A 218,957-nucleotide genomic window follows, 5' to 3' on the forward strand; every position below is an offset into this window, starting at 1 on the left:
TTGGTGCCTCGCTTGTTCACCCTCATTATACGTAAGTCCTGCGTTGGGTTTTCGGGTCAAAGATGTTAAATTGGGTCCCGGTTATTATCACTAACATGTGTTTATATTTATTGAACCCTCTCTTCTGCAAGAGAAGGTTTGGGTCGAGTGGTGGCTAGCTAGTCTTGCCTATATCAAAAGGAGGAAAGATATCAATAAAAATTTGCTTTAAGTTCGAGGCAAACGCATGACCTACGTGGACCATCAAGATAGACCAATCCAATTTGCTGCAATTTGTTTCATGATACCTAAGTGTTCTCGCATGGCTACCAATACAGGCAGCTTGAATGAGATCGTAAGAGTTGTTTTGAGCACGCCGCTGTCAATAGTCAATTGTCGAGTGACAAATTTCCCGAGATCGCAAGAGCTGGTATAAAAGATCGTGACCCATAACCACGACCATGAGTGAATATTAATACACAAAAGTATTATATAATAGCTAGCTGTTGCCCGCGATTTTGTCTGTGTTTGATTTTGTTTTTTGATGTGGCATTAAATGTAGCTGTAGTTCTAAAAAAAATAAAGTATTCAGTATCGCTAAGCCTTAAACGAGGGGTTTACTGCTGTCCGCTGAGGAGTTCTGCGCTCTATCTCCAACGGCATTTATCCGATCTACACAAAGTTCGGGCAAAATTAATTACATATTATAACCTCTATAGTACAAAAAAAAAAAAATTATTACGGAGTTATGGTGTAAAATCGTCAAACACTTTCATCCCCTCTGCCAAAGGAACCGAGCTTAATGTCGGGATAAAAAGTATCCTATATTACTTTTAACACTTCCAAGAATATGTGTACAAAGTTTCATCAGGATCGGTTTAGTGGTTTTTGCGTGAAAGCGTAACAAACAAACTTACATTGACATTTATAATATAAGTAGGGATGCTATAGGTAGGTTCATATTTCGCATCTCAATAAATACGAAAAGGAACTATTTTTATTTTACAATCACTTTATCTCTCCGGTGCAGCGGTGTACGAGCTGCTTCAATTACCTTTAATTTTCCCCGGAGAGTTTTGAAACTGTTGAACATAAGATGATTATTGGAACTAGTAGCCATAACCTCAACGCTCGCAGCTCAAACGAGCGATCGCTCCGAACTTCAGATACTTGATCAAAGCCTTATCGGTATTACTCTGTAAGCATTTTGTCGTGTGGGAAGCTTCGGTAGTGGCTAGTTACAAACTATACACTTGGGTTTAATTCAAAATTTCTTTATTCATGTAGGCCTACCACAGGCACTTATGAGGCGTTCATACATGTATGTATTGTTTACATTTGCAAAGGGATGGTGATCACTTCGTTCGCCAACTTAAACCTAAAGCTACGAGGGTTCAAAACGCGTCCTGGTCTAAGAAGAGCCCACAACAAACCTAGCCGGGTATTTTTTTTCTGTTATCACCATCTGTCAGTAAATTAATATTAACCTATGAAGTGAGAATAATAATGTAACTGGGATAATTGGTTTGCCCATCGTTAGGGAAGAGGCACGTCTTTATCCTTATGGGGCAAACAACTCAAGTTGAAAAAGATGTTGAAAAATGTAATTTAAGCCCCTTGCAAAGCCCGGATTGGTCAGCCATTTTATCAATATACCATGTTTCAGTTCGAGAGAAAACATGCAAAAGCGCAAACTGCCAAAAAAGTAAATGCTCGGACTCCATACAAATAGAGTGTACAAATAGTGGAGTATTTACCCTTTGAAAGCTCGTATGTGCTCGTAGTTGTTTATGTGGGGCATCGACACCAGGCAGGCAGGTTGAGTGAGGATAGGTAAATATAACAAAAAAAACAATTTAAAACTCTTTAAAAGTTTTATCTATTAAATATTTAGTTGTTTTACGAAGCTCGACTTCACTTTCGGTGGACCGAGTTTGAATCCCAGCACGCACCTCTAATATTTCTAAGTTATGTGCGTTTAAGTAATTAAAATATCACTTGCTTTAACGGTGAATGAAAACATCGTGCCTTTAGAGTGCTTCATAATATTCTCAAAGGTGTGTGGAGTTTACCATTCCGCACTGGGCCATTGTGGTGATCTACGGCCTTAACCCCTTCTCATTTGAGGTGGGAGGCGACCATTGCTCTGTGGTAACGGGTTGTTGTGATGATGATGATGATGATGAAAAGTTTTATAGCGGAATCAAAATAATATTCTAATTTTTTGTTTAATTGCGTCGTTTGTCGTAGTGGTAATCTTGTTTGGATACGGATCACGTCGAGCCTGAGTTCGATTTTGTCAAAATTCTAAATTCAAAATTCAAAATTCATTTATTTCAAGTAGGCCTAATACAAGCACTTTTGAAACGTCAAGTCTGTCCGTGTGTAGTGACTCTACCACCGGTTCGGAAGGCAGATTCTACCGAGAAGACGCCGGCAAGAAACTCAGCAGTTGCAGTTGCTGTTGTCTAAGGGAATATAACGGAAAACGGGCAGCAGCATCCTCTGTGCTACTTCTGCGATCACCAACCTGTCTGTCCAGCTTGGTGATCATGGTTGAAACCTCCGTTAGGAGACACCTTTAGGCCAGCAGTGGACTTTTATAGGCTATGGATGAGTATAACTTTGTAATAAAAACCACCAACCCAGATTCGGTTTCGAGAGAATGAAGTCAAAATTAGGGAGGGATCAAATTTTACACCACGCTGCTCCAACGTGGGGTGGCGCGCTTAGCGATTGTTATCACATATCAGCACGTAAGCACGTTATTTTTTTAATCGCGTAAAAGAAAGATGTCAATAAATGTATGACACCGATGACAACGCTAATCCATCACGATCGGTGCGCTAATTCCCTGTCTGCTATGAGAGAAGAGGCATGTTCCCAGGAGTGAGACATTGATATGTATAGGATGATAATTTTAGGTGGAGGTTAGTTACAAGCAGATTTGCAATTCCACTTACGACTATCAGGCACTATTGTATTAATCTAAGGTAGCTAACCTATACCTAACCTAAGATATTGTAAAAAAACATCCAGGAAACTTCTGAAACACAATATAAATATTTAAAAATTCAAAATTCAAAATTCATTTATTTCAAGTAGGCCTTATATAATCACTTTTGAAATGTCAAGTCTGTCTGTTTGTAATGACTACCAAAGAATTGTTTTACTGGTAGAAAATGTAGCCTACTTTACATTACGCCCCATTAACTGTCTATGAAAAAACCTTCGCGTACTGTATTCGTCGCACCGTGGCTACGCGAAAGAACAAACAAAAATACAACATTAAAGGTATTTTTGTGTCATCATACTGTCCCATTCATTCACATAAACAAATAAAACTGCCTTTTGTTCACACAATTTTTCCTTTTGTAACTTTTAAACATTGTTAGTAACTTAGAAGGCACATATTATATTACCGACCGGAGAAATCGGTTCCTTTTTTCCGTTCGCATTATAATTGGACGTAGTTATATTTAAACGAGATTCAACTCACAATAACTCTCAAATTGAAATGTAATATACGTTTCGAATTTATAGTGTATATATTTTTTTACTAGTGGTTTCCTGCGACTTAAACTGCTTTCAAGTTCTGAAGAGTGAAATTTTCATCTGTTATTCACTATGTACCCACCGCGCCGCATCAATCGCCTGCCGTGTCACGTAAACCGAACTCGTTTTTTCTGAACTTAGCCTATTCTAAAGGGGTGGGATTTCTAGAAATCCTGCAAAAAGTATTTGACTATTTAATCGTTGGCCGAAATGCCAAGTTTAATATTAAAGAACTTGAAAAATCACAGGCTTTCATACAAATTTACATACGCTATTTAACCTTGTTAAGGGGGAAATTTTAAGGTTATTTCCATAGCCTTTCCCAAATGATGAGCTATAAAACGCAAAAAATTTACTGAGAGGTAAATGCTCAAACAAAGAAAAAGATTCAGCGATATTATTTGTAAAAATAAAGATCTCTTTGTCTTAGTCTGTACAGTCTTGAGAGACTAGTCGTGGGTGTCACCTGGGTGTTGAGGCTCGCTTTGCTGTCGCCACTATTCCCTAACGGTTGCCTTTCTTGCGCATTCATGTAAAGGAGCCTTGATTGCGGCCTTCACTTGGTCCGTCCATCTCATCGGGGATCTACCGCGGGCTCTGGTACCTTTTACTTTCCCTTGAACCACGAGACTGAGAATTGAAACTGAGAATTCGCGCATGAACTGCAGTAGATAGGCACTGGTTGATGCTGAGTTCGTCGAGAATTTATTAAGATTAGATTTAGGGATAGATAAATATAAATCGGTCTTCAGGAATTAAGTAACAATGGTATCGAAATATTATATTCACGGACATATTATGAAAACTAAAATAATTTATTTCTAACGAGAAAGAAGTTCGCGCTAATTGGTTCAGAAAAGAACCTTAAAAGCTGTGCACCCACAAAATGCAAATCGCCGAAAATAATCAATGTTTTTACGTAGCGGTTTAGGATAGTACAGTCGATTATATTAAATGTTAGTTTCGTGTATCGCCTTAATTGAACATAATGTGGGCTAAAGCTTGGAACACTACCAACTTTGCACTTATGTTAATTTTAATAGACTCCTATAACAATTGACTGTACAATTCATATAAATACTAACATTTTCTAGATATTAAGTCTACTTAGTTCTGCAATTACTTTTTACTTTGTAGATATTCACATATATTAACAGATATTGTGTTATATATGAGATTGCATAAAGTCAAAGTCAAAGTCAAAAATATCTTTATTCAAGTAGGCCCAAAGGTGGCACTTTTGATGCGTACATAAGAATTACACGTTTGTGAGATGATGGCGATAACCACATTCGTAAACTTAAAAACTAAAGCTACTAGGGTTCCAAACGCGTCCCGGTCTAAGAAGAAGCCCACAACAAACTTAGCCTGGTTTTTGTTATCACCATCTCACAATGTCATTTTAAATTATTAGAAGAGCAACCTGGTTAGAGCAATAATTTACACCCAAGCTTTTTTATCGATTACGTAGTCCTTTATACTATAGTAGGACTTTTCTATAAGCTTACGTTTAATACAAACTTTGAACTTTTTAAGAGACATCTCCAAGATGTCAATTTGTAGTTTATTGTAGAATTGTATGCAATTTCCTTTAAACGGATTATGAATTTCATGTAACCTATATTGCACTGTAAGTTTATTCTTACTTCTAATGTTTAAATTATTGCAGTCGCATTTTTTCTTCAATTTAGAAATGTTTTTATGAACGTACTACATTAAATTTTCAAATATGTACTGACTCTACACTGTCATTATTTTTTATAAGATAATGTTACTTGATTAATATTTTGATACTTATGTTAATTTTAGATAGGCTCCCATTGACAATACAATTTATATAAACACTAGCATTTACTGATATTGCATTATTGCTTAGTTACTTTTTTATGTTTACTGTTTAATGAAAGCGGTGATAACCGAATAGTAAGAGTTTTGGTTTCACTTCTGGGTGTCGAGTTCGAATCCCAGCACGCACCTTTTCTAAATTATGTGCGTTTTAAGTAATTAAAATATCACTTACTTCAACGGTGAAGGCAAACATCGTGAGGAAACCTGCATGCCTGAGAGTACTCCATAATCTTCATAAAGGAGTCTGGAGCCCACCAATCTGCATTGGGCCAGCGTGTTGGACTATGGCCTAAACCCTTGACATTGTGGGAGGAGACCCGTTCCCTGTAGTGGGTATATAATGGGTTCTTCTTTAAATTAAAATTCTAATCTTATATAAAAAAAACGCATGCAGCAAAACATATTTTTTTCTATAAGAATTGTATACCATGTGTAAATTCTTAGGTGGTAGACATCTAAAAATCTCGCACGTAACGTTTTCATCAAATTTTCTGATTTAAAACGCTAAAGTGTTGAGCGCTTTTCATTTATTACCCGATGTTGATATTCGCTAGAAAAGTCTCTCTAAAATTTTCCCCTGAAGATACGAAACGGTTATTTTGGCATCAAAGCATTAAAATCCGTGTATATTTTAAACGTTTTTTTTTTAAACAACTTTGAAGCTTGACAAATGGGGATAAAAGATTTTTGCAATCAACCGCTTCTTATTTATATAAACGTCATCTAAGAGAGCAGAATACATTTTTAAATTTAATATTATGATTTCTTTCTGATAATAATAAAAACGCAAGCATTGTTGCCTGTCTGTATCGCTAGTCCACTAAATTGATGAATTCCGTAAGGCCAAGGCTGCTTGGAAGCAGCCCACTCCACTCTTATCTCTCACAAGATTCAAGATGGCTCTTGCTGGCTCTTCTTGGTAGAACCTGCCTTCCGAACCGATGGTAGTAGATTCACTACAAACATACTATCTTGACGATTAAAAAGTGCTTATAAACTAGGCCTACTTGAAATAAATAAATTATGAATTTTGAAGTCCGCCAATTTGCACTCGGTAAGCGTGGTAGACTACAACCTTAAGCCCTTCTCATTGTGGGAGGAGACCCGTGCCATGTAGTGGGCCGGTAATGGGTTGACATGATGATGAAGTATCAATCAAAGTTATTTATTTTTGATTCAATTAAATAATTAATGTGAACATTTAAATGGTCGTGTCTTAAAAAATACACAAACTAAGGAAGTTATGCATAGATAGCACCTTTCGATGTTCAAAACAGCCAATTCAAATAGAACTATCTACACAACAGTTTAGGTAACACTAAGTCCGAATAGTTTAAACGCCACTAAAGCAGATAGGTTCCCAACATGTTTCCCCAGTGTTTATTTACACTGAAATACGATACACTATTAAAGTTTCGATACCGATCGAACGTTCAGGGGAAGCTATCGAGAAAATTTACACCAAAATATCATATTGGTTTATACCAATCTCCGCTTAAATACTCACTCGAATGAAGTGTTAACAACAATCTTAAGAGTTTGCGAAAACAATGTGGCTTAAAATAGTTCGACCATATTAGCAAATATCATGCTTATGTTAAGTGCTTTACATTATAATACGTAGAGAAATTTGCATGTTGTATCATCACTTTACTCTATCCTTCATGTCCCATAAAAAACGCCCTCTCTTAAAGACGGCTTCAACTTTCTTCATGATTTGGGTCTTGTTTAGATAACAAGCTCTAATATCCGCAATGTCACTCCAAGTGTTGTGTTGTGTTGTGTTGTAATGGAATGCTCAACTTAGTCAGTAAATATTATTGATGGCAAAAAGAGAGGAATCATTGGCATCAATCAACTAATCACCACTTTTGGGTTGTTTATAGATGTGATGTGTGTCGACAAAAAGTGTCCATGAGAAATTTTTCATCTTATTATAGATGATAGATAGATATTTTGGTCTTACCCACAAATTGGGAATCTATTTTCATTTGAGTTAACCTACGTGAGTGTACTTTTTGTCCTAATAACAATAAAACATTACGTAAAAGACGAAAGAGTATTAAAAGTTACATTCAATATTTTAAACACATAACAGACAAAGAAAAGTCGCACATTTTACTCTAAGATTTTGTATGGGTCTGCAACAGAGTGCATTATTGAATTCGCTACTTGGATAGATGACTTTCAGAACAAAACTGTAGTAAACCTAGCGAAGTCACCTAAACACCAGACAATATTTGCTCTTGTTTAAACACATACGGGTAAGGTCCTTTTTATTCCAAGATAAAGCTGCACAAGTTCTAAGCGGCAAAAGTTGCGGGTGAAAAATATTTATTTAAATATATGTCGTAAATAAAAAACAGAACTTAAAATCCACTTAGCGCTTCTTGAGATTAGCGTTTCTCTGCGACCTTACTTCACATTTATATAGATGTGTTTGTTTGTTACCTGTTGTCTTCTCAACCACTGCACCGATATTGAGGCAATTTGGCACAGAGATTACATTCTAATGATGGACTTAGAAAATTGTCTCGTTTTCATTGTCAGCTTTATCAAGGAACCATACAAATGCACTAATTGCAAAAAAAAACCACACAGTAGAACAATTAAAATAGGTCTTTAGCTGAATTAGCTGAACTGACAGCGTCGCGAACTTTCAACTCAACTTACCATATTCCCTAACATTAACGATGTAAAGTTCTATTAATGAAAGATGATACGCCAGAGAATGTTTTAACTATGTGTACACTATAAGTGAACAAATAAACATTGGATTTAATTACACGTTACTTTGCGGAATTCCATGATATATTATAAAAAAATAATTTAATTTGCTATAATCCGTGAAAACAGGACAATCTTTATGGTGTAATTTATAATTTCTTCAATCTTTATACTCCATACCAAACAGATCTTTGACAATGTACCTTCTACGCACGTTTCGCTCAGACACCAGAGCATCCTCAGGAGGTGTTGTTTTATTCAAAGTATTTATACTACTAATACATATTCCTGCCTTTCGCGGATCATAGAAAAATAAGCTTAAGTTCCATAACAAATAAACAGTCAAATTTCCCCGCGATGAGTAATATTAAAATTTATCATTAATGTATTTTCCCCGATCTTGATATGTTGGCAGACTTCGGCCATCGCTAGTTACTTCCTTATCGACAAAGCCGCCAAGCGATTTACCGTTCCAGTCGATACCGCCTAGAAACCGTCTAGGGGCTTAATCAAACTGCCATGCTCCTAACTAGGCTAGTCCACTAACATCTAAATAAATGCAGCAGGGATACTACTACATTTATGTTTACGACCATCAAGTTTCATATTCAAACATACGAGTACTTCTATTCTAATTAAAGTTTCAAATCTCTCTAAAAACTGAATTATTTTTTTAAGGTCGTTGAGTAAAAGATTTTTATTCAGTTATATACACTATCGGTAGTTCGTTATTAGAAAGGTGCGGAGTTGAGGGGCTTTTTAAAAAACCAATAATTCGCTTCCGTCATTACTTTCGAACCGGTGAAACTGCAGTCAAAATTGACAAATGATCAATATGGAAGCTATTCGTGTTCGTTTGGAGGAGATTGGCATTGTTAATGTTGGCGATATTGTTATATTTTCCTCTTTGTGTAACAATGAGATATTCTGACAAAATCAAATGATTGATTTTAACAAAATTCGAAAGTATCCGACTAAGGTTTTACAAGGTAGTTTGCATGCCAAAAACAGTGTTAGATGTTTTGTACAAAATGCATTTTTAGTATTCCGTAGACCTGTCTGTCTGTCCACTGAATAGCTCAGAGAATCTTAGCACCTAATAGGTTTCATATTAATCACGCAAGGAGGTAAAAATTTTAAAGAAATTTGTTCCATACGTATGTCTTTAAAAATATTGCATGTATGTGATACTTATTATTTGATTCAGTGATTCGTTTGCGGAATATTAAAGTTAAAAGTGCTTTTTGATAGAGTCACTTTACTTTGAACTGGTTGTTTTTGCAACGTCATAGTAGTTATTAGATATATAATAAATTTAAAAGGAGAACTAAAACACCTAATAATGTTTTAAAAGTAGTTATACCATCAGCGCTGTCCCAACTGATAGAAGGTTACTGCCTTACAATAAGTTTTGGTTTAGGTGTTTATCCGTTCTACGGTCCTGTTCCGCTTGTCTTCAGTGATTCCTTCGATATGTTCAGTCGGTATAGAAGGAGACCTACGTGCCTTTCTCGTGTTGGAATATCTGGTATAACATGACCATGGTATATTCGTTAACACACATTTAACACACAAGCCAAAATCTAACCGGGCGTTACAAATTAAAACTAGTAGTTTCGTAAGATTGTTTACTGTTGAAATACTACTGATAATCGATTGAATTATTTCCTTGTATGAATTGTACGTCTAGAATAACTACGTATACAATAGTATTCGGTATATGCATACCTCACTAAAATCTGGAATGTCTGAAGAGCGCCGTGAATGCTTGTCATACCAAGACCCGATAGGCAGCGGCATAATATTGTGAGAGGGATTTTATTTAAAAAGTGTGGTATGATTGTACCTCGGCAAACGAGCATCGCTTGGTTTATTTTTATTCGTATATTTTCGGAGCATTATTTTTTATTTTTACAAAATTTCGCTATATATTTGGGCATAAAATATTTTTCGGGTAAAGATAAACTTTAGTAGCCAATCCTCTAAATAAAAAATTAGATCCAAATCGTTATCGAAGATTGAACACAAGAATTGCTCATTAAATAACGTTAAAGCCATTTCGAAGATACATGAAATATATTTGTATGCATGATCAAGAATTGCTTTTTTAAAAGATAGATATATAGATTGGATAATACGGCAGTTTCTGTATACATTCTGCTCTAATTCATCCATCTACTATAATCTCACCTTGTCGTTGTAAGTAGCAAGTTAATATCGTATTAAACTTAGGGATATGGAAATTATATGTAACCGATAAATACCTACCCCTAATCACTAAATCACTAAACTACGGCTTAAGATTACAGCCAGACAAAAAAAAAATATATATATATACTACGACAATACACACACCGTCATCTAGCCCCAAAGTAAGCGTAGCTTAATTTATGGGTACTAAGATGACAGTTGAATATTTATATGAATAATATACATAAATACTTATAATATGCATATAAACACCCAGACACTGAAAAACATGTATGTTCATCACACAAATGTTTTCCAGTTGTGAGAATGGATCCCACGGCATTTGACTCAGAAAGCAGGGTCGCTGCCCACTGCGCCAATCGGCCGTCAAAAAAAAAACATTATAAGTTTCTGTTAAATAACAAGAAACACACATATTTTATTTTATAAATCGCCTGACGTGTATTGAGACCATCGGCTACTCAGACGGGGCTAATCATTAAAAATCTGTCACATTTCCACAAAACCATTTAACAGGCCTACAGCTAAAAACAAGCTGGTTCCTGTAAAATAACAAGCCACTTTAGCTAAAACAATTCTGTTCATGAATCACAACGCCGTTTTGACGATATCACGTACCGGGCGAGGCGTATTCTCTAATATGTGTTCGTCGATGAATTTATTGATAGTTTATGTTCCGCTGGCGAATAAAATAACAATAGGCAATCCAGTTGAATATTAAAGTCCCACTGCTACGTTTCGTCTCTTATAGGACAGAGGGCTATCTATATATATTAAAGGCAAAGGTGACTGACTGACTGATCTATTAACGCATAGCTTTAACCACTTGATGGATCGGGCTGAAATTTTGCACACATATAGTTATTACAACGTAGGCATCCACTAAGAAAGGATTTTTGAACACTCCAGTCCTAAGAGGGTTATATGTGGGATGAAATTTTTCAATTTATATTTGAAGTAACATCCTTGAAACTATGATTTTATGTTTTCGATTAAAAATAAGGAAATATCTCTATATAACTGTATACACCGACGACATTTTGCTAACAGCGCGTGTCTGAAGCTGTTTCATACGATACAACTGGTGCTGTGAGCAATGTTAGTTTATTCTGTCATGTATGTAACCTGTGTTATTCGTAGTATTAGGTTTTTTGCATACAATTTGCCGCCGTGGTATTCTGCATGAAATTATTTTTATTCGGTTTGTACAAGAATATCTGATCCTACGTTAATCTGTGTTATGACAGTAACTTTGATTTCGTCGCCGTATTTGACGATGGTGCAGCGTTGAATTCTCTTAGAGAATGTATTACAGAGCGTGACACGACTATTGCCTTTGTATGAATTACTTTCTACTATTGCAGTACGGTTTAGTGCTTTGTATGCAACGAACACTAATACTGTTTGCGTTTCCACAATTGCATGGCATAACGTGTTTCTGACGCTTTTCACCGTTCCGAGCCTCGATTGCAAGTTTGAAATTAAAAACGTGACAGTGACATTTCGTTAATATCTTAAATTTGGATTAAGTTATCAAATTGGTGCGGTTGTCTTTATTGTAAACACTGTCTCAGAACTGAAGTTTGTTTTTTATACTTTTGACTTCATCATTTCTAATAAAGCATAATCACGGTACCACTTATTTAAATGTAGGTACCAAATAGTACTTACCAAGATCGTAGCAGTGATAGCCTGGTGGTTGACACTCCAGGCTCCATTATGGAGGGACCGAGTTCGATCCCCGATACGCATCTCTAACTTTAAATGGCTGGTTTTAAAGATGTTTCGTGGAATCCTGTATGACAAAAGGTATAGAGCTATAAAATCCTTCAAGGCGTGTAAGGTCTTCAAATACGCACTTGACCTTCTGTTAAGTTTAATAATAATGATTAACTAAGAACGGTTAGTCATCATATCAACCCATTACCGGCCCACTACAGGGCAAAGGTCTCCTCCGACAATGAGAAGGGGTTAAGACCTTTGTCCGCCATGTTGGCCCAGTGCGGATTGGTGGACTCCACGCACTTATGTTATGGAGAAGAAAACATTATGGAGAACTCCCAGGAATGCAGGTGTTCACAATGTTTTCCTTCACCAAGTTTCCTTCACCTGAAGCAAGTGATATTTTAACTACTTAAAATGCACATAACTTTAAAAAGTTAAAGATGCGTGCGTGGATTTCAATTCGGCTCCCCGAAAGTGAAGCCGAGCTCCTACCCAATGGGCTTCCACCGCTTCCAGAACGGCTAGTCTTTCAACTAAATAAAATTAAATGAATTGATTGATTGAATTCATAACTGCGCACGTGGATAAAAAACATTAAAGAAATACTAAAATTAACTACCACCGCTTCCAGGACGGCTAGTATCTTTACCAAATTAAATTAAATGACTTGATTGAATTAATTATTGCGCACGTGAATAAAATACATTAAAGAAACACAAAAATGTGCTACCGCCACTTCCAGTACAGCTAGTATCTCGAGTAGAATTCAATCAATCAATTCATTTAATTATATTTAGTTAAATATAATTAAATGAATTGATTGATTGAATTCATAATTGCGCACGTGGATAAAACATTAAAGAGTCACTAAAATGGACTACCACCGCTTCCAGACGGCAAGTATCTCTACTAAATAAAATAAAATTAATTGATCGATTGAATTCATAATTGCGCACGTGGATATAATACATTAAAGAAACATAAAAATGGGCTACCACCGCTTTCAGAACGGCTAGTATCTCTACTTAATAATATTAAATGACTTGATTGAATTAATTATTACGCACGTGGATATAGTACATTAAAAAACACAAAGAAAAACTGAATCTAAACCTTAAAAGCTTGCAAAGGAAATTCAATAATATATCCGGCAGTATACAGCTAACACATAGCTTACGCTTAGACCATTGATCGTGGCCTGCCTCATAAGTCTCCATACATTAATTCCGAGCTGCTTTCCGAGCAGCAATAAGCTTTCACTTTGTAATATGGCTGACGAATCGTTCGGAAGAACCGATTATTTAAACTGTAATATCTTTTAACTAGGTTTGAAATGTATGCGCAATGTTGTTGCTTATTTTTCTTGGACTATACGTTACTTTGATTGATTTAACGATAACCTTACAGTGATTTTGTGTCTCTCTATTTCCTTGACCGGGCTAGTTTTATGAACAGCTGAACCGATTTTGACGGAATATCATAAGTACTACAAGAAATTCAGGCCCCTTTTTATCAAAGATGCCCACATTAGGATTGAAACGCAGTTGGAAAAATGAAAGCTGTATAATATTTAAATGTAATAAATGTTTTAACAAAACGTCACCGAGATAGGATTTTTTGCTGCTAACTTACATATATTTATAAGGTTAACGTAATAAATTTGCCAGAATTTATTAAAAACATGAAAATATACGCCTCAAAATAGCTAGTTTTTTTATATAAGTAAGTATTAATTAACTAAAGCGCTTTGTGTAATACATGTATAATTGTTAAAACTAATCATCGCACGCAAGCTCGATTATCTGTGGTGTTTCTACGTGACGCTCATAGTTAGTAGTGGTGGCGTTTTTGTGACAGCGCTCGCCCAGGTAGTACTCACGCCATCCTTATTACAAGCGATAAACAGCATTGTGTTGTAGCGGTCTGAATGGCTCGGCAGTTTAATTACAAGCGCATGAAGCTTAAAACCTATGCCTGAGGTTGATGGACACTGGACGGTGTAGGACGTGTTCCTTGCATGCTCTGTGAAGTGTTGCTCTGTGTAAAAGCTAAAGTTTTCCATCCGTCTATCAAGTGGACCATCTGCTTTGTCCTCCAATTATTACAACAAAGAAAACCTTCATAGTGAACCCGAGTTGGGCTCGAACACGTAGGGCTTAATACTGTGGTACTCTGAACCATACTTAAAAAAAGACGTTTCTTATATATAAAGGACCTATTCGTTATCATCTAATATTATTCACATTATTTGTTGTTATACCATCATCATCATCAATCATATAAAACGATAGACGTCCACTGCTGGACATAGGTCTTTTGTAGGGAGTTCCAAATTCCACGGTTCTGAGCCGCTTGGATCCAGCGGCTACCTGCGACGCGCTTAATGTCGTCTGCCCACCTCGTTGGGGGTCGACCAACGCTGCGCTTACCAGTTCGGGGCTGCCATTCCAGCAGCCAGGCAGGCAGCAGGCAACGACCGACAGAACAGCGTCCTTCTCCAGGACGCAATCTTTTTTTCATTGCAAAATTGTATTGAAATCTGTTGAGTAGTTTATTCTAGAAACAGTAACAGAAAAATTGAATTACTTCCGAGTTAATAATATCAAATAGTGTTGAAGAATGGACATTTAGATTTGATTAAGTGATCGCGAAAACATACGACTGCATAATTTGCACCGATTTCTGTTTAAGCATTTTGTTGAAGTCCGACAAATGATAGCATCATATTGGATTAACACCTTGATGTAGGCCGTATCTTGAAGACATAGTGTGAAGGTTCGATCGTAAACTACTTATATGCGTAAGTACTTAATGTAATTTACTTTTAAATTGTGAATATATAATTGACATTGATGCTAAGTCGATTGTACACGAAGCTCTTAAAAGATTATATTGGATTAATTCGGAGAACAGTAGAGACGTCAGTTCCTATTGCGTCCCGCAAAAATGGGGAGGGCGCTGAATAGACGTTTAGACTAATACCTTTGCCGTCTCTGGTCGTACCATGTTCAGTACAGTTTTAAGGGGTTTTCAAGAAACAGATTATTAAAAGTCCCAATGGGTGTCATCGCGTTGACAGTTCCTCTGGTGCCGTCAATACTTATTGGTGTTGGTAATTGCTTACACCCTGAATATCCTAGTGATGCACCCGCTCGTTTTTTTTAATTTTTTTTTGTATTAAAGTTCTAATAAATTTAAAGTTTTAAATTATTTTCCTTAACATATTAAATCAACAAAAACAATTTTACAATTTAAATAATACTGAACTAATGGTTTAATAATAAAAATACATTCTAAATGTATGAATGTATAATATGCATGAAAATATCGTATGAATGTTTCTACGTCTTAGTTAATCTTTATATTAATATGCGAAGCGAAAACTTTCAACTTTTAAAGTACATTAGCGCGCACAAAGCAGTGTTAGATTTGGCACAGTTAAAGTTCGTGAAGAAAGCTAAAATGTATAAATGTATTTATATGCACCAATAGTCATGATCAAAGAATCAGAAACATATAAGAACAATTTTATTTATCATTGTCATCATCATCGATTGACGTTCTCTGTTGGACATAGGACACGCATATGTAGGAAGTTCAAAAATTTACGGCCCTGGGCCACTTATTTCCCAAATAAATTTGGGGGCTGACCAAATTTATAATTCGATCATATCAACCCATTACCGGCCACTACAGGGTACGGGTCTCCTTCCACAATGAGATGGTTAAAGTCAGTAGTCCACCACGCTAACCAAATGCGGATTGGTGGACTCCACACACCTTTGAGAACATTATGGAGAACTCTCAGGCATCGCAGTTATAGTTTAATCGCTTCAAACGCAAATAACTTGACGGTCGACTGGAGCAGTGGGAAGCTACCCTGCTTTCTGAGTCCAAGACTGTGGGTTCGATTCCCACAACTGGAAAATGTTTGTGATGAACATGAATGTTTTTTAGTGTTTGAGTGTATTGTTCATAAAAATATTTATCAGCCATCTTAGCACTCATAACACAAGTTGCGCTTACGTTTGAGCTCGACGTCGATGTTGATATTCTTGTAGTATATTTAATGTGCGTTCTAATCGAATCGAATAAGTGCGTGCGAAAGTGAAACCGTAGTCCTACCCACTGGGCTATCACCGCTTTTATACCATACAATTTTTACTACAATTCTATTTTACCTATTATAGTTTTTGAAGTACGGATTAATTACCAAATGCCACATTAATGCCCGATACTGGACTTTATGTTGCACTTCAAGGTCCAGAGGGGCACCAAATTATAGCCCCGAAAGATTGTTGAACGAAATTACCGACTTGGGTCAATGCTGCAACGAGCGCAATCGACTGATTTACGCTGTTGCAAGTAGGCCACACCACCCAGTTTATCTGTTTGTCAACGTAATTGCTAGTTCACGTTATACCAATCGCATTCCAGACCAGAGGTTTAATCTCGCGCTGCATTACTGGAATAAAATATGTAAACAACGTTATAATTCCAATCCAGCAATCCATTAGCCAGCCCTAGCCCAACTAAGCGTTACATTATAACATAAAACGCTGTATAGTGGCTAGAATTATCTTGCTGTATACGATGTGACGGTGGCTATAGCACTCTTGTTTAGCATACCATTACCATGATGATGGTGATGGCACACCAACCCATTACCGGCCCACTACAGAGCACGGGTCTCCTCCTACAATGATAGGAAGTTGAGGCCGTAGTCCACCAAGCTGGCCCAGTGAGGATTGGTGTGACACTACATACATTATTTAGAACTCTCAGGCATGCAGGTTTCCTTCGCTGTTGAGCAAGTGATATTTTAATTACTTAAAACGCACGTAACTTAGAAACGTTAGAGGTTTCAAGTCGAGCTCCTACCTAATACGCTATCACCGCTAAATACCACATTATGCGATAAGTATGCATACGTAACAACATATGAATATTACGTGGTGTCTCTTTTTTCTCTTTCAACGGCTTTATTTAGTAAAATACAATCTACACTAATTACCCAAAAGTTGTGTTGTACAAAGTAATTTATTATTTGGTGCAGTGTTGCTAGACCCACCTTAGATGGACAGATAACATGTTGCGAGTCGCTGGACAATTATTGATTGTGGAGTGTAAAAGACTACGAGAGACTTACGTCCATGTGGACGTTTATAAGTTGATACAATGATGATGAGGAACTGCTGAGTATCTTGCCTGCTTCCCAGAATCTGCCCTTCGAGCCAGTGGTAGTCACTAAAAAGACAGACTTGAAAGTGTTCAAATAAAAAACTTGAAATAAATTTATTTGTAAATATTTGTGATTTGTCAGAAGGGCAGAGGGTTACGTATAAACTCTGTGATTCCCCTTCTTTCACTCAATTATTTGCAGCTTTAAATATTGTAGTAGTTACGGCGATATACGCTAGAAATTAATGTCAACTTGCAACGCCTGTCTCTGAAGAGCTTAATCGAAGAGCTGCAGGCAACCGGCTCACAATATAATCGGCTTTTGTTGGAAGAACAATATTAAATAACTTTCAACAAAACATTTTCAGGCGTTGTATTAAAATCTTATAACAAAATAGATCGTAAAAAAAACAACATACGCCTAATGTTGCGATCGTGATTTTGATAAGATTTATTCACATTACAGTTGTGTGTGTTTGTAGGAGATTTAATACATAATTTCGTTACAAGCCAAAAAAATATAATTTTCATCTTTAGCCAATTCATGTCTCACTCTGTTTACATGTCTACTCTCATATAGGAGAGATCCAAAATCCTCGTAACCAAAACAACAGGTTTGAATTTAAGAAAGGGACACGATGTCGCTAACCTACCTGTCGCTGACCGTACCTCATGTAGCAAGAAGAATTGTTTCTATTGCATAGAATCAGGCGTTACTTTGCGGAATTCCATGATACGAGTATATTATGAATATTAATATACTCGTAGATCTTACGTTGTACATTGCTAAAGATCTGTTTGGTGTGGAGTATAAGGATTGAAGAAATTATAAATTACACCATAAAGATTCTCCTGATTTTCGCGGACTATAGCAAATTAAGCTCAATCAAAATAGAATTGTTTCTGTTGAAACGGACTGTGACTGTCATAATCTGTACTAAAATGTGAAAAAATTCTGTTTGTTTGTTTGTCACCTCAACCGTTTAATGAATCTGATGAAATTTGAGCTTGCATCTTGGAGACATAGGACACAAATATTTTTTTTATTAATTGCATTTGCTACGTTAATTAGTGTTCGTTAAAAAAATTGCATCTGGAGAAGGCTAAAGGATACATTTTATATCGGAATAATAACGGCACTGAATTAAGAACTTACAGAACCCTCATTCACCTACTATGCCATGCAGATCATTGTGTCAAAAAGTAAAAACGCCCCGCACACAGCTCACTTCTCACCCACGCTATGTTGTTTGCTCGCAAACTTTTCGCATTTTCCCCATTTAATAGTAAACTTTTAGCTGGAGTTGGAATTTGAAACATTAACTTCGCAGTTTATAACATTCAGATTAAAAATAGGAAATAAATAAAATTTTACTCATTCCGAAGATGAAGCGCTTTGGTGACTCGGATTTGAAATTCAAAGATTTTATTTACGTAAGCTTATTGAAATATCCTAGTTTAATAAAACGAAGAACTTAAACGATAAAAACGCTTCAGAATTAATTTATCTACCTTTTTAAAGTAAGCTTTGGTTTTAAAGTTAATAATCTAACTCTTGCCTTACTTTACAACAATGGACATTAGATCATATTGATTTAAAAAAAACTGGGACATAGTTCTGTAGAATAAAATATTTATAAGAATAGAACGTTCACAGTTCATCTTAGTTTAAAGAGTGATTTATATCAAACAAAAATAAATGTAATTCGCAGTAAAAACCTGTTGACTTTGACTTATGAAACTCTAAAGTTTATAAGCTAAAACATCGTGGCTGTTCGCATGTCAAACTGGAAATAATATTTTTTGGAACCCGTCCAGTAGTTTTTAAGTTAACCTACTTGTTACTTGATTTATGAGTACAAACACGCCCCGACCTAGGCCAAATTATTGCTTTATATTATGCTTAAAAAATACTTGTTAAACATAAGCGACGATGATAAAGACTAAGATACCGGGAACTATGTATTCGAGGTTAATACAAGACAGAAGTTTATCGAAAATGCATCCGTATTTATATCGAAATACCCACCTACATAATGTCATGGAAAATGGCTGTGAATCAAATATAATTTTAATTATTTCATGAAAACTATTAACAGCGGCGAACATTCAGGAACCATACAAACATATTCGTTTGCCCAAAAACCTTTTGTGCCTGAATACGCTGGACTCAAATTAAACAAAACCGTAAACCTAATAAATTCCCCAGAGTGATTACGTACTCGTATCTCACGACAGGCTTGCTATAGGTGTAACTTTATAACGGACTGTTTACAAATCAGAAACTGTATTTTTTTCCATCGTTTCAACTAACACTATGCCAAATATGAAATCGATTGCTTGCTCAGTTAGGGCGCGTAAAGTAAGGACAAACAAACAAAAGCGCTCTAGTTTTTAACTAGAGTGTTTTACTCATATTTATAATATTAGTATGTATGGAGTGCAAAAAAACTTTTTAATCATGCATATGTTTATTTAATAACACAACGTAAGGCATAAAACAGTAAACATCACATTGGCAATTAATTTAATGTAAGTTTTTTTTTTATAATTTATGAAAGAAACAAGTCTTCCCCTGTCTTGACATAGGTTATATTTGTTCTAATACACTAAGGGTAATAAATAGTAAAACAAAGTACATAATCATATTCCGTTCTACTCCTGGTAGTCCTATAACTGCCAATGACATCCCAACCACAAACGTTTCAGCTAGTTCAAAAAGTAACCCGCGACAGCAAATTGTCCTGTTGGGAATATGTTTTTTTAAATCAACTGACAAGCACTTCATTTCACATTCACAGGTACATATATATATACAATATAATCTTTAATTTAAGCCGACCTACTTTACTCTTTTGTAACGTCAAGCCTGCCTGTCTGTCTACTACCACTGGTTCGAAATGCAAATTCCACTGAGAGGAAGCTGTCAGAAAACTTAGCAGTTGCTTTTTACAAACAAGATACCTGTATCTTAATAAAGTTACTATCTGTGTGCAAATGAAAGCGGAGTTTCTTGCCTCTATGAAACTTTGTCATTAAGAAGTCATTTATATCTAGTATCTCCAACTTAAATAATATTTTGTAACAAATTATTAGTTTCATCTTATGAAATAGCAAACTGACTTTGTATATTATACTTACGTAATATGTATACACTATAATAACTGATAAGTGATGAGTGGTGATGATAGGACCAATTGTAGAAAGCATTTGTGTAGAAGGTGCCTTTGACTTAAAGGTCATTTTAGAAAAAAGGGGGCACTTTTTCCTTTTGCGCTTGGGAATGATTTTACGCATATTAAATTAAAGACCTTGCTTTAGGCCGAAATAATTATTTCAGAGCAGAAAAGTGCCCACTTCTCGAGGTATGTGGGGTAAGCACAGGATGTGGTCTTCTTCACTTGAAGACAGCTATGTTATTTTGATTTTGACATATTTTTTTACGACCGCCTAAAGACATACGACGATTCCTTAACTTAGGTTTCTGGGTGTTTTTCCAAATAAATGTTTTATAAACATTATAAAGTACTAGAGAAAAGAACGAGTAATAGATGAACTACACAGTAATTTTATAAAAAGCGCTTTCTACGACTTTGTCGATATTCGAATTTCCCGTAATCTTAAAAAGATTTCCTAGGGTATGCTGTACATGTGCATGTTGACTTTACAATGAATAATTGTAACTATTTATTATTTATTTTATTATTACTATTTATTTTATTATTTGTTATTGTTAATTGTTGACTTAACAATTATTCATTGTAAAGTCAACATCTCCTGAGGATGCTCCGGTTTCGGAGCGATACGTGCGTAGAGGGTATATTGCCGAAGATCTGTTTGGTGTGGAGTAAAAGGATTGAAGGAATTATAAATTACACCACACAGATTCTCCTGCTTTTCGCGGAGTATAGCAAATTAAGCTTAATTTTGATAATATATCATGGATTTCCGCAAAGTAACGCCTGCTTTTATCCAAGAATGGGTTAAGTTTTCCACCATGCTAGCGGCTCGGTGGACCCTACAAATCTTTGAGAACATTATGGAGAACTCAGGGATGCAGGTTTCCTCAAAACCTTTTCCTTGACCGTTGAAGCAAGTGCTATTTTAATTGCTTAAAACTTACATAATTTACAAAAGTTAAAAGTACGGGATTCGAACTCGGTCTCCGAAAGTTAATTCGAAGTCCAACCCTATATATAAGGCTATCAATTTTCGATATTCAGATTATAATAATTACTATGATGCTCTGTGATGGTGACAATATCGATCGCGCCTAATCAAATAAATGTTACCGTTGGCTTACCTTATTATAAACAAGGTTAACGGTCGTTGCTATGACAGGGACCCGCCATTTTGGATAGTAATTATGCATCAAACATAAATAAACAGAGCGTGTAGTGCAGTTAATAAATATTTCGTGGGACCGTCGGGCTAAAATAGATAGCAGATAGTTTGGAATAATCTTTACTCATATTTATAAATGCGAAAGATTGAATGTCTGCTTGTCACTCAATTATAAAAGAACGGCTGAACGGATCTATATGAAATACAGCGCAGAGATTGATTGTCTAGCACATAAGCTACGTACTTTGTACCCCGGAAAAATTTACTTGCCGTGGGATAGACTGGCTTTTGTTTTTCATAGAGCAAGAGATTGATATGTTTTTTTGCTTTTTTGCCTAATAGTAGTTCAGGGGGTTAGAGAACAACACGGGTAAATACATAAAAAAATTATCAACATCAACATACAAACCAAGGGCAAGGATTAGTAACACTAAATTACCAATTAAATTCTAATAATATTTTATTAATGAAAATCGATATTTATAATCTGTTCAATCAAGTGATATGAACGAAGTTTATTTTCATAATTAAAAATGTAGTGGTAAGTTAAAAAATATCTGCATACCTTTTACTTTTCGAAAAGGGATTACCTCCTGACGGCTTGGTTTCTAACCTGCTAGACGGTTAAAATTCCGGCACTACCGGGCTGTCAGCGATATTCACGCCGCTTTATGCCGTCGAGAGGTCGCAAAGTCTGCGCCATTGTTTTTATTAAGTTTCAGTAAAAGTTTCAGTTGCACTTAAATTTAGTCCAAAGCTTAATATTTGAATAGGTGAAAACGCTGAAGCATTGAATTATGATTTTATATGTTTGATAAAAAAGCTTGGGTATGAATTGCTCTAACTTCATAGCTCAACATTAACTCGACTGTGAGATGGTGTAAACAAAAAAAAACCAGGCTAAGTTTGTGGTGGGCGAATGTAGTTACCACCATCACTAACATTAGTGTTAAATATTAAATGTATGAACGCTTTATAAGGGCCTGTGGTACATGAATAAAACATTTATAAATTTTGTATTTTTGAAATTTGTATGAATTCCTCAGTAAAAGTCAACTTCCGTGTTTTAAAGATAGCGTTGAGCTGTCGATCGCCGTTATTGACATTATAAAAAATGATTAATAAAAAATTTGGCACTCCTGGCACATAAAAGATCATATCGAAACGAAGTACTACGACATCGCCTTAAAGTATCACTATGAATTGATAATAGAAATTATTATAGTTACAAGTAATGTATAATTCAGTTTCCATACGAAAGTGCTTCCTAAAGTATTTGTAAAGATTTGACATCTCCTTGCCTTGTGTGAAGTATGAGTAAGAATACTACAAACACTGAAAGGGAATGAGGTATGTCAACTAAAGAAATTACTGAAAATTATTTTTTTGTTTGATCAATGCCCTAGATTGAGATAAGTGGAGTGATAACCAATCCTTATTAAATTAGCTTTTAGTACATGTGTCAAGGGTTTATATCTGTGGTTTTGTTTAAGTCATTTGTGACAGAGTTTGATTACAATTAAATCCAGCTAGTGTTATGGTTGTCACCGCGTATTTTTAACGAAAGCTTGCACAGTCAGTTTATAAATATTGATCCCAGTAAAAAGCTGCGAAACAAAGGTTTTCCTTTTCATGAATACAATAACACCCGATCGGCCGTGGCGTGCATAGAAGGTATGCACAGGATATGCAGATGATATAGAATGAAGAAAATCTCCAGTACGAGTTATAAATACTAAAGGGTAGGCTTTTCATAACTCTTACAATGCCTAGCCTTATGTTTCGTATAACTCGTACAGGTAATTTTCTTGCTCATTTTATTTATTTATTAAGGATACTAACAATATACATATCTATTTTCTTCATTTTATCATCTGCATACCCTGTGCATACCCTCTATACACGCCACTGCCCTCTACCCTTGTATGTTTAATGTGTACATGAACGTGCGAACCGACATATTTAAAGGATATTAAATCTAACTTCAAAACCCTTTACGAGTTAAGGCCCTACATCCAGAGCTTATATTTAAAAGCGTTCACCTCTTATAGGATGTAAATAAATCACGCGCGGGACGCCGTCCGTTGCGCTGAATGAAAACCATTTATTTTACTACTTTAATAAAACCACTATTTACCTACCGGGTAAATACCCTACTGCGGTAAGGTTTTCTTTTACATTCAGTATGTTTTTGTGCCTGCATCTCCTCAAAAGTTTTAAAATCTATGTCTTTTCTCGTGCTCAGATTTCTTCGTCATGTGTACCTCTAGAGTTTTTTATAGCCAACTTGAATAATAAAGTATCAGATGCTTTTACAGTGAAGAAAAACATTAGGACATGCATTGCTGACAATTCTCCATAATATTCTATAACAAAAACAATGGATACTTATAACTTTATTAACAGAAAAAATAAATTATTTATCACTGTGTTACACCCATTAAAGCCCGGCTCTAAATGCACCACTTGAAGGGTACATACACCTGAAAATATTTCATTCAGGGGTAGTCGAAGATGTATTTTTAATGATCTGACAGTTCTCCATAATATTCTAAAGAGCGTGTGAAGTCTAACAATTTGCATTTTTCCAGCGTGGTGGGTTACGCTTTTAACCCTCTCATTCTGAGATCAGACCTATCTCCTATCTGTGATAATAATGATTGCAAACGTAATTAATTCTCCGTATTTTGGGGATGCAACGAATTATTTGAGCTTCCATTTTTTTTATCAAAAGATGCACAAATTTACATAATTTTTTTTTCTCGCCATACTGGCGACTTGACGCATATTTGAAGCGGTGATAGCCCATTGGGTAAGACTTTGACTTCACTGCCGGAGGGCTGAGTTCGAATCCCAACACGCACTTCTAAATTTTAAGATATGTACGTTTTAAGCGTTTTAAAAATATTACTTTCTTCAACGGTGAAGGAAAACATCGTGAATAAACCTGCATGCCTGACAGTTCTCCATGATGTTCTCAAAGGTGTGTGGAGTACGCCGATTCGCCCTGGGCCAGTGGCCGGCCATAACTTCTTCTCATTGTGGGAGAAGACTCATACCTCGTAGTTGGCCCGTAATGAGTTGATATGATGATGATGATGGCGCATACTTGCATTACAGGCTATAATAATTAACGTTTCCTCTTTGTTAGAAACTACCGAGATAAAAGCTTCCTTATGTAAATATTTTACAGTCGTGCCACCCAGCCCTGTAGGGAAACAAACATCGTTTATATTTAAATGCTATGTTATCTATCAAACTGCCTATTATTAAGTCCCCCAGGCCGCTTTAAGCCTGGGCCATGAATTTGCGATGTGATAAGCGGGTCTATAGTGAAATTACACTACTGGCTAAGGTCATCTACGAAACGTACAGAAATCTTTGATGAGCTTTTGTTACATGATTCTGGAGGAAATTTAATCTTGACCAATTCTGTAATATGCAAGTCTCTAACTGAACTAAATTGTTAGGCCCATAAGACATTTGGTTGTTTCTGTTTTCATAATATTTGCAGTAGAAATTGCCTTTATTAACAATAACTAATTAGTATCGCTTTTCATATAAAACCGGATTGGTAACATTGATTTACTTTAATCTGTTTTTAACCACATTTTTACTACAATCTTTCACCACCGGGGTGAGTAGCGGGATAACATGTAAGAGATGTAGCAGTTATATTAAACACACCCAATACATGTCTGTATTCCGTTTCTAGCGGCATCGCACTGATTTTCTAAATTGCTTTGCGGCAAGTCTTCGTGGGTAAGTTGGTAACTAGCCACGGCCGAAACCTACTACCGGAGCAGATCAGATAAAATTCAGACTTCATGAATACCTAAATGTGTCAAAAATAAAGTTTTTACTCACACTTTTAGCGATGTTACATTAGGATACGCAATAGATATGACACATCTAATTCGTCAACGTTTATGGACCCTTTCGTAAATTTTGTACAATTATAATAACTGATTAAAGAAGTTTGTCTTTGCATGAGTTTAAACTGTGTGTTAAAAAAAATCGATCGTTGAACGATTCACACTTTTGGCGTTACATAGATGGTAATAAAATGTGAAATGTGGATGATTTTAAAGAATACCTGCTAATCTGATTACCTCATGGATTTATGAATACAGAGTAGCCTTTCTTTAAATATTTTCCGCAATGTCGCCTCATGTGGAAAGTCATGGCCTTCTCTTATACTATATAGTAGAACATAATATCTATTACTTATGATAAAACTGAAGAGTTTGCTTGTTTGTTTGTAGCGCCAATCTCTACTCTACAAATTGGATTTGTCTTTTCTTATTGGAAGCAAAACGTAGTTTAAATACAAACACTGGTTGATTGGTAGTTTAAGGTGGTAGCACCACTACTAGTTGTACAATATTATATTGTCGTGATACGTGTAATTACTCTGAAGTCATATATTTATTCCTTAAGGACGTAAGAACACTAATGCGACTCGTTACTAATTGCAATCTGCAGAATAGCCCTTATTATAGGACATTCTTGGCAGCTGTTGCTGATAATGAGACTTAAAGCAAATTAAAACGAAATATTATTATCTATTACGTTTGAGAAGGAAGAATTTCACAAAAAGAATATATTTTTTAATTATTTGTAGTTTTTTTGTCTAAGTTTTGCAAGACGGGGAAATTACAAAAATCCAAAAATAGCATGTTTTTAAAAAACTTAACCATTCTATGAGTGTATAGTTTTTGCACCAACTTTAGTGAGGGTTTGTTTACTTTTTTTTTCTTTGTTTCTTACTTCGCTCTTGAATTCATTTGAATATGTTGGTAAGTCATGATACAATCCAATTTGATGGAAGGCTAACCTTAGTTAGCCTTCCATCAAATTCCTTATGTTAGTCCATAAATAGCGGAATTAATGTTTCCACGCGGCATTGTAGCAGAACATAGCCACGGCTTAAGAAAGACTGGAGTGATACGTCTGTCTGTGTGATTTTAATAACATTTTTGATTAATTATAAAAACCTACGGCTGCCTGTACAAAATCGGTCACTGAAATGTCATGTATGTGAAATGAAAAGTTAATGACTGCTCTTTAATGGTAATAATGTAATTCGAATCGGTTGCCATACGGATATGTAATTAAAATATTATAAGGGCTATTATATATTATATTATGATTAATATCTCAATCTATTGAGAGAAATAAAATTCAGGTGGTTTTGGTGTAGAAAATGAAAGAGAAAAAGTTTTTTAATTTATAGATAGAACTTTTGATGCGCTGGTTACCTAAACAAAAAAGTGTTATTAGTACGATGGCGAAAATTACACAACAAACCAAACGTAAAACAAAAGCAACATGGTTTCCAAACGCGCCCTGGTTTCAAACTATCTGCAACAAACCGCTGTTCTTTTTTCTGCTTTGCGATACGATTGTTTGTGACGCCACTCATTCAATGTCATTTGTCTATGACAGTTGATGAGAGCAATCTAACGGTACCTCTTTTATTAAAATCTATCCGCTTGTTCAGTATGATTCTTAGAAGATGGAAAATGAAAATGAAAAAATGTTTTATTTTAAAATGAGATTATACTTATAATTTTAATAACAGAAAAATAAATTAGTTAAAACTGTGTTACACCCATTAAAGACCGCCTTTGTATTCGCCACTTGATGCATACATACACCTGAAAATACTTCATTCAGGGGTAGTCGAAAATAAAGATGTATTTTTTTAATGATCGCTCACAAATTTCATAACATAAATTACGTACACTTTTCCGAGAACCCTCTATCTAGGTAAAAATGCAATATTATTTTTTAACGTTTAGTAGGTACGAGTACTTTTATATTCCCGCTTTTTATTTCATATTTATAAACATTTTAATTAAACGAAGGAAAAACACATTCATATTATGCTCGTGTAAAATAAGAATCATCTTTCCCTCAGATATGTTAATTATTGATGGTAATTACTCAATTTAATTTAGTTTACACCAATTTCTCAAGTTTAAATTAAATTTTCTTACAACATGCCAACATTCTTACTTATTATGACGCTTCTACATGTGGCAAAGGCAATAAACTCGTCAATTTCGTATTGGCAGACGAATTTAAACTTTCTTTACAGCTTTACTGAGAAAGTTTAAAGTTTATCAGCGGACAATGGAGATCTCGAGGTATCTGTACGTGATCAAATCAGAACTAATGAGATTCTTATAAAATCCAAATACGCAGAACTGAAAGTATAAATATTTCAATAGATTTCTTAAGTTCGGACGTTTTTAGTTGTGACATTTCTAAAATTACGTACGTGAAACTCCAAAATCTGCGTTGCACATTATGAAAACTCATCATACATTCGAAGATAAGTATTTTCGAATTCGATAATTTTCTATTAACAGAAATGCAGTTTCAACAATATAACAAGCAGAAGCGCTCGAGCGATATGATATATCAAACGTGGCCAACGAAACATTTACAATAAATAAAAATGTAGAAAGTAAAAAATACAAAATAATACAACTTATGACGAGATACAATAATTCAATTGTGATGTTTAGAACGTACTGTACCAATGAAGGCGTCCAAATTTTTCGAATTAGATAAAGATTTAACTTAGTAGTTATATTATATAGAGTTCTATTTATATCGTGGGTGATTGGTCGCAAGATAGTGTTAAGACAATGTATGTGGTCGCCGCGATCCTGCGGCGCCGCGGAGAGTTGACTATGAGACTTTGATCGTCGGTGGTGGAATGTGGCTGTGAAGGAGGTGCAAGATGGCGGCAGTCGCCGGCCTGTACGGACTGGGGGACGACCAGCGGGGAAGGCACCGGCGCGGCCAGGCCAACGCTGAGCGCTCCGAGTCCAGGGATGACAACACAGAGGCGTGAGTGTTTATTTATTATTTATTCTTCTCCCATTTCTACTATCAGCCATTATTTTAAATGCTGAAGAGCTTAGGCGTTATGACGTGTTAACTGTAATAATTGAAGCTCCGTCAAACTCAGTAACTGTCATATCTAATCCCTGATGTTGTGTTTGGAAGTAAAAAAATTAAATGTATTTATTGGGATCGGAACATGTCATCTTTGAATATGAAGATTGTTGTCGGTATTTCGCATGAGCAACCGTTAATTCTTGGAAATAGGGATAACATAATATTGTATGCATGATGTTGAATTTAAATGTGACAATTTAAATATATAAAATACCACTGTAAGTTATTTATTTTTTAGGTACATAAATAATAAAAAGTATAATACTTTGGACCAAAGTAAAATGGCGTTTATTATTCTTGGATATATATTGTGTGGTGTTTTTAAGACTCAAAACCTTACGTCGCCTCTAAATAACATGAGTTATAGGGGGCAGTTTAAAAAATAAATAAGCTATAAATGAGAGATTCTGAACTGATTATTGCATAATTGCAATATTAAATCGATTAAACATTACCATTCATAATAAGTAGGTCAAGAGACAACTACCTACACGTTCCTACCGTGAAGGAATTATTAATAAATATAATGACTGAGCTCCACAATTGGATTTTCATACAACCTTTAATTCTTAGTTGACCATCAAGGCATAATAGACTTAGTGGGCAGGTCAATTAACTTTTTTTCTATACAAGTTAGCGGGGGGAGTACGGGGAGTTAGCGCTTGACTGCAATTTTACCCGGTATTAAGTGACGATGCAGTCTAAGGCTGGGGCCACATTGATATTCTTTTAGCGTATCGTAACTAGTTTTTAAAACTCATTATTTTAAAGACTCTTAAAAATATTATTTCACTACTGGATTCTGCAGTCTCCGTTTTACCTAAACTGTAAAATGACTGCAGAATTCAGTTCTTTGAATAGTACGGCTATAAAGGTAATACGGGACTTGTTAATTAGTTCCTAAAAGGCTCTTGAAGATAATTTTGGCCCTTGTTATTACCCCGTTTGAGTCGTGCGGCATAACATTATTATTAATTATTAAACTCTTTATTTGTACACCACAACATTAACATATATAAAATATGACAAAAACAGAAACATATCGAAAGAAGTAGTAATACAAAAGGTGGCCTTATAACTTAATGGCGATCTCTGCCAGGCAACCTTTGAACTAGGAAAAACAAAAAGAAGAGGAGAATAGACTGCTGGTGGTACAAATGTTAAAATAAATACATGCGAATAACTACATGCTAATACATAAACTAGTGTACACAAATAGAACAAAAGTAAATAATATAATTAATAAATAAACATAAAAATAAACTAATATATATAATAACAACACTTACATATTTAACATTGTAGTTGTGAGACATTACAAAGGAGTGTAGTCTTTCGAATGACCTGGATGCTCAGCTACTTTTTTTGACGTGACAACGTCTTATAATTCGATAGAGCCGGCTGCACGCACGAAAAAACATGACGCATGCGGCGTTACCTCGCTCTGAGGCGTTCCATTCAAGGCTTGAAGTGCAAGCGTGAGCGCGGAACGAGCGACAAAGAGGCACAGTCGGCCTCCGCGTTCTACATCTGCCTCTCTCTTACTTGAGTGAGCGATGCGACCGCGTGGACAGCTTCTATACAATAATACATTTACATGTTTTCGGCAAGGATGAAGTGCAGTGAAAAGTGAATGTGGTGTCAATTGTTTATAGCAACGATAATATCTATCAAACAAATAAAATTAAAGGTTTCTTTTGAAAAAGCAACCATTCCATCAATATTTTTTTACGACGTTGTCACGTTCAACTATCGTCAGTAAGCCGACTTTACAGACAACTATTTTTTTGTAGTGGATAGTAATGGCTGATGGCTCACCTGATGGTAAGTAGAAAACCATCGCCTATAACAGAGCAACAAGTCACAGGGAATGCAAGGAGTCATATGCCGCCTTGTGTCCATCAATTTGAGGCGTAGGCGTTAAGCCTTATAGGCCTGCAATAACAGCGGCAACAACGCTGTTCAGGCTGGAACACAGCTTCGCAACAATGCTGCTTAGCGGCTAAGATAAGCATGGCCACTTATCACATCTCCCTGTCGTTCTTTGTTAACCGTAGACTAGTACCAAATATTCAGGTTAAAGAATCATTTATTTCTCTTAAAGAATAATTTTACATATTCACTTACAGAGAAATCATATTCAACTTACATTATTTTATTTAGATTAGCAATCATATTAAACTTATTATTAAGATATACAAATAAATTATTAAAGATCTACCCTCAGAAACATCGATAACCGTATGTTGCGAAATGCGAAGTCGTTGCCATAGTGTATTCATAAGCGGTATTACAACATTACAACTGAGATAATATGCGATTTTCTAGTTTGCGTTTGATAATTGTAAATGACTTCGCATTATAGGTAATATTGCATACGTGTACATTTTGTTGAAGATATAGCGCTGATTCTGGTTTCAGTTTCCATCGCACCAGAATGCTAAATCAATGAGTGGTTTAAACCCAAAACCTTTTTTTTTTGAACAAATAAAAATACCACGCCAGCTTCTTGTGCTGACTTGAATAAAATAAAATTAATAGTGCTTCTCTATCTATCTATCTTATCTAATCTAATCCGAAGCTTTGCGGTGCATGTCAAGTCAGATTAAATATGTTGTATTTTTATTGCCGCATCCATTCTAATACTCGACTCCATATTGTATCTAAAAGCGTGTCACGACCGTGATTCTACCCACGTGTTTAACTTGTTAAGTGTTTATTAATTAAGGCATATTGAATTATTATACTAAGCGGTGATAGCCCAGTGATTAAGACTTCGACTTCACTTTTGGGGGGCCGAGTTCGAATCCCAGCACGCACCTCTAGTTATGTGCGTTTTAAGCTATTAAATATTACTTGCTTGAACGCTGAAGGAAAACACGTGATTAAATCTGCATGCTTGAGAGTTCTCCATAATGTTCTTGATGGTCTGTGGAGTCACAAATCCGCACTGGGCCAGTGTGATGGACTACAGCCTTAACCCCTTTTCATTGTGGGGGGAGACCCTTGCCCTGTAGTGGGGCGGTAATGGGTTGATATGATGATATTTAATTAAATTTTAATGGGCAGGTCAATTAACTGCAGTCATTCAGAATGCTCAACGTTACTAAGTAATAGCGGGCTACGCAAAAATCTAGGGCACGGAGATGTTGAGAGTTAAACACCTTTTATTTTAGGACGTGGTAGGTTTTAATGTTAATGTATACACAAAAGAAGTGTAGACGGCTATTAAACGGTTATACGGTTATTATTTTACGTTCATTCCCGAAAGAATATTAACAAAGCAATGAAATATTTTGTTAAATAAAACTTTTTATTTTGTTTTATTCCACTACAAGTTAGCCCTTGATCGCAATCTCACCTGGTGATAAGTGATGATGAAGTCTAAGATGCTAACGGGCTAACCATTTAGGGAGTATTTAGTCACACCCCTAAATAGTTTATTCGCGACATCGCACCGGAACACTAAATCGCTTAGCGGCAGGTCTTTGTCAGTAGAGTGATATCTAGCCACAGCTAAAGCCTTCTACCAGGCCAAAGTAGAGAAAATTCAGAAATTTTAAATTCCCAAATTGCCCTAATTCCCCTGCCGGGAATCGAATTAGGGACTTCTTACCTAAATTCATAGAGATCACCGTTGCGCCAGGATGGTCGTCAAAAAAGGTAAGCTATATCTATAAAATAGTCATTCTGTACATAAATCTTTGAAATATTCCACACAATGCTCGATTATCTGCATTTGTTATTATTTTAAAAAATGCAAATGCTATGTTAGACATTTTACGGTAAACGATGCGGGGTCAGGTACTAAACTTTTGGATCCTCATATTCATCTTCGTCTTTTATCCATTACCGGCCCACTACAGGACACGGGTCTCCTTCAACAATAACGAGGGTTTAGGCCGCTGTCCCCATGCTGAATGCGGAGACCTTACACGCCTTTGGGAACATAATGGAGAATCTAAGGCTTGCATCCAAAGCTGTTTTCATACAATTTAAATCGCCGTTAATGCAAGTTATATTAAAATGCTTAAAAAATCAAATAGTTTTGTTAAGACAGTTAACCGTGCGTGCCGAGCAGTGGCGTGCATAGCGTGCATCGTCAGACGATATAAAATGAAGAAAAACATGAGAAAGAGTTATAAAAAACTTAAGGATAGGCTATTACAAAAAAGCCTAGCCCTTATATATTTATAACTCGTACTGGGGATTTTCTTCATTTCATATCATCTGCATACCCTGTGCATACCCTCTATGCACGCAACTGGTGCCGAGGATAGGAAAACTCTAAACAATAACAGCTTCACTGCGCTGTGCCCAGTACTGGTACATCAGTAGTATGATTATAATACTTTTATAAAAACCAGTTCTATTTTTAAACCACTCTTCTGTTTTAAAAAGCGCTTCATTGTATTGAGAGCCCTTTAGTGAAGCAAAACATCGTCGAAATGTGTTGGCATAGACTCAGAGATATACGAGATTCGCACGACCCGCGGCTACACTCGCGTGTATTATTTGTGTGTACTTTTACCCTAATTACACACAAATAATACAATTATTAAACAACCTATTTTTGTATGTATATAATAAGTACAACAGGTACTACTACGGGATGGAAAAAATCCTCTAAATTAACATCTTCAAAACAAACATAACATCTGACAAAAAGTCTTTTAATTTTCGTTTGTTGCCTTTCGTTGGTTACCGTCCTGCAGATATGCTCCGGTAATGCTTCCTGCACCAAAAAACAAAACGGGGGAAAGTCTCCCTGATTATAGACCAATTTCGTTGGGCATAATTGTAGGGTGCAGTGACGTGGGGTTGGCTGGGTAGTTATTCTTAAAGGTAGGCTTTTAATAACTCTCTTTTAATAATGCTAATCCTTAAGTTTTTTATATATCGGACTGGAGATTTTCTTCAATTTATATTATCTACTCTGTGCATATTTTCTATGCACGCCACTGGTAGACTGTTTGAACGGCTTCTGCAGCCTGAACTAGTTCTCGTCCCGGTCTCTCAAACTCTACATACTCTGCTATCTTGACTCTGAAACATGCTGTGAATTATTATAAGAAGCGTGATACTTCTGCAGTGGCGTGCATTGAGGTTATGCACAGGGTAAGCACTAAGTAAGCATATAATAAAAAAAATCTCCAGTACGTGTTACAGAAAACTTAAGGGTGGACATTGTAAAAATTATGAAACGCCTCAAGTTTTTTTTTACACGTACTGGAGATTTGCTTGATTTTATATTATCTGCATACCATGTGCATACCCTCTATGCACGCTATACTTCTGTAATAATTCACAGCATTGTGTCAACGCGATCGCCGCGATTTATCCACCCTTAGTATGTCTGTGAGTCATGGCAGTCCTCCCAGAAAACTCTAACTGGCAGGTTAGGTTGCAGTTTATCACTTAATTGGCTAGTCAACTATTGCTTCAGTTCCGAACCTACAGGTAACTTTCTCATTGTGTTTGTAAACCATTAAATAGTTGTTAACAAGGTTTAATTTAGTTCCACCTGTCCCGATGTTTGTCTATCTGTAATTAAATCTTACAGGAACCATTTTCCAGTTTCCGATTCAGCTGAAATTTTGAATGTAATAATTTTAATTTTGTTTGTGATAACAATATACCTACCTACCTACTACGGCAATACACACTACGCCATCTAGCCCCGAAGTAAGCGTAGCTTGAGTTATGGGTACTACAAAGACTGATGAAGTTTATATATAAAATACGTAAGTATTTATTGTACACAGATGAACACTTGATACACATTTTACAATATTTTCCAGTAGTGGGAATCGAACTCACGGTCTTGGACTCACAAAGCAGGGTCGCTGACCACTGTGCCAATTGGCCGTCCAAATGTTTTAAAATTATGATATAAGGCTGATCTGCCAACTGCCCAGTGTAGTTATTATGGGCAACCCCTACCGATAGAAGAGGCCTTAACTACAGCACTGAACTGTTATAGGCTATTGATGATGATGATATTGATAAAGTTCATTTAATGATGGAGCTGGAAGATGACTCCATCGAGTTTGGGATCGTTTGATATATGACAAGGCTTCTGGTACTAAGGTTAACTTTCCAGTTTTTTTTATTTGTTACTAATATGAGGATGGCTCTTCTAGTAGGAGGCCTGTGCCGTAGGATTTATAGGATAGAGGGAATGAGAGTATTGACCCACCATGATGCTCTAATTCCGTTAAGCGGGCTTAAACGATTGTTAACACATTCTAGTGATAATAACAAGGATGATGGCTTCACGTGCTTTGCACCCAGGAATTGAACGCTGAACCTCGTGATCCGTAGTCAAGCATGCTAACCACTAGACTAACAATACAGTTGCTTATATTCAGTACATAAAATAATCATGTAATTTGACTAAAATGTATCACTCGATTGCGATTTAATCTTCTGATAAAGGTAGATTCAGTGTAAAACTAAAGCGGACTTGTTAAACTTTCACCCTTAATCGGATATTTCGAAGCATCATACCGTAACGGTAAATCGCTTGCCGATACAGCTTTACCGACAACGTAACAATAGATACCGCCGAAGCCAGATCAAACCAGATATTGCAAGCTTCAGAAAATAAAACTTCCTTGAAACCTCGAAGAGCCAGCTGAGAATTATATTCCAATCGTATTATTTTTAAAGCCAATACCTACATGAGCATGTTGTTAAACGTACCTCGGGCTCACGATATGTTATATTAGGTACTATACGTTGCCCGTGACTTCGTTTTTTATTTATACAAAAACAGCGCATCAGCACTTTTTAACTAAACTAAATTAGGAAGAGAAACATCAGTCAATTCTCCAAAGACAGCAACCACGTCAGGGTTGTTAATTCTTTGTTATAGGTTAGGACTTCAGCTTCACTTTCGGGTGGTTATTACGCACCTCTAACTTGTTTAAGTTATGTGCACTTTAAGCAATTAAAATATAACGGTGAAGGAAAGGTGAAGGACATCATGAGAAAACTTGCATGCCTGAAAATCCTTCATTATGTTTTCAACAGCGTGTGGAGTCCAGCAATCCGCACTGGACCAGCGTGGTGGACTACGGTCTTACGGTCTTAATGAAAAGTCATTGTGACAGGAGACTCGTGCCCTGTAGGCCGGTAATGAGTTGATTTGATGATGGTGAACTCGGTTGTCAAAAAGACAAGTGCGTGTATTCTAGTAAATTAGGTATTTAACCTCGTTCAATATCTACCTTTCTTTTGTGTTTTACTATACTCCTTTATTTTAAAGGGTAAAAGAAACTCCGTTTTTCGTTCTGTATTTTAAAGTCTAGTTTTCCCGGGATGAAATGTGCTTCATACCCTATGTACCTCTGACGGCTGATTGGCGCAGTTACCCTGCTTTCTGAGCCCAAGGCTGTGCGTTCGATTCCCACTAGGTACTGGAAAATGTTTGTGTGATGAGCATGAAGGTTTTTTAGTGTCTGGGTGTTTATATGTATTTTCTAAGTATTCATGTATATAATTCATAAAAATATTCATCAGTCATCTACCCATAACACAAGCTACGCTTACTTTGGGGCAGTGGCGTGCATCTCATAGATGCAAATAAGCAGTGCATACCCTGACCTCAGGGCCTCTCAGACCATACGGACGACTTAAAATTTAAAGATTGAAAAAAAATTAAACAATTTATAGAAAACTATAAAAGCGCCATCTAGTTAAAACCGGCCGCACTTCTATGTAAATCAATGGACAAGTCCCGTGTCATGGTTTAGAACTAAAATAGACAAACTGCATAATATTTCGACTATATTTTAATTTTGAGTTGTAAACAGTATCCCTAAATAAAAAATAACGCTTTAAATATAATTTAAATCTCATAAAATTAGCTGGGGTTTTCACGATTAAGTATCCATTGCCGGGCAAATCGTTTATTCGTCGCTCGAATTAATGCGCCGCGCCGTCGCGGTCTCCATAGAAGCACGGCGATTGAATGCATCTGTCGTTACTTGTGTGCACCAGCACACAAGGAAGTTCTGGTGTGTAGTGATATAATCGCGTGCGTGCTTACACAATATTGGGCTCTTTCTATGTGTGCTAGTTTTCAAGGTTTCCAGTATAGGGGTTTCGATTGTGTGCAAATCTTAAAAGCACTGCTTACGGAAATTTGAAATCCAAATGTATGCTTTGTTTTTTTATAAGCGCAAGTAATTTGCTTTGTTTGTTATTGTTTTAAACGGCAATAATTATTTGTGTATTTGTAGTTAAAAAATTTATCAATGAATTTTATTACATTCAAGGTCTTTAGAAATTTATAAGTACCTAATTTGTTCAAAAAGTATATTAAAATAACCAAATTAAAAGTTGCCGAATTATGTTAAATAAATTATTAACGTATACCTGGTGCCATTGGTAACTGATGAAGTAATATTCTTCAAATGACAACTTTTAATAGCATTTGTGTACTAAGAAAATATTACGGACATATTTTGACTATGATATTCTCATTATCGCTGGCGAACGCTCAGCGCCATTATTGTTTACCTTTTACCTTCTGTCATAACAACTTATATTCACCGAATTAGAATTAATTACTGTTTTTTTCGTTTGCTGTACGGTTCTTTGTAAATAGTTACAATTATTATTGTTAACATTAACCTTTGTGACAGTGTACTGTTTGTAAATGATTGTGAGGAATATTCTTAGTGTAAGAAAGTTCTTATATTCGGCGTGTGATCTGATGGTTCAGTGTGCTTGGAAAATGTAGGTAAGTTTAGAGCTAATTCTTAACTAACGTTTAATTGAGATTATTCGTAAAGGAAGGAATGCACCTACAAGGAGCGGCACGTAAAAAGAGCTCTGACTGACTTACAGAAACAGGCGAATAGCAGTGATCAATGTTTTGTTTCATTATTTATTTATAATAATACCTATGTTTGTTTATTGTTTACACAAAAAACATTATTTAATGTAATTGCCGCAATGGCAGACAATTTTAAAAACTCGCTAGTCGGTCGTCTCAGAGCTTACTAAACCTATTGGAAATGGGAGATGATGAGAAGATCTACATGGGTATCACAAACAATGTTAGGTTAGGTACCTACTCACAAATAAAATTATACAGTAACATCAAAATAGCATGTTCAGTACCTAATTTTTTATGCATACCCTGACCGAAAACCCTATGCACGCCACTGCTTTGGGGCTAGATGGCGATGTGTGTATTGTCGTAGTATATTAATTTATTTCTTTATTTTAGCCTTGATGTTATATATTTTTTTCTTAAAATGCCAAGATAGCAAGCTATGAAACCAATTGAAGGTAACTAAGACTTAAATTTAAAATCCCCTTAAACATTACGAATATTAATATATATTTTATCGCGATAAAAACATTAAAAATCGATCTACTCTCTTTACATCGTCGCTTAATAATCACAATTTCCGTCCTTGGGGAGCTGTTCTGAAAACTTTTCATTTCCAAATGCAGATCAGTCATGAAAATGCTATTCGAAGTTTACGTTAGGGAAAAAGCTATTTCCATCTACTTTAATAGTTTTCTCATGAAATTTATGTTCAATCTCATAATGAAATCTCAGAGAATCTTAAAATGAAATCTGAGCACCCAATACTTTTGGCTAAGCACTGGCAGGCCTGCGCTCTGTATTTAAGGTACCATATCATACCTCCTGCCGCGTCTAACCTCGAATCGGTGCAAGTATCTACCTGATAGGCGATCAGATCATTACTGCCCCAGTTCCCACTGTTAAAAACATGGCCCTTCAATGAACAATCTCTCTAGAAGAAAAGGTTTCAAAGTATTTATAATTAAAGGGGAGAAATATAAAAGTGGGTCTAACCCAACACGCTGCTCTTATAAGGCCACGTAGTGGACGATTATGTGCAGTGTAGTTAATATGTTGAGTATGCCAAAATGAGAATAAAATACCAGATACTATGAATTAAGTTTTTTTTTTTTCTATATAAAAAGATATGTTGTTCTTGACCTATTTATATTGTTCTGAGTAAATGTTTATAAGCGAATCACGAGCACGTGGTTTTGAAACTTGGGTCGGCAAGATATCGTTAAGTATTGAGTACTGTAAATTGCAGTACCATCTCGGAGTTAGAGGATGTCGCATGCCTTGGAGGTAAAGCTAATTCTTTGGACCCATGCCATGATATAAAAATTTGCAAAGCCGGACAACCTTCATTATGTCACTATCGGCTCAAAATATACCAGCTCTTTATTAGAGTGTCAGGATGCCCTAGGAATTAAAAATTCTCAAATTTGCCCTTCTTTTTTACTCCACATAGCATAGCGCTTACCTCACCTGACTGCGCCAGGTAGGTTGAACAAAATGGGTGATGGCTTAACGAGCTCTCTATGATACGAAGTATAAGTTTGAGGCCAAATTTGGATTGGTAGTGGACTCTAGAGTCTATAACCAATTCAGTCAGCAAACTTACACCAGTGTAATCTCACCTGGTGGTAGTGATAATCCTATCTAAGATAGTAGCGGACTAACCTCCCGGCAGGTATATTAAAATCATACCCCTAATAAGTTTCTACGTGACATCGTATCGGAATACTAAATCGCTTAGAGACACGTCTTTGTCAGAAGGGTGGTAAGTAGTCACGGCCGAAGCCTCCCACCAGACCACCTGCCTACTGACTTACGTTGTAGAAGCTAGGCGGCACTAACATCTTACCAAATTTAACCTAATAAAGTAAAAAATTTAAAAGCTGTACCAACTTTATGAGATTAAGTTTTAAATACCAAAGTCTGTTGAATGAGTTTTCAATTACGCCAGACGGCGCGAATTAATATTAAATGACGGCCATTCACAAAATATCTACTAAAACTGACTATACCCCTGAGAGTAAGCGACTTGATTTCGTCCGATCCCTAATTACAACTTAAGGGTCAGCGCAGACGGCATTCACATGCGCCAAATGTTTTTCTATGGTATATCATCCAAATTGGGCTAATTTTATCAGCCTAAACCTCATATCATCTAAGTCCAGCCACCAAAGCCACTGAGCCGTTAACACAGCCCGGCGGCTTGACATTGTCGCTTATCTTGACATTTACCGACTTTTAGCGAAATTCCAAGCCGCCGACCAGTGCTGCGAAAACAATCAGTAGATTACTCATTGAGGTCGAATTTCACTTGCGGTTTAAGAAAGTTATTATTTTTATAGGAAAAATAATCACTTTCTTATTTATGATAAGAGGTTTGCTAACATTGCAAGTCACAGCGTGCTTTACAAAAAAAAAGAAAAAACTTAACTTATTATGTCAAAATAATTCTACAATATATCCTTTATCCGTTAAAAGTATACAAAAATATGATGACAAAATCCCACTATCGCACTACGTCATGAAGTGGACATACAGTGGCAATTTATTATATTATATTTTTCGTCAGCCGTATTACTTCTGAATTAAGGAACTAAAAGGAACAAAATTTAAAAATAAAAATTAAATAACCCGAAAAGTTCGGTTCGGCGTCACTTTCGGGAGGAACGAATTAGATCTCTGGCACGCAACTCTAAGTTTTCGCAGGTACGGACATTTAGGCAATTAAATATAATTGTATTTAATAGCGAAGGAAAACATTGTGAGGATACCTGCATGACTCAGATTTACTCATTATGTTGTTAGAAGCGTGAATGTTTAAAAAATAGCCCCGTAGCCTTGTCGGTATACTAAGATATTGGTATACTTTTTTATTTCTTCAGCCAGCTAACTTAAGCCAGCTCCTGGCTAATAAAACTATAATTAAAACTTGTACCTTTTATACAGAATTCTAATCAAATAGGATAGAAAAGTTTAATTTTATTAGTAAGAAAAGTTATCGAGTATGTTCTTGCAGTTTATCGCTTAGTCCGCGCAGCCTCTTAGCAATCAGTGACTATAAAAAAAGTTTATACGGCCAAAGAAAATATATCTCATCGTGAAAATCTTATACTTCAATAAAGTTTTAATAGGAAATTCAAAGTAAACCTCTGACGTCTGAAATGAGGTTTTTTTTTATCATTTTAGTTCGTTGGAATTTGTTCTTATTACTTGATTTTTATCTAAATAGCAATAAATAATGTAAATACATTGTGTCATCATCATCATCAGACGTATTGACCCTTGCTGGATACAGGCATTTCTTATACGAAACAAAAATCCACCACACTGCTGCAATGCTAAAAGACGGGCTCCTTACTCCGTGCCTATTTATTTAAAATTTAATAAAAAAATTCAATACCATTTGGTAACCAGACACTGAAATCGAATGCAGAACATCGTGTCGCAGTAGAACAAGCTAAAACCTAAACCAGCTAAACTACTTAATTATCATTTTGTCTCTTAGGTTACATAAGTTTTAGCCAAAAAGCTTTTACGTATTTAATTTCGTAAAATATTCTTACAAAAAAAATATAGCGCAATAAAAGGAACTTTTGAGTCAATTAGAAATGAAGTAAAAAGAAAAAACAGTTTGAGATATTCCGGTTCAGTAGAATTTGAGAAAAACTACCATATAATTATCATTTTGTCTCTTAGGTTACATAAGTTTCAGTCAAAAAGCTTGTACGTATTTAATTTCGTAAAATATTGTTAAAAAAAAAAAAATATAGCACAATAAAAGGAACTTTTGAGTCAATTAGAAATGAAGTAAAAAGAAAAAACAGTTTGAGCTATTCCGCTTCGGTAGAATTTGAACAGAAGAGCTTTACTTCGATGGAAAATTATATTCACTAATGAGAGCGTATAATTTGGAATTTAAAGCAACCAAGAACTATTCAAATTAGTTTCTCTTACTGCCACCCAACCGCAATTGTCACCAATACACAGTTGTTATTCTAAAATCATGGTTAAACGCTTTAATTTCTCTTTCTTGTAATAAATTGTTGTTTATTTCGAACCTTTTTTCCATCACCATCATGGCTGGCATTAAGAAGTGCGAATTAATAAACTTCACACGCCTTTGAAAATATTGTGAGAAACTAAAGCACACAGATTTTCTCACTATGTTTTCTTTTACCGTTAAGGCAGGTAATATTTAATTCCTAACGATGCCTTGTTTCTCTCCATTCAACCTTATTCGATTTATAAAAGCGATACACCAGTGTTTATTAAATATTTTATAAATTCCATAGATCCGTTCTTAGACTTTTATAAATGCGAGTTATCTTCTCTAAGCGAAATTTAAAGGCATATTTTAATTTTTATTTATTTTAAAGGCGAAGATAAATTGAGTGCAACGAAAATAAATTTACATCTAGATTTTGTTTTTATTAATGCGCCTTGGTCATTGTCAGGTTCTCTTTTTAAGCTTTGCGTAACAGTATTTACTAAATTATACAGAAATTTATAATAAACTCGAAGGAAAAAAATTACTTCTAAGGCACTCATCAACTCAGTTATTCTTGACTAACGAAATTGCTAAGTTATCTGCCCCACTATTTTTTATTATTGTACATGAGAAGTTACGACGTTCCTTTCGTTGAGAGTCAATGTGTAACACTTAAAACTAATTTAGTTCCAGTAGGCCTGCTTTATAAGCACTTTTGAAAAGTCTGCCTGTTGGTAGTGACTCTACCACTGGATTCGAAGGCAGATTTCACCTAAAAGAAGCCGGCCATGAACTTAGCAGTTGTTATGTCCAATATCACGATTTACAGTCATTTTTCTAATTTGCGTGAGTTGAGAGCGCAGCAGATGGTTTGCAAATTCATGAATTGTTGGTATAGTAACCAATCCTTACTTTACCAGCTTAAACCACCACCCACCCTCCACCCTTCAACCCTTCTGAGAGGAGACCCGTGCCCTGTAATGGGACGGCCGGTAATGGGTTGGCCATGAAATTTATATATTTTAAGTATTGTAGGTCCGAAATTACCATCGGAATCATTTTATAAAAGCGTATACTCAACCCCATACAAATCTCCAAAGACTGATACATCTTACTTACATTGGAAAATGATTGCAGAAAGTGCAATTTTCAAAAAATATCATTAAGGGGCTTAGGGACCTGTTTACAATCTCTGCTAAGCAGATTAACTGGAGCATGATCCGCGGTGAAGCTCGGCAGGTATTCTCGCCCCAGATTATATAGATTTATTTAATGAGAATTTAAATGTACTTAACGACTGCAAATCGGCTTAGTAATCGGAGCATTTTCTTAACTGTTAAAGAGTTTTAAACCGATTACCTAATTATGTGCCATCATCATCATCATGGTAACCAATGGACGTTGTCTGCTGGACATAGGTCTTTTGTAGGGAGTTCCAAATTCCACGGTTCTGTGCCGCTTGGAACCAGCGGCTACCTGCGACGCGCTTAATGTCGTCTGTCAACCTCGTTGGGGGTCGACCAACGCTGCGCTTACCAGTGCGGGTTTGCCATTCCAGCAATTGTGTGTGTAATAGCCTAATGTGTAAAGGCTTCGGCTTTCTTTTAAGAGAGACAGAGTTCGATTCTCACTTCTATGCTTTTGGGGTTACGTGCGTTTTTAGTTTAATTTTATTTCATTTATTAAGGCCCAAACAGTAGACTTAATACTTAAAATTAGTACAAAGAAAATAACACATACACCATTTAAGAAGCCGCTAATAAATCAAACGAATACATTAAAATTGACAGCAAACTTATAACTAAATTATGAAACTTTAGAATATAGGCTAGAAAGACACATTAATTGATAGATATTGTTAAAAAGAGAAGACCCTTATTAACAATATCCATCAAAGTAATAGTGAAGATATATGAAAACATAAGTAGTACTTTTACGTAGAACAATTAAACGTTTAAAATATGACTGCTTTAACGGTGAAGGGAAACAACGAGAGAAAACCTGCATGCCTGAGATTCTCCACAACGTTTTCAACTGCTTGAGAAGTCTATCAATGCGCATATACTACCACCCTACTCCCTTCTTTTTCTGTATCGGGCCGGTAATAGAGAGTCAATGTTGTTGATGACTAAATTTTAGGTTAAAATCAAACAAAAAAAATTACACCCTAACATTATAGCGTTAATTGATAATCAAACAGTTTACTAGTGCTATCCTTTTCCTACTGTTCCCTGTGGTAAAGGACAGCATTACTTAATTAATCCTACCTTCTCAAGCTTTTGGATTAGATTGATTATTAACTTCGGGCGTTAGATGTTTACTTTTGCAAGTTTGCGTTGTAGACTAGGGATTTGCAAACACTTAATATTAAGACTGCTTTTCCACAGCAGACTTGTAGTGTGCACTTCATACACGCACAGAATCACTGCCTACCCTTAATAATTATACAACTCGTAAAGTAGGAGGATTTTCCCATTTTCTGCCAAGTTTCTGAATTATGCCTACCCTGGTCTAAAACCTTTTGCACGACACTGGCAGCGAAGCACCGCGCAAGGTCAAAGATATGATAAAAGGTAGTGTAGCAGAGAGAGTAAGACGTGCTCACATACTTAGCTACTGCAATCTTACCTGGTGGTAAGTGATGATGCAGTTAAGATGGTAACGTTCCAACCTGTTAGGGTGTATGGTAGACATACCCCTAATCAGTGTCTACGCGACATCGCACCGGAACTTTTAAACGCGTAGCGGCGCGTATTTTTCGGTAGGGTAGTAAATAGCCACGCCCAAAGCCCAGCAAACCAGACCAGAGAAAATTCAGAAATTATAAATTCCCAAATTTCCGACCCTTCCCCTTGCTGGGAATCGAACCAGGGACCTTCTAATTAAATTCACTCCGCTCACCGTTGCGCCCGTGAGGTTGTCAAAAATCGTCATGATAAGCTAAGCTAAGCTATGAAAAAAACCGTTCTCACTGGAAGATCCCATAATTGCCCGGACTGCAGTATCATCTGGTTTGATTTGCTGAAGCTCAGCGAGTCTAAGATGGTTATGGGCTAGTCTGTTTTTCTTTAATGCCTTCAGAAGAATTACGATCTCCTCCAACATGGAGGCCGAAAGCACTGCTTACTGTAATCTGTTCTCACAGTTAATTAGAAAATAACGGGTGCTAGGTTTATGGTAGTTATATTAAACACACACCCTTAGTTGTTTTTGACGCGGAATCGTACCGGAATTTTTACCGGTTTTTCATGATAAATCGTAACACAGATTTGGTTTCTATTTGCCATGACAGTTCCGTCATAATAGATTAAGCCATTGATAGATATTCAGGCCTCACAGACCGATAGAATGACAAAAATAAAAAAACTTTATTTTACTTTTTTTACGGCCGATTGGCGCAGTTTGCAGCGACCCTGCTCTCTGAGTTCAAGGCCGTGGGTTCGATTCCCACTACTGGATTATTTTCGTGTGATGAGCATGAATGTTTTTCAGTGTCTGGGTATTTATATGTATATTCTATGTATTTATGTTTATTATTCATACAAATATTCTGTACCCATAATCGACGCTACGCTTACTTTGGGGCTAGATGGCGATGTGTGTATTATCGTAGTATATTTATTTATTTACTTATGAAGTTTTATGCTTGGCGAGCTACTAAAATGTATCCATTCATTTCTCTTAGTAAAAATCAAATAGGAGTAAGTTTTTCCGAATGAAACAAAAGTTTTGCGTTATTATACAACGTGTAACAGGATTACGAAATAATATTGAATGATGCATAAGTATATTTTATAAGGAATACAGCCTGTAATTACTTTTAAATTAAAAGAAGCATATTTATTTTTCTATACAAACGAATTAAATATTAGTAAGTGTTTACTTATGACAACTCTTTTAAAGATAAACGCCCAACGTATGTGCGTTGGGCGTACCTACCTGATAAAGTGACAGGAGTCACATGATTTTAATTTTGCATATTGTGATGTAAGATCTGTATCTGATATCTTTCAGTAAAAACTTTGGAAGTGGTTTACTCAAACAATTTAAGGTTTTGGGTCTCACACAATCTAAGAGACAGAAAATAATGCACCTCTAAAGACTACGGTTTTAATTTACACGTTGTATAACAGACGACAAATATGAGATATTTTTTTTATAAAGAATAATTAACTTAGAGATTATTTTTTAAATTAATATTAATTGTGATACCTGCATATCTGACAGGTCTCATAGGAAAAAGGCTTATACCTGTCACATTCTGAGAGGAGAACCACGCCCTGTAGTGGGCCGGCAATGGATTTAATGATGACCATGGGAGGGTTAAACAATTCTATCATCATTATGATGATGTTCAACCTAGTTCAAATGCATAAAAATGATATTTCTATTTACTACCAAAGAAGTATGTTGATTACTTAGGCACATAACCGAGCCGGCCGAGTGGCGCAGTGAGCAGCGACCCTGCTTTCTGAGTCCAAGGCCGTGGGTTCGATTCCCACAACTGGAAAATGTTAGTGTGATGAACATGAATGTTTTTCAGTGTCTGGGTGTTTATCTGTATATTATAAGTATTTATGTGTATTATATTCATAAAAGAATATTCAACAGCTATCTCAGTACCCATTACACAAGCTACGCTTACTTTGGTGCTAGATGGCGATGTGTGTATTGTCGTAGTATATTTATTATTTATAAAAAACCAGAACTCGAGTTTATTTTTTTAGTTTGGTGGCTTTTTGTGATTTAAGCGTTAATTTACCAAATGAAACAAAACTTCATGGCGCCGAAATAAGATAAGATGAACTATATCCAATAATAAGTAACCAGTGTAAAGTAACCCAAAATCGCTAGAATAAATCGATACGACTCTCCGATTTACAAGCTGTATATTAAACGCAGACGCAGAAATTTTAATTTGTAACTTTTTGTATATTGCATATTAATATTTAATGTATGTAACTTTTTTTTTTATTTATTTTAGTCTTTAATTATTCTGTTATGTAATTGTGTAGATGGGTCATAGTTACCAAATAAAAATAAATAAATAAATAAATGCTTGTGACGCATAAGCATTATTTTCGAAGTATTCGTTGTTATCTTTTGTTCAACCTATTAATTTGAGTGCGTATAAAAAATAATGTATTATAATTAACACGAGCTTAAATATTTTATGTGCGTGCATAATTGCACACACGATTTTTTTCCGGTTATGTTACCGTTCAAGTTATATTCATAATGTAAACGTAGGGGCAGTTTTTTTTTCCAATTTCGCTACTTGTTAGCCCTTACTGCAGTCTCATACCACACTGAGATGGTAGCGGGAAAACGTCTTAAGGGTAAGGCAATCTAATTGGTTTAGGTATATGAGGTATCGTAGAAATGAAAAATCGCTTAATAACACCTCTTTTGCCGGTAAGGTGGTAACAACAAGACAAGAAACAAAGTTAAATAATTATATTCTTAATTAATATGGATACTAAAGTAGAATTACTATCTGTCCGTGATTATGATATATATTGACATGTTAATTATTCATGTCACCTGAGAGGACGAGCCGGGGTAAATTGGGTATATAATTTAAAAGTGCCATTCTTTAACTTTGTGACGCGGTGAATTGAAAAATGAAAGAATTTTAAATTAAATCCCATCCAGTGGACTATAATATATATTACCTACCTATGATCACTCGATTCGATGTATGTATAAAAAAAGGTTAAAAAACCTACATTAATTATGCATCTGTTGAAATCTATCCAGAAATTAGCCATTATTATATCCATTCTTAATATTTCCATTATGTCATTTTTACTAAAAGTTCTTACATAACAAAAAAATATAATGTCACCCACGCAAAGATTTACAGTTAATGTATTCATGTCTTTGCATTTAAGTATAGTACTTCTTATTCATTTTAATAAAATAATCAAAAAAATCTATGAAGTAACTTGCGAAACAAAGTTAACTGATAAGTTTCATGATATTCTGATAACTTTTGCTACAAAAAACGCCACCTAGCGACGAGTAGTCGAACTACAATGCCAGCGAAGGTTGTAGAAATATGTTTCATATCAGAGCATTCGTCGCTAGACTCATCGTAGAGCGTCGTGTTATATAAAGTTCAACATTTATTTCCGAAAAAAAGCCACTTTCAATAATGAAAGCCCTGAATTTACCGCGAATGATTCTAAGTTATAATTTAGAAGAAGAAGTAAAATGTACTAACATTATTTATTTCAACTATTAAGAGTATGAAAGAGTTAGTGTATCCTTTGCCTACTAGATGGCAATGTTTTAAAATAACTTAGTTCTCGAAAAGCTAAATAGGTGGCACATAGAACGCTCAGGAATATCAAAAAAAATTAGGCTTACATTAAGATCGCAGTGTTCATGATACCAATATTTTAAACAACCTTTTGAAGTGCGTGAAACGAAAATAATTAAAATTATAAAAATATTAAACATATTAAATTTAACTAGAGTGCAAGCGACATAGTTGCTCTACATTTTCAAGTAAATGTGTAGCTGCCTACTACACATTTATTTGAAACTGGCTGGTTCCGGTTGTCAAGATTACCCTATCATTATAATATCATTACATGGCCTGGTTGTGCCTGTCGAATCTATAGATCGAGCTTAATTTACAGCCAAGTCGACAATTGTAAGTTTAAGTTTCACTTTTTTTTACATATTAATAATTGACAGACCAGAATGATGGCCCTCCTGATGGGAAGAGGAACGCCATCGCTTATAAACAGAGCAAGGGGCAACACTAAGCACAGCAAGCAAGGACCACGTGCCATGCTGCCGTGCCACTCTGTGTCTATCAACCGAAGGCGTAGATGTTAAGATGGCGTATACCTGCAAACACACAGCATTGCAACAATGCTACTTTGCGGCTTTCTTCCTGGCTGAGCCCTATTCCGAGGCTCGCCAACAAGCCCGCGTTACGCTGGTAAAATCATTAGGGTTAATCAGCTATACACAATCCGAAAAAAAAAAACCTTTGCGGCAGAAACAAAAATTATGAAGATTAAGCTTCATTTGCTATGCACCGCGAACAGCAGAAGAATCTATATGGTGTTATTTATAATTTCTTCATACCGTATACTCTACACCAAACAGATCCTCGGCAATGTACCCTCTACGCACGTTTCGCTCCGAAACCGGAGCTTCCTCAGGAGATGTTAACTTTACAATGAATAATTGTAAATACTTACTAGTGCTCAAACAAAAGGGGCAATGCTGCCAGCATCTTAGCAACTGTGCCTCTGCGGTGGTTTCGAAAACGTTTTAGATTTCATTTAGTTTTACATTAGCAAATATAAGCTAGAAAAACAATAAGATTTGGTGTTTATAACACCTTTCTGGCGCGGTGGTGAGTACTTTGATCTTAGAAGTGGGAGGTTCCAAGTTCGATTCCCAGCTGCGATCATAAAGTTTCTAAATTTTTCTGCGGTGGGAAGCGATAAAAGATTAAGCGTACCGGTACGATGCCGCAAGAAATCAATTCAGGCTGTGGGTATATTAGAACCGCCATACCCTTAACAAAGTCCGCTACTATCTTAGACTGCATCGTCACTTACCTTCAGGATAAATTCAGTCAAGGACAAACATTCTAGGGGATTATAAAAAACGGTAGATAGTGCTACTTGCTTCTCACTTCGATTGCGAGGAAATTTGTTTGAGCTTTCCCAACATATCAACCTGTAATTTATATTGTTAATTAGTATACAATTTCCTATGAATGAATTTCTTATTTTATGTAGTCTAGTGTACTGCACTGCAAGTTTATTTTTGCTTCTGACGTTCAAATTATTTTCACATTTTCTCTTAAACTTTGATATATTTTTGTGAACATTCATTAAATTTTCAAATATGTATTGGCTATAGACTGTCATTATTGAAGTAAAATATACTGTAGTCTACTTATCATCTTTGTTTTATACTTTACTATAGTGATATACAATTAACGGCTATAACGTTTTTATTTTTGGTCTTCGGGTAAATTAATAAGGAAAACATCGAGGAATACATGAATACTAACAAGAAATGGATGAAAACATCGTAATAAAGTAGAAAAAAAAGTAACAAACAACATAGTATTTATATACTCAATGCATCAAAAAAATATTCTCACAAGGTCTAATAGGTATATCTTTTGATCAATACTAGAACCCAGAGCCGGAAACTCAATTATAACTTTATAAATTTTTAGCACAAGGGCCAAAAATTGACCTTTAGTTCACCAAAACTACGAAGCCTAAAGTACGAATTTAAAATCACGATGAGTGATAAATATGTGCTTATACCGTTGTCTCAACTTGTTCTAAGCTTACAGCAAATTGAAAGATTATATTTAAATTGATATCATAAGAACACTTGAAACTTACAAAACTTCTCGCGACATTAAACAAAAATATTTATATTCTTTATTATATTACACCATCGAATATTATTAATGTTTATATTTTATAATTAAACGCTGACAAATGCACACATAATTGTTTTTGCGTCAGTGTTTAAATAGCTAATTCGTTTTCTCTTCTATACAAGTCTGTCTTGAAAAACAAACTCCAGAAAAACCAGATTGAAATCAGCGACCTCTGTGTAAAGTAGGTAGGAACTATCAAATGAGAATGGACTTGTGGTTGTCTCTTTTCACGAACGCAGGGAACCCAAAGCTTGCTTAGTAGTTTGAAAACGAGTCAATAGATGGCGTAGACTTGAGCGAGAAACATGTTTTGACTAGCTAGAAACCCCTTGTGTATCAACGTCGAAATCAGATAAGAGATACTTATTTACAGTTATTCTTTTCAATTTGGCATTTTCGTACTATAATATTACGTAACTATTACGTATTTTAAGATTGTTTATCTATAAAGAATAAAAATAAACCTGTTTGATTCCTACCTACAAAACGATAAAAACCAACAACGCCATCTCTGCTACGCAGTCGTAGAACATGTAGCCTCCGTAGGACTTCGTGCTACATGATAGTTCCTGTAGCTGCTACGAAATTCATACTACGAGCGTAGGAATTTCAATTTGTGCTGCGTTTACTTGTCCTAAAGACAAGAGGGCACTTTTTTCCTGTTGTAGGTTTATGTTTTAACAAAAAGCTTTTCTTTGGGTGAAGGACGAGCTTGGACAATTTTTTAAAGTATGTTTGAATGGTTATACATTACGGATGATTCCCAATCTTTGTAATCGGCTAATAAACTATTTGAATATTAAACAAATTCTATGTTAAAAGCTTTACTTTTAATTATGCTATGCCAGTCTCGAGAATGCCATCAACTGCTAACTTTGGACAAGATCTGTTCAAATATAGAATAGCCTGGCAAATATATAAAAAGAACTAATATTTATAATAATATTACTATGGAAATTACTATCAGCGCGTATGGTTTACTAAGCTAGTGGTTATCGAGCTTGTGAGTGGATAACAAGTTGGTATGAATTACTGAGTTGAGCCCAGGATGCGTTCCCTGGTAAGGCCCAAATTCTTAAATAAATAAAAATTGACGTTGTCCCTCGGTAAGCCTTTTTATATTGCTACAGCCCGTGAACCGTGACTCAAAACCGACCCACAAAGTATGTGCTCAGAATATGGATAAGATGTCGATGATTCGAACTATTTCGTTGGTCTAGAGGGACCTTAACATCGAACCTCTAGAACTCATCGAACTTTTGAGACTTTTCTACAAAAAAGTTACAGTAGGTAAGAACAACTTGGAATTAAGAAATAAGCAGTGTCTTCCTCGTGCTTCTTCGAGCACGTTAACCTGCCTATCCTAGTTACTAACACTAAGTGTTAAAGATTGTTAATTTTTAGAAATTCACTAATGTAGTTCAGATCAAAATTATTATTGGCACAAGTTCAGGATAACACACCTTCCATCAAAGGAAACTTACAAGACATTCCGCATAGCACTTTAGCAGTCCGATATGATGTCGCGAAGAAAGGCATATTAGGTACATTAAATAAGAGCAGTGCCCGCGAACATTCATTGAAGCAGCATGGTGGGTCTTCGCTCTAAACTAACTCACCTATGAGAGTGCCCTGTGAGCAGCGCAGTGATATTAAAAAGATGATTATGATGTAATTTTATTTTACAGTGAAAATTTTAAATTTTGCAACCCATCTGAAGGCCCTTGAGATGTTGGGTGTGACCTAATAGGGCGTTGACCGAAACGAATATCGAGGTAACACTCCACGTGCTAGCGTGATCAAGTTCTTAATGGGTCAATTCTAATTAAATAACTACCCATTAACCTACCTATGTTTATCTTCAGCTGCGTTAGCTTCAGTTTTTTTTTTATTTTCTCTTTTAAGCTCGTCAGACAAAACTTTCATACTTGAATTAACATCAAAAATTTACAATTCATTTATTTGCCAAGTTTGTTTTGACTCTATCACTACCATAAAAATATAAAAAAGAGACTGTAACAGTTTAAATATTAAAAGCAAAAATTAACTCGTTGTGCAGTTTACTAGGCTATATAAAATTGATAGTTAATTAAAGAACAATTACAGATTATTTTAGAACAAATTAGCCAATGTAATCTTTGAGATTTCTCTCCATGAATTCAAAGTTTTTTATAAAACGTAAGCTCAGAGAAAAATCCTATTTTAATCTTAAGGATTGCTTAACCGCTAAAAAAGCTTGGGTGTGAATTTCTTTAACTTCATAGCTTAATATTAGTTTACTGTGATATGGTAAAAACAAAATCACCCGTCTAAGTTTGTTGTGGGCTCTTTTTAGACCAGGACGCGTTTGGAACCCTCGAAGCTTTAGGTTTTAGTTGGCAAACGAAGTAATCACCATCCCCTTACAATTATGTAAACATATATTATATGAACGCTTTATAAGTGCTTGTGATAGGCTACATGAATAAGGAATATTTGAATTGAATTGAATTACCGTGACGGGCCGGCAAGAAACTCAGCAGATTGCTCTTTTTCCGCATTACTGTTCATGCAATAAGAATTTTAAAAATGCTTTCTATAAAATGCTGTCTTAAGACTGTTTTTCTATTAACTTTACTAACAAACACCTATTTACAATTACGACCATCCCCCGCTACAATGCTACAATGCGGCTTGTCGGGCGCATTTAAAATATTAAAAGGATATCGAGTTCTTTACGTCTTCCTTAACTACAATTTTTTTCTTAATTTAACAAAAAAATAGATAAGCGCGAGTCAGAGTCTTGTGTGTTAGTGTTTCGTACCTACGCAGAAAACGTGTAAATATTTCAATTAATTGAAAACACTGTACCTCACAAATTACTTCTAGTGTATAAAGATTTTGCTGATTAAAACAATCGGTTTTTTTTGGAGATGAAGGAGGTAAAATGTTATTTTTTTGTAAGAAAATAAAATACAAAACTGTAACCTTTAATAATTAATTACCTCTATGGTTATTATAAAGTTGTAACAAACGGACAAACTAATCAACTATCATAACGGTTCACCAGTTTGGTGGCGGAACACTAAAAAAGGTTTATCAGCTGCCGTGTACAGTACAAACCGCAGCTAATCCATAATTTTCGCCGGGGAATGTCTTCGCGGATTCCTCTGTTGAAAAAGGGTGAGGGGCGTGAGGTAAGGAGAGGGGGGTTACTCGGGAATGATACGGCAGTGCGGTGCTTCGACCGGAGACGTGCAGACGCCAATTTTTTGTAGGTCATGACCGATATCAATGAAAACATCTATTCATTTTTTAGCCACTGATATAGTCTACTGATGGTCTAACTAGTAAAGGGTATGACAGTTTATTGACCCTCTAATTGGTTTCTATGCGGCATCGCAATGGGATGCTATATCCGTTAGTACGTTGCTGGTAGGATGGGGATTGTCAATCCTTTGTTCAAGAACTCCTTAGCCAATTTAAAAATTGTAATAGAGAATTTTATGACCTCTTCTCATTTCAATCAGCATGTGCTTGTATCATGGCTTTATGATGCAAGGCATATTCTGAACAGATACACGCTACATAAAAAACTCGCTGCATAATACATGCATGCTGCTGAAATAATACCGAGTGTATTATTTCACGACTCTGAATATTGATCGAAGCAGGCGCTACTTTGCGGAAATCCATGATATATTATGAAAATTTAGCTTATTATTATTATATATATTATTTGCATTAATTGTAAAGTCAACATCTCCTGAGGAAGCTCCGGTTTCGGAGCGAAACGTGCGTATAGGGTACATTGCCGAAGATCTGTTTTGTGTAAAGTATAAGGATTGAAGACAATATAAATTATGCCATCCAGGCTCTCCGGCTTTTCGTGGATTTTAGCAAATTTCAATAAAAAATTTAAATTTCATAATAACACTCGCTGTACGATATACATTACGTCTGTCGTTTCTACATTAGGATGAGTAAAGCCAAACAAAAACAAATGTAATTTTTTTACCCAGTCTGTGTTTTATTCCGTTTTTTATTCCATCGGAACTATTAGTTTTGGGGGATAATTCGGGATTTTCGGGTTGAAAGGTATTCAATGCAACATTTTGCGAAGATTGGTTTCTCACGATGTTTTATATGCTACTTGCGGAGCTTAGACTTAACTAACATTCTTAACTGACTTAAATAACGTAATAATTAATTTCAATACTTTTCTATCAACATTATAGTATTTACCTAAAGCATAGTATTTACCTAAAGGTAGGGGCCTTATCAAATCCATAATCCTACTCGCACCTGACGTTTTGCCTTTTGCCATCCATTCGCGGTAAAATCTTTTCAATATCCCACTTCTAACGTTTCCATGGAAACGGGGACACGATAAATCCGCTTATATAGCTTAGACTGTGAAAGTGAAACCATATTGAGGCTGTAAATACGTAGTTTGAATTTTCTTAGTTTTGTTTCCGAACTTCAGAAAACTTGAATTTACTTGATGTCATTCTGCATGTACGGTTTGTAGTGAATATATTTATCACCAATTTCTTTTAACCTGTCTTATAAGTGAAAATAATGTTTGCAAACCTTTTTGGTGTAAAATTTGTTTTCAAATAGAAAAGAATTATTTGGAATACAAACTTTTATTCCATATTCTACCTTTCGTTGTTGTAAATTTTTTTATCTGTGTAAAACGTAGATACTTTTACTTTAAAACGCAACCCAAAGTACCAATTTCGGTGGATATCATTAACCAACTTATATTCTCTATTTCACCCACGTAATCTACCAGTTTTTGGTACTTTCAAAACATATGAAACACGATTTCCTCATTTCTTTAATGGATATGACATAGTTTAATATAAACTTTCTTCCCTTGCTCATGGAATAATTTGGAGTAGTTAAAGACATCATCATCATCATATCAACATATTACTGGCCTACTACAGGGCACGGGTCTCCTCCCACAATGTGGAGGGTAAAGGCCGTAGTCCACCTCGCTGGCCCAGTACGGATCGGTGGACTTCACACGCCTTTGAAAACTTTATGGAGAACTCTCAGGCATGCAGGTTTTCACGATATTTATCCTTCGTCGTTGAAGCAAGTGATACTTTAATTACTTAAAGCGCACGTAACTTCAGAGGAGCGTGCAGGGATTCGAACTCGGGCCCCGGGTCACCGCTTCAAAAGACATAGTAATAACCTAATTTATAACTCACTTATGGGCTTCTCTCTCATATAGATAGATAACTCCCGATAGATTGTTCAGCTACGGGTTAGAAGGCATGTATTTAGTTTTACACACAGAAATAGTTTTAAGAGTTCTATATATAGTACTCCTGAACCTCTACTTAACTGAAGAGTAGTCGTCACAAGGTCGTTGCTTTGTAACCTCGGCAGCCTGTTGATGATGAAGGCTTTTCTGTTTTCAAGTGACATGAATTACGACTTTTTTTATATGCATAAAGAATTCACGTTACCGTGTTTATCGTTATTTCTAAATGCAGTTATAAAACTTGTCTGTTTCTTCAATTTTAAAGCCATCATTTGATCATTTAATTAATAGTATAATTATCTATTAGTAATAACTACCAGTTGTTATCATGGGGAAGAAAAAAATTAAAATGCACGTATAACATACAGGAAAAGAAGTAGTAAGGAGTAAGGTCTTATTACTGTAAGCCATATCTTTCAGGCATCATTTGTAAACAGGAATAACAGCAAGAGAAAGGGAGAGTGCCAAGAGTGATAACTTTGTTATACTTCAAATCTAATTCAAATGTTTTGATTAAAATCATATTAATATAAGAATTACAGCAGCTATATCAGATGTCCTCAGCGGACGGTCATTTGGAATTTTGAAATTCTAATCCAAATTCAATTTCAATGCTTCTTCATTCACGTTTTTGTTTGGTTTGAACTAATATCTGGTACGACTGGTATAGGCATAAATCATCTATTTTACACTCTGTAGCCAACTATCGCAATACAACCCTGCAGGAGGAGGAGAAATTTTAATAATGCAGCAAAATATAATTCATAGAAATATTAATAGCAAGACAATGTTATTAAGTTGTCTATGGTATAATTGTATTTCCTGGTCTTTTTTGATTTTATACTTAGACAAATTTTTTGTTCCCGAATAATGTAAATGCCTAAATACTAATATTATTATTCGGAAATTCAAAATACGTAATATCAAACGTCACAATCAGATATTGGAAGCTAAGTACCTTAGAAGTATTTGAAAAACGTAGTGCCTGATTGTGCATAATTTTGCTGTTTTCGACGTTAAGCTGCCCTGCCCATGTCTATAACAGTTTGTTGTAGTTACCAATCGGTTTTAACGACGACAGTAATGAGATGACTTTTTAAGTGGATTTCGACATTTAAAATATTTCTTATGAAAATAACATTTTATGTCTCGTAGAGAAAGCATGCGTAAAGCAAAATAGACTATCGATCACTGCGGTATGCGGTTAGTACTCGCGAGCCAATGATTTAGTCTTATTAGACAAATGATTGGCGCTATACTTACGAAACTGTTATAAGAAAAATATAAAATATGTTTTGGGTGGCAATAACTCTGCAAAGAAGCGGTTGGTCTTTTCATAAAGTTTTCTTGAGCTGTCTTAGAAGATCTATTACTTTTGCCGCGATGTACCTATTTTTAAATCATAACACATTTATCTTTGACCTCGCGTTTATTACTGACATATTTGTTTACATAATAACATGATGGTAAATACAATATAACCGTTTCTGTTTTAAAGATTTAATAATCAATCTATACAAATCTTTCGATCGAATAATAAAGTTAGTAGAACGTTTCTTATAGACAGGGAAATTAGAAAAAGCACTACTGAATTTAATCTTCGAACCAAATACTTTGGACGTTAGAAGTAAAGGTTTAATCAAACCATTAACCAATTGCAACAGAAAACTATCACAAAATAAGTATTGCATATGATATGATTATAACTCTATATGGATAAAAATGGGCGTGTCCTAATATGGTACCTACTATAATAATGGTAGCAAAATGCGCTCAGATTACATAACGCCTTTAAGGACAGTAATTACAACGCCCTTGTAGCCAGCACACACGGCAATCTTAAAATACACATTTAATTTGACATAAAAGCATCCGTGCCAATTCTTTAATGCTACAACACCAGTAAATCTGGCTTTCGTCCGTATCCTCCTTAATACGATAACCCCTAATTATAAGAGCTGTCCGAATATCCGGGACCTTTTCACTCTTCCCTCTTCCCGGGATAAATAGGCCATGTCGCCTCCCCCCGCTCCCCCGCCTCGGTATGACGTCACGCCGCATCGCTCCCCGCAATGCAATACAGGGCTGTTCGTATAACAATACTGGCACGTGACATGTTCGCTAACGTGACAGTATCACCTCAATGTTACCAGAATGCTGCGGTTTATAATAGGGTTGTTGTAATGGTCTAAGCAAAAAGTTATTTTTATATAGTTGTTTTAAAAATTAATAAAAACACATCTAGCACTCCGCATCATCCTCAAACTATGAGTGGCCCATTACTGGGCACGGAATACTGTCTCAGAGGAGCTATAGTTAACCACGCTGCTTTGATGTAGTTTGGTGGGCTGTACTAATTATAGTAACGATAATACCTAATTGGGACTAGCTGTTTTATGTGCTCTCAAGATAAGTGGTAAAATTTCCTAACATATTATTAAAACACATGAATAAAATATTCTAACTTTCTTTTTTTAATTGTTAAGAGTACCTCTGGAACCTTACCCATTCTCTGCAATACAGTGCTATTCCATGCACGATCTGTCCAAGATATTTTAACATACGTCTGTACACCCACATCTCGAACGCTTCGAGTTTCCTAGACATGGTCTCTGTTAGAGTCCAAGCTTCTACGCCATATAAGAGTACAGAGAACACATAACACCGCGCTATGCGTGTTCGAAGAGCAATGCTTAGGTGTCGGTCACAGAGAACTCTTTCAGTCTAGAAAAGGCGTTGCGTGCTTGCTCTATTCTGCAGCGTACTTCAAGACTATGATCCCCTTTGTCGTCAACCATTGTGCCTAGATATCTGAACTTGGATACCAGTTCAAGAACCTGACCATTAAGGTACAAAGAATTGATTAGCTCAGGTGTTCGGCTAATTTCCATGAATTTCGTGTTTTTGGTATTGATGTTAATGCCATACTCAGCACTAACGGAAGCTACAGAATTGACTATGGTTTGAATAAAAATAAAATAAAAATATAAAAATATAAATGTTAGATATCATAATAATTATATTTTCATTTATAAAAAAAAAACGTATACATTTCAGTAGTGTGAAGTACTGTTTTGATATTTTTTGTATTTACTTTTGAATATTGTGACTCCGGTTTTGAACTGCCACAGCAAACAACAACAAAACTTTGTCTTCAGGATTATCATAACGAGACCGAGAGAAACACGCGGGAAGCTGCATCTATTTGAGAGGCTAAGCCAGCACGACCCGAGCTGTAGTCGGCTGAGTTTGAATAGATCTTTACGAGTCAATTATGGAATTTAGTTCGATGAATAATGGAACAAGCTAAACAATATACACCGATGTCTATAAACAGACATCATCTAAATATTATGTTTATTAGTAGCGCCTTGTCTATCTATATTTAGAACACACTGTTTTAATACTGTCTATTTTGGTCACTTCCACTTGCTTTTACCTACTCGTATTAGCCAGTTGTCGCCATTCTAAACTTATAAATAAAAATAGAAATTAACGGTTTCCATTTTTTTTCCTGGCTAAGTTTGTTGTGGGCTCTTCTTAAACCAGGGCTCTTTTGAACCCTCCTAGCTTCAGTTTTAAGTTAACGAATGCAGTTATCACCATTACTAATATTAGTGTAACATTTAAATGTATGAATGCTTCATAAGTGCCTGTAATAAGGTCTAAATTAATCAAATTTCCAGTTGTGGGAATTAAACCCACGGCCTTGGACTCATAATTGGTAACATTAAAGACCGTTTATGAAAAATAGGTTTTAAAAACAGGAGATAATAATATGATACTATTATGACAGCATTGTCTTCTAAGAAGATAGAGTTAATTTGAGATTATCTGTATCATTTTTATACTCCATTTTCGAAAATAATCATTGTTCATTGTTGCTAGTTAGTACCTACTTCCATCTACTGCGATCACCAACCCCTCTATCCAGCGTGGTGAGTATGTGCCATCTCCAGCAGTGGACTGTTTATAGGTTATGATGATGTTATCTTCGATATTGGATAGAAGCAGGCGTTACTTTGCGGAAATCCATGATATATTATCGAAATTAAGCTTAATTTGACTTGACTTTACAATGAATAAGTGTTAAGTGACTTAAGTGACTTAAAGTAATTTTAAGTGACTTAAAGTGGTTTTGGAGCGAAACGTGCGTAGAGGGTATATTGCCGAAGATCTGTTTGCTGTATACTCCATATAAGTATTGAAGAAATTATAAATTACACCACACAGATTGTCCTGCTTTTCGCGGAGTATAGCAAATTAAGCTTAATTTCGATAATATATGATGTTATCTTCTTCAGATTAGATATTTTTTTAGTGATTAGTTTTTAAATAAGAACAGATTTTCAACAGATTTAAATAGTAGGCAATTAATTACACATTCATCGATATTCTACAATGTAAAACACTCTTAGCGATTATTGATATAAAAAAATATAATACCCTGCAATAATATTTATCTGATAACAATTATGTTACAACTATGATCGCAAATTGCTAAAAGAGCAAAACAAAATTATAGAACATTTTTAGGTTATTTTTAATTATTCCGAATACGAATACCTTGTAAATTATTCCAAGACTTATATTACGTCAAATTAAAATCAAATACCTTTCAGACATTTTATAATGGAAAGGTTGAACATAATTACTGAGCTTTATTGCTATCCTACGGTACATTTAAAATAACTCTTTATCATAATAAAATCCTGTCTATCCTTTGATCTGACAGACAAATAAATAAATGAATTCTTGAATTTATAATTTCTGCCTTTTCTCTGGTCTGGTCTAGTTAGGCCGTGGCTATTTAACCCAAAGACGTGCCGCTAAGTGATTTGGTGTTCCGGTGCGATGTCGCGTAGAACCGATTAGGGGTTTAACTACCTTACTCCCTGACAGCTTAGCCCACTATCATCTTAGACTTCATCATCACTTACCACCAGGTGAGATTGCAGTTAAGGGCTGACTTGTAGTGGAATAAAAATAAATAAAAAATTAAAATATGAACTCAGACTCGCATTAATAACATTAGTAAGGATACGGATTATAATAATAAGTACTTATCATTTATTTTGTGTCTTTGACCAATCTACACTATTATATACAGAATAATTAATATACAGTAATAATCAAAAACTAAATAAAAAGAAATTACATGAAATATTAATATTAAGATATTGGATATACAATATACATATTAAATATTGCCTATTGGATTGTGTAAGTGGAAAAAATATCCTATTTCATTTCATATGCATAACTCATGCTAAATTTAATGTGATCTCAAGTTCACACTAGTCAACAGAGTTCAATTTTCAACGAATAGAGAAATCTCTCAGAGCGGTAAGCGAAAAGACAGCACAAAAAGAATCCGGCTTGCGCTCGCATTTATCCGCGTAGACCAAAATAACAGTTGCATTCAGCTCAAAGGCTTGAGTAAAAGCTTCCACTTTGTTGTCTTAATATCCAATTTTTCTGTCAAAGCCTTTATGGAACGCTCTTTGATGTCTTTAAGTGCTAAAGTTTAGGCAACGGTTTAATTGTATCATCTGGTTTTTTCATAGTGGCGATAATATTTGTACTTTGTTCCGCTGAGACAAGTATTACGACTAGATTTCGGACATGAATGTGGACACAGCGTGGTCTACGGACACGGCATTCATACTGGACCCTAGGGATAACTTTTAGCTTGTTATTGTTACTCATTTGACGAAGTAACTGGTGCAACGGCGAGTGCTGTGGTTTTATGTTAGCGTTCCCGGGTTCGATGTTAGGCAGGGTAAATTTTGGGAGTTTCATAACTTTCTCTGGTCTCACACACCTTCGAGAAAATTATGAAGAACTCTCAGGCATGCAGGTGCTAAAACGCACATAACTTATATAAGTTAGAGGTGCGTGCTGTTCGAACTCGGCCCTCCAGAAGTGAAGTGAAAGTCCTACCTCATGGGCTATCACCGCTTCAAGATCTACTCGTATGTTTCTTTGTTCCTTTTTTACTTTTTAAATATGTTAGTAATGACGAACAAGTTTAAAGAGATAGTAGCCTGCTTAGCAATTTATTTTAATTATTTATTTATATTCTTACAAGCTTTTGCCCGCGACTTCATCCGCGTTTGATTTTGTTTTTTGATGTGGCATTCAATTTAGTTGTAGTTCTAAAAAAAATTATAGTATTCAGTATCGCTAAGCCTTAAATAACGGGTTGTCTGACGTCCGTTGAGGAATTGTGTCCTCTATCTCCAATCACATTCATCAGATCTCCACGAAATTTGAGCAAAATTAAACAGACATTATAACCTCTAAAGTACAAAATGATTATTATTAAAACACCTAAAAACATATATCCCAATTTTCTATAATATTTACATATAGTCTTACGTAAATTTCAAATTACTAGGATATATGCTATTGACAGAATAACTAAATTCTCTTCACTTATACTCAAGCTACATATTTGAAAATGCAATGAAAACACCAATCAGTAGTAATAATTTTTTTTTACTTAAATAATTCTCATAGTTGCATATAAATGTTGACAGCGTAAAATTAATTATCAATGTTGTCCAACATAAGAACAATGTGTAATTATAACAGTAATGTAGATACCTGCTTGAATTTCGGGTCCCCGCAGTTCCCGCGCCACGCAGCCAGAACGGATCGATAATGCCGAAATATCCTCTGTCTCTCTCCCTCTGCAACGTGTAAGGAACTCGCCCATAATAAACTTTTTACACTTGCCGATTACATTACGATGGCACAACGACAGCCATGATACAATCGAGAGAAATCAAAGTTAATTTTTTGCAAATATACAGGCTTGGCCTACTTTAAATAAATTAATTTTGAATTTTGTTGAACTAATACGGCTTGTAGCGGAGTACTATTAAAATATGTTAGTAATGACGAAGAACTTTTAAGGGCCTTTTAGCAATTTAGTTATCTACTGTCCATTATTATAGACCCGCCCACAAACATGCATAAAAGCAGCGTTGTGGCTATGCTCTAAAACACACGCTCTTATGAAAGAGGAGGCATGTGTCCAGCGTTACTTTAATAGACTGATGATGGTAAAGCTTATTTTTAAAGCACCTAAAAACATATACCCCAAAAAGTGGATTACTTAGTGGAAGCTTACAATTCTGCTCTGATTTTGGATACTTTTGCTATAAATAAATAATAACAAATAAATATACGACGACAATACACACATCGCCATCTAGCCCCAAAGTAAGCGTATGTTATGGATACTAAGATGCCTGATGAATATTTTTATGAATTATATAAATAAATACTTAGAATATACATATAAACACCCATACACTGAAAAGCATTCATGCTCATCACACAAACATTTTCCAGTAGTGGGAACCCACGGCCTTGGGCTCAGAAAGCAGGGTGGCTGTAAACTGCGCCAATCGGCCGTCTAATAATATATGTAATCGACAGAGAAGACCTGATAAGTGAATAAAAAAGAAACTATATTCCTCTGAACATTTGGTATTGTCTTTTGTTTTGTATTTTTAACGGACAGAGAAGCACCTAAGATCATAAATGAAAAACCATCGCCTATAAACAGTATACCACTTCGCTGGGCTTGCGAGGAAAACGTCCTACAAAGTACCGCTCTGTGTCCAACAAACCGAAGCGTAGGCGTTTAGCCTCACTTGTTTGACTGATGACGATGAACGATACCTAATACCACACAATTGTCACTCTGGATTCAAAAGCTATAGAGTTTTTTGGATAAAAGATTTTCCGCGCCATTTTCAAAGCGTTTTTTGCACTAGGATATTTAAACAAAAGGAATATTGGAATCTGCACAATTAAAACCTTTCCATTATTTTGCATTCTATTGTTTGTCATTTCCACTTTTGCTTTGCCATAAGTTATTTATGCGACGCACAATACTACAAAGGCGCCCAAAAGTCATGTTTTCAAAATTCAAACTACCAAATCCCTGATGCACACTAACACAAACACTCCACTAATTCGTTATAATAAAATACATAAATATAAAACGACAATACACATATCGCCATCTAGTCCCAAAGTAAGCGTAGCTTATGTTATTGGTACTAAGATGACTGATGAATGTTTTTATGAATAATATACATAAATACTTATAATATACAAATAAACACCCAGACACTGAAAAACATTCGTGTTCATCACACAAACATGTTCGAGTTGTGGGAATCGAACCCACGGCCATGGACTCAGAAAGCAGGATCGCTGCCCACTGCGACAGTCGACCGTCTGAGTCTTTATGGCACTGACATCGTGATTACACGCCAAATAAATTTTATGAGGTTTAAAAATAATAGTCACCACGATCGTAACATATTAAATCATTAAACGACACAAATTGCAATGTTGTATGTTAAGATTTGAATCTCATGGAGAATCTGAAACTTGTATGTCACTCTCAATCCCAATTTTAACGCTGCATTTTCACGATGTACCTATTGCTGAAACGTTTCCGAATCTCTGTATTTCTTGTTTAATGTACCATTTTTTCCGCTTTACGTGCGATGTGTAATTACGGTTCAATGAATCAGAAGGAGCTCTTTCTACTTATCTATAAAGATATGTATACATGTTTATTTTTATTTCTATTAAAACCCTGCATTATTGTAGTTAGTAAAGAGAATGATTATATTATATATATGAATATCATAATAATAATTATTTAGGAATTTTTAATCACTTACTATTCACAAACTATGTAGTAATTAAACACGCATATATGTTTTTATATATTTGTGCAGATATATGTGTATAAACTTAAGGTGAAAGATATCTTTTTTACAATAAAACAGCTACACGTTTGCTACTTATCGTGGCATCATACGAAGTACCTAACATACATTTCTTGTAGGTTAGAGCCCACTTATTTAATAATATGCAACAAGAAATCTTAGAGTTTTATTTACACCAGCTCAAAGTCTGCAAGTAAGCTAATTTTCATTTTAACCGATTATCAACAGATGTATTTATTGCTACAGTACAGTGCAATTTAATATAGTATTAACTAAGCTACTTAGTCGGGTGTTAGTCCAATATGCAAAGAAGATAATCAGATCTATTTAATTTAATAAAACGATGTTGATGATGATGATGATGATGAAACCTGAAGTTTATTAAAAACACTCAGTGCGAAATTCATTCATTTTAATTCATTTATATAACATCGTATAACTATTAAACGAACACATAAAATTAACGTTATGAAATATACAGGATGTTCACAAAAATCACTTTTTAATCGCAAATAAATAAATCGATAGCGATTTCGTTTGTTCTTCCTAAGTATAGAGTAGCCCTTGGCTGCTATAACCCCTGGCGTTCAATGATAAGAGTACCCCTTGGCTGCAATAACCCCTGACGGTCAATGATAATACGCTTACAGTGAAGAGCGCTTGCCTAGAAGATGCCTATTCACTCTTGACTTGGAGCTACTTCATATACTATAGATGGCTATGCGGTAAGGAAAACGGAATCCGGAAGGGCATTGCAGATCTTTACCGTGCGTATTTTAGAAACGGGGAAGCCACTTATGAATACGGAAGTATTCAATACTTTAGTACACGCCATTTACGTGACAATGGATTCAAACAAAATACATTTGATTTAGATTATTTAACAGTACTAATTCTTACATTTCCCAAAAATCTGTAAAAGGCAATTGTAATTTTTTTTGACTAAGATATGTGGGTTCGGTTGACTCCACGAATTAATGTTCTGTACTCTTTTCTTGCATTGGAAAAAGTTCACAAAACCTGTTAAAAAAAAGCATGACGTAACTGTGTCGGACCAAACGGTAAAATTCACATTGAAAATCCATAACGCTTTTTTTCTTATGTGATGATTTATAACAGTTGACTGCTACCGCAACCTTTCTGGAACCAAAGTTCCTAGCTTGATAGGACCTTGGTTCCAAAAAGGAGTTGCAAGTTATCCATCAAGAAAACTCAAATCAAGCAATGGTATTACTAAACCGAAACACGAAATATAAAGTTAGTGTTGTTTGTCAGGTAAACGATACATATTATTATGTAGAATTCACACTATGAAATCATTTGACCAATCAGTCAGATGAAAGTAAAGATTCAGTCTGAAATGCGAGCACACCATCCTCGAAGTTAATTTCTTATACTCTCCTCTTCTCCCTTTCAGTGCTAATAAACTGTGGTAAAGGCTCCTACTAGAAAACAGTGAAAACAAGACCGTTAGTAAAATTATAATTTCTACAACAGCATTTGCCAAAACAGTAAGGTTGTGACCAACAGGTATAAAATGGACACCAAGTATACTTTAAAGTAATGTACATCCAAATTGCTAATATATTCGATAAAACCCGTTCTTTATAAACTTATACTGGCACACATTAAAACATCCTGTACCTACTAACTGCGCAATGGAAATTTAAAGCAGGCAAATTTATATCAGATTTATTTGTAACAGCGTTTTCATTGTTGCAATGTGTGCGAATTTCCATGTGATTTTAGCGTACACCTACGTAAGTAAAAACACATGATAATTCAAACTTACTCGTTTGTTTTTGTATCCAATTATGGAGGAGTACAAAAGGGATGGTTATATCTATCAAGCTAAAAGTAGTTACGTCATCCACAATTATGTTTTTATTTTCACATAAGGTGTCTCTACGTAGCATTCCGCGCATTTTGAAAATTCTAAACGGTGACCATGATTAGCAAAGATACAATAATAATAATTATAATTATATGGCATTATTTACATTCCTTACAATAAAATACCTTGCTAAATAGAATAGAGTTAAATATAATCCCATAAACTATCTGCAAACAATCACTGGCCATTGCTCAGTTTCTACGGGAAGTACGAGAAACCTACAAACACTTTTTTACATTGTAAGCATCAGTAGCAAAGTAGGGATGGCGCTTACGTTTTTCTTTTAGTCAACTATTAGTGAGCCTTTGACTGCAATCTCCCTGGTGGTAACCATTACATCGAACCATTACCGGCTCACTACAGGGCACGGGTCTACTCCCACAATAAGAAGGGCCTTAGTCCAACACGCTGGCCCTGTGCGGATTGATGGACTCCACTTACCTTTGAGAATATTAAGTAGAACTCTCAGGCATGCAGGTTTCCTCACGATGTTTTCCTTCACCGTCAAAGCAAGTGATTTTTTTTAATTCCTTAAAACGCACATAACTTAGAAAATTTAGGGTTCTAACCTATTAGGGATATGGCAGTTTAATAAATCCAAACCCAATATCGGATTTTACGCGGCAGAATGCTTAATCTTTTGGCATCATGTATTTGACGGTAGGGTGGTTACTAGCCACGGCAAAAGTCTAAACCTGACCAGAGGAAATTTTTGAAATTATATGTATCTAATTCCCGATTTAATCCGGGACATCTAGAAAAAGTTAAAAAATGCTATGCGTCCCTACAAGCTACGCCTTTTTGCACATCTCTAGTACATATACAGACAGCGGATTACAGGGGTCGCGTCAGATGGCGGCGAATGTAGTCGGCCACCACACTTGTTGTTAAGAGACACGTAGTTACTGGCCTACATTCCGAAGGCCTATGCAGGCAACACGCGTTGTGTTCGTGCAAATCTTTACACATTTATGTTTAATCTCTTAAGCCTAGCAATCGCGGTCACAGCTCCGCTATAACCTTTAGCTTATTTACTGCATACTGGAGTACGTACATCTTATAAGATTTTGGATGTTCGAATATTATCTATACTTATTATACATTTTTAGAAGCAAAAATAAAATCGTTGTGCAGTTTACTATAGGCCACGCTAAATTGCAAATTCATTCAAGGGCAATTGTTTATTATTTTTTAACAAATTACCGAATGAAATCTTTGAGTCTCTTAATAAGTTCAAAGTTTATATAAAACGTTTGCTTACAGAAAAATCCTATTATAATATTAAGGATGACTTAAACGAAAAAAGGCTTGGGTGTGAATTGCTCTAGCTTCATAGCTTAATATAAATTTACTGTGAGATAGGGATAGCAAAAATAAAAATTACCCGTTGCGCAGTTAGTAGGTACAGGATGTTTTAATGTGTGCCAGTATAAGTTTATAAAGAACGGGTTTTATCGAATATATTAGCAATTTGGATGTACATTACTAAGTTTGTTGTGGGCTCTTCTTAGACCAGGGCGCGTTTGGAACCCTCGTAGCTTAAGATTTAAGTTGGCGAACGAAGTTCTCACCATCCCCTTACAATTATGTTAACAAATATCTATGAACGCTTCATAAGTGCCTGTGATAGGCCTACATGAATAAAGAGATTTTGAATTTTGAATTTTACATTTTTGAATTTCAAGTAGTATCAAAGGGTGGTAGCCTAGTGGGCAGGTATTCGGTCTCCCTGTTAGAGCCTTCGAGTTCGATCCCCGGCAGACACCTCTTACTTTTCACAGCTATGCATGTTTTCAATTGAAACAATAAAAATATTGCGTGTTCTAACGGTGAAGGGAAACGCAGTTTGGAAACATAAATGTCTGCATGCATAGCGTCTCCAAATTCATGTTGATTCTACTAGTCCGCACTTGGCCAGCGCGGTGGACTTTGGCCTAAAACCATCTCATTGTAAGAGGAGATGGGGTGATGACGATAACGATTATTAGATCTTTTTGAACTCATCCCACGCTGTGTATGGGGCTGGATCTGGTTCTTCAGTTTCTTTTATCCACTTCAAATTCACCCCGGGTCACGGGCTTATCTGGTGGCAAATGATGATACAATCTAAGATGAATGAATGAATATACTTTTACTGCACACCAAAAGTACATAAAAAAGTAAGACATAACAACGTATACAATTTGGCGGCCTCATCGCGATAAGACCGCTAAATAAAGATGGTAGCATACTAACCTGTTAGCGGTATGGTAGTTACAATAAACCCACCCCTACACGGTTTGCACGCGGCATCGTACCATAACGTTAATACGCTTGGCTGTACCGCTTGGTTGGTAGGGCGGTAGCTAGCAACTGTGCAGCCTCCCACTAGACAAAAATGTATTCTGTATGTTCAGTGCAAGACATACATTGCGCCCAACATCATCACAGCTGTCTACACATTGTTTTAGATTGAGCCGAATTTCAAAAGCCGAATGTAAAAGCTGAAATATAAACTTATTTATTTTTGAATATAAACGCCTACCTAAGCTTGTAAACGTTTCATTGCCTGCATAACTTTAATTCTAGTGAAAAGGTCAACAAGAATAGACGTCATACAGTCGCTTTTAATTAGAAAACACTTAACCGCCCCACGCAAATATTCATCCATGTGTGATAATATGTCAAATACCTCACCGAGTATTCAGGTTCCATTAGTATCCCCCGACCTTATTGAATATTAATGATCTAAATCAAGGTATAAAAGCCGCGGAAATTTCTCCTAAGATCACAGTCCGAATAACGCATCCTTTCGAAGAGCAGATCCGTATTACACTACAGTAAAGCAGTTTAAAAATGTACAAAATGAAGATCAAGACTTTGGTAATCCTTGCCATAATCGCGTCAATGTACGTAACTTCTGAAGCTCAGTTACAAAAATACTGCGGTAGACGCCTCGCCATGGCTATGGCTCTGGTGTGTGACGAATCGTCTATGCTGGAGAAGAGGTCCTTGGATTACATGAATTCAGCAAGCGACTCAGAAGATTACATGAATTTAGCAAACGACTCAGAAATTTACGAAGACCAAGTAGAAAAGCGGTGCCCCCACGAGGATGACATGGATGAGTACGCATTTTCGGTCGCTGAATATGACTATGAATGGCCGTTGATCACACCACGTGAAGCAAAACGCATGGGAAGGGGTAAGAGGCAGATAGTCAGCGAATGCTGCGACAAACCATGCTCTGTTGATGAACTGAAAACCTACTGTTGATTCCGATTTCGGAAAAACTTAAAATTGTATCTTATCCACCAATGTAATCCACTCATATTTAAACAATAAAGCATGCAAGTTATAACAGTTTGTTTTAATCTGCGCGTTGTTTTAACTACGTGAATGTACTGTAGTTACTATGTTGCTCCCAGCCATGAAGTAGATAGTAAAACTTTGCACACAGATAGTTTAAATGTAACTTATAGGGCATCCTATGAGTAGGTACGTAAGCATACGCAATGCAAATGTATAGATGCGCAATTTGGCGTTAACATTTAACATCTGATGCCTAATTACTATAGGTGTAGGCGCTAGTGCTAATGGCAAGTGATTAGTAAAATGAGTGTGTAAACGGACACGCTGGTCCCGGTTTATTTACATTTGACACTTGCCACATGTGCAAGTATATATTTAACATATCAAGCGTTAATATTTATCGAAATTGCGCAAATTACTGCGTCCAATTTTATGTTAACGTGATTCTTGCACTTTTCACTTGCAACTTGATAATGTTCAAATCAGCCCTTAAATATAAAGATATAAAAAGAGCGTAGCGCTGCCCTACGTGGATCCGCGATATAATGAATAGTCTTTGCGATTTAATATTACTGATTTTAAAAAACAAAGTTGGTTGGTTATAATGACCCACCTTCCTGACTGTAAGGGAAAAAACATGGTTTTTAAACAGCGTAATACTTCTCACGTCCTACAAAGTGCCGCCTTATTTGCAGCAACCTGCGCGTAGGTGTTAAGCCTCACAGGCCTGTAATTACCTACCGCTTATGACTATAATATCATAATAAATAAATAAATAAAAAAGCGTTTATTTCTTAAACGTATTACAATTATATTTTACATATTTTTACTACAAATAACTTTACATTTACGTTTAAGTCGCCTCTACGGCGTAGGCCTCCCCCAAGTCTCGCCAAAGTTTTCTGTCGCGAGCCTTTCGCATCCAATCCGGCCCACACCTCTGATGGAAAATATCTCGCCACCTCTTTCTTGGTTGCCCTCTTTTCCTGGTTTCATTTCTTGGAACCCACTCAGTCACTTTTTTGGTCCATCTCTCTGGTTGCAACCGGCAAAACAAGCTCTTAAATCTGCTTTTTTTACAAGCGAAATAATTGTTTACAAGCGAAGCCGCGGGCTGGTTTGCTATGGAAAAGGACATGTATTTTCTATACCAATCTCTTAAATAGTTCCCGTGGTAGGATTAAAAATTGTTAACGAGCGAAGCTCTAGACCCAATTCTGAAGTCCCCACAGGCGAGGTCGCGCGCAGAAGCTAGTAGGCTACAAAATAAAATAACACAACTTTAGATTTTCAATTACAAATAAACCGTATAATTTTACTAGTTCAAATTTTTTTATTTCTCAAAAAGTTAGCCCGCTCTAACCTGGTGGTTAGAGCGGGATAACCTGGTTAGGAGTATATTGCAGTTATATTAATCCCATAACCCTAATCGGTGTCTACAGGACCAGAACACTAAAAGCTTGCGGCACATCTTTTTTAGTAGGGTGGCCACGCCCAAAGCCTGGGACCCACACCAGAGAAAATTCGGAAATTATTGTTTCTCGAACTTTACCTGCCGAAGATCGAAATCCACACAGTAGTTTGATGCGTAAAGTTGTTTGATACGAATAAAAAATAGGCCAATCTCACTAAACAGCTCCTTGCTATTTTGGTTAACTTATGACTTATTTTCCGAAAGCGGTGATAGCGCATTGGGTAGGAGCATACACCTCTAACTTTTAAGTTATGAGCATTTCAAGTAATTAAAATATTATTTACATTGAAGTGATGGAAAACATCGGCAGGAACCCTGCATGGCTGAGAGAATTTTCTGGAACAGCCCATAGTTAGGAAATTGGCGGGGCAACCCTCCTGCCCCGTAGAGCTCGTAAAAACCGTCGGTCTCAGTTATTACAATAACTTGCGATAGTAATCGTTAAAGCCCACCATCCCGCATTGGAGCTGCGTAGTGGATCTATACTCTAAAACCGTCTCACATATCAGAGAGCCAATGCCCAGCAGCGGGACGTTAAAACGCAGCCCGTATATAGTGGTGATAGATACAACAAAAAAAAAACTGAACAATAGCAATTGTATTTCACTGAACTAGTAATTTACAGAACGAATAAATAAAATAGAAGTGCCTCTTTTATATTAAAAGCCGATTTAAAGAGTAATTGTTTTAACGATAGCCTTAACCATCCATATGTTTTAAAATGTTTTTTTTTGTTCGGGTTTCTCAGAATTCTGTTTTGTACACTAATAGTTTTCTACATGGCTTTTACAATTTTAGGGGATAGCTTGATAAAACATAGATTTGTTTTATATTTTAAGATTTGTGTGTTTTTAGACCCCTAAATTTTAGTCAAACGAGATTTCATCATTGTTCTTTAGTTCCGCTTCCAGCGCCAAAATGTGAAGAAATTTTGACGACATCATCAATTACAGATAAAAACAAATAATTTAGGTCAGTGGTTCAAGTTAACTGAATTTCACCTAACTTTGTAAGGCAGGTTAAGAAATTTATAAGAAAAGTTCTGGTCTACTCTTTAGCAAGTGACGAACTGACTTTGACGTAACTTTACAATTAAGAATTCTAGGCTATTTAACCTTTTGAAAAAGATAAACAGAAATTCTGTTATAATGTTAACGTGAACCTAGTGCTGTAGATTCAGGAATAATATTTTATGAGCAATAAAAAGGAGCGGCGATAGCCAAGTGGTTAGAACTTCAGCTTTACTTTCGGGGGGCTGAGTAAAAAACTCAGCACGCAGATTTTAGTTATGTGCGTTTAAAGCAAATAAAATGTCACTTGCTTCCGAGACAGAAAACCTGCTTGAGAGCTCTCAAAGGCGTGTGGTGTCCGGTAACCCAAACAGAGCCAGCGTGGTGGTCTATGGTCTATACCCTCCTCATTGTGAGAGGAGAACCGTACCCTGACCTGCGTCGGTATTGAGTTTATATTATGATGATGAAGATTATGGCCAATATATGTGGGTTGTAAACGTACGGGGAATGGGATCTTATAATATAAGATACCAACTATTTTGATACGATTCCTTTAATAAATAATCTATTTGCGTGATTGTTCGGGTCGATCGCCAAGTTTATAATGACATACAATATCGGATTCACATTATTCATTACTAATCATAAACATTGACCGTCTTATGGAATCTCCTAGTGTGCAACAAATCTTGTTACAATAGTGTTGTTAACAATTTTAGCATCGATATTATCGAGTGTACTCATAAATGTAAAAAAAAATTAGCGGTGCAATCTTTGGGGACTGCTGATGGAAGTGAAAATTAAATCTATGTGCCTATATACAGTATACCTATAGCTCTTGGAAAGTGTCCAGTGACCTCCACTCAAAAAACCAAAGCACTCAGCACTACAAAATGGAAAACGTCAAACCCTTAATCCTACGAAGCCTTAGCGGTTCATATCATCGGAATCATATAACAAGTATTAAAGTAAAAAAAGGATCCGTGCTTCTTTATAGGTTGCCAATTTTTTTAAGTCAACTTATTATAGATACGTATACTCGAATATTTCCGTTGGCAAATGTATTCTAGCAATACATCACTAGTATAATTATTTACGTCCAATCTTGAGAACTACCACTCATGAGTCAGATATCTGTATCTCAAATTCAATTTTAAATCGATACGCATAACACAATCTGAGTAAAAGTGTCGATAGATTAAAATAACGATAGAGAATTATGAGAATTGTTTTATTTTTGTAATCTTGTAAAATTAATAGCCCTGGTATACTATATATATAACCGAACCTATATAATATACGTAATATACCTGGTATATAACTTTATATAACATTATTTTATAGTTTAAAAACTGTTATAAGAGAATAATGAGCTTTCATAAACTTCCACTACCAGCACTCTGCTGAGCAAAGTATTTGCTTTCAATAGAAAAAGGGCTCAGGTTACCTAACTGCAACTCTTACGTAACGTTTCAGGCGCACTAAAATGGTATTATGTAAAAAATATTTAATAAGTCTTCTAATATATTAGAAAGCAAATTACTAAAATACTCGCTTTGTTTCCATACCTATACGTAAACCACATAAAGCGTATCGAAATACAACGTGTAAATAAAAACCGAAATAATACTCTACAGGCTTTCGAGATACGTGATGTCTGTGAGCCTTATCTGTGAAACCGAAAACCTAATAGTTTTTGAGTAAACCACTGCCATAGTTTTACTTAAATAAACCAGATGTAGCCCTAACATCACATGCAAAATTATAATCATGTGACTCGTGTCATTTTATTAAATACACGTCGCGTAGCGTAGGCACTATGCTCGTGTCGGTCTTTTATCTTCAATAGGGTTGTCATAAGTAAACACTTACAATGTTTTAAATTCGTTTGTATGAAAAAATCAATAGGATTCTTTTGATTAGATATTTTTACAGGGTGATTCATTTTGAAATATCATCCTTTAATATTATCTTGTAATTCTGTTACACGTTGTATATTATCATAGGAGTAAATTATTTTATTCGTCCGACATTCAATGCGACTTAATAACAAAACGCAGTGAAGTTGTGTTATTTTATTACGACCACCCAGAAACAACCATTGTCAGTTTTCTTTATATTCGCTAAAATAGTTCTAGCAATCTTATTGCTTGCACGCTGGCAAGTGGTTATGAAGTCTTATGGTAACGGGCAGTTATAGTAAACACACCCTTAATTGGTTTCTACGCGACATAGCACCGGAATGCTAATCACATAGTGGCACGTCCTTATAAGTATACTAGGAAGGATCGAATTTGAAATAGGTTTGGATTATTCTTGGTATTTTGTTTTTAAACTTTCTTAAGCCGGACGACTACCGACATTCAAAAACAACAACAACATATTTTTAACTTTGGTATAACTACATATCGTTGGCCTGGCATAGAAAACTAAAATATTTATATTTAAGAAAAACTTACTGTCATCGCCTAACAGTGTGTTGGTGATAATGTAAATACAGATCGGTGCACTGATTATACACTATTACATTACCATGAGATTTTAGGTCATTGCATTTCACTACCATCTCGATACCAACATTGAATCTCAAAATGCAGCTTTACCTAAATTGCAAGTGGGCAAAAGGATTTTGAAATGAGACAACTTCACCGTACGGGCTTTGAATAAAAGAGTGCCGGCTTTGAACACGTAAGAACCAATCATCAACTCATATCGGCTTATCTCAAAGAGAGCTCAAGGGCCTTACCTGAATCAAGTTAGGTAGATAATGAAAATAACGGTGACGTCGTCTTCCTCACCTATCACGTAACGTACAGACACCATCATCACATTTTCCTGAAAGAAAATAACAAATATACAACAAACATTCCACAGTGGGGAATTGTCACAGTATAAAAGGGCCAGAGTTCGGATCACTTTCAGCACGCACCTTTAACTTCATCACGTTACGTTTGCTTTAATGACGAAGGAAAAAATCGTGAGGATCCCGCGTACCTGAAAGTTCTCCAAAACGTTCTCAAAGGCGTGTGAAGTTCACTAATCCGCATTTGGCCAGCTTGGTGTACTTCGGCCGAAACCCTTCTCATTCTGGAAGGAGACCTTTGCCCAGTAGTAATGGGCCGGTAATGCTTTGATATTTTGATGAACCACGGCACTTAGAGGCACGTATAAAATTGGTATATTTAGAGAAGCTGTTTAACGAAGACAAAGATATTTAACGGCTGGAACAAGTAAAGTTTCTAGGCCTTGAGAAACAATAAAGTGTATAGAGCACAATGGTGCATAGCGGTGTCAAGTTATGTTTGTAACACCACACGATAAGTGCAACCTTCATGATAGCAGTTAGGTATTTGTAAATTTAAATATTTAACTAATATTCGATGTGAGTTATGAAGGCCAGGCTAAACAACCAGTGCCAGTCACTGGCAAAGCCCTTGAGTCAAGACTACGTTTTGGCAAGCATAGTGCAGTGTGCTCAACACTTATTAATGTCGAATGACGAGATTTATTTGTACATTATTCTAGTCCAGCGATCTGATCCAGCGTTGTTTTGATGGAATAATGTAAACAGTTTAAATTTCAGTACACTGGAAAAGTGATAATATTGGTTCATTCCACTGTATCGTTCAGCATTTAAGAATGAATTGCAGCATTACGAATTTTATAATAATGTAGACGCTGCCATCCCTTGCATATCAGTAGAATTAATTTGTTTAGGATACTGGTAGCTTCAAGTTAACTTTTAGACACTGATGGAAATCCTTCCACCACCGTACATGTTCACAGTACTTCCCTAGTTCTAAACTGACATAATTTTCACTGGTAGAGCTCGCTTATAGTTAATGATTTCGGGGAAGTCATGATTGTGGAAGTCATGAATATGTTTAAAGAAGAAAAATGTGCTAAAATGAATTTACTTCCATTTACACAGCACCGCCATTTTTACGGTTTACACGAGATAAATGCACAGGTTAACAAAAATCACTTTCAGGTCATCAAGCTGGAAATTTTCAACCGTTTTGCAACCACCAACATTACCACCATACCACTAATTTCACCTAAATATACTCTAGAGGTCTTTTTAGATCCTGCAATGTGCGTTTTACGTGCCTTTTATGCTTGGGCCAGCGGGATCTGAGGGCTAAACCAATTCTAAAGTATCATTCCAGTTTTGCACTAAAAACCGTTGACTTCTCTTTTTGAGAATAGAGATCATTGACCGCATCTCAACTAGCTATATGAAAATGAAAAAAGAGCTACGGGTTTTAATTTTTGAGTGCGGCAGACTTAATCCCGAAAACTACTAACTACTATAGCTATGCTTATTTCTGCTTAGCTGCACTCCCGGACGAGCTCTGTTTAAAAAAGCTCTTACTAGCAAATCCTAATAAGTGGCTTCTGCCGTTGCTACCTTACTTTACCTACCACCCTACCGACAAAAACGTGCCGCTAAGCGATTTAGCGTTCTGGTACGAAGTCGTGTGGAAATCGGTTTAATATATCCTAAAAGGTTAGCCCGTTACCATCTTAGGCTAACTTGTAGTGGAATAAAAGAAATATATTCTCAAACATAACGTAAAAAATGACTTCTGTAGCGTTCGAAGACGCAACGAAAAATTCACTTAATACATGAAGCTGTTATATTACCCGTCTATAAAGGCTTATATAATCTTAAGGATGTTATATAATAGTTGCGATAGCATATTCTAGTCGATTACGCTTTGAAACTACTTTGACCTAATTTGGTAATTGGATGGGCGACAAATTTTTGATATCCGTATTTGAGAGTTGGGTTAACGGGTTAATGCACTGCATCAGATACAATTTTGCGGTCTAGAACATTATATTTATTCAAAGATCTAGAACTTTATTGTAATAATAATAATAAAGTTCTAGATCTAAAACTTAATAATAAGTCAAAGATTTACCAGCACAATAAAAGTGAGATATCAAAATGGTCCAGACGTGATATATGGATGTGTATCGCCTTGCAAAGAAACTAATGTCGTTACTCAAACGATCGTAAAATTGACAGTCAGCAAAAACTTGGATGGAAGGCACTGCATCTTTCACTGTTGTTGACGTAACAAAAAAGCTTTTGGCAACCATGAGGATGCAATGTATCATCTTCATCATCATCATATCAACCTATTACCGGCCCTCTACAGGGCACGGATCTCCTTTCACAATGTGAAGGGGCTAGAGACGTAATCCACCACGCTGGCCCAGTGCAGATTGGTTTACTATAATACCTTTGAGAACATTATCCATAATATTCCAGAATTCTTCAATTAATTCTTAACTCTCCAGAATTCTCAGGCATGCAGGTTTCGTGACGATATTTTAGGGAAAAGGGGCAGATCATCGGGGCAAGGGGCGGCAGCCACATAGGTCATTGGAAAAAGACGCAGAAAGATCAAGAGTGGGGGAGGGGTTGTACTCGCAAATATAATCGGGGAAAGAGGGCGGTTACAGAGATCATCATTGCAAAAAGATCTTTTAATGATACTTAAAAGGTACAGCAACATAGGTGGTATGAAAGTACAACCAGCGTGTATTTGAGTGGGTGTTCTTATTTTAATTGCTAAACGCACATAACTTAGTAAAGTTGCGTGCATGCGTGCCTGAGGTTGAACCTCCTCTTCCCGCGGATGACGTATGAGGGGACTAAGGGAAGCAGCGCTCTCTGTGTTACTACTACAATCTACTACGATCACTAACCCATCTACCCTTGGAAGAGACCTTTAGGCACACTTTAAAAGAAAACGATCAAGGTATACAATGCAATTTAAGCATTATTATTTATTTTCAAAGTGATGCTACTAAAACATTAAACATTTAGAGCATGCAAATTTTAATATAAAAACTTTAAATAAGAGCTTTAAAGAAAAATTCATTTTATACCGCTATTATAGAGTTTTCATGTAAATCTACTCTTCATTAATAAACCTGTCTTCTTGTCAGTATTTAATTATTTTCCCTCCATTATTAGGAATGTAAGGTAATATCACAGTAAAGTATCATCAATATAAAATTATACTGCCGAGTAAAAAAATCCGTTACATGATATGTAATTTCTATGCCATAGAGACATTTATTTTTACATAGTAAGTAATTTCAATGTCAGAACAAAACAACTCCAACGGTGTTATTAGATAAATGAATACTGGGAACTAGAACCATTTACCAGTTGCACCATTTGTTACTTTCTCACATTATTATTTTATAATAATTGACGTCATTAGTAAACTCTGTCATGAAGAAAATGTCGTAGAAATGCGACTTTGAGAAATGCAGCTAAATGTAGTTTCGATGTCAATAATCATTAGCAGAGTTTATCAATCGCACAGTAAGTACCTTACGGAATAAAAACTTTACCTACTGGTATGTATGGCTTTTTAAATAAGTACCTAATAAAAACGTATAAATTGTACCGTGCGTTTGGCTAATTTGCTTAATTTTCTAAAATAATCTCTCGCATTATTTGATGATTATTATTGGTTTTGAATTACAAAATGAAATAAAAATAATTGCACAGATAAAAATCTCTTTTCTGAAAACAATTTAAAATTAAAAAAATAATGGACTTCATGTGTATTGTTTTTTATTTATGTCAGACTTCAACTGTATGAATAAGATAAGCTAGTAGTAGCTTTAGGCGTCGATTTTAAACATTTCTCAATGAAAACTTGAGGTGATAAGCGTGACGGTAGATATTTCCAAGGACGCAGCCTCACCCCACTGTATGATTCTTTACCTTAATGTATGTGTTGATGACGTTTACCTTTCATCAATTATTATTAGAGCAGTCGCATTTATAGAACATTACTTGAACAAAGGAACTAAGGCCATTAGTAAAAACAAACAATGGCTCGGTATCCACGTGTTGGTTTTATTAAAAATTATTCTATTGAACTTTTAATGGAATATTAATAAAAACCGTAGCTGAAAATTGTTATTTAATTTATCGCATGTAAGTCATTCATTCTTCATCATCCTCATCAGTCTACTTTCCACTGTTTATTTCATTTCGTTTCATTACCGCTGAACATAGCCCTCCTCTCTCATAGGAGATAGAATTTTACTGTAATCAGTGCAAGCCAAGCCACTCGGTGCAATATCGACCCCCCCTTCGTTGTGAACTAAAATAGAAGCCTTAAGTTTCAGTGATCAAGAGGACAAATTATAGCTATGTAGGTATACTAAAGCTTATAGCTTACAAAGTAATGGTTGGTTGGTACACTAATTGACACACTAATGCCCGTTTTCACTAAACCAAGGAAACGCTTAAATAGGATGCCTAATGATTTGGGTTATGCGTAGAGAAAAAAACGTATCACCAACTCTTAAATTCCCTTACCTTGGAATGTTCTTTGATTAGGCGTTACTTACTTAGTCATTGTTTTGTTCACCGTTAGTGAAAACGGGCATTACTCATCTACAAAATTAAAATACTTCTAGAAAATTCTAATTTGAAATCTGTTAGTGCTTAGCCCAAAGTGCCAGTCCTATTTTCTTTGCGGTTAGTAAATTCACGTCTTACTACTACTTACTACTACTACTGAGGTGGTAGTTTTTGAAGTTATGCTTCTTTTGAACAATTGATGAATTCCTTAACAAGAAGCTGGCCACTCCGCTCCCATCTCTCACAAAACAGAAAAAATCTTATGATTGTTTAACTTTAAAATGATGTTGGAAAAGAGCAATCTGCTGAGTTTCTTGCCGGCTCTTCTCAGTGAAATCTGCCTTCCAAACCGGTGGTAGAGTCACTAGGAGCAAACTGACTTGACGTTTCAAAAGTGCTTATAAATAAGGCCTACTTGAAATAAATGAATTATGAATTTAATTTATTTTTTATTTTGGTGCATCAGGAAAAAATGAGAATATATTTTTACATGCACGCGCACACGTCGTCAGAATAAACCGTCACCCTCAATTTAGCTTTAGTCAAACCAAAACCAAGTTTTAGTGTACCAAATTTTCAAATTTTAATGTTAAGTGAATCTTGGTGGTCCGATAATGCGCTACAAAAAAATTTTCTTATTTTTTTCCACAAACGTAGAATAAGGCGAAAGATATCTTGTTACGCAAAAAAAAAAAAGTATAACTGCTAACGCAAATACAAAAGTACACACACGTTTTTTTTTTGTTGTATTACATACGCCATGTAGCCAGATCATAATATAAATTTCCATCAAAGCCACTGAAAAATACTAGCAGATACAAGGAATCTGAGAAAAACAGATTAATCGATTGGGTTTTGGCATATTTTTATCCGTTTTATATCAAATCCTTGGGAATGCGTCTGTAGGTGGAATAGCCATTTTGGCTTACAACGGGTAAGATTGTAATCTTTTAATCGTAAGTTCTGCCTCCCCGAGCACCCAGTTGTACCCTGATGATAAACGATGACAAATCAGACAAATTAATAACTATTCAATGCCATTATAATAACACTGTTATCAATAAATAACCAATTTGTAATCTATTATCTTGTAATGCAACCCATCGAACCAAAATGAGGTTAACGAATGTTCATTAGAGCGGCAAGTATTGTATTGGAGCTATATCTGCGCCGCGAACAATGTGTATATCGTAGGATAATTGGACAGATCGAGCCTTTGCGAGAACCTAGAAATATTGCGAAGGAAATAATCATCGGACATGAAGAAATAATTTATGTGATTGCCTACGGGAACTAAAAAGTTTACAATTTCAGGCTTTACCCACACAATTTAAGAAGAGTTACGACATAATGTTTAATGCAATTAAAATAAATACATGTCAAAAAAAAATTTAAAAAAAATTAAAAAAGAAAATATATAACTAAATTAAATCGAATCCAAATAAACCAATTCAAAAATCAAATTTAAATAAAAAGAAGAATGAGGACAATCCCTTAATAATGTTCACAAAGACGTGTGAAATGTACCCACCCGTTTTTTTATAGTTATATTCGACGGACCCAGCACATTAATGGGTAGGCCATTGGTAAGTGTATATATATATAACATCAACTATAAACAGAGCAACATTTCACAGGGCATGCAAGGTACCGCCCTGTGTCCATCATTTTGAAACGTAGGTGTTAAGCCTCAATGAGCCTGACATTACGCCGACAACCACGCCCTTCAACCCGGAACACGGCATTGAAACAATGCTGTTTTGCAGCAGGAATAAGCATGGTTATAATAGTGCATCCCCGAACGAGCTCTGTCACATAAAGCTCTACTACTACTACACGATGGCCAGCATGTCCAGTGAGCAAATCCCAAACCCTACTCATATTGAGAGAAAACTCGCACCTTGTGCAAAATCTAAAGTTTGATGATCGGAATACATAGTAGTAGTAGCACAGAGGACGCTGCTTCCCCTTTTCCGTTATACTCTCTTAGTCGCGAAGAGATTCTCGATCTGATTGCATGTTTGCAGGTTGACAAAAATTGCCATACCCCCGAGCTCTAATCTAAAATCCTATGATGACAGGTATAATTTAATCTGCTCCTTTCCTGCTCTTTATTGTAAAGAAAAAGATTATTGAATAGATTGACAATCACATCGGGTGTTATATTAGGAATTTGCGCATCAATCTAGGGTTTTTCGCAAAAGTTTGATGTCTCCTTAGTGACCTACTACATATACATGGATCTGGATTAAGCAAATAATATTTAGTTCAAAAAGAAACTATTTCCCTTTCTTGTCCCTTTCTTAAAGTTATTAAAATTGGATGACATAAAGCCTACGTTAACCGACTTGAAGGTTAATTAGTATGTAAAACTACTCATTACAAGTTCCTAGAATCGACTTTCAGATCAGTAAAAAAATATATTAGGAGTTTTTTTGGCGTTTTTATCTCAAAAAAATTAGCATTAGTATGATAAGAGTTATCGCTCGGACACGTTAAATATTACGAACATTAATATTAAATGCAAAAGTGTTTCCGTTTGTTTGTATCATTCCGCACCGATTACGATGAAATTTGCTTATAGCAATACATAGCTTCCTTTCTAGATGAACCTGGAATTTTTATGTGGGAAATATTCCCAAAGGAATTTAAAGGAATCCTTTGGTTACAAATGCTCCACCTTATAGCAAACCCGATTTTGTCAAAACTTTGTATAGGGATAGCGTGATAACACATAGATTGTTGTATTTTTCATCCCGGGAGAACGAACGATTCCCGGGATTTTTAAAACTCCGCATAAACGCAGACGTAGTGTTGGTTAAAAGCTTGTTTAATATATTTACGTATTCATAGACGAGTATGTAACTAGCGATTGGCATTTACAACTTCGTATCGCTAGATCATGTTGAAAAAATACTTTATATTTTTTTTTTGTTAAAGAACAACAGAATATTTTTTATGTCTAAGAATCTTTATTAATTCTAAAGTAATATATTAAAAAAGAATAATAATAACGAAATAACGGAACACTTTTATAGAAATAGAAAATATGACACAGTTTTGTATTTGATTGCGCAACAATCCACACGATCGTGGGAGGAAACACGTACATCATAAATATTTCTAACCAACAGGGCTCTGCGGTTCCTAGCAGCTTCAGTGAAAAAGTCAATTGTAAATTTTCAGTGCTCAATACACTGTAAACTTTTCAGTAAACAATATTCAGTAAAAAATATATTGTAAACTTTCTAAATAAACGGGCTATCTGCCGCAAAAACATTTACTCCAATGGGACTGATAGTTTCAGAGTTTAGCAGTTTTTGCGAGGCATACAAATTCAAATAATTGCAACGTATTTCTGTATTAGATTTCCTTCTTACGAAAATTGAGCGTTCTTGTCGATAAAAAGTTCACCGGGTCATCTAGTTTAAAAATAAATGTAGGTTCCAGCAATTCTTTATTATTTTTGTAACTTGTCTTTTGAACAGAAGATAAGTGGAACATTTAACACTTAATTATCACGAATATCGAATCAAAATATATATTCGATATGGAAGCGGTGATAGCGCATTGGGTAGGAGCTCGACTTCACTTTCGGGGGCCGAGTTCGAATCCCTCCTCTAACTTTTCTAAGTTATGTGCGTTTTAAGTAATTAAAATATCACTTGTTTCATTGTAGAAGGAAAACATCGTGAGGAAACCTGCATGCCTGAGAGTCCTACTTAATGTTCTCAGAGGTGTGTGGAGTCCACCAATCCGCACTGGGTCAGCGTGGTGGACTACGGCCTTAACCCCTTCTCATTGTGGGAGGAAACCGTGCTCTGTATTGGGCCCGTAATAGGTTGATGTGATGATGATGATTGTGAACACGAATACATCTACGAATTTAAGATTTGCCAATCATGAAAATAATCTACGTGTTACAATCTTCGGAAAAACAAAAACAGACATGTGAAAGCGTGAAAGCACATGTCTCACATGTTTGCCCACTTGCTACCTTTCCTTTGACGTGCTGACGAGTTTTCGCTATTGCGAAGTAGGACATATAAAGTGAATCTGGAACATGTATGGAATAGTAGTTTGCCAAATTTGATTTACATGCCAAATGCCGGCCTACTGCTTTGTTAAGAGCCTTTATAGAGCCTGTGAAATATGAACTTGCACGTTGTCTGATTTGATATATTTCTCAAATCAATTTCGAGCGTTGCTTCTATTACTTCAAATAAATAAATTTAATTGTTACTAACACGTAGTAGCAAATAACCATTTAAATACACCTGTCTGTCTGAATTAAATTAATCACTATTTATTTTATTAATTAAATCATCTTGTAGTCCAAATATCTTCTCAATTATTTAAGAAAAAAAAATAAGCTTAGACAGCATACATTCCAAGTTGTTGTCGACCCTCACTGGAAGAGGTCAGTGGGTCTATGCTCTAACCCTCTTTCTCCTATCACAGAGGAGGCCCACGTTTAGCAACGGCTAGCACTTATCCCCGGGGAAAGGATAAAAAATTATCTTCTCCCACAGCTTTATCAATACTCAGAGCAATGGCGCACAAGTGGAAATAATATCCAAATAATATATGCGTTATAACAAACGAGAGTAAACCTCTCCCTTTCCATGATCCCGTGCTTAAGCAGGTGGACACGTTAATTATATTCCTTGTCAGGGTTTATTATCGAGGGATATAATTTTTCTCTCCTGCCTGCTAGCCCTGTTGAGCGACATTTAGATGTCTGTGATGGAGCTGAGATAAGTAATAAAATTCGAATCTTAGATTATTATAATTAGTGCATTTAATATGGTATAATTTGAAATGCTGTTAACGAATAATGTAATATTACGCGACTACGGATATTATGTTATTGCATTTCCAGCGAAAATACAAAGGTATGACAAATTTCACCTCAATCGGATGACAGATAGTGCTTCAAAAATTGATTGCATATTTTTAACAGGAAAACCGTACGATTGAATCAGGTTAAATATGAGCTCGTAAAAATTGTATGAACTTAACTAATTTGCCATAGTCCCAATGTTGGTCAAGAGAGTTAAAAATAAAGTATAGTAATTTCCTATACACCAAGAGGCACAATGCTTAAGAGTTATACAAACGGCGGCAGAAGGGCTAAAAAGCGATCTCAAAATTTCAAAATCCGAAATTCCAAATTTATTTATTTCAAGTAGGCCTAATTAATAAGCACTTTTGAAACGCCAAGTCAGTCTGTTTGTAGTGACTCTACCACCGGCTTGGAAGGCAGATTCCACTGAGAAGCGCTGGCAAGAAACTCAGCAGATTGCTCTTTTCCAACATCATTTTTTAAGTTTCAAAATCTTTAGACCTTTTCTGTTTTGTGAGAGATGAGAGCGGAGTGGCCGCTTCCAAGCAGCCTTGTCGTTAAGAAATTCATCAATCGTGTAGTAACCACGATTTGTTAAATGTGTTTTAATATATTGTTTAAACTTAGGTAAAGGTAGATCTAATATTACCTTCGTTATCTTGTTATAAAAGCATATACCCATCCTCACAAAGGATTTCTGTACTTTTCTCAGACGATATGCAGATATCACTAATTTATGTAAATTTCTAGTTAGTCAACTGTTTATATCGACTTTTTGTTTATAATTACTTATGTTTTGTTTAATAAAGATTATATTATTATAAATATATTGCGAGGCTACTGTAAGTATACCTATTTCTTCAAATTTGGTACGAAGCGATCTCAACAAAGTAATTTTATTTGATATTATAGTGACAGTTTACCCATAACCCTTATGGTTATGGGTAAAAATAACAACATGTGAAAAATGTAACATACAAATAATAATGATGATTCATTATTTCATCCGAAGGACATTGATTGTTAATTTTTTTTTTATTGTTTGATTGGAATGGAACGTATAGGTGTTTTGTAGGGATTATTTAATAACCTCTACCTAATAAAGTAATATAAAAAACACTGAACCCTTTTTAAATCCCAATTTTAGTGATTTGGATTGGAGATAGATTATTCTCTGGATAGGCTATATTTTATTCCCTAAAAGTATATCTTTATCTTATCTTATTCTCGAGGGATTTATGAAGACCATAAAAATGCTGTCGCAACCACGAGCAACAGCTAGTTTACAATAAAATAAAAATCTATTTGGAAATCAAAAAGCTTCAACTCCGTTAAAGTAATAACAAGTTGCTTGCAGAAAGTACTTACTGTGTGGAAAGAGTTAATATTATGTTTTTTTGTTATTCGTCCCGGTTAGAAAATCTGCCAAGTTTACAGAGAATTTCAATCCAGATTTTGAATGGCTATAGTTGTGTTAATTCAGAACGGTTGCCAGCCAGCCTCCTCATCTAATAGTGGGGCAAATCAATAACGCGGCGCTTAGAAAATTTATCTGTTCCAAGCGGACGGTTAACATGACAGATAAATCCTGCGCGTTTACAACAGTCGCTTAAAGCAATATTATTTCAAAATAACATTTCTATATTGCATACCTTAAGGTCGAGGTCAATTAATCAATCAAAAATACTTTATTGAACACGAGAAAAGAAAAAAAAATAAAAGAGAAAAAAGGTACAAGTCGATTAAATTTGTGTAACAAAGGCGGCCTTATCACTTATAGTGATTTCTTCCAGGCAACCATTATGAGGAATTGGCTCACATATGAATCCTTATAGCGGTGCGCAAAACTCTTAGAATATACATACATATTAATAGTTACCAAAACAGTACATATATAAAATAAAATAAAATACTATATGGTAAAACAAATAATACTAAAACTATATATAATAATGTACAGAAAGTAAATGTGGAATATAATAATCCTACTTACAGTATTAAATAATAATTCTTTAGACAAGTCTTAAAAAAACTGGACCATGAAGTTATAGATAAATACGGTATGCGGTATTTATCTATAACTTCATGGTCGTAAGTAACACAAAGGAAATAAACAATAATATATAATGAATATATAGACTAAAGACCATGGCTGTTTTTTTTGGAGTATACAAGCACAGAACTTAATTTCAGTATTTATATTATTTTCCAACTATATTATGTAGTAGTTATTATTAAACTTATATGTTTTTATGTCCTACCTTATGATACCTTTATTAAAACTGCCTTTGTAGTAGCAAAATAGATTTTGCTACTACAAAGGCATATAAGTGACAATAACCGGTTCAATGTGCTCTCCATTTATGAGGTTGGAAACCGCCAATTTCCTAACCAATTTTATCAGGTTACAAATAGGAGAGAAGAATAGAGTTTATATCAACCACGTTTCAAGTTCACATACTGAAATATCGAATGAGTTCTTAGTTAAGTACTCACGCGCGCTTCTTTTCATAGGACGCACACTGGACACACACATGATCGTTGCTATGGACGCATTCTGGACGCCGCAGTTTGGTCTTCCTAATATTGGTCCGAAGGTCATATCGCCCTAAATAAGGTAGTCTTTCGTAAAACTATCGTAGCAATCCTTAGCGTTTGGCAACTTAGCGTAGCAAACCGTAGCTATAAATCAGAATGTACTGAATTAAGTTACAAAGCGGTAGCGATTTGTAGCAAATAAGTGCTACGCTGACATTTGTAACTGAATTCCTAAATCAAATAAATGTTTTTCAACTAATTTTAAAAATCTTTATAAAACCATAAAAATATCAAACTTGCTTGTCTCCTATAAACTGGTCTTCGCCTGCTGAATCAGACAACCTGTAGGCAACAGCTAGTCTTCTATAAATGCTCTCCTGACTTACCAACACAACCTAAACTCTAAACCAAGTTATCTTGTAGTAAAGCTTCTTGTGACAGAGCGAGCAGGGGAAGTACTGACGCCATACTTATTTCTGCCGTTAAGCAACATCGTTGCAATGCTGTGTTCCAGTCTGAAAGGCGCGGTTACCGGTGTCATGAGGTTTGACACCTACTTCACAAAATGATGGACACAGGCCGGCATGTAGCAGACCGTGGTCCTTCAAACCCTGTGAAGTATTGTTCTCTTTATAGGTGATGGTGCCACATATAGTGGGTCATCTGCTTAGTCCGACCATAAGTATTATAAAAAAAAAACACGTAGCAGGTGAATCTGTAGTTGCCCGAAAAGAATATGTATAGGCATCACAGGAATATTCCATAATCGGACGAGATGTTATAAGTTATATGCAGACGAAAAAGCTGGCTTCCGCTACTAAAGCAAAACTGAGTTTGTCTTTTTGACTGCCAGACAACATGAGAATTTTCTTTGCGCCTCCTAGACGTGTGATAACAGAGGATTTTTTGAAATTACGTGTCATTGTGCCAATCTGTCTTCCATGAAACTTGATATTTGGGCATTTCCGCGTTTTCGTGCGAGTTGCTTAGTTAAAACAAAAAGCTACTTATTATCAGTATCAAGGACTTTCGCCAAAACCTCTGATGGTAATAAGAATTTCCTCACAAAATAATACACGTGTACGATTTTATTTCCGATGGAACCCTAATATAACATGCTAACTTATTAATAAAATGACGGTCGAAGCAGTTCAATTGAGCTGACTTGAAACCTATTTAGTACGAGCGCGGCCATTAAGCGACGCCATATGGTCGCGGTCGCCCTATGAATATTTAAGGATCCATTGTAAACGACCACATCAGTACAAGTTAAGTCGTCAACCATTTCAGTTGTTGGAACAGTAGATGCTTATTGCTTATCGCTACTTGCTTCTGCTATTATTTTCAAAAATATTAAGTGTGACGCTTATTGCAAAATAATATCGCAATCGATATAATATTGCTTACACTGTGTCTTATCAAGTTACTTGCATAATATTTAAGGAAAAAAGTGTGTTGTAGAGTCTGCTTAGTAAAATAAATCATTCTATTAAAAAGAGAATAGTATTGAAGATTTTGCTTATTACATCGCATATTGTGAACATCAGCTAAGCTTGCAGAGCACTAAATTGTGATTTTTACAGTTAACCACATAATATTGAAACGACAACCAAAATAAACAATTTGATTAATAAAAGAGGTGTCCATCGATAAGTTGAAGGCCGTTAACATGTTATCAGATCGAGTATTTGGCTCGCGAGGTGCATTTGCGAGCTTTCGTTCTTAAGGTTATGTCGGCTTGGCTTGGCGCGGTGCATCGCATCCGCGTTGCAGGCACTTGCCGCCATGCCTCCACGCCGGCCGCGCCGCGCGTGATCCGCCAGCCCGCTCTGCTCCGCCGTCCTGCCCGGCCCGCGCCGGACCCACGCACATAAGTGATGTAAATTTATATTTTTATATCTGTTATTTCTCTGCATTATTCATGTTTACATTTTATATAATTGTATTCATTTTTTTTCTACTGAAACTTTTTCATCCCATGCCTAGCTATTAGATAACACTTTCAATTAATCAGTCATTCAGGTTTCTTTCGGTAGTCTTATTCATACTACCCCATGATCCATGTCGTGAAAGAAAATACTGAGGAAAGTGAATCAAGTACCCGGAAGAGCAAATAAGGGCAAGGAAAGCGAATGTTTTGCTTGGAGGGTCGAGGCTTCGAAGGGGTTGCGTGCAGCCGGCAACGGCGTGCGGAGGCGTGCGGCCACAAGCGCGCGGCGGGGTGGCGTGCGGGGGGTGGCCCGTTCCGCGGTGCAGTGGTTGGCACGCGGTGTCGATACGCGTGCGGCGAGCGCGGGACGCCCGAGGGCGGGCGCGCGGCGGGGGGTGCGGGGCGCACGCGCGGCCGCGCCATCTCCAGTCTGCTGCTGTCGTGGCATGGCAACATACGCGCTTGCCCGGGCCTAGCGATCGACACGCGGCTCTGTAAGAGGACGATGACTCGCCGCACGCGCTCCTCTCGCGTTACGTAAGGACTCCACGCAACGAACATATCTGGACAATTATATCATAGATCATAGTCAGCAAGAAGCGCCCGCGAGCGCAAGGCCTGGACCGGAAGCGCGCAGGTGACGAGAGGCAGCGGTGCGCGAGTTAGCAGGCTTGCCGCAGTGAGCGCTATGCGCCCGCCGCGCCGTGCGCTGTGAGGCAGCATGCGAGGCAGCGCCGGAGCGCGGCAGGCCGGGCAGCGCGCGTAGCGGCAGCGCCACCGCACCCTCGAGCGTGGCATGGCGCGCGAGTAAGCGGCGGCGGCCGCGAGCGCCACCAGCGGCCGGGGGCGCCGCGGGCCAGCCGGCCTCACTGCCGAGCAACGTTGCACCACCGAACCTGCTGCTGAGACCGATGCCACATTGACGTTGAGCAGCCACCATTGCTCGTATAGAGTTGGTCGAGAAATGGGGGCTGACGCCTGTCCTCAGGCCGAGGCAGGAATGCCCCCGGGCCCCGGAGCAAGGCGAAGACCAAAGGTATGTACCCGCGTTAGGTGTAGCTGCTCGGTCGGAAGGGCTGCGGTCAGGATGTGTCGGTTGCGTCACAGGAGTCGTGTTTCGCAGTTGCGGCACATGCCGTGCGAGGCGCGAGCACGGCTGCACGCGCTCCATTTATTGGTCGGAGGCATATGTTTACCAGCTTTGTTATGGAATACTTCGACATGTGTTGGTGAGTGAGCCGCGTGGCGGCCGCTACTAACTGCGACTAACCACTTCCGATCGCCTCGGTGAGTTTCCTCCTTGTCGAGTCTTCATTTCGTGTCGACCTATATTCCGTTGTTTCAGTGTTTCGGTATTATTCAGCGGCGCGCGGCGAGGGGCGCATCAGCCCAGCGAGCCGCACTGCTCCCCGACAGCACCGGTATTGAGGACGCTTTCATCGCTATTCTCATTTACCTTGCTTTTGTCTGTTTCTCTCTAGTGAATCTCGAGAGAACCAAGTTTTCAAGATTTTGTTAGAATCGTCTGTAGATTTGGTATTAAACTGCTAAGCTGCAGTATAATTCTAATACCAGATGATATCTGATATTACTGAATGAATGAGCTAGTTAGGTGTATCATCACATACATAATTTTTTTTATCTGCAATTTTCTGACTGATCTGCAATGAATGTTTCCAAGATATGATTTGAAGAGTTATAAATTACTATATAAATATTTCTTCCACGCCATCTCAATCCGTTCACAGAAGATTATGTAGGTGTGGTTTGTTAAAGTTAACGTTTATACAGTAGGTTCGCGGCTTACAATTGTTTACCGTTTGTTTTGCGAAACTAGCCCTATTTTTTATGTAAATATGATTTTTTCTCATTAGAATTAATATTCTCTGTATATAATATTTAGTTGCACCAATTCTTTACTGATTATTTTCTCGCACATTATACTAAAAATCGCGTAATGCGATGAATGAATACCAGTATGCATAAATTGTTATTACAATATTAGTATCTCTAAAGTAAAAAAACGATGTTATATAATTACGTCAAACAAGTTTTTCTAAATAAATTAGTATATAATCAGGTATTTTTCTGTATAGCAATGTTTCATTTTTTTATTTAGGATGGTAAATAACATTAATGTTAACTTGAAGTCAAAATGTACGGTAATCTTAAATTTTGCGCTGCGAAAAGCTACTGAAATATTCGGTTCTGTATTACGTAATATAATTCTTGTAGAAAACCTTATACTTTATTTCTTATGCAGATATTATGTAATTTTCTTTAATAAACTTTCTTTGTCTTTATTCAATTATTTTCTTTGCCATTTTAATCCATAACATCCCATACGTCATTAAATAAAACCTATCTTAAGAGTAACAAATTCATGTAACGTTTTTTAACCATCAAATAAATGTTTTGTTATAGTTAGGTTAACTCATTTACCAACCAGTCATTCACAAAACTCGTAAATTTCACGTACAGACATTGCGTTTCACAAAAATAGAACTTTTACTCGTAATCTCAAGCTCTTCTGGGTGGAACTTGGATTTTTGTAATTCCTGTTCGCTGTATCGATACATACTATCAGGTCGAGTAGTCAAACCGAAGAAAATCTATGGGTTAAAACTTTCTTTGCTTTTTTATTCTAATGTAGAATAAAAAAAAAGTGTAGTGACTTGTATAATTTACATTACTGCCACAATTAAAACAAAGGACAAAGTAAACGAATTTTAAATGGCAACTATTCGATAGCCTGAAGGATCTACGCATAAAAAAAAATCACAGTAAAAATTAGTTTATTCGTTTTGCTACATCAAAGTCTAGCTATTATACAATATATGGGTCCATATAGTTACGCGTCAAGGGACTATCATCCATACATAATGTTATAAATGCGAAGTTTACGTTCCCAAAGGTAACTTTCCGAGGATATTTAAAACATAGCGTTTATTATCTATTCGTGAGCTCACATCTAAACTCATCTTGGCGAAATTTTGCATAGAGATACTTTGCAACCTGGAGATGAACCAGAGACGTTTGATATTATCTTTATTTTCTTTAAACCATCAAAGTGCGAGTCTGAACCGTGCACGAAGGCACCATCATCAATAATAAAAGCAAAAAAACATTTCTTTTGTAAGCCCCATGAAATATTTCTTTTATTCTGTTTTGCACTAGAGTGGTAATAGAAATACATAACCTGTGAACATTTCAACTCTGTAACTATTACAGTGTATGAGATAAAGCCTGGTGACAGATAGCCGGAAGGACAGCGAATTCTTAATAATAGGGCGGAATGCTATTAACCTATGGGAACGAACCCTGAAAAGTGGACGAAGTCGCATGCAAAACTCGCTAGTTCACGATATCTTCTAACTACATTAGGCACTACCTACAAAAGCAGTAGGTATTCACTAGGTACATTTAGAATGGAAGGCTTACAACTATTACAGCGCGCAATCACACGTTACATCATCGTTCCAGTTGCATTGCATTACAGCAACCGTCAGAAGGCTTATAGCTAAGCTTAGAATGGCATACACGATAAAACTTTATCCGTTGGATATTGCTGCGCCTAAATATTTAACCAATACGGTGAGCCCATAACAAATTGTATGGGCATCGTTTGGAGAACCCGGTGGCATCGTCTTGTCCAAAATACCCCAGTGCCTGAAGACCAAAGTCTTCGAATAATAAGTGTTGCCCATGATCGTCTCATAAGAAGGCTCAGCGGTCACTCAGCGGGTGATGGAGAGGGCTATCCTTGAGTATCGCTACGTGATCAAAGGAGATCCGTAGAAGAACCAAAGTTACCGACAAAACTCAAAGAGTGGCGAAGCTAGTGGCAATGGGCGGGGCACATAGTTCGGAGAACCATTGGAATGGCGACCCTGTACCGGTAAACGCAGCGTTGGTGGTCCGACGAGGTGGACGAATGACATCAAGTGCACTCCTTACAAAAGACCTATATCCAGCAGTGGACGTCAACCGGTTGACATGATGATGATGATAAAAAATTAAAGCATTACAATTTATTTCTATCATCACCCTCAGCTTAATTGTCCCCCGTCTCGAGTGGATGTTAAACTATGGTTTAAGAGGGAATGGTTCCACATACCCAGGTCCTACCAAGAATTCTAAGTACTTTCGGTAAAAAAAGGCGCAGTACAAGCCCGATGTAAGAATTTTAATAGCAAAAGAATAGAACAATGAACGTAGTCTCAGAAAAGTACTGGTAAGGTAAAGGCCAAATTTCAACCTCCAAAGTCACACGGCTACCTAGTTTCGACGAAACTGATTGATTAGCGCTGTCCAAAGTAGGCCACACCACCCTCCTAAATTTACGTAACCGTAAAATATGTAACTCATCTCCAAGAACCACCCTATTTACTGATGTAACTCTGACAAAGGCTTACAATGAGTAAGTGCTTAGTAAAACACGAAAATAAAATATAAAGAAAACAATTTTATCTCTTCGAATAATAATTGACTCAAGCCTTACATGTAATTTAGGTAGATAATAATGGAATGGATCCGCATCCTTTGCGATGTCGCGTCGTAGCATTAAGAATATCAAAGTAAAATGATCTACGCTAAAGTTATTATATAAGCTTTAAAGATTCAGCAACTACATTAGATGATATCGTCTTCATTGTTACTCAGATTTATTATAATCTACTGATAATTATATCTATAACCTTACCTACCCTTAACCTACCTAACCTTTTTTTACAATGCAGCGTAAAACTTTTTTGTAAACAATAACTTCAAAAAACAAATAAAAAAAAGTATGTGTGCACGAACGCATTTGAAATAAAGGTATGTTAACTATAAGGTATAGTGAAGGATCAATTTGGCGTGATAGCAAAGCGTGGCAAGCGTGGCAAGAGGGCGTGGCGGAAAGATAGTTGAACGTCGAATAAATGACAATATTTACCACTATGCCAAGGAGGTTAAGGAGACAATCTTTTTTTTATTTATACCAGTAGAAGTTAACTGCGCTCCCTCTGCGTCGTAGGTATTAAATGCAGTCTAAGATGGTAGCGGGCTAACCTGCTAGGGGTATAGCATATTGAAGTATTAACCCTAATCGGCGTCTACACTTTATCGTACCGGAAAGCTTGGCGCTTAGCGGCGCGTCTTTGTGGCTAAGGTAATTACTAGGAACTAGCCACAACCGAAGCCTCTCGCCAGACAATACCAGAGTAAATTCAGTTATTATAAATTTCCAAAAAATTGCACTCCCGGGTGATCGAGCCCGGAACCTTGCACTTATAACCCTAAAGTGCTCACCGCTGAGCAAATAAATCGTCAACATAACGAAATAGAATAGGTTTAGCGGCCAGGTATGTATCTGTTTAGCGAAGAATTTTATAAAGCGTGCATAAATGTCGCACTGCAGAACAAACCTCAAATAACAAGATAATTTGGAAGTTAACTGCAACGCTGCATGCATGTAGAAACTTCTCACAGTTGGCCAGGTTGCACTGCAAGATATTTTACTTGTGAGAAATTGCAGGATTTCTCGGCAATGCAGCATAATGCAAAGTCCACAGCACAAATTTCTTAAAACACTTTAAACTGATTTTATCTCGGTCTTATTTATTGTACATCCGTACCTACGCTAATTTCTACGATTGTGTTCTTTAAATTAAGCAGTTTTAAGTAAACAGCCTTCAATTCTGCATTTAAATTATAACCTTTTGTTTCCGACCGCATATTTTTTCTGCGGAACTAATTTATATTGGTTTTCCGGGGAGAAGGTATCATTTTTGATTAAGGTGCAAGTTTGTTTGAATCAGTTTACGCCGGTTTGTTAGGTAGTTAAAGATGGTTAAAATGACGTGTGATGATTGTATCATAATTTATAGCACATTTATTATTCAATCATGATCTCCCTCAGCCTTAGTATCTCATTGCTGGGAAAAGCATAGGACTCTAATAGGAGAGAGGATTTTAGAGCAACTAAATACCACGCTGCTGCAATAAAGCTCGTCAAAAACATCTCAGTATTATCTACATGAACTAATAATAGTGTAACAGTGATCAGAGTCTAAAAAACTTAAGCAGCCAGAACATTAGAAGTACTCAATGGAAATGTAACGTTTAGTGTGATTGGTTATAAGTATCGGGGAATAGTAGTTCGGCATACCAGATACAAATTCGCTCTATTCTCTACTTCGACGTCATCTTGTTTGTATTGAATAGACAACACGTTATTTGCGTGTCGTCGCAATATTTTTAAACAAATTTTATTTTTAAGACGTTAGAAATAAAGTTCTTAATTGCGAAAATGATCATAACACTGCGTCAAACCGGAAACTTTGTGGTGTGTACGCTCGACTAAAATGTTTACAAAAAAGTCGTTTACGATACGTCACTGAGGAAAATGGGATTTTGGCAAAGACTGGATCAGAACGTAACAGACAATCTACACATAATCATTATAAAACATCTCAGTATAGCTACCACAATTATTGTATAAATATTATTATAGTTATAGTAAACCAAAGTGAACGATATTTTAATATGACCTCGAAGATATAAACACTTAACTTCCATATGTTACTTTTGACGAAACTGAAAAATTTGTCTATGAATTAATACTTAACGTTACAATTTTAAAGTTGAAAGGAACAGGAATTAATACCGGACTTGGCGAGGCGTGGTCGGGTTTGGCTAGTAAAATATATAATACGTACACTTTGCACTGAGAACTTCTCACTTTCTTAAAGTTGGTCAAGAATGTTTTGAACAGCATATAGATGTATACTATGCCTAGTTTCAAGGCTATAAAATACCCGTTTCCACTATAAAGGTAAAAAGAAGCTAAATTTAAATTCTTCAACTTTGAAGAGATAAATTAGACATGAAATATGCACCGTCAGACCGCAAGGTGACGGCACATTAGATATTTCAAGGTAAAAGCGCCCTATAAAACAGCTATACATGTACAATATTTTAGTTTCAGGTTGTTCTGTTTGAAAGATATACTTTAATATAGATGCAGCCGTATGCTTTTCTTACAAGAGCTAACATAACAACATCATTTGTGCCTCCAAACAGCAAACATCCTACTTAAATATATTATACTCGTATATCCTCCTAATATTATAAATGTGAATGTAAGTTTGTTTGTTACGCTTTCGCGCGAAAACTACTTAACCGATCATCGTGAAACTATAGACACGTATTCTTGGAGGTATCAGAAGTAACATAGGATACTTTTTACTAAAAAAATATTTATATTTGTTACTAAAGATAAAAAAAAATTTGTCAAAAATCTCATGCACGACTATAGGTGTAGACTATGTAGCAGTACGCTGCGTCCCGAAATTTAAGCGGGCGAGGCCGCAGGGCATTGCTAGTAATATTATAAATGTGAAAGTGTCTATGTTTATTACTCAATCACGCAAAAACGGCTGAACGGATTTGGATGAAATTTGGCATGCATGTAGCCGTTGACATGGAAAAGAACATATGCTACCTTTTATCCCGATTAAATTCCCATTAGTAGTTCCCAAGGAATAATTGAAAATTGTTTACGAACTAAGCCGCGGACAGACAGCTTTGTAATTTGGTATGCATGTCACCTATGCTATGGAAAAGGGCATGTATCTCAAATAGTTCCCGTGGTAAGATTAAAAATTGTTACCGAGCTAAGCTTTAGATCCCATTCTGAAGTCCCCGCAGACGAAGTCGCGGGCAGAAGCTAGTAATTCTATAATAGTGGTTGTACTTTCTTCCAAAATTTTCAGCTAGTCACCGTTAAACAATTGAGATAGGTACTGTTGACATAATTCCTATCGAATAAGCTAGTAAGTTTTTTTCAGCAGACTGGTATGGACTCCGATATCCAATATATTACGCATTGCAGTAACTTATACAGGACGAGGACTGGATAACTTTTCTTCTTCTTTCTTCTTTTTTCTTCTTCTGTGCCTTGTTTTGTTTCCATGCACGTGCATTCGTTTTCTAAATAAATAAAATAAAGATACAATATAATAATTCTAACCTTATTGAATTTTTGAAAAGAATTTCTAGATTTGAACAATTGGTCCTATCACCAATAAAGCCGGCAAGCCTACAATCAAGCAGCGTAGTAGGTTCAAGCTCTATTATAATTCTACAAGAAAAGAGCCCAATGCTAAGAAGAAGGTGATACGTGCCATTCAGTATTAATAACAAATGTTATTATTACTGAATGTCACGTATGTACGTGTGCGATAACAATTCGCAGACGTGTTTATGAGATGTCAACAGATTCCATTTCCAACTTCCAACGGTATATTTTGTTCCAAACCAAAGTAGGAAATAGAGCTGCGGCTATGGTTTAATGCTGCAAAGCGGCCTTCAAGTGTCAAAATTTGAGCGATATGCAGCTATATTTGGCAAAAGTACAGAAAACTCACGTACCTAAAGTGGATGGACAAAATGGTGGGCATTCGTAATTATTTCTGGGTCACTTATTTTTATCTTTAGAATATAAGACAAATGTATTATACTAAAACGTCTTGCGTCGCCTAAGCGACTTTTGCATCTTGTGTCAACAATTTTAGGTTATTTAGTCATTGATGCTTTTTGATTTTATATATTTGGTTTTTGGTCTAATTTGATTCGTTATAAAACACAAACATTTTCTATAATTGAGTAAAAAGCACAAAACTGTCACGAAAATCATGTTTCTATAACATCAAAAACGAGAGAATATGTGACGTAATAACCGTAATGCAAAAACGACTAATGAAAAAATTTTAATTTAGAAATCCCCCGACTTTTGATATTGTGCACAATGTTCTAGTATTCAAACCCAGTAAAAAAAAAAAATTCGCCATTTTGAATTTGAAATTTATCGTAGTTTCAAGTATTCTAATAGTTAAGCCTATTCATGATATCCATATTTAGGGAGTTGTGAAAAATATATAAACCGCCATTTTGTGGCGGCGGCCATCTTGGACCAATTTCATTAAACGTAGCTAAAAACACTCCAGACTAATTCACCTATGAACCAAAAAAAACTAAATAAAAACGATTTATCCGTTAGGGCGCTACGATGCCTCAGGCAACACACACACACAGACACGTCAAACTTATAACTCCCCGTTTATAAACTTGACCGTCTAAATTTCTAAGATCCAACCTAAAAGTGATACGAGTGTAATGAAAAAAAGATCATGAAAGCATCAAATGGCATCAAATTCGCGAACTACCAAATTTAATCGTACAAACATTGTGTTTAGTTTCAACTTTTATAAAAGTTATTGGATAAGGAGCCGTAAAAAAAGTTAGCAACCATACGTTTCGGTATAAAATTTTTACTGAACATGTTACGTGCATTATCATTTACCGAAAGAGCCAAATAAGTTTTCCCCCGATCGTTTAAAGCATTAGCGGTCATGTTTAATCAGTCTCCCGCCATTACAATAATTAACAACGTACGAACGTCATTATAGAATATTCGATAAATAATAATGAACCATTTTGGAGCCATAATCGAAATCCGCGTGTAAGCCATGTTTACAAGGTTTTATTTCATAATATTTTACGGTAAATTTATATACTAAAAGTAGCAGTCACACGCGACTTCGTCCGCAATGTAATCGTGATTTGCCGCAAATATAAAAGGAAACCGAAATCTCTGTAACTCTCTAAACTATAATATTACATCCAATTTGTAAAAGAGAAATTTTTAAAATTAAATCAAACATCCAAACCCTGTTTCACCCACTAAGGGGGGTAATTTCTCCAAACCGTTACTTATAGCTGACACCTAGGTCCTAGAATTAACCTATCTTATAAATCTTAAGTTTGAAGGCTTTATAGTTCCTGAGATTTCGTGATTAGTCAGTGAGTGTGTCAGTGATTTTCTCCTTTATACATTAAGATAACTAACGGCTTTATAATATATGTTTTTTTTAGAAACGCGCTTATCGCTTTTACGAATTTCCTAGTTCATAAAAAAATTGTTGTTGGATACATATTGAATTTGCAGCTCCTTGCATGGCCTACTAAGTTTTTCTCTATGTATTGGTGTTGGTATTCATCATTAAGTAAGGCATCTACTGGGTTTGTACTTAAAAAACTCTGAGTCAGTTCTGATATGTTTAACAGATAAACCGAATAAGTTGAAATTCTTTGCCTGACTCGGAAATCAATCCCACAGCTTATCCTTCCAAACATTTGACCAATGGGGCAGTTGGAATGAAGTACACACTATTTTATCCTAGCCATATTTTCAATAAATATATCTCACTCACAGTAGTGGCGTTCCTAGGGCCTTGAGCAAGCCCAGTTTACTATACGACTAATTTGACTAGTCATAACCTCTAAAAGTTACCTCTAAAAGTTGTAACCTATCGGCTGGTTGCTAACACTTAGTGTAACGGCCAGAGTAACGTAGTGTTTATATACTCATTGCCCATTCATTAATGAGCAGTAGCTAAAAAATTGTGTTTATTCCATCAGCTATAAATTTACATCATCATCATCATCACATTAACCGATAGACGTCCACTGCTGGACATAGGTCTTTTGTAGGGAGTTCCAAGTTCCACGATTCTGAGCCGCTTGGATCCAACGGCTACCTGCGACGCGCTTAATGTCGTCTGTCCACCTCGTTGGGGGTGCTGTGCCCAAGGTGCTGGAAAGGCAGCCCCGTACTGGTAAAATTACATGCTATCAATTAATTTATGATTTTTATTTTGGAAGCGTTGAGCAAAATTTAATAGGGATATTAATTGCAACGCAAGCCCGGCTTTTCGGCTTCTGTGGTAGTGCTGCCACTGACTCACACAGAGTACGTTGCAAGCTCTGCCAACTATACAATTGAACCCGCATGTGAAGAATTTATACTCGCATCCTACGCAATAATGCTTTTCCAATATGCCTGTGTAGCAAATCATACAGAGTGCTACACGGGGATTTTCGAACTAGTGTAGCTCGACTTCACTTAGTCGCTGGGGATAATTAATACTAGATATTCGCTACGGTGTCTGCCGCGTTACTAATTTTCATAATAGGTATATTATTGTTTAGAAACCGGCAGAGGCGTAAATCTTGCAATCTTTGCTGTCAAACGTCCTTTTTTTTTGTTAATCGAAGAATCAGCGTATTCTTATGTGCCATGTAGGCAATTTAGTGTCTAAGATAAGTGTATACTGAAATTCACAGTGCCAGTCCAGACTTATAACATAAACTGTGACTCCCTTACCTTTTATTACATCCCACCTTATGCTGTTTGATACAACATATCCAGTTTGAAGACGGCTTGATTTTTTGGTTTCGGCTTACGCAGTTATCATTAGCTTACTAATTGATGATAAATATAAATTAACAGCATATAGACCCAAAGTATATGCTCTAAAACCTATGCCCACAAGTGGCACGTAATATGCTACTGGTGATGTTTATTAGTAAAGGAAAAAATTAAAGGGTAAGACTTGGACGTTATGCGCTTTATCTTCGTATGGGAGTTATTAATATGTAATGTGTTCACTATTCTTATCGCGCTTAAATTTATTTACAAAGTTTGACGATGGAGGTGCTTTTAGATAGATTAAATAAATTATCTTGAATATTTTAATGTTTTGAATACTGTCAGATTCAAATGTATTCTGTATGTTAGGACGAAACAGCTGCTTTTTAGGGTTCCGTACCCGAATGCCAACGGGCCCTCATTACTAAGCCTCCGCTGTCTGTTTGTCCGTCCCTACGTCTGCCAATCCACCAGCTGTATATTATAAATCGGAATTGGTAAATAGATGAAATGTTCACAAAATAAGTATTTCTATTTGCGTTATAATGACAAGTCATAAACATATAAAAGTAAATAAATTGGGAGTTGGACTTACACACGAGTTTTCATCATAGGATATAAAGGTGCACGAGCGAAACAACAATTGGTGTAGGGATCTCACATGTATTGCGCTTTGCTTAATTTTAACAATGTTGATACAGTGTGTTTTCTCCTAGTAAACCTTGATACGGAACCCTTCGTGTGTAAGTCGAGCTCGCACTTAGCCGTTTTTTTCATTCCTCCGACCGGAACTTACATTTACCGAATGATGTCAAGTCGAAAAATGTTAATGTTCTTCTGACGTAAAAATCCATTCAGCCGTATTACCGTATCCGCTTATCATAATTACAGTTAACATAATTTGACTAACCGACATAAAATACGGCGCAACGTTCAATTCGCGACATCGTAATCATCGACAGCCTCGATGCTAGCTTTGGTCGACTTTTCATGGGAGAAAGACACCTCCCCCCTACGTAACTCAAATGCTGGTTAGCGAAGGGGGTGTTTAAAGATTATCATCCCATGGCATATCATCATATATCATCCCAAGAGATTTATACACTGAAATATACTTTGGTTGCCTGGAAGAGATCGCTATGTAGCGATAAGGCCGCCAAATTGTATAGTATTGTAAATTTTTATTTATAATTTTACTATATGCTTATGTGGTGTACAATAAGAGTGTATTCTCTCATTCATAAATACATGTTTGCACCGGGCGTAGGATTACACCCTGGCAAGGGGATACCAGACGGCCGGGGGTCAGGGCGACAGGCTAAGAAATCGGCGGACTATCCTAGCCGAGTCCAGCAACACCACTTTCTACATCTTGGCTGCCCGTGAGCTGCCACGAAACCCCAGTCGCCTTAGATGGTGTGCTAGACTAACTGGGATTAAATCATTCGCAGATATAACTATAGGGATGATGATTATTATTATATAGACTATATAATAGACTATATAGCTTTCGCTGATGCGTCCATATCATTTCTTGTTCTTTTTGTCTTTTTTATGTTTGTCCAGTCTATTCTTAAACTGATTCGGTGATACTGCAGTCACTACATGTTCAGGCAAGGCATTCCACATTTGTTTAACTCTATTGCTGAAAAAGTAATTGTCGGATAAGACGATGCCCGCTGAAATCCAAGTTTGATGTCATAGCCTCTTAAACTGTTGTTACTCTTTTTATCTTAACAGAAAAACCAAAAAATATGTTTAGAATTGAACATGTTTTTCATCTCCCGTCACTATTATTTCCTCAAGATCCGATTGGTTTCTTTAGGCGATTATAAACTGACAAAAACTTAAATCTGATTATTTGAATTTGTATTTATTTAGATAACAATATAATATCCAAACTATTTCCGACAACTCCCTTGCTATAATCTCAGTATATAAGAAACAAAGAGTAAAATATTTAAACTTGGTAAATTTTTCTATACAATAGCAGCTAACTATCCCGATAAATATGATGAAAACTATTTTTAGCCATAAATGCAGGCAGAATAGCTTGCCTTTACAGCAACTAAAATGTTGAATATACATCAAAGTGCAATGCAACAGATTCGTGTCAAAAGGTTAGACTAAAAGCTTCCCATCAACTCTCTTTTGACTGAGGGTAATCGAGTTCTAAAGGAAAAATGAAACATCAAATGCAAAAATGTCGTGTTGGCAAAAAAATATCTCCGACTTCCTTTTTTCGAATGCATCCTGCTCGTGGTGTTTTATGGAATTTTAATATTCACTTTGATGCGTTTGGATTTCGATGAAATAAATGAGTTACGACAACGTGAGGTGACAGCACAATCAGAATACATAAACCACCACCTCACTTCTTCCCGCGGTTGTCGTACGAGGTGACTAAGGAAATATAACGGAGAAAGGTCAGAAGCGTCCCCTGTACTACTTATATCTACTGCGATCACCAATACTCCTGCCCAACGTGGGGGTTATGGTCAAACCCTCCATTTTGTAGAGACCTTTAGTCCAGCAGTGGACTGTTAGGTTCGGAGTACTGTTTTCAATCCAAGATTAACTACATTTACGACAATATCCGCGTTAGGAATATTCTTGCGTGTAAAATGCATTTATTTCAAGGTAATTGTAGCAGGAAACAAAGACACCTGTAGAGAATTTCTAACCTAAGAACTGGAATAAAAATTCTTAAACCATAAGGAATCACTAAAACCATCTCCCTATGAGAAGCTATGTTCCATTGTCGACTATGAAGGGTTTATGCTCTCAGTTTTAGCAGTGATTATTTATTTGTAGTGAGCCACCGATTCGATACCTTCCATATAATATATTGCAAAGCAATACCATTCATGCATACCTCGATGCTCGTTGGGAGGTGAGCATGACTGATAAATGCTATTAATAAAAGCACCAGAGCTGAGTAATGTACGTTTTAATCAGATACCTAATGTAAAAAAGTATTCCTAAACCGACAAACAATACCATGTTAATATAAAAAAACAAGTAGAAAAGGAATACATGTTTCCATCGAAAAATTTAAGTCCCGCGAGAAATACAAATTCTAGCAGATGAAATCAGACAATTGACAGCTCTTAAAGTCATGCTTTCTTTCTCCCACTGTTCCATGTAGAAAAGGATGGCGCAACTTTTAGAGATGTCAATTCCTATTAGTTTAGGATTTGTGTACAACCGATTTGGCACCATTGCCAATTCAACGTTTACAATACCGAAACAAATTATAAAACACTCCCCGCGTCTTATTTTAAGACGCTCTACAAAGTATCTAGAGTTCAAGTTTAAACCGGAACAAATCGGGTCTCTTGGGTTATGTATTTATAGCGCTTTTATTGGGATACTTTCGAGATAACATTTTTATCCGTCTTAATGCACAGTAATTTTTCTGATACAATATTTTCTTTGTGGTTAAAGATATTAACCACAAAGAAGAAGAATTAGTGAATTTACTTTTATTGCGTACTGCTATTATTAAATTAGCAAACAAAATATATTTTGATGGATTTAAATTCTTACCTTATTTGTTGCCTCTTTTATCTTTTTTGTGCCATATGCATTTATTTATATATTAATATGACGTCGTACGGATTATATCAAACTCTTACAAAGTGAAACAAAGAGCTCGAAAGAGAGTTAGTATTACCGACTGTCTGACGTCCTTGGGAATTTTTGTTAGCGCCACCTTCGGCATAAAGGGGTAATGTTACCCCTTTCCTCAAAATCAGAAAGTCTTTCTGACCAATGCGCATGCATTCGAAATCCTGTCGTATAAGTATCGTATCGTAGGTATCGTACGAGGTGACATTAGCGTCAAATTTATATGGTTCACTTTCATTTTTCATTTCTATTTATACACACCATTCCATAAACTTATCAATATCTAATTGCCTTGGAAAACATTAGGAAAAGGTTAAAACCAACAAACAAATTACTATAGGAAACAAAGCGTGCTAAAACCGTGTAGCCGGTTAAATTTTAAACGTACAAAACGACATTTAAAACGTTTTATAATTAATAGGTAGGGAGCCAGTGGCATAAAATTTGGAATTGTTATTTCTAGTGCCAACCAGTCTAATTTACGTAGACGTATAATCAAGCTGTGTTTATCTTCATTCCTTTAAGTTGTCCATGCACTGAAATGTTTGTTCGTCTTCTTCTTTTTCTATAACATTTTAACAAAAAGAATCACTAAAGAATTCTCGGTATCATTAAACATCTTGGTATCATGATCATCGTCGGCCCATTAGTGTTCCACTTGTCCCCAAATGTTTCTTAAAATAAGGGTGTTAAGAGACATATCGGTATAAAAATAAATACGTTAATGGTAGTATGGCAAGTGATCTTTAAAGATACTAAAATAAAAATTAGTATACTAAAATTGGCATAAAAAGATTTAGTTCTATAGTTAAAAACGCCAATGACATTTATAACACGTATCAGTTATCGCCACCGGCTCCTTAACTATAAGAAACAAGTGCATGCGGCTTTATTGTATTGTAAATACGTCCATAATACCGCCCGTCTGTAAATGACAAGAAAGGAACAGCCAACTCCTTAATAATTCACAGCACATCATTTACGAAAACAGTATATAAGGGCTTGCCTGCAGTTTACGACCGCAGTTGCAGAGTAACATTTTACTACCATACAGCTCATACCACTAGTGTGTTAAACGTAATTTTAAAATTCAAAGCTCGCGCTGCGCTAACCAGACTACTCTAAGATTTTTAAGTATATATATTTTTTTTACAACTTGACATTCTTGAAAATTGTTATGCGAATCAATAGAATACTTTTTAATATTACTTTGTTTATGCGTGCATAAATCGAATTCGGTATTTTGGAAAATTTACAGTTATTCTGAGCTATTATTTAAAATTAGTAAAAATTTTATAATAAAATTACATTGTGCTATTTAACTCTAATTGCGTTACAGGACGATCAACATTAAAACGAAGCTCTATGGGGAACGTAAAATCTATAATACCCACTCGGTATCGCCAGAATAATAATCTGCCGCCTTCTACCAGATCGCGGCTTAATAGCGAAAGAAAGTAATATGTCGTATAAATTTTATTTCATAAATCGAGTGATGTCCTTTTTCACATTAAACAATTTTAGTTACAAAAATAGACGTCATAGCAGAAAAAAAGGAAAAATATCTCATTTCATTAGTTCTTCGTTGTGTATTTTAGAATTTAGAGTTTCATTTCGTGTTGCACTTGCCGCTTTTGCATTTTAATTAGATTTTTTGTGAAGTGCTTATCTAATATATTTAAATGAGCTTTTTTTTATTTATGTGTATACATATTTATCTTGGAAACAGTTCGGACGAATGCATATTAAGTCAACGTTTTCTTTTTTCAAATTTATCTTCTCCGGAAAAAGAACAATTTTCGAAAATATGAGCCTAGTGATGAGGCAACTGCCAGTTTAGGATTAATATAATAAAGAATTTATTACAGAAAAAAATAGTAACAAACAAAAGCACTTTAAATAATTTAAATCTGGCTATTTTAACGCAAGTGAGGCGAGTAATTAAATTTAACTACTTGTATGTTTTAACGTGGAGGTGCAGGGACAATTGAGAGGTAAGATTGGAATTTTTTTACATGTTTTCATTTCGTAGGAAATTTGTATTTATTATCACTAAGTAAGCCTAAAATACATCAATTGACGGCTGAGTTCTTTTATTTGTGCTATTTTATGCTCGGTTATTTAATTTAATAAACCAAAAGAAATTCATGGCACTTAGTACTTACCTATCTGAAAATAATTTAATGAGTGTTGGAATTGAAGGGCTCTTACTACGTCTAGTTATAATTTACAGGTTAAAATTTTATAAACCAAAGTTTATCGACGATTTGAGATGTTGATTTTTGATACAAAGTTAATTTCCTAATTTTAGGAAAAATTTACGAGGTTTTTTTTTATAATTTTGCAACTTTTGCATTTTTTTTCCTAGATATATTAATTGATGATCAATCCTAAAACCGAAATTTCTAATGCAGCCAAAGTTGTTTAGTTTGGGTCGTTACGAACCGTTAAAGTTTTCCGCCGACGGGAACCGTTAAATTTTTTCGCCAAAGTAGTTTAGTTTGGGTCTTTACGAACCGTTAAAGTTTTCCGCCGACGGGAGATTGTACCATTGATGTCTTTATAATATGGTGCCCGGCTAAAAACTCGCCTATACCTAATATACGTATTTTAATTTACAAAATGCCAAAAATGCACTTTTGAACAATTTTGATGATAAATTGAATTATAGCGTGATTTACATTACTTATCTCACCGTATTAAAGGATTTTTTTTTTGTTTACAAATCATACCTTCTTCTTTTTCATTTGTAATTTATTATTATTTTTAATAGTAGTAAGCTAGTTCAGAAATTGTTGTTTTTAATGTGTTTTAAGTTTATTTCTTTTATTTTATTTCATTATATAATAAGAATTTTGCAATGAAAGTATATAATGCTAATGATCTATGTTTTCCCTATCTATTTACTTACCAGAGAAGAATATTGCAACTTACTTTCATACAAATATTGAAAGCGTGCTTAAAACTTTCGTCTATTTGCAAAAGGGTTCTCAACTTGAGAATATCAGGAAGTTTGAAATCGTTCGGACATAAAATTGATATTGGCTCGAGTCAACTCGCGGACAAACTACCTCTTTGATAAATGTAAGCACAAAGTACTTGCATAATACGTCTTCACTACAACTTCTGTCGAATACAATAGGATGAGAATGCTATTTTTAAGTAGCCTTTTATAAAGTAGAGACAACACAAGGAAATGAACAAAAGTTTTTTAGCTAACAAAAGACGTGCTCTTACATTTAACCGTATTAATGTATTAAAGTAGTTTTTATCAGCGTTTTTGAAGGTAACGATATACTGATTTCGCCAAAAGGCCTAAATGTTAAGTCTAAGATGATTAAAGTTGTCTGCCTTTTGAAATTGTATAAGATATGTTTCGGAGAGTGTCGAAAAAAAAATCACCCTGTATAACCAATATCAAACGGATGTCGTAATGAAAGCCTTCAAACACGACAAGCTAGGAACGTTCGCTCTCAATTTCCCTTCGTTACTGCAGTATCCGCTCTGCAAAGAGTTATTATGAAAAGGATGCGAACCTTTTAAAGTTTAATAAATGACACTCTCTATTTGTAGCAAATATTGCAACAGTAACTAACTAACTATTGATACTTAAGTCAAAGTCAAAGTCAAAAATATCTTTATTCAAGTAGGTTGCACTTTTGATGCGTACATAAGATTTACACGGAAGTGAGATGATGGCGATAACCTTAAATGACTTGGCGATTAAACTTAAAACTAAAGCTACGAGGGTTCCAAACGCGTCCTGTTCTAAGAAGAAGCCCACAACAAACTTAGCAGAGTGTTTTTTTTTGTTATCACCATTTCACAATGTCATTTAAAATTATTAGACTATCTACGGGATCAAAATAATTAACGGCGTATAAAAGCAATAGTAATCGAAATTGTTCGACCAATTATAAAGCCGAAGTGTGTGAGATTGTTAGCTTGAATATTAGATAGAGATAATGAGGTCTCATGTTACAGGCCATTGAGGCGAAAAAAATACAGATATCTTAAAATCAAGAAGCATTTTTAAAGTAGCCTTAGGCTGCATTTCTATTGAGCATCAAAAGTGATTGCAGTCAGACGATACTCTTAATAAGTGGACATCCATTAGTACTCCCCTTATTAAGACTCCCCGTCTGCTTTAAACAACCTCCAGGTGTGAGTTTTGTAGTGAGATGGGATAAGAAATATCACGGTTTGTTTTGCGCAATATACGTTGTAAAATTGCAAGAAAACTGAGTTAAATTGAATAAAAATGTTTCTCAACTTAATTAATTATGGCCAAATCCTACTAAATTAAATTAACTGCAGTTATGTGGTTATTACCACTAATAACTAAAAACCTATTATAGATGCAATGTACGACTGCCTCTCACCTTCTCTTCTTCGTTATATCTTTCTTCTCTTTCACGTAACGAATTGTCCCTAAACGTGACGCGTCTTTGTTATTTCACTGTCAATAAGGAAATTATCAATTTGCTGTTTTAAAGTTTACAAAATAAAAGCCGTTTTTTGTCTCTTAAATACAAAAAAAAACACGTCTAATAAAAATAGTACGAACTGCAGCCTCCAGATGTCTTTGTCATCACAAACTCTACGATTAAAATATCGGGAATATGGGTCACGTGTTCTCATCGTATATTGCTTTTTAGTTGTTGACAAGTTCAGTCGAAGCGGCATTATGACCTAAAATAAAAGGTTTTTCTAATTTTAGCGCTTATGATCACGCCATTAAGGTATTAGCTACGTCTCCGGGTCCTCCAAATCGGGCCCATTATTAAATTATGAATACAATGTACTACTGCCACTATTGGCTGTGTAGTTATAGCTGTATGATACAAGTAACTGTTACCCGCAGTTTTACCCACGTTAATTAAAGTTTATAATGTAATTTAGCATATTATGAACCGCACAGCTCTTAGGTACATTACTTGTAGACGTAAACTCCTCTCCCGTAAATTATTCTCATATTATACGCACGAATAACATACTAAATGGAGCAAAGTTTATCTAGGCAGCATTGTCTATATAGAGGCTTTATATAGGTGCCAATGACTATTATATTGTATTATTATTAATATTAGTATGGAAAATGTATTTCTGTACGTCTAAATTGTATTGTATAAATTATGGTTAAATTTATTATATGTAATTTTATGTTATTTTATATTGAATACAATAATAAGTATATTTCAATGTTTGCACCATCCACTGCTGCAATTTTCTATGTCCGTTGCCTATAGGTGTTCACTACCAGTAGACACTAGTGCAAAACATGTTATCTAACGCTCTTTTATTATTTAAGTATCCAATACTGTATATCAAAATGATTATTTGGGAATCCTGAAGATACCATACGATAATTTGTTGGAATACGGTTGGTAATCAATTATTTTAATTATACATATCCCACACAGAGCTGACAGAATTAACTGCCCTGTTGTATTAGAAAAAGTGTTGTTATATTTATATTACTAGCATCTGCCCGCGACTTCGACAGCGTGGAGCTTCGCTCGTTAAAAAATTTCAAGTTTCTTACGGAATCGGGATAAAAGGTATCCTATGTTATTTTCCATGTTGGCTACATGCATGCCAAAGTTCATCCAAATCCGTTCAGCCGTTTTTTCAGTAACAAACATCCGCACTTTCACATCTATAATATTAGTAGGACATATAATAGGATAAATTAATTTAGTATAATAAGTATGGAATAATGTTCTACGAATTCTCACGTGATTCCAAAGAGTTCACTCTTTTTACGCGACACGAAATTTTACACGATATGAAAAAGTTCTTATATCTCTAATTTTAGATTGGTCAGGTGGGCCGGACCGATGTTTGTATAAATGTGAGATATACAGCGCACATGCAATAGTCATTACACACTATCATATATATGTACATGTTAAGCTGTCTAATGTCGATGTTAAGGCTTTGTGCTGTTTAAATATACTATTTAATATTCCATTGTTGCAGGTGACAGATTAAGTTTAAAGGGATTTAAATATTTGGTACTGGTATTGGTACAGGTTTGACAATTTTTTCTCAAAATAGCGGCCTCACATAGAATACTAATCAATACTAATTTTTCTTCATTATACTAGGAAAACCGTATAAAATGAAAGGCACGAAAAATATAAGTTTTTAAGATTTATAAATAACTAAAGGTTTTATGCGTGCCGACTATTTTGCAAAGAATAAAGATGGCGGACAGCAGCTTCCTACGTAAGTTCTTCGTGTATTGATTATGTACTAATGCTATATTATTTGTTTCAGGTCGCTGCCGAAATTAGGCAGTCAAGAAGAAGAACAGGTCCGGCCGCCTCCGGGTGGTGTAGTGACATTTGAACCGATTCAACATGACCACGACTTCTGCGAGAGAGTCGTGATCAATGTAAGTAGACCATTATTATATCTCCCTATCATATTTAATAACATTTAAATGTAAGTTGGATAATATGCAAAAACAGCTTGTGTTATTTACGCCAACTATCTAAAAATAATAAAACAGACATGCAAAGTTAAAAACAATGAGTATTCAACTTATAAATAGGTCTAACTTTTTAAACACAAGTACATCCACGCGTGAAGTTATGTCATAGGTTTTCATCGACGCAATTTTTATAATACTTCTATTACAAATGCTGTGAGCTACACGCTTATGCGTTAGGTTTTTTATCCAGATACGATTGTTAACAAATGCAAAACGTAAAAAATATCAAACCATCATCTGGAAAGTATTAAAGAAGCAGCAATCGATCGAACGAATTAAAAATTAGAACACCAGATGTCGTCATTACTTTATTGGCCCTTAAACGTCCAAAACCATGTATGCTAGTAAATACTTAAAAAAAGGGTCACTTATTTACAGGTGCCGTCGAAATGAATGACTTATTTATTCAACGTATAACTTTGATAAAAATAATATTCTCTTGGGATACGAGCGAAAGAAGTATTACAGCGAATACTTTTTATTTTAAATTTCCCCAGGTATCGTATTTTCAAAGTTTCCCCTTACCGATTAAAACCTACTAAGTGCCGCTACGTGAAACTCACTATAACTTCATAACCAAGCGTGTAAGTTTCCAAGAAGTCGTTAAAACTTAACGGCAAACATTTTATTAGAGCAATAAATATACTTTTAGATCACTATCTACTGTGGCAATTCGAAATGAGATGAGATAATATGACTGGGTTTTTATACCTAATGTGTTCAATGAAATGATACGACGATAGCCTAGTGTTTAGGACTTCGGCTTCACTTTCTGAAGGCCGAGTTCGAATCCCAGCGCGCCTCTAACTTTGCTAGGTTGCATGCGTTTTAAACAATTAAAATATCACTTGCATCAACGGTGAAGGAAAAACAACGTGAGGAAACCTGCATGCCTGAGAGCTCTCCCTAATGTTCTCAGCGGCGTGTGAAGTCTACCAATCTGCACTTGGCCAGCGTGACCACTACACTAGCACAGCACTATGGCCTAAACACATCTCATTCATTTTGAGAGGAGACCGATACTCTGTAGTGGGCCGGTAACAGGTTGAAGATGTGCTCAATGAAATACCTCGCTATATGACAGACATATCAAATCTAAATATCGGTTTATTAAAATCGGTTCGGTTTATCTTTAGACAATGATAAGGACTTCCTCCAAGAACTTGGAAGAAGTTAGGATCATTCCGCTCCGCTTTCATCTCCCACAAAATAGGAAAAAAGGTTGTTCTAATTCAATTCAAATTCATTTACTTGCTTAAAACATGAAAAAATATTATACGACACGCAAATCTTAAAGTATCTAGGTATATTAATTTTATATGTTATAGTTATATCGTAAAATGTTGTACTCGAAATAGAACAATGGAAAGTTCCTTGTTTTCTTTTAGGTAGAATCTTTCAAAGTAAATACAAACAGTCAGATTTGACGTTTAATAAAGGGCATTTCGACTTCCCTGAAGTTTAGAATTAATTTAAAATGAACGCAACCACGTTCTAAATCTAAATCGGGTAACGTATCGGCTGTCCAAATCTTTGACATGATAGAAATATTTTAGGCATATCAGACTTAAACCTGACCTTCTCATGAACTTCACCTTAAACTTTTGATATTTAAACTTGACAGCCATTTACGCTGACAGGGGGTTTCTAAATATGTATCCTATTTAGAGACCCCCTGTTGGCATTTAGCGTCTTTAAATACTCGTACACTTTGATTGTCAGTATGTCAATCAAAAACATACTATTGTAGGAATCTTTTGTTAATAAATAATTATTTTTAACGTTTATTATTTGACTGATGGTCAAATAGTTAGCATATTCGTCTATGGACCACGAGGTTGGGGATTCGATGACAGGCAACAATTTTTAGGTATTCGATTTTCTCAATGACATGTCTTTGGGTTTTCTTCTTAACGAATTCCCAGTACCAGGCCGTAATTAAAAATAGGTATTGTCCACCCACATACCTCGTACTTCGGAGTACTTTAACTTCGTTAAAGCTTGCCAACCTTTATTGGAGCAGCGTGGTCGGTCTGCACAGAATGCAAGACTATTGGTACGAAAAATTTTGCTGAGATCAATCAGCTACATGTTGAGCCGTGAATAGGTAACAAAGACAAGCTTTAGTAAACTTACTTGCCAAATGTTCGATATCGCATAAATTGTCGCTTTGTGTAGAAGTCGATTTAAAAATTCATACTTTATGTTGGCTTAAGTCATTTCTGATGAACGATATCAAATTATCGATAATTAGGCACCTATATAACCTACAAAAAAGAGTTGTATATATTCGATCGAACGGATCACAAACAGAATTTATAACAAACTGTCCACTTAACGCTCCAATTAAAGAGAGTTATTTTAACTTAATGATACAATTAAGCAAATTACAGAGCAATTAGCCTTCCCTTCCTTGCCAATTATTTAATTTAAAAGCAGTTAAAAATTCACTTAGCACTTTTAACTCGTTCTTAAGGTGCTACGGGTAAGTGCGGCTAAATGAGGTTAAAAGAGTAGAAATAAATAAATCTATTGATAATAATCTACCGATAATAATCTAATATTGCACCCTAGCACTATTACTGTTTTCCTTTTAATTTTCCTTTTGTGTTGTGCTGCAATAAAGTTTTTTCTATTCTATTCTATTCTATTATATATGATTTTCCACAGAGAAATAAAAGATGTGTGTTATGACCATATTTCTGAATAAATGGTGGTCCGCCATATATGATTAAATAAATTATTTTCAAAAACAAAATTTATTTTGCCTTCGTTATTTATTAAAACGATAGGATAAATTTAAAAAAAAACACTTTTTATGTAGACTGTATATAACTGTGTTTGTTGTATTTGGATTAATTACTAATTTATGCTGATATTTCCTTGAAGTGGTGGGAAAATATAATAAAAATGTAAAATTTTGTTGATGACGAACTCGGCTACTTCTAGAATGCATTAAAAATAGCGAGAAAAGTAATTGCAATATAAAAATAATTACAGATTGCAACTTTGTATGCTCAAATCGAACACAAATCACAATTTTAATCACGGATTCATTTTGACTTCGTGATCATATATAATATAAGATGATTAGATTAAGATTAGGTTTTATTTATTCAATAATCCTAACTTAATATTAGAAATCCAAATGGGTGTTTGTTTGTTTATTATATCATAGGTTCAGTTCAAATACAACTAATTCTCAAGGGTGGCTTACATGAAAAATTGTATTTTCACGAACTGATTTTGAGGTTTTGCTGGAGATTATGGTAAGTATTCCGAAGATTTTTTTTTATTTCATTTTAATATCGCGAACTAAGTCATAGGCGGCTATTACGATAATCCTTTATCGACGCTATTTAAAAAATAACACTAGCAAACTTTGCCTTCTTTCAGACATTTTGCAAGTCAAACTACAATTTGCATATAAATAAAAATCTTTTTTAGAATATGCAAATTAAGCCCTTTTACAATGCCCCACTTGACCTAGTAACCTTAATCAACTTTTTCACCCCTAATTTGCAATAGCAGCTGTACTGTTTAATCAGCTGTACTCTTTACAGTGGGTTTTCAAAGTCAAATATTTCTTTATTCAAATAGGCACATAGATGGCACTTTTGATGCTTTCATTATATACAAAATGAGGACATATATTGAATGAAATAAGAAGTTGTGTATTAACTGACGCTTGAATCTCTGGGATACTTGGATAGTGACTATTCTTACTATCATCACTTAAAACAATATTATCTCAAAATAATGCCTTGGCTCCTTATAAATAAGGATTATAAGTCACTAACAAAACGTAAATAATATTGGCGCCCAAGGTGCATTTACTACCCTAGCAGCTTGATAACATCTCGCTACATGGAAAGAATACTGTCTGTTTCTTTTTTCTTTTATAATAGAGTTTCGATTTTAACGTTATCGGTATGTATATCTCATACATTATGAACATTTTGAACACATTTTAACATCGAACATTTTGAATTATGCCTACCCTGGTCTAAAACCTTGTGCATGCCACTCTCAACAGCTTATTAACTTACTGGAAACAGGATTCCACTGTCCCGAGAGAGGTTTTATGAACATGAAATGCTGCTTAATTGCGGGTTTATATAAGGAGGAATAAACTCTGGACATTTAACACGAAACCCCAATACTTAACAATACTTATCCCTGCCCGGGAATCGTATCCAGAATCCGTAGTAAAACATTCTACCCACAAGTTCGTTAAGATGCATTATATGATAAATATGCCGAAGCTAATAACAAATGACACGGAAATGAATCCAGAGTTTAAAGTTCAGGCAAGGCAGGTTCAGAAAATAGCCGGAGGTACGACTGTTTTGGAAATTTCTTCCAAAACTGCTTTCCAGGCAGTAAATGAAATATTAAACGGAGTGCCGAATGCGTACGCGCCGTTAAAAGTCGTCGATCGTGAACTGTTTATTAGTTCACGCTTTAATACCCTTAGTTTTGGCACTAAAATGTTTGGAACCACCACGGTGCTTCGACGCTGCAGTTATAAAATACTATTAAACGTTATTGAACATTATTTTTGTCCATTCTTTATCTGAATTGACATGACATATTTAATAGTAATTTTATCAACCAATTGTCCAGGAAATGGTCTCCTTTCAAAAGGAGCAGGGTTTAGACCGTAGTTCACCAAGCCAAGTGCATGTTCATATGCAGACTTCTATTATACCTAATACACAGTGGCGTGCATAGCCCTTGGACCCAGGGTATGCACAAGGTGTTCAGCACAAACATAAAGTAAAATTTAGATTTTAGATATGTCGGTTTATAATCAAAATTACTTTAAGAAAATTTCTTTGATTGATTTAATACTATCGTGTATCTACTGCTCATTGAATAAAAGTACATAGGTACCCTGATTTACGTCACAAAATTATGACACACCATTCGGCAGCATTTTCTAAGCACACTGATGATGATAATATTTTTTTCCAACATATCATGTTTTTAGCGTCTTTATGAAAATTATTAAAATCACAATATCCTTTATCATTCCACACTTTACGTATATTGGACAATAAAACGAAATGAAAGCAAAATAATCGATTGGTGTGTACAAAGCCGCTTAGCCAGGAATAGTTTTCGTAATATTTATTATTAAACATACGTGTTACTTTATCACCTTTTTTTTGGGATATTTGTAACATTGGTACACACCTTCCTTTGCGAATGATTTATAATTTTACGATATAGGGATAGAAATTAAAGTTTTCTTTAAGTACTTTTTCCAGGCACACTGAACCCAAACAAATGCCGCACGAATATGCTTTCATTATAAAATGAATGAATAAACTATAAATTAACCTTAACACATTAAACTATCACTACTCAAACTTTTATAAGTTACTGAATTTATGCACTTGAACCGTTTATTAATTACCAACGCCATAGAGCATTGTTCGAAGGTAAACAATAATGGCGATTGAATATGCCAATGAAAATATTGCAATCGAAATTAGTCAAAATATGTTTTTAATTTTTTTGTAAGTATAGGTTAGAACGCTATTTTACTTTGATATGTAAACAATAAATAAAAACAATATTTATTGTAAACATTCTCACTTTCCAATGATTCCTGAAAAACGTAAACTATTCATTCGTCATAATTAAGACAGCGTTTGATTTCATAACTCATTTTTAAAACGAAAGACTAATTTGATAATATTAGTTCCTTAATTTTCTTAAAAGACACTGTAAGGTATTTACACTTGTTAATGATATTTTTATTTCTAAAAAAGAATAATGGCAGTATACAACAATAACAAACCAAGCAAATCATTTTATTCATAAAAAAATCAAACACGTAATTGATTATCCACTTCCGTAAGCAGTGCTTATAGACACCTACACTTAGAGAATTTTTGAATGAAACTGTTCACACAAGACCGATGCTAATCTTGTAAGTACAAGCGCACGATTATAACATTACACGACACACACTACTAACTTGCACGCACACATCTAGCAGAACGATTCTTTCTTTGGGCGTGATTATTTTATTTGATATTTCTATGCAACTGTAGATGGCGTCATATGTCGAGTGATTTATAATAATTGATTTACCCTGCAATCGATAACATGAGATTTAAATAATAATATAGTTATTTTTACGTGTTTTAAAAGGTAAATGTTTAGCATTTACGGTTAGAAATTAAAATACGAAGTAGAAGATTTTATTTTGTACGCTATAGCCCTCGCGCGCGCTGGTTGCGCTGTCGCCTGTCTAGCGACAATTGACCTAAAAGTTTGGCCGCTCATTACTAGATGGCGCTTTCATATTTTTTTTTTTGGTCCTACTTTAATGGTCCTATCTGAAGGCTCTTTAAGACCCTGAGGGTAGGGTATGCACTGCTTATTTGCATATATGCAATGCACGCCACTGCTAATACAATGGTATCTATTTATTTTATTTCGTAATTTTTGCCCTGCTCATTTATTTTATACCTCCTAACGATGATTGTCTGGTAGAAATATATCAGATCAATAAAGCCTCCGTTCTAAAACCAATTAATTATGACTTTTTTTATTTTGTCTATTTTCTTTTTGGTTTTTGTGTTCTGTAAATTAAGTATTTTTGATAAAAGGTTTGATTGATTTACATTGAATCCGTCTCGATGACGGGATGTTAATAATACAGGATTGTTGTAAAATGTTATACAACATTGTTACAACGTTATCGTAATAAAGCCTAACATTATATCATAAGTAAATGTTATAGTAGGACCTCTTACAGGTTATCGTTGACCTTCGGGTATCGATATAGACCACTTGGGAAAATACGTAAAAGTACCCTTTTTTATATTTCCTAGTAAGACCAGAGCATAGGAAAAGCATTTGAATTCACTCAGCAATTCATGAAAAAAGTAATAACCAACGTATGAAAACAAAATCTTAATGCCTCGTTGTAATGTACCATAAGACATCTCGTTAAGACGAGTCGTTGAACAGCGCACGATAGCTCAAACTGAGCAGAGTAGTGGCGATCTAAATAAAATAAGTATTTCATTTAAAGAAAATTGTATACAAATTTTCAATAAACTACCATAATATCTTGGAGATTTTTCTTAAAATGTTTGTGTTTTGTAAACGGATATGCGCTGCTCTCAATTCCTGCGCATTTGTTTGACGAATAAATAAAAAAAAAAAAAAAGATTACGTAAATTAAAACGGTTGCATAAACACTTCCCGCTTAAGTATATACTGTAATCATCGTTAATTGAGCTTGTTGTTCATTGAAATTTATGGACTTCCGCAAACTATCGCCTTCATCTATCAAACACTAAATACGATACTCTAATGGTTTTTTACGCGGCATCGTACCGATCCGAATCTGTTTTGACCGATTGGCGGAAATTGGATTCCCAAGTGGCTTGGAATGGTGAACGTCATCTGAAGACCTTAGTTTTCACTTCCAATTCTCTTCAATTCTCACGGAAGCCTTCGTAACTGGAACCTTAGTTTTCCAATCCATCCAAATGCAAAATTATGATAAGTACCTCCAAAAATCATCTAAACGTTTTAAGTGAGATATTGATAGCCCAAAAAATAATCAAGTCGAATATATATTTAAGAAATCGGTTCAAAATATGTTTTATAACATAATAAGTATATTCCAGATTACCTATCAGGTTATCGGACCGAATGAGAATGGCTTAGTTCACTGTAAAAGATAAAGCCGCGTTTCCAATGTGCAAGTAAGACGTCGCATTCGCGTGTGAATTACTTGAATTATAAGATACTTGCTATAGCTTGCACCTTAAATGCAACGTACAAGTTAAAAGTAATCGGACTGCCTTGTTGGTCCCGCTGTTATCATGCTCGTATCACGATTGTTTTGGGTTGATGCCCGGGTCATGCCCAGATTGTTAGCTATTGAGTAATTATGTTAAATATTCACAGTATTACCTTGCTTATTGGCACTGACATGGGATAATTTTCGTTAAAGCCCACCAAGCCTAACAGCAGCGTGGTGCGTCAAACCATCTTGTCTTATGACAGAGGACGCTTGGGAAAACAAGTGGGACATTATTTTGCTGTGGATGATAAAAATAAATTAAACCCATAGCGTAACAGTTAACTGTTACGCTATGGGTTTAATTTATTTTTGAAAAAAATGGAAGCTTTAGTAATAACAGTGTTTATCTTTTTTAATACGCTTTATTATTTTTATTAGTACTTTTTCTCGACAACTGAGACAAAATTGTAGAAACAGTTTTATAGACTTACAGACCAGGAATAGGACATTAAGCTGAGGGTGATGCTACGTCAAACATACTTGCACAGAGCAAACGCGGCCTTACGAAGACTAGTACACTCAAGCGTATATGAGCGATTACCGACACGAGCGATTTCGCCATGGCGTTATTATATCTTTTTTACTTACAATGTTAGGTTGTTTATGAAAGTATTGGACCGTGCAGTACAAGATACCTAGTGACGCTATTTCTGTAGCTTTTCTGAAAATTGCCAACCAGTTGAGACTACTTTCACACACGTAGAAAATACAAAATTTACAAGCCGCTGTCTAATAATTTTTTGTGAACCGTTCGTTTGCTGAAAGTTTGCGCGCCTTGAAATCGGCCTCCAGGGATGCAGAAATGCGGACGGCGGCTGCTTCAAAAACTCCGCACGAACTGTACTTCCGCGGTATACAGTAATGCCTGACTTATACTTAGAATTTTGATTTACATATGTGGTATGTGTCATCATGATAGAGCAGGCTTGTGCCACAGTTACTGAACTTTAGCTAATATATTCACTGCCTTTCGTGAGACATTAATTGGCTGGGTATGATATATATCAAACCCATACATGTACAGGACAGCCCACGCCGATCTTAGAGCGCATAATTACTTACCACCAGGTGAGATTGTGGCAAAGGCAAACATGGTATGAAAATAAAAAAAAAGGCTTTTCTACCCTAATTAACGCTATTATGTTAGTGCATTTAACAGCTACTGTACATGGGTACTCAACAGCATTTCGATCAAGTATGGTATTTTAGTTATGAGAAAAATCAGCTTTCTGAACCCCTTATAGTTAATTACGCGGTATTGAGAAAAGTTAAAGTGTTAAATATTTCTACTACAAAATACTATTTTAGGCAGATACAGCCTGTCATGCATATTGTAAAGCGAATCAAGTCCATATGTAAATAGACATTTAGAATACAAGTGAAGCTAATGAAGTGCCACAAATCTGGATGCACGCGTTTCGTGACAACAAAACAGGCGCTTATATATACTAACATCATCTGTCTGCGCCTTTTCCCATCATCTGGGGTCGGCTCTCCTTGTCCGTTTCCTCCATTCAAGACGATTTTGAGCGGTTTCCGCGTTAATGTTATTTAGCTTCAGCTCATTTTGGACCGTCGTTAACCAGGTGGCGGGGGGTCTTCCGCGCCCACGCTTCGTCGTCGGTATGTCCAGGGCTACTCGTACTGTGTGGTCTGCGGGTCGTCTGATAACGTGTCCGTACCAGCGCAATCGTTTTTCCTGTAATTTATGAACGATGGAGGTGATTCTATAACTACCTCTAACATACTCGTTCTTGATTTTGTCGAGGCGGGTGACAGGGCGGATTGCAGTTTTGTATAGTTTCCCTTTGATCTTTCGGGGCATTCTTCTGTCACCCATTACGCTTATTATACTAACAGCTAAGCCAAATTCAAACTACTGCATACACGGCACGGGTCTCCTCTCAAAATGAAAAAGGTTTAGGCTGCAGTCCACAAAACTGTCGAAGTGCTTTTGGTAGACTTCCCACGTCTTTGAGAACGTTATCAAGAACACTCAGGCATGCAAGTTTCAGCTTTAAAACAAGTGATATTTTAATTATTTATATCTTATTAAATAAACTGTGCTTCAACTATTACAGTCTCTATAAGACTGATGTGAAAAGCATATATTAATTTCAGCATCGACGGTAGGAGGGCGGTAGCTTAATTGGAGAAAGCGCTCAGGCTGTGATTGTCAGAGAGTCGCAGGTTCAAATCCTGTCCGTTCCGAAAATTTTTATATGCATTTTAATTTTATAAAAAATATAAAAGTTAATGCGAAAATGAAGCTCAAAAAACAAAATTCAATAAAGACACCATTTAAGTTTATATGCATATGTATTCTACGTAATCATAACATATACACTGCCTGCTCGTAGCCTCGTAGCCTCAGGCGCGAATTTAATAATGGCATACCGCTTAAATACCGCTTATCCTATGACTTTACATACCAACTTTGGAATGAAAATATTAACATATTTCATAAATTGTATAAACGTTCATTTAACATCAAGGTAACTAAAGTGATCTATTTAAATAAAAGAAAAATTTGTTTTCCATTGGGAAAACAAATTTTTCTAACGTACACATCTGTAACGGACTATTGAGTCCGTTACAGATGTAGAAATCGTCAAACCGATGTGCCCCAAACTGGTTTCATAGTACGAAGATGGTTTAAGACCATTAAAACAATGCATTTCGTTTTTTTAGCGGAGTAGCACACGTTGCTAGTAGTAAATATAATAAACAAATGCCAAACAAATGGCCACGTTTTTCAACAATTAATATATTATGAGATGTGATGTAATTAAGATCGCGTTGTTTAAAAATTCTGTCACCAAATTTACGCCTGAACGCCAATGCGTTCGGGCTTAACGACCAAAAGTGCTGTAATAATGGCGAACTTTCTAAAACATACATTTTATGAGTTAAATTCTATAGATAGATAACCATATGTAAAAACAAAATCCGGATCTGCAAGGTTTTAAAATGGATTTCATATCTAAGTACATGTATAAAATATACAATAGAATAAAATGGAATATTTTATTACATAGTAGTCAAACATAAAAAGCTTTAATGCTCTCAAATTAATTACTTACTTACTTAAGCTACGCTAACTATGGGCCTGATTAAAACCCTCTGAATAATTCAGCGTCTGGTAAAAAGAGATATGTTCAGCATATGGCTCAGATGTTATCTACGTTAACAAATTAAAATTGAGAAGACCCATTGAAGAACCAAAGTTCTTCTTCTTCTTTGGGTTAATGGCATTTTGTCGTGCCTGCTCGGCACAGTTTACTTCGCCAATGTAGCTTGAAGAAAACACAAAGGAAGATGATGGGTTTATCTTGAGACTATTTTAGATTCGCAAAACAATAGCAGGGTTGGTGGTGGTTGTTACCCAAATTGTTAATCGAAGTTAAGGAAATAGCTCAATTTGAGAACTTTCATTATTACATTATTATTTTAAGTAATGTTATGACATAATATATCCGTGACTTGGTGGAACTAGGTGGGAAGATAACACGAAGCGTTTCGTAGGAAGCATCTTGATATAGGCAACACAAGAAACTTGTACTCTAAAACCTCAGAGTCTCTGGACAGATGTGTCATTAGACGGGCATATTTTCACTTTTTAGCGTTCAGTGTATATGAGATCGAAATCTGTGATGGACTGACGTAAAGGCAGAAAATATTCATTGTTAGCGCTTCTGAAACTTTATGCGTGAATCTTTTGATCGTGGGCTGATTAAAATGCGTTAAAAATTACAATAGGGTTGGTTACTCACGCCCAAAGTACCTAAACCTTTTTAAGCGCCTATAATAATAACCTTTTTGATTCCGGCTTTAAATTAAAATGATACCAATAAAAGAGATATTACAACATTCCATTCGGTTATCATAATATATTTTATTACTTGTTTTATTTGTATAGGTCTTGAGACAAAATAAACTGGTAACGAAGGATTAAATATTTTTCGTACAGTGAGAAGGGTTTAGGCCGTAGTCCACCACGCTGGTCCAGTGCGGTTTGGTGGACTTCACACGGCTTTGCGAATATTATGGAGAACTTTGAGGCATGCAGGTTCCCTCACGATGTTTTCCTTTACCGTTGGAGCAAGTGATATTTTAATTACTTACTCGTAATACGCACATAACTTGAAAAAGTTCGAGCTGTGTGTTTTAATTCGAACTCAGTCCCCCGAAAATGAAGCTGACATGCTCACCACTCGGCTATACAATAGCTGTATAATATGTAATGGTGTGTTGCATATTCTTATACTTAAACTTTCCATGTTGGCGTCAAAAATTGCTGTTAACTAATGTGTGATGTTTTGTTGATAGCGAATGAATGGCATTCAGTTATATTTTTACTTTGCCACCGGCTACATACTACCCACGTGCATACAAATTACAAATAGAGATTTCCTCGCGATTGCACGAAGCTCTCAATACTACTAAAACTATTAATATAATATTGAAGCGGTTATAGCCTAGTGGTTAGGCTTCACGTGCAAGCTAAAATCCCAGCTTCATACTTTCGTAAGTTTATTCAAATCAAAAAATATAACTTGCTTCGACAATGGAGGAAAACATCGTGAGAAAATCTGCATGCCTGAGACTTCTCCGTAATGTTCTCAAAGGCGTGTGACGTCCACCAAACCGCACTGGGCCAGCTTGGTGGACTACGGCCTAAACTATTCTCACTGTGGGAGGAGACCAGCGTAATATAGTCGGCCGGCAATGGGTGGGTATGATAATGATGATTAATCTGTTCGAAGTGGGCACAACTTAATCGTAATGATCTTCTAAACACGCAAACGAGAGAGAAAGATGCTAAGACAAATTTAGCTGAACGTCTCTATCTCAAACCCGATGTGTAATATTTACTTTGCGTAAACTCCCAGGCGGTAGTGCATGCGTGTGTTAATGTAGTAGTATTAGTGAATGTCTTCATTAAAATGTTCGCAAATGTTCAAAATAGCTCGGCACAATTCGAAATAGTAGCTAGTTCAACTAATAATATCTAGCGATGTAACGCGTTGCAATGTGACCTGCAAAACATCAAGGGCGAGGTAGGTACAGTGTGTAGGAATGAATTACATCCGGCTAATTGTAAATGAAACTATGAGTAGGCTATCGCAAGCGAATTGCTTAAAGTAGAGCGCTCATTTGTCACCACCGAACGCGTGTAAAAATTGTCTCAATCAAATCAATCCTACAAACATGAGCCTAGTCTATAATCATAATTACCGGCCCATTTTAGGGTCCAGGTTTCCTCTCAGGCATGCAGATTTCCTCTCGATGGTTTCCTTGTTGTTTATAGCAAGTGATACTTAACTGCTTAATACGGACATAACTCCGAAAAGTCAGAGTTGCTTGCCGAGCACTCGGTCCTCCCAAAAGGTGGCTCAAACCCTTGCCACTAAACTAAAACCGCTTTAAGGAATCATCATCGTCATCAACCCAATAGCCCATAATCGACCACGCTGGACAAGTGCGGTGCGGTGCGTGGACTTTTTACGCCCTTGAGAATAGTATGGAGAACTGTCAGGCATGCAGGTTTCCTCACGATGTTTTTCTCCACAGTTACAGCAAGTGAAATTTAAGTGCTTAAATTAAAACTCAGTCTCCAGAAAGGTAGCCGAAGCCTTGCCCACTGGGCTCCTAAGGAATCATCGCATCCTAAGGAATCATTTAGTTATGTTTAAGTTGCCGTATAAGTATAGTACTAGTGTGGATGAACGGGACGGGTAGTAATTTCAGACCGCGTCGACAGGTTCTTACGGTTAGTACGTTTTATTAAGAGTGTTACGACGCGTACAGTGCTGACAAATGTTGGTGACCCTAAAAAATTCGCGACTCGACGGTTCATTGGATTACTGCGCACTCGTAACATGACTGTTCCATTTCATGCCAGCGGAAAACTAGGTTTTAGACGGTGAATGGTTCACTAAGAGTGAAAAATTATGGGATACCTCCGCGGGACACTAAGCTGTTAGGCCTTTCAGTGTACGATATAAAGGGGCACACAATACCTTATTGTTCGACAATGTGGGAGAACGCCCAGGTGCCGGGAATTAAGACAGGACAAATCCGTCGCTTTCCTTTTACAATATAAAACGCTTTGTTGCTAATACACTTGTGAAGAAATGTACCGATTTATCAGGGAATGCACTGTACATAATTCCGATAGACATTCCTACCGATATTTCGGGCCACTATTGCTTTTGGTAATGTCGGTTGATTTTTCAACAGGTGTTACGATAAAATGTGTCGATATTTTTACTTGGTGTGCCGGTCGGTATTACCGGTCAATATCCCTAGTAGTGTTATCGACGGAATTTCCTGCTGGCATCATATATATCGGATTGAGTTTCACTAGACAAGACACTAACAAATTTAAATGAAACCACCCATGTTTCATAATAATTATTTAGTTAAAGATTTTTAAACACTCTTCTTTTACGACTTTGTGGCGTAAGTAGAACGCGTAAGTTTGAACGAGCGTGATATCGGTGAGACAATTTATCGGAGACAATAGCTCTAGTCACTGGCTTGCTTTAACGGTAAAGGAAAACCTCCATACTTGAGAGATCTCCGCAACATTCTCAAAGGCATGGAGTCTACTAATCGCACTTCCAAAGTGGTAGACTACGGCCTAAACCCGTCTCATTCTGAGAGGAGACGCGTTCCCTGCAGTGGGTCGGCATTGGGTTGACAATGATGTTTATGATGAATATATCTAGACAGTGGCGTGCATAGAGGGTATGCACAGGGTATGAAGATGATATAAAATGAAGAAAATATCCAGTATTACGTATAAATACATGAGGGTAGGTTTTTTATAACTCTTACAATCTCGATCCTTAAGTCTTGTATAACTCGTACGGGCAGTGGCGTGCACTGGTTTTCTTGCCAGGGTATGCATACAGCAGGAAAATTGCATAAAACGGCAAAAATCCTCCCCTTATGCGAGTTATATAACACATTTACGGTAGGCAGTGCTTTTGTACATGTACGAAGTGCACGCCACTATATCTAGTGTGTCTTGTGTAAATACGAGTAGTGTTGAATGTTCGGATGGAAGTTTTCAATATAGAGGGCGGGGCGAAAGCAGCCGAGAGTCTACGAAGTAGAGGCTCTAGCAGTAAATACAGACATCGACGTAATATGAGAATGTAATTTGAAGGCGACAGGGGATTTGTCGTTGCAGATTTACGTGAAACTTTATGCAAGTTCTTATTTTAAATTGGCATCAGATTTATAAAGTAAATCCGTGCTTATATTTTTTAAATTCTACAGTAACTCTCTTCATCTATCGATGCACTGGTGGAACTATATATATAACCTACATATTTTTCTTTTGAGAATATCTCAGTAGCAGCTGGGAAAATAGCGTTGTTCACAAACGTGCTTAGTAGCGGATTATAGGCAATAATCAAATCAGCCGGCAGTTTTATCACTAAATATGATAAAAATCGTCATAGCCCACCTATCAACATTGGAGCAGCGTGGAGGGCCTTAGCCTTATGTCTTTCTCTAATTAGAGGGTGCCCAAAATACGCTGCTCTTACTGGAACGCTAAATTGATTGGCAACACGTTTTTTTCGGTAGCGTAGTAAAAACTAAGCGAAAGTAGAAGCGATGATAGCCCAGTTCGAATCCCAGCACGCAACTCCAACTTTTCTAAGTTATGTGCGTTTTAAGTGTGTAAAATATCACTTGCTTCAACGGTGAAGGATAATATCGTGAGGAAACCTGCATGCCTGATATTTCTACATAATGTTCTCAAAGGTGTGTGGAGTCCACCAATCCACACAGCCAACGTGGCCTCAACCCCTTCTCATTGTGGAAGAAGACCCGTGCCCTATAGTGGGCCGGTAGGTAATAAAAACATACCACAATAACCACAGCCAACTCTGATGAAACAAAAAAAAAGCTTGTTAAAATGTTATTATTCAGTATCAATTAAAGTGGAAGAAGCAAACGATATGCAGAGGTTGCATTCCATAGCGCCAGGTGACGCGGCCTATAAACCACCCAGTCGCATTGCGGTTACGCAATACGGATCGCGTCGCCTCTTGCAGTGTAGTATAGCCTCACAAACTTAAGGTAGATACAAACCAAACACGCAGCGACTGACCTTATCTTTATTTAAATTAAAATTCAGCTTTCTTATTTCATGTATGTATTAACTGAAATCAAAGCAAGTGATAGTTTAAAACTGAAGTGTAATTCGTTTAATCTGTTTATAAATTAAATATATACGAGTATATACAAATTAAATATATGTTCACCCAAAAAGTACACATAATATACACAGTATATTTATAGCTCATGGAATGCGTTCGGTTAAGATGACGCGAGTTTCATGATTTTTGTTCAGCCAAAAAAATTCTCAATAAGAAGATAAAAAAGTTTTCACTTCATAAAACTTAGCAAACGCGGCGAATTCTCACCTCCCGTACCCGCCCGGTCGCGAAAGCTACCGCCGTCGCAAAAGCGTGGCCCAAGCCTTACGTGAACGACGTTAAGCAATTTATGTATCAGTTTGCTGCAGACATTGGTAAGTGGGGACAAATTGGCAGTGAATTGCACTTGCCGTTCGATTGCTGTTCAGTCAACTGCCCTGAACCACTCGTGTGCGATCAAACGTGGCTCGCTGATAGGCTTCAACAGCGCTTCTCTTTAACGTAGACCAAGCGTGTCAAACCACTTTAAAGCTGAATGTACTGTGAAAACGGGTGCTCGGATAGGTAACAAAATTCTACTTCGAAACCCCGTTTGTGATATGATACCTATACTGTTTTGAACTTAAACATATTATGAAATAGATAAATAAATAAACATACTACGACACTACACACATAAAATATTGTATAATTGTATTATTTTGTTTATGCTTATTTTATTTGTGCGAGCATAGCGTAATAAATTTATGTCAACGCAGATCAAAGTAAATTTTAATGAATAATATACACAAATACAGATAAACTGAAAAACATTTATGTTGTTTAAAATAAAAATATAAAAATAAAAATAAAATTTTTCTAGTTGTGTTAATCAAACTGACGGCCTTGGACTTAGAAAGCAGAGTCTCTGCCCACTGCGCCAGTCGGCCTTCGAAATTCATAGTATTTCATATTCATTAGTACAATTAAGGGTGGGTTTTTTTATAAGGCATTTTTCGCCCTTCACACATTTAAATGCATTTATTTACTTTCAAATATATATTTTATTATATTTTAAACAACCTCAATATATACTACGATACTGCTTTATATAAACGGAGTCTAACCTATGCGGTATATAAGCGTAACCATTAGATGTGCGTACTATCATTATTCGCACTGTTATACTAAGTATTATGTAAACTATTTTACAATATGATATATCTGGCTATCTCTCTCAACGCCTGCCGTCCATTAAATACCTACTTTTCAACATTTTTACTTTACCAACTAACTTTTAATTTATCATTATTTAAATGTTTCCTTTGAAGGTACACGCTGGAATTGTGTAACCATTTAAAATGAAATAAAAAGCGAGCATATCGTAATAAGTTTATGTCAACGCAGATCAAAGTAAATACGTAAGATAAGTAAACAAATCACCTAGACAGCAAAATTTAGGTAGCGACCCAATAACATCACAAAATTAATATATCGTTAAACTGGGTCGCTTGAGAATATACAGGATGGAATTTCGGGAGTGGTCTGTAACATCGGAAACTTCATAATTGTTATTATTATTACCAAACTAGTGCGAAAAGTTAAAATAAATAGTTTAAAGTAAATAACAGCTTTGAAATGGTTACAATATAGCGTACCAGAAATTATAATAAATCATCATCATCAACATCAGCCTTTAATGTACCACCGCTGGGCACAGGCAGTCTGTCTTGTATGGTGGATGGTTTTAGAGCATAGACCCACCACGCTGCTCCGGATGTAGTTTGGTAGGTAGGCCATGACTTTATAATTGTGAAAGAGTTATTACAGTCAATTTAATTATTTTAGAGTTTATCGATTATAACGATTGTACGAATTGATGGATGGCTGAGGCAAGTATCTGGTGTGAAAACAAAAGATGTTTTTTAACAGAACTGCCACGGTCAGATATATGTTGTTTTAAGGCGTAAGATTAGTTTTATGGTCCAAACCAATCAGATTCGAATACAATAAACCATGGCAACACCCTGAGTTATCGAGAAAATAAAATAATAAAATGAGCAGGCTCAAGTAGTCCCGGAGCTGTGGAGAGTTGTGTTGCGGGGAACCACTAGTCTTGTACTTAAGGTACTGCTTCACTAAACCTCACCCTGTATATATGCAGACGCAGAACAGCTGAGATTCCGAGTTTTCGTCTCGGTACGTGATGCGTTGACTTCGTCGGCTTTACTAAACCCGAAAAACATAATGATGCCTTATCCACGGGGAATCATGAAATTTCACCTACATATCTGAAGCATGAGGATCTTCGTTTGTACTACGCACCGCCGTTTACCAAGACATTTATTAAAATACCAGAGTGAGCGCGTTCTAAAAAATAAACTTTCATACCCTAATCCACCCTTTGGGGGTGAAACTATTATGGAACCTTAAATAGGAATTTTTCTAATTAAATTGGCAACCTAAATTCCCTATATATCTTCTTTCCTCGTCCCCAAGATTTGAACTTTCGAACGCAAACTTTCTTTTAATTCGAGTAGAACAACTTCAATATAAAATATATATAATTAACCATACAAAAAAAATATTATAAAACACGTTCACAAAGAAAATAATGCTTGAGATTTTTTTATTAATATCTTTAGATTAAAGATAGCCTATGTGGCACCTAAAAAAGCATTAGATTGCGTACCATCATTGGCATTCCTGCCATTGATTCATGGCAATCCTGGCCTATACCTTAGAGACTTACCATACAAAAACGACGCTACCATGCCGCCCTAAATTTTGTGGGGCCGGCGCGCTTTAAATCCCAAATATAGACGCCTTAAAATACCGGGCTATAAATAATTGAACTTGGGTGTTTCACTGATCTCTGTGGACGCTCATGCTGAATTTCAGCCTGTGACGACATAACACATGTCATTGCCAAATAGTAGGCCCACTCTACGGCGGGAATACGCACATCGTGTTTTATTATTATAATAATATTTCGATATGATATGAGGTTCTGGAAATAATCGAATGCGTTCTCGTCAAACCATCTATATTTTCAGACCAAATTATGTATAAACTAAATAGTAAATCGACGTATAGTGTAGTTAAGCCAGACCGATAGTGTATATTCTTGTAAATCTGCCATGCCTTTAATAGTTTGCTAATGTCTGTGCCTGCTTACAAGTCTGGTTTCATATCAGACACTTACTTAAGAAGCATTTCGGCTGTGGAACAAGTTGACGGGGTCGAACTCGTTCTAGACGTCAAGTCAGTCAGTCATTGAGTGACACCCTTCTCCGCGGCGTAAGCACTCTGGTGTCTGGTCCAGGTTTTCCTTTTTACACGACTTTTTTTTTAAATTTTGAATACGCGTTTACATTCATGTATACGAATGTTATGTTTAGGAAATTCATGTATTTTACATATATTTTTTACTCCCTATAGTTTTTTATCTTGTTTTCACCACAACCTTGGGGTTACTCTTTTGGTTGCCTAGAAGAGATCGCTATATAGCGGTAAGGCAACAAAAACATAACCTCTATTTACTTAGCTTAAAAACATGACAGAAAACAAGAATACATATTACCTATTCTTGTTTTATGTCATATTATATATTTCTGTGACGTACAATAGAATTGTATTCATTCATATAAAAGTATTCATTGTCTGTCTACAGAAAGTGCACCGTATGTACGTACTACGTAATTAATCTATGTGCTAAATTAGATTAAGATTAATTCAGCGGTCCAGGCTAACACAGGTAACATACTACGAAACAAATGTTTCTTTTAACCCCGTGGGAACCCTAAATTTTCTCGGGATAAAAAGTCCACCAGCTATCCTTCTGCAAAATTTTGCTACCATTCATGAGCAGCAAAGAATATTTCTTTTAATAACCCGGAATCGTTATGCAGGTGTTTTTCAGGCATAAAAAGTATTCTATATTCATAGCGGGATCAGTCTTGTTTATATTTAACTTAAGGGCTCTTGTCGGTGTAAATCTCTCCAACCTTCTCTATCCCATGGCCTTCTCTTTCCACTCTTCATAAGTCACCACCTCAACCCATAGTCTCATATTATGTCCCGCAAAATCCAGTATCGGTCGTTCTCTTCCGCGCATATCGTCTATTTGTGTTTTCGATGCGTATTAATGAAATAATAAACAGATAAGAAATTTTCCAAGCCTAAACTTAAGCATAAGCAAAGATTTATCGATACTTGAAAAAACATTTTCGAACCGATATCGAGATAAGAGAAGCTTGTTAGCCCGTCGATTCTTCAGAAACGTGTTTACGTTTTCGGTCCGGCCCTCTGCAGGGAACTCCAGTGAAACGAGTAAGGCCATTAATAAGAAACAACATTTATTTATTTCGTCGTAAACTTTTTGTGTGTGTTTATAATTACAATATTCTGTAAACACTCACTGCTAGCGTTCACTAAAAAATGCCCCAATATATTACGTGTGTATAACGTAGCGCTAAATATACGAGACACGAATTTGTAATAGGCCTAGATCAGACGGTCAATATTTATTTTAACTTTCTTTGTTCGTGTCCGACCTATCCGGTTTAAAACTCGTAATCCATTTTCTGAGTAATCAGAGGCATTAGATTAACCTACAATTTTGTATAGGTAATCACTAGTGTCAAAGTCAAAGTAAAATATTTCTTTATTCAAATAGGCACACAGATGGCACTTTTGACGCGTTCATCATCATTGTCTTATCAGCCCATCACTGGCTGACAGGGCACGGGTCTCCTTTCACGATGAGAAGGGGCTAAGGCTGTAGTCCACCACGCTGGCCCAGTGTGGATTGGTGGACTTCACACACCTTTGAGAACATTATGGAGAACTCTCGGGCATGCAGGTTTCCCCAGGAAGTTTTTCTTTTCAAACGCAAAAAAAATTAGAAAAGTTAGAGGTGCGTGCTGGAATTCGAACTCGGCCCCCCGAAAGTAAAGTTTTAGTCCTACCTACTGAGCTATCACCACTTTCGTTGATGCGTCCGTTACATACAAAATATATACATAGTAGTGGGTTGGAGTACTGGATATAGAGATCAATTTGCGCTACACTAATAACCGAATATAATAGGAATCCTCTGTGGTACGTCTACTACCATCTAAAAATATCCCCAGCTTGAGCGAGTTAGCCCTACTGTTGGGAAAGGCAACGGTGTCCAGCGGTGGGCTGTTATAGGCTTATACAGTGGCGTGCATAGAGGGTATACACAGGGTATGCAGATTATATAACATGAAGAAAATACGTTACTAGGATACTAACTAAAAAACATAAGGATAGGTTTTTTGTAACTCTTACAATGCCTATACTTAAGTTTTTTATAACTGGTATGATTTTTTTTTCCTTTTATATCATCTGCCCGCTTAGTGCATACCATTTGCATACCCTGTATGCACGCCACTGGGCTTATAGCACATCATAATTGATCTCATTTATATTTGTACTAACTGTTGCCCGCGATTTCGTCTGCGTTTGATTTTGTTTTTGGATGTGACATACAATTTAGTTGTAGTTCTAAAAAAATTTAAAGTATTTAGTATCGCTAAGCCTTAAATGAGGAGTTTGCTGCTGTCTGCTGAGGAGTTCTGTCCTCAATCTCCAACCATATTCAGATCTACACAAAGTTTAGGCAAAATAAAACACATGTTATAACCTCTATAGTACAAAAATAATTATTTAAATCGGTTATAATTTATCGGAGTTAACGTGTACAATCGTCAAACACTTTCATCTCCTCTTCCAAAGGAACCGAGCTTAATGTCGGGATAAAAAGTATCCTATATTAATTCTATCACTTCCAAAAATATGTGTACAAAGTTTCATGAGTAACCGATCCTCAGTAGTTTTTGCGTGAAAGCGTAACAAACAAACTTACATTGACATTTATAATATTAGTAGGGATAGGGATAGGGATAGGGAAGTAGGGATAGGGATAGGGAAGTAGGGATAGGGATAAGGATGGTCGAAAATTGCAGGGAACGCCCATGGTGGTCACACTACGTCACATGCACACTGAATAATAAAATTTAAAGCCAGGAAATATTCGCGGTTAGTTTTACAGCGGCACTGTCGGCATATTAATGTATACGTGTAATAAAACGGTGATCGAAACGCTGATATTCACTATACTGTAGGTATAAAGTAAAGATCATCTTGTCTATCTGCATTTATTATTATTATTATATTTTTTCTTTTTTTACGTCTTGTTAGTACGGAAGGGCAACTTACACTAAATAGACGTAACTGCAATAAATCTCTATAAAAAAAAAAATTGGTTGTCTGTAAAGTCGGATTACTGACGATAGTTGAACGTGACAACGTCGTAAGAAAATACTGATGGAATGGTTGCATTTTTCAAAAGAAAATTTTAATTTTATTTGTTTGATAGATATTATCGTTGCTATAAACAATTGACACCAGATTCACTTTTCACTGCACTTCATCCTTGCCGAAAACATATAAATGTATTATTGTATAGAAGCTGTCCACGCGGACGCATCGCTCACTCAAGTAGGAGAGAGACAGATGTCGAACGCGGAGGCCGACTGTGCTTCTTTGTCGCTCGTTCCGCGCTCTCGCTTGCACTTCCTTGCCTTGAATGGAACGCCTCAGAGCGAGGTAACGCCGCATACGTAATTTTTTTTTTTTTTGCGTGCAGCCGGCTCCATCGAATTATAAGACGTTGTCACGTCAAAAATACGATCGCATTACGTCAACATAATCCATACCCTTTTTAAGTTCCAGAGCTGGTATGATGTATTATGGGCATAGGAGGGAGAAATTTTAAACTTACTCTGATAGATAAGAATTATTATCATAACATTTGTTAGGAAAATTATTGTTGTGACTATTTTACGATCTTCTGTACTTTTTGTGGAGCACAATAAAAGTGTTGTAGCAACATCAATCAAAATTTAAATACTACCTTGACAACAATTTGCATGCCAATTTGGCGTGGTACAGTTAAGATCTTTTTTTTTTCTGTAACGCCTGTTTACCTTTATCAGCAAATAAATTAAATGGAATTGAATTGTATTCATTCATTCATTTAACGACTTGTATACGTTCTTGACTACCGTCAAAGTGACAGTTTTATTTGACTCTTGCTGTTAACTAAGGGTCGTAACGTTCTGAAGCATAATCTGTTTTGCAGCCGATTGGCGCAGTGGGCTGTGACCCTGTTTTCTTAGTCCAAGGCTGTGGGTTCGATGCCCACAACTGGAAAATGTTTGTGCAATGAACATGTATTTCAGTGTCTGGGTTTTTACCTGTTGTACCCATCTGATAAGTATTTATGTATATTATTCATTAGTTATATTATTTTATAGTTAGAAAGTAACCTAATTTACTCTCCGGCCTTTTAACTAACTCTGTGCCAAAATCAAGTTGATTTATTAGGGCTCAGTTAGGGCGTCAAGGAAGGACAAACGAACAGACTTTCGGCAATTATAATATAAGTATGGATAAGCTATTCTATGTTGAAGGATGGATTCGTATATTTCATATCGAACCACTCTGTAAAAATATTAAAAAGGAAGCATATTTACTTTTCCATACAAACGTTAAAATGTGTTAACTATAACAAAGTGTTAACTAAAGACAACCCTATTGAAGATAAAATACCCAAACGCGTATACTACCTACGCTACGCGACGCTTACCTAATAAAGTGACAGTCGAGTCACATGATTTTAATTTTGCATGTGATGTTAGGGCTGTATCTTATTTCTTTCAGTAGAAATTATGGCAATGGTTTACTTAAAACTATAAGTTTTCGGTTTCACAAATAAGTCTCAGAAACAGCAAATATTGTACCTCTAAAGCCTGTAAAGTATTATTTCGATATTCATTTACACGTTGTATAATAAATTTAATAAAATGATTCTAAACCATCTATCGTAAGAGAGAGGACACCTGTGCCCAACATTAATAGGCTGTGGATGATGACGGTACCAAAACATTCCCATGGAGGTCACGGGCGAAAGCTACTTTAATGATGAAATCTCTTGATGAAAGCGTTACCGGCCTATCGGACACAGTACGCACCGCGCGCCCTTGGTGAACACACAATAAAATTTATTTTTGGAGCGGTCCATTGCCGAACGCAGCGCAACGGCCGCGTCGAAAGAAATACCGCGGTCACGGAGCGACGACGGTGGGCTAGCTCGGAAAATTATAATTTATGTACAAGGAACAACAAACTTGAACTAGTCGCACATTACAGTGCGAGCATTAAGCAGTGCTATTACCAATACTGTGCCCCTGGTACTATTTTCTTCAATATAGCAGATTGCGTTAAAAGCGGTATTAAGGGTAAGTTTTCAGCTTCACTTTTGGGTGTACCGAGTTGAAACCCCGGCTCAGAGTTTTGTGAATTTTTTTAACAATCAAGTTTTGATATTAATTCAAAATTCAAGGGTCGTTTTTTTAATGGCACGGAATATAATAGTAAATAGACAATCTGAACGGATATCGGCAAAATTTGAGCTTAGTTTATCTGACGATTAAAAACATTAGATAAGATTTAGGAAAACCAAAATATGTTTTGACAAACACAATAATATAAACTTACATATAAGGTAAAATAATTACATAATGATTCCTCAATATGTAATTTAATAAAAAAACGGTCATAGTCAGTCGTGGAAAGGAAGAAGATGATGATAACAAAAATAATCTTTCTAGCAATAGCTTAGTTGTTGCTTGAGTGCAAGCGATAAGCAAACCGAAGCATGCAAATGAAGCCTTTCGAAGCGTTAAAAAAAACAACGCCGTGTAGTTGAACAATGCCATTTGATTCACCATTTGAAGGCGCAGCGTCCTCTCGCGCTGCGCATGTGGTGATAGCAGCGATAGCGCATCCCAGCACGCACCTCTTATTTTTCTAAGTTATGTGCATTTTAATTAAACAAAATATCACTTGCTTCAACGGTGAAGGAAAACATCGTGAGGTAACCTGCATGCCTGAGAGATCATGTTTAAAGATGTGTTTCAAGCACTGGGCGATCCCAAACAGGGCGCGGGTCTCCTCCCACAATGAGAAGCGGTTAGGCCGTAGTCCACCGAGCTGGTCCTGTGCGGATTGGTGCACTTCACACACCTTTGAGAACATTGTGGAGAACTCTCAGGTATGCAGGTTTCCTCACGATGTTTTCCTTCATCGTATAGACCTATTAGCGCGGAAAAGTAAAAAAACAAACTGCTGCATATTAGTATATAAATAAATGGCCATACTAAAAAATTCCTAAACATAGGTAGATACCACTAAATATAGGCGCGTTCCCTTCTTTTCTCGCAAGGAAACACTCAAAATTCTAACGTTGTAAAAAATCAAAAATATAATATTAAAACCCTACAAGAAATAGCGGGAAAATTAATATCTAAGTGCACTAAATAACACTCAGTGATAATTGAGTCGGAAGCAATTCACGTGGACTCCTTGAGAGTACTTCGTTAAAACTTACTCGTTAACGCCTTTTAAAATTATGAGTAGTCATTTCGGAGGCCGCTCTTACGATGTTAATTATGGATAAAAGAGGTATGAAAAGCCTTTGCAGAGAGGCCGGAGCTGTTTTTTTTTATCTTAGTTTTGCCGCGAGCTTCTGCTACAGAAAGGGGGTCCTCAAAGATATTAAAGTTCTCGAACCTAGTCTTAAAATTGCAATATTAAAAATTGTAGAAGACTGCGTAAGTATTGCAATAATACGCATCACAGCCAGTGCATACAGTGGTACGTTTAAACTCTACTATTATATAAAAAAAAGTAATATGATACTACTACACTACTATACTACTGACAAACATTAGGGACCTTCTTTATGCGCCAAAAGTTAAAAAAATAACTACTAGCAGTTGCCTGCGTCCTACATCCGCGTTTATAACGGTTTTTTTTACAAATCACGTGAGAACTGTTTGTTTTCCTTAAAAACAAAGTAGCCTATGATACTCTCTGTACTTTCAAGTATCTCTACTGGTGGCTTAGTTAGGGCGTGTACGAAGAACTTACGTATTTATAACATTAGTAAGGATGATTTCAATTTTTTTTTTTACCATCCTGTATCATTAAAGCGTATTTAACGCATGCTGATCACACTCCTCCTCCTCCTAGAACAGAGGACTTTAGATAGACCCACGCTTTTCCAATGTAGGTTTGTAGGCTTTGAAGATCATATTATCGCATGTTAGTGGTAACATGGGTACCCGGAATTTTGTATCAAAACAAAACGTGTGAGCCGTCACGGGACGCCTGGCAGATGTGAAACATCGAAATTTTCTGTAAGTTACTGCAGATATTGCATAATGAAAAGATAAAGCATTAGATATTTGTTCCACAAAGTAAAAATAAGTACAACCATTCCTTTTTGTAGGTCGGTTAATAATGACGGTTTTATTACAAAATTAATATTAATTTTTATTGTTATATACGAAATACAAAAATTCAATCATATAGCGTGGCGATGCGTCACCACGGTCTGTATCGCCACGCCAAAGATCAGGTTTAACCTCCGCTTATAGATGTTTCACATCAAAAATCCAATACATCACAAATCTGACCCGAGAATCGAAGCCAAACCTAAGCACTGGACCAACGCAGCAGTTAAAAAATATTGCTGAACTGGTTTGATGCTTACATTTAGTTGGATGGTAGCGAAATAAATAAAATTCTTGTGTTCAAATTATTACAGATTAAAACTAGTTTTTCTTCAGTTTGAGTTACCCTAACTACATCTAGCCACGCCACTTTTTAATACCGTACCGTACCGTGTCGTTCGGTACAATAGCGGGGTACATAAACGACACGAAAATGTTTAACTTTGAATATAAATCAAACTTAAAACACACTGTTATGGACGACCTCCGTGGGTTGTGATGTGGTCTGACGTATGGTTCGGTCGACAAGAGCAGTTTGTTATTTCAGAATTTTCCCTGATCTTCTCTGGTCGGAGACTGGCCGTGGCTGGTTTCCATCTACCAACTTAAACGCGCCGCCAAGCGATGTAGCGTTCCGGTACGCTACCGCAAAGAAACCGATCAGTAGTATGTTTATTGTAACTGCAAGTCCCCAACTATTTTATAACTACGAATTTATTTCGTCTACAAATCCAGTAAATCTATGGATTTTCTCTTCTTAGGAAAGGTAAACCGTTTTTTTACTCTGTATTCCCTACCATATGGCGACGGCAGAACAGAATACCGTTGTCACCACTCATCGTCCCGCGTGTCTTACGAGGCGACAAAGGAAAAGTCCTCTGCGTCCTCTGCGTTATGGGTTGGTGAGCGTCGGTCCAGCGTGGTGATTATTGGGAAACCCCCCCTGTTGCGACAGCTTTTAGTCCAGCTCTGGACTGTAATAGACCATTGATCCCCTATTAAAGGAAAGCACTATTTCTAGCCATGTCAATTTAGTTGGTTAGAGATTTATGTACAAAAGATTCGAACTCGGCCCCCCGAAAGTGTAGCCTAAATCCTAACCACTAGGCTATCGCAATAATACCTTATAAGTACATAATAGAAAGTTATAAAACACGTTAATCCCTTTAAACCATAAAATCAAACAAGCGTGCGTTAATAAATCCTTTTTGGAATTGTGTAGGTACATCGATGCGCGTAAAAACGTGATTTATCGATGGATCTTAAAAGCGGAGATTGATTTACCAATGTAATTACATCCCTATAACTTTTTAATCGCTTATTTTTATGTCTCTATTTTTAACCGACGTTTAAAAACGGGGAGTTCTAAACTGAAGGCGTGCTGGGTGTCTGAATTAAAAAGACAAAAATATTGATAAGTAACATCATCATCATCGTTTCATGACCACTTCAAAGTATTGGTCTCCTCTCAGAATGAGGCCTTCACAGACTTCACACGACTTTGAGAACATAATGGAACACTCTCAGGTTTCTTCACGATAAATTTATTTATTGTTAAAGCAAATGTTCTTCAATTAAACAATTCTGAAAAAAATTAAAAAAAAATTAAAATTTATTTCACGTCGGCCTAGTATAAGCACTTTTGAAACGTCAAGTCAGTCTATTTGTTATGACTCTACCAGCGGTTTGGAAGGCATTCTACCGAGAAGAAGAAGGTATTCTACCGAGAAGACGAGAAACTTAGCAGTTGCTCTTTTCCAACATCAACAATTTACATTTTACAACAATCATTTTTCTCTTTTGAGAGATGAAAGCGGAGCCGGATACTTCCAAGCAACATTGTCATTAAGAATTTCATTAATTGTATAGTAGCCTTCTGTAAAAAATGTGTTTTTTCATATTCTTTTCAGAATTATATTTTTAGTACTTAGTGTTGGGCACAGACCAACTTTTTCGTAGGATAAAATTCAAGAGCATGTACTTACCGCGCTTTTAAAAGATAGCGATGGTTTAACGTACTCTCCGAGGCACGGCAGTTGACACCGCTGTTTTACTGAGTCAGGGCGGCAGCTGTGCAACCCAAAACCTAACAATTTTTGGCCCGATCCAGGTTTCGAACCAAGGATCTTCAGTATTTGAGCATTCTAAAACAACCAGCTTAGATCAAAGAGGTTGTTAGGGTTTAGTTATAGTAACTTTGACAAATTTGGCTTATCTGAACTTCTCTAAACAGTTGTTAAGAAGTTTTGGTCGCATGTAAAGATCCAAAAATAACGCTCTGTATAAATCGATTATGGATTAGTAAATCGATTCCAGCAAAACGATATCCGGCGATAGTTTAAAGTGCGTCACGTCAGAAATGGCGGACGGAACCGCGGAAATGTTTATTAGTGGCCATCGGTGTGTTTACCCGATGCGAATAAATCATGCCTAATCGCAACACTCCTGTAGCCTTAGTAACTACAAGATTTGCTCGTTCGCCATCAGGATCGTTTTCAAATATGAAAATACTTGAACATCGGAGTATAATGGATCTTATCGGCATTGCATTAAAGCTCAAATATGCCTACAATCCTTTAGCTCGGACTCTTGAAACAACGTTTGTATAATAAAAATCTTAAGTACAGGACTTGCGACTCAAATGCGAATCACATTATGTCCATTTTACTTTGACTATACATAGTTTGATGTGCGGGAACGACTCCTCGATTGCGAGCGAGCGAATCTTGTACTAAGGCTACAGAATTATATTTTATTTATTTTCACAAACATTCCCCTTTGTGTACTTTACGAGTTTCCGATTTTTTATTTATTTCGCCGGTTGTTTGAAGTGCGGACTGAATTTTGTTTTCTTTTTTAGAATATTTGCCATTGTTAGTGCCAGTGACTTCACTCGCTTGTGTCATCTTATTAATTACTAACAGCTCCCTGTGACTTTGACGTAAAGTACACACCGCGTCGCATTGTCATCCCTCCCTATCGTTTGCTCAACTCCTAAAGGTCGTAGCGAGATTATAAATCCAATAACCTTCCACAAGAAAAAAAATTCAAATGCAAAAAGATTTCACAACTCCGACTTAGAAATTAACGCGTTCTTCCAAAAACTATAAAACTTACTCTTAACTTAATTAGTAATAGCTCTTTAGCTTTAGTTATAAAAGATTAGAAAGAAAAGCTAAGTTAAGTAATAGAAAATTAAACAACTACACACTTGTGTAGTCATTGAGCCACAAACATTTTTGTGCATCCCGTAAAAGTATTTTAATTTCCCGACATTCCCGAGATCCTATATCTGTGTGCAGATTGCAAAATATCTATAGAAAAAAAAGCGTCGGTCGGTCACAAGATACTAACAAAGGAGGCCTTATCACTTATCTCTTAAGTCAACTATAGCATAAAAATACAATGTATATTAGTCTTTCCGTCGCTAATTAAAGTAAAATAAAGCTCAATTTATTAAATCGAGCATTATGTTAATTTTATACCATGGACATACGCACAATAGCGCCTAGGTTTAAACCATTTTTCACTCGATTTTCTGAACCTTAGTTGTAGGTATACTTACGGGAAAAATATTGTAGTCTTAACATAGCCTAAATTCTGGCATGGAAAGGGTGCGAGCCGAATCGATTCATTACATGAGATCTGCAGCAAGACAGCATTTGCACTCCGCATTATGATGCGGAGTGTATACCTCCGCAATATGCTATCGCTTATTTAGATGCAGGTCTTAGCAATTATTTGGCGAACTGCGCAATATGTTGCGAAGTGCTTCTCCACAATATGTAGTGGAGTATTTCTCAGCAAACTGTTAAATTAGTTGCAGGACATTGATTGCATACATGAACATTGAACATTTATTTTTATTGGGTTACTAACAGTCCATTACAAACATTTTTCATTAAAAGTAATTATCATAAATGAAACATAATTCACTACATAATAGACTACACTTATTGATTGTCATTATGTCCTAAGTGAAATTCGGTTGAAGAATAACGCAAAAAGATAAAACTATTGTGTTTAACATTAAGACAAATGAAATTGAGTTATTTTATCCCTCCTCAAGTAAAAATAATATATTTTATGGCAGAACTACACCCCGCAATATAAACCGCAGTATTCCTCTGCAATATGCTATCACCTATTTATGTAGTTGCAGGACTTGCGTTTATAACACGAAATCTGACACAAGGTAGCATCCGCACATGTAGCAAAGTGTTCCTCCACAATATGCTATCGAAAAAATCTATGAAGATAGGATCTGTTTGATCCTATCATTCATATCATATTATATATATATTCTTAGAATTTTTTCGACGTGTTGTGCAACTAAATAAACAATTGCATGACTTGCATAACCATATCAACTTGGAATTTGTGGGTGAATATTAATACGACTTTTTTATTCATATTTCTATATTTCTGTAACCTTGTTATTCTAATATATTCTATAGTCAATGATTCACCAAATAAAAATGTATTATTTTACAACTATATTACAATGAGAGATGTTAGATGGTATAACAGTTAGATAAATAGTTAAAATAAATCACCAGGAGCTCTTTTTACTTCTGAGAAATTGAACACAAACAAAGCTAGAGCAATTTATAATAAATTAACACGTAATCTTTAGTACAGTTTATGTAAGTATAGGTTTGAAATAATTATATTAAGCTGTAAAGCCGTAAAATTTCTAACTGTACCATTCCCTCTTTGATCTAAGCTGCCGTTTAGTGGTTTTACATGTTGAATTATATTAATTCAGACACATGGCAACATTGCGGTCTCAAAAAGACACACTATCCATGTTTACTTCTTTGGTCAAAAGCATTAAGTAGTCGAGAAGACAGAACATTTGCAATAATATTGTTAAATATGTACGCATTTTGTTGAATGTAACAAAATGTTTCTTTTGTATACATACATATGAAGTTTTAAGTGATAACGGTATCAGTCTTATTGCTACCATAGATTTGTTTTATATATGTGCTGATGAAGCCACCTTATTTACAGTTTTAGTCACTTTGTCCTATTTCGTCACCTTTATTAAGCTCAATATCGATATCGAGACTTAATTTTAGATCATGACCATCACTGACTTGACGTTACTTTGCAACATCACTTGGATACAAAGGTGTGACTCTTTAGGCAATGTCACTCGACGTTGTGATGACGGTGTGATGCTTGTGTCACTCCTCTGCCTCCTTTTTGCAGTCATTGCCCCGGATCAAAAACTCATTCTTACGTAACAAACTTTACATATTCTAAGACTGTGAACAGAACTTAATTAAATTGTCCAGTAAAAGAGCTTCATCTGATATGAAACAATAAGGAAATGTTTGAATTATGTTTTGTGGTGGTGGCGCGTACACGCGGTCATTGACGCCAACATCTACCATCCAAAAATAATTTAGATCAGATTTATTGACGCCATAAGAACAATGCTGACGAACCCTTTGTAGTTGAAGAATATTTATATTGAATATGCTGGCTTCTGAGTTGCAACGCATTTACCACCTAACTCATCCCAAACTTTAATCTAATTTTTCCATTATTGAATAATTGTTTTTATTTACAGAGTGAAATTTCTGATGATATACGAGAAATTGCACCAGAATATCAAGCTATACAGACAAATGTTGGATATATTTCCTCAGAGGGAGAAGTAACGCCACCAAGTCCTTCACCACAAACCGAATTTTTGGAGAGAGTGTGTGCCTATCTATCGGAACCAACGCCAAGTAGTTGCAAGTCACTAGCTCTTGCCTGGGCAAATACATTGGTACATTTAGAGCCTACTCAAAGGCTATATGCCAAAAAAGCTATAAATGATATTCTATTTGAAGCTGAACTAGGGAATTTAAATAGATACTCCGTTAAAATAGAACCGGATAATTGGCAGTCTTCGTGTTATTCCGATACATGGGGCTCTTCAGCAACTTCTTCAGACTAACTCAAATAAACCAGTATCATCTCCGCATTCATCCTTTAGGTATCTACTGTAAAACATAATTTATCTTATCACGTCACCACAACCGCAACGAGACAGTTCACAAGTTTTTGGTCAGTATGAATGACCGTGACAGTATTCGTAAGACGATCAGTCAGGCATCATCAAACAAACTTTCAGCTTTATAATATTAAGCATGGGTTGATATAAAAAATGCATAAGTACACCACAAAATTAACATTATCGATTTTGGGTTCCCTCTGGCAAAGATCTCTGGGAACCCCTTTCAAACATTCCCTTCAATTTTCCTTTCATGTTTTGCCTGTTATCTTAATTATCTTACGCTCCCATCTACTTCGTTGTCGTCGCTTTTTACGTCTGCCAGAGTGTAAAAATTGTGCTCCACTTATCTTGTATCCCTCTCTTATCGTTTGTCCCTTATCCGCTACAGCGTCCTTATTTAAAGAGATGTCTTTCTCTTACAACACCAAAGTATCCTACAGTGTTGTATGTTGCTAAAGGAACGAGTTTATGGCATCTAATACACTTACTCGTATTTCATTCTGTAACACGTACATACGTCGTATATCGCTTCCTATCTCATCAGGCAAAAGTGCAATCTAAATCGACCTTGGCCCGCAAGAGTACTAAACCTGTCACTAGACACTTTGTTAAGCTTTGCTGTTCAGCTCTATTCTCAAACATAAGCGATATTTAGTAGATATGTATGCATTCATGGAGTATCGACCTGGGTAGTGATGAAACTGGCACATATTACAAAATGGGAATCTCTCAAATGAGAAAGGAGTACAGGGCGCTTAAATAGCGTAAATAGCTTAAAACAGTATTAATTTAAAATTGTTGACCTTTTTATTTCAAAATCATAACCTATTATATTCTGTACGATATACGGAATATAGTTAATAAATCTTTTTTTAAATAATATTGCTTTAAGCTCTGGAGGCAAGGTAAGTTAGGTAAAAGGCAAGCTTAGGGTAGGCAGCTTTTATGACATTCCTCCGCAAACATTCCACTAGCGCTCAACTTTAACGTGAACGGCACAGTCTCGTCTAACAAAGTGCAATGCATAATATTACCCTTGGTCTTGGGTCCGCAAAAGCAAGCTACTGATATCCATACTAATGTTGTGAATGCGAAAATGTTTTTCGTCCTCTTTCACAAGGCAATGTTTCTCTGTAGCGACGGATTGACGTAGTTGTTTGCGAGCTGGTGGTCCATGGACAGTGTATCATAGACTACTAAAAATCCACCATAATTGCATGGCATTGGCCTATGGGATGATAGTTAGTTGCCTCTACCTGTTGCTTCGTAAGTCAAGGATTTTACAAGTTTAACCTAAGGAGCTAGAGGATCGTGAGGTCCTTAAAAATGACATCAGAGGCTTGTCTAAGACTATTAATCTGCGGTTGGACAGCGTGGTTGGACTACAGCGTTAACGTCTCATTCTGAGTGGAGATAGGTGCCCCAAAGTGTTGGGTAATGAGATGTTAATAAAATACTGTCCATATGAACTATATCATCTATATAGTTTTAATTTAGAAGTAATCTCTTAAACCTCTTAAAGTAGCCCAACTTGCACTAAAAGATTGAGCGCAGTGAGTAAAGTTAGAATTTGGGTTGTTATCGACATAATCATTGTAACTTCTAGCTTGGTCACGAGGACTAAGGATAGCGTTGGGCTCGAATTCCAAAATTTTTCGATTTGAGCTTTTCTGTCTAGAAATTTTCAGTGCCAGCAGGGATTTGCTTCGAAGAGCACGCAAAGCCAGTGGTCCTGGCTTAGCGTGCGGTCAAATATCTTATCTTAATAATCGTTAATTACGCCAACTCATACTTAATAATTAGTTCTTAGCATTCCGTTAAAACTTATTTTGTTTTGTCGACAGATAAGCGGACTCAGATTTGAAACACAACTACGGACACTCAACCAATTTCCCGAAACACTATTAGGGGACCCTGCAAGACGGATCAGATACTTTGATCCCATAAGGTAAACTTTAATTCCACTAACTTAATCTGAATTTAGAGAATCTAATCGTTGGCTTGGTATACGCTACACAAAAAAGCGAATCGTGTCAAAATTTTATCATAAATTTTATTGTTCTAATTATAACAACAAAGACCTGACGAGAATATAGCGCTTACTGTTGTCTCAACTGTTAGTAGACGTAGTCTGGAATTTTTGGTCGTCCCGCAAGGACTATTGCTGAAATTCACCTTAAAAGTTGCGACAGTTTCATTTGGGTGTGCGTGAATCGACAACATCTAGGGAGAAAAGGAGAAAACCTCAACCCTAAAGGCGCCTCCTGTGAGGCTCTTGGCCTCAACTAAGCTTCCTTCGGCAATTAAGCTTGTTAACTTGCTATCTATGACATTTTATAGTTTCGGTTTCACACTCAACTTTGCATCGTACCATATTACTAAATCACTTGATGATACTCCTGTGCACGCTTGTGGCCATAGCCAAAACAACTCACCAGTCTATTACCATTTTAAATTTAAAGATGTCAAATTGACCACCGTCAGGTATAGAAGTTCCCGATTTTACTTTACATCTCTAGTCTGTTGTAGAGTCTTCAATACTTCCATTCAGCATTATTCATTTTACCCAATTTGTCGCAGGAACGAGTATTTTTTCGACCGGAACAGACCGTCTTTCGACGCCATCCTGTATTACTACCAGAGCGGCGGGCGCCTGCGCCGCCCGGTCAACGTACCACTGGACGTATTCTCGGAAGAGATCAAGTTCTACGAGCTAGGAGAACAGGCCACTAACAAATTCCGGTACTACTTAATTTTACTGGAACTTTATAATTTAAAGCAACATATCACAAGATTGCCTACAAAGTAAAAATTATGTGAATTTTGTTTCCGTTTCAAATTCAGATTGCGTACAAGCGTATTAGTAAAATTAGGTATTTTTCATAATATGACACACTTTTAAACTTTAAAATTTCTGAATCAATTAATACTTTTAAATAATTTCAGTGAGGATGAGGGATTCATAAAGGAGGAAGAGAAACCCCTGCCCTCCAACGAGAGGCAACGCAAAGTTTGGCTGCTGTTCGAATACCCAGAAAGCTCCCAAGCCGCCCGAGTTGTCGCCATCATCTCGGTCTTCGTCATTCTGCTGTCCATCGTTATTTTCTGTCTTGAAACCCTTCCGGAATTCAAACACTATAAGGTGTTCAATACCACGACCAACGGTACTAAAATCGAAGAGGACGAAGTTCCCGATATCACTGACCCGTTCTTCTTGATAGAGACGCTTTGTATTATTTGGTTTACATTCGAATTGATAGTTCGGTTTCTGGCCTGTCCAAACAAGTTTAATTTCTTTAGAGATGTGATGAATATAATAGACATAATTGCTATAATACCATATTTCATCACGTTGGCCACCGTTGTCGCGGAAGAAGAAGATACGCTGAACCTCCCGAGAGCTCCAGTTTCGCCTCAAGACAAATCAACAAATCAAGCCATGAGTCTCGCTATACTCCGTGTGATCCGACTCGTGCGGGTGTTCCGTATATTCAAGCTATCCCGTCATTCAAAAGGACTGCAGATATTGGGACGAACTTTGAAGGCGTCTATGAGAGAACTTGGTTTGCTAATATTCTTCCTCTTTATTGGTGAGTTAAATTTTATTTTTTTTTAAATATTCTTTAAAAAATAAAAGTACTTAGTTATCTATTTTAAATTGTATTGAAAAATGGTTTCTTATATTTATACATTTGTACCGATAAAAAAGGATACATAACTTACAATCAAAACTCCAGACCATGTAAATACTTATCTGTATTTTGTTTTACAAAAAAGGAAATGTAAAAATAGGTGTAGTAGTAGGAGCTTACGTTATTAGGTAAACATGTAAATAGGTTGTGAAAACGGGAATGTGGAACGAACGAGGACTGCTACTAGAGGACTAAGCATCTTGACTGCGGAAGACGGTTGCGATACGACGAGCTGATCCAGTGGCACAGAAGAACCGAGCTGACTTCAAGCGCTCTTGCACCACATGTTTTGTGTTTACAGGGGTGGTCGTGTTCGCAAGCGCTGTATACTTTGCTGATAAAGATTGTCCCGATTCAAACTTTTCCTCAATTCCCGATGCATTTTGGTGGGCCGTCATAACGATGACCACCGTTGGCTACGGAGACATGAGGTAACCCCCCCCCAAGCCCCGCCCGGTGCCCACCCGCTGTCACTTCCTTGCATTGTATATCCCACTGTATGCGCGTTCGTATGTGCTTAAAGGTGTGGTGCTGTTTTCATCTGCGGTGTACTTCGCGGAAGCCGGAAGTGAGAACAGCTTCTTCAAATCCATACCTGATGCGTTTTGGTGGGCGGTCGTGACAATGACGACCGTAGGATACGGCGACATGACGTATGATACAGCGACTTCACCCTAAATAATATCATCTATGCCTACTCGTCATTTCATTTTATCCTACAACTTTACATCAACATCTTAACACGGTTATGATTTCCTTTCGCTATATCATGTAACAACATACGCTTTCGTTTGGTTTTATTTACGGTTCGCTTAAAACATAACCAATTTGTTACTTTTCACTTGTTATAAAAACCAATGCACGTTCCGTAAGTAGGTTTTTCGTTTACATTCAGCCGTTAAGTATTCTCTGAACTCCTACAATTTTACATGGAAGCATTGTTTGATAGATATCGAGTAGATAGGTATTCATACAAAGATACAAACAAGCGTATTTATCTGCCACAAGAACCCTTCGTCGTGTGACAATCGCCCTTTCCAAACCGTAATCAAAATCTGCTTAAAGCGACACTTCAACTTTGATAACGTTGCAACGATAAATAATATAGTAAAACTGGCATAAAGCGTGATTTGTTATGTACAGATACCTACTTATCATATGTTTAAGTTGAAGTGATCCAGTCAATGTCTCGTTGTACGGATTCCTCTGTTATAGTTTGTGTTCTTCTGTAACGCTTTCGCTAAAATATCGATGTTAACAGCTTATTTATCGAAAATGGTGATCTTAAAGGAAATGCACTTTTATTACTGTCAACACAACATATTCTGTTAATCACCGAAGCTATATTTCAATTGTTTTGCTTATCACCTACTAGCGAAATTATCCTGTCTTACCATCGTAGACTTTCTGGGATAACTGAGTTTTTAAATTTTAAACGTGCCCTTACGTATGCTACTATGTAAAATTGATGTTCAGAATTTACTGCTTATTTTTTTCCAATGCATCTCATTGTTTAGTTCTCACACCATTTTCGATACACGATCTAGGTGTCAACGTTAGACGTATTGTTGCATGTCTCAAATGTACATTATAAATATATTTGTGGTGCATTTTATTTAAATATTAGGATCACTTATTTAGCAAAAAAAAAATATTATTACCATTTATTTGAAAATATCCAAAAATAAATCAAGACTCGGGCCGTTGATGTATTAATAGATAATTTATTAACTGTATTTGCTAGCGAATTTATCTGTTAATATGTTTAAAACTGGAGTTTTGGTTATTTTGGCGTTAAGCTTTTGCTGTGCGATACAATCGGAAGGTATTTGCTGCTGGCGCGTATGAGTGGTGATGAAAGAAATTGTATTGCAGTTTATGCGAATATTTAATGAAACGTCAAATTAATCGAAAGTATTTGAATTTAAATCTCACTTCATTTATGCATTGAATATATTATTTTATTTAGTTCCATGAATATTTCGCATGCTCATTATCGCTAGGGCTTACTACTTAAGCACTCTGTTAGTTTGGCGGATTTCTCAGGAGTCTAATATTCTTTCTTCATTAGGCCTGTTGGAGTGTGGGGTAAGATCGTGGGGTCGCTGTGTGCCATTGCTGGTGTGCTCACCATCGCGCTGCCCGTCCCCGTCATCGTATCCAACTTCAACTACTTCTACCATCGCGAGACAGACCAGGAGGAGATGCAGTCGCAGAATTTCAACCACGTTACCAGTTGCCCCTATCTGCCCGGGACTATTGGTGAACCCTATTTAAGTAAGTCCTATAACATAAGTGCACAGACATTGAGATTTATTTAAAACTTCAAGACGTAAAAATGGGAAATTACTATCATAGGGTCAAGACATATATTGCTTATTATTATACGTTTAAGGATGGGCGTAATATATGAGACCGATTGTTATCATTAGTAGTAGACTACATATGTCTGGAGAGCTCATTTCATGTACCTACATTTTTATTACTGTGGGGATAATAGGAAATCGTTTTGTGAACAAAGGTAACATACATTAGTATTCCTATCTTTATATATTGTAATTTTAATCTGCACATTAATCACAGAAGCTTTTGCAGAAATTTTCAGTCGACTTTCACCTAGCTTGATTTATTTCACATTATTTAAAATATCTGACGACCGTAAATTATTTTTACTGTTATTTTTAAACACGTCGCATCCGTACGGTCGCTAGTAGGTAATTTTGTAAATTACCAAACATACATGGAGTCTTAATAAAATTTGCAAACCAACACGTCCCCATATAAGAAATGTAATAAACACCTATATATTTTTAAGTTTTAGATATTTTTCCTTATCCAAAAATCAAATTTAAAGTAATCTTATGCAATAAACACTCGTATATGTAAGGGCCTTAGACCGTCTGGGTCTAAGGCGTGAAATACTTCACACCACGATTTGAGATTCAAGTACCAACTTATCTACATCAAAAGAGCTTTCCATATGTGGATGTTGCCGCACTAATTAGGCCAATCCTTCATAGCATTTATTAAAAATGCAACATGAAAAAAATTCGTTCGTGTTGGGATTGTGAGACGCAGTATGTCTTAACCATTTATTTGTGAGCTTTACTCAATGTTATTTTGATTTTCAATTTTTTCTATTTTTGTGCAATAAGAATCCCAATGGTGCATGTTTCGCTTTTTTGATTTTATTTTTTTTCTTTTATGTTTATTTTCCGTACTTTCAGGTGGGAAGGATGATGAAAGAGATGAAGTCTACAGTGACCAATGACTAAACAATATAGTGTTGTGCGTTTGTTTGTTTAGAGCGAATTAGTTTTATCGATAGAGACGATCTTTGTGATATTATCATAAGGCAAAAGTGCAGTGTTTATGTAAATATTAGTTTTTTAAGTTACGTGAAAATGCCATGAAAAAATTGTTGTTCATTTTCTTCATAGTAATGTTTGCGATGTTATTTTATTAGAGAATAATAGAATTTTGATCGCATTCTGAATTGCCTGATTTTATTTCATGTTGCAATTTTTTTTACTTACAGTCCTAGAAAAGTTACTTTATGAAATATTAGCATTAACAAAAAATGGAATAACCGTTTCCCTTAGCTTAAGCATACAATAAATCTACAGTCTAAAGTATATAAAACTATTGTCTTTTACGTATTCAACTATTTCTCCTTTTAGTTCCATTTCATGGCTAAGGCGGCAGTCTTTCATTTCCAATTCAATCTTAAGCTTTCCCTTTGTACAAAGTTTATCTCGTAGCAATTTAGATTCTTGTTTAGCTTTACACCCCCGGCAACATGTTGATTGAAACAAGACGGCTTAAAGCAAATTGTTTTCTCCTAGGTTATACTTAATTGTCTTGAATTGTTGCTTCTTTTATTTAATTTTAGCATTTTTTCAACATCGGGCCTTTGAAGTAAGTTATATGATTTTCTTTACTTTTTGCGCTATTGCAGTGCTGTCAACGAGAAGTTTTATTGATTTGTGAGATTTTAAAGCACCTTGCACTTTTGTATTTTAAACTTTGGTGTAGTTGCTTTAAAACTTTGCCTCACTCGCCGCTTTCTTCTTTAAAAAGTTATTATTTCTACTATTATTACTCAACCAATTTTAAAGATACTTCACATCTATAATTAACATTAATACATTACACACTGCGGGACAGCCTACGATGAAACTCACATGTTTTTTTACACCTTAAAACTTTTGGGGGTAGCACTGTTCAACTCTTTACTGTTTAACTCATGGTTAAACACTCAGCCTAGCGCCGTTATTCAAAAAACTTAACGTCATTAGATTCACTGGTGGTACAAATTCAAAATATATTCCAAGCTTTGCCATTGCGTTAGCCGCCATATTATTTTAAACTGGAAATGTTGCTGATTTATAACTCAGTCATTATAAAATTTTCAACGAGAGCGGTAAGGACTTTGTTAACTAAGAAAGTTGTTGACTCAAGAGCTGGCGCTTATTTAGCCCAAAGTATAAGCCTCGCAATGCTTAAGAGGCAATAGTGCCAGCGTCTTGAGCACCCTTCCTATGAGTAACCAATTGGATGGCGTATATTTACGGTAAACATTTTAGTTCTCTGCATAAATTAGCAGTTAATATTTCGATTACTAAGTATAACTTACAAAAAGATTCGATTAATCAACATAAAGATTCGAGTTGTTTTTAATTATATTTAGTAGAAACCATATTAGATAGCCTTTACGACTAAGTAGTGGGATCTAGTGCTTTATTAGTTCACCAGTTTACATTTGCCAAATATTTTTTTAATAGAACATACAAACTACAACCTACTTTCCGTGTCTATCTGTTCATTCCCTAAGTCCCACTAAACCTCGAAAAAATTTGATGCGGCCATCGTTGTTTAGATATCTTTTTAAAAATGATTAAAGTGGGCAATGAAGCCTAATTGAGTTTATTTTTGGTAAGTAGAAAAAAATATCCTGCTAGCAAGTCCCTATAATATTAATTTACATGGCAAACGTAGGCTACACTTTTAGATGTACTTAAAAATAATACTTTCATTGAAACTTTAATTTTTTTTTTTGTTAATTGCAACGCTGAGTAGGTTTTCTCATGGATGGACGACTGTAGCCGTTTGCACGTCGAAAGGAAACGTATTCGAATTGCGAAACAAAATGAGACCTTAAAACATTGTGTCAATTAAAATTCTTTAACAGAAGGTAGTAGCTTCTTATGTTTTTTCTCATTTAAAACCGTGCACCTATGTAGGCTGATAGTATCAAACACATAAACATGTACTAAGTAACAAAGGCCCACTAATTTTCATGTAACTATGTGAATTGAACACCGCATAGCTCTGTATACGTGACATATACCCTACAAAAGATTCCCCTAATAAGAAAAGAAGCGGAATGCAACGGCGGCAGTTCATTGTTCTCGTAGACAAAGTAGTGTACGTCTCAGTTTTGTTGAGCTTTCTTTGTTTTGGCTCTGCTTTGCGTTTTGAGCATCGTAGATAGTTGAAAAGCATCTATTCAAAGTCCGAATACATGCTATTGTAAAATAATGAAAATATATTTGTCTATTAGCTTTTGCTATTAAAAATGTATTGCGCTAATGCTTATATTAAACGCTTGAGGCTTTTACACAATCGCGGGTTGAACATTAATGCTTGTCAAACATAAATCTTTAGGCGCAAAATCACATTAGGGAATTCTTATCTTAGTAATAACGGAACATAACGACGGTATTCGAGATCCTTATTCGTAATATTTAGTCTACAGAGTTTTCCATATTCCATATGACAAGAAGTAATTTTTGGTGCGCTACCGCGTATCTGCCGTTCATTTTTAGTCTTAACAACCAATATAATACTAAAAAATGTATGTAGCAGTTTCACTTCCTTGTATTATCTAAAGAAAAGAACGAATAAAGACACCCTGCAAAGGCTTACAAATTAACTAGTTATCACAATACGCGTCGGTTTAAGAGCATGTCTTGTCTTATTAATTAATGGACGCCTTTCTGTGCCCTTCTCTTAAAAGAAGCGCGTCCCTGAAGTATCCTTTCAGTGTACTTACGGAAGTATTACGTCGCATCATCGCGTAGTAGGTACTAGTAGGTTGTAGTTACTGTTTTCAACTCACTGATCGTCCGTCATCCAAATCTCATCATGCGGAGTTTCAAGTGACGTGACCCTAATGTGATTTTACGTTACGTAATCCCAATTGAGGTTTATACGCAAGCATATAGTTACAATGCTTGAATATAGTTTCAGGCCCGATCAAAAAGTCGTCTGTCAGCGATGACTCGTCCTCTGAGATGATGGAACTGGAAGACTCTGTTCTCGTGGCGGATCCACAGCTTGAGAGCAGTATGCGGCGCCTTCGTGAAGAAGAACGCCTCATTCTGGAGCAACAGGCCGCCATGGAGGCCGCCGGTACGACGGATGACATCGCAAAACTCGAGCAACTGGACTTGCTACGTCATAATCAAGTATGTAGTCAACTACTTTATGCTGTTTATGTAATAATTAGGTTTTACTATATTACTAATGCGGTAGCGACCTCTATTTACGATATATTTTTTGGAATTATGCTAAAGCGTATTTTAGTTTTCAGAAATATGTGTTTGTTTATTTAGACGAAATAATAAGTTCACTTAAATATATTAGGGAAATCGAATGTATTCTTTTTGACTTCAAAAACGGGTCACACAATCCATTGTTAATTATGGCTTACTAGCTATTAAAAACGTATGAATGTCGTGCCTAGCTACGACAAATAGAACTGCTGAAGCGACAAGCCAAGCTGGCCAAGCGTGCTACCCCGCAAGAGGAGCCCGAGGTCCGTCGGCGCCACACCGCCGGCCGCGCTGCCCTGCACGAAGGCGCGCACGGATCTTGCCCGGGAGCCACCCATGGCGCCATCTGCGGGTACGGCACCGCGTATATGATCGGCCACGGGTCCTCGCACGCATTCACCGCGGCGCACGTGGCTAGCCACGGCTCTGCGCACGGCTCTGGCTACGACTCCGACGATGTAGCCGTTTGCGGGCCCACATGCAGTGCTGGCCTCGGAGGCGCCCGGTGCACCGTGCGAGTCAATCGCCTGCACGCAGCCGCCGCCACGGCATTCGAGACGGACGTCTGACCAACGAGTAAGTAGCACTTTCTTGACACACTTAACTCCACCACCTGTACATCTTCCTACCTACCTTCTGAATACTTACTTAAACATACATATATTTAATACTAACCTAACTTGTCATATTATTAAAAAATTACTTTTATGTGTAAAAAAGATTTAAATAAAACATATGTGTAAAGTAATTTACTTTGTCAAACATTTTAAGACCATAAATAAACTAATTTGTTTTAATCTCCAATTACTAATTGCAATTTGACTTTATTTGTAATGGATAAGATTTTTTGTGCTATCGGACAAATACAACGCTTTGAAGCTTACGTGAAGTCCAAAGTGTTTTGGCTTCGTGAGAGACTAAATCTAAACTGGATAGATATAAATTACCGGGTCTTTACCTTTAGAGCATCAACACGTTGCACTGGATGATAATCCTATTGGTGGGGTGGTCTGCTGAGCTATTTGAGGTATATTGAGGTAGGATAAAATGAGAACCCCTAGGGGAATTTCTAATCTCATGACTTAAAAAATAAAGCAGACGTTAAATGGTCAGATACTAGATGGACTCATAAAGTTCGAACGGCAGTTTGGACTAGGGGCAACACTAGTCTTTTAGGACTCGTGGGAGAAGTGCAGCACCGGATCATTGCGAGGAGACTCGTGAGCGAGCTTCTACACCGGAGCACATTGACCGTTCATCATAGCTTGACGTGTATGACTCGTTACACAGTTCACGCGTCAATCTATGATGTTCGGAAAATGTAGCTCTAACGGCCCCACTCTACGCGGTGTGCAGAGGCAAGACGCAGGTGGGTGCATAAAGGACGCCCAGGGAGGATAGGGTCCTTGGAGTCGCCAACATTCGCTATAAACTAGGGTGCAGAGAGGTTCAGCATCGATTTCGCCATCTTGAAAGACGATGCATAAGTCAAGCGTCGAAGTATAGTTAAATGAAAATAAATTCCAATTACGAGTAACATTAAAGCTAATGCGAATTATGGGGTATGTAGAAATTTGAGTTCGACCAATATTTTTTTGATAAATAACTGTACGAAATTTGCATGTAAAATACGCGGTGACTACAAATTTAAAGGTCCAATGCGACACAATACCGTGGCATTTTAAAATCATTACAAAGGAGCTATGCCTATAATAAGACATCCGTCGATTGAATATATAATAGTGATGATTTTAACCATTGATTTAATATGTTACTATGTTTACCGCGCATAATGTTAACACCTCTACACCCGAGTTCTACGGTGAATCCGCAGATACAGGTTCCAATCTCAACGGTTCCGTAAAAATAAACTATGATATTGTAATATCATACTTTCTTTCTCGATTTATAATATTGTTATATCATAGCTTCTTTCATTGTCCCAGATGTAGGCAAACATAATTTAATAATAACAAAACTTTGAAATCGAAGTAAAACCGACTCTCAAACTCGAACGCCTGATCCATGAATAGATTCAAATTGATGTCTCCGTTGAAGTCTTGAAGTCTGAGATGAAGTTTGTCCGTTTGTAGAGAAAGTTCGACAAACGTACGAATGGATTAATAGATTTTCATGTCAGTTTCTAATCAGATCCAAACTTGGAGGCAAGGGGTAGAACTCCGTGGGAGTAAGCCCTTCCAAAGAATTTTATTATTTTAAATTGGTTTACATTAATAAAAAAAATTAAAAACGTACAAAGAACAAACAAAATAAACAAAAATATCAGGAATAATGGGGCAGATGATAAAAAATGGAAATCTTTATCTATTATGGGTTCTACAAAAGTATTTAGAGTCCTGATGGAAACAAATGATACATCGAATTTTTTATAAATTTACGTAAAGTTTAATTAATAAAATAACATTCCTTTCTTACTCTAAAAACAACCAACCCAGGTCCATTTCTGCTTGAGAAAACATTTCATTTGAACATTTTATAATCATTTATGATTTCACTCAAAGTCCTAAGAATTCCGTCCAACAGTTTATTTTATTTTTGACAGCTGGATTCAGTGATGTCTTAATGCGCTAAAAAATCGATATCTTTCAATCGGATTTAGTTATAAACAAGTTTAATAAAGTTAACAGACTCATATTTTATTTTAGAAAAACATGTAGCTTTGTTTTATAACAATAGCTATGTTATTAATCCGTAAGTGTGCATATCATGTGTAAATGACCTTTTAAATTATATAAATAAACTATTTATTTTTAAAATCAAAACTCTTTCATTGGATTTAACGATCAGTACTCCGATATGGATTTGCATTTGGATTGGAATTTGGTGGTCTGTAGGCTGTATGTTTGTTGCGCCACTAAATACTAATTAACAAAACAACAATAAAGTATGTTATTGATTCGAGTACACTTCCTTGCTTATGTCAATATGTAAAATAAAAGTTTGAAAGGAGTTTAACGAGAACTATTTTTTTACAAACCCAAAAACATCGTAGTTTTACGTTCTATTGAATTCATTTAATGTAATTAACTTAATAATACAGGTACAATTAAAATATTCTTATGGGAGTTTTTATTAAATAACATTTTTTGTTTTATTCAGTAGATATAGACATACATCACGATGCTGGACGATTTTAAGTGTAAGTCAATGCAGTCAAGAAACGTGTTATTAGCATGAACACCCAATTGAGGCTAACGCTCTATCAAAAGCTTTGCTTATTATGATCGGAAATTTTATAAATATATCCAACCTGAGGATAAAACGTTCGTGACGCGTACAAAATAACCTTCAATTTCAAATAATCCCGCACTTTCTGTCTAGCTTTATTTTAGATAAAGTTTTTTATAGGACGTTGGCCTTACAGACTGCTAGCCATCTTATTTCAAAATTGATTTATGGCCGGCAGTTATTTAAGCCTCTGGTGTAAGTTTTGAAGTTAACAGACGTGACAATGGCGTTACGTTAATCTGTCAAATTTGTATGGAGTTGTGAAAACATCTTGTTAGTACGTCCATATTAAATAACAGATTTACGGCAACACCAAACTCATTTGCAAGCTTGAAAACGAACGCTAAAGGCTCTGTTCCTCGTACGTGATCGTGTTCCAGGCTTTAGTTTGTATGTTAAACATACAGTACGACGTTGAAACGTCTACTTTATACGAATTTGTAACAAAGTCGTTCCAATTTTTTTAAACAAAGTCTTCCTTCCATAGAGACTTGAGCAGCTGCGTTTATGAGTCGCAAACAAAAACAATGTTGTTCCAACGCAGCCGGTATTCAAAATAACTAACTTTTTTTTTTGCTATTCGCGTGTTTGCGACTTCACGTTCTTAAGTCATTAGTGTCCCGATTGTTATATAAAAACTATTACATACACCTGAAAACCCCTTTTTCGAATATTTGAAATAACAAAGAAAGATTGCTTCACATTCTTAATTCACTATCGCATCTGTTTTAATGAAACTATGTTACATACGTAGGCACTAGTTTCAAAAACCCGAATAATTTTCAATTAGAGGAAAAGCCTTATTGTACAGGTTGAACCTGTTTGTCACACTGCACAGTTTTGTAGGATTACTCCGAATGAGGAATTCACGACGTTATTTCCAGTTCACATTTCATCACCTCACCTTACATATCGACCGGGGTTGAAAGAAAAAAATAGACGTTTATAACTTCGTATTGTTACATTATGTTTTGTTTGTATTGTTGTGTTGAATTGGTAAGTGTTATTCTACTGAATGTGTATGTTGCTACAAATGTGATCCCAGCATCTTCGCACAACAACCAAATACTCTCTGTCTCTAAACTTCCTTCAACCAATTGGCAAATGCTTAATAAATATATAGCGTTCTTACGAGAATCCAAATTTTTCTTCAACCATCTGTGATCTATTATTTAATTATTTTATATATTGGATTGTATAATTTCTTTTAGGGTACCAAAATTCGCATGAACTCTCGATACTTGCCAGAGATTACGTCAGTTTACACTTAAAAAGACGTCTTATTATGCATTGTTCAAGTCCTACTGAAATTCTCCGGAATTATTTACTTTCCTTAATAATACAATTGCATACGATTCGTTTGTAACATCGATAATAATATTGTCTACATACTATTGACTATCTACTGAAAACATATCAATTATTTGTCTAACTCCAATGTTAATTCTCAATCGATTAAAAATTAGCTAGCGCATTAATATGCGTTATCTGATTCGCTGTTTGCAATCGCAGCGGAAGTAGACACTATATTTCAGTTGGATTCAGTTAAGGAAGTGAAGTAACTATCGCATAACTTAGCAATCATACAGTTCGGATTCCAGAAACGAAGTGGCAGATAGTCCCACAGCGCGAGGCTTGGCGATGCGGTGCCTTGCGAATGTAATAAGTTATTAAGCATATTTTTTTAGGAATACGCGTGCATAATCAATAGATAATTAAAATACGTTCAACCTTAAAGATGGCGTTAACATTCAAATAATTATAAGTTAGTGTTGCTACGTACTTTTTTTCATAAAATGAAATTTCTAAATAACTGTAAACAATAGCTTTCTACCTAACAAAAATACCATACAATATACCAAAAGTAGAATTTCAATTTACTCGTAAGTCGTAACTGAATTTTGTGAAATAATGTTTATTGAAATTATGGTTTACGTAGTCGGACTTCCATATCGCAATGAACAAGAGCCCGGGCAACTTTCGCATGTTATGAAAATATGTTTTTAGAAGCACATTCTGCACCGCAGTGATGCTTGCGAACTGTATGGTTGTTAAACCATGATAGTGTAAACTTGCTGCTCTACGCAAATCGAGAAGGACAATTGGCAATACTACTATATCAGCAACCTATACCTACACTCAACACAGTGTGTGTGTTTAATCGCTTTTCCTCGACCCGTTGCCGTAGACAATGCTGTATTCACTGTTCTATATGTTAGTTGTAACTATAATAAGTAAGCAAACGTTACCGTTTTTAAATGTGAAACCCCCCCTGTATGTGGAATGTGTAATTTATGTGTTTGCAACAATAATATTAATTTTATATTACCATTATACGAACGAAGTTCCTATTGGCAAAATTAATAAGTTTATGGCTTAAACCAAAACATGAAATAAGGGTATATTCCTTAATGTTCTCATAAAAAAACAATGGTATCACGCACAGCGCAAAAAATCTCATTATTGTTCTAAAATTAATTTCTTAATGTCACCTCTCTTATTTATACGAGGAGCACGAAATGTTTCAGTGTATTTCTTTCGTTTATATTATATCAAGAATGGTCAGACTATATTTTAAAAGAAGTATATTTGTTTTATAAACTGTTAGTTTATTAATTGCGTATAACATTGATACAATTAAAAACTATGACGAAGAAAACATGCCAAAAGGGGACTTCGTACGTAATTTTTTTTATGTAAACTGGGTAGTTGATTGTTGCTAAAATCGGGGTTCGGGGAGCTCTTTTAGAAGCCTAAAGTTTACCTGCTTTCTTGTTTAGCAATTTGTTTTTAAAATACAACTTATATGAGAGTAATACTTAAGTGTACATTAATTCTTACTTTACGTTTAAAGTCTAATTTTTCTGATAAAGTTATAGTAAGCATATTCATTAACATGTCTATGTCACAAATTGCAAAGATGTCAAGATCCATGTTACTTTCGTTTCATTTCAGTTGTATATTGTGGTTGTTTATAAAAGTCAACTGCCCAGTTCCCAAAAAATAGGACGTGTATCCTATCAAAAGACTTCAATAATTACGGTAAATACCATACTATTTGATGTAGTAGCTTCGAAATAGGTACAAAAAAAATTATTGACACTCGTATCAATAAACATTATTATGAAAGCTACATACACGTAATATTTCTATATTCTGATTGGTAGCAACTACAGTGTGGACACACTTTGATTATTCATAATAATGATTTTATTGATACGGGAGATTGATATAATGCCCTGATTAATACGCGTTACTTAGCTCAGCAAAGCAAAATATTGATATAAATCCGATGCGATACGACTATCACATAATGATGTACACGGGGAAACATAAAATACATTATTCAGAAATATCGGTGCAACCAATGTCATCAACACTTACATAAATTTCATATGGTGTAACTTACTTAAAACTAGTTTCGGACGACGAATATCAGTGCATTTTGTATAAGTTTACCAGTAACTTAGTTCACCGTAGACTTACTGTTAATCTGTTATTTTGTATGAACGATCAACTGTCATGAACTTCATATTTAAACCGATTAACGTAGCTGGAGCGCTATTACTTGTAAACTTACACGGTGTGCTCTAGATTTACTTATGCTGTTATTTTCAATACAAGTTTATTTTCCTTTTAGAGAACGTAAATTTGTTACATCTATCATTTTCATAAACTATATTCAATGTCTTATTTATTTAAAGACAACAGGTTATCTTACGACTTACAAATACGACTTAAAACAAGGAGGTTGATTTTACATTGTAATACACTATAACACTGACGAAAACATTAATATTAAAATAATATTGAGCATAATAGATACGGATACATTTGTTATGGCTAAGTAACGACTATTAATCTGGCCCTCGGTCACGCTGGTTTGACATTGCGTTTGTGACATTCCAGGTAAGGCGAGCCGGGAAGAGGACGCGCACACTGTGTGGCGCGGCCGACTGCCTGCACGCTCGCCGCCCGCGTGCCATGTGTGAGCGCTCGTTCCCCGCACGCCTTACGCCCGCGAACACCAACCAAGCCATGCCCCATCTACAGGAGTGCCCCTAGTTCACCCGCAACTCGTTCCCACCAGTTATTAACTATGCCCGGACAGATCGCAAGCTGGAGGTGAAATTGGCATATCTGTAGATGAAAAAAACAGGTGTTAATTATTTATGAACTATTTATAGGTGCTTACGTTTCGAACTATACTTTAGTTAAACGGTTAAAATCCTAGCAATCGAGTTTTTAAATAAATCTTTGAATACGCTTGTACCTACTAGATATGAGTGCGATATGCTTTGGCCATCATTGTAAATAAATCCAGAAGGCTTACCTACCGCTTAGTACACTTTATACAATTAGATACACGTGTTAAATTAGGAACGATAATTCTGACATGAGAGATTTAAACAAAATAGGCCTACGATAATTCAATTCTGAGAAGCAACATGTAACCGCTGCATTTCGCGATACGTGAACAGTGCTATCCCTTGACGTGACTGCCTCAAAGATAAGGCGCGGCGGCGAAGACGCAGTGAAGTGACGACGTTTGCTCCCGCGTATCTATATTGTCCACCGATGAAACACTACGACGTTACTAAAAATTGTATCCATTTTTTTGTAACAGCGTAGTAAACCCGTTTGACTATGCCAAACATGACTGTTGGGATCAAATACAAGCGACTCGGAAAACAGTGAGTCGACTAAATTGTTACTACATAGCCGCACTCGACCAGTAGGTACGATCATAATCTGAACATTGCTCCGAATCCATGCCGGTGAGTTGTCCCGATCTCTCGCAATTCGATCGGTCCCGACTCACAAATCGGCTGTATTCAAGGCATCATGCACCAGATCGTGTCCAGGTTTTTGCCGCTCGGCCACAATCGCTTCCGTGCTTAGTCTAAATATTTAAACGATTCTGCAATAGTGTTTAGAGTTGGTTTGAGGTCCGGTGTAACGCGGTCTTGTTGATTAGAACGATGTTGTGAATCAAATATATCAACCTCGGTCAATTGGTCAGAAAAGTAGTCGTAAGTTATTTAAGTTATGGAGACTTAATGCCAGTGTATACACACTTAGACACGGCAGTGGCCGCAGTCCTCGTCCCCTAAGCTCATCTTTACTATGACATTAAAATAGTCACAAACACGTAGGTATTAGTACAGCAAAATTATCTGACCGGTGGCAGATTCGCTGTTATCGCAAGCGAAACCATTCACTTCCAATTTCGGAAACCGGGCCAGATAATTTTCCTGTGCTCTATCTGCGATTAGTGAATCGAAAGCTCTTTTAGAGATTGTGTCGAATTTTTAGTAACTGCATTTCAGTGTCATAGAAATTCTGGGCCCAGTTCTTGATACAGCCTCGGCCACAATGCACGCGACCCTAATTGGTTATTTACTTGTAGCTATTAACATAACATTATATCATACGATAATATTAAAATGCTTTATTCATTAGGTATACAATGCGGGTGGGTTGTGAGCAATGGAACGTTGGCGACAGATCGGTATCGAACTAGTATAATTTCGTCAAACAACCGTTTGGCGACCAAATTTCTAGTCATTAATTTAACAAAAAGATTGGGATGTATTATTTATTAGGTTCACTAACATCCGATAATAAGCAGTAAGCTTAGTGGATAAAAATCACATAAACTGATCAAACCATTCGTCAAGAGCCTGGTATAATTAGGCACATTCTAGGACAACACAGACGGGAGCTATTACACATGATATTACTACCCATACAAGATATTAATTTATTTGATGAATTACTAAAATAAAATTTAAAGAACTGGTAACTCAACAATTAATTTATGTAACATTTTATTTGTTTAATCGGACTTAAAATTATGTAACTTACTTTCTAAATAATTAATTAAACTGTCGCTGATGTGGATGAGGATGGATTATATCGTACTAGCAAATAATATTATAGACATATCCCATAAGAAGTGATTTTATACTAAATGTGTTATTTATTATTGGAGTACATATATATAGTTTGTTTGGTGGGAGGAGGCAATAACTCTTGCAGGCGCATTCATCTAAGACTGTATCGTCACAACAAAAAGTGACTTTGCAGTCCGGTACTAGCTTCCCATCAAATTAAAAAAAAAAAAAAAGGTTAAAAAAAAAAAAAAAAAAAAAACCAAAAAATTACAAAACCAAAAAAAAAGCATAGGATTACGACCAATCGCGTTTTACGATCGAAGTTTCTTTGGATCCTCGAGAAGCTTGTCTTTAGTCAATTTAATAAATATTTACGTTTGTCTATGGGTCCATAATCGAGATTATAATTTTCTAATGTTATTTTTCAATATCTTTAATCTTTCAAACTATTTTGAGGACAAAAAAGATGCAAAATTAATGTTAAATTTGTTAATTTCGATATTACAATATGTTTTATTTCCTTAGGTGCATTCCCTAATTAGTATATTAAGACCGACAACTTATGAACCCTATTAGTCATAGTCACAATAATTTACATCATATCATTAGTACACATGTCATAGTATTTAAACATAAAAAGACATGATATATTTACGCTCTAGGTTATAGTAGAATTGGTGTTTGCATAGAAATAAGTTCAGCCATAATTAATATAAGTACCTACCGCCGATTACTTTGCTGACATAGATCTCGTATAAGAATTTCTGCTGCATATAACCAAGACTAGAATTAACTTGCGAATATTTACTACTATAATATACTTACGAATACGATACTATCACGAATACAAAAACACCGAAGTTTACCTAATATACAGCCAGTGATTGTAAACTAACCATATTCTAAATAGAAAATTCGATTGTAATAATCTATATTCATTAGTTTTTTAAATCGATTACTGACTATAGAATACAATAACACAAAGCTGCCAGATATTATCACGTAGTAGGTACGATCAGTATATCATATTTGTGTTAGGTATATCGGTGTTATGGAGTAAGGATTATATTAAAATAGATCTAGGTATCTTTTGGATGTAAGGATGCTTTATACTATCACTTTGACGCTTATATATCTACCGCTTTAAGGGTGAGACAGGTTTTTCTAATAATGCCGAAAGAAATCAGATGGGATGGGTGCAAGAGAGTTTTTTAGCCTGTCTAACAAAAGATACAACGCATTATTTCACGACTCTGCCATTAAGATAGCATTATTTATTAAGGTACGTAAAGTACTAATTGTGTTAAACGTAATAGATATTCATATTCACGGTAGTTATAAGTTAGGATCGTCGCGTCCTTAGCACGCGGAGGGTCGGAACTGGGGAAAACTCCCGTGTTTGAGAGTTCAACTCAGTGTTTGTCAGGATCATGATTGTGGTGCGAATAGCTCAACGGAGTGTTAACATACATATCTCGGAGCACTATAGGATATTAGGGAGTTTTAATAAACCTGTCAATTTATGTCCTATTATTGAGGCATTTCTTATTTTATTAACTTGCAATATTTTTTAGATGGTTAATTATTTTAGATTTAAATTTCTTTGTGGATGTATATTTATTATTGATGTTATAGGTACTTACATTAAGATAGATTTATTTATTAAATGTTTATATTTTTTTATAGAAAATAGGTTCCAGTATGCATTTATGATTTTTTTAAATTGATTATACAAATTGACAGATTTTAGATAGATGGGACTAAATTGGTATCCTCAGTCTCATTTTCGAGAGAAACACATCTGGAATAGGTGGTCGTGATAGTCGTAAAGGCGGTGTGATAAATTACTGTTAATCGTGGTGAGATTTGAGGATATAAATTAAATCATTAATAATCGAATATTGGTTTATTTGAGAAAAACAGAAGACCCTTTAAAGAAAATAACATATTTAGTCCACGTTTAATAATAGTATATTGTACAACAAGTTTGGTAGATTTGATTTTACAGTCGAGGCGAAATTAAATAAGAAAGCCGAGAGTGTTATAAGAAATGTACCATACGCGTTTTATAAGACGATTTTCATCACACTTGCGAGGGAAAAATAGCCGAAAATAACTGACCATTTTCGCTGTTTTAATTAAATATTAATTTTAAATAAAACACCCATTTCTAATCTTGGATTACGAGCCTTCTATTGATGTAAAAAGGTCCTAGTAACGAGCAAGTGTGATGAAAAATAAGTTTTATAACCTTTTTGATATTCTCATATGAACTAATATTCGTTTACTGGGAAAGGTTTTACTTCAGTACGGTATTTGAGGGTCGTTATTGGATAAGGTACTGACTGACACCACAATGTCGAAATTTTTACGTAGGTGACCGAGGCTGTTGCAAGTTACCCTAAATGTGTCGATGTTTACTGTATAAGTGTAGAACATGCATGTTATTATCAATAAATCCAGCATACGGGTCCATGACCTGGATGTTCAGCTAGTTGGATCTTCTGAACTGTGTAACTACGTGAACTTGTTTTAACAGTACTTGTTTTTTTATCAATTATTACGTTGAAATAAAACAAAAAAGAAATTCAATAATATTTAAACGATATTAATTATTATAAATTGCAAAATTTGTTGAGATGAAATTACATGAAAAGTTATGTTTACCGGGAATTACTCGTGTTGGCCAAAATTATATATTCTCTTTCATTTGAATCGATGTGTATCTTGATATTTGATAAGTAAAGTAGGTATTGTACACGGCGTGATATACATGGGCCCGATGCGACCAAAAAAAAATATAAAACATAATTATATACTATCTACCTATACATGTCCTTTAATATGTATGTTACCTAATTATGTCTATAAACGAAATGCTTAATTTTTAGACAATTTTATTATATCGACGCCCAAATGGAAAAACATTGTATAGACATGCAAAGTTACTTACTATAAAAAATACTAACTTCATTTATTTCTAAATAATTGACAAAAGATTGTTACAATGTTTTTGTATTTAGGATCTATGTGACTGTCTTTATATTATAAGCGATTATGTTTTTATGTACTTAAGTTTAGCAACTATTTTTAATTGAATTATGTACGTTCCTTTAACACTAAGGCAAGTAGGGATAGAGATCTCAATTATTTTAACAAAGCGGCTAAGTAACACGTAATAAGTGGACACATGCAACTACAATTTCACATAACTATATAATAATATAATCAGGTTTACGTAATCGATGACATTATACGATTACCATATAGCTGTTTACGTTACGTTGTTAATTATAATAATTCAAAAAAATCACAGTAGTTAGACAAACCACATAGATTTGGCTGAAGGAGTCACGTTCTTCTCTTTATTCGGGAAATATCAAATTTATAGTTAGGTATGGCGTTGGTAAAATTTTAAAAATTACCGCTTATCTGAGAATGTGGTGGTTCGAGTTTGGCTGTACGTATTACAGTCCTATAAAAATTGTAATCGGTAATTTTATCTGTAAATTCAATTTGTTTTAAGATTAATAGTTAGGATATATCCGCAAACATTTAAGCCTTGTGGGGGATATCTTAACTTATTTTAGATATATATATTTTGCTTGTGTATTTCGCCTAAAAGCATTTTCGGTCGAAACGGTTGCATGAATTCTAAAACTCTACCCGGACTCCACCAAGTTGTTTGGAGTTGCGCAATTTATTATGCATAGGAGCTTCGGTGCGTATTTTTGCGCTTGATCCTAGTCACCGATGCAACGCAGAGGGATTAAAAAAAAAACACTGTAATAAATGTCACATTGTCCGCGCTCGTATGTGTAACATTTCTGATAGCTTCTGACCTAGGGCAACCTGTTAGCACCATAGGAAGTCCACGATATAATCAGAGGTTTTACCCTCGTCTGAATTATTTTATAGAAATTTTAGATGCTACCTCATATAAAAGGCCCGGCAAAAACCCAGCGCACCCAAAATGCGGGGTGGCAACGAAGTACTCAAATTTCTTCTTATAAAAGCAACTACACTAGCGGACTATTGTCTTGATCAAAAGCCCCAGTAGCAACATTACTAACATATTATAACGTGAATATTAAAAAAACATCTTCAATATCACTTATATAACATTCCATCTTTGGAATAGCAAATCCCAGACATACGGTGCTAGTGTAAAGGCCGATGAATATTGTTTTACCCAGAGTGGCTTAATATCTATACAGGCACTGCAAGTAAGAAACTATCAGAAAAGTTAAATTCTTAACACGAGAACTTCGCCGTTCGATATGACATTCAAATGGTAAAAACACAAACAGAAATACCATTTTTAAAGTCAATTCTGACAGTTCTTGTTGATAGCAAGTGCGAGGTCACATTCGTGCCTTTTCCAAGCTACTTGGACACTGGCAAAGTACACTGTGCTGTTTTAGCACTACGTAAAGCCATAAATCAAAAGAAGAAGAAGAGGTCACATAATACCTTTTACACGTATTTATAATTTTAGTGTCATAAAGTATCAGGGTCATGAATTTTCATAAGATTTTCACATGTACGGTGTACCGCATAAATATATTTCATTTTTTTATAATATGTCAGAAATACCTATAAATTGAAACATTCTTGTAATGATTCATGAGATAAATCCTTATATGTAACGCATTGCAAAATATAAATGATACATTTGGTTCAAATAGTATCGACAGAAACATAAGATCAAGGACAATGTTACATATTCGTAAAAAAAAATTGGACCCGTAAGTATATTATACTTTTCATTTCCACTTACCCCTCTCCGTCCAGATAAAAGCGTGTTCATATTTAATATCAAAAAAAAAACTAACGTTTAATTAGCGTAAAATGCTTTTCGAAATCTGATTACTATTCGATTTATATTCCTTTTCGATTTAATAAAGTCCGTAGGTATATAAACCTATGTACGACGGGATATTTATACTACTGTTTGTTTTATTATAAAGGAACTTTATAAAAAAGAAAAGCTTAACTATAGTTTAACATTTCAAAAGTTACTCTGCCATGTAACTGCGACGGCAATTTATTAAGAAAAAAAAGAGCGTTTCTCTAGAACATAATTATTAAACCTCTTAAATAAAAATTAAATAAGGTTTTATAATATTAAGAGCTTTTTCAATAGTATACTTACCAAAGATGAGATCTTATGAAGTACTTAATATGAATTTTTCGCGGAAATTTATATTTAATGTCCATCCAGTATTATTAGATAAATAGGTGTAACGGTGGATGCCATTTTCTAGCTCCTATTCTACGCTAGTAACATAGGTTCACTAATTGGCAAACAAAATATTATATATGATATTAAGTACTATTTAATTGTATTCGTTAGAAAATTAGGTCTCATTAAAAATGATTTATTAGATTTCAAAATAGATAATCTCTTTATATAAAAGTTTCGTTATTTAATTATAATATTAGAAATATGTCCCATCTTATTTATATTATCAATAACTATAGAAGCGTCAACTGATTTGCAGAGTTTTGGAATTCATATAAACGTGAGACCCGTGAAACACGACTAAATATTACACTTTACATTTTGTGAAAGGTTTTATTCGGCAGGGGCTGTGGGATGCAAGCGACATTCTGTAGAGACTTAACACTTGATAACTAGGTAACTAAGCTATCTTTACTATAGGGTTACATTTGTGCTCACGTAAAATTTCAAATATGCCTACTTTACCGGCTCTTTTGAAGCATTGATACGAGATTTAGTTTTTTTTTTCAATAAACTCCGTAGGTAGTATACCATTGTGCTTCTAAATTACGTTAAAATCAAATCACACTGTGCTGGCTTTCTTACAATAATAAATGATTATTAATCTATGACACGAAATAGATTTTGTGTCATAGATAAAAGTCAGTCCATTGTAAAGACTAAAATTATTAAGTACCAAAAATTTACCTACTAAAACAAAATGATAAAATCAAAATAATATTGAAAATATACTTACTTTATAAGCAATTTTGAAACGTCAAGTCTGTATGTTTAAAGTTACTCTACCACGGGTTCGTAAGACAGATTCTACCGAGAAAAATCCGGCAAGAGATTTAGCAGTTACTCCTCTTCAACATCAACATTCTACAATAATTTTTATCATTTCTTATCTCAGAGATATGACTGCATTTAAGCAACCTTATCATTAACAAAAATCAATAATTTAATAGTAACCTCGCTGTAATTAATGTGTTAACACATTGTTTACACTGCCAGGTGCTATGGTAGGTCCAAATTGTTGAGTAAGGTCGGTGACGTCTCAATGTTGTTATAATTAAAGATGCCGGTTCACTCTAGTATTTCTGGTTTAGATATGCTGGTTTAATTAATCCATCGTCAACTTGTGAACTTTGGAGCAAAGAACGGCTTCTATATCGGCATCAGCATATCCCAAAAATTAAGTTGATCCAAAATTCAAAATTCATGTATTTCAAGTAGGCCCACTTTATGAGCACTTTTGAATCGTTTGTAGTGAATCTACCACCGGTTTGGAAAGCAGATTCGCCGAGAAGAGCCGACAAGACACTCAGTAATTGCTCTTTTTCAACATCATTTTCAATCATTTTTCTATATTCTGGGAGATGAGAGGTTTTGCCATTTTAAGATTGGTGGCTTTGTTGGTATGTGAAGTACGGACAAGCAAAGACACTTTCGCAATTATAATATTAATTAGTATTTGCCAGGAAATATGTCTACAAAGCACAAATGTATACCTTTTAGTAAAATTACAAGACCCATCCATGCGTTAATCTTATGATATCTATACAACAAGTGTCCACAGAGTGTTGTCTGTAGCACATTTTTTGTGTAATTTTTATTATTTTACTTTAATGAAACATTATGCCAGCTTGCATGTACTGACGTCGGTGTGGTACAGTTGCGCAATCTTAACAACTATTGTTAGTATCGTGTGCCAACAAATTTTTACATTGTAATTATTGTGTTAGTTCGAAGGCCAAAAGGTGTAGTACCGCAGTGGGAAAAAAGTAAACTGTGGTTGGTTCTACTGGCGCTTATTTGGTTGTAGGTACACAAACCTAAAATTAATTGACAAATGTAAAAGTGCCACCTTTTCAAATAGGGAAAATTAACAAGAAGAAATGACTACTGGTAGACCTGTCAGTATAGTTTAGAAATTTGAATATAGCCTAATTAGAGCTTATTGGTGAGATGCTGATATGGTTGTACCTACACAAGTGTCTAAACCGATTAGACAGGTCCATAAATATTGCTATCTTCTTATTGATTTAGCCCTTCTTAGACCTGTAAATTCAATTGCGAGATTCTTGTACAAGTGAATTAATTATTTGTGTACAAGCTAATAAGCACCATTGTATATTTGAATTTAATGTATTTGCAGAATAATAGACTGGGTCTTCTAAGCCTTAAATCACTTAAAACTAAAGCATTAATAATATAAATAAGAATTAAATTAATTCTATCGATAAATCTTATTATAACACTGCTCTTTTGATACTTCTCGCATTCTAAAACTTAGTAAGAAAAAAGGCGACCCAGCCTTAAAAACCTAATTAACTAAGCCATCTTTTTTTATAAATATGGCTTTAAATAAATAAATTTCTTACATACCTATTTATCAGGTACATAATGTAAAAAGGTATTACAATAACATTTCGCAGTTTTGTTTCTTATTTTTTAAAAGTGGTGATCGAATTATTTCGAGCCATGGGACAGCTATTTTTATGGGAACGGTAAGAATATCAAAATTTACCTATTTATAACAAAACAAGCGATGATTCGCTGTGAAAAATCACAACTGTGCCACATGACGTCAACGCACATGATGATCCCGGCTAGTCTTTTGCACTGTACACACTACAGTTGTATGTAACACTTCGCCATATAAGTACGCCGTGCATAAATTACGGGCAAAGAGAGTAGGGTAAGTTAACACTGAGCCTATGGGCAGACTAGACGTCCAATGTGTACTCACAGACCTCGGCATATTACAGACAGCAGAGGTATCTCCAACCGTCATCTTCTCTTTACTTTAAATTGACTGTAATAATAAATTAATGCATGTATAAAACATTTGTAAAAATTGCATAAAGCGTATAAATAAACTCCATGTTAAGTTCATATTTTATCGATCCATAATGGTACAAGAAATGATTTTTACGTTGACATCAGGATTTTATCGCATTGTGAGTTATCTCTGCCATCGGCAATGTTCTGTTTGTCTGTAGAACGCAAAATAACCTTGCGTAAAACCAAATTTAATTTTGATTGACATACAATTTTCTCGGCCAGCCAACTTAGCTGCTTGCTGCCAACTAATTCAACAAATTTAATAGTACTCGAGCAAGAAGTGTTATTTAGACATTCTGCCCAGAAGATCTGTGCACACCCCTGCACTTTACCCGTAACATATAAATAGCAGTATCCTTACTACGAAATTGCACATCTCAAAACATGAATGACTTACGAGTATAAAATAACCACCACCTACTTATTGCTCTTTGTATTGGACTACTCGAGTTCGGTGCTACAAACGTCGCCGCTAGCGAAGACTTTGTGGAACAGAAATCGATAATGCGGAATCACACATGAGCATAGTGTAGGTAAACTATACTAAAACGTTACAGTGTTTAGATTCGCACTAATTCACACTGGAACAGCTTAGTAGATCTGACATGGGTAATAAGTAGGAGAAATAAAACGCAAACGCGACGCGGCGCGATTGATGTAAACACCAACGCGACGAAAATCTTCAACGAACGCGATCCATGATATTTTTGCGCGATTTGGACAAATTGCTTAAAATTATGCTGTTTATCAAGAACATCCTGTACTGTAAGACGATAGAAATACTGTTTTAGCTGGGTATCATTGCTCCGTGCATGGGACGTAGTTGTACTTTTGTCCATATTCGATTGACGGTTTGCGACGTCGTACTTATTCAGCATATTAAGAGGAACCGCTTGGTGTTTGATCGATAATAGCAACATCTCATCGCGTCTCGTTCGTATCAACTTCCCTTACGTAGGACAAGCTTTACTACTAACTATGACAATCGTCGAAACTAAGGAAGTGTGCATACTCGTACTAAGGGTACAGGGCTAGTCGGAACTATTTTAAACATCTGTGTATGAGTCGAAATGTGTGAATGTTATTATTTATCGTAAACATACATATAATGTGTAAGTATATCGCTTTACCGTGGAGCTATTATGAGACAAAGTAAAAACTTAGTAACAAAATATTTCTATAGGTGCGTATTCATAATTTAATTTCCTGCAATTAGATAATTATGTATTACTTTTAATTAAGTATTGATCTGGCTCCTTAATCTAACAACTGCGTACATAATGTAGTTTGTGACGTAAATTATTACCCTCTTCATACGAAGACTGTACAATTTTATGTAACAAACTGTGGTCGAGAGCGTGTTACGTTTATAAATATACAAAGGAAATTTCCACCTAAGAAAATGATTTCTATAATGTAAAAACTCAAGCCCGAAGATCTTTGTATTAAAGTACCTTAATTGTTTTGTTACTAAGTCTATACTTTAGGGGGTATCCCTAACGACTTCTGTCTCAGATTTATTAGACGAGAGACTATTTTATAAATTGCGTGAAATAAATTATGTTCGGTAAAAGTTAAAAAAAAGGGCAATATTATGATGAACTACCAGGTATGCGTTAGGTAATAACGCAACGTAAGCGAGCATAAACTTAACTCCTGAGGAGCTAATTTGTTATCAGTAACCCTTTGCTAATACCGTAACAGTAGGTAAATGGAAATTGCACAATTTCTAGGAGTAGATATACGACTCAGTCTTTCAGTAGAATGGTAAAGACTGGTTCTTACCACTCTCGTGTCTCGAAGAGCATATTCAGCGTTTAGTCCCGGACGTTATTATCACTTACATTAGAATTATATACTCTATGGTAGCTAAGAATTGCATTAGGTACTTAACTTACGCCAGTCGGTCTATGCTATGCTTTATAGCGGGTTTTGATTTGTCTTTCTCCCTCTCCTTCAAAAGAGGATACTATTTATCGCAAAAATGAACCCGGAAGACGGTCCGGAATCTAAGACCGTGAAGTCATTTGCCTACTTACAGGATAAACAGCCCGATTAGAAAACCTCCTCCTCAGTAGACATTGCATAGACCTATACTAGTGATATCTCTATGTGATGGAAACAGGAAAGAGATCTTTAGAAAAAGCACGGTTGCTGCTCTGCAGTTGCAGAGTACCTACCTATGTAACTCAAGGTTAAGTACTAGAATGAAGAATGATCTATTAACAGGCGTATTGGCTAAAATAACAGCTATGAGCCTGACAAGAAAGCTCAGAATAACTCAGTGGACCATGTAGCGAGATACCTACGTTTAGGATATCTCTACGAGATGGAATCAGAAATGAGAAGATGTCCACAAAAACAAGTCTAGCGAACTGACAATGGACGAGACACGTATGAGCCATATTAGGACGCTCAGAGTCACTCAGTGGACGATGCAAAAATACCCGTGCTTGTAATGTCTATACGTGATGGAGTCAGAAATGAGAAGATTCATAGAGAAAGCAGACTAGCGAAGCTGAAGAGACAATGGGCGAGGCACCTATGAGCCTGATAAGAAAGCTCAGAATCATTCAGTGGACATGCAAAGATACTCATGCTTGGGATATCTATACGTGATGGAATCAGAAATGAGAATATTCATGGAAAAAGCAGACTAGCGAAGCTAAAGTGACAATGGGCGAGGCACCTATAGCCTGATAAGAATGCTCAGAGTCATTCAGTGGATATGCAGAGATACTCATGCTTGGGATATCTATAAGTGATGGAATCAGAATATAGAAGATCCATAGAAAAGGCCAACTAGCGAAGCTAAAGAGACAATGGGCGAGGCATCTATGAGCCTGATAAGAAAGCTCAGAGTCATTCAGTGGACATGCAGAGATACCTATGCTTGGGATATCTATAAGTGATGGAATCAGAAATTAGAAGATCCATAGAAAAGGCCAACTAGCGAAGCTAAAGAGACAATGGGCGAGGCACTTATGAGGCTGATAAGAAAGCTCAGTATCATTCAGTGGACATGCAGAGATACTCATGCTTGGGATATCTATAAGTGATGGAATCAGAAATTAGAAGATCCATAGAAACAAGTCTAGCGAACTGACAATGGACGAGGCACGTATGAGCCATATTAGGACGCTCAGAGTCACTCAGTGGACGATGCAAAAATACCCGTGCTTGTTATGTCTATACGTGATGGAGTCAGAAATGAGAAGATTCATAGAAAAAGCAGACTAGCGAAGCTAAAGAGACAATGGGCGAGGCACCTATGAGCCTGATAAGAAAGCTTAGAGTCATTCAGTGGACATGCGGAGATACTCATGCTTGGGATATCTATAGGTGATGGAATCAGAAATTAGAAAATCCATAGAAAAAGCCAACTAGCGAAGCTAAAGTGACAATGGGCGAGGCACCTATGAGCCTGATAAGAAAGCTCAGAATCATTCAGTGGACATGCAGAGATACTCATGCTTGGGATATCTATACGTGATGGAATCAGAAACGAGAATATTCATAGAAAAAGCAGACTAGCGAAGCTAAAGTGACAATGGGCGAGGCACCTATGAGCCTGATAAGAAAGCTCAGAATCATTCAGTGGACATGCAGAGATACTCATGCTTGGGATATCTATAAGTGATGGAGTCAGAAATGAGAAGATTCATAGAAAAAGCAGACTAGCGAAGCTAAAGAGACAATGGGCGAGGCACCTATGAGCCTGATAAGAAAGCTTAGAGTCATTCAGTGGACATGCGGAGATACTCATGCTTGGGATATCTATAGGTGATGGAATCAGAAATTAGAAAATCCATAGAAAAAGCCAACTAGCGAAGCTAAAGTGACAATGGGCGAGGCACCTATGAGCCTGATAAGAAAGCTCAGAATCATTCAGTGGACATGCAGAGATACTCATGCTTGGGATATCTATACGTGATGGAATCAGAAACGAGAATATTCATGGAAAAAGCAGACTAGCAAAGCTAAAGTGACAATGGGCGAGGCACCTATAGCCTGAAAAGAATGCTCAGAGTCATTCAGTGGATATGCAGAGATACTCATGCTTGGGATATCTAAAAGTGATGGAATCAGAAATTAGAAGATCCATAAAAAAAGGCCAACTAGCGAAGCTAAAAAGACAATGGGCGAGGCATCTATGAGCCTGATAAGAAAGCTCAGAGTCATTCAGTGGACATGCAGAGATACCTATGCTTGGGATATCTATAAGTGATGGAATCAGAAATTAGAAGATCCATAGAAAAGGCCAACTAGCGAAGCTAAAGAGACAATGGGCGAGGCACCTAAGAGCCTGATAAGATAGCTCAGAATCATTCAGTGGACATGCAGAGATACTCATGCTTGGGATATCTATAAGTGATGGAATCAGAAAGTAGAAGATCCATAGAAAAGGCCAACTAGCGAAGCTAAAGAGACAATGGGCGAGGCACCTATGAGCCTGATGAGAAAGCTCAGAGTCATTCAGTGGACATGCACAGATACTCATGCTTGGGATATCTATAAGTGATGGAATCAGAAATTAGAAGATCCATAGAAAAGGCCAACTAGCAAAGCTAAAGAGACAATGGGCGAGGCACCTATGAGCCTGATAAGAAAGCTCAGAATCATTCAGTGGACATGCAGAGATACTCATGCTTGGGATATCTATAGGTGATGGAATCAGAAACGAGAATATTCATGGAAAAAGCAGACTAGCGAAGCTAAAGTGACAATGGGCGAGGCACCTATAGCCTGAAAAGAATGCTCAGAGTCATTCAGTGGATATGCAGAGATACTCATGCTTGGGATATCTAAAAGTGATGGAATCAGAAATTAGAAGATCCATAGAAAAGGCCAACTAGCGAAGCTAAAAAGACAATGGGCGAGGCATCTATGAGCCTGATAAGAAAGCTCAGAGTCATTCAGTGGACATGCAGAGATACCGATGCTTGGGATATCTATAAGCGATGGAATCAGAAATTAGAAGATCCATGGAAAAGGCCAACTAGCGAAGCTAAAGAGACAATGGGCGAGGCACCTATGAGCCTGATAAGATAGCTCAGAATCATTCAGTGGACATGCAGAGATACTCATGCTTGGGATATCTATAAGTGATGGAATCAGAAATTAGAAGATCCATAGAAAAGGCCAACTAGCGAAGCTAAAGAGACAATGGGCGAGGCACCTATGAGCCTGATGAGAAAGCTCAGAGTCATTCAGTGGACATGCACAGATACTCATGCTTGGGATATCTATAAGTGATGGAATCAGAAATTAGAAGATCCATAGAAAAGGCCAACTAGCGAAGCTAAAGTGACAATGGGCGAGGCACCTATGAGCCTGATAAGAAAGCTCAGAGTCATTCAGTGGACATGCAGAGATACTCATGCTTGGGATATCTATAGGTGATGGAATCAGAAATGAGAAAATCCGTAGAAAAAGCCAACTAGCGAAGCTAAAGTGACAATGGGCGAGGCACCTATGAGCCTGTTAAGAAAGCTCAGAATCATTCAGTGGACATGCAGAGATACTCATGCTTGGGATATCTATACGTGATGGAATCAGAAATGAGAATATTCATGGAAAAAGCAGACTAGCGAAGCTAGTGACAATGGGCGATGCACCTATAGCCTGATAAGAATGCTCAGAGTCATTCAGTGGGAATGCAGAGATACTCACGCTTGGGATATCTATACTAGGGATAGTAGTCTTGAAAATTTGGATTTTTTTTTAATGAATAAAAGTCTCCCATGCATGGTTTATAATTGAAAACAGATATTGTTGTTTTTAATTTTAGTTTTAAAAAACTTCGAAAAACGCAAGTAGTCTCTTGTCTATTTAAATCTAACTAGAAATTAGCTTTACTATAACAGATAATAATGTGTGAATGAGGCTTTTCCAATTATAAGTATGTACACCTAAGTTGTAACAGTACTATGCTGTAACTTATAATTTGATTATATTGTATTCTTCTTCTAAGTTGTAAATGAGAAATGTATAAATGATTCAATAAAGTGAAATGGCTGTTTTATTTTGAACCTTAAACTAGGTAAAATATTTGACAAGCAACCTTCTCAAGCATCACACACATGCAAGACGTTGCACCTGCGCATAAGAATGTGCCTAAATTTTATAATGTAAGTCGAGCTTGTCCATGAGCGATCTGCCTATTCAATAGCGTCTTAGCTTTAAAAGTGCAATTTTACTTCATCGTCATTTAATAACACACTATCGTAGTAACGGCCCACTAAAGGGCACGGGTCTGCTCACTGAATAAGAGAGGTTTACACCGTAATTCACCAGGCTTGCTAAGTGCAGATTGGTAGACTTCACACGCCTTTGAGAACGTTATAGAGAACCCTCAGGCGTGCAGGCTGCCTCACGATGTTTTCGTCCACCGTTAAAGCAATTTATATTTAAATTGCTAAAATATAAATTATATGCAAAACGCATGCAAACGATGCTCGTGTGGTAAAGGATTGTACTGCAAAAGGTGAAATAAAAGCCACTATACGTCAAAAAAAAAATTTAATAATTATTAACATGATATAGATAATATTATATTAATTTTTGTACAACGATTTTGTACCGAGGCGACAGTTTAAACAACCGCCCAATATACATAGGTCTCTGTTTGTACACGCACTTTAAACTTGAAGATAAACTATTATGTTCAAATGAAAAAATCTTGGAATTGCGCACGACGACCGATTAAAGACTAATCGTTTTTCCAAAGACAAAGATTACTTATTTTGGTATTGATAACCAAAAAATATAAATAGGTACTTAATATACGCAGAGATTTTCGAAGTTCAGGCGATACAGAATTGTTTATGAAAATAATTTAAATTTTGTAGTTCTATTTATTGAATATAAATGCGAAACTCACTTCGAATATAAATAAAAATACATGAATCATATATTATTAGACAAATATAATATTTTAGCGATTCTTTGTTACTGTCATCATGCTTATTGTAGGAAAATATGCTGAATGGTATGAAGCCTCTTCAAGAAACACTACTAAAATGGAGTGGTTTTAATGCTAATGGTTATTATTCTTATTTTCCCTTAAATATGGTTTTAAATCCGCTATTTCTATATTGAAGTTAAGTTAAATAGGTTGAAAGCCTTTGATCAATGATTGGTACCTACCTTCTAAAATAAGCAGAAGACAGACGCACCACTCAAGTGGTCACACACACAAATACCTATTAACGATTGTTAGTACGAAATGAAAAAAAAAGTTCTATAACGTTTACAACTTCAGGTGAGCAAGAGCCTAAGAAAATTAAGGCAAGCGACTAGAGTCTTGGCTTGGTGGATCGCAGTGACTAATCGTAACTTCTGGTAACTTGTTTTATCAATAAATATAAATTAATAAAAGTGTGAATAAAAATTATATATTTATTGTAAAAAAAAACACCATGCCCCACGCATGGTATCAATAGTTATAAATATTTTATTGACAGATATGAGTAGAGTGATTATCATTTTGATAATATCTTAAAAAAACACCCCACGCTTTTTTTTAAATAATTTTTTTTTTTATTCACACTATTATTATTATTGAAATTTTTAACACTATTCTTAATTTAAATTTATTAAAATGTATGTTCTATTTTTTAGTTCGGTTTTCTATAAAAAGCGTGTTTTTTAGTTTTTTTCAAACTATTTTTTATTATTTTCTACTTTTTAGTTTGATTTATTTTAAACTGTTATTTGATCTAATCTACTATCAATTCCGTGATAACTCAAGTAACTGTAATTATTTTCCAAATTATTAATGTGTACGTCAAGAGCCCTATTACCCGCTCAGGAATCTATATTAAGACGTAACTACCATAACAGTCCCTACGCGGTTGCTGCTAAGCTGAGTGCCCGATCAGAGTGTCTCTCGAAATGCAAGTTCCAATTATTATTTAAAACAGCGCATTAAAAAGTAACAGCTAACGCCCTCTACCATCTAGTAGCTTAATGTTTTCTGTGGAATTAGTATTTTACCTTAGATTTCGCTGTTAGGTACGCGAACGCCATCTGTTGGTAACGCCATAGGTTTTTTACATTTGGGTCTAGATGGCGCTGTAGTAATTGTAATTAATAGTTTGAAAAAACTAAAAAAAAATATTTTTTATATTGAAAATTGGAATAATCTTCTCAAAATAGTGTATTGTCATCGGTCCTCGATATGTCTACAAAGTTTGAACGACATCTGACCGTTTAAAGTGGGTCAAAATAGCGTCCAAAGAAGTCGGTTACAAACATACAAACATAAATACAAACATACATACATACAAACATAGAGGTGAAGCTAATAAAAGCGTGTTAAAAAGAACATTATCATTCATGTGCGTTTCCTAATAAACGCCGCACGCAGTCAATAAAAAAGTAGGTTATTCGAGTAGCAATTTTCCTTCAATATTTTTTGTTCACAAAAAAATAAGCGATTCCGATTTTTTTATTTTTAAAATTTCCATGAAAATGAAAAAGTGGTAAATATAAATTAATATAACATGCGGAGTACCTCTTGATCGGGACCTTTCAACATTAAGTAACATATCAATTCATTTAAAGGAAATTGTATACAATTTTACAATAAATTACCGGTTTCTATCTCAAGGAGGTCTCTAAAAAAGTTCAAAGTTTGTATTATGCAAAAGCTTAATACAAACGACAAAGTAGCTTAGGCTTAGCTCTAACCAGGTTGCTTCTTAAATATTTTCAAATGACAATGTGAGATGGTGATAACAAAAAGAACCCCCGGCTAAGTTTATTGTGGGCTTCTGCTTAGACCATGGCGCGTGTGGAATCCACGTAGCTTTAGTTTTATGTTTACGAATGTAGTTATCGCCATTACTACTCACTACTACGTACACATCAAAAGTGCTATCTATGTACCTATTTGAATAAAGAAATATTTGACCTTGACTAAGTGAATTTTAAAACTTCCTACAAAATGTTAATTACTACCACAATAAATACTTCTTTCATATACTTAGTTTATTTGTATATATTGTGTTATTCTGTGGCGTGCAGTTCATACAGGCATAAAAACTCTGCCTACCCTAATATTTTTTTATAACTCTTAAATGCAATGGGTTTTTCCATTTTATGGCATCTTGCTTCTTTATGCATACCCTGGTCAAAAGCCCTGTGCACGCCACTGGTGTTACTAGGTCTGGCTGTTTTAATGTTAGCAGTAAGCGAACTGGTTTTGATAAAGTCTTGTATGCAACTGTGGAAACGTTTCTAGATCATTCCTTATATTTAAGAGAGAAGTTCCTTATTATGAGAACTTTAAAGAAGCGCAAGTTGTTAATTTTCTTGGCATTACTTTAGACTACACCCTTTCCTGGAAAATACATGTTGAAATACAGTATGTATATCTCCTTAGGCGCCTATCCAAAACAGTAGGTGAAGAGACTGCTCTCATGGCATATCATGCATTCGTGTTCTCATCATTAAAATATGGGTTGGTCATATGGGGCAACTCGGTGGACATACAGCGTTTATTTATTGGACAGAAGAAGTGTGTAAGGGCGGTTTGTGGAGCCAGTCCGTTAGATTCTTGTCAGCCTCTATTTAAAAAATTTAAAATTCTCCCACTGCCATGCTTGTACATTTATGAGATAAGCTTATTTGTTCGAAAAAATATGACAGATATTTTTACAAAGAAAAGCCAGGTGGTAAATTTCAATACCAGGTATCCTAACAGACATCTAAACAAACTCTTACTTCCCGTTTCAAGAACTGCTTCTTATCGCAAAAATTGTTATTGTATGTCTATTATAAAAAATATATTAAATTAAATAAATTTGTACGGAAAACTCAGAGATTGTTAAAAGCTCATAAACAATCTTCTAAGGCCTTAGGACCTATAAAAGAGCGTTTAGATTTATTAAAAGATATAAAAATGTATCAAACTAAGTTAGAAGATAATAGGTTAAGATATGAATCCAACACGCAGGTTTTAGAATCGCAGATAGCCAGGTTGCAAACTTCTCTACGTACTCTGGCAACTCAATATGACATATTATATCAAAAGAGAATGATGTCTGCATACACACAAACTGTGGATGTTATTACAACAGAGACAGCATATAATAATTCTGTTCATATGAACTCCTATGGTACTTATGGAGGTAAAGACAAAGACAGCCATCCACAGTCTGTGTCACCAGCATTTCCACCCTCAAAATCGAGGAAGGTGTGTGACGGATCCAAAGTCTTGACAAAAAATCTTACTAACAGTTCCTTTTCCCAGACAAAAACAACTAAAGACACACAGTTTTGAACACCTGTTTACCTAACTCTGATTTAAAGTCTATTGTTTCATGTATGTATAAAAATAGAGATAGGTATGATTGTAGAACTAATTTAATATTATTAATTGGAAATAGAAGGAATATTAACAAAATAGAATTGATAAAACTTTATAATTTTTTAGATTCCCTAAATGTTAATAGTTTTGTTATGTATACATTCCCATATTGTGAAAATTTGCCACACCAAGAAAATACCTGCAGATATAATTTAAATATGACTCTGTACAATTTATGTACATATAATAATAAAATTAAGGTTATTGACTTTAGCAAGTGTGCTAATGCTTATTATAATTTGTACAAAGATAGGTATCACCTATCAAATTATTTTAAACGACAGATAGCTGTTTCGCTATCATATTTTTTTACAATATCAGCCAAGAACTTGTTTTACACGGGGTCGCTCAACAACCGATGCTGGTGTTGAGTTAGTAAAAAATATATTTGAAGCCTGGGAGAAGTCACGGGACGCACTTGGCGTCTTCTGTGACTTGTCCAAGGCTTTCGATTGTGTACAACATGAAACATTAATCAGGAAACTACACCACTATGGAATCGGGGCATAGCTCTAGATTTAATGATTTCCTATCTTAATGATAGAATTCAAAAAGTTGACGTGAACGGAAAGCGGTCTAACGGGTCATTTGTGCAAATTGGTGTCCCCCAGGGATCTATATTAGGACCCTTCCTATTCCTCATTTACATGAATGACCTTCCTTACCTAGCTGAGGACAATCACGGGATAGTATTGTTTGCTGATGATACATCATTGATGTTTAAAATTAAACGTCGTGAAAAAAATCTTGACGATGTAAACATATGTCTCGCTAAAGTAGTACAATGGTTTGAGGCTAATAACTTAGCTCTTAACGGAAAAAAAACGAAGAGTATTAAATTCACACTACCGAATGTTAAACAAGTAAAAACCATTGTACAACTTAATAATGAGGAGTTGGATTTGGTGGATACGACAATCTTTTTAGGAATAACTTTAGATGCTAAGCTTCAATGGGGCCCACATATAAATAATTTAGCGAACAGACTTAGTTCTGCAGCATACGCGGCAAAAAAGATTCGTCATATGACAAACATAGAAACTGCTAGGCTTGTTTATTTTAGTTATTTTCACAGCATTATGTCCTATGGCATTTTATTATGGGGTAATGCTGCTGATATAGATTCTATTTTCGTCCTGCAGAAAAGGGCTGTTCGTGCGATACATAAAATGGGCCCAAGAGAGTCATTAAGGGATAAATTTAAAGAAGTTAAAATAATGACGGTGCATAGTCAGTACATATATGAAAATTTAATTTATGTCCATAAAAATATATCAAAATTTAAAAAGAAAATGCACTGTAACAATATTAATATTAGAAGCAAAAATAAACTCGTTGTGCAGTTTACTAGGCTACACAAAATTGCAAATTCATTCAAGGGCAATTGTATATTATTTTATAACAAATTACCAAATGAAATCTTTGAGTTGTCTCTCAATAAGTTCAAAGTTTATATAAAACGTAAGCTTACAGAAAAATCCTATTATAACATTAAGGATTATTTAAACGATAAAAAAGCTTGGGTGTGAATTGCTCTAGCTTCATAGCTTAATTTAAATTTACTGGAAGATGGTGATAACAAAAAAATAAATTTACCCGGCTAAGTTTGTTGTGGGCTCTTCTTAGACCAGGGCGCGTTAGGAACCCTCGTAGCATTAGATTTAAGTTGGCGAACGAAGTTATCACCATCCCGTTACAATTATGTAAACAATTATGTATGAACGCTTCATAAGTGCCTGTGATAGGCCTACATGAATAAAGAAATTTTGAATTTGAATTTGAATTTTATTAAAATATACAACAATTTGCCTGATCAATTGAAAAAATTACCTTTTAATGCGTTCAAGAGAAAACTGCATAAATAGCTAGTTAGTAAGTGTTTTTACTTCTGTAAGTGATTTTTTTTAATAAGTAGACTTTTATTTAATTTATTGAATGAAATTTTATACTAATTTATATTTTATAATGATTTTACTATTTGACATAAAATTTCACTGACATATTAATACCGAATATATTACATTAAATATGCATTTTATATATTTTTTATGATTTGTGTTGAATTCTTATTAATAAATTTATTTAATAATGAATTTGTTATCATATGAAAATCTGTCATATTTTGCTACAGTTCATAAACAAAATAAACTAAGCTTAATAAACTAAAACATAACTAAAATATTAATTGTAATCATATAGCCTTAATGAAATTAATTGTAATTAATCTTATTCTGAATGCTATTAATTATTTTTAAGTTAAGATTTGCATGCCCTTAAATGAGCTAAACATTTTTCTGTATAATTTTTTGTAACGTCTATAATTTGACATGTTTTTTTCAAATAAATGATTATTATTATGATTTCCGAGTACTGAAGGTTCTAGGTAAGCGTGTTCTCATTCTGTATCGTCATACCCTAGCACATAACACTATTTAATTACGTCTGTAAAGTTCAGACCTTATCATCATCATCATCACTACAGTCCACCCACTACAGTCCTCTAACAATAAGAGGGGTTAAGGCCGTAGTCCACCAAGCTGGTCCAATGCGGATTGGTTGTCTCCACACACCTTTGAGAACATAATGTAGATCTCTCAGGCATGCAGGTTTCCTCACAACGTTTTCCTTCATCGTTGATGCAAGTGATATTTTAATTACTTAAAACGCACATAACTTTAGTTAAATGTGCGTGCTGGGATTCGAACTCGGTCCCCGGAAAGTGAAGTCGAGCTCCTACCTAACGCGCTATCACCGCTTCAATACTCAGAGCTCATGCCGCCGGGAAAATAAAAACTCATTTCTAAAATAAGTACAAAAATATTTATTATTTAAATAACTCAACAGCTTAGTAGTAAAGTTTTATTGCTTATTATTGCACTAATTTAAAAATAGTATTTTTAAATAAAGTCTCAAAAGTCAGAGATGTTTTTATTGGGTCTGCTTGGAAGTGCTATCGTGAATTTAAAAGGTATTAATTATTAATCTGAGTTGAAAACCATAAAAAATATGTTTTTTGTTACACGCATTCAACCTTAATTTTAAAATATAAGTATATTACCTGACCTTAATTTTAAAGACCTCACTTTCATGGGATTCTAAGTATCCAAACTCTGAGCTCCATTTTTGCGTTTCTTATACGCCAACTTTAGATCCAATTCTTTATACGGCACATAATGGTGCATTATTTCGAATTAATTTCCGAAGAATCTATCAATTTACCTTTAGTTGAATCAGTCTTAATAAAGTATAGTCATTTAACTTGACGGCTTGACGGCTGATTGGCCAGTGACCGTACTTTCTGAGTCCAAGCCTGTGGGTTCGATTCCCACTAATGGAAAATGTTTGTGTGATGTACATTAATGTTTTCCAGTGTCTGGGTGTTTTCCTATATATTATAAGTCGCCATCTTCATCATCATATCTACCCATTACCGGCCCAGTACGAGAGAAGAGTTTAAGCCCGCAGGTTTTATCAGGTTTCATCGTGATGTTTTCCTTTACCGTTGAAGTAAGTGATATTTTAATTACTTAAAACGCTTTGAAGAGTTACAGGGCTTGCTGGAATTGGAACCAAAAACCATGTCTACTTTTATTGAGCATCAATACAATTGCCATCGTTGATCAATTGCCCTCAATAGCGTAGTTATAGGTCATTGGTCACTGATATCAATCACTGCGTCTCACGGAGCCATAGTGATTGATTGAATATACCAAAAACTAGTCGTGAGTTCTATTCACAAGACAAGACATCTATCACCCATTATTACCGTAAATGCCCAGAACTTTATTATTGATATAAATGAATAATCGAGATCCTGCGCTCAAACATTTTCTACAAATTCGACAAAAATATAAAGCATCTGGGCTAAATCTTAGAAAACTCGTGGACGGACAAAGAATGAACTGCGTCTTAGTTTTTTCATCATACGGCAAATACTTAGTTCCCTTACTTGGGTACCGTAGTATCAGCATCTTGTCAAACTTCTATAGTTTTAAGGTATTGAAACACTCATAGGAGTAAAAAGGACTTAATATTCTTTATTCAAATCTCCATTTCAAGCAAAGATCACCTAGCATCTTAAATCAACCTAAATCCGCGCCAACCCCCTTAAGGCATTATGATCGTCCATTGTCGCTGTCGGAGTTCCATGGCCCCTGGAAGAATTACGACCATCACATTATCGCTTTTAAATTTCTGTGGTAACCCCCTGGAAGAATTACGACCATCACATTATAGTTGTCAAAGTTCCATGCTAACCCCCGGGAAGAATTATGACCATCACATTATCGCTGACAAATTTATTTTGTTACCCCCTGGAAGAATTACGATCATCACATTATCGCTGCCCAAGTTAAATGTTAAACCTCTGGAAGAATTACGACCATTACATTATCGCTGTCAAAGTAACATGCTAACCCCTTAAAGTACTGAACGCTCAATTTGGTCGCAAAGGCAACCATCCCGTTGGTGAACGGTTGTACAGACTAGTGTTTCTGGCTTTCCTCAGAAAGACAATTACTACAGTGAATCGATAAATCACGCAAGCATATAACTGTTAAAACAAGGCGAGTACTACATAGACAACTCGAACTTTTTATTCCTGTCCGTCCCCCTGTGGGTCCAGAACAGGGGGACAGAATGAAATAATCCCTATTTTTATGTTCCGCTCATCATTAGCCATAAAACGAGTTTAACAATTTCGCACTGTATTTGATTTTGTGACAATCGTGCGTGTATCCGTATGGGCAACAAAGTCCATGTCCATCTGAGTTAAAGTCTGCTTTCCACGTCAAGAATTTCAAAGGGAAGACTTCGCGTGCCTCAGTTCGAAGGTAGCAGCAAGAGACAGATGGTCAGACCCGAATTTATGGTTGGGCAGTTGACCAAGAACTTTACATTCCGTGACGGTAGGTAAACGGAGACGTTCCACAAGCTTCAAAGAGTTGCCACCACTGGAACAAAGAATTATGGTAATGTAGATTCTCACTAGTCTTTTTTTTATTTGAGAGAATTTAGTATAGACTAATTATCATCAATTCCACCGATTGACGTCCACTGCTGGACATAGGTCTTTTGTAAGTCCACGGCCATCTTCGTCTTTCGTCGGTAATTTAACTGTGTAACTTGGTACACTTCGATTTTTAAATATTCCTGCTGGAACAGGAATCCTACTTTCCTAGAATAAAGTCTCCTATGTCCAGGATGTTAGCAAGCGCTTTAACAAGCTTCGCCAACATCGTTGCAATAGTTGAGCCGAATATAAACAGACACACACTTTCGCATTTATAATACTAGTATGGTTGCTCCTAAAACCAAATGCTTGATTGCTCTTGAGTAAAAGTTAAATATTTCATTATTCAAATAGACCCATAGATGGCACTTTTGATGCGTATAACATAATACATATGATAGAGGGATGTTGGGGATGTTGGGGATGCGTAAGATTGAAACTAAAGCTACGAGGTTTCCAAGCGCGCCGTGGTCTAAGAAGAAGCGCTCAACAAACTAATATAAAGCAGCCTAATTAGAGAAATATTGCTATGGCAATAACGGCAATAATTTAATAATTTAATTAATAATGATGGGCATAAAATGTCTTCTTTATACATGAAATTGGGCTTATTGTTTTGGTTTTGGAATTCATTTTCGCAAACCACATACTTGGTTAAGTGTTTCAATTTGCGACGTCAAAATGTTTTTACCCAAGCTATCGATTCGAAAGTCCTTTTTCTTTTACTTTCTAACGCGTAACGTCTTTTTTTAAATAAATAGAAAACAAAACACAAACTGAACTGCAGAAATTTTTTTTTTGACTAGTGTCGTGTTGTCACTTGGTGGTAAGTGAAGCTGCAGTCTAGGAAGGTACGGGCTAACCTGTTAGGGAGTATGGCAGTCATACCCCTAATCGGTTTCTACGCGACATCGCACCGGAACACTAACTAGCCTTAGCCAAAGCCTCCCTCCTGACAAAAATATCGAGAGTATGTTTAAAAAATTAACTCATCAGATTCACCTACCCAAAATAAATATAGTCCACAGTGACCCAGTAATTTTGGAAAGTGGTAGCTTCTGAGTGGCCGTTCTTTTTCTTTCTGTGGTACACGGACTTCAAATTCAAGGAATGCGCTAAGACATTGCCGTTGAACAATTCCTTATGTTGTTGCGTATCTATATTCACGTCATCCGGGCCGGCCGTGTAATCTGAATTGTGAATCTGAAACGTATTATTAAAAGATAAAGTTGATTTTATTTGAATTGTCTTCTAATGTTCACAACATTTTTGTTACTTTTTAGTGTAGTTTATAATCAAATTGTAACAAACTTAATAAAGATAATCGCTTTTTAATTATTTTCGCTTATATTATTTTATCATACAGTGATAAAAATATTGTTAACATTATAAGACAGGTAAGAAAAAACTAAGTGTTAGTGGTGTATCATTATAAGAGGAGAGTGCAATGTTATCGAGGATGTTTATCACATTTTGATGGAATGTGTCCGAAGCGAATTAGAAACACGCTCGTTCAGGGCTCACTTTAATCTTGATTTGCGGGAACTGGGGGTATGTAACACTGTTTTGGCGCATTCATTATCTAAGGAGGCCAGAAAACTTTATTACATATATAAAGTGTCCATTAAGCATAGGAAGTAATGAATATCCTTTAAGTAGCTCCGATGAGGGTGGCATGTTCAGAATTCAACAAACCCTCCATAAAGAAAAATTAGTTCTGTTTGTTCAGTCCGTGGCGCAGAACAGCAGAGATGTAACTGTGGTAAGCTGCCAGAACTATGTGAGGTAATGCTACTTAACGTAATCTATATAAAACATATACATGACTAATTATTTTTTTACAAATCATGTCTCACGTGACCTTTCCAGTTTAAAGTGTTATTAAGTAGTAAACCTAAAAACTTAATGTATATACTTATAGCTCCATCTATTGGAATACCGTTATTATTGATATTAAGATGAGACAATGCAAAATTTAATATATTTAATTTTATATATTTAACCGCAGAGGGGCAGAGTTATTGATATATAATAGGAACAAATACGGTCAAAGAATGCTTCCCCGCGGTACACTATAGCGGTAACATTTGTAGACCGATTTATACGCAACCTCTGTGACATCGTTATTAATAACGTCTGTTTGTGATCAATAAGATATGATTGTTAAGCACGTGGATAAAAGAGCGACCACATTTTCGAATTAATAATATTAGTTAGGATTAGTGGGGATAATCAATGGGATAATATAAATATAATAAAAAATAAAACCTTTATCATACTAAAATCGGTGGCGATTCCTTTCTTCCTGTTCAAATACACGGACAGATGCTGGCACTTATCCGTGACACCGATCTTTTTCCAGTCAGAGTTATCTCTGAACGGAAGCGCGCTGAAAGGCATGCCAACGAAGCAATCAACCAACAAGACAAAGAAAAAAATAGCAAAAAAACAATGTCTGTTTTGCATTCAGTCGCGGGTTATAAATTTGCAACTTTTCTACAAGTTCCGTTCTCGTCAAAGTAATAGTCAAAGGGGACGTCGTCTGTCACTTTAATTTTTTGTTTAATAATTTATTCAAATCCAGCTGCCCCCTTTAACGATAGATAACGGGCACGACGGGACTATTTTTAAATAATTTTTATTCAAATCCCGCTGGCTCCGTTAACAAACAGACATAACGCGGACAACAGGACTATTTTTAATAATTTTATTTAAATCCCGGGGTCAACGGGGTCTATAGGACAACATTCTCGTCGTTGGTCAACCTACCAAAGCGGCAATGTGTTAAATCACATTTACTAACTCATAAAAAAATAATTATCATTTGAAAAAAATAAATGAAAATAATATTAGGGTATGAAAAATCATCTGCGTCCTATTCTCACACCTACTGAATATACACACAAAATTTCAAAATTTCAAGGTCAAGCCGTTTCGGAGGAGTTTTGTTACAAACGCTATGACACGAGAATTTCATATATTAGATTGTAAAAATGTTTATGTTTGATAAGAGCACCTGCTGAGTTTCTAGCCGACTTTTGTCTATAGAATCTAGGGTAAACTATACACTGTATTAGCACTGTAAGATGACCTTTGATACACAAGTAGTTAATTATCATAGGATAATTACTTAACTTAGAAGATTATTAATTTTACGTCTATTTATATACATAATCTTAAATTAAATGATGCAACAATTTGAAGAATCTATTGTTTATTACCACCAAATTAAATTTAACTTAAATATAGGGCAACGTACAATGATTGGCACATAGTTATTGGGAGCATCTATTTAGTACAATCATTGGCATCATTCTTTTTTTAAATATTTTGTCAACATTTTAAATAAATCTTCATGTTTAATTTCTTTTGCAACATAATTCATAATGTAGATTTTAACTTATCTTTATTTCTTGTACAAGCTGTTTCCCGCGGTTTCACCCGCGTCAAGTAATATGCATAGGTTGTAACGTAATGTTATATCGGCCACCTCTTAAAGTAGCTCTTGAGTCGTAACTATGAATACTTAAATCATATAATACATATTTTTTATGTATCTTGAAAGTTTTCTGAGCGCACGCCAATTCATGATAACTATAGTCCTTATTTAACCACTTCGGGATACATTATTGGAATTTCCTCAAATTTATTTGAATATAAATTATAGCCTAATTATGTTACTTCCTGATAATGAACTTTCTATTGTTATAGAAATTGTCAAAATCGGTACAGAAGTTTCAGAGCCTATTCGGTACAAACAAAAATCTTTCCTATTTATAATATTCTCTTTTTCCTGTGGTAAAAGTGGAGTGTGGAGTATCAATTGTCATGACTCTAACAATATTTTCTTTTTGTGTGTTTTGCAAGTTATAAATAAATTATAAAATACAAATAATTGTTATTTTGTTAAAAAAACAAAATTATTAATTTTATACGTCGAATCCTGAGCTGAAGCGGATATTTTACGTAAAAGTTAAACCTTTACCGTAAATTTTTAAATGCTTGTCAATATTAAGTAGCCGAATTGACAGACGTAAAGTAGTATTTCCACACTGCGTAATATTATCCCGCAAAATAAATAATATAATTAAATATTAAAAATCCTTATTATTCGGATTTCTAGTTTAGAGTGCCAATCATTGGGAGGTGCCAAAAATAGTATAGTTAACCCTGACTGAACCGCTAGGTTAGTGGGTTCTTGCCATCAAGTGACACCAATTTCAAGCGATTTCCTTTTCAGAAAATGTTCAGGAATACGTTTTCCAATACCACTATAAAACACGGGCTAGAAATATTTAGTACCTGACGAATCCTCTATCCAGTAAATCCACAACAGCACTATCGGGGGTAGAGTTAAAATCACCCGCCAAAATTATGGGCAGGTATTTCGATCTGAAAAAGAATGACATTCGCATTTGAAGTATTGTAGCTTTAAATCCGCAATTGATAATTAATCCACTTATCCAAGCTATTCAGATGACAGATTGAATTGAGTAGCCCTCTCCAAGCAGTGTGGTGACGGCAGATCAAAATGCAGTTATCACTACCGGTTGTGTATATATAGATTGTGGACTGTATTAAAGATTATGTATTGAAATTAAACTGATTGCTGGTTAACTAGGACCTTTGTTTTGTTACAAAGATTGTGGTAGATGCACTGAGACCGCCAATGAGTGAATGCTAGTGCCGGCTATGTAAGCCGCGCTCGCGTGCCGCCCCCCGCGGAGCTCGCAACCCGCGGACCGGTTACGATGCATACAAATGGGCATCGAATACTACCACTTCCCGGGTAGGTAGGTATCGTACGAGGCGACTAAAAGAATACAACGAAGAACGAACAGCGGCGTCCTTTGTGTTAATATCCATACCATCCACTGCGATGCGAAATTCTTAACCTACCAATGCATACATTTAAAAAATGTGTAAAAACGCATCTAGTACAGCGAGGTTACTATACATTTGCTGAATTCCTCAATGACAAGGTAGGTCGGAAGCAGCCAGCCTTACTCTCATCTCCCGCAAGATAGGAAAATGATTGTAAATGTTGATGTTGTAAAAGAGCAACTACTGAGTTTCTTGCCGGCCTTTCTCGGTAGAATCTGCTTTCCGAACCGGTGGTAGAGTCACTACAAATATACATACTTGACGTTTCCAAGTGCTTATAAAGTATGCCTACTTGAAAAAAATGAATTTGAATTTGATCACCAACCCGTCCGTCTGCCCAGCCTGCTGGTTTTGGGCAAAACCAGCTGTCAGAATCCAGCAGTGGGCTGTTTTAGGCTATTGATGATTACTTTCAATAGCCTAATACAGCCCACAATCAATAAGAGTAGCACCACCGAATTCAATCTGCCACCTAAAGATTTTTGCTTAGATGCTAGATAATATTAAATCGATTCTTGGATACGTTATAGTGACGATAGTTTATAACCATGCAATCAACACAAATAACATCTTCTCTTAATATATTGAATGAATGAATGCGTGAATACTTTTGTTGTAAACCAAAGAAAAAAATAGTCACAGAGTTAGAAACATAAAAAACATAGAGCAACAGGGTACAATTTGGTGGCCTTATCGCTACGTAGCGAATTCTTCCAGACCATAGATAAAACAATGAAAAAGGAAAACATAGATATGAGGTAGGTGGTGCAATAAATAAGATATAAACATTACACAAATATATATACTACAAATATACAATGTGTACATTATTTACTGTCTGCTGCCTTAGTTAGCTGTGAAACCGAAATGCTAATAGTTTTTGAGTAAAACACTGCTATATTATTCACTGAAAGAAATCAGACACAGCCCTAACATCACATGCGAAATTAAAATCTAGTGACTCGTCACTTAATTAGGTCGCGAAGTGTAGGTACTATGCACGTGTCGGTCTTTTATCATCAATAAGGTTGTTATAAGTAAACACCTAGAATGTTTTTGGGTCCTTTTCTATTTTTAGTGTATATAAATGATCTACCGTATGGTACATGCGACATTGTATTGTTTGCAGATGATACATCTCTAATTTTTAAGACTGATAGGAGTAAAGATAACTCTGACGAAGTAAACCGTGTTATGTCGCATGTGTCGCACTGGTTTACAGTTAACAACTTACTTTTAAATGCAAAAAAACAAAGTGTGTCGAATTTATCTTACCAAATGTAAAGAAAATTGATAAATATATAATAATAAATGGTGAATCACTAAAAATAGAGACTTCCACAGTTTTTCTGGGCGTGACCTTGGATAATAAGCTACAGTGGGGTGCCCATATAGATTCACTAGCGGGTAAACTAAGCTCGGCTGCCTACGCAGTCAGAAAAATTAGACAGATTACTGACGTTGAAATAGCTAGGCTAGTTTATTTTGCGTACTTTCATAGTGTTATGTCCTATGGAATCTTGTTATGGGGTAAAGCAGCTGATATCGAAACTATATTTATATTGCAGAAAAGAGCTGTACGGTCAATATATAAACTTAAATCACGCGAATCCCTCCGTGAGAAGTTTAAAGAAATAGGCATACTTACTGTAGCTTCACAATATATTTATAACAATATAGTATTTGTAAGACAACATATTAGTCTTTATAAACAAAAAGTGGACATAAACAGTCGACTTACAAGAAATGGTCATAAATTAGTGTCATCTGCATATCGTCTGCGTAAGGTACAGGGATCATTTGTGGGATTGAGTATACGCTTTTATAATATGATTCCTAAGGTGATTTTGGACTTGCCAATGCACAAGTTTAAAGAATTTGTTAAAACACATTTATTACAGCGAGGTTACTATACAATTGATGATTTTTTTAATGACAAGGTTGCTTGGAAGCATCCGGCTCCGCTTTCAGCTCTCACAAGATAGAAAAATGAATGTTAAAATGCAAAATGTAAATTGTTGATGTTGGAAAAGAGCAACTGCTGAGTTTCGTGCCGGCTTCTTCTCGGTAGAAGCTGCCTTCCGAACCGGTGGTAGAATCACTACAAACAGACAGACTTGACGTTTCAAAAGTGCTTATATTAGGCCTACTTGAAATAAATGAATTTTGAATTTTGAATTTTGAATTAGTTTGTATGGAAAAATAAATATGCTTCTTTTGATTTAATATTTTTACAGGGTGAATCCTTATGAAATATACTTATGCACCCGCCAACAGTATTACACATTATTTACAAGTTTTATTAATATATGAAAAAAAAAACATATTTTTGTTTTTTTTTCTGGGTGAATATCTGTATATTATAAGCATTTATGTATAATATTCATAAACACATTCATAAGTTACCTTAAGACCCATAACACAAACTAAGCTTACTTTGGGGTTAGATGGCGATGAGTTTATATACTTAATATGTTCCCATTATTTTTCAAATAAGTATGATAGGTCTATAAAGATTTTGTAACAAGGCCTCCGCTCCCCTCCTTGTAACAAGACATGCTCATCCGGCATCCCAAGCGTCATTATTAATGATCCTTCGTTGCCTTAGCGTGAAGGACATAAGCGTAGTCAGATCAATCGTAAATCACCAATTTTTTTGAATGTCATGCAAAATAATTTAAAATAATGCTTACTCTTTACCGTCGTTGATATAAGCGAATCTGTCAATCTCAGTCAGCAACAATTGTAATTGGGCCAATCTGACATCAGTTCGGTTCGGGTTGTACAGGAGATGGGTCGTGGCCACGACAACGGGGGTTTCGGGCGAGCATTTTGGCGCCAACTTCACTATTAACCCAATGTTGTCACGGTTTAGAATTGGCATCTCGGGTTGATAAAACTCCACCTGAAATAATTGATATAATTTTTTACTGTCAATATGTTGAATGATTATAAGTTAAATAAATTATTAAATTATGATACTAAGTTAACTATAAATTATTAAATAAGGATATGACGGGGAAAATAGAGAAAAAGGCAGCAACCTTTCAATTTGGACCTAGAAACTGACAATTTAGTTTATAGGGAGATCTGAGTGTAACTTATTGGACACCATTGTAGGCGTCCAAAACCTCATTCGTCCACAGCTCCCTCCAAAAGTTTAACTAAAAAGGTCAGCGTTCAATCCGTGCAACCGTACTTTTTCCAGCGGGGGTTAAGGGAAATTTATTGATTCTTTCAAGAAAGTCCAGAAAAAATCTCTCATGAAGCCTTTAAGTTTTGTAAATTGTATTGAAATCAACCACGTTTTCCTATAATAAGTAATGTACTATATTTCTACAAGGCTATATTGAAAGGGTGTACTGGGACACCAACCTTAAAAATTCTTATGACTTTAAATAACATTTACACATATAAGTGTGCTCATAGGAACGTATATGTGTACTATTGTTTCTCTCAGACCAAGACTTTTTTCAGTTGCCATAGTAATCCGTGACCCCATTATAATATGTAAACATGATTGATGGCATGGTTGTCACTTCGTAATTTTGAGGACAGTTATATATATATCTTCTTCTAAGAAAAAAGTTATGTTTTTTATTTCATTGTTGTACCGACTCGGCTTAGAACTCCCTTACCAAACCGACGGGTAATAAATACATTTTTGTCAAATGGATTGCATTCGATATGTTGTTTATTGAATAAGTCCTAGTTGTGATTTCGCTGTATTTTAAATATAATTTCATTTTTTATGAGAAACCGTGATGGTTTGTCATTTAAAAATAAGGCAATTATTTAACATTGAAGATAAAAACGTAAATTTATTCTTTAAAATAAACTAAGTCTTGCTAATTTTTAAAAGAATCCGTAAATGTTTTGACTATAAGCCCCAACTCCTCTAGACAACATCAGTGCTGATTCTGTTATGGACAAACACCCTTATTATATAATGCTGTCCTATGCACACTTTATCCACTGGAAAAGGATAGCGCCACTTTTAGAACTGTCACTTTAGTTCAGAGAATAACCTACAACAGAATGTATACCAATATGTTATTCAGAGAAACCCTAAGATAAGGTTTCACAGTTTAATCTATGTGTGTTGATAGCATAAGGTTTTAGGTTGAGCCCACAGGTAAAATAACATGTCATTCCACTCAGCCTACTCTAATACATTTCGCACGAAGTTATTTATTACCCAGCCGTCGATCGCGTACATATTATACGTGTGTTTTGCGGTTCTCTCAGTATGCGCTTGCGACGTATTGCGTCCGGAAGTGCAGCATATTTCGAAAATAGTTTTTTCGTTTAGTAGTTTTCCTTTTGTGCATTCCTTTTTTTCTATTCCTTAGAACTCCTTTGAGTGGTTGTTTGAAGATGACAAGAAACTTTTTTCAAGAGTGTTATTTCTTACTGCGCAATAGTAAGTTCGGCATGCATTTTTTTATCTGATGTTTATGTAAAGTATATCGTCAGAGCGAATAAATGCCCGTTCTGATGCACCACTAGCATGTTTAATTATGAGGTACTGGGTTCGACTCCCAAATAATACAGTTTTAAATGTAACGAAAGAAAAATGTGCGATCTGAGAAGCCAGTGAGGGGCCTTTTGTTCAACTCGCTCAACTTTTAAATGTAATATGATGTTTTAAAATTGTTTTTATTTATAAGCGACTCGAAAAAGCGGAGAAAATATTCTCATCGCGTCACGTTGTTTTCTGACTATTGACAGACTTACTACTAAGGAGGTAGGATGAGGTAATCAATAAGGGTTCCTTTTTATATTAAACAGTGTTACCTCAGAACTCTATCATTTATGAACCGATTTAATTTTATTTTTTTTTAAGCCGTATATGTGGTCCCATTTTGATCAGGTCAAAACCTGTTAAAGGGGTCCTGGGGAAATCGGGGGAACTCAAAATATTATAGATACAATATAACGATTTGAGTATTTTTTTATTAACTAGAGCAATTGCTTTCAAAAAGCACCATTTGAAACTGACGTTAAAGACAATAACACTGGTTGCGAGGCGTTTATGGTATGTAGTTCGTAAGTAATTTATGCTAGTCACAATAAAACTGTTGATAGTGAAGTGTATATTTTGTAAAACGCCACCTAACAGTTGACACTTGGCTATTAGAACTTAGATAATTGCAAATTTAGCCTCTACAAAGCGTAAAAAATTGACAAAACAAAACCGACTCGGTTGTACTTTAAAAATTATTAAATTTATTGTATAACCTAGCATTTTAAAATTGAGAGCTACATTTGTATCTTAGGTGTATTAGTGACGGGATTGGGCACAAATTAATTTGTAGCGTTGGTTTATTATTGATATAATAGTATATAAACATTACGACAGTCAAAAAAACATCTTGTAATACGACTGAAAAGCATGCAAGCAGCAAGCAAGGAACTGTGTTCCAAAAAACGCAAGCCTAAAGGATTACTCTTTTATATATATGTTTAATATGTAGGTATGTCGTATGTATGTCATCAAAAACAAAACTCCATCAAAATAATGTTTAACATACTAATGTCCATTAAAATTTGGAGGTACTCTATGGCAAAAATTAATTAGGATTGGTTGCTTGCTTATAGGGAGTGAAGTAAGGCAAACAAAGAAACACACTTTCGCATTAGTAAGGAAGTGATTTGAATCACTTCCTTACTAATGCGAAAGTGTGTTTATAATATAATTAAATAAACTTGGCTAGTTTTAATTCGCAAAGCCAAACAAACAGATAAACAAACAAGAACTCCTAAATTTGTACTTTTACCTATTTCAAATTTCTCCCAATTATATATTTCTGTCTCTTTAATGTAGGTACAGACACGACTAGTCTACTATTAGTAGAATATTAAAGACATATTATTTATATGTATTATTAAAGTTTGTATAGAGATAGAATGAAATTTGATAAAGCTCGTTAAAGCTCGCCAATCCGCATCGAAGCAGAGTGGTGAGTTTATCCTATGAATCCCTCTCTCCTATGCAGCATATACTCAGAAAACACGAAGATGGTAACGCAAGCAAGCAAGATCTAGCGTACACACGCGTATAATAAATTGTAGGCAAGCAACTATTTGCTCATGCTAGACGGATACAAAAAATAGATTGATACACTTCACTGCAAACGAATTCGCTACAAACAACACGAATAAGGAAATATAATACTATCGCAAACATTGATATGCAAAGGCGGTTTTATTGCTTAAGCAAAATCATCCAGACATACTCGGGGAATGTAATTAAAGATTCTAAAGGGCAACAGCGCCATACTTAACACAGATTTATATAATTATATTAAAAATACTCATTAAATATACTACAAATAATATAATAAAATTCGGGCTGCCGTAGTTTCAATACAATTAATGAACTAAATTCAGGACGTTGTATGAATGTATACATAAAATATATTTTTACCTCTTGATAGGGATAGGTATTAAAATGTGTTGGATTCTGTATCGATAGTTAAACCGAAACATTTTTTATTAAGTTATTGTTCGTCTGTCTGTTCGCACTTCAAGTAAATATATATATATATAGGGGATACTCGGGGTTAATAAGAGTATTAACCCCGAGTATTAACAAGTAGTGAATATTCCTATTTGTTATCCCAAAAAACAATAGGGTTCCGGAATAGGGGGTGTTAAAGTCTTTGTAGTAAGGTAGTGAGTTTTATACAATTACCCCGTCAAACTTGGACCGATTTGAATTATTGTTTTTGTCACTAGAAATGCTATATTTAACATTGGTTTTGTTCCCATTTAAGTAAATATCTGGTATATATAATTGGGTTCAGACGGACAACACTCCTTATGGAAGAGCAGCAAACGCCTCACGTGAAAGATACTATATATATGTAAACACATTGATTGAAGCACCAACTGGTATTTTTCCAAAGTGAGTCCGAAGTCCTCTGAACAACTACGCGATCACCGGTTCGCCATTATACCACGCCGTTGGTCGGAGATTTTATTACTAAATTGACGGACGTTCTTATTTATAGATGATGGACCGCAGAAAGGGAAATACGTATTTGCATTACAATGCGAGATCTAAGTTCGAGAAGATTCTCTTGTAACATTGTGTGTTAGTTGAATAAAATAAAACATACTACCATTGCGATACAATCACTTAACATGGTTCAAACCCGGGGTCATTTACAATGCTTTTAAAATAACACAATGAGGAGTTATCTTTTTGTTGCACGTGGATATTGAAGGGGAATAATTTGCAATTTCACAAAAGGCATGTTATTTGCATAAGAATTGCTTTTATCGCAAATCGCAAGCAAGGAAGGCAACAAGGTTGATTTCAGATTAGACCGAATTCTTAAAATCACGTTTCCACATATTTATTTTACAAAATTGTATAGGATATCGTAATTTATTCACACATCCTAAAAGATATTTTTGAAGTATAAGTCACATGTTTCAGTTGTGTTTGGAAATTTTAAGAAATCCGTCAGGGGAGTGCCATTATTTATTCGTGTTCACATTTTGAATCGGCTCAAGGTCATGTATTCAGATAAGGCTCGGAGGTTACACAGTAGGTATATACGCACAGCGCGGCGAAGTCTGGATGGCGTCCATAGATCCAATAACCCTTACTACTGTATTACCTAATATTTCTGGGCATGCTTCGGAAAAACTAACCGATGACATTATAGTTTAAAAGATTCCATACATTTCCATTATAGTAGATTTAAATAGATTATCGTAATTTCGATCTAGTATCTACCACGTCTTTTTGCGCAACTGTGATGCTTAGAAATGTTTGTGTGATGAACATGAATGTTTTCAGTGTCTGGGTCTTTATTTGAATTTTATAAGAATTTATGTATATTAATTCAAAATTTATTCATCAGTAATCCTAGTATACAAGCTACGCTTACTTTGTGACTAGATTGCGATGTGTGTACTGTCAAACCTGGATAAGGGAGAGTTCAAGGGAGCACAATCTCATTCTCGCTTATAGAGGTTTCTCACTAACCCGAGTTTCTCGCTAATGCAGGTACATGGGTAGCGTTTCTCTCTTATAGAGGTACGCAGCAATAACAAGACATATATTCATGCACTATGTAATGTTGTTTTATTTAGAACTTATTTACATTTAATAAAATCCGTCAATTTCGTTTGGGTTTCTGTTTTTGTATTTTGAATGTTTTTCTCTAACTCATAAATTTTTCAAAACTCTAACTCATATTGTTTGCTCGACTGTCGCTAATAGAGGTATAGATAAGTAGCAGTCTCACTTACAGAGGTCCATGAGGGAAAAACGACTCTCTCTTACAAAGGTTTCTGTTTCTCGCTAATAGAGGTTTTGGGAGCTTAAAATGACGGGTCCTGGCTATTACTCTCACTTATAGAGTTTTCTCACTTATCCAGTTCTCACTTACCCAGGTTTTACTGTATTTATTATTATTATTATTTAGAATTGTTAACAGAAAATATCATTTACTGGCTGTACACCAAGCACCTTCACTTCACAAACCCGCGCGATTCTTATGTTTTCCTGGGACGCATATTATCTCTACTAAAAATTTCACCAAGATAGGTAATAAATGCAAAACTCCCTTGGAAACGTTTGCGCACAAACGTGCTTTGCCGTGCTAAAAATCTTATGTTTGTATAGAATTTTGCAATTTTATAGTGTTTAGTTTTAATGTGTATTGTGCAAAATTCTATCAAAATCGATGTAGTGTTCGAGACAAACAAATGTAACAATCAAAAAGCAGACACGTTTTTGAAATTAGTATAGGTAATTATAAAAAAACATTCGCTAGTTACCTGCGCTGCGTTATAAGCAAGTTGTACCTTCTTTCGTTTACATTGTATACGCGTATATTTTGGCGAGTAAGACTATTCTTTCGTTTTTTATAGGAACGGTCACGGTCTTGTGGCCCTAACGATCAGCGAATTTTATGTCATATTACAGCCTAGTACGGGGTATGCCCATTATATATTATAATCAGCAATGCGATTGATCAAATATTCTATCATCATCATCATATCAACCCGTTACCCGCCCACTACAGGGCACCGGTCGTAGTCCACCACGCTGGCCCAGTGCGGATTGGCGGACTAATATTCTGCCAAATATTCTATAAATAGATTTAAACAATGAACTACAAGAACTTACTCATTATCTTCTTGTCACTCACCGATTAAGTCGAACATTATCAGTCTGTGTGTGATACAACCTAAATTTATGGGGACGTTATCGGTCTTTCATTTATGAACCACATGAAAGTTAACTTTGTCTTTTTTTACAGGTTCGAGTCAGCAGCAAAAAGTAATCGATTGTGCTGCGTGAGCTCTAGATAAAATTGTATCTAGAGTCAGTTAATGGATGGGGCCCACTTTGGAAGTTTAAAGAAGAATTTAGTGTACGTCTGTTTCAGCTTTTATCACTAACAACGAATAGTAACCGTTAAGTTAAGAGAGAGGATACTAACATACGTAGTTCTAGTTATAGTTTTTAAAGTAATTGTTTCATTATGTACATCTCTAAAATGACTGTTTTGAATGAATGAATGAATGAATACACTTTTATTGTACACCACAGAGAAAATTTACAGAGATACAAATACAACAGCACAATAAGGTAGAACGTACAATTTGGCGGCCTTATCGCTAAATAGCGATCTCTTCCAGGCAACCAAAGGCATACAAGAAAATGTTATAAGAAATAAGTAGGTGGTACAACAAACAAAATTAAATATTAGGACTTAAAACTAAATTAACATAAAAAAATAAAATGTTTTGTTTAGGTGCAGTCCTTAAATATTGCAACTATTTATTTATTTATTTTATATATCTTAATATATATAAATCTCCTGTCACGATGTTTGTCCGCGATGGACGCCTAAACTACTTAACCGATTTTAAATTTAATTGGCACACCGTGAGCAGTCTGGTCCAACTTAAGAGATAGGATAGCTTAGATCTTTAATTATAGTTGCAATTTTATTTTATTGCAAATTATTTGTCTTTAATTAATTGACAGTCACATGTTATAAATATATATATATATACTACTATACTCATTTAAGGCTTAGCGATACTGAATACTTTAAAAACAAAATCAAACGCAGACGAAGTCGCGGGCCACAGCTAGTATATTATATAAACAAGGTTTACTATGAGCCACAAATATTTGAATAGATTAAGGTAAAAAGTCCAAATTTGGCCATGGTGTGGGTGAGTATCTGACACCTAACTAGTTCTAACTGTATTTAGGATATCACATATTCTACCGCGGACTAGTGGCATGAACAGGATTCATATTATAAATACTGCAATGTAATGTACTGATAAATTGCTACTAAATATAATAATGTATACTATGGTTTACATTATTGCAATTTTCTGTGGAATCTCTAGTTTTTTTTTCTGAAAAATTATATCCTATAGCCTTCCTCGTTAAATAGGCTCTCCGACACTGAAATTATTTTTAAAAAATTACCAGAAGTTCCTGACATTAGCGCTTTCAAGTAACCAACCAAACTATTCAGTTTTATATATTAGTTTAAGTTTATTGACCCCGCAATGTGCATTTCACAAACATTTTTGAAATATTTTACTTTGGTAGACGAATCTTATATGATTACGGAATCAATTCTTGACATATTGAACATACCTACGTTTATCTCAGAAGCTTTTAAAATTTGATTAGATAACAATTTGAAAATCAGTCATAGCCCAGTGGGTAAGAGTTACCTTTGGGGGGGGGGGGGGGGAAGGGGGTAAGTTCGAATCCCAGCACGCACCTCTAACTTTTCTGAGTTATGTGCGTTTTAAGTATTTAAATATCACTTGCTTCAACGGCGAAGGGAAACATTGTGAGGCAATGCATGCCTGAGAGTTCTCCATAATGTACTCATAGGTGTGTGGAGTCCACCAATCCACACTGGGCCAGCGTGTTGGACCACGGCCTTAACCCCTTCTCAAAGTGGGTAGAGACCCGTGCCATGCGTGATGATGCTGGTATTTCATGATTTATCTAGATAGGCTATAAACCGTTTTTTACTTCTTTTTATAAATGTCCGGTGAAGTCAATTTTCAGATAATGGATACTAGCGTTTTTAGCTAGGCTATTAAGGTATGATGGGACAGTGTTATGGGATAAGATTATTGCTACAATTGATTGGATCAACTGCGTCTATTATGTAATCTATAACTATGCATTTGCCCTCAGCGATATTTGCCAAGTAATAAATTTCAAGAGAACGTTCTTTGAGCATCCTAGAGCTAGCAAAAAGTTTTATTTTCTAATTCTACCCTTAATAACAGTACGGGGCAAGAAAGATAGTTAGTATAAAAGCCTATATTTTTCCAAATTATAAAGGTACATGAAACACGATGTTTATAATAAGAAAACTTGTTTCACAGTTTAGAAAATACACCACATTAGGGTTTAAAAATGAATACATTAATTTGATATTGGATAGAAGCAGGCGTAACTTTGCGGAAATCCATAATATATTATGAAAATTTAGCTTAATTTGCTATACTCCGCGAACAGCAGGAAAATCTGAGAATTACTCTTAACAATTATTCATTGTAAAGTCAACATCTCCTGAGGATGCTCCAGTTTCGAAACAAACGTGCGTAGAGGGTACATTGCTATACTCCTGCTGTTCGCGGAGTATAGCAAATTAAGCTTAATTTTCATAATACATTAATTTGATTTTACCGTTGCCTGTAGTTTGCTTTCTGGAGAAAGCAGTGTAATGTGTTCTGAAAAGATGTTATATCACGATGACCAGTGGCGTGCATAGAGGGTATGCGCAGGGTAGGCAGATGATATAAAATGAAGAAAATCACCAGTACGAGTTATAAATACTTAAGGGTGGGCTTTTTATAACTCTTACAATGCCTATCCTTAAGTTTTTTGTTACTTGTAATGAAGATTTTCTTCCTTTTTTATCATCTGCATACCCTGCGCATAACCTCTAAGCACGCCACTGACGATGCCTCAACGCGTATGATGTACGTTAGTTGAATTAGAAGGTCGATATATCTGCCAATGGCAGTCCAATGCTGGACTAAAGACCTTTCCTACAAAATCAGCTCGCTGGGCAGACGCGATCACAGTAGATAGTAGTAGCAAAGAGAACGCTGTTGCTCTTAGACCATAATTTTCCCTTAGTCGCCTCGTACTGACCCCGCGGGATGAGCACGGGTGGTGATTAAAGTATTCTAATCTGACGTCACAATATACTTACACTTATCTGATCTTTCATATCGAAAAGAGATTTCTTGAAGTAAATCGCACATCCATCTTGCCGCTCTCCGGTTTTCTGTTTAAAGACGCCGCAATAGCCCATCTCTTCGAATTTTTTATAGAAACTGTTCAAATGAGATACTTGGACTTCTTGCAGGCAAAAAATCTGGAACCATGTAAGTTTATGTCGTTAGTACAGTGATTGTTTTTTTACACGACTGCCGTTAATGTGAGTGTAATCATTTCAAATTTCGTGTAAAAAAGCTTTGCTAGTACTAGCATGTGGCTAGTACTAGCAAAGCTTTTTTGAGTAAGCTCGTCCGGTGAAGTAGGAACCTACTACTTCCATGCCTACCATCATGCTTATTTCTGCCGCTAACCAGCAGTGTTGTAAAGCTGTGTTTCGGTCTGAAGGGCATTCTAGGCACATGAGGCTTAACACCTACGCATCAACAGAGCGGCACTTTTCAGGACGTGCTCCGTCCATGCCCTGATAAGTTTTGCTCTGTATCATGATATCACTTACCATCAGGTGGGCCATCTGATTGGTAAGTCAATTATTACTATATATATAAAATTAAAAAAAAAATTCTTTATTCCATTATATTTTGGCTGTTTGAGGTACCGTTAAAACCCTTTCATTATCTCGAGTGATTCTGGCTATAGTATTTTTTTTTTTATCAAACATGCAGTATAGCGGTTTTTTCAAATGTGAAAATCGTAGTGTTTTTCAGTCACGTTTTTTTTTTTGAAGTTATACTTCTTTTGGCGCGTTAGGGAAAAATGATGGGAGTAAATTTTTACGATGCGCGTCACATAAAACCGACACCCTGATGTTAGCTACAAGGTTTGACAGTGTATACTTTCAATTGTTCGCGGGCTCATTTCGGCGATTGAATTGATTCAATTGTACAAAAATCTCAAATTTTAATGTTTAGTGAAACTTGGTGGTCCGATAATGAGATATCTACATAATGCGTTATAATAAAACTTTTAATGTGTTAACTAACTTTTTTCTATAAACGTAGTATGAGTTGAAAGATAAAATTTTTGAACAGATTTTTATCTTGTTACGCCAAAGTAGTATAACTTCTAACGCGTCCACATAAGTACACACACGTTTGTTTTTTTATTACGTACTTACTTATGGACAGTTAGCACGACTCTGGAAATTCGAATAAGCCATGCCTGTCCTTTGGGCTTTGAACAGCACGTTGACCTTTCGGGACCCATCGACCACTGTGGGGTCTAACCCAGATACTATTTAGGTATTCATCATCAACCCTTTACCGGCTTACTACAGGGTACGGGTCATCTCTCAGAATGAGAAGGGTTTAGGCCGTACTACGCTGGCCAAGTGCGGATTGGTAGATTTCACAGGCCGTTGAGAAAATTGTGGACAACTCTTAGGCATTCAGATTGCCTCACGATGTTTTCCTTCACCGTTGAAAGCAAGTGATATTTAACTTGGCTAAATTAAAAACGCACGCATCGAAAAGTCAGTGGTGCGTGTCGGGGCTCCAACGCGGTCTCCACGATGTCTTACCCACTAAGCTATCACCGCTTCAATTATTATTATTTTGCTAATTTAAGTATTAGAATATCCCAAATTAGCTTTAACCGAAATAGACCTTTCATCCTACCACTAAACGTACTAAAGCCAATAAAGCTAAGGTCGTCGTATATCCCTCAAACTATTATTCAATTCGAAATAATTTGACAGTTACCTAACTTATGCCTCGTTGAATTTATTTATGAAAATCTTGGCAGGTGCACCGTGCACGGCCGTAAAGTGTCGTATTCTTTTCCGGCAAAATATAATACCGATAACGTCGTACTTCATTGATGGTACCGCTTACTTAATAAATGCCACGCATAACGAACCACTACTGACTATCGAAATCGGTTTTGAAATAAAATAAATCGAACATTCAATCATCAGAATTATCTTACAATAGAAATATCTGTTGTAAATATTAAAGGTATAAGTAATTATTTGTTAAAAAATATATGAAATATTAAATGAAAATCATAAATTATAATCTGACCATACAGTAATGCCATGAAACTATCGATTCCCAGTTCTATGAAAGTATAACCGATAATCCAAGAGGTTCATTGATCGATTATACAATACCTAAACCCTACTGTGAGCTGTCAAAATTAGCATCCTAAATGAGACAAAGCACAATAATACCAAGTTATACTACTCACATCAGGCGACAGGCTCAGTATCTCGTCATAAATTCTTACAGCACGTATTTTCCACTTGAGATTATTCAGACCGCATGCCGTGTACAGATATGGATGACATTCTAAAAGGTATTGCGCCAGGACATTGTATGACACTATCCTAAATCTAAATCCTTCTAGAACAAGAATATAACATTTTTAATATACGCCACAGAACTAAACGTCCTTGGCCTAACAACATATTACGTTACAACCAGTGGCGTGCACTGTGTGTTCTTCTACCAGGGTATGCATACAGCAGGAAAATGGCATAAATGGCAAAAATTCTCCTCCTACAAGATTTATATATCAATATTAAGGTAAGCACTGCTTTTGTGCATATATGAAGTGCACGCCTCTGGTTGCAACATATGTAGTGTACACTCATTATAACTTGATGCGTCAACTGTAAGTAGTGTGTAATGAAAGGGACTATATGCACGGACGGATTTCCCATAAGACCGACTAGGCTCAGTCTAGCACGGCTAGCATAGCCAGGAGACAATTATATCCCGAGGGAAAGCATATACATGTATCTTCTCCCACAGCTTTATCAACTCTCAGAGCACTGGCACATCATTGGAAATAATATCCACATAATCTATTTATATAAAAGAAAGTTGTGTTAGTTACACCATTTATAACTCAAGAACGGCTGGAGCAATTATTATGATATTTGATTTTTTGGATTCCTCTTAGACCGGAATAGGATAATAAGTATTAAAATATAACATTCATGAAAAAAAAAAAAAAAAAAAAAAGATCCGAGGTACGAAGTTCGCCGGGACAGCTAGTTTATATATATATATATATATATGTAATAATAAACGGTGGTAAACTTCTCATATTCCATGTTCCCGTGCATTAGCAGGTGGACACGTTAATTATATCCCTTGTAAGGGGGTATAATCGGGGGATATCATTTTTATCTCATGCCTTTGCTAGCCCTGCTGGGGTGTCAAGATTATAATCTAGACTCGGCTAGACGTGACAATAAATATTTGATCCGCTAAAAATCACTACTTACCTAATGGAAAGCTAGTTAAGTTTTATTGTTCAATGTTTTTTTAATTTTTCACGACCTAAATTTTACTTGTGCACCGATTTTAATGAAAGTTTTTATTTTAATATACGTCTCAGTAAAAGATGTGCTGAGGGCAGCAGTTACTGATCACTGCTATAAAGTCAGTATCACTGCCTTTATATCCATATACTGAAGAATTTGACGCCAATATACACCAAAATATAAATACATATATATAGATATATATATATATATGTATATATATATATAAAATCGACCAGTCCTACTTTATATCCTTGCATGTAAGGAAGTGATACCAATATACACTAATATATATATATAAAGTGTAACATAATTACGACATAATATTGGTGTCTCTTCTTGTCTTTATTCCAAGTGGTGGCACAACGTGTCTTTTTCTCCTACACACTTAAAGCCCAATTCACTATTCAACCCTTTTACACCGAATTTCTCTTTCACACAATGCATCCATCAGGATGCATATAACAAATCTCTTATGTGGTCTTCCTGTACTCCTACGTACACATTCAACATTATCTTGGGCCCTAAGCATAGCAGAGATCAATAACAAAAAATTAAGTAAATTCATAATGGAAACACTATTTCTAAAGAAAAAATAACGTTTATTAACAGTTAAAACTGATACGTGGGTATTTCACGTTATGTTCTCTTAACGCTCGGTTACCTTAGGTGTGTTTACAATTAATTATTTAAGAATATAACTTGGACTGCTGATCGGAAGCATGCTGAGAACAAAATTCTTTGACTATGCGTTGCACATAGTATAAAGAGATTAAATACTGAGATACAATTTCTGTACCAGACATTCGCATTACATGACCACGCCTATCCCAGCCTATTACTCCTCACCTTTTCTGTCTTATATTATCCATCCATACTTTCTTGTCACAACACATAAGTATCAACCTATTACCGGAGAACAACAGGGCAGGTCTCCTCAGAATGAGAAGAGTCCGTAGACCTCCACGTACTGGCCAAGTACGCATTGGTAGACTTCCTTGGACTCTTAGGGGTCTTCGAGAACGTTATGATAACTCTCAGGCATGCAGGTTTCCTTACGATGTTTTCTTCGATGTAAAATCAAATGATATTTAATTGCTTCGATTGAAAACGCACGTAACCCCCTACAAGTCAAGTTGCCAGAGATCGAACTCGGTCTAGCCGTAAGGGAGGGCGAAGTCCTAACCTCTAGGCTATCATCGCTTCATACCGGCCTATTATTCCTTATATTTACCGTTAGCACTTATTTTCATAAGAAGTTTTATTCATTTTATATTCTTTAATAAAACAAAATCAATAATTTTAACAAAAAATATAAAAAAGTTGTTCCTTACACACAGACACACAGACACACACACTCACACTTTTTTTTATGTTTATAGACGAGCGCTTGACTGCAATCACACCTGATGGTAAGCGATGATCTAAGGTGGAGCGCGCTTGCCTAGAAGATGCCTATTTACTCTAGATTTGAAGGTACTCATCAGATCCTAGCGGTGCGGATCAGAAACGAAGATGAAAAGCGCTTTGTACGCGTCCGCGGTATATCGACCACGTAGGGATGCAGATCCTAACGGTGTCTCGCGGTTGGATGGTAAAAATGCGGATTTTTTTTTCTCCTCGAAATAGTTTTGCCATTAAATTTGTCAAACGTTAGTTATAAGGACCTAACCGAACGTCCTCCTGCCTGCTGCAATAGAGTTTAATGCAGGAGACATTGCTACACCCTAATGAAATATATAAATGAAGATATTATTAATATTATACTTGACATGTTCATTCTTACATTATTCATACTTATCTGACACACTATACAACAACTGAGAACAATATACTAAGTTTGATAAACTTGACAATATATAAAATTTGATATAATAGAAGTAGAAAGTATTCACCACAACGTTGACTCCTCTTTCCCACGGGCTCCCATATCCGGAAGTCAGTTGGAATGACACAAGTATGTTCTTTGTTTCCATCAGAATCAGATTGCCTCTTGCTTGCCTCGTCCTCATCTGAAGATCTGGCACTAAAATGAAGTTCAAAGACTATTAGTAACTACTATTTTATTAACCAACTTCAGGAGGAGGTTCTCAATTCGATTAATTTTATTTGTTACAGAACTTGGTCATATATTAACCGACTTGGTTTTTTTTTTTCCACGAAATGGATTACTTCCTATTTGTTCCCTAGTACATATTTATTAGGTAACGATCTCTTCAAATATTATACTTGAGTATTTTTTTAAATAGCTTATCCATTTTCTTTCGAAATGCACAATTTGGTCAGGTCCGTCCGTGGTTTTCATCAACATGGGTTCCGATTTGGTTATGGTATATGGTTGGAAAGCAATTTATGCTCGTCACAATATGGGAGGAGATGGGGAGGTGTCAAGAGAATTCCGCAACTATTAACGCCCCGTGTTACGGGATAACGGTTTCGGAAAAAATAATATTTTGTAATAGCTTATGAGCAGTTGATATTTAATCGCAACCGTACCAACTAAAGAGCGTAAAAAATTTACATGAAAAACAGACTTTGTTAAACCATATATAACACCGTTTAGGGGACAAGCCGTATACAGACTGATAGAAAATAATTTTAAATATTTTTTGTACATGCACACTTCAAGGCAGTCAAAAATTGTTGCAAAAATCACTGTACTTTCACACACATTTACAATATATTTAAAATATTTAGCAAAATCCTACCAGAACCTTAAAGTATATTTATGAATGATGAAGAATTAATTAAATTGGATTGTATGCAACAATGTTGCTTAGAAGACAGTAAATATAAGTATTTAATATCGACTGTCTTCTAAGCAACATTTATCTATCAACCAATGTCAGGGTGAGATTAGATAATACAGTCTATATTGATGTGTTAATCAGTAACTGCTTTGTATTAAACATAACTGTAAGATTTTATCAATACAATACACGACACACGATAGTACAATGTAATTGAATGTTATTGACATTATTTAACAAAATAGATATTTTTTATCTAATATGCTGTTCATTCACTTTATTTACTTGTTTTTAAAGGGGCTCCTTAAATAATATGGCCCCTTTCTCAATACTACTACAAGGAAAGGATATTTTCTTGAATCTCAAAATAGAAATTTGCCAATCCAAACTAATTTTATGAATATGTAAATGTGTCAATAAGTTTTGTGTTATCAAAGTTTCTAAATCTTGATAAAATTTGGAAATCACAGTAAAATAAGGATTTTATTTGAAAACCATAGAAAATGTGAACGAATTTGCAGGCATCAGCTAGGTTTAAATAAAATAATAACACTTACATTTCATACGGACCCCCATAGCAGAAGTTTGCTACCGACGGATTTGTGGGATTACTCATTTTTTTATTTGCCTTTATAGCATTTGCTATGATGTGTGACTTCTTGATTCTTTTCTTTATATTTGACAACAGTCTTAACTGTAAGTCGGTGGGAACAATTGAACTGAGTAGTTGTGAGTTGTTCCAGGTAGCACATGTCTTGTCTCTGCAACTCAAATGAGTCAATTTCTCCACAATAGTGCTATAACTTATATTCTCACATGATACTCTGGTATATCTGCAAAAACTGTGTGTCAATTTCAGCATAGCTTTAAAAAGGTTGTTTCATGGTAAAACAAATCTAATAGGTATTATTGCTTATGGCTACAGCCCATGGCTGTGACTAGATTCTTTTGCAACTTGGTTATGTAGCTGTTCTCATGGATTTTGCTCTGGGGCTTAGGTTTGAAAGCTGTAAAGAACAGAAAATTTGTTTAAAATCTAACAAAATACTACCAAAGCCCTAGAAAGGTTGGCTCTCAGAATAAGAAGGGTTTAGACAGTAGTCTTGAAGTGGTGATAGCCCCTCTCAGAATAAGAAGGGTTTAGACAGTAGTCTTGAAGTGGTGATAGCCCAGAGGGTAAGACTTTGACTTCACTTACAGAGGGGCAAGTTTGAATCCCAGCACTCACCTCTTACTTTTCTAAGTTATGTGCGTTTTAATCAATTAAAATATTACAGGAAGACTTAAATCACCTTTGAAGACATTTAGGAACACTCAGTCATAAAGGTTTTCTGATGGTTGACCATTAAAGAAAACAATATTTAATTGAATAAAATAAATGTAGCTCTAGAAAGTTAGAAATTTTTGCTGGGGATCAAACTTTATGACTATTTATCAGTCAGAGTGCTAGCTAGATCTTGTTATCTCTTGAACCATAATAGGTACGGTTATAAAAACAAATGATTGTATAGCAAAAGTTCGTACATATTGCTGCTACAATAGAAACAAAAACAAAAAGGTTGAAATATAATGGGGACCCTTATAAATATGTTTTTGCTTAATCTTAATAATATTAATAGTATTTCATATTGCTCCTTAGTATGAAACCATTGTGTACAAGTCAACTCACTCTTAGATGGTTTTAAGTCTCTCATCTGTATAATAAATACTCAATATACATATGGAATTATTTTTTGACTGTGCAATAAAGAAAATGTACTGTACATAATAAGTTAAGTGTTTTTTATGTTAACCCATTTTTTTATAAATAAGTTTTCTTATTTATGTGACAAACACAATTTTTATATTATGTTTAACACCTTAGCATGGACATTAATTTAATTTGATTGTGACTATGCAGGTTAGATAAAACTAGAATACAGCCTGCACTGTTTGATGATTTTTTGGAGTTACATATTTTCTTTACATGTCTATGAAAATAAGATAAGAGTAAATTTAAAGATAAGGCAGAGACCTTTATATGGTGCAAGGAGAAACTTCCCCAAAAAGTCTGAAATGAAGTCATGCAAATGATCTGGTAGACTGACTGATTTGATTTGTGGGGATTACAAGTTTACCACTATTAAACTGAAAAGTGGGGATTATTACACCAAAAAAACATTCCCAAGTAGGGCAATGTTAGGCAGGTGATCAGTTGTAAAAAGTATATCAGAACTAAAACAACTAATATATCTTCAAGTTTAAGAAGAGATGATCTGCTGAACCTAGGTGACTAGGTGGTGTGCACTTTATTTAAGCATGAAAGTACTTCCTACCATATTATTTTTGGGTAACTCAAAGTTTTTTCTTTTTCCATTTTTATGCCATCTTCCATTTGTATGCATACCCTGCAGTTGAAAACCTTGTGCAGCCACTACACATAAGATAGGTTAAGGGCTAAAAGAAAAAAATGAGAGTGAATTGTTCAAAATGAGTTTTCCCAAATAAGTTCAAGATTTAACACACATAATTTTGTGTACTTTGTACTGGAATGAATTAAAATGTATTTACAGCTGTCCTGGATGACAAAACCATTTATTAAAGTAAGAATTATTACTGTAATACAAACGTAAAACCTTTTTTTTTCAACCTGCAATTTAATAAAATTTTAGAACAAAAAAGCTGCTATTGCTAATTTACTATGATAGTTAGATATATCCCCTCTTATGCTTTTTTGTATGTTATAATGAGAACTTTAATCATGTAGTACGTTATTTTCATGTATCATTGATTGTTATGTTTTCTCAGCGCACACCAAGTAAAGAATTTTATAAGCAAAATTTTGCTTCTTTCGGTTACATTATTGTAATTTTCATAGTCAATATTTATTATTAGGTAGTATAAATACATTAAAAAGTTATTTAACATTTAAGTTATTTTGAGTTTTAATTTACTTTGTGTGTTACATTAAATTCAAAGATCAATAAGATATTTCTGGCTACTAGTTTTTTTTTTTATTAGTGCTATTATTATAAGTTATCTGGCTGGCTTTGTTTGTAGTCTAGTCTCTAGACTAGTCTCAGAAATTACCAGTTAAAAGAAATTTTAATTAAATCATAGTCCATTTAATTAACATTGCAGGGTTTAAAGGCTCTAAACATCAGCATTGTAACAATACAATTAAATTTCCATAAACTAGAAAATCTTATACCTATAGTTTTATCTTATGAATCAGTTGTTGTTTGAACTCTTATCAAAATGTATACTTAACATTCACATTTTTTTTTTAAATTATTAGTTAACCATAAAACGCTTGTATGTAAAGTTTTTCGTACTCATATCAAAAAATACTCTGAACAAAAAATTTTTTTTTGCCTAACCGATTACTGTTAAACAATTTTTCTGACTTTCTTACTACATATGATCTTTTTAGGTGAAGTTTCTCACTGTAAGGTAAATATGAGGGAAGAAAAGTTATGTAACTTTACTGTCCTTCAACTACAAAAATACAACAAAAAGCATATGACAACACTATTCAAATAAACAGGTTAAAATTGTTATTTTGGTCGGACTGAACCCGAAAGCGATGATAAACAAAATTGACTTACATGCATGTAAACAAAGCCATAGCGAGTGTTCAATACACAAAATGAGCAAAAACCATGACGAGCACTTAAACGCTACAAGTACATTGTATAAGTAAACTATTGACCTACCAAAATATTTTAGATTGACTGAATTAAAATCACCATTAATTTGGAATAAATTCACTGAGACCACAGACCAGCCAGACACCACAACTATGACAGTTCGCAGCGATCACAGATTATTGAATAAATATTAGGCGCCTAGTGCCAACTGCCAAATCTGTGATTAAGACCCGTCCTCACACTCGCGGAGTGCAGGCGAGCAGTGGCGAGCGTGATAAAAATCTTGCACACTCGCTTCGCCTAGTCATCCCTTGCAATAGAGCGCCTAGGAGCTTGGTTCCGCCAATGGAGGATAGGAGGTGAACCGAGATAAAAGCGCAGCATTGTTTTTTCCGGACGAGCTCGCCTTGAGCTTAGTGACAAAAGGCCATTAACTGTGGCAAAAGACAGCCTTTTTAAGAAATAAAATGTCTGCCTATTTCCATATTTACTTACCTACCAAAAAATAATGTTATTATGCTGTACTTTTTAAAGTGGTACGTAGGGAATACATTTTAAAATAAAACGGCAGTAAAATAGTTTTAAGAACATAATTACAAGTTCAATAACTTATAACCCTAGTTGACAACATTCATATCTCGCAGCCCTAATGATTTTAATTAAGAATAAGATGGAAACGTTTATTAAAAACCTTAACAGAAATAGTGTCGATGAGCACTGTCGACAAAAAACAAGGCACAACCCTATCGTAGAACTCTCATAGGCACTTCATATCGTCACAATTTTTATGGTAAAGCCTGTCCAGCGTACTATAGCATATTAAAGGTCAGTGAATGAACGGCACCGATTAATCTATATAATAGTATTATCTTTTTAATTACGTTGGAATAAAATTTTAGGGCAGTCAGATCTTTCACGGAACGAAAAAGGGTGCTAAAGGTAACCGAACTACGAAACCAATGAATGACCCCCCCGCCCGGTGTCGTCTTGCCTCTTCTCATGGCGATCTTTCATTCTCGCCCCTCTCTCCGGTGACGCCGTAGCTATCGGCTAGTGTCCATCCCAAAAAAAAAAGTATTTAGTTAGAGATAATTTAAAATAATTTGATGACTGATTTTCTCATTAAGGGTACGTACATTGAATTCATTGACTTGCTAAAAATATTATAGAGAAGCCAATGATTGTCGAATAACCAAACCCAATGGCTAATCCTAATAAAAGCAGCGAGTTATCCTTATTTACAAATAATTTAACTGAAGATTAAATGAAGTGAAATGAAGTGGCCCCTGATATGTCTAGGTAAACTGTAGATACCTTACATGTCCTCCCGGTTATTAGTTATTTTCAATGTTTATTTGATTAAAGGTTTCAAATGATAGGTGATTTCAGCTCCTTTAGAAGATTCTTAATTTGCATCGCTGCTATCTGTGATATTAATATTAAAAACCTGAACAGTTAGTTCGTATGTCCATGATTAAACAGTCACGTCAGAATTTTTTTTTTGCATTAGTTGGTCATTTAGTGTGGTCGGGCCTAACTGTATAGCATTATAGCATTGTTTAGCATTAGTTAACGAGAGTAAAAGGTCGCAGATGCAATCACGAATATATCAATATATATGTAATATGCCACTAAAGTAAAATTCAAACGAAAACAAAATAAGAAGTAATAGATTTTTTATACAAAATAATACGAGTAGGATCAAGTTGACCTACTTATACTTAGTTTCGAAACAAACTCGGCATCGTTGTTTTGCTTCGAGGTACAGAATGTTATGTGTTAAAGTTATGTTCTCGTTAGGGGAAAACTGATTTCAGATGATTCAATTGTCCAACCGCCCTACAATATTCAAATAGGAAATATAATTTTACAGGCCGCTTGTTCCGCGCTATTTCAAGAAATGCAGGCTAAAGATGTTAAGATAATTTTTCTTTATTTCGTGCGTTTTCTATTCTGTTACACCTGTCAACGATGGACGAAATTAACACAATGAGCACCATTAGTGTGTAATATATTTATGTATGCCGCATCCTAATTAAGTTGCCAAGGTATTGTAGCGCGTCGTGAATGTTTTCTGAGACAGGCATCTTTGTTTCTTCGCAATACTCAATTGAATAGCGAATTTCTGGAACAGATTTCGTCACCCGCAGGACGGTCTTTCTGAAGTGAAGAACTTTCTGGTCACGCCGTGTCCAACGTGACGCAAATAAAAAGTTTAGAACTTATAGGGCTTTCTGAAAGTGCGTCACTGCACGGTCCTCCTTTATTGCCAGCCGGTTTTAGCTACCTTTTCTTTTTTCCGCTCTCAGAAAGACCTACGAGTATGTTAAACAGTGGAAGCTTGTGGGCTGATGATGATGTTGATGAAGCTATAAGACTTTGATATTTCTTTTATTTTTACTATAAGCTATATTATATGCTAGATTTATATCTGTTTATAGGATCTAGATCTATTTCTGAGGAGCTTTAATCACCCACTATTTAAAACTTTCAATCACATAAACATTACCAATCTCAAATGACCAGCCCGCGAACCTATTCTCTTTTTTTTTTTTTTATACTTTTGATTCCCTTTACCTAACACAAAAAGTGTGCCATAACAGCACTACATATTGGTCGATAGCGCTGGGTAAGCAAAGGTGATCCAAGTCAGTAAATGGAATGGGCGCGTCTTTGGAAATTTGAAATATAATTTGATATAAATCAGTCTTAGCTCCTTCCACTAACAAAGAATAGTAATCGTTAAAGGAAATATTGAAATCGGATTGTTAGTTGATTCTTGTCGTAAAGATTAACAAAGAACATTTATAACTTTATTTATTTAGTCCTAGCAGTAAAGTCCTCATAAATTTGACAATATTTTATGTATTCAGTATCGTTAAGCCTTATGTGAGCGGTTTGCAGCTATCCGCTCAGGAGTTCTTTCCTCTATCTCCAATCATATTCATCAGATCTAAACGAAATATGGGCAAAAATAAACTGATACTATAACCTATCCAATACAAAAATAATTATTGAAATAGGTTCGGACGGTGATAAATCGTCAAACACTTTCAACCCCTCTCCCAAAGAAACTGAGCTGAGTTTCGGATAAAAAGTAACCTATGTGTAGAATTAACCTACCACGTAGAATAAACTAAACTCGTGGAAAGTTTCATCTGAATTTATTCGGTAGTTTCAACGTTATGCGCGGCCTAGACACAGACTTACAGAAACAAATGAAACAAATGTCAGTTTTGGGTTCAGTACCTGTTATATAGTGCCCTACAAAAAAAAATATATCTTTATTGTACAGAATTCAATCCGTAACAGTATTTTTATAAGTATAGATAAATTATAACGTGGTTGTGAAATAATAATTGATATATTTTTGCGCTTGACAGTCCACAATATGCGTAGAATTCGCCTCCAGCACCACATTTCAAATACATAAATTCGCTGACATTCTCTGGCGCGATTAGTCCACGTTGCTTTTCCCTTAGATTTGTGCATGTACCAGTCGTAGTTTCGTTCTATTGGCGATGCTTCGATTCTTCTAGATATTTGTTAACCTTAGTATCGTATCCTTAGCTATCGCTATTCTTCATTTTATTTCGGAAACTCATAAACCATCACTAGAGATTAAGGAACCCAGGTATCTTATGCCTATATCCTGAATGCTGCAAATATTGGAAAGCTCTCTCGAATGGTCTGCCACCAAGAACTTGATTTTGCTTCGGTTTATAGAAAGTCCTAGATCGTTGCTTTCAGATTCTAGTTTTGGAGCAAATTACTCATATCTTCTAGGAGTACAGTATCGTCCAATCCCACAATATTGTTAATGTGTTTCCCCCCGATCTGAAACCCTTTATCTCAATATTCCATGCCTTCTTTTTATAATTTGATCCCTGTATATGTTAAACAGCATAGGTGATAATAAGCAACCTTGGCGCACGCCTTTTGTGGTCTTTAATACAAAGTGCACAAAGTCGAATGCTTTACTATAGTCAATAAAACACAGTAATACAGTAAAGTTAAACTTACGACCCTTGTCAATGATTTGTCTTATATAAAGGATCTGTTCTCTTGTACTTTGCCTTTCACGAACCCAGCCTGTTCTTCGGGGACATGGCTAACAAAATTTTTATTCATGCTATTTCAATTGTACATTTATGGCTATTGAAAGTTTCGTTAAACACTTTTCACAATATAGCTTAGTCATAAAAGACAGGTAAATATTTACTACAACCACACTGACTGTTTTCTCAATGACATTATCTTGTCACATTTTTATGTAATTTTTTTTGATTCCATAAAGCATTTATGACGGAGCTATCAAATAATCGATTTGTTGACTAGCCCAACTAATTTACCTATTGTAATAATAATTCATAATCCATATTAATTAATAATAGGTTTATTCTATTAAAATTTTACATTGGAATTAATATTAAATATGGCGTTGACATATAATTATTTCTTCACTTTCTCATTTATTACAAATGAGTTTCTATATCACTACATTCTTCCCTGCTTAGTAATTAAGATTTAAATCTTTGAAATGTTGTGGAATTGTATGCAATCTCTTCGATCTTCTTAATTGGCTTTCTGGTGTCATGAATACTTCAGCTTGAACTATATCTCCATCATTTCTTTCATCCTCAATTTGAACCTCCTTCACATTTACATTATTATCACCATTATCATTTTAATCATCATCATCATCATCAGAGAGTACTTCACCATATCCCTGTTGAGGTTTTGGTGCTAGATACCTGTTGGAAATTGTTGTCTCACGTCCATCTGGGAGACGAACGTAGGAATAATCGCTGTTTGCTTCAAGCAGCGTGACTTCTTCTGGTTGGTATTTATTACCACGATTGAATTTCTTCATTAATATCTTTGTTCCTGGCTTGTTTAACCAAGTTGGTAATGAAACACCATTTGATGAACGCCTTTTACAAAGAAAGATTCTTTCATGTGGGGTACTGTGTGTACATCAGTACACAAGAGTGATCTTATAGAATGTAACGCTGAGACAAGACTTTTTCCCAATTTTCAATGGAATCATTTTTGTCCCCAGTGCTAACTGTATTGCCTTCCACAGAGTAGAGTTTAGCCTTACTACTTGACCGTTTTCTTGTGGATTGTACGGTGTAGTTCGACTTGTTGCAATTCCTCGAGCATTTAAAAATCGTCAAAACTTCACTTCTTCAAACATAAATGAAGTTCATCGATCAGAGTGGATGTAATGAGGCATACCGAATGTCATAAGTATACTATTAAGATTTTTAATTACTGTTTTGGCACTAATATCTGAACATGGAAAAGCAGAAGGAAAACGTGAATACTCGTCAATAATTGTAAGATTATATTTGTTTTGAGTATTTGATGGAATGGGGCACTTAAAATCAACACTCAACCTTTCAAATGGGGCTAATTTTGGCTTTTCCATAGAGTGTAATCATTGTACGAATGTCATCTATAGAGTATCTTATCCTATCTAATATCAAATCCAGTGATACATTCTTGTCACTCCAGGGTGACACAGAGATTCATGAAGTGGTACTAAGTTTGAATTCTTAGAATCAATATAAGCACAAACTCTAGACAAAGCATCAGCTGCATAATTTTCTTTACCCGGTCTATAAATTATTACATATTTAGATGCAGCTAATTCCAAGCGCCACCTTTGTATCTTTTCATTATTTATCTTACAAACACAAATGAAACAGACCTTTGATCGGTAATCAAGTTGAATTTTCTTCCTATTAGGAAATGTCGCCATTTTCTGAGTGATTCAACAATTTCATAGGCTTCTTTTTCTATAGCAGAATGATTTACTTCGCTATGGTTAAGCGTTCTCGAGAAAAATAATAATAATAATAATATAATAATAATTTATTTATTTCATATATAAAAATGCTACTGGTCTAGAATCTTGTGATAATGTAGCTGCTATAAAATGCTCCGAAGCCTTCGTCTCACAGTGAACGGAACATTGTCTTAAATTGCGTGTACCATTGATTTCAAAATATCATATTTAAGGTCCTGAAATGATTTAACTAACTCGTTAGATAGTGGAAAAGATTCAACTTTTGAAAGATTGTAATTTTTTTCTGAAAACTTAGGAATCTATTTAGCATAGTGAGCAAACATCCCCAATATTCGTTTTAATGATTGCTTATTATTATTATATTTGGGGGAGGCAAGTTTATAAGAGGTTGCAATCTTTCATTATCTGGTTTTATAGATCACGAATTGTGTATCCTAAGATATTAATAGATTTTTGAGAAAGTTTACATTTATCTTTATTTAATGTTAGACCAAATTTTTCAACAGCTTTCATGAATTTTTCCAGCTTTTTATCATGTTGTTCAATCGTATGACCACAAACAGTGATATCGTCGTGATAAGCAAAAGTTCCTTCCAGTTTTTTCTGTCTTATAATCCAATCAATTGTTCTTTGGAAACTTGATACTCCATTAGTTACACCAAATGGAATTATTTTAAACTGATACAGATTTCCTACGGCATCAAAAGCAGTATATTGTTTTTCATTTTGCAAAATGGGTACCTGATGGTATGCACTTTTTAAATCAATAGTGCTAAAAATATTATTTTCAGATATTTTAGCTACCAATTCTTCTATGTTGGGTAGAGGATAAGCATCTAACTCCGTATATTTATTAATAGTCTGAGAATAATCCATAACTAAACGTTTTCTATGATTTGCCGTATTAGATATAAGAGCCTGTGCTCGCCATGGTGACTCACTCTCTTCTATTAGTCCGTTGGCTAACAGATGTGATACTTCATTTTCAATAAACGATTTATCAGCTTCTGAATATCTCTGAGATTTAATAGCAATAGGCATACAGTCTTGAGTGATATTTGAAAATAATGATACGGCAGGTACTGTTGCTTCAGTTACGCCACAAACTTTGAAGGACTTTTTTATCCACCAAATGAAAATTCTATCACCGAGTGATTTTCAAAACGTCATGGCCGATGACTAAATCAGCACACAAATTTTTAACAGCTAATAAACGAATATTTTCATGTTTTCCTATTTTTATAGTTTCATATGCTTGTCCTTCTACTGGAGAAGTATAGTTTAATGAAGCCATAGATATTGTTTGATTACAAGATGTTACTTTAATTTTACAAGACTGCAAAAGAATCGTTAATAAAGTTAACAGAACTTCCAGTGTCTAACAGTGCTTCCGCTGTTATGCCGTTAACGAGAGCTTTTACTGTTGCTTTTTTTAAGGAATGTGGTGATGCTGCAGTAATTTCAACATTTTTTGTATCTT

The 218,957-nt window shown here is 35.6% G+C and overlaps 4 protein-coding genes across 10 annotated transcripts; 3 read left to right on the forward strand and 1 right to left on the reverse strand.

Moving 5' to 3' along the window:
- Positions 1 to 28,215: 28,215 nt before the first annotated feature.
- On the forward strand, positions 28,216 to 161,256 carry LOC120636346 (potassium voltage-gated channel protein Shaker). 3 transcript variants are annotated; one of them, XM_039907785.1, is made up of 11 exons: positions 28,216 to 28,434; positions 109,392 to 109,509; positions 143,853 to 143,956; positions 144,589 to 144,750; positions 144,955 to 145,598; positions 146,224 to 146,353; positions 147,772 to 147,977; positions 151,947 to 152,170; positions 152,449 to 152,833; positions 155,378 to 155,417; positions 159,416 to 161,256. In XM_039907785.1, exons 1-9 carry the CDS (start codon positions 28,325 to 28,327, stop codon positions 152,824 to 152,826), a joined length of 2,076 nt encoding a protein of 691 aa, XP_039763719.1. In that variant the 5' UTR covers positions 28,216 to 28,324; the 3' UTR covers positions 152,827 to 152,833; positions 155,378 to 155,417; positions 159,416 to 161,256. The 3 variants fall into 3 exon arrangements, with proteins under 3 accessions (XP_039763719.1, XP_039763720.1, XP_039763721.1); XM_039907786.1 differs by lacking the exon at positions 155,378 to 155,417; XM_039907787.1 differs by lacking the exons at positions 151,947 to 152,170; positions 152,449 to 152,833; positions 155,378 to 155,417; positions 159,416 to 161,256 and adding an exon at positions 148,928 to 149,159.
- On the forward strand, positions 68,517 to 69,017 carry LOC120636347 (bombyxin A-1 homolog). Its single transcript, XM_039907788.1, has one exon. It carries the CDS (start codon positions 68,564 to 68,566, stop codon positions 68,981 to 68,983), a length of 420 nt encoding a protein of 139 aa, XP_039763722.1. The 5' UTR covers positions 68,517 to 68,563; the 3' UTR covers positions 68,984 to 69,017.
- On the forward strand, positions 88,678 to 90,153 carry LOC120636348. Its single transcript, XM_039907789.1, has 2 exons — positions 88,678 to 89,454; positions 89,571 to 90,153. Exons 1-2 carry the CDS (start codon positions 89,190 to 89,192, stop codon positions 89,651 to 89,653), a joined length of 348 nt encoding a protein of 115 aa, XP_039763723.1. The 5' UTR covers positions 88,678 to 89,189; the 3' UTR covers positions 89,654 to 90,153.
- Positions 161,257 to 182,564: 21,308 nt separating the features above from the next.
- On the reverse strand, positions 182,565 to 211,799 carry LOC120636391 (protein angel homolog 2). 5 transcript variants are annotated; one of them, XM_039907849.1, is made up of 11 exons: positions 211,621 to 211,670; positions 210,349 to 210,469; positions 208,591 to 209,040; positions 207,179 to 207,309; positions 204,200 to 204,354; positions 201,987 to 202,151; positions 192,441 to 192,652; positions 189,166 to 189,255; positions 187,132 to 187,252; positions 185,870 to 186,066; positions 182,565 to 184,804 (listed from the first exon to the last, which is right to left on the reverse strand). In XM_039907849.1, the coding sequence occupies exons 3-11, from the start codon at positions 208,893 to 208,895 to the stop codon at positions 184,651 to 184,653; spliced, it is 1,530 nt and encodes a 509-aa protein (XP_039763783.1). In that variant the 5' UTR covers positions 208,896 to 209,040; positions 210,349 to 210,469; positions 211,621 to 211,670; the 3' UTR covers positions 182,565 to 184,650. The 5 variants fall into 5 exon arrangements, with proteins under 5 accessions (XP_039763783.1, XP_039763782.1, XP_039763785.1 ...); XM_039907848.1 differs by lacking the exons at positions 210,349 to 210,469; positions 211,621 to 211,670 and adding an exon at positions 211,729 to 211,799; XM_039907851.1 differs by lacking the exon at positions 210,349 to 210,469 and having other exon boundaries at positions 204,200 to 204,351; positions 211,621 to 211,799.
- Between the last annotated feature and the right edge of the window lie 7,158 nt (positions 211,800 to 218,957).

This window comes from Pararge aegeria, chromosome Z (genome assembly GCF_905163445.1).
Source record: "Pararge aegeria chromosome Z, ilParAegt1.1, whole genome shotgun sequence".
Taxonomy (NCBI): Eukaryota; Metazoa; Arthropoda; class Insecta; order Lepidoptera; family Nymphalidae; genus Pararge; species Pararge aegeria.

Bases quoted from the DNA above. Each gene is read 5' to 3' on its own strand.
- LOC120636391 (XM_039907848.1), bottom strand. From the start codon at position 208,895: ATGCTGAAATTGACACACAGTTTTTGCAGATATACCAGAGTATCATGT. The intron at 204,355-207,178 runs GTGAATACTTTC...TTCTTGTTCTAG, and splicing joins AAAGAGGAGTCAACGTTGTG to AAGGATTTAGATTTAGGATA. The intron at 184,805-185,869 runs GTAGGTGAATCT...TCTTTGTTCCAG, and splicing joins GTGGACTATATTTATTTTGG to TGGTGGCAACTCTTTGAAGC.
- LOC120636346 (XM_039907785.1), top strand. From the start codon at position 28,325: ATGGCGGCAGTCGCCGGCCTGTACGGACTGGGGGACGACCAGCGGGGA. The intron at 143,957-144,588 runs GTAAACTTTAAT...AATTTGTCGCAG, and splicing joins AGATACTTTGATCCCATAAG to GAACGAGTATTTTTTCGACC. The intron at 146,354-147,771 runs GTATGATACAGC...TTTCTTCATTAG, and splicing joins GTAGGATACGGCGACATGAC to GCCTGTTGGAGTGTGGGGTA.
- LOC120636348 (XM_039907789.1), top strand. From the start codon at position 89,190: ATGGGGGCTGACGCCTGTCCTCAGGCCGAGGCAGGAATGCCCCCGGGC. The intron at 89,455-89,570 runs GTGAGTGAGCCG...CCGTTGTTTCAG, and splicing joins GAATACTTCGACATGTGTTG to TGTTTCGGTATTATTCAGCG.
- LOC120636347 (XM_039907788.1), top strand. From the start codon at position 68,564: ATGTACAAAATGAAGATCAAGACTTTGGTAATCCTTGCCATAATCGCG.